The 280366-nt window shown below is 43.9% G+C and overlaps 23 protein-coding genes, 4 long non-coding RNA genes and 1 pseudogene across 69 annotated transcripts; 12 read left to right on the plus strand and 16 right to left on the minus strand.

Annotated features, from left to right (window-relative positions):
* The first annotated feature begins 13254 nt into the window (after positions 1 to 13254).
* Positions 13255 to 43290, plus strand: Bicra (BRD4 interacting chromatin remodeling complex associated protein). Its single transcript, XM_086836895.1, has 8 exons — positions 13255 to 13402; positions 31031 to 31194; positions 31400 to 31711; positions 31775 to 35333; positions 35402 to 38099; positions 38216 to 38314; positions 38368 to 38506; positions 38573 to 43290. The coding sequence occupies exons 1-8, from the start codon at positions 13366 to 13368 to the stop codon at positions 40829 to 40831; spliced, it is 9267 nt and encodes a 3088-aa protein (XP_086693021.1). The 5' UTR covers positions 13255 to 13365; the 3' UTR covers positions 40832 to 43290.
* On the minus strand, positions 17697 to 18431 carry LOC147643041 (uncharacterized). The gene is made up of 3 exons (XR_015272600.1): positions 18278 to 18431; positions 18099 to 18212; positions 17697 to 18032 (listed from the first exon to the last, which is right to left on the minus strand). It is a non-coding gene; the product is annotated as an uncharacterized LOC147643041 (long non-coding RNA).
* On the minus strand, positions 43280 to 47620 carry alpha-Man-Ib (alpha-Mannosidase class I b). Its single transcript, XM_020944105.2, has 6 exons — positions 47165 to 47620; positions 46796 to 47071; positions 46117 to 46618; positions 45237 to 45577; positions 44989 to 45176; positions 43280 to 44921 (listed from the first exon to the last, which is right to left on the minus strand). The coding sequence occupies exons 1-6, from the start codon at positions 47261 to 47263 to the stop codon at positions 44267 to 44269; spliced, it is 2061 nt and encodes a 686-aa protein (XP_020799764.2). The 5' UTR covers positions 47264 to 47620; the 3' UTR covers positions 43280 to 44266.
* Positions 47621 to 47769: 149 nt separating this feature from the next.
* LOC110177285 (RUN and FYVE domain-containing protein 2) lies at positions 47770 to 57500 on the minus strand. Of its 13 annotated transcripts, none has more exons than XM_020943935.2 (7): positions 56252 to 56420; positions 55243 to 56078; positions 51701 to 52134; positions 51388 to 51638; positions 50920 to 51325; positions 49012 to 49109; positions 47770 to 48729 (listed from the first exon to the last, which is right to left on the minus strand). In XM_020943935.2, the coding sequence occupies exons 2-7, from the start codon at positions 56051 to 56053 to the stop codon at positions 48102 to 48104; spliced, it is 2628 nt and encodes an 875-aa protein (XP_020799594.2). In that variant the 5' UTR covers positions 56054 to 56078; positions 56252 to 56420; the 3' UTR covers positions 47770 to 48101. The 13 variants fall into 13 exon arrangements, with proteins under 13 accessions (XP_020799594.2, XP_086693022.1, XP_086693023.1 ...); XM_086836896.1 differs by having other exon boundaries at positions 55105 to 56078; XM_086836897.1 differs by having other exon boundaries at positions 55105 to 56075; positions 56252 to 56417.
* LOC110177286 (uncharacterized) lies at positions 52113 to 54625 on the plus strand. The gene is made up of 5 exons (XM_020943942.2): positions 52113 to 53758; positions 53813 to 54069; positions 54126 to 54195; positions 54325 to 54419; positions 54478 to 54625. Exons 1-5 carry the CDS (start codon positions 52246 to 52248, stop codon positions 54535 to 54537), a joined length of 1995 nt encoding a protein of 664 aa, XP_020799601.2. The 5' UTR covers positions 52113 to 52245; the 3' UTR covers positions 54538 to 54625.
* Positions 57501 to 57540: 40 nt separating the features above from the next.
* On the plus strand, positions 57541 to 59627 carry PolA2 (DNA polymerase alpha subunit B). Its single transcript, XM_020944079.2, has one exon. It carries the CDS (start codon positions 57651 to 57653, stop codon positions 59460 to 59462), a length of 1812 nt encoding a protein of 603 aa, XP_020799738.2. The 5' UTR covers positions 57541 to 57650; the 3' UTR covers positions 59463 to 59627.
* Positions 59628 to 59720: 93 nt separating this feature from the next.
* LOC110177381 (uncharacterized) lies at positions 59721 to 63019 on the minus strand. Of its 4 annotated transcripts, none has more exons than XM_020944080.2 (5): positions 62549 to 63019; positions 61388 to 61510; positions 60985 to 61301; positions 60714 to 60836; positions 59721 to 60570 (listed from the first exon to the last, which is right to left on the minus strand). In XM_020944080.2, the coding sequence occupies exons 2-5, from the start codon at positions 61391 to 61393 to the stop codon at positions 60093 to 60095; spliced, it is 924 nt and encodes a 307-aa protein (XP_020799739.2). In that variant the 5' UTR covers positions 61394 to 61510; positions 62549 to 63019; the 3' UTR covers positions 59721 to 60092. The 4 variants fall into 4 exon arrangements, with proteins under 4 accessions (XP_020799739.2, XP_086693029.1, XP_086693030.1 ...); XM_086836903.1 differs by having other exon boundaries at positions 62127 to 62753; XM_086836904.1 differs by lacking the exon at positions 62549 to 63019 and adding an exon at positions 62186 to 62532.
* Positions 63020 to 66862: 3843 nt separating this feature from the next.
* LOC110177384 (filamin-A) lies at positions 66863 to 68415 on the minus strand. The gene is made up of 4 exons (XM_020944086.2): positions 68137 to 68415; positions 67686 to 68060; positions 67317 to 67626; positions 66863 to 67268 (listed from the first exon to the last, which is right to left on the minus strand). The coding sequence occupies exons 1-3, from the start codon at positions 68279 to 68281 to the stop codon at positions 67331 to 67333; spliced, it is 816 nt and encodes a 271-aa protein (XP_020799745.2). The 5' UTR covers positions 68282 to 68415; the 3' UTR covers positions 66863 to 67268; positions 67317 to 67330.
* A 527-nt stretch (positions 68416 to 68942) lies between these two features.
* TTLL6B (Tubulin tyrosine ligase-like 6B) lies at positions 68943 to 71922 on the minus strand. The gene is made up of 6 exons (XM_020944073.2): positions 71315 to 71922; positions 70955 to 71251; positions 70736 to 70889; positions 70043 to 70677; positions 69440 to 69977; positions 68943 to 69334 (listed from the first exon to the last, which is right to left on the minus strand). The coding sequence occupies exons 1-6, from the start codon at positions 71767 to 71769 to the stop codon at positions 69221 to 69223; spliced, it is 2193 nt and encodes a 730-aa protein (XP_020799732.2). The 5' UTR covers positions 71770 to 71922; the 3' UTR covers positions 68943 to 69220.
* A 143-nt stretch (positions 71923 to 72065) lies between these two features.
* On the minus strand, positions 72066 to 74024 carry pll (serine/threonine-protein kinase pelle). Its single transcript, XM_020944075.2, has 2 exons — positions 73483 to 74024; positions 72066 to 73423 (listed from the first exon to the last, which is right to left on the minus strand). The coding sequence occupies exons 1-2, from the start codon at positions 73800 to 73802 to the stop codon at positions 72238 to 72240; spliced, it is 1506 nt and encodes a 501-aa protein (XP_020799734.2). The 5' UTR covers positions 73803 to 74024; the 3' UTR covers positions 72066 to 72237.
* Positions 74025 to 76740: 2716 nt separating this feature from the next.
* Positions 76741 to 80720, plus strand: TfIIA-L (transcription factor IIA L). 5 transcript variants are annotated; one of them, XM_020944175.2, is made up of 6 exons: positions 76741 to 76967; positions 77861 to 78061; positions 78791 to 79087; positions 79152 to 79359; positions 79421 to 79665; positions 79722 to 80720. In XM_020944175.2, the coding sequence occupies exons 1-6, from the start codon at positions 76944 to 76946 to the stop codon at positions 79827 to 79829; spliced, it is 1083 nt and encodes a 360-aa protein (XP_020799834.2). In that variant the 5' UTR covers positions 76741 to 76943; the 3' UTR covers positions 79830 to 80720. The 5 variants fall into 5 exon arrangements, with proteins under 5 accessions (XP_020799834.2, XP_086693036.1, XP_086693038.1 ...); XM_086836910.1 differs by having other exon boundaries at positions 76789 to 76967; positions 78776 to 79087; positions 79722 to 80081; XM_086836912.1 differs by having other exon boundaries at positions 76837 to 76967; positions 77861 to 78715; positions 79722 to 80081.
* woc (zinc finger protein without children) lies at positions 80204 to 88304 on the minus strand. 7 transcript variants are annotated; one of them, XM_086836908.1, is made up of 13 exons: positions 88206 to 88304; positions 88020 to 88140; positions 86807 to 87725; positions 86446 to 86706; positions 86324 to 86371; positions 83829 to 85675; positions 82436 to 83505; positions 81995 to 82377; positions 81799 to 81924; positions 81615 to 81736; positions 81424 to 81553; positions 81257 to 81356; positions 80204 to 81114 (listed from the first exon to the last, which is right to left on the minus strand). In XM_086836908.1, the coding sequence occupies exons 3-13, from the start codon at positions 87666 to 87668 to the stop codon at positions 80940 to 80942; spliced, it is 5124 nt and encodes a 1707-aa protein (XP_086693034.1). In that variant the 5' UTR covers positions 87669 to 87725; positions 88020 to 88140; positions 88206 to 88304; the 3' UTR covers positions 80204 to 80939. The 7 variants fall into 7 exon arrangements, with proteins under 7 accessions (XP_086693034.1, XP_086693033.1, XP_020799828.2 ...); XM_086836907.1 differs by having other exon boundaries at positions 87975 to 88140; XM_020944169.2 differs by lacking the exon at positions 88020 to 88140 and having other exon boundaries at positions 88206 to 88294.
* A 1048-nt stretch (positions 88305 to 89352) lies between these two features.
* On the minus strand, positions 89353 to 97854 carry l(3)mbt (lethal (3) malignant brain tumor). Of its 8 annotated transcripts, XM_086836917.1 has the most exons (7): positions 96698 to 96795; positions 96281 to 96379; positions 96144 to 96222; positions 95979 to 96073; positions 94209 to 95338; positions 91759 to 93477; positions 89353 to 91676 (listed from the first exon to the last, which is right to left on the minus strand). In XM_086836917.1, the coding sequence occupies exons 5-7, from the start codon at positions 94858 to 94860 to the stop codon at positions 89509 to 89511; spliced, it is 4539 nt and encodes a 1512-aa protein (XP_086693043.1). In that variant the 5' UTR covers positions 94861 to 95338; positions 95979 to 96073; positions 96144 to 96222; positions 96281 to 96379; positions 96698 to 96795; the 3' UTR covers positions 89353 to 89508. The 8 variants fall into 8 exon arrangements, with proteins under 8 accessions (XP_086693043.1, XP_086693040.1, XP_086693039.1 ...); XM_086836914.1 differs by lacking the exon at positions 96698 to 96795 and adding an exon at positions 97697 to 97854 and having other exon boundaries at positions 95979 to 96076; positions 96144 to 96379; XM_086836913.1 differs by having other exon boundaries at positions 95979 to 96076; positions 96144 to 96379; positions 96698 to 96857.
* On the plus strand, positions 96722 to 97704 carry LOC110177387 (uncharacterized). The gene is made up of 2 exons (XM_020944090.2): positions 96722 to 97027; positions 97122 to 97704. Exons 1-2 carry the CDS (start codon positions 96973 to 96975, stop codon positions 97472 to 97474), a joined length of 408 nt encoding a protein of 135 aa, XP_020799749.1. The 5' UTR covers positions 96722 to 96972; the 3' UTR covers positions 97475 to 97704.
* LOC110177329 (cysteine-rich hydrophobic domain-containing protein 2) lies at positions 97718 to 100304 on the plus strand. Its single transcript, XM_020944003.2, has 4 exons — positions 97718 to 98015; positions 98342 to 98782; positions 99441 to 99651; positions 99716 to 100304. Exons 2-4 carry the CDS (start codon positions 98655 to 98657, stop codon positions 99881 to 99883), a joined length of 507 nt encoding a protein of 168 aa, XP_020799662.1. The 5' UTR covers positions 97718 to 98015; positions 98342 to 98654; the 3' UTR covers positions 99884 to 100304.
* A 601-nt stretch (positions 100305 to 100905) lies between these two features.
* mrt (martik) lies at positions 100906 to 106525 on the minus strand. 6 transcript variants are annotated; one of them, XM_020944078.2, is made up of 4 exons: positions 106117 to 106203; positions 104488 to 104607; positions 102943 to 103797; positions 100906 to 102784 (listed from the first exon to the last, which is right to left on the minus strand). In XM_020944078.2, the coding sequence occupies exons 3-4, from the start codon at positions 103754 to 103756 to the stop codon at positions 101235 to 101237; spliced, it is 2364 nt and encodes a 787-aa protein (XP_020799737.2). In that variant the 5' UTR covers positions 103757 to 103797; positions 104488 to 104607; positions 106117 to 106203; the 3' UTR covers positions 100906 to 101234. The 6 variants fall into 6 exon arrangements, with proteins under 6 accessions (XP_020799737.2, XP_086693050.1, XP_086693049.1 ...); XM_086836924.1 differs by lacking the exon at positions 106117 to 106203 and adding an exon at positions 104903 to 104961; XM_086836923.1 differs by lacking the exon at positions 106117 to 106203 and adding an exon at positions 104769 to 104885.
* Positions 106526 to 108414: 1889 nt separating this feature from the next.
* LOC110177374 (uncharacterized) lies at positions 108415 to 112167 on the plus strand. The gene is made up of 3 exons (XM_020944071.2): positions 108415 to 108611; positions 108666 to 110738; positions 110799 to 112167. Exons 1-3 carry the CDS (start codon positions 108549 to 108551, stop codon positions 112038 to 112040), a joined length of 3378 nt encoding a protein of 1125 aa, XP_020799730.2. The 5' UTR covers positions 108415 to 108548; the 3' UTR covers positions 112041 to 112167.
* bigmax (helix-loop-helix-leucine zipper transcription factor bigmax) lies at positions 112104 to 113317 on the minus strand. The gene is made up of 3 exons (XM_020944072.2): positions 113065 to 113317; positions 112500 to 112903; positions 112104 to 112438 (listed from the first exon to the last, which is right to left on the minus strand). Exons 1-3 carry the CDS (start codon positions 113315 to 113317, stop codon positions 112217 to 112219), a joined length of 879 nt encoding a protein of 292 aa, XP_020799731.2. The 3' UTR covers positions 112104 to 112216.
* A 154-nt stretch (positions 113318 to 113471) lies between these two features.
* On the plus strand, positions 113472 to 116507 carry Hmu (adipocyte plasma membrane-associated protein hemomucin). Its single transcript, XM_020944052.2, has 4 exons — positions 113472 to 113794; positions 113865 to 114070; positions 114130 to 114430; positions 114979 to 116507. The coding sequence occupies exons 1-4, from the start codon at positions 113679 to 113681 to the stop codon at positions 116054 to 116056; spliced, it is 1701 nt and encodes a 566-aa protein (XP_020799711.2). The 5' UTR covers positions 113472 to 113678; the 3' UTR covers positions 116057 to 116507.
* Positions 116442 to 116867, minus strand: LOC110177360 (uncharacterized). Its single transcript, XM_086836925.1, has one exon. It carries the CDS (start codon positions 116865 to 116867, stop codon positions 116568 to 116570), a length of 300 nt encoding a protein of 99 aa, XP_086693051.1. The 3' UTR covers positions 116442 to 116567.
* A 2208-nt stretch (positions 116868 to 119075) lies between these two features.
* On the plus strand, positions 119076 to 120790 carry LOC110177396 (actin-related protein 2 pseudogene; annotated as a pseudogene). The gene has a single exon (XR_015272602.1). The product of XR_015272602.1 is annotated as an actin-related protein 2 pseudogene (transcript).
* A 395-nt stretch (positions 120791 to 121185) lies between these two features.
* On the plus strand, positions 121186 to 123099 carry LOC147643042 (uncharacterized). Of its 2 annotated transcripts, none has more exons than XR_015272603.1 (3): positions 121186 to 121446; positions 122653 to 122843; positions 122932 to 123099. It is a non-coding gene; the product is annotated as an uncharacterized LOC147643042 (long non-coding RNA). The 2 variants fall into 2 exon arrangements; XR_015272604.1 differs by lacking the exon at positions 122932 to 123099 and adding an exon at positions 122482 to 122589 and having other exon boundaries at positions 122653 to 122724.
* LOC110177348 (dynein beta chain, ciliary) lies at positions 122342 to 150706 on the minus strand. The gene is made up of 32 exons (XM_086836926.1): positions 149903 to 150706; positions 148808 to 149332; positions 148328 to 148416; positions 146894 to 147544; positions 146228 to 146516; positions 145670 to 146148; positions 145110 to 145609; positions 144721 to 145034; positions 144554 to 144657; positions 143477 to 144015; positions 143111 to 143325; positions 141859 to 142035; positions 141435 to 141809; positions 141198 to 141371; positions 140868 to 141140; positions 140469 to 140498; positions 138944 to 139432; positions 137921 to 138892; positions 136520 to 136786; positions 135295 to 136340; positions 134697 to 135237; positions 134124 to 134632; positions 133311 to 134063; positions 132663 to 133251; positions 132111 to 132359; positions 130254 to 130730; positions 129591 to 129955; positions 126062 to 126200; positions 125786 to 125952; positions 122888 to 125659; positions 122639 to 122833; positions 122342 to 122569 (listed from the first exon to the last, which is right to left on the minus strand). Exons 1-32 carry the CDS (start codon positions 150101 to 150103, stop codon positions 122470 to 122472), a joined length of 14565 nt encoding a protein of 4854 aa, XP_086693052.1. The 5' UTR covers positions 150104 to 150706; the 3' UTR covers positions 122342 to 122469.
* Positions 150707 to 150720: 14 nt separating this feature from the next.
* LOC147643043 (uncharacterized) lies at positions 150721 to 151936 on the minus strand. Its single transcript, XR_015272605.1, has 2 exons — positions 151829 to 151936; positions 150721 to 151756 (listed from the first exon to the last, which is right to left on the minus strand). It is a non-coding gene; the product is annotated as an uncharacterized LOC147643043 (long non-coding RNA).
* A 6136-nt stretch (positions 151937 to 158072) lies between these two features.
* On the minus strand, positions 158073 to 159374 carry LOC110177357 (uncharacterized). The gene is made up of 2 exons (XM_020944049.2): positions 159233 to 159374; positions 158073 to 159156 (listed from the first exon to the last, which is right to left on the minus strand). The coding sequence occupies exons 1-2, from the start codon at positions 159239 to 159241 to the stop codon at positions 158188 to 158190; spliced, it is 978 nt and encodes a 325-aa protein (XP_020799708.2). The 5' UTR covers positions 159242 to 159374; the 3' UTR covers positions 158073 to 158187.
* A 12054-nt stretch (positions 159375 to 171428) lies between these two features.
* LOC110177451 (uncharacterized) lies at positions 171429 to 196589 on the plus strand. The gene is made up of 7 exons (XM_086836893.1): positions 171429 to 171878; positions 183973 to 184246; positions 184612 to 184933; positions 184997 to 187894; positions 192712 to 192991; positions 193063 to 193183; positions 194058 to 196589. The coding sequence occupies exons 1-7, from the start codon at positions 171429 to 171431 to the stop codon at positions 194426 to 194428; spliced, it is 4716 nt and encodes a 1571-aa protein (XP_086693019.1). The 3' UTR covers positions 194429 to 196589.
* A 2210-nt stretch (positions 196590 to 198799) lies between these two features.
* side (motor axon guidance molcule sidestep) lies at positions 198800 to 279634 on the minus strand. Of its 4 annotated transcripts, none has more exons than XM_020944191.2 (17): positions 278321 to 279634; positions 258468 to 259168; positions 238311 to 238443; positions 237059 to 237273; positions 236891 to 237001; positions 236326 to 236538; positions 235209 to 235378; positions 233816 to 233951; positions 232385 to 232521; positions 230050 to 230188; positions 227882 to 228030; positions 226060 to 226210; positions 225065 to 225303; positions 223628 to 223802; positions 219930 to 220197; positions 217875 to 218116; positions 198800 to 200434 (listed from the first exon to the last, which is right to left on the minus strand). In XM_020944191.2, the coding sequence occupies exons 2-17, from the start codon at positions 258748 to 258750 to the stop codon at positions 200370 to 200372; spliced, it is 2826 nt and encodes a 941-aa protein (XP_020799850.2). In that variant the 5' UTR covers positions 258751 to 259168; positions 278321 to 279634; the 3' UTR covers positions 198800 to 200369. The 4 variants fall into 4 exon arrangements, 3 of the variants coding, with proteins under 3 accessions (XP_020799850.2, XP_086693053.1, XP_086693054.1); XM_086836928.1 differs by lacking the exon at positions 198800 to 200434 and adding an exon at positions 215531 to 216759; XR_015272606.1 differs by lacking the exons at positions 236326 to 236538; positions 236891 to 237001; positions 237059 to 237273; ... (1 more) ...; positions 258468 to 259168; positions 278321 to 279634 and adding an exon at positions 200648 to 200709 and having other exon boundaries at positions 235209 to 235372.
* LOC147643044 (uncharacterized) lies at positions 224856 to 225616 on the plus strand. Its single transcript, XR_015272607.1, has 2 exons — positions 224856 to 224949; positions 225028 to 225616. It is a non-coding gene; the product is annotated as an uncharacterized LOC147643044 (long non-coding RNA).
* Positions 279635 to 280366: the final 732 nt, after the last annotated feature.

The following is a 280366-nucleotide window of genomic DNA, read 5'->3' on the forward strand; positions in this document are numbered from 1 at the left end:
AGTAAAAAAGTTTTTGGAAATATTAAAGTTTTCAGAAGTTGCCCTGCTAACTTGATATCAACTTAGCAGGACATTAAAAAATTAAGTTAAAAAATTGAACGGCAAATTTTTTTCTTTCACGAATAATTAACGAATAATTAACGGCAAATTATGGTATAGTCAAAAATTTGATTTTCCAAAGTTGCCCTGCTAACTTGATGCACATAGCAAAAGTGGAGCTGAACTTTGTGGGAAAATGTTCGAAGAAAACTTTGTATATTACGGGATGGGGAAATGGAAATGGGAAGGGGATTAGTGTATGGCCTGACTTTGAAAGTGAATAGTGGCTCCCACACCTCGATAGCTCATGCACCCAGAGGCACACCCACAAGCACTCACTTTCCCAGGGGCATTTGGATGGCATTGCAGGGGTGAGCGCTGTGGCTGTTGTGGCTGCCATAAACGATGATGATATGCATGAATGGCTCGGTTCCAGTTCCAGTTCCTCCAGTCGATTGTTCACTTTCAAGTTGACATTGCCATGGCAGCAACAGTTTGTTTCATAATCCAATTATTGTCAACTCGGTGTCACTTTTCATTGAGGAAATCGGAGATGTTTCACTCGGAACCGGCAGACACCAGCCACACCCTCTCGAAAAAGAGTTGGGTTTTATTGCTACAATTTCGATGGGGTGTTGATTTGGGGGCACTCGGGCATGAAAACGATTTTACGAGCATTCTTTTTCAGGTCACTTTGGAATTTAGTGTAGTGTTATCTTTGAGTGTTTGGCTTGGTATAACCCAACATTTCACCCCTAATTCCTTTCTGCTCCGCCCTGTCAAGATCAGGCAGTGATCAATCAATTACTGCTAAGGATTCGCCTAATTACCTACAGATAATCCGAGCCAAAAATAGCAAAATATTATAGAGGCAGCAGCTGCAGCCAAAGCGTATAATGGTCGATAATGGTTGCTAACTGTGGGATTTCTCAAGGAGGCTGAGGAGCGGAGGAGTGGTGTATCTCTGAAGGCGAACAAAAGCATCTGCCAGCGACGCAGTTGTCGGTAGTTGCATGTAATCCAAACAATACCTGCTGGCCATATCGGCATCTCGCATTTCGTTTAGCCAACTCCTCCTAATCCAAGGCAGTTCAATCAGGAACAATGAACCGCACAAAGGAGCGGTGCCGAGAAGGAGAGGAAAACGAAAACATGGAGCTTATTGACAGAGAGGCAAACATGGTATGGCACTCAAGATACAGTTGTGGTCAAGATAGTGGTGCTATTAAAATGAATTGTTTTAATAATTAATGGTTTTTATTGATATAATTTAACAGGGAGATGTTAGAGAATGCATAGATTGTTTATACATCATGAAGTATATAAGGAACATATCCTTCTTCTAAAACGTATTCCACTGTAAGATATAAAAACCAAAGTCACAACCTTTACACCTTCATTCAATACCAATCCATATTCACAATTGACAGATTATTATACAAGTAACTATCCGTTTGGTGACAGCTGTAAAAGCATAGAAGGATAACACACACGCTGTGTTGTGTTTGCCCACAGCACAGGTAGCATCCATCGTCTTTATCCGTCTGCTGGGCAGCTGCAAAAACTGCAGCAGCAACAAAAATTGACCAGCCACTTACCTTTTGGCTCTCCTCTTGATTTTTACCTCCGCCTCTTCAGTTCGAGTTGCTTTGAGCCGGGTTGTTTTTGCAGCTATTGTACCGGGCCAACCAACCGAACTATTACCTGTTGTAAGAATGTATCTAACAGCGGCCAGGCCACGCATACGGAACGCAACTTCGGGAATTGATTCGGCTTCGCCTTTACTTGCCAAAATTGAAGATGGATTGGATGGATGGATGGATGGTTGGGTTGCAAGGTGGGTTACTTCAAAGTGATGTACATAGTTGAGAGGAGCCGACTTGCTGATGCTGTGCGGAAAAGTTATAATTGCGAGACGACTGGATATGGAGCTGGCTGCAGATGGGATGGAGTGGCCTCCTCCATGGATGGCTCCAACTCTAGTTGGCCTTCCACTTGCACAAATCAAACAAATGCAATAGGCCAAGTTTGCAGTAAAGAAGTCACTACTCACAGAATGGAGAGTAATTGGTTTTCTGAATTTAATTCTTTTTTTTTTTAGTTTATAGAGTGCGAGTAATTTTAAAGTTTTATGGTTATTTGGTAACCTGTAACTTGGTTAAACGTGGAAGCATATATTTGTTGTTTATTTCCCATCCATCTTCTTCAAGTGTTACAAATGATGTATCTTTCCCATTAAAAATGCATTTTTAGAACGTAAATAATAGGCAATAAAATAAAACAATATGTTTATTGAACAGTAAATCGGTTTACACCTGCTTAAAAATATTTATTTACAAAATATGCCTACACAATTTAGCTTCCTTTCTCTTCTTTTTAAGGGGTATTATAATTTTAGTCAGAGGATTAAAAAGGGTTGAAGAGGTCATTTCCGATCCTATAATTCATATATATTCTTGATCACCATCAAAAGCTAAATCAGTATAGCCATGTCCGGTCAAAAAATAAATTTTCAAAATTTGTTCGATTTTCGCAAAAAATGATAAGGGGTTACATCATTAAAATTATCAAAAATTGGCGAAAATTTTAGTTTTATAAAATTTTAAATTGAGTTTGCAGATTTATTAACCTAATAAAAAATATCACAAAACTATTTTCGGATTGGAAATTAATGCATATTTGGCGTAGTTATGATCGATTTGCATTGCAAGGATATAGAAATTTTTAGATTCCCGAAATTGGCTGTTCTTTCATATTGAGCTTGACTTAATTATATAAATATCTACGATCAATCTGTATCTCTACCCGTATCTTTATCTGAAAGATTATACTTCCAGGCAACAGATATAACGTAGGGTATCCAAGGTGTACGAGTGTGTGTATTTCCATTTCTCTCATTGCAATATTGCGTTTCGCTTGGAAACTGAATTTCGCCAGTGGCCAAGACAACAACAACAACTACAACAACGTGAAATGCAAGCGAATAATTGGGGGGAAGTGGGGCTGACAAAAAGAGAGCAGCAGAGCAAAGCTCATCCATTAGTTGTCGTCACACACACTGACACACACATGCAACGCAACCTGAGATGTATTTGTTGTTTCCATTGTTCTTGCTCCGTCTGCTTCTTCTTTGCTGTTCCTCTTCCTTTTCTTCTTTATCTTCTTTGCTCTATAATCGCCGTCTGGCTAACTGTGTGTGTGTGTATCTGTCATTTGGCCGCTCATTGTGTTTGCATAGGTACGGCGAGAAAGAGAGAGCATATCTGGGGGGGGCAGAGCCAGCGAGAGATTGACAGATAAACCTGCGATGAGGTTATGTTTACCACTGGACCACCTTCGCAGGTTCACTCACACACACATGTCTCTCCCTATATCCATCTCCCTCCCTCACCATGGGGCAATTGTCCATCTAAAAAGGTAATAATTTGCCTCACTGTTGAGGGGATACTACATCGTTAAAGGAACCTCACCATTGCTGTTGTTTTAGTTAGCTACCTGCCTGCACTGTGCTTTGTTGATGAGTGCTCGGGATTGATGGGCCAAATTATTTCACATTTAATGTGGGAAAAAATTCTCGGACTCAAGAAACACGTGAGGTTGAGGTGGGGAAAATTCCAGCTAGCAGAAGATTGATCGATAGGCGTCAGGCAGGTGTGATTACGCTTCGATAACTATTGCGACGATATTTATAATAATAATCGATTGCTGCAGATACGCAAGCAAAGCGTATCTAGCTTATTCTTACTTTTATAGTTAATCATCAGAATAATTGTCTGATATTAAAGACTAAATATAATCTAAGCTATAAAGTTTTGGTGGTTAATCTTCAAATATTTGTAGTTAGTAACCACAAAACCTAAATATCAATATATTGAAATAAAATGACTTCCATAATCTTAGTTAACAAAGTGGTCATATGCTAATTAACATGCATGCTAATTGTGTTTATTTCCTCGTGCTAATCTGATTTCTTTCTTTTGTTTTGTTTTGTCATTCCAGGTAAATAAATCTCATAATTACGTGCAACAAAGAACGGTAGCTGGATATTTCTGGATATATGTATATGTCTTTTACAAGTTGGTAACAAGTTTTGCCCACAAAACAACAGAACAGAACCCAAGTTTCCTAATGATTTCTGACGCAAATTATCTCTACCTAAATCTCGGGGGCCAAACTGAGGTTTAACGACCTTTTGGGGTTACTTAACATTTAATTGGGGTATGGAGGGGAGAAAGGAGATAGGAGAGGCGAGGGTACACTTGATGCCATAAACATAAGCACAAGTAATTGCGGCGCGTCAAGAAAGAGATTTCTAAATGATGTACTGCAGAGAAACCTGCACGTGACAGACTAATTGACAACCCAGATGATGATGATGTTGATGATCCTTGGCCGAAAGTCCTTGATGGCTTCTTATTTATTTACGAGGCAATTTTTAAAGGAGACCCCAGCGTGGAATGGCTTCATAAAAACGTGGCCAAGACGGTAGTCGAGGAAGTGGATTAAAACTAATTTCCTACGTAATGCACACACTCGCACAGCGGGCCATAACTTGGGGACTTTGGCGCTCTGGCAGTCACTCAACTCAACTCGACTCGACTTCACTGAACTCAACACGGCTTGGCCTGGCTCGGTTCAGCCATTTGGCCCCAGAGAACGACACAAAGCAATCAAAGCGCAACCAACTGGGCGAACCGACCTGCCCGCCCTCATTTCACCCGCCCCCGTCTGCTGTCCGGTCAACGGAGCAGAACCCGCTATCGGGGAACCCCCCTTTTGGACCCACAGACAGCCGCCAAAAAGAACAGCCAGCAACAAATAGCCACAAATGGATGAGTATGCACACACTTGTGGTCATTTAAATAGCTCTTACATTCGCCTATTTAAATAGGTGAAATTTTCAAGTGAAAATTTCAAGTCATATGTTTTGATTTGTTAGATTCTCCTCCCCCACTTGAATATCAAATTATTGAAATAATTAACGATGCCATTATATTGACCCCAACTGTGTGGCGGAAGGGAGGAGCTTCCGAACTGGATATTCAGGGGAGGAATGAGGGTCCAGAAAGAAGATTAAGGTAGAGGGCTTTGAGAAATTACTTTTGCTACAACGTTATAATGTTGCTGCCGTCAGCTTTGACGTTTGTGGGTTAAAAAAATAATTACCCAAATAATATATAGGCCCAGCAAAAAGGGCAAACAGTTGTGCACTGACAGAAAATGTGCAAAATAGTAAATCATTTGCTTAAAAAAAATATATGATTTCCTAGATTTATTGGTATTAACAAAATGTCTAAATAGAATGTTAAACATTGATTTCATTTTGATACCATCATTATTTTGTTTCGTGTCCCAAATAAAGCCAAATTTTGCCCTCTTTCTACGCCTTGGGCTTTTATGGCTAATATAATTTGGCAATTTGATTGTTCCGAGTTGACTCAGTGCGAAATATAAATGATTACTTCGCATGTCGTGGCAATGAACTCGAGATAATATAAAAGGGAATTGTTAGAGTTGAGTCGGCCAATTAGCACACACAATACTCATGGGGACACACCCACATTTACCCCATGGGGAGGCATTAGCACCCTAAAATTATAACAAAATATATAATAATATAAACGGGGGATGCAGCTTAAATGCAAAAAATAATATAAAATAAATTATGCTCTGTCTTTATTTTTTCATTTTGCCTTGGCATTATGAATGGACCGATATCGAAATGAATATTTTTGGCAAGCGCACAAAACCCGCAGAAATGATAAATAATAAATTGTAAAATATTTCATTTCATTTTACCATTCGCCGGGTTTTCGCTGACTCTTAATAGGCCAACTACAACATATTCCGTGGCTGTCAGCATTTCTCACTGCTGTTTTTTCTGATTTTCCGATTTCTGCCCCACCCGCATCCCCACTTGACCTGACCCATTGAGAGGGCGAGCCCTTTTCCCAACTTTGAGTTGCAATTAATTGCTGAAATCTGCCTACACACTTTGCCCAGTGTGTGTGTGTGTGCGAGTGGAAGGTGTGAACCATTTTTAAAAGCTTAGCCAGCATTTTCCGACTGTTTGATTTGTTTCTGGCTCGTTAATAAGCTCTTATGCAGGTGCAGATGGAAACTTGCACAAAGTTTATTAGGATTCGGTAGAGAATTTCATTAAAGCACAAAAATATATATGAAATTGTATACTTCTATGGCATTTATAAGTACAATAATTAGTAAAGTATTGCCAAGATATGTTTCAATTATGGTTAGCTTCTTTAAAAAGTATTTCATTGTGTTAAAAACATTTTAAAACCCATAAGTAAATATCTCTTTTCCCAAATTTGTTCTAAAACATCATAAACAAGAAAGAAAGCTAACTTCGGCACGCCGAAGTTTATATACCCTTGCAGATAGAACTTCTGTGAATTGGAATACATACAATATTAATTATATATATTTGTGTTAAAAAAACAATGAAGTAATACCTGCTTTCATTTCATTCACCTATACATATTATATTTGCAATTTTACAGTCACAGATTTGCATTTTTCCTCTACATCAAACGATCGTTTGTATGGAACCTATATAATATAGTCGTCCGATTTTCATGAAATTTGCCACAAAATTTAAGACTTATATAAAATGGCTATACCTCAAATTTGATGAAAATCAGCTGAAAACTGAAAAAGTTATAAATTTAATTGTATTAATTTCTCGATCATTCCTATGGAAGCTATAGGATATAGTCGTCCGATCCGGCCCGTTCCGACATATATACGAGTGAGAGTATATAGAAGGCTAACTACAAAGTTTCATTCAGATAGCTTCAAAACTGAGAGACTAGTTTGCGTAGAAACGGACAGACGGACAGACGGACAGACGGACAGAAGGACAGACGGACAGACGGACAGACGGACAGACGGACAGACGGACAGACGGACAGACGGACAGACGGACATGGCTAGATCGACTCGGCTGTTGATCCTGATCAAGAATATATATACTTTATATAGTCGGAGGTGCCTCCTTCACTGCGTTGCAAACTTCTGACTGAAATTATAATACCCTGCAAGGGTATAAAAATTATCTTAAAATGTAAATAACTGTATTGTTAACATTTAGAAATTAGTTTTCAATATTTTTATGTATACTTTTAAAGATGTGTATGCATCTTTTAAGAGGTGAGGCTCAAAGCCAAGGGTTCCCCATAATGTTGGGCATTATTAAATGGAAATCAAAGTTCTTTGAAAGCCCCCGCAATAATATTCTGCAAATCCTGCTGCTCTCCTATATTTCAATGGGCTGCGGCTGTCTGTCTGTCAGTCTGCCTGTCTGTCGGGAGCTCGAAACCCACCTGATAATCGGATTAGATATTCCGGTCCTAATTGGCACTCGACAAGGGCGGCAAACTGTTTGCGCCCAACTGCCGTCTGTCTTTTTGATGTTTGGCCACAAATTCTGGACAACCGCCAAGCTCAGACTTAAAATATATTTCCAAGTGGGTGACCGAGTGTGTGTGCGTGTTGCAAACAAATAATTAATGATTTTCGCATTCATGTTGACTTATTTCTGCACATGGGGCATTGTTTGCCATCAATTCTTACACTTGCCCGCAAAATATCTAAATATTATGCTAAAGCAAACACATTTTGTAAACAGCTGCGACTGCAACTATTCGCCACGGCTTCTTGGCCATGTTTTTTCATTTTTTTCTTTTCTGCTTTGGTTTTTGCCAGTATTTGTTAGTATTGGCACAGTTTCAACGACGGCGCACCGACGACCACGCCCTAATTGCCTCGGAATCGCTGCCTCTTAGCTTTTTGTGTGTACCAAAATCACCGGGGACGAGGCAATTTGTACTGAGAATCTCTGAGTTTTTGACCCACAACACAAACACACAGAGCAGGAAAATAAACAAAATACTTGGCCGAATTATGAATCTGCAATGCTTGAATTTACATCGATGCTTTTGATGGCAGAAAATATGTATATTAATGGGGAGAAAAATGTTTAGAAGGATTGCGACTAGCAAAATATTTATTTTGGGATTTAAGAAACTCGTTGAACAAATTAATAAGGGTTTCATTTATGCTTTTATAATAATGTATTCAACTGAAGTTAAGTAAATTAGGATGGGATATAATGTTTTAGAACTAATTTCACTCATTGTTGAATCTTTAAGAAGGATAATCATTGGTGTATTTCGGCTATAATCACATCAAAACGACTTTTTAAATCTGTCTTCTTTGATATATATTCACATACTTATAGCCATTATCCCAAAATGGCAATTGCCTTTTGAGCAGAGTACAATAACTGACAACTTTTAGTTTGTTTTGCTTTTCATTTATTGCAGCTAGCCTTTGATTTTATCGTCTAGAATTTCTCTTGTTTATCCCTTTTGGCTTTCATTTCATTTCATTTAATGATGTTACATTTTGGTCCATCAGAAAGATAACCAGATTTTCTAAGACTTTGCTGGACAAGTCTTTACTGGCAGGTCCCTGCAAAAAGAAAGGAAGAGAGACATCTTGTTTGTCAAGTTTAGAAATGTATTCAAATTGAGTAATAAATAATAATAATAAATAAACAGAATACTTTCAAAAAAGTATAACATTTAAATAAATGTAAAAAAGTTATTACACTTCATTTTTATATTTTTAGAGTCAATATTTAAATCCTTATAGCAATAACAAAAAGAAGGGAAACTAACCTCGGGAAGCAAGAGTTAATATACCCTTTCATTTAGCAATTTAATTATGGGATCGAAGTGAATATCGCTCATAAATAAGCTTTAAATATTCGCATTCTTTCAATATATATTTTTCGGTATTTTTACTTTCCAAATCGCTCGACAAATCAAAGTTAAAAAAAAAAAAAAGCATAAATTTTAATTCGGAAAGCTTTCCTATGTTAGTTTTTATTAGGTTAATAAATCTGCATACTCAATTTAAAGTTTGAAAATAAATTTTTCCGATTTTTTAGAATTTTAATGATGTAACCCCTTATAATTTTTTGCAAAAATCGAAAAAATTTCAAAATTTTATTTTTTGGCCGGGCATGGCTAGATTGATTCAGCTTTTGAATATATTTGATTTATGCGGTCGGAAATGACTCCTTTACCTAATATTTAAAAAAAAAAAATCCATTTTTGCCGAATTTTTGCAAATTTTAATGATAAATTTTAATAACCCCTTATCATTTTTTCCAAAAATCGGAAAAAGTTCGAAATTTTATTTTTCGACAGGACATGGCTAGATTGATTCAACTTTCGATGCTGATCAAGAATATATATGATTTATGGGGTCGAAAATGATTCCTTCAACCTTTTTTAATCCTCTGGCTGAAATTATAATACCCTGCAAGGGTATAAAAATGAATAATACAGAAAAATATGTTCTTGCAAGTAATTTAATGCTGCAAATATTTAGCAAAGGAAAACCCTTGCCAAGAACTTTCCTTTATTTATATATTTTTTGAACGGATTTTGCAGGCACATATCAGATTTCCATGAAAACCAAAGGCATTTTCATAATTTACCAATATTCAGTTGCCAAGGTGATAACTACCAGTGCCTTCTGAAAGGGCCTGGAGTAGGTGGAACTATCTTTTGCCTTTAATAATACGCCGCATGTAGCCTTTGGGCCATGTTTTATATATATCTGCGTGTTTGAGATGTACAACTGTACGTTGTGGCATATCTCTGTGCGTTTGTCATATTGCATTTCGCAATTACTCCTTGTCAGCGCACACAAATACACACCAGCACACACACTCAAATACTAAATGAATCGACCTGGCTGGTCCTTTTGCCAGCATCCAGCATCCATTTTCCAGCTTCATCCTTTGTGTCCACCTGCTGTGCTGTCTGCGGCAACCACTGGGAGAGCTCTCAAATTATTTGCATTTATCCCGAGCACACATTTAATTAATAACCAGGCCGGCGATTATCCCCTACATTGAATGGAGCGGCATATGACACTCTTGCGGTGACTCGAATTACTGATTGGAAATTCATAACTTGAGGCACGCGACCAAATTGAGCCCTTTTTTTTTTTTGTTTTGTTTGCTTCGCTGATGAATTGTAATTGTATCTGTATCTGCATTTGAGCTGTGTGGGAACACAGTGGGGTTTTTGGAAACATCTGATCAATATTAGCCTAACCATCAACACAGTATATTGGAAAAAAAAAGAAAATAACGAGTGATTCAGTCAAGCGGGCATAATGACTCTGGGCCAAAGTGAAGTGACATCGCCTGTGGACGGCGGCGGGCACTTCAGTGTGACAATCTAATTACACGGCTCGATGTGCCCTAAGCATGGTGTCTAACCAACCATCAAGGGGGAGCAGCAGGAGCAGGAGCAGGAATCCCCTTTTAGCCACCCCGGGGAATCCCACCCCGCCGACGTTGACCTTTGATGTCGCTCTCTGCATATTCGAATACATCGATTGAGTGAATGATTGCTGAAAGGGCTGTCTGATACTGATTGCCCCTGCTCGCCGCTAAATTTCTCAGTTGCTGTCCATTTTCTAATATTAAATGGATGGTGTAAAGCCAAAAGAAAAGTGGTTGAAGCCGACAGAAATACTATATATGTATATCTAACAAAAAAGAAAAGGCCGAACATATTTATTGTTCATTGTCGGGCGAAACACGTATTGCCCATAAAACGTACACGTCGCTGGCCATGGCCAATCTGGCCAAAAGAATCGAGTAACGAAATCAAAATAAAATTGTCCGTTAAATTCTTCTTTTTTTATCCTTTACTCCAAAACGAAACGAACACAATCGAGAAGGGAGTTGGGTGGAAATAGGGTTCTTTGGGTTGCCCTGCTTTTCCAAATGGGTTTTTGAAATGCCCCTCGAGTCGTTCCATTGAGCTGGGAAATTTATTTAATAACTTAAAGTATAAAGGAATCAATACCCGTAGTGTAATTTCAAATTGCCACAAAATAATTGGATATAAATACGTGGATATGGAAATATTATAAAAAAATGCATTTAACTGCAAAATACAAGTAATATCAAAAGAGCTTTCCAATTGAGTTATATATATGTTGTTATGTATGCAAATAACTTAATTATAATTGTATTTAATTACTTGTACTACAAAAACTTTTAAAAGATTGAAAGAATATACAAAGAATCCCTAATAGAACTCATTCTGTATTGTCTCTGCTCACAAAAGACTTTAATCTAGATGGCTTAATACCGGAAATAAATATAATTTCCCCTAAATGCTCTCCTGACACCTTGCAATTGAATTCTTACCTCCCCCATTTCAGATTTTTATCCGGTAAACCTTCTTTTTATGCATTTACAACCTTTTTTTGTTGGGGTCGTGTTCCTTGGATGGCCATAAAACGTTTGCTGATACGAATTCAATTGGCCGTATCATCAATTCGCCACCGTAAACGGGGGACACTTGATCTCTCTGGGCAACAAAACAAAAGTATGTGCAGTTGATTATGCCCGAATTGACTGGCCATTTCGGGATACAATTTGGGATTCCAGATTCCTGTGCCTGCCTATCGCAAATTGTGCGACAATAACAAATTAACGGTCATGTGTGGAGCGGGTCCTCAGCAGTAGGTTCGTAAAAAGGTTAAGAGCTGGGAAAGCGGGAAGGCTGAAAAGCAGGAGAAGTGGGGAAGCGGGAAAGCAATGGTCATATGTTCGCTTTACCGTTGGCCGCTGGACCGGACCTGTTGTTCATGCAATTTAGACCCTTTTTCCGAGTTATTGCGGTGGTCGACCCAGACAGTGGTCAGGTGTTTTGCGGGGGTTACTGTTACTATATGTGGAGTGTATGGTGTATGGTGTATCTTGGTATCTGATGTATCTGTGGGCTTTAGCCGGGTTCCAGGCAGGGTGTTCCAGTTCGTTGACTTTCACGTGCGGCAAGCGTTTGGCAGCCGTAGGTTGTTTTATTCTCTGTTTGCTCTTGCTCTTGTATGTATTTTGTTTTTTACGAGTTTTACCTGTGCACGCGTTGGCTTTTGTAAATGACAATTTTACCGTTTTGTTGTGGATGTCTGTCTGTCTGTCTGTCCCCGCAGAACGCCTCACTTCACATCCCCTGCCCCCCACTTAGCACTTAAGTGCTTTAGACTGTGGCAAGTGCTGTTACCTGTCGCCGAATGCCACAAAAAAATCGCTAAACTTGCAAGTCAATGTGGCTAGAATTGGCTTACAAAATTGTTAAAAAATCTAATCTAAAAATAAACTTTCTGTCTAGTTTCATCATTTGGAATTATTTGTCTTGATTTGAAATCGATTTATAAATATATCATTATAAAATAGATCCCAAATTTTAACATTTCAAGCTTCTTGAATCTATGTTAAGGTATCAAGTTCCATTTAAAATGGCTAAAATGGCAACACACTGGGGTAATTGCTGAGGCCAGCAATTTTTTAGAGCCGCTTTTTTGTGTGTGTGTTATTATTATTCTTGTGGCCGGCGGTGTGCATGGCAGGAAATTTGTGTTATGACTTTGCTAATGTCAAGTGCAAACAAATGTTTAAGCCAAGCGCTTGCTGGCTGGCAGTAGAAGCTGGAAATGTGGCAGAAGGTAAGCCAGCCGAACAGGGCAAAATGGCCATAACATTTGTTGCAATCAGCATAATCAAAACAAGAGTTGTTGAACGAGAAAAAGGAAAGGAGGAAGGAAGTAGCAAAGGGGGGAAGATAATCACAGGTAAGAACGAGAGAGTGTGAAGCGGAGAATATGTTTCGGTTTGCGGTCTCAAGTGTCAGGTTATTGCACGGCAGGTGCTCGAAGATGAAACGCGAAACCTGCGAGCGGGGAGGATCATGTTCCTGTTCCTGCTGCTCCTGTTCCCTCATCTGTCTGAATTCATATCCAGCTTCCCAGTCCCACCTCTGCGGCCACTTCATCAGTCTGGGCGCATAATGATGACGCTTTGGATGCGGAGGGGCTCGGCTTTTGTGGGTCCCTGAAATACACGTAACTGGGCATAAATAAATCAGCATTAAAAACAAACCGAAAGATGCAAGTGGAATCTTAATTGCGGTGAGCTACGCTAAACGATGTCAATGCACAGGGAGAAATAGGTTGTTTAGTTTAAAATGAAACTAAAGATAGATAGATTTTAGTTATATATATATATTTGTATTCAGTTTAAACTCTCTTATGCATGGGAAACAATAAGTTTTTATACAGATTAATTAACCCTGATTTGCTTGCTGTGCCCCACAACATTAATTTCTGATATTTAACTATCTCTGAGGTTGTCAGAAGTGATGTGGTGGCACACCTCATGAATTACGGAATCCTGAAAATGTCGTGTCAATCTCAAAGACCTGCCAGATAATGCCACAGGGGAAATCCGGGATGAATAGTGGAAAAGGTGGGTGGTAGGAAAGTGCTCCTTGCCCCTCGAATATCAATTCTCGTTCGTTGTTGTTGTTTTTTCGTCACTGTTGTTTCAGTGCGCATCTGCATATTTATTAAATGCATCTCGTCCAGCTCTCGCCATCATCTCTCTACTCCAATTTGATATATTACACAACATAAAGCGAATAAACAACGAACGAACATTCAGAAGTACTTACATATGTACACACACGAAAACCAGACCCAGAACGAAGAGAGAGGAGATCGGGATTGTGGGTGTAGGTGTGGGTGCGGGTGTGCGTTTGTGTTTTGTGTATGCATTCAAAGGAATTAATTAATGTAGACAGCTGCAGACGGCAACGCAATCCGAACGAGAGCTGCTGCTGATGCTGCTGCTGCTGCTGCTGCGATTGTGGAAATGTGAAACAAAATGCAATTGTGCCCACATCTCGAAGATAGCTGGAGCGATAAGGATGGATGCAGATGTTGCCCACAGATAGAGATGGCGATAGGAATGTACTTTGGGTCCAGGGACAGGAAGGGATGCTTGGGGAGCCAACGCCACACTGAAGGCAAACTAATTATCCCCGCCATATGCTGAGTGACAAACAGACAGCTCTGGGATTTCAAAAGGCAATGATGATGGCACGGGAAAGTGGAACTGGGAAGTGGAAATCGGAATGCAGATCCCAATGGTTATGGGATGTGCGGCTCACTGAAAAATTAGTACATCAACTGGCAAACTTCTATTAATAGCTTACACTTCTCTTTTTAAAAATTTGGGGAAGCACAAAATGTCAAATTTTAGCAGTTATGAGCACTTGAAAAAGTATCTTATAGCAGTTATGCATAACAAGTGTGCTTAAGATGCAGATTAATGAACAGCACCTAAAGTTTATAAGGTAATAATGCTGATATTAAAATCTCGTACATAATCATACTCACATTTCCCCTCTATAACAACCATTTAAAGTTCACGCAATTGAACCAGCCTCCAGCGGCATGTACATACAACTATAATGGGAAATTATGATCAAGATTTATGGGAGGTTTTGTAGTTGGCTTTTGATTTCTTGTGCTTCATGATGACCTCTTCTCATCCAGTCCAGACCCCAGACCCAGTTCCCTTGTCGATGCCCACTTTAATGGAGTTTTCGCGTTTTGATTCCCATTTACCCCGCGCAAAAGGCAGAACTTGACTCGCCTGAAGTCGTGGTGGAAGATATAGCCAAGGGGGGACGATGTCGAGGCTAAAAATATAATTTCTCATTGCGCTTTAAGCACACTTCACTGGTCTGATGTATGTCAATTAGTCGACAAATTGATTGCGCCGCATTCAACGCCGCCCAGTTCAAGGAGCTGGCTGTGGGTAGTTTTCAGGTCCAAAGGGAGGGATTCGGATTCTGTCTGGCTTTGGGAGTTCTCCAACCGCTGGTTTCCGAGCGGGACCCGGTTTCCGGGGCGGAGTTTTGCTGGTCAAGCTAGTACTTCTCCCGTTCCCGCCCTTTGCACTCCCCTAATGGCCATCAGTTTTAACGATTTCATTTGAAGTTAATTTTAATTGCACTTAAGTAGGAAATCTCAATTTCACAGCCATTTTAGCAGACAAATCAGCGCGAATCTCAATCGTGATTTGGTTTGCATTTTTAGCATCGTTAATTGCCCCCACCAAGTATGGGTTTTAATAATACAATGTGTTTTCAAGAGCCCTTGAAGGGATTGTGATAAATATGAGGGCGCTGTTATTAGATAAATAAAAATTTAATATATTCTTAAATGCTTTTTGGTCTCCATGATTTAAGAAATTATTTGTCAAGTTATTTACAAGTTTATTGTTATGATTAAGAGTATTATACATTACTCATTGTGTTATTCATCTTCTTAATCCAATTTCTCTTTTCTGATTTGTCATTTCAGGTAAATAAATTTGTTATTTATAACCCATAAACATGTCTGGCAGTATCTGGAAATGCATTTAAATTATGGTAAAGTTCTTATGCATATTTTTTGGGAACCTGAATTATAGCCAAACGTAAATTTATAATTGCTACTAAAATAATCAGTTTGTTCAAAAAGCTGTGAATTTAACTAGTTAGTTCAATGACAACGACATAAATTGGAATACAACGCACATATAATATAAAACGAATTAGTAAAGTTTATCATAAGAGGATGGGGTTAAGTGAAAATGGAAAAATAATAGTTTATTTGCAAATTATCCAATTTTGGAAAAATCAATTCTACGCCTTTTTTAACCATTACAATTCCGCCTACCCCTGGAGGCAAAAATATGTTTGGCACAACTTTGGAAATTCAGCCAACTAAAAATATTTTGCCAAATGAATGCAGAACTTCGGGGGTAAAAAAATAGCAACAACATTTTCTGATTTAGATTCCGGGGCATTTCCTAAAATTCTAATACAAACTAATTATATTTTAGCTGTCGAGTAGGTATGCAAAAATAGCTTATGTATTAAATTCCTGCCATGTTAAAAAGGCGTTAGTTTCTGGGTTAGTTTAGTTAGTCTCATCTAAGAGGTGTCAAAAGTAAAAAAAATTGTTTAAAGCCCAATTGAAATAATTTATCTATTTAATATTTATACCCTTGCAGGTGCTTAAAACGCAGTGAAGGAGTCATTTCCGAACCCATAAATCATATATATTCTTGATCAGCATCAAAAACTGAATCAATCTAGCCATGTCCGGTCGAAAAATAAATTTTGAAATTTTTTCGATTCTTGCAAAAAATGATAAGGGGTTACATGATTAAAATTGTCAAAAATCGGCAAAAAATTTGATTTTCTAAACTCTTAAATGGAGTATGCAGATTTATTAACCTAATAATAATTAACATAACACAGCTTTCCAAATTGAATTTAATGAATTTTTACCGGAGCTATGAGTTTTTAAAATGTTGATTTGTCAAAAAAATTGTTATAGAAAAATACCGATTTAAAGAATGCTAATATTATTAGCTTACTTATGATCGATTTTACGATTTGATCCTATAATTCAATTTCAAACTGCAAGGGTATATAAATGTCTGCTTCCCGAAGTTAGTTTTCCTTCTTGTTTTGATATTGCTGTATCTAAACAACAACAAATACTGCGACACTCCAGACGATTTTCAGGAGTCATTGTCCTTAAATGTTGGTTAATTACACCAACAAAGACTTACGAATCTGCTAGATACAAATGCGTACTGGCAGATACATATACATACATACATATGTATCTTGATATTCCCTGTTTGATAATGGTAGCAGGGGGAAAACAAAATCAAGGTGTGACTGCGTGTGTGGGAATCTTTCTTGCTATTTCACGCCAGCTTTTTTGTGGATTTTATACTCAACTCAGTTTTATAGTTTATCTAGTGCGTGAGATTATTGACTGTGAGCAAACACATACATGAATGTTAATTGTGTTGTGATTGAACGCCACTCGAATGAGTGTGTACACACTTCGATTGATTGAGTGTGGGAATGAGATGGCTAGCCGAATTCAAATTCATGACTTATTTTTGCCCCTTGTAACAGGTTTCAGCAAATTGATTTGGCTTTTATATTGTTTTGTGAATGCAAATTGCTGTCGGCAACTGTAAAATTGCCCATAAACTTTTCCCAAAAGTCTCGAGAGAAGAAAAGAAAAAGGAAATAAAAATGTCGGAAAGAGAAACGTGTAGTAGTATTTCATCCTTTCCCTGCAGTACCTGTCATCAGTAATTCATCAACGTTTCATCAACAGCGAAGGGGGTGCTGTTGATGATTCATCGATGACAGCCCATACAAACTGTTGATGAATTTAACATGGGAATGTCCTAGGCTGTCATCAATAGAAATTCATCAACAATAAATCGATGATTCATCATCAATTCATCGATGTATTGTTGATGACACATCGATGAAACATCGATGTTTCATCAACAATTCATCGATGTTTCATCATCAATTCATCGATGTTTCATCAACAATTCATCATCAATTCATCGATGTATTGTTGATGACACATCGATGAAACATTGATGATACATCGATGAAACATCGATGAAACATCGACGATACATCGATGAAACATCGACGATACATCGATGAAACATCGATGATACATCGATGAAACATCGATGATACATCGATGAAACATCGATGATACATCGATGAAACATCGATTATACATCGATGAAACATCGATGAAACATCGATGATACATCGATGAAACATCGATGATACATCGATGAAACATCGATGTTTCATCAACAATTCATCGATGTGTCATCAATAATAAATTAATTAAAAAACATAAATAAGGGATTTCATATTTCAATTCATTCACTTTTATTATATCCTCTTAAAAACTAACATAATAAAATTAAAATTATACATAAAATAATACAAATAATCAAATTAAAAATATTTCTTATAATAATACAAAATAAATTTTAAAAAATAATAATACAATAATAATAATTATAATAATTAACATTAAAAATTAAATATTAATGTATTGAAAAACGCTCGGACCACATTCTAACACGTCTTCATCCCTTTTCCTTTTTTTATGTTGCGCCTCCAAATTTTTTGCGCAAGGAAGGCTTTTAGTTAAACGGTTGGCAAGCGGCTCCGTTGCATCAACTTGACTTATTGCATCTGAAAAGGAAAATTTGGAAAATAAATTGATATCAAAATCTAAAAAAAAAATACATACATAATTACCTAAGAGTGCAGAGTAGAACTTCTTATGGTCTCGAAGCCTTTTCTTACACTTCGCACCATCGATGTATCACAATAGCTGCATGCAGACACGAAGTGGGAGGACGGGAAGATGTACTCAAAATAGAAGACAGAATTGATACGAAAGTAAACTTTTTTTAAATCTTTACATAAAAACTCACCTGATATATAATTTCAATTATTGAAAACTAAACAGAATATTTATATATGTATGTAAAATTTTTTTTTTAATTTGGCCTGCGCAGTGCGCACACTTCTCACTTAGTTCACTGTTTAACTGCAAGTGAAAACACGAATAAGCAATAGAAAAAAAGGACTGTGCCTCCAACAACAAAACGAACCACGATTCGGAAAAACGGATCCTCAAGTCCGTTTTTTTTCTCTTATTGTTCGTTTCGTTTCACAAAGTCCCGTTTGGCTATCTTGTGTCCGAGTGTTTTGCTTCCTTGTAAACAGGGTATAAAGGATATATCCGACGAGGCAACAAGTTACTTAAAATGTTATTGCAGCTCAAACAATTTTGTTCGATATGCAATTATTTTTTCATTCGCGTTTTATATTTAAAGAATATTTATTCCTAATACCATCATTATAATTGTTAATGATAATATATTATACACATAAAAATGCTAAAGTTCTAGGGTGCGAAACAGTTGGTTCGATTTTAATTGTTAACTTATTTGCTTTTGGCTCATCTCACTCGTTTGAAGAGTGAGTGAGGCAGTGAGATAGGCAATCACCATGGCAGCATTAGAGCGTAGGCTCCGTACAAGTCGCAGTCGGCAGAGCGTCGACTTTATAGAAGTCGCAGCCGGCAGAGCGTCGACTCGGTAGAAGTCGCAGTCGGCAGAGCGTCGACTCTATAGAAGTCGCAGTCGGCGCGTTGATGACGGGTTGATGACAGTGGCTATTGATGACACGCGGTACTGCAGGGTTTTGAGGACTGCCTATGTGTGTGTGTGTGCGCGCTTTGTGCCCCATTTTTACTCTCGCATTATAATCCATATCCATATTTTGATTCATTTGAAAGAGCGCCGCTTGTTTTTGTTATTGCTGTACACAAATTTGAGGGTTGCTTTTTGATGTGCTCCCTGTTGTTACCGTTATTTGCTGTATTTGTTGTTATTGTTTCGGTGGTGGCTGCGCGTGAGAGCCCCAATCTGCTCTCTTTTTCTCTCCGGTCTCACGTGCTGCCTTTGGAAGAGAAAGAGAGAGAGAGAGAGAGTTGGAGAGAGTGTAGTAGTACAAGTAGTTTTCATTTCATTTTTTGTCGGTTAACCGTTGTTTGATAATTACAGCTCATAAAGAATAGCTCCAGTCGTGAGCGCCAGGTGGCGTTTGACGACCGGGGAAATAAAAGCTGATGAACTTTGAGCTACAATGACAGTTTATGATAAAGAAACTTATTTAAACTTATAATAATAACAATAACAATTCATACTTTTATTATACTTTACGTAAACAATTGACGGTGTTGTTAGAAGAGGGTTCGTATTACTAAATGCCCACGGTATTGTGGGCATCCCAGAAAGCGAAGAAGGGAAACACCCCAGGGAACTTAAATTATATTTGTGTTGTATTCATATATCATAGTTCTAGTGTTTCCTTTTACTATGGTTCTGATATCGTGCGAATTATTTTGCTGTTTTAAATAGTTCAGTAATTTTTATTAGTTTATTTATTTTATTGTGTTAACCTTATCAGCGTAAAAACAGTGCTACCACCTGTTATCATAACGAGACCAGCACGGCCCCTTGCATCTGGCAACGCCGCCTTGGGTCCTTGTTGTTGCTCACTCCCACACACTCGCTCTGCCCAGCTCCACCGCTCTCCTGGCGGCCGCTCTTTCTCTCTGGGGCCTTTTGTTTCTGGGGGCCTAAGTGATTTTACGTGTTTGGTGCACCGCACACGTCTCCTTGCGGCCCCGCCACAGCCGCTGGCCCCCTTGCTTCCATTTAGTTTCGATTTTTCTACGCTCTCTCATCTCCACAAAACTCCACACCGCACGCTCTCTCTTCCGCTGCGTGTTATTATGGTATTTTTCCAGTGTGACCACCACCACGCGCGCTTCTCTGTTGTTTTTTTTTTTCTTCTTCGGTCTCGGTCTCGAGTCGGAGATTGCCGTTCTCTTTCTCATTCTCATTCTTGGCTTCGCGCGCGAAACAACAGCAGCAACAACAACGGCGGAGGACGCGAGAGCAGCAGCAGTGGCAGGATATCGTATTCGCATCGGGATATAAAAATGTCGAGTGCAATCAGTCGGGCTTCTAGTCTCACGTACGTTCCGGGCTCGCGATGAGATGAATGTGGCCGTATTCGTAATCGTGGTCGTAGTCGCTGTTGTCCTTTCGCCGCAATCGTAACTGTAACTACCGCTTACTGTTAATTGTGACTCTCGAGAAATGCAAATTTATGAACCGAATGTGAAGTGAAAGCAACCAAAGCAAAACAAACCGTAAAACGGGCCCAGTGAGAGGGAAAGAATCAAAGAGTTGGGAGTGAATTAACTCCTTGGCCGCTTTAATGGGCCAAAAGCAACAACAGAAGACGAAGCGTAGAGCAGCAACACCAACACTTCGTTTGCTTGGAGCAGGCCATAAAAAGCAGTCAAAATTTTCACCATTTATCCGCAAATATTTAGTGAGTATCTCGAAGATGCCTCTGGGCCATGGCCCCGCCTCCGCCCTCTCCCTCGCCCTCGCCCTCTCACTCGCTCTCTCTCTTCTCACGCTTCCTTTTCTCGTGCGAAGAGCGGAAAGAGCACGCGTGCAAATGATGTTTGGCCTCTTGTTGTTGTTGTTCTTGTTGGTGCTGTTATTATTATTGTTATTGTTGCTGTTGTTGGTGGCTTTTGGGGCGCAGAAGTGTAAAGCGCACGTTTTGAGGCTCAGATACGTCAATATATAACATGGCACACACAGATACACACGCACACACATACCCAACACTTGCAGCTATCAAGCAACAGAGGCCAAAAACAAATATACACCGGAAGAAATTACAGAGTAGCTTAAGGCTGGGCCAATAATAATGATAAACACAGTAATAATCCAAATTTTAATAACCAAAAATAGTTTTAAGTCTCAAAATATATAAGTATTTTGTATACTGATTTACCATTTATAAACTCACTTTCTATAAGCCTATTAAATGTCTTAATAGGTGAGATTTATAAGCAAAACAAGGCAAGATGATATCTAAGAATTTTATAATACTTCTATTAAAATCTTTAAATATCTTTTTAAAAAAGATATCACCCAAGCAATCCATTCCTCATGGAATCTTCTTCCTTCGCAAGATAAGAATTTCCCAGCTCAAGAATTTAATTCCATAAATTAATTATAATAATTATGTACTCTTGAAGTAATTCTTCATATTTATTTCGAGTGGAACAACTACATTTGACGATGTCGAGAATTGTGAAGAAATGCGCGCTCGTGTGACCCTATAAAAGTCGCTACCCCGCCCCTCTTTTTGACCCCCCAACAAATAGGATATAGATACAATTTTTTTTTTTGTTTCTTCTTCGCTGGTGGGCACACACACATAAACACAATTTGATGTACTCGTCGCCCACACAAACACACGAATCCAAATGCCGATACAAAGCAGAAAGAGCCACAGATACTAGAGGCACGGATACGGATACAGATACAAATACAAATACAGATACAGATATTGTGGTGGCACCTTTTCGTTCGATGGCCCTTCGTCTTGGCTAGGAGAATAGGTAACCATTAGACACTCGGTGCCACAGTGGGAGTGCGCTAATTGGAACCGCCCAGATACTCACTCGTGTGTGGGAAAGCCATCCATCAGCAATTAAAGGAGTCATTAATGCCAGATGGAATAATTGCTTCAGGACTTGGGAGTATAAAGGATCTATGAAATATAATCCCTAAAATCGAATCCCCTTTTTCCCCAATGACGAGTGCCCACTGTACTTGAATAAGTGCCTGCCTGCAGCTGTCTGGCCTGGTATCCATTAGATACTCTCTGCCGTCGCCTTGGGGTGCGTGTGTACTGTGCTGGCTTTGTTGTCGAGGCTACATAAGATTGCCCGGATCGCCTTGATTTGGGGCACAGCAAAGTGGGTGACATGTGAGACTAGGAGGGGGGAGGGAGATCTTCTTAGCCACACGGGTTGGGTTTTACGGCGCCAAGCCAACGGCTGCCGGAATTGTTCATTTGAGACGTGAATAATGCATTTTCAATTGCCCATAAACACACACAAAGTCCCAAAACCGACGACGCACATATATATATATATATATCGCTTATAGGCTGTGTGGTTCAACCTGGCTTTGACGAGCAGGTCGGGCAGGTCCTGACATTTGAGTTTTGTGGCATTAACCGCAGCAAAAGCTGCCAAAACCGCACCACGGCAACCACACGAGAGTGCCGGCAAAGCCAAACAGTTCCGCCAAACAGAGCTACCCACAAGATGTGTAAATGATTTCGGCGGACTGTTTGGAGTTCCGTAAGCAATTAATTTACAAATTTTGTGCCAAAAGCAGGCAACTGGTACAACTGTTGGCCAACTGTTGATGCCTGCCTTTGATGGCTTGGTGGAACCCTACTTATGAGTCCTACTATCGATTGATTCCGCCACTCATTTTGATCACTTCGCCTGTCGTTTAATGAATATTTAATACCCGCACCAACATTATCCGTAATTGCTACAATAGAGCAGCTCCAGAGGTTGAATTGTGGATCAATTTGGGCGATAACAACTCCATTTAACTAATTGAAACCTTGACACTCGGTTCACGCGTCTTCAATTGAGCGTATTTCCACAGCTTTTGAATCGCTTCTCGCTGACTCTTGTGCATTTTCATTGAATTAATTTACTAGTGACAATCATTTGAACATCTAATGTGACAAATAGCAAATGAAATGTGCAGATACAAGATTCCCTTTTTAAAATTAACCAAACTAAACCCCAACCTTTGACAAGACACATTTTAAATTGCAGCTATCAAATAATTGTTGTTGTTCCTGTCATTAAGCGAATTATCAACCATTAAATGACATCTAATTGTGCAAAATAGGGTGAGTCCCAAACGGCAGGGAGACGGTTCAGACATGGAAAGAATATACAAAATATATAACTCCCAATGGAGGGAGGAGTTGCTGGGGGAGAAGCACGTTTCCAAGAATTTGCCAAACAATACACAAAGATACACACACACACATACGTGGCATCCAGTGGAATCATCGTCTCTTTGCCTGAATAGGGGGGGGGGGGGGCGGGGAAATTGGAGGGATTTTGTCTTTTTCCTTTTTTTTTTTTTGGGGTGAGCATTCAAACGTGCCTCTACTTATCGATTTTTATTTCATTTTTATCCGCTCCACGAGGAGCCAGCCAGGGAGTCAGCTAGCCAGCCACACCTCCACTCACTTCCTTTTGTCACAGTGTCCTTCTATGCACTGAGAATAATAGTTACATAGAGCTAATGAAATGGTATTTCTTTATTATTGATTGCTCATCACTAAACTCCTAAGCTAATGATTCAAAGCATATTAGGTTATTAACAGAATCATTTGAATTTATTTTAATGAAATATTTACAAATTCTTAACAATTATTGACTGTTTTTCTTTGGTGTATTCTCATCCTGTCCTGCCTGGGCATTGTTTTTCTTCCTTCTGTGCACAAACATTTTTTATGCTTCTACTTATGAACGCGTGAGGCTGATGTGGAAATGGAGCGAAGGGGCTGAGTCCGTAGCCCGGCGACATATCGCCATAACACCATCAACAGTTCATACGCCAAAAGCAAAGGCAAGTGGTGCTCACAGCCTCCATTAGGACCAGCTCTACCTCCTGGTAGCATCCTGGCTCCTGCCTCCTGCCTCCTGCCTCCTGCCTCCTGCCTCCTGCTACAGCTCCTACTCCTCCTCCTCCACGTTGATGTGATGATGATGATGATGCTGCTGCTCCAGCAGTCGTTTGCTCAACTCCTTTTTCGAGTCCGATTCGCGTGCACGTCTGCCATTGTTGCAAACTGTGACAATAGGACGAGCCAAGGGGTCAGGTGCCGGGGAGACCAGTAGGACCAGGAGCAGAAACAAATACAAGAGAAAAAAAAAGAAAAACAGAAGTAGATCCACAAGCAGAATCAACAACAAGAATATGGAAAAGCAATTGACGATATTTCAAATACTCTTCTAAAGAGGAAAAGGAGAGAATATAGAAAATAATTAAAGATTTAACATATATGATTAGGGATCTTAAGATTTGAAATAATAAGTATACGAATATCTATTTTTCATATCTTTCAATTATTTATAAACTATTAACAACCTATTCTATGATATTTTCTAAAACTGAAAAAAAAGCAAGGATTCATTCATTCCTTTAATTATCATTAGGCTAGTCGGTAAATGCACATTCTCAATGCGATTAAGGAGAGTGTCCTGCTGTGCAAGTTGAACTGCTGACTGAAGCCATTATGTCCTGTAAAAGGGTAAAATAAGAAGAACAGCAATTGCAAAAAAATAAAATAAAAAAAGTCGCAGGATGAAAATTTCCAAAACGACGATGCCGCGGCGCCGCTTTCTGCTGCAGCTTATACTTAGCAATTGTTGTTTGTGGAATGAGGCGGTAAAAGGGGGAGGCGGGAGCTGCCTTTATAGGTGGAAAGGAGTCGCCATCCTGAGGTCATGCCAGTCAACCGAATAAATGAAACAACAAAGGAGCAGATACACAGACACACACTTACCGCCACATAAAATATGCGAAAGCATAAGGCTTCCTCCAGCCTCCTGGTGCTCCTGGTAGCTCTCCAGAGTGTCCCATCTTCATACCAGTTTCAGTTCCACTTCCAGACTCCTAGTCTCGCATATAAATATACATTTTTTTTTCTTATTTGTCGCTCCAACTTGGCAAAATGAAATTTACTGGAGCGAAAAACATAGAATGATGTCGTCGTCGGGAAGGGAAAGGCAGGAAGGCTGAGTGCTGCTCCTCGTGGTCTGGTGACTTTGCTCGGTGGCTATAATGTTTATAAATCCCATTAACGCATGATTTGGCAAAAGTTTCTCAATGCGACTCATTTTCATTTGCAAGTTGTTGTTTCGAATGTGATTTATTCTCGGATGATATGAATTATGTTGTGTGTGTGTGTGTGTGTGTGTGTGTGTGAATGTTTGTGGTGCGCTAAATACTCCCCAATCAATTAGGTATTTTTTTCTTGTCGTACGGTTAAATATTGATTGAATGGTATATTTTAGATACATACATTAATAAAAGCAAGTGAGGAAACTAACTTCGGGAAGCCAAATTGATAATACCCTTGTAGTTTGCAAATAAAGTATAGGATCGAATCCAAAATCTATCATAAGTAAGCTTTAAATATTCTCATATGGATCGATAATGATTTTGTTAAGCCAAATTGTTCGGCAAAACAAAAGTTTTATAAATTTCATAACTCAGCCAAAAATGCATTAATTTTAATTCGGAAAGCTTTTCTATGCTAGTTTTTGTTAGGTCAATAAATCTGCATACTCCATTTAAGATTTTAGAAGTTTCAATTTTTGGCCAATTTTCGCAATTTTTAATGATGTAACCCCTTATGATTTTTCGCAAAAATCGAAATGATGTCGAAATTTTATTTTTTGCCCAGACATGGCTAGATTGATTCAACTTTTCATGCTGATCAAGAATATATATGGTTTATGGGGTCGGAAATGAATCATTTACCTAATATTTACAAAAAACCGATTTTTGGCCAATTTTTGCAATTTTTAATGATGTAACCCCTTATGATTTTTCGCAAAAATCGAAAAATTTCGAAATTTTATTTTTCGTCGGGACCTGGCTAGATTAATTCAGTTTTTTATGCTGATCAAGAAAATATATGATTTATGGGGTCGGAAATGATTCCTTCACATCATTAACATTAAAATACCCTCCAAGGATATAAATAATAAATGTGTATTGTATATATTTTGACGCTACCAAAAAGATATGATTGGTGAACAAAATTGTATTGTTTCTGCTAGGTATTATAGATTTATTGGTTCAGAAATATATTTAAATGGAATATTTGAACATAAGCAAACAAAAATATATGCAAAAGTATATTTTATACCATGTTGTTTATGGCTCTAACATAAACTTGTATACCATATGTACATTTTGAATACTTCTTATGGATTAATGATTTCCTTATATCATATGCTAAAAAGTCCTTGCAACCCCCTCTTAAAATGTACAAAATAAAATAAATAATAGGTAAAATAAATCCCTAATAATTGAGATTTATCGATTGAAGAAATGTTGATATTATAAAACTTCCTTCGTTTCTATACCATTACATTTTAATCAATTAAATCTGACTGTCTACAGGATTCCAATGTTACAATTGACGGCTGCAAAAGCAGCTTAACAACTCGAATTACCTTCAATGGCGTACTAGAAAATATATTTTTTTCTTACACACATGGAGAGGGGAAGGAAAAAAGAAAAGGAAAAACACTTTGCCACTACTACCTTTGCTTCAGTTCACATTTTCCCTGACTGCTTTCCTCCTCCACTTGGGTTTTCCTTGCGTTGCAGTTCCGTACGTCTGTCGTTCACTCAAATTCTACTGGCTTTGACAGGCTGTGCCCCCTGCCCCGCCCACTTTTTAAGGCTCCTCTGAACGCCCCTTCTTCTCCTTTTCCCCCCACTTCATGTTGAACTCAGAGTGTGTGTGTGTGTGTGTGTGTGCACTCAGTCAGAATTGTGCCTTGTAAATAGGATTCATCTCGCGACCAACTGCCGCTTGGTTCTGCCTCAGTCCTGGCACGAAATGCAAAATATTACGAAGCTTAGACAAGGAGAAGCACTGAGAGAAAAACCAGGTTGAATAATAAGGAAACTAGGATTTATTATGGAATTATATAAGTATCTAAAATATATAAATAAGTATACAGATGGCAAGTATCTAAGTAAAAGTATCTTTTAAGGCTTTGTCAAATGAATACGTTACTAAAATATTAAAAAGCATATGTCAAGTATCATAGTATAGGTTTGAAAGTGTCTTAGCTTTCTTTATATGTAATTTTACTAATAAACACTTCTTTCTCTCAGTGAACGATTCCTCGAAAGGAACGTTCTCAGACCGTGGATGGTTGGATGTGGATGCTGTTGCCATTGCTGCTGCCTCTGTTTTGCGCCCAGACACTCAAGCAAATGGCCGCCAGGCAGTTGGCTACCAACGGGCGGTGCCACCAATGCCCCATTCCTATCCCCCCCATTCGGCACCCAAGCTCCAGCTGCCATCTATCTATCTATCTATCCAGCATCCATCCAGCATCCATCCATGCATCCACACAAACCATTTTCGCCATGTCAGGCGGCAGCCAAAAGTGCGCTCATCTGTGGTTCGACGGGAGGAAAAGTTTTGGAGTATCTCTGTGTGTCTGCTTGTCAATTTATCCTTTAGTTTCTCTTTCAATTTTTTCCTTTCCCCCCCTGCAGCCGCCCAATTTTCCCCCTTTTTTCCTTTTCCACCCACCCATCGTCGTCGTCGTCCTTCGCCGCTTCTGTTAGTTGCGTTTGTGGTTGCCTTTGTGTGAAATTACCAAGGCGGCTCTGGCTCTGTCTCTGTTTTTGGCTCTGTCGTCTGGCTTACTCCGCCTCCCGCTGCTAACTGTTTAATTAAAGACTGTGGCAAAAGGGAGTTTTCGTGTCAAAGATATCGCCGTCAATCGTTGGATACTTTTAGGCAACGGCAGCCAGTCTAATTATAAAGCTTTTGGATGTTATAAATAATATATAAACTAATTTAATGCTGGTCTGGGACCGCTTCTAATTAATTCATTCGGTAATTGCTCTTTGCAACTTTTAATTCAGGAAGCTAGAAGCGTTTTAAAGATGTTTTGTCAGACTCAAATAATAATAATTTATCAAGGACGATAGACTTGCAAAACATGAAATATAATACTAAGATTTCATCAATTTAATGCTTACGGATTATGCGACATGTTTATGATTATTTTTGTAAATATTACACAATAATATTTGCGTTGCTATTAATGCTTGCTAATCCATCGACAACAACTTATCTAATTACGTAATTGAAATGGAAATGCGACGACAAAAGCGTCAAAGGTAAATCAAGTTGAACATGTGATTATCCGTAATCCCTCAGACTATCATTCATATGTATATACATATATGTGCTCCATGGCACTGTTGCTTTTGATTTCGACTGGTGACCCATCTGCTCATCCCCTCCGAATCCTTTGCTGGCTGCAAACAAACATTGCCAAGGCAACCAACCGGCGGCACCATACAAAAGACAGCAGACTCGCATTTCTCGTTGCCAGGAATATATCACGATGAACACACAATCTCTACTGCTCCTACTGCTACTCCTCCTGCTCCTGCTCCTGCTCCTTCTGGCCACCTTGTGACGAGGATTGAATGCCAGCGGGAGGCATTCGGAGGAGGAGTAGGAGCAATTGTGCTGCCAAGGGGCGCTTGCTGAATTCTTTTGCATTTAGTTTTGCTGTCGATAATGATGCTGCGATGGCAAAAGACTCTGAAACACATCGCCTCCATTGCATCCTTTGCCTCCATCTCATCCATTTTCTGTTCCAATAAGAAACAAGGAGACGACGACGACGACGACAACGATGTCGATTTGATGCATGCTTATGTTCGCTTATCCTCTGCCTCCATGTATACCCTTTATAAGGATGTATGGAAAAGAGTATTGCATATGCTATTGGCTTGAAAATATTATAATATATACTTCACAATTAAAACATTCCTTCCTAGTTATTTTGTGTTTCTTTTTTCATTTTTTAAAAGGTGAAAAGAACGTGGCCCTATATAATAAATTCTTTCTTACCGTTTTTATACCCTTTCGAGGGTATTATAATTTCAGTCAGAAGCATGAAACGTAATGAAGGAGCCATTTCCGACCCTATAAATCATATATATTCTTGATCAGCATCGAAAACTGAATCAATCTAGCCATGTCTGGGCAAAAAATAAAATTTCGACATCATTTCGATTTTTGCGAAAATCATAAGGGGTTACATCATTAAAAATTGCGAAAATTGGCCAAAAATTGAATCTTCTAAAATCTTAAATGGAGTATGGAGATTTATTAACCTAACAAAAACTAGCATAGAAAAGCTTTCGGAATTAAAATTAATGATTTTTTGGCTTAGTTATGAGTTTTTTAAACTATGATTTTTTGACAAAAATTGTCTTTTTTTATACCCCTTTGCAGGGTTTTATTATTTAAGTCAGAAACTCATAATTGCATCAACAAACCCGGTATGTAGATTTGTTAGTGCTTTAAAAACTCGCACAGAAAAGCTTTCCGAGTTAAAATATATGCAATTTCGGCTTATTTATGATGTCCGAAAAACTTAGATTTTGTATAAAAATTGTCTGTTTTTTATACCTTTTTGAAGAATATAATTTAAGTCCTAAGCATGAAACGTAATGAAGGAGTCATTTCCGACCCCATAAACCATATATATTCTTGATCAGCATCGAAAGCTGAATCAATCTAGCCATGTCTGGGCAAAAAATAAAATTTCGACTTCATTTTGATTTTTGCGAAAAATCATAAGGGGTTACATCATTAAAATTGTCAAAATTTGGCAAAAAATTGAATTTTCTAAAATTATAAAAAGAATATGCAGATTTGTTAAGCTAATGAAAATTAGCACAGAATTGCTTTCCGAATTGAAATTAATGAATTTTTGACTTAGTTATGATGTTGGAAAACTTTGATTTACCCAAAAAATGAGCACATAAAAATATCAGCAGTATCTTAAAGATACTTCTTCAAGACTCTATTCTTGGCAACTATTACAAAAGGGTATTATTGAAATCTACTTGGTTTTGTAGAACCACCATTTACGTATTATATTCCCTTTCGTTCTTTATTTCGTGGTCTTTCCCTCTTCACTTCTGCATCTGCTGCTGCTGGCCCCCACATCCTTTTAGCCCTCTTTTTTTGTGTAGCTTTCACTCCTTCTGGTGGCGTCGCCGTACTTGTCGTTTTCCAGCTGCGGCAATATATGCAAATTATTCCCGAGAATAGTTGCCATCACACCATCCCCTTCCTTCAGTGCTGGTCCTTAATTCAATTTACTTGGACAGAGTAACAAATTATTGAACCATATGGTGAGAGAAGAGAAGAGAGAGAACTCTGGACCAAAGAAGTAATTTAATAAATCTAAAAGCGTTTATCTGATGGATTAACTCTTATTTCTAAGCAAGCAAACACACACCTTTTATGATAAACCAATTGAATTAATGCTTCTCCAGATAATTGCCAATATTTTTGGGACCATGTGCTTTGGGCCCCTCCTTCTCTGAAAGCCAAACAAAAGCTGTGAAAGAACTCCTCAAGATGAGCAAAAAAAAAAGTGCAAAGAACTCGAATGAAACTGGTTCTGTTTCTGTTTCTGGCCCAAAACCAAATTGTATCTCAACGCTCCGCTCGCATCCGTATCTCTATCTAGTGTGTGTGTGTGTGTGTGTGTGTGTGTGTGTGTTAGCGGCTAAGTGGGGGCTCTCAACTGGTGTTTGAAAATGTGCTAAGTTGCCTCTCGCTTTTTTCTATGCACAAAGGGAGCAAAAAACAAAAAAAAAAACAAAAAATGGAAGGAAGAGTGCCTCAACTGGGGGCCCTTGGCAGAGTAAACAACTCTGTGAAATGGCGGACAATTATGGAAGATGCGCCTGCTTGTGTCTGTCTGCGAGATACTTGGATACTTGGGGAAGACCCGAGGACAGTTGCCACTTTGGTCACGTACCAAAAAACGATTGCAGCTCCCAGATATGAACCCAAACACTGCACAATCACACTCACTCTCTCACTCCATATTTATTTGGGTCAACTGTGCTCCCAATTTTTTGGTAAGCAAATATTAATTTCACTACGTTTCGTTCCAGGAATATTGTCTCCTCCGGGTCCGTTTCTGACGCCCAGTCCATCGCCATCGATCTCAGCTAGCCCTCGTCTGCAGCCATCGCCCTCGCTATCGCCGTTCCCACAGGATGTGGTGCTTGTAGCCGGTGGCAATCAAGTAAACGCCAACAGCAATCCCCAGGAACACGTAAGTTGATCTCTAAAAAGGCTAAAAAGGTGCAAAAATGAAGAAGAGGAGCTCAAAATATTGGTATTCAATATCAAATAAAAGGAAAACAATGCAGGAATGTTTAAAACATTTATTTAGAACAAATAAATGATCTATTTCTTACATTTCTAATAAGGCATAATTATCACATATTTGACATTAAATATATTTATCCCATTTTTAGGAGCGCAAGGCGGCGACGCCTGGCAGGAGACAGTCCATCCATCAGTTCACTAATGGCAGCCCCAACGCTGGTACCGTCGTTTTCCAGCCGAGCCCCTCCCAGTCACCGGCCGCTGCCACGACGGTCATCGGCGTGACCAGTGGTGGCCTCATAGCCACCGCCGCCGGAGCTGGAGCTGGAGCGGGTCTAAGTGGAACACTCGCAGCCGGTAGCAGTTCGGGAGTGGGAGTAGGTGTTGCCCTGCACAGTAATCCCATTGGAAACGAGCTGAATGCCACGCTGGTGGGTTCCAACAACATCCAGCTCAATAAGGTAAAGATATTGTTTATAAAATGGTAATTTATAAATCTAAAAATTCCCGTTTTAAATTTTCAGAAGGGCACGAAGCGAGCTACGCAGCAGCAACAGCAGGTGCAGCAACAGTTGGGCCACCAGATCTTCAGCAGCAGCGCCGTTGCACCCACCTCGATCAGTAGCGCGACAGCAGTGGCAGCCGGCGGCGGAGGCTATGGACAACTCAATGCCACCGCCATCAGCACTCCCACCTCGTTCGCTACGGCCGGAAGTGTGGTCAGCAGCGTCTCCAAGGGCCCGGCGAAGGGTCAGAAGGCTCAGCAACAGCAGCAGTTCCAGCACTACCAGAGCAGCAGTCCTCTGATAGCGGACAGCCCCATCCCGAGTCCCAGCGGCGCCATAGCAGCGGCTGCTATTAAGCCGCCGACACCGCAGCCACAGCCCGTGCAAATGCTGCCCCAGCAGTTCACCATCTCACAGCAGCCGCAGCAGCAACAGCAGGGTGCCCAGCAGGTCTTCCAGTTCATCCAGGGACCGCAGGGTCAGCTCATAGCCACCAGCCAGCCGCAACAGCAGCAGCAGCAACAACATCCGATCCAGCAGCAGCAGCACCCGCCTCAGCCTCTCCAACAGCAGCAGCAGCAGCAGCAGGCACATCGGTTCGTGAGCAATGCAGGAGTCACGGGCATGCCCACCGGCAAGAATGGCAAGGCCCCGCAACAAATCCTGCCCAAGCCGGAGCTCCAGCAGCAGCAGCAGCAGAAGAAGGGCTCTCAAGTTGTCGGAGGAGGGGCACAGATCTCGCAGACATCGCAGCAAGCAAACCAGCAGCAGACCACCAATCCCACCCAGCAGCAGCAGATCCTGTTGCCAGCCACCACCAGTCAGCCGCAGCAGCTGCTTCTTAATCAGATGCCCGTGCTGGTGCAGCAGAATCCGCAGGGCGTGCAGCTCATTCTGCGCCCGCCCACGCCCCAGCTGACAGCGGCACCGTCGCTAGTTATCCAGCAGAATGCCCGGGGACAGCCTCAACTGCAGACGCAGCCGGCGCAGCAGCAACTGCTGCGGATAGTAGGCACGAATGGAGCGACCATGCAGCTGGCTGCCGCGCCCACCTTCATTGTGTCCTCGCAGGCGAACCTCATCCAGCAGACTGCCTCGGGCCAGTTCCAGAGCGCCATCAAGACGGGCACGCAGCTGACGGGCCTTCATGCGGCCCTGGCTCAGGCTCAGGCTCAAGCTCAGGCGCAGGCGCCACGATCTCAGCCGTTTGCTACGACGGCCACATTGAACACGCAGCTCCTCGGACCGAGCGTCGCCGCCCAGCTGCAGAACCTGCAGTTGGCGGCGGCGGCGGCCCAAATCCAGATGCCCAACGGTCTCACGACCATATCCCAGCTGCCGGCCCATTTGCAGCAGAGTCTGGGCGGAGCCACCATCAACCTGAACCAGCTCAACGGAGCTCATATCCAGCAGATAGCCACCGCCTTTCAGACGCCCCAGGCACCTGGAGCAAACAGCTCAGGGGCTAACAGCACGGCCACGGAGCTCTTCACCCAGTCCTCGCCGGCGCATGTGCCGCTGGCCGTTACTCCCGAGCCACTACGCCAGTCCACGCCCGTACCCATGATGCAGCAGCAGCACCAGCAGGCAGCGATGGCCACGATCCAGCTGCAGCAACAGCAGCAGCAGCAACAGCAGGCCCAGATCCAGCAGCTGCAGCACCAGTTGCAGCAAACCCAGTCCCAGGTGCAGCAGGCCCAGCAATCAGTCCAGGCAGCGGCAAGCGTTGCAGCAGAACCCAAGAAGAAGCCGAAGCCACGCAGAAAGAAGCAGCCGGTAACAGCAGCACCCACTGTTGCCCCCGTGGTCGCTCCCATGGAGGTCAATAGTGCATGCACACCGCAGAAGATAGCCATCGCTGCTGCGCCCACGCAACCGCAGACCACAATACGTTCCAAGTCACCATCGCCGCCACCGACGCACATACAGCGGAGCAGCAACGGCAAGCTGGACCTCGGCGATGTGATGAAGTTATGCGGCATCACGGGCAACGACGATGACGACGAGGACTACGGGATGGGCCTGGAAACCCATCCAGCAGAACCCGAGCCCCCCGCGCAGGCCCAAGCAACGTCCAGTGCAACAGCGACGGGCAGTGGCAGCAGCAGCGGCGACATCATGATCTCCATACCGAACCAAAACGGCAGCGATGGCCTGCCCTTCACCCTGACCATTCCTGCCCCGCAGACGCAGCAGCCGCCGGCGGGAAACGAAGCAGCCACCGAAATACCAAATATCCTCATCAAGATTGATCCCAGCGCAGAAGCGGTGCCGCCGTTCGGTCTCTCCACACCGCGCTTGCCCACAGCTGAGGAGATCCAGAAGCAGGCGCAGCAGCATCTCGCCCAGCAGGCGGCAGCAGCCGCTGCAGCGGCGGCCAAGGCTAGCTCTGCCACGCCCACCATCAGCATCAGCCTGCCCAGCATGACGCTGCAACAGCAACAGCAGCAGCAGCCCCAGGTAACGCCGACCCCCATTATCTCCCCTGCTCCTGCTGCCATCCAATCCAGTCCAGTGGCCACCACCACAACGGCAACTGTGAAGCCGAGAAGAAAGCCTGCGGTTCGAAGGAACACCAAGAAGCCGGAGCTAACGGGCACCGCCAGCACAATGATCTCCTCCAGCAACAGCGGCACCACCACCACCATCACGAGCCTAAACAGCAGCAACATCAGCATCAGCATGCCCACCACGGTGAATACCATTACCCTGACAACGCCGACTCCCACGCCCACATCAACACCTGTGACGACGAGCAGCAGCAGCAGCAGCAATCCCACGCTGATGCTGAGCCACGGCACTGCGACAGCCGTGCCGAGTCAGATTGGCAACATTCAGATCTCGCAGGTGCCGAATCACCACCCGTCATCCGCCTTGCCCGTGAGCAGTGCGGTAGAGAACAAGATCCAGATCATGCCGATCCTGCCACCAGGAGCCACGGTTATGGGAGGAGCACCGGCCACAGGAGGAGGCCATGCATCCGCCACGGGTCAACAATCAACACAACTGGTATTCCAGCCTGCGACGCCATCGGTGGCCCCGACGATCAGCACGGAATCGAGCACCGGACTGAAGCTATCCAGCGATGGCAGGCAAATGCAACTGGTGGCCATACCACAGGCCACCCCTCCGCCTCCGCTGCCGGTTGCTACTCCAACGTCCACGCCAACTCTGACCGCTGGCGGAGCAACGATACTGCCGCCGCAGCTAACCGGAATGCCCGCCAATGTCTCGGTTTCAGTGGGATCTCCCGCCTCGGCGGCGGCTCTGGTGCCGCAGCTTACCGGCAGTCTTACGCTCACCGTGTCGGAGCAGTGCGAAAGGCTGATACTGCGCCACGATCCAAACAATCCACAGGATCACCAGTCGCAGCTTATCTTGCAGGCTCTGCTCAAGGGCGCCCTGCCCAACGTAACCATCATCAATGAGCCGACGCGCGTGGATCCCAGCAAGCAGCAGGCACAGCAGCAGCAGCAGCAGGTTAGCCAGATCCCTCAGCCTCAAGCAATAGTTCAGCAGCAGCCACAGCCCCAGGCGCTGCCCAAGGTTTCAGCAGCTCCCAAGATTGAAGTCAAAGGTAAGGCATTGAATAAAGGATCACTTGAACCCTTCAAGGACTAACCATCTCTCTCACTTCTTTCTTAGTGGCCAACAATAGGAAAATGACGGGTCAAGGAGGCACCCATCCGGTCAGCAGTAGCATGCTAGGAATGGCCAGTGGAACGACGACGACCATGACGACGACGATGAAACCACCAGCCGCGCTGCCCGCCAAGCCGAACGATGTTGTCTCCTTTCCGCAGCTGCCGCTCAACTCGCAGGTTGTTATTCAGCAGCAGCAACAGCAGCCATTGGTGACGGCACAAATGCAGCCACAGCTGCAGCCTATGACCCTGCCCGTGACACAATCGACTACCATCTCCGTCCCAGTGCCCGCACCTGCTCCAGCGCCCGCGCCTGCTCCCCAGCTGGCCAACAATGGTCAGCAGCGGTACATTGCCCTGCCACCCATCGATCCCAGTACCCAGCAGTTGTTCTGCCTGAATAGCGTTACCAATCAGATCACGGCCATGAGTGCGGGACAGACGGCAGCCTCGATTGGGCCCACGGAGCGTCTGCTCATTGCTCCGGCCGGGATCAATGCCCAACAGCTGGCACAGTGCCTACAGCTGGGTCAGCTCCACTTCAACGATGTGAATCCATTGCCCGCTCAGCAGCAGCAGCAGCAACATCAGCAGCAAGCGATGGTTTCCGGCTCCACTTCTCTGACTTTGTCGCTTCCATTGCGTCCACAGCCGCCGCAGCAGCAGATCGTGCATCCCATCCAGCCGATTACGAATGGACTGGCTATCACTACCACGGCCAGCAGTACGCTGACTACTACCACCAGCAGCACCACCTCGACAACCACTACGGTGACCAAGCAGGTGGCCAATGTGGCGCCAATTATAGACCAAAGCAAGGCCAAACTAGAGCCGGCCAAGGCGGCACCCAGTGGTGCTGGCACCGGAGCCGGTGGAGGAGCTGTGGTTAAGAAGAAACCGGTGAGAAAGCCCAAGGCAACTCTCACTAATGCCTCGGAGTTGGCCAACTTGAAGAACGCCGGTGTGGTGAAGCCTATGCCCAAGCTGGATCCGTTGTCGCAGAAGCCCAACAACAATCCCGTTCAAATTGTGCAGCCCAATGTGGCCAGCGGTAAGCAGATGATCAGCAGCCAGACAACGACCACAACCACGACCACGATGAGCAGCAGCATCCAGCCCTTCCAGACGACGAGCGGGACCAAGCTAGTGGGTGTGACAGTTCCGATGCAGCAGCAACAGCAGCAGCCCACAGCAGCGATATTGCAACAGCAACAGCAGCAGAGGACGAGCTTCAGTCTGACAACCACAACAGTGGCCACATCGGCGGCATCGATACCCTCGTCGCCCACAGTGGCTTCCGTTGTCAGTCAATTGCAACTGCCGTCGCAGCAACTGCAACAGCAGCAGTTGCAGTTACAGTTGCAGCCCCAGCAGCAGCAGCTTCAGGTGCAGGGCCAAGCCAAGCAACAGCCGCAGCCGAACACTGTATCCCGGGTGCAGACAATCCAGCTGACACCGCAGATGCAACAAGTCTTCAAGCAAGTCCAGATGCAGATTCAGTTCCTCACAATCAAGCTGCAGAACAAGGCCAGCTTCATGCCCGTGGTAGGACAGGAGATCGATCCGGCGACAATTGCAGCCTACAACAAGCCGATGACCGATGTGGAGATCAATCTGGCACTGCAACGACTCTTTGCCGAGCAGCACAGGATCCTAGCCTCCGGCAAGGAGGTTCCCACACCCGAGGGCATGCTGCCAACGGCAAATGGTAGTGGTGGTTTTACCCTAATGTCGCAACCATTACAGCAACATCAGCAGCAACAACAGCAACAGCAGCAGCAACAACAACAACAGCAGCAGCAACAACAGCAACAGCAGCAGCAACAACAATTGCAGCAGCCGGCGGTCGCTGAGCCACTGAAGACTACTGTCGTTCCTGCCAATGTGGTGCAGCCTAACAATCACTCGTCCACCACAGCCGTAGCAGGAGGCACTGCCACTGGAGCTGCTTCAAATGCCCAGCAGAATATAACCCAGAGGATTCACATCTACCCCATGCAGCACCAACAGCAGCAGCAGCAGCAGGCGGCCAACAAGCATAAGCAGACACAGCCTCCAAAAGCCCAACAGCAGGAGCTGCAGCAGCTGCCGCCGCAACTGCAAATAAAACCAAAAGAAACAGTTAACCGAATTAAAGCCAACAATCCACAGATGCAACAAAACCAGCAGCAGCAGCAGTCAAACGGAACCCTCAATATGTTGCCACAAAAAATGAATATGCTGCCCGTTGTCCAGCAACAACAACAGCAGCAACAGCAACAAGCTCAACAGCCAGTGCTCAACAAGAGTGGACCGCCACCACTGATCTTTGCCAGCTCCACAAATCTGCTAAACAGCAGCAGCAGTAGCAGCAGCAATGCTCCTCCGCTCACTAGCAATGCTGTAATGCATGGAAACTCCATGTTGCCCATTCCGCCACTGCAGCCCCAGCAACAACAACAGCAACATCAGCAGCAACAGCAAAATCAGCAGCATCAGCATCAGCAACAGCAGCAGCATCAGCAACAGCAGCAGGCGCCAGCGATACAGCTGCAGCAGCAACTTACGCCCATCTTGCCACCTGTGACGTTACCAGGAGGAGCGTTGGGAAGCCTAGTCCCCTCGCTACCAACTATAATGCCGAGCCTGCCCCTCTACAGTCTGCCAAGCAAACTGGATGAAATGCCCACGCAGAAACCTAAAATTGCACGCCTCTCCTTGTGAGTAGTTGGTTGAACCAATGCCGATTTCAAGATGAAGCGGCCAACACTGGATTGCAGATTGCCTAGCAATACGCGGCAGCGGTACAGAGATACTAATCTTTGTTTCTTCGCAGATTCGTCCGCCAGCTGGAGGTCGACCAGGAGAGCTGTCTGAAGCCGGACTATGTAAAGCCCTTCCGCACCAAGGATGAGGCGGTGAAAAGGCTGATAAGGTAAGGACTGAGGATCTTCAAATCACACTTTATACTTATTGTACTCTTCTTAGGTACCATTGCATGCACGAAAACGATGTGGAGCTGCCCTCGGATGAGGATGAGGAGTTTGAGGCCACCGCCTTGGGATTTCAGGATAAGTTCCGTCAGCTGAACGGCAAATTCCAGGAGATACTCATGCAAGAGTCAACTGTGAGTACACTATAAATGTTTGAAACGAATATTGGTATTTTTAACACTTTTAAACTCTAAAAACAGCTGCCACATCGCACCTCGGAGCTAGTGCAGATGCAGCATCTGATGATAGACGATCTGAAGGGCGAGATCAATGACATTCGCACAGCTGAGAAGGAGCTGGAGCTCGAGCTAGAGCAGCAGCAACAGCAGCTGAAGAAGGAGGAAGAGCATACGAACAGCGAAAAGGTTGATCTTCAAACTGAGTCCAAGGTCAAGGATGAGATTGTGAAGCAGGAACCAGAGGCAGAAGCCGTGGTGGATAAGTTTGATTTGCTAAAGAACAGTGCTGATGTCAACAAAGCCTTCAACAAGCAATCGCAGCAGCAATCATCTGTCAAACTGGAGGAAAGTAACGAAGCAGCTGGAGAGCAGCCTGTTAAGAGCGAAGGAGGCCAGGATAAGGAAGCCGCGAGATATATCAAGAAGGACTACGACAACTTCGACATCGAGTCCGAGCTCACCACCAGCTTTATTATGAAGAAGGTGGAAAGCAAAGCGGCGGCGGGCACCAAGACTACTGAGAATAGCTACCAGGAACCGCAGCAGCAGCCGCAGCAACAGCAACAGCAACAACATATCAAGGGCAATGGCTTAGTGGATCCAGTGGATCAAGATGATGGCTGGTATTGCCTGCAAAAGGAGCTCAATCTGATGAATAACGAGCCCATGCAGCAGCTTAATGGCAACCAGCCACACCTGCCTATCCATCGCCAACAGTCACAGCCGCAGCACCATCAGCACACACACTTTCTTGACAGCTCCAGTTCCAACAACAACATGATGAACAACAGCAGCAACCACATGGCGGATCTGTTTCCTAACGGCTGCATCGACAAGAGCAACCAGAGCAGCACCAGCAGCAGTAGCAATAGTAGCTGTGCGAGTGGAAATCCAGCCAAAAATAACCACTCCTGCAGTGGACAGCGCGAGCAACCACCAGTGGTCATGGACGCGGAGCAGCAGAACCAAAACCAGCATCCAGCCATCAGCGAATTCTTCAGCAGCGATTCTGATGTGCAAAAGTCGGTGGAGACGCGTCTGGAGGCCATGTTTGGAGAGTCGCCCGTCCATTTGGATGTGAAGAGCAGCAGCGATGCCCATGACATTGAGTCCAATTTGGACGAAATCTTTGGTGACTCGAAATCGCCTGTGGTAAACCATAAGAACAAATTGGGAATGTGGGTGCCCGATGCCACGTTCATGCAGCAACAGGCGCCTCCACAGCAGCAGCAATATGCAACAGCGACCCAGCAAGCACCACAGCAACAGCAGCAGCATCACATCGAACTGAACTGCAATAACAATCCCCGTTGGATGCAGAGCATGGAGGCGCACTATAGCGACTTCTTATCCAGTGGCACGAGCAACGGCGGCGAGCTGGTGAATGGCGTTGGAGAGTCGCGGAAGCGGAGCTGGGATAGCCAACTAATGGGGTCCGGCAGCGATATGGACGATGACAACAGCAACAGCAAGCGGCTGTGCACAGCCTCATCGTCCTCCTCGTCATCACCCATGTCCTCGCAACAGCAGCACGTCCAGGTGCAGCAGCACAGACTCTTGGATGCATCAGACATGCTGCCCACTGGCTTCCCGCAGATGTTGATGGAGCAACAGCAACAGCAGCAGCAACATGGCTTTGCCTATGGCAACATGTTGGACACGCAGCAGCAGCAGCAGCACTTCCAACACAATATGCAGCAGCAGCAAATGCAACAGCAGCAGCAACAGCAAATGCACGTGGGCCACATGGGTGGAGCAGCAGTGGCCGGCGGTGGCGAGTACGATGACGACATCAGTCGGCATGTGGCCAGCGCTATTGACAGCATCCTGAACCTGCAGAACAGCGGTGACTCCTTGCAATTCTCCTTGGGCTCAATTCTCGGCGACAGCATGCTAGACGATCAGCGGCAGGCCGCCGCCAATCTGCCGAGCTGCCAGCAAGAGCAAGTGCATCATCAGCGACGCCGACAGCTGGGCGAGGAGATGAACGATTGTCTGATCAGTGGTGGCGGTGGCTCTGTCGGCGGTGTGGCGGACAACAACAGCAGCAACATTTTGCTGGAGCATCACCATCACCAGCAGCAGCAGCAGCATCAGATGCAGATGCAGCAGGGCCACCACCACCAGCAGCAGTCGCACCTGCAGCACCATCACCACAGCCACGGCCATCCGAGCATGGCTCAGCAGGCCCAGGCGCAACATCTGGGGCAGCTGAACGACTTTAGTTGCGTGGCCGGCGGCGGTCTGGACGATCCGGTCAAATCGATCATGACCTCCTGACTTGGAGCCTTGCCAGCAACGGCAGCAGCAGCGGAAAATGCATCCTCAAACAGTCTGATACTAGAGTTTAATGCCACGACCTTATGAAGAGCATTAGATAGCAGCAGTGACTTCCTGATTGTATAAAGATAGAGAGAGACCCCGTTTTAGTTGTTTGTTTGTTTGTTTGGTTATTGTTTGTCCCCTTCCGAGCCTAGATCTAAGTTAAAATCGTAGCATAAATTGTTTTAACACCCATTTGTTTTATATACTTTAGTCCAATGTGTTTTGTACAATATTTTAACGAAAGCCCTCACAACTACGACGAATTACTTAAAGCGAATGAATGCGCAGACAGGAGAGACAGAGTCCCAAAATAAAGCCAAGAAAGCAATTGATGTGAATTGAAAACTAAACGACGAAAATAGCATTAAATGCTTCTCACTAAACGGAACCTAAGTAAAGTAATTACGTAGCTATCACTGCAACTAAGACAGATGCAGGCCCCCTAGACAATTATTTAAATGATGGAACCAAGACGAAGAAATGTACGTAAGAAAATCAACTGAAATGATGCGCAAAAGAGGAAGGAGGAGAAAGTAAAACGAATTGGTTGTATAATTCATTATTAAGTTTACACACAAACAAGCATGATGAACATGAAGCAATTTCTGAGAAACAATTCAAAATCCCGTTGCCAATTTTGTTGTTGTCGTTGAAGGAGGAATATCAGACAGAGCAATTTATGTAGCTGCATCCAATAGCATCCCAGATAAAAATATATATATGTAATTGTATATTTATTTATGCATTAAGTTGCGCCAGAGTTTTGTAAATAGTTAGTGAGCATGCAGCACTTTCTGCCCAACAATTATAAATAATATATATATATATGTATAGCTAAGCATTTTTAACGCGGGGAGGAGATATACATAGATATGATTTCCAGCGCTTTACGTACGACTGCTTCTGATATTACAGACAAACAAACTATGGACGACGTGCTCAATACGAGGGAGTAAAGGAGAATATTTCGGCATAGGCATAGCTACGGGTGTCATTTGGGAAATGCAAATGCAAAGATCTTAGGGATTAACAACAAGTGTACCAACTACATATGGCAAACTACGAAGCAAACCAAAAGCAGTTCAAAAAATCACCATTTTAGCCAATTTAGTTTAAACATTTATATAAATTATTAAATCTATTGTAATATCTTATACACTTAACAATAACAACAAACAAAAAACTGATTGATTGATTGAAACGAGAAGCAAAGATAGGAGTAGCAGGCGAGGCGAGCAGAGGAGCAGCCACAGATAACACACAAATTAACGAATCGTATCAATTGTATCCTTGATCTTGCGACAAATCTCTGACTTGTGATTTGTGCCACGTTTTAAATATATAGATGTCTGATTAGCTTGTAAACAAAAAACAACAAACAAACGTACATAATAAATACGATTACAAAAGTCTAAACGAAACGAAGAAACCCACACCACTCACTCAGTAAGCCACAGCCAGTAGGAAGATTGGTGGGCCTCAATTACATACCAATTACAATACTAACTAACTACTTTAATACCACCACTAAAACACTCCTGCATACTACGGATACGTACTACCAAACATTGGACGGATTGCTTGTATTACGTGTGTAGTCTGTAAGAGAACTTCGAGAGGTACCATATTTTAAGATGTGCTTCGTTTATCCACCGCCACGCACCATCCATGACCCCCGAACCTGCCCGCACCCATATCCGAATCCGAACCCCACCTGCCCCCTCGACTATTAGTTGCATGATCTTGAATTACTCTTCTAGTTATTACTTCAAAGACAAATAACTTTCGTGTAAAAATTGTATATGTAATAGCATAATTTAAGTTGGCAAACTCCAAACCCAAAAACTGAATAAATTTAAATCTATTGATAGATTAATCGAATGCGAATCGTTTCAAGTTGTGTTTAAAAATTAATTCATGCCCCCCAACTCAAGCCCCTTTCCAATAGCAAAGCACAGAAAAGGGCAGTGGTGTGTCGTCGTCATTTCAATTGTTCAGCTAGAAATGTGTCTAATTGTAATTGAACCTAAGGAGAAAACTAAAGATTTTTAAGCAAACTTTGTGAGTTTTAATTAAAAACATCATCAGTATAGGGAGAATGAGACAGCGAGCAAAGCAAAGTAAACAAATGAAAACTTTAATATTTGATAGTTTATTAAGCCCATCCATTTCATAGTCGTCATAAACATTAAGTACATTAAAAAAGAAACAAAACGAAACAAAGGATTCAATATGAAAATCTCACTGAAACGCAACAAAACGAAACCGAAACCGAAAGAAAGCCCAACTAAAAACGGAAACTAAATAAAATGAAAAATGCAATCAAAGATTATCATGCATTCGCGTTTTTGTACTGGGTAAAAAGAAATGTTCTTAGGCAAATAAAGTGAAAATTCCATAAAATTTTAAGAAAACTCTTGCATTTTATTGTATCGGCTGTTTTTCCTTTTTATCTTGGGATTGAAAATAAGCCGTAATTGGCTCAGATTTCCTGTGAGATTCGTACTTTTTAGATTACACACAAATTGACTTTGTGCTCCTAACTTCTGGCTAAAATAAACACATACACACATTGAACTACGAGAGAGATTACCAAGTTAAAACCTTCTGGCTGAGATGGATCAGCAATGGCCCAATATCGAGGTGCTTATATAGTAAGAAATAAATAATTACAAAATAACAGATATCAGTACAAAGAATATAGATACAATTGATCACCGCTGATAATTAAAAACTCCAAGCAGGATAAGTCGATTTTTAAAGATTTTGCCTAATTCATTCTGCAAATCTAAATCAATACATTGCATTAGTTAAAGTACTATTCCAATAACATTGCTTAACGGAAAACTATTAAAATTGATTTTGAATTATTTTCGCTTAAAAGTGGGAGATACATATATGTACAAGGAGAAAACATTAAAGAATTTTTCTTTTATTTTTTATATTGATATAAAAATATGCAATTAAAATTTCATGGAAGATATACCTTTCCTTACATCTCCTTATCCTTTTTGTTAAAAGACATTCGAGGTTCAGGGAGCAACGCCATTTAAACAAATAATTTAAAAATTATTTTTTTGTATACAAAAAGTTGTTTATCCTACAGGTAGTTTCAAAAACGTAGCATGTACATGTAGAATTTGGTGATCTATATGTATCTCCCCTTCTTAATCAGAATCGACCCATCCCAGCATGGGACACTGCTTCTTTCGATTGGCCACCAACTATAAGTGAGCTCGGCCTAACCCTAAGCTTAGTATATTATTTGGCATTTGCGCTAGAGTAAGAGATTATTGCAGCTTAAATGCGCCTACTCCTTTCATTCCTGTTTCCAGTTAGTGCACTACGCCGACGCAACTAAGTTGCGTTGCCCTCCAATTAGTTGGCTAATTAAGTCTTGAGCGGATAGACAGGCAGTGGATGGCCTTCCGAATTGAAAACCCACTGATCTAAATCGATCTCCTTGCGGTCATCGCTGAACAGCAGGTAGAAGTACTTCAAGGTCTCGCTCAGCCAGAAGCTCTCCATCAGATCGCGTAGGCGCGTGCTCTGCGTGTTCTTCACATTCCCCAGCGACGTGTAGCCTGCGTTCACCTTGGCATGTGTCTCGAACGCCTGGAATATGGTCCAGCCCATGTCCTGGTATGTGCGATTCCCGGTTAAAGCGTAGAAATAATAGAGACTCTCAACGAACTCCGGCCGAAGCAGGTTATGTGCATCGTTTGGCTTCACATAGATGTCCTGTTCGTCCTTATCGGTTAGTGCAAAGTACGAAATCTCTGCGGCCAAGTGTGTGGGATTCATCATGTAGGTTTGATAGCAAGTATCCATCAAGTCCCTCGCCAGGATCAAGTGCGAGTCCGGCATGCCGTTCTGGTGTCCCAAAAGCAGAGTACCCGGCAAATAACACGTTAGGTGGTCCATTTTCGGCTTGAAATCTTTGCCGTTGATCAACTCGCCAATGTAAACCCAATGCTCCCTCGGAGTGCGACGCATTAACTCAGTTAGCACGCCATCAATGGCCTGCATGTAGTCTAGGATAAGGCTGAAAGCAAGAAACATAAGTTTAGTATAATACTTAATACTTATTATATAGCAACTGCAATACTCACTTATCGTTATCTTTGCGGCCCGTCTGAATCCATTGCTTGAGCAAGTACTCGTAGTAAGAATCTCCTCGTGCGCCTAGTGAAATGGTGGCATAGTTGCGGAAGGTTCCCGTGTTGGCATTGATGAATATGGGCACGAGGCCATGATGCTTTTCCAAATCATGCACCTTCTCGTTCACTTTGTGGGCAACCTTAAGAGTTTAAACAACATTTTATGGAATATATTTTAAATTACAAGAGCTCTTCCTTACCTGTTCGTAGATGGAAATATTTGTGGACCGACTCAGGTCACGGAACTCTAGCTGAATGGTGGTGACCTCACTGGTGGAACTGTCCGGTGACCATTTTGGGGAGTGTGCCGATAGATCGCCGAGATTTACGTCCGAATAGGGAATGCTAGACGGCGACAGGAATGCGGGCAACAGGCGGTTACCCAACTCCGATGCCTTGGCGAGAAACATGGTGTCCCCGCTCAGATGATAAGCAGACAGCAAGCCACCCAGAACCCGTATGGTCACCTCGAAGAGATTAACATCGCGCTTAGTATCAAAGCGCAATGAATTATCTATCCAGTCTCGTGCCTCTTTGAATTCTGTAAGTAAACACGGGTTTTTATTCAATAATTTGTTATACACAAACAAATTTAAACAAGAAAAGCTAACTACCAAAATCCGAAATTTGCATATTCTTATATGGATATGGCTAGAATAATATATTTAATATATATTAAACAACCAAACTATATTTTAGAGAGTGAGTTGACTTAATAATTAAACACCATCAGAATATAGAAACAAAATCTGAAGCTGTGTTGTTTAATAAGTCTAATCAATACTTTTAATCTTAACAGGTCTAAAATAGGACGTCTATTTCGTAGAAAAGAAAAACTGGTTTAATTGAAATACATAAATATCAATTGACTGCCTGTTGTTTTGTTTAAAGCGTAAAAAATTTCTCGTGCATGAGCTCGTCTTCTTATTCATTATAGTCTTTATCATTTTAAGCGCTGCCAATAACATTAAATGGATCACGCTCGGTTGAACGCCTATCGTAAACGGCTCATTGGTTATTTGAAAGAGAGATTACTACCTACACCAAACATCCCACGTAAGGGGCATAATGCCAACTCACCATCATCCAAACCCATAATGTACATGGTGTCCAAGGAGTCCACAATGGTCAGACCGAGGCCAAACCACTCGTGCGAGTATTGCGAGATTGGTTTCAGATTGTCGTGGCCCCAGGCATATTTCTTGTAGCCCGCCCAGGAGTGCTTGAACGCGGCCACTACCGCCGATTGACGCTCATTGGTCGCTCCGTGGAAGTGCTGACCTTTGACCAGGAGCGGTTGTATCTTACGCAGATGCTCCTTGAAGCTGACACCGCCCAGCTTTAGTGGACTTTTGATGGCCTGATCGAGCATCTCGCGTTCGCTTAGATGCAGCGGCTGCTTCTGATCGATGGGCTCCTCCACATTATTGAGTATGTCGATCCCACCGATGTCCGGTTCCTTGTTATTCTCTGGAGGGGGCAATGCCACGGCCTGAGGAGGACCCTGCGCGGCCACAGTCTCCGGCAGACGGACCACATTCTCGGCAGAGTTCCCATCGCCGTAGGCCACAATCTCATTAAACTGGAAAAGTGATTGGTATCATTGATATAGGTTGATTTCACTGGAAGTGCGCCCCGCGGCTTGTAAACCAAATCACTAATAGGCAATCGTACTGATACCGTGGGCTATCTTAATGAGTCCGCGCCTTGAGTGCTGTCAATTAAGCACTTATCAATAAAGTAGTCCGCCGCTACTTACCTTATCGCTCAGCGCCTCCGGGTGGGGCTGGCGCTTATCTTCGGGAGCGGGAAGCGCCCCCTCCTCTACAGCTTCGGGCGGCTCCTTCACCGGCAACGGTGGATGGTGGTGCGGATTCTGCAGAGGCAGATGATAGGGAACCGTCTTTAGATCTTCGTCCTGGTGGCTGGTAGCTGTCAACTGATCGCCGGTTAGGCAGAGCACCGCCGTTACGCACAAGGCCGTGATGCCCAGAATGATGAGATTACGCTGACAACGCGGCAGCTGATTCCAAGCCTAAGTTGCGTCGATATGATGCATGGGAATAAGAACAAATGGATGGAGTTTTTTTTGGAGCAGCAGTAGAAACATCTGTCCCCTGGTACTCACCCGCCGCAGACTCTTTCTGCCCCGCTCATCGCCCAGCAATCCCGATGTCGAGCCCGATCCGGGTGAGAGCGTAAGCGTTATGTGTCCACCGTCTTGCATTGCGCTGTGACAAGTGCCGCCGTCGTCGATTTCAATTCAGAGCTCTCTACACTCGCGTTGGAAAGTTGAGTGGGAAATTCCGCAACATTCGCTTCGAATAAAAATCGATGGCTGAGCGTTGCCGTCGCCACCAGCTGAGGGTATTTGGTGCTCCTAACTAACTGAAAGTTGGTGAGGCTACTCTTCGCCCGCCACTTCACTTTCTGATCATTTTTAAACGCGGCCCGGTCATGGATTAATATGAGATTACTCGATCGGACATTAAGCAAAAAATTACAAATAAGAGATTCTAAAATTATTTCTGCCAGGGATGCATGGCTAAGCGACTATCGTCGATAGACAGGGCTGCACCATTGCAACACGAGCTATTATCGATAAGCCGTTTCAACGGTCGCATTTGAAATATGCAAAACGGTTGGCGGCTTAAAAGCTTATTTTAAATATTTATCAACCTCAAACAGAGAATATTTTGAAAACACGTAAATAAATTATTTTAAACTGATAAATACACTTTTAAGGACATTTATTATTTTAATTTGATTACATAACTCAATTAATACATAACGTCAAGAGTCAACTAAATAAATCTCATCTAGACAACACTATTTTTAGGGGCGGGGTTAAAAGCATTGTAGAATGTATATAAATTTAGTCACAAGAAGAAAAAAACCAATTTGGTAGGAACATCTGACCTTTCGTTTAGATTTTTTACTTTTGTTGATAATTTGTAAAATTAAAAAAATAAAACTAGAAACTATTTGGAGTCACAAAACTTCAGGATTCTTCAAATTCTAATCCCCGCCCTTATGGTTTTCCAGTCACAATAATTTATTTATTATCATTTAGCGGCGTAGCAGGTGTCACACACCCGCACCGGCTTCCCTGGCTGCCCCTGGGCATTTAGCAGCCGGAGCGTGTGCTCCGAACAGGCCTTGCAGAAAATCTCTCCACAGCTGCGGCAGTGATGCTTCCGGCGCGTAAGATTAAACTCCCGCTCGCAGGCGGTGCAGTGTGTGGCAATGGAATCGGGTGCCCAGATGCCGGGGCTCCCCAGCGCCTCCGGCGTGGCCTGCAGCGACTGTGCAGAACCGGAAAGCAGCTGCCGCTGGCGTCGCTCCTGGTCCTGCATCTCGGATACCTTCAGCTTGCTGACGCTCAGCTGAATGCCCAGTTCCTCCAGCGTGGTCTGTGCCTCCGTCCACTGGGTGCGCACCTTGTCTAGGTCGGCCTTGAGCTTGCCATTCCTTTCCTTCTCCTCGGCCAACTCCTTGAGACAGGCCTGGAGTGTGGATATTTTCTCCTTGAGCTTAAGCTCCTTCTCCTGCAGCGAGATGCGCCACTCGCGCTCGATTCGGGACTCGGCCTCCGCCCGGGCAGCTCGTTCCTCGCTAGCTGTCACTTGTGTAGTCAGGGTTTGGGACGTGGTTTTCAGAATCTCGCCCAGGTTGCTTTTGTCGTGGGTCCACCTGTGGAAAGGGTAATAAAATGAAGCATATTGTAGACTATAACAGTTGCCTGAGGTACCCGATCTGTGATGCCCTGAAGGGCTTGGGACTAGTCAGCAGTTCTTAGTTAGTATTTAATTATTGACTCTTAATATCTAAAAATTCTCTATTTAAATGGTAATAATTTAGTAATTTCAGATATTTAATACAAATTATGCATTAAATGCTTCAATTTAAAAGCACTGACTAGCTCCCTCCGTTTTTTTTAGCACTAAGCACAGTCAATTCCCATAGCTTCCTTACTTCTTCTCCAGCTGCTCAATAGTGCTCTCCATGTCCTCCTTCTGGACCTCCAGCATGCTCATTAGCTCCGTCTTGTGCGTTAGGGAGGCCTTGCAGTCCTGCCAACGAAGAGAAGAATTGGTTGTACCAGCGTCGAATGGAAGGACCCTCTTCATGGGTTGTTAGTAAGATGTGGAAAATGAAAGACTGGGATTCGGATAAGTTTTATTTCTCTGGGATCGATTTAAAAGAGTACGAGCACTAGAATACATAGGCTGATGCTCCACAGCAGAGTTACATTGTATATAGATTTGTATATTCATATATAGGTAGTCTCAATATTTATTTATATAATTACAATACTTGTTGTTTTCGACTAGGCGGAGTGTATAATTACATTATATTTAAGCGGTTGCGCGGGGGTTGAATCCATATGTACATACATATGTATAATAAACATCTCTGAAGCCTCCTCTAATCGCACTATACATATATACATACATACGTCTTTATTTAGTATAATCATCGTATATATAATGTTTGTTTACGCGGGGACTCTGACTCTGGGAAGATAATTCGGCTAACAGAGGTTGCATACTTTGTAATTAATATAACCTTTAACAATTTGTATTCAATCCACTTTCGGGGAGATCTGGTCTACGGCTTAAAGGCATTCTATATCGTACACACACAATACCTATAGAAAGCTAGGGAGTCTATAGTTTTGGAACTGGACGCTGACTTTGAGTGCTAAAGGTTTGAGAGAGCATTCTAGGCCGCCTGTTTCGATATTCATGTTTTAATCTTTTAATTTGAGATCAAAGTCAAAAAAAAACTTAATAAATAGACATAATTGATTTTAGACAAATGGAATTCATTTGAATTAGGGATGAGATATTTAGCTTCCTTCACTTAAAGAACGATATACCGGCTCCTTAGGTATAAATGCAGTCAGGCACTGAATCCATTTTGGTAATAAACCTAATTTTAGTTTCCCTTTCAGGAAAATCAAATAGAAAAGTTAACAAAGGGAAACGATATCAAGTTCTGTGAGGGTGAAATTCGAAACTGGGCCATTTACATATATCGACAGAGGATCATCTTATTCTACATTTGTTCAGAGACTTAAGTGTCTGCAGTGGCTTTCTGCTCCCGGCACAGGACATAATCACTGCGCGATCCATCGCCAGACCCAAAGTGCTGGGTCACCGCAGCCGCGGCCTCGGCCAGTTCATCGCTGAGGGACTTGGCAGATGTGGGCGTCTTCACGTCCTTGCTGCTCTCCTGCAACTCCTGTGAATTCGGCGGCTCCGGTTGACGCGGCGACTTCCTGTACTTGGCCGGATCGAAGGGCGGAAAGGCGTCCATCTTGAGGTGCATTCGCTTCATGGGAGGACCAGCGTCTTGCTTGTGCTTCTTGGTGAGCGCTTCGAACTTCTCCAGATTCTGCTGTCGCCGTGTGTTGGGCGAGCGGTCTCCACCAATGGCTCCCGCTCCAGCTCCCTGTCCCGATCCCGGTCCATGGTGCTGCTGCTGGTTGTCGACGAGCTTCGACTCGTACTTCTTTTCTAGCGATTGTAAAATGTTACCAATTTGTGAGGCTTTCGTTTGCAGGCGCGAGACCATCTCGCCCTTCTGTGTGAGTTCATCTTCACATTCCTGGTTGAATTTTTAGAGGGGATTACGTTTTGACTTTTAGGCTTAAACCGATTCTTACATTTGGAGCTAATGATCAAATAATAACTAAGGAAACAAAGAACAAGAACTACGGATGGCCAGATGATGATGTGGTGATGAGCGGTGAGATGTTGTGATGCTCGGGTGGGATCGGTCATAAGGAGCACAGAGAGCTCACACTGTGAATCCTTGAATCAGACTGTTTCCTAGCCAACCGATCCGCCCCGTTGATGTTTGCGTGAACCTACTCACCTGCAGCTTGCGGTACATCTCCAGGTTGATCTGCTTAATGTCATCCAGCTGGCGGCGAAGCGAGACTATCGTATCCTGCTTCTCGTGGATGTCCTTCTCCAACAGCTTCATGGCCATGTCTGACTCTGCCTTAAGGGACACCTGCAGCTTGAGTTCCTTCTCCAGTTCGCCAGTTTTGCGGCGCTCTTCCACCAGCTCTTCGGAAGCCTTCTCCTTGTCTTTATTCTTATCCTTGTCTCCCGAACCAGTGGAGGTGTTATCCCCTCCGTGGCTGGACTGGCGCATAGCCTGGTTTTCGGCCTGGAGGGCCAGCAAACTGTTCCGTGCGATGGCCAAGTCCTCCTTCATCAGGGCATTCGTGGTCGTAAGGGACTCCACCTTGGCCTGCAGGTTGCCCACAGTGGCGCTGAAAGATGGGGGAATAACTTAGCCGAGGAAAAACACAGGCGGATGATGGAGATAACCTACTTGAGGTGCCTGTTGAGCTCCTCTATGTAGTTCTTCTGGTCCAGCACCGCAATCATATTGCCTTGTCCGGTGGCATCCAATAGCGCCGGCGGTGCACTGTCCTCCGGCGCGGCATCCGCGTTTCTTGAGCTGGAGCGCAAGTACAGGGAAAAGTCGATGACACCCTGCTGCGAGTCCAGATCCTCCTCCTTGACGCAGAGATTACAGTCGATCACGTTTAAGCCCACCAGAATGCCCATTATCACAACGATCTGGTTGGAGAAGAGATGGGCATTAAAAGGAAAGCCGGAGAAGAACCGGATCAGAAGCAGACCTCGTCGCTCATCATTAGCGCATGCGGCTCGTAGTAGTCGTACAGAGAATCCTCCCGGTGCTCGATGAGTGCCTGCAGGTAGTCCGAAAGCTTCTTCTGCATGAGGGCAATCCTCAGCCAGGCCCGGGCCCTTCCAATATGAGTCCGCACCGTGGGCAGGTCCCTCACGCTGGCCGTAATGTCCTGTGCCTCCGGGCAGTAGTGCTCGACGCTCTGCAGCAAGTCCCAAAGCTCCTTGCGCGGTCCCAGGAGACCCTTCTTGGGCCTGAGGCCGTGTCCCAGCACATGCTCGATGACGATGAAGAAGTGCTGCAACGGCAAGTGGTCTGAGTCCAGCATGCGGCCATAGCGCAAGGACTGCTCCAGCAGCTCCTTGACCACCAGCTTGCAGATGTTCACCAGGTTGCTGCGCTCGATCTCCGCCGTGTCCCGGGCTGCAAAGGGTTTGGAGGGATCCCAGGATTAGAGACTCGTGCGAAGAGCAGGCTGTGCTTCGAAAGTGCTAGATTCACTGCCACATTCACATCCAACTGACTAACTGAAAAATGAACTTTCACGTGCTATCGTGGCTGCTGTTTTTCCTGGCGCCCGGAGGTTGCCCCATCTACAGCATCAATGTGTCCACTCTGGAGGTGCCCACTGATGATTTTCAGAACGAGCTGACCCTGCATACGATGCTCAGCTCCGAGCTGCAGCAGCATCGAAATAACCTAGATGCGACAACCTCTTCTAAGAAGCGAAGCTTTCCGCCGAAGTTTTTACAAGAGCTGTCTAAGATATCGCGAAGTCCTGTCACACCAGCCACCTTTCTGGGCACCAATCTCTTCGATAGCCAACGGAAAACATGCTTCTCCATGGAGGAGATGGCATTGATGTCCGCCCGACAGACTTTGGAGCAGCTGGTGCCCAAGTCCTATCCGAACTGCCTGCTCACCGACAGCGTTGTCCACATGCTGATCCGGTATGTCAATACTGTCAATCGGATCGTGCAAGAAATGTCGGACGAGACAACGCGACGAGTGCCGCAAAAAGCCTTCTATGACGCGTTAGGCGGATACCTTCGATACTACCTGGTGCCCGCGGCCCAAGTTTCCTATTACGCTGGTAGCCTTAAGTTGAAAACCATGCAGTGCTTGCTGAAGATCAAGCGGCAGAGCTACGTTGTCCTCAACACGAACGGGAATGCCTGGCGGTCTCCGTCCAAGGATATAATGTGTCAGTTCAAGAGTTTCAAGATCGAGCCCATCGAGCTGAGAGGCTCTAAGTTTGAGGATGGTGCCGCCAGCTGTAGCCAGCTGGATCAGCACTCTGTCTCGCAAGATTCTGATCAGGGACAGATGATTGTGCCCCTACCGCAGCTTGAGCCGGTGGATAGTGAGGGCCACTTGAGTAACATATTCCTTCCTTTCCGACAGCGACGCATCTACAACCTGCGGTCTCCTATCTGCGCCCGTGTGCTGGTGAAATTTTTCAAGACCGTTACCAGTTGCCACCGCTTCCAGGGAATGAGCCAGGCCAGCTACAACAACAAACTGCTCAATTGGATACGGGAGAACGTGGACGCGCACTACATAGACGAGGTGTTCTACCCGGGTCTGGGCGGAATCCTGCGGATTCAAGAGACGCTGCTGTATTTAATAAAGAAGGATAACTGCAAAGAAGACGACAAAAACAATTATGCAGTGGACTCGCGCAAGGTTATTCGTTCGACTGGCGAATGGCAGGAGGATCCAGAACCGATCAAGGAAGAAAAGAGCCAGGATGTAGAGCCTGCCGAACAGGAGAATGTGACAGCCGTTGATAAGGAGCCCGAGGAGTGCCGCGAGTGCAACAACAGCTCGCTGGTCTGGTACATTGCCGCCATCCTGGTGCTACTCCTAATAATCATCTTGATCGTCATCTTCTGCTGCATGCGACGTGGCAGGATGCGGAAAGACAAGGTTCAGCCTATGGATGTCGAGGCGCCACCGAGTATAAAGCCCCAGCCACCCAAGAGCGTAAAGGAGCGACCGAAAGGAGGAGACAGTCGCAGCACCTACTATGGTAACCAGGAAAACAGTAGGTTTAACGCACTCCTAAAGGAGCTATTAATACTCTTCTCTTGAATCCCAGACCGTTCATCCTCCTCGTTGAACTGTCAACTTAAGCAAAAGTGTTTGCCAACCAAGTTCACCAGCAAGAAGGAACAAAGCTATTACCGACTTGTCTCCGCAGAAATCTCGCCGCAAAGGCAGCTGGTGTCCTTGTCGTCACACCAGTACGACTTGACCCCAAGCTCGGATATCGAAGAGAAAGAGGCAGAGCAAAAACAGAGGCGGGAGAAAAAACGGAAGGGTCGAAAGGAAGGAGTGTCAGGTCAAAGTAGGACGGTGAGTTCAGAAGAGTTAAGTCCCCTTTAGATTCCTAAAACCAGAATCGCCTGCAGCCCAAATCCCTAGTTGACAGAAAGAACTCATCACCAGTGGAAAGGCAGAAAGCCAGCAGAGTGAGGATCGGTAAGTTATTTTTTTTAAGGAATATGAAAAAGGTTTCAGTTAAGTAATGTTAAGGGCCTCTAATTGAAAATTGTTAACCCTACAAAAAGGCACAGTTGAAACTGTAATTATCCTTTTACCCAATACCAGATACGGAGGACTCAATTTACGATTCTCGCCGGCATAGAAAAAAGTCAGATGAGATAAGGGCAGGCAACTCAAGTAGGCTGAAAGGCGGCACGGTGGTAAGTCGATTAAACTAATTAAGTACGTGGCATTTGAGATTAATCTCGCTATCTAAAGTCATCTCCACATTCGACGAAGGACACTCCGAGCTGGGAAACTACCTTTGATGACGTCTAAGTGGCAGTGGCAGGGAACACCACCAATTTCTTTTTCGTTGCATTAATTATATTTTTTGTTAAGAATAAATTAAAAGCCCTTCAGTTAAGCCCCTATCGAGACGAAAAAGTGCAGGCAACTAAATGTGCAACAATGCAGAAAAGGCATGCAAATAAATCCAAGATAACACCCAGGCCAATGGAATGCCCAGAACCAAAAGCGCATAGATATAATTAATCTGTAAGATCTATTCTGGGTTTCGAATCGGAACTCAATTTAGGTAAATGAGATAGTGAGTCAGAAGAGAGTTATAAACTGTGGCAAAAGCTATGCACTACAGGATACTTTGCGCTCTTGAATAATTAATAGTAAAGCAAATGCTTAGCACAGTAATCAAGCTTACAAAACTAAACCAAAATGTTCTCTAGCCAAAGAAACGTCAGCTATTGGTCCTGGATATTCCGTTTGTATAGTTGGCCTGCGTGATCGAAACCAATTGTGGTCGAATATTAATAAAATAACAAGAAATGAAGAGATCTACAAAATAGAAGGCGTGCTGGGCAACAGAGGCAACAAGAAGCGACCTACAGAGATGCGACCACTCGGCGAAGAGGCCGACACTCTGGTGCTGCGACTGGGAGTGCGGCTGGGAGCCGAGTGCCGTGGTGCCACTGTGGACCATGTCGCACAGCCTGCGGCCGATAAGGTTTTCAATTGCCATAATACCATTGTCCGTGATGTCCAGGGCACCTCCTCCGCCGCCGCCGTTGCCGCCACCGCCGCTGGTGCTGCCAGTGGACAGTCCAGAGAAGCGCTTGCTGTTGCGCTTGCTGGAGTTGGAGCCACTGGAAAAGTGGCTGGAGCTTCCTGTGCCACCCAGTACATCAGTGGTGGTGTGCGCTTGCTGCTGGCTTCCAGTTCCGCCGGCCACGTCAATGTCCTGCAGCTCCTTGAGGCACAGCCATTCGCCATCGACGGACACCCGGAAGTTGCATAGGTATATGGTGTCCTGGACGCCGCCGGCCAGCTCCTCGCTGGTATTGGCATGCGAGGCCTTTGGCAGAGCAATCGTGGTGCTGCCATTGTTCGCCTGGAGAGGCTGTTGCTGCTGCTGTGGCGGCACGACCAGGGGTTGCTGTGGCTGCTGCTGTTGCTGCTTTGGTGTCTGCACTGGCTGTGGGGGTGGGTTCTGACCCTTTTGTGACTTGGCTGACGTTGCTGTCGCCGCCCTGGTTGCTGCTGCTGCCCCAGTTGCTGTTGTTGTCGCCGTCTTGGCAGCCTTGCCAACTTGTTGTTGAGGCGCCTTCTTGGTTGCAGCCCCTGCTCCAATTCCTCCGCCTGGTGTGCTCATTGTTGGCGTTTTCACTGAACTCCTTAGTGGCTTTGAACTGGAAGTGGAACTGCCACTGGCACTGCCTGCCGTAGTGCCGCCAGACTTGAGGCGAGTGCTGCTCCCACTGGTGCTGGTGTTGTTGTTGTTATTGTTGCCGCTGGACGACAGCTTGGTCTTCTTCGTATCCTCGACGAGTCCTCGCATTTTGCTAAGGCTTCGAAGCTGCCTGCTGTGTATGCAGCATTCAGTATGTGAGTGCGTGGGCGTCCGTTTTTATATGGGGGGAATCGGCCATAAAAATACAGATATACATATACATGTATATGTATATATCGATGTTAGGTGGTGATTAAACTGAAAGTTTCCTGCTCAGCAGTGCTTCCTTCACTTGGATATTGTTACCTTTTTGTGTTGTGTTATCCTGTTGGAACCTCTTTTGAAGAGGGATTTTCTTGGAAATTAACCAAATAACGAAAAATACTCGCCGCTACGATGTTGCACCGTTATTATCCTTCTTGTGTACGCGTTGAGTAAGACTAACGTCGGGTCTGTTTTATCCTATTGATTTATCAAGTTTGCAAAGCTTTTACCCCACGAAAGCTTTTTTGATAAGGGTATTCTTTAGAATATAATATATGTATATAGAGGATAACCCATAACAATGGTTATTTTTTTGTTTAATTTTATATTATTATTAATTTTATGTTATTAAAGAAATAATGGTAGTAATTCCCCATAGGCATATTTAATATTATTTAAATAAAAAAAATACAATTTAGTATACAGATTTATTAAGCTGATAAAAACTAGCACAGGAAAACTAGCACTCGAAATTAATGCATTTTTGCCTTAGTTGTAATCCATTTTCTATTCGGCCTCATAACAAAATTACAAACTACAAGGGTATAAAAACATGGGCTTCGCGAATTTGCCTTTAGTTTCGTTTTCGTTTGGATTTTTTTTTTTTATTTAGTACCCAACACTACAGATACTTAATTTGCGACAACTTTTAGATATCACATAGCGTGAAATAGTCGCGTTCTTATCACTCTAGTAAATAATGTAACAGAACTTGTCAAACTCACCGCGTTTCAGCCTTTTTGCCATGATTTTCGAAGGCGACGGAGTGGTGCCTGCTTCCGGTGCTGTCGGCGCTACAGGTGGTGCTGGCATGGGCGTGGACTGCTCTGGATACGGGTAAGTGGTCGTACCATCAATTACTTCAGATGCAGCCGCTGCCGCGGCAGCGTTGGAGAACTGCGTGGAGATGTGACTAAAGATCTGGGAGGAGATGCTCTCCGTACGCCGAAAGGTGTTGCGCAGGCGGTCGAACGAGGAGCCTGATGCAGACGCAGGCGTAGTGGCTGCCGTGGGGGGCGGAACCGGAGACGCGGCACTTGGGGAACGCGAAAGCGATTGGGAGTCGTCGCTCCGTTCGCGGCGCACTAGCAAATCGTCCGTGCTCATGGCGAATCACTCACTTCACAACACTTTCTTCGCCTTCCTGGACGATCACATGAATTAGGGCGTCGCGTTTAAGAACGAAATTGCACTTGTACACGGAATAAACAAATCAAGTTTGTCAATAAAAATTAAAACAGCTGTTGCATCGCGATAGGGGTGGCCGATATACTTATCGCAGTTCGATAACACGGTCAGAAAATGAGTCGCCGCTATCGATGTTCAATTGCAAACAAGGATGCTGCGGATCCGGCAACCCTGTGCATGGTTTTGCCGCCAAAAGTAATAGTGAGTTTATTTATTTACAAAACCTGAAAGGCAAATAGGACGCACACCCCGAATGGACGTGGAAATAAAACAGCAGTTTGACGAGATGGGCGTAGAGCCTGCGGAGGCGGTGCTGGAGAAATGCCTGGAGCTGGCCGTTTCGTACAACGTGCTCGACGCCACCGAGTTCGTGGAGCAGTGGATGGCTTTCAGCTTGTCCCACCTCCACGGCGACGACCCCACAACCGAGAACCTGGGCGAGTTCGAGCGCAAGGTACTGCAGTTGAGGAAGGACAAGGTTGCCCCAAAGGCCAAATCGTATACTGCAACCGCAAGCTCTGGACCGGACTTGAGCTCGCTGGCCACCTACGGCGTGATGGAAGAAGACCAGATGATGGACGACTACGTAAGTGAGTCAGTTTCAGACTCATCCGCAATGCACACGCCGAAGGCTAAGAAGGATAAGCAACGCTCCGCCGCCCTCAAAGGCGGAGTGCTATTTAGTCCCGTCAGCTACACACCGCAATCGGCTAAGAAAACGCTGGTGGAAGCAGGAACACCAAATGCCACTGTAGCTGGCAAGCCGGGTGACATTGTAGACTCCTTTGGCCATCCCAAACTTCTGGCCGGTTCCAACTGGCAAACCCAAGTGGAGCACCAGCTGCCAGTGACTCAAAAACTTCTGCACAAGGACGCCCCGCTGACCATTGCCAATCTGGGCTACATGAACGACTTGCTGGGTGATCGATGCGACGACTTGCACGATCGCCTCGTGGACACCGGACGGGCTCTGGTGGAGAAGAAGCTGGGCCCAGATGGAGTTGCCGAGTGCAGTTGGTATCCGCAAGACAGGCAAACTCTGCAGGCCCTTCATTTGCTCCATGCCGTGGGCATGGTACATTCCGAGGACGACGGACCTCTAGATGCCCACTCCGCTTTTCTTTCCGTGACAGACGCCGACGAGAACAGTTTTCTCTCGCTAAACTTCTCCAGGATTAAATCAGCCAGCATCTTCCCAGGACAGGTGGTGCTGGCAAAGGGATTCATACCCAAGGGCAACTCCTTCGTGGTGGAGGAGATCCACACAGAACGGAAGCTGACGCCTCCCGCACCCTTGAAAGTCGACAGAGAGTTACAGTTTGTGGTGGCGGCCGGTCCATTTACACACAGTACTGATCTGATCTACGAGCCACTGCACGACCTGCTTAATTACCTCAAGGAGCACCGTCCCAACGTGCTGGTGCTTACAGGGCCCTTCCTGGATGCTGATCACAGTATAGTCAGCGAACTGGCCGAGACCTTTGAATCATTCTTCGAGAAGATGATTGCCGGGATAATGGAAGTGGTTGGAAGTCACACCACGGTGCTGATGGTCAGCAGCCAGAAGGATGCCATGGTGCACTCGGTTTACCCCACCCCGCCACCCACTCTCCGCAAAACGTATCCCAACCTTCACATGCTACCTGATCCGTCGCTGGTGGATCTGGACGGAATTACGCTGGGCGTCTCCTCCACTGACGTCGTGGATCATTTGCTGAGCCACGAGTTTGCCGCAAACGCTGGTGAACGGATGCATCGAGCAATTAACCATTTGTTCCATCAGGGCTCCTTTTATCCAATATATCCACCGGTAGACGAAGACATGGCCTTTGACTCGCAGCTGGCTCTCAAGTACGCCCAGATCAAACAGCTGCCAAATGTACTCATCCTGCCCGGCAATCAGCGACACTTCATTCGTCTGGTCAGCGACTGTCTGGTCATCAATCCAGGACGCGTGGCAGACAGCAAGGGCGGCACTTTCGCTCGCTTTTTGGTGGCACCGTCTGTGCCAGGAAAGTCGGCCAACATGTTCAACAGTGTCGCGTGTCAAGTGCAACGTATCTGAAATTTCTTAACCAAAATAAAAGCCAACAGCCAAGTATACATTGTACTTCTAACCTGGTTAATGAGGGGATTGATTCGAAAGGTAGCTGGTAGCCTAGTTAGTTGCTATGCAAATGTAATTAATGTATATCTTAAATAATTAATATATTCTCCTTTGCTCAAATAAGATATTTGCATTATTTGGATTTGCTTCTTAGTTAAAGAATTTTGCTTACTTCAAAGGGGCCTAACGGCTTATTTGCTTTGTGCTATTCATAAATAATCGTTAAAGCATTTATTAATTTATATGTATAATAGTTTACAGCTAAACAGTAGGAAATGGTGTCTAAACGTAATGTACTCGCTAGGATCTCTATGTACGATGGATCTCGCTCGCCCCGATAGCGAAATCAATTCGATTTCGAGGGAGCGCGACCGACGAGAACTAAAACTCCGTTGTATATTTTAACTATACAAAAAATACTGTATGCCGTGTATGTTGTGTGTGTCCCATGATGAACTTGGCTGCAACTCAGATGCGGTTAAGTAACTGCGTGCCACCTTAAGTAATCCTCGCTTGCCGTCCCGCTTAATTCATGGAGCTGCTTCGTCCAACAACTCTCGTTCAGTTGTTGGGCTCCTGCTTGTATTGTTATTGTCGGTTGTTCACCCCCTCCGGATTGTGGCTGCTGACCATGCTATGCTCCATATTCTTGACAATTACATAGTTGGTAATGTGGTTTATGGCCTCGTCCTGCAGACGCTCTGGCCAGCGCTTCATGTACGACTTGATAAAGTCGCCAAAGGTATCCACCTTGTCCGGAGTACTCTTATGGGTGTCCACGATGTTCTTCACAATGTCCACGAACTTGTCGTAATCCTCATGGGACTTTTTCATCTTCTGATAATTGGCCACGCCACCGTTGGTGTTTCCACCGCCGCCGCTACCTCCGCTTCCACCAGCAGTCGCATTCATTTGCTGATCCATATTGTTGTCGGCCAAACGGGCGGAGGCAGCAGCAGCCACCGCCGCCACGGCCGCCGAGGAGGCCATGAAGTTGTCCACACTGCCGGCATTAGGCGGTGGTTGGGAGTGATCCATAAAGTGCCGATGCATGCCGTACTCGGTCCTATAAATAAAAACATTATTAATTTAAAGCCACGATATAATAAAATTGATAAATGCTATTTTAATAATTGAAGGATACATTATCCCGTCTTATTAACAAGATAGTTCTATTGGCATTACTTTTTAAGGATTAGTAGTACTTACTTATAGAACCCCTCCGTGTTGTTACTATTAAACTCTTGCTGAGACATTGGATTCTTCCAAACTGGTGACTCGGATGTAGAGGGTAAACTGCTAGTATTAGAGGCACTCGTCATGCGTTTGTCTCTGCGAAGTGATAAGAAACATTAATACCTGGTCTTTTAACAGGCTTAGAGGTTAAGAGAAATGTTGTCCTAAGAACTCTTAATACGTCTGTGCATTTTGATAGTTTCTCTTAACCAAAATATTACAGATTTTATGCATAAAAACCCACTTGTAACCGGTGTGCGCGGCCAGACTCTTGAATACATCATCCACTTGACTGTAGAACTTCCAGGTGCTGATTATGCCCGTTGTTTCGAAGGTCTTCTGCTCCTGACGGTAGCGCTGCGTTAAATTGTTGACTTTAAAGTGAACCTCTAGAGCTGTTACAGGGACACCCAGAGAAGTTAACTGCTTGGCCATTGCCACATAGAGATGGCCATTGCGTTTAATGGTGCGCAGCTCATAGGCGCAGACTTTCCATAGTTTGATCAGCTCCAGAACACCACTATCCTCCCATTGTCGACGCTTTTTGTTGAATTTTTCATACTGTCGGGAGTGAAGAAGATATATATTCCAAAGATATTATTACACGATATCATTACGGTCGCGGTTCCGACGAGGAGCACACTTACAGGCATTTCACATGGGTCTCACTGCCGACAACTGGGTTCGCCCAACAGACTTCGTCTGCCAGCTGAAGCAGGACATGAAGCGATTTATCCTAGTAGACAAGCATAATGTTCATGCATCCACTCCTGAAATGAAATGTGTGTATTATAGAAAAATATATATAAGAAAGTAATTAACTCTCAAAATACATGGATTTTGAATCATTTGAGCTTTGGAAGGGTTCGTTTCTAATCACTGTGAAATCTTAAGAACATCCCAAGTCATTTAATAATGGTTCGACATTTTATTATAGACTGCATACTGCTGTTTGAAACAAAATTTTACCAATTACATCAAGGTAGCAGTTTCTCATAGGTGTGTATTCGAATGAAGGATTTGTTATGTGATTACTTCATTTATTTATTTATGAATCGTACGATAGCATAGTGCTTGTTTTATAATTTTTGGCGAGAAATTAGAGGCAAGTATGTACTTATTCCCATCACAAAAAATGTTTTTATTCCAAAATATCCATGCTGAACAATAAGTGCTTCAAATATCTAATTTTTAGTGCACTTTAAAGGTCGTCTGCGATTATCACTACAGCAAGTAAATAACACTCGAATGTATTTGTTTATATGCCACTATAACGCCCATTTCATTGCACTTTTCAAAGTGTTCATGGAAACTTTAAAACACCGTTTGATATTCCTGTCGCCGAGTGGGCGGCTAGGTCGCCCCCCAAACGCGATTATGACTTGCCTGCGCCCTACTATAATGCTGTCATTATAATTCAATTATCATTAAGCCGGCACACACACATTTACACGGCACTGCCTCTCGCCCGCCGCTCACACACTCCAGGCGAACGGTAAACAAATATAAATAGTGGGAGCGAAACAAGTTGTAAATCGCATTCGGCAGAAGGAGACAGCGAGAACGAAGTGGATGCGACGACGGCTGGAATCGAAGTGAAGCGGTAATTCAAGTATACGAGATGCGGATGAAGATGCTCAACGACGGCGACGCCAACGCCAACGCCACGACATTGGCACTTGCTGGCCAATGTGGGGATGGGGAGAGCCTATTGTGCGGCTGTAACTTGCGGGGGGAGATGTTACTTTTCTTGAATACACACGCACAACTTTTTCCCTTTCCTGAGATACACACACACACGTACGTACTTCACATCAGATTTTCTTGCGTCGGTTGCATTCTGCGGCTAGGCTCCTCTCCATGCACGAACAGTAGCGGGGCAACAACAACAGCACACAGCGTCACCAGCGACCACAAAACTTAATAATAAGTCAAATAATTAAATTTTAATTATCTTCAAGAGGGAAACACACGAAAAACGTAGCTCCTATGCGCAGTATAATGATGTTCTCCGGAGAGCAAGACAGCAACACGCCAAGAGCAACATGGTGTGAGCGGTGCAGCTAGTGTGTGCGCTCAGCGCGGCGTTGCCAGATAGGCGGGAGCGAAAACGTTGTAGCTTGAATGCGCCAAGGTGGGAAATTGAAAATACAAGCGGGGTTATGCTTCTTTGCTACCATTAGGTACGTCCATTGGCCAGTCATCTGTGATTTATCTTGCCCTCTCCCATTCCCTGCCTCCAATCCAGGCTCGGCTCGTTAGGGCGCCACAAAGCAAACGCATTTCATCGCTCATCATCATCAACCGCCCCCTCCTCTCCAGAAGCCGCTTTTGTTGGAGCATAACACAACACACACTCGCAAACCGATGCGAACACGGACACGTATTTGCCGGTCATCATCATCATCATTAGGTTGTGCGACGATGGCAGCAATAGCAATAGCAACAGCAACAACAGCGCCAGCTCCCAAATGCGAACGTCATTAGCGGGCTAAATAACAAAAAATGATAATGTTGCTGCCACAGTCGTCGGGCTTTGGTGTAATCATCATTAAATTGCACATCGTCTCGTTACGCGGGGGCAACGCGGAGGCAGAAAAAGGCGAGGTGGATGATGCGGCGGGGGAGCAGAAAGCCCAATAACAAGGTCACCAGAATTTCATACGTTTATTTTTATCCCATTTTGAGGGATTTAAGCTTTAAGTGGAAGTGAAATTGGGACCGATGGTGACAACCATATTGGAGGAAGTTAAGTTTATAACTTTTCACACACTTTTACACTAAAGTTTTGCAAGAAAACCAACTCATAATCTTCTAAAAATGTATTGAAATTGCCGAAACAAAGTCTTTGACAAATATGTACTTTAGTTTGAAGTTTGAACTTCAATTAAAAAATATTCTTGAAATATTTGTGTTTTACTAATAATAGAATAATGTTGCATACACATTGTAAAATATAATAATTTATAAATGTTTGTCCCGAAAAAGTAATAATTTTTAAAAGCTATTTTATTTAAAAGAGCAAATTATATACATACAAAAATAACAAGAAGGGGAAATGACTTCGGAAAGTCTTAGTTTATATATTCTTGCAGTTTTCAGTTTAATTAGGAACGAACCGGAAATCGATCATAACTAAGTTGTATTTAGATGACTATTTTTATACCCTTGCAGGGTATTATAATTTCAGTCAGAAGTTTGCAACGCAGTGAAGGAGGCACCTCCGACTATATAAAGTATATATATTCTTGATCAGGATCAACAGCCGAGTCGATCTAGCCATGTCCGTCTGTCCGTCTGTCCGTCTGTCCGTTTCTACGCAAACTAGTCTCTCAGTTTTGAAACTATCTAAATGAAACTTTGCAGTTAGTCTTCTATATACTCTCACTCGTATATATGTCGGAACGGGCCGAATCGGACGACTATATCATATAGCTGTCATAGGAATGATCGGAAAAGTTTTACCAAAAAAATTATAAAATTTTTAGTTTTCAACAGAATTTGATCAAATTTGAGATATAGCCATTCCATATTATTCTACAATTTTGTGTAAAATTTTATGAAAACCGGACGACTATATCATATAGCTCCCATAGGAACGATCGAGAAATTAATTCAATTAATAAGTATAACATTTTCAGTTTTCAACAGATTTTCATCAAATTTTAGATATAGCCGTTTCATATTATTCTACAATTTTGTGTAAAATTTTATGAAAATCGGACTAATATATCATATAGCTCCCATAGGAACGATCGAGAAATTTGAGAGGAATGAGAATGGCGGTGGCTGTTGTCGGAAGACTGACAATCGCGGTGGCGATAACATTTTTAGTTTTCAACACAATTTAATCAAATTTAAAATATAGCCATTTTATATTATTCTAAAATTTTGTGTAAAATTTTATGAAAATCGGATTACTATATCATATAGCTCCCATAGGAACGATCGAGAAATTAATACAATTAAATTTATAACTTTTTTAGTTTTCAGCTGATTTGAGGTATAGCCATTTTATATAAGTCTTAAATTTTGTGGCAAATTTCATAAAAATCGGACGACTATATCATATAGGTGCCATACAAACGATCGTTTGATGTAGAGGAAAAATGCAAATCTGTGGATGTAAAACTGCAAATATAATATGTATAGGTGAATGAAATGAAAGCAGGTATTACTTCATTGTTTTTTAACACAAATATATATAATTTATATTGTATGGATTCCTATTCATAGAAGTTCTATCTGCAAGGGTATATAAACTTCGGCGTGCCGAAGTTAGCTTCCTTTCTTGTTTTTTTTTGATAATTTCAAGTTTAAAAAACTCATAACTTAGCCAAAACAACGTTAATTTAAATTCGGAAATCTTTCCTATGGTAGTTTTTATTAAATTAAATATTTTGCAATTTCATTTTAACATTTAAACATACTAAATTTTTTAGAAATTTTTGAAAAAAATCATATTTTAAGAAACTCATTAATTTTAATTCGAAAAGCTTTTCGATGTTAGTTTTTGTTAGGTTAATAAATCTGCATACTCCATTTAAGATTTTAGAAGATTCAATTTTTTGCCAATTTTCGCAATTTTTAATGATGTAACCCCTTATGATTTTTCGCAAAAATCGAAATGATGTCGAAATTTTATTTTTTGCCCAGACATGGCTAGATTGATTCAGCTTTCGATGCTGATCAAGAATATATATAATTTATGGGGTCGGAAATGAATCCTTTACCTAATATTTACAAAAACCCGATTTTTTGACAATTTTTAATTTTTAATGATGATGTTTCGCAAAAATCGAAATGATGTCGAAATTTTATTTTTTGCCCAGACATGGCTAGATTGATTCAGCTTTCGATGCTGATCAAGAATATATATGGTTTATGGGGTCGGAAATGACTTCTTCATTACGTTTCATGCTTCGGACTTAAATTATATTCTTCAAAAAGGTATAAAAAACAGACAATTTTTATACCAAATCTAAGTTTTTCGGACATCATAAATAGGCCGAAATTGCATATATTTTAACTCGGAAAGCTTTTCTGTGCGAGTTTTTAAAGCACTAACAAATCTGCATACTGCGTTTGTTGGTGCAAATATAAGCTTTTGACTTAAATAATAAAATCCTGCAAAGGGGTATAAAAACAGACAATTTTTGTTAAAAAATATAGTTTAAAAAACTCATAACTAAGCCAAAAAATCATTAATTTTAATTCGGAAAGCTTTTCTATGCTAGTTTTTGTTAGGTTAATAAATCTGGATACTCCATTTAAGATTTTAGAAGATTAAATTTTTTGCCAATTTTCGCAATTTTTAATGATGATTTATGATTTATGATTTTTCGCAAAAATCGAAATGATGTCGAAATTTTATTTTTTGCCCAGACATGACTAGATTGATTCAGCTTTCGATGCTGATCAAGAATATATATGATTTATGGGGTTGGAAATGAATCTTTCACCTAATATTTACAAAAAACCGATTTTTGGCCAATTTTCGCAATTTTTAATGATGTAACCCCTTATCATTTTTCGCAAAAATCGAAAAGATGTCGAAATTTTATTTTTTGCCCAGACATGGCTAGATTGATTCAGCTTTCGATGCTGATCAAGAATATATATGATTTATGGGGTCGGAAGTGATTCCTTCACTTAATATTTACAAAAAACCGATTTTTGGCGAATTTTTGCAATTTTTAATTCATTCATTTAATTCATTTTTGGCAAAAATCGGAAAAATGTCGAAAAATTTGTTTTTGCCCGGACATGGCTATATAGATTCAGCTTTCGATGCTGATCAAGAATATATATGCTTTATGGGGTCGGAAATTACCCCTTCACATCTTTACAAGTCACTGACTAAAATTGTAATACCATGCAAGGGAAAATATGTTTGTAAATAAATGAATATCATTAAAAGAAAGCCGTTCTAAGTTCGTGGATTTGTTGGCTTTAACTTTTTCCATCTCAGGCCGTGAAAGTATAGAAAATAAATTTCCCATCATCATCATTAAGAGCAAGGCATTGTGTGGCTTCCGCGTTTTGAGTCCTTTCACCTTTTACCCTTTAACTCAACAGAGATGAGCAATTCCTTTTCTAGGAGCTTTCAAAAAACTAAAAAATTACACACAAAATTTATTTTTGTACAATTATATAAACACTACTTACATAAGTATATATAAAAACACAATTTACGGCACATTTAAAGACTATATTATTAAATTGTTTTTATTTAATATGTACTTTATGCATGCATACTTTAACTATTATTATTATTTTTATCTTAGCTGTAAACATTGGTATTCATTTTCATTTCGTACATTTGCCGGTCATCATCATTATATACATACATATGTAGGTTGTGAGGCGACGACAGCATCAATTCCAAATGCCAACGTCATTACCGTTGAACAGGGCTAAAAAGAACCGTGTTCCAGTAGCCATAATGCTTCCGTAATCATCATTAAACTGAACATCCCCTCAGGGAACCACTCGGAGGATACAAAGATAGAGAAGACATAGAAATAGCTCCAAATCAAGGTCAGCAGATGTTCTCGTACACAACCGGAAACTCACATTGATTACGAATCCTAATCCGCTGTAAGGCTAAACGGCGATCCCGGTATGTGCTGTTCCCCCCACTTGGCCACTAGGACATAATCGCCGGGATCGCAGACACGGTAGGTAACGCGATGGATGTTACGGCCCAAGTGCTTTACCACCACCTCCTCGCAAGGGCCTCGCTGTCCCAGGACGCCCACCAATAGCATGTTGCTGCCCGCCTGGCTGCAGTCCACCGTGAACTCATTGCGCTCCAATAGACTGACGTGGGTAAGACCCAGGCCTCGACTGTGCACCTTGCTGACATCCGAGTCCAAGATGGGGACTGATTGGCAAAAAATATGTAGGTCATTCAAATAAATCTTTAGTTTTTAAGTTAAATACCTGTCGAGCTCGCTGGCTTCCCTTCCACAGAGTCTGCAAGGCCTGCTATGGCCACAATGATGAACGGCGACCTGGGCAACGTAACTGAATTGCACTTGATGTGCACCTTATAGAGTCCCGCTCCGGCTGCCAACTGGCAGTCGATCTGAAAGCGCTCCGGATCCAGCTGCTGCTGTTGGACAGGCTGAATGGGCTGCCCACTGGGACCCTCTACGCGCACCTCAAAGTTCCCCTTGACCCCGTTCCGTTTGATGACGAAGCCCACCGAGCTATTGACCCTCATCGCGCCACTGGGAAAGTGGAGCAGCTGCACCTTGCCGGCATCGGTCAGTTCGGGTGCCACATAAACCCGGGGCGGCTCTGCGGGATAGGCATCTGCAAGGCGGGGGTGTGTATAAATAGCTATTTCGATGTTTACTTCCTCATAGCCGCCATCGGGCACTCAACTCACCCGCATCGGGCGTGCGCTGGTAGCGTCCAAAAATACCGCCTTCCTCCGGACTAAGGGCCTCCAGAGCACCACTCCCACCGGGACTGCAGGCGGTGGTAGCTGCCGCCTGGGTATTCAGGCGCATTTCCTGCGACACTTTAAACATGCCGCAAGTATTTGGAAAATATTAAAAGTTGTATGATTTTCAAAACAACTTTTCTTCGCGAACTTAATTAACGGCTGCCTGGGGCGTGGACTGGTCCGTGCCTGCTCCTTGGTCCGACTGATCTCAGTGCTCTGCTCCCTCTCTTCAGTCGAATACAATTTCAATCGAGTATATGGGGATGTGCTCTCGATGCTCGATCTCTGTACTCTCAAAATGTTTATGATGTTTGTTTGCCGGACGGGCAGACTGCCAAATATATGTACACACATTTACGCGGATCAAGCTAAAGTTGAGTGCCAGTCCGAGGCAGTCGCGGTTCCAATCTAAACAGAAAATTCGGAATTTCGAATACAATTTAGGTTGAATTACTCAATTGACACCATTTATTGATAAATAACGCTGTCGGAAATATATTGTTAAAAAAAATATATCAGTATTTACTCACTATAAAAGCTTTCTTTAAAACAAAACTGGTGTTTATTTTGCATTTACTCTATAAAAAGCTTTAAACAAATTAGCATCGGAAGTATTTGTTGAAAGATATGTATATGTTTACTGGTCCTAATAATGAGTGTTTATAATTAAAATATAAATAAGAAAAACAAAGATATTGAGAACTATTTTTTAAGCCATATGATTAACAAATATTAATTTAAAAATGTATAGTTCAAAGTATTTAGTTTATTACATACATTTGGGGAAGAATTTTGAATCAAACTGTTGTGTTGTTAAAGTACAATATGTTCCTCTGGTACTTCAAGTGGTAAAGTCTGGAATCAAATCTCAAAAAAATCACCATCATCTGAACTTCTGCATTCCGGGTTTTGGGCTTCAATTAAAGATGAAATAATTCCGTCCTTTTTCCAATTACAATCGAATTGATAATAAATTTTATAACACATCTACGTACAAGAGGAGTGGTGCTCGAAATGCAGAAATTCATGGATGGATTCGTCTGATGTCAAAACCGTTTATCAGGTTGTGGTAGAGATGGGGATAAACGATCATGTCTGTGTTGGTCAAGTGACCGGACTCATAGAGCGAGGTATAGATCTGCAAAAAGATGGAATAGATTTAAAATGGTCTTCAAAAGTTTACTATACATTTTTACTTAACCGTTTTTTTATTCTTCTTAAAATTGAGTTCTGTTTAACTTACATTTTCCGTGATCTTAAGCGTCCTAATGGACTCCGTGCGCGAGTGTAGCCAAGTGTGGCGCAGGCGCTCCTCCGCATCCGAAATAAAGCCCGGCGTCCAGTTCTCCTTCATCCGGAAGAGGGTCATCCGGTTCTTTTCACGCACAGCTCGCGGCAGAAGGCGCGTTCGCTTCGGTCGCCCATTGAGCATCTGCTCCTGCTTGGCCTTCTTCTCTTCGATCTGAAGGCGCATCTTTCGGGCGAGATCCTCCCGTTTCTTGCTGGCAGCCGTTTCAGCAAAAATGGACACCTGATTGGTCTGCCCGTAGAAGCGGGTGTAATAGTCACCCTTCGATGCATCTGGTGGCGGCATTATTCTCCTGAAATTGCCCATGTGGCTGTCCTCCCAGGCGACCTGCCGGGCCAGAGCGCCCTCTTCCTCGGTCTCTGCATCAATCTTTTTGGGATTACAGTTGGCCAGCCGTTCTGAATTGCCGAGATTGGTATCTATTTTGGCCTTAGACGCGGAACCTGCATAAAGACGAGCCCGGGGAACTGCCCTGGGATAGAGGAAGAAGCAAATTCGTACCGTATTCGTTGCAGGCACCAGTTCGATTCTACTTACGGCTCTCCCCTGGTTTTAAGCAGTCGTTGCTTGACCCTCTTGCGATCCTCCCTGAGGATCTGCCTCTTGTCCACGAGCCCAGTGCTGACAAGATTCAGGGTGTCTCGGATAAGTGGGCGTTTCACTTCCCTGTCCACCTGCTCATTGGTGTGGAAGCTGGGCGAGTGGTTCACCTCTAGGATGTAGGGCTTCAACTTCCAGTCCACTAGAATGTCGAAGCCGAGAATCTCGAAGCAGGCCTGGATCTTGTCATGTCCCGGGAAGCAGGCGTGGTAATTGTGCTTCAAAACAGGCCAAGCACTCAACACCGTCTTAATGATAACGTCGTCCACGTTGGTCCAGAACTCGTTTACGTCATAGTTGTGCCGTCTCATCCAGTTGTTGATCGCGCTCAGTTTTCGCTTGCTGCCGCAGTCGTCGTTGTCGCACAGCTCGTAGTGCGAGTTTCGCTTGTTGACGGAGTAGTTGGTCAGGTGCATGTAAAGGTCATTTGAATTCCCAGGCGTGGGCTCAACGTACTTATTGGTAGCAAATCTGGCCAATCCCTCGTTGTACACGAAGATGCGTAGCGGATCAACGGAAGTAATCAGCGTGTAAACACGCAAATCAAACTTGTAGCCATCGATGAGGAGTGGCTTTACATATTTAAAGATAAGGTATTACTTGTAGCAAAGATATGGGTGCTTCTCTTACCTTATGTATGTACGTCTGGCAGATGAGTCTGTCATGAGCTCCAATCGACTTCAGTTCATTTGTCAGCCAAATGCCACGTCCCTGAGCCCCAGAATCCGGCTTCAGGATGAAGGTTCGCTTGTGAGTTAGGGCATAATTCATGGCGTCTCCATAGCTATGTTAAGTAGAGAAATTAAGGAAATTGAAGATAGTTTTTACATATAAAAATAAAAAACTTACTCTGCAGGTAGCATCCACGTCCTGGGAAAGATCTTATAGTCAAAGGGGTACAACTTAAGCATCCGGTTGAGGTTGCGCGAGAGCAGATCCTTCCGACAGATCTCGATCATACCCGGAAAATGATTGATCTGCTGGAAGCGTTTCATGTTCTTGAACAGCTCCACACCGGGAAATGAGTCCGACCAGAAGATGTTCCACAGTTTCGATTCCTTGACCAGCTTGAATCCCAGAGTCTTGGATATTTTGCCGATCATGCCGTAGCGGGAATTGGCCACACAGATGGTGCTTTTGGTATCGCTGCGATTAGAAGGGACTGAGCATCAGTCTTAACTTTCAAACAAAGTGCGTGAGAGATCTCACCTGGAACGCTCGGGGTTGTGGCTGACACCGAGTGGGGCCGCAACCCGAGTGGGACATTCCACGCGATAACGCTTGTTGTTTAGCTGTATGAAGCCATTCAGCTTGGCTTCCGCCGACGCCATCAGCCCTGGCTTGGGGCTCTCGCGGCCGGAACACTGCCCGCCATTCAGACGGTAGTTGGGAGACAGGTTGCCCATCGACTTTCCGACAGCCTTTTTCTTGGGGGACCTATACTTCTTGATCCGTCGACGCGGAGAGATGGGCTGGGCTGGGGGCGGCGAGGGCGAGCGCTCCGAGCTGAACCACTCCCTGTCCGAGCAGGGCTGTTCACAGATCGCCATTTTCAAAGCGCGGGAAACGCGCGTCCTGTTCTCCCTATCCTTGCGTACCTTCTCCTTTGAGAAGTGACGCAGCTCCTGGATCCTCTTGTAAAACTTGGAATTTTTCAAATTCATTGCGGGTTGTCCTTGTCCCTGATGGATCTCGATTCTCGAAATGGAAAATTTGCTCTTGATAAAAACTAAAAACCATGAAATATGGTCGACTTGATTATGGTAGCCGGAATCCTTCTTATCGAATAAAAACGGTATTATTTTGCTGTGTTTGTGTTACGAAAAGGAAAGAGTAGTAACCGAAATGACGCTAGAATCAATACAAAAACCAAACAATTCATGTTTTAGATTTTAGAGGTATTACATTTTGTAGCATACTTTCCGACACCATTTCAAGGCACTTAAAAATCAGGAGCGAATTCTGTGGATTTATGGGGCTTTATATACTACATTTCGATTGAGCATACATATATTCAACCCTTGGAGAATATTGTAACGATTAATTATAGTGCTTCGAGTTACATATAAAAAGCAGGTATACAACAATAAAACAATAACATAAGGCACTTAATAACTTAGGTCACTGAAATGCTAATAAAAATCATTGCGGAATGGCTTAAAGCGGTTGAGTACTGCATCCATTGAGGGACGATCCTGCGGATCCAGAGCGGTGCAGTGCAGTCCCGCCTCTATGGCGCACATACACATGTCCAACTCTTCGCCCAGTGGCGTCGCAACGTGCTTGTCCAGCAACTCGGTGCGATTCTGCCGCCAGTGTTGTTTGACGTAGTGCAGTAGATCCTGTTGCAGGTCGTTCTTGGGCAACCGATCGGTCACCTGTCGTCCAGTAAATACCTCTAGCAGCACTATGCCAAAGCTGTACACGTCCACGCCTGTGCTAAGCTGCTTGGAGTTGCGAAACTCTGGAGGCAAATAGATCCTTGTTCCAAATACCTTTTTCACCTGCATCACTGCATCAATAGACTTGGGACCCTCCCGCGCCAGTCCGAAGTCACCGATCTTTGGCTGCAAGCACTGATCCAAAAGAATGTTCGCTGGCTTGATATCCCCGTGGATAAGCGGAGTGCTACGAGCTGTGTGCAGGAAGTAGATGCCTCTGGCTGTGCCGTGACAGATGCTGAACCGTTGCTGCCAGGTTAGAGCTGGCAATGGCTGGTGTGACTTGTGCGCCCGAAGACGATTCTCCAGCGAGCCGCCCTTCATCAGCTGGTAGACCAGGCAGGGCTTCTCGCCGTTGATGCTGTAACCGTACAGTGCCAGAATATTGTCGTGCCGTATGGTGTTGAGGTACTTAAGCTCGTTATAGCTTTGTTGCAGCTCCACCTGGTTCTTGTCGATGTTGGGGCTGCGGTAGTTCATCACCTTTATGGCCACGTCCAGCTGCTTCCACTCGCCTCGATAAACCTCTCCGAATCCACCCTGTCCGAGTCGATTGTCGGGACACCAGTTATCTGTGGCGATTTCCAGCTCAGAATAATCGATCTTAAGCAGGGATTCGGCTGCCCTTTGAACCGTGCTGATGTGAATGTTTCCCAGCGACTCCAGACTAGGAATCTCCTCGGTCGTGGTGGTCCGATTGTTGTTGGAGTTGCTAACACCGGAGGAGGAGGGAAAGGGCGGGCCATTGTTCACCTTGGCACTGGAATCCGGCAGAGCACGCAGCTCGCTGATGGTCGGAACACTCCTGGGAATGTACCTGTGCAAATCTTCGCTCACATAGTCTTTAATCAGCCGCATGGCATTGTGGAGCTTCAATCTGTAAGGCAAACGGTGTTCATAATCCAACGTAGTGTTTCTTATCGCCTTTATACTCACTTCTTAAACAAAGCAAACAATGTCTGAACGGTGTGGTTGTACTGCCCACCCCAAATGTTGAGGAACTCGTTCGACGCAGACCGTCCCCGCTGCTTCTGGCTGCTTATCTGCTCCACTTGATCCGGATAAAGCTTGACGGCCATCGCCAGCTGCAGCCACACATCCAGGGCGTCCAGGTGGGCACAGAGCTGGTGACGCACCGGCAGAGGCAGCAGTCGAATGGCCATGGTGTCATCGATGTGGGATCGCGACCTGGTCCTATTTCCGTTCGCCTGGTCCTGGGCCAGAGCCACTGCCTCGGCAGTTTCTGCGCCACTCATCTCGTTGGTTGGTGGGCGGGATAACTGGTCGGGGCTGATTCATGCAATTTCCAGATGCATTCAGCAGGGGAAAGCTGCTATCTGATAAACCTGTTGCACAGCAAAGATCGGGGAAAAATCCCAGCTCACTGTGCAGTCTGGCAACGACGATGCATTGAGCGATCCATGACATATTTAAGTGTGGCCAGCTGTCATGACACACAGATTTACGATAGTATCGATAATAATATCACCGACTGTGCAGCCCTAACAGGTCTAGCGGACCACCTCTAATTGCTATAGTTCATCCTCTTTTTTTCATTCCACCGCAAAATTCTGTTAACTGTCTTTTTTTCATTTCACCCGCAAAATTCTGTTAACTCTCTTTTTTTTTAATTTCATTCGCTAAATTCTGTTAACTCTCTTATTTAATTTACCAGAACTTCTCTCGTAACGCTCTTTTTTGAGAACACGAGAGCACGAAAACGAACAGAAGATGTTCATTAATAAAGATTTCTATATTATTTATGCTACATGTTAATTTAATATAAATAAAATAAAAAATATAAAAACATCTGTTTAAACGAACATGGTGTAACTACATGTATTCTATATTGAGGAATATTTTATATTCCGTTTTTGTACAAATAGGAAATATAATGTAGCAACTAAAGTATAATTTCTTGTACATTGTAAAACGAGAAACTTAGTTGGATTAATGCCTTATTATTATTATAAAACAAAGGGGACCAATAAAAAAAATAAAATTAACCCTTGCAAAGTTTATACAACATAAACTTCTTGGGAACGTTATATACACATTTGTTAAATGCTAAAAAATTAATTTACTATTCTTTTTTACTGGGTTTGAAACTATTTGACATTTGGATATATTACAAAAAGCATGTGAAAAATCGTGTTTTCACGGATTTCTTAATATCTCGGATAATCAAACGTGTGCATCAATACCCGATATGACAATATGAAGGACATTTATTGTAGTTTTACCCTACCAAGTTTCAATTTCTTCAAACCGTCAGTTTTTGATCAAATCGAATAACAGTGATCTGACCTCGGGGTCGACTCCATACAAAATGGGGCATCCAACATTGTATGGCTTATAACTTCGATTTACGAACGCTTAGACATATGCACGGTATATAGGATTACTAGGGGAAGATTAACGAATATTTTGTGAAAATTTTAATTGTTTTTAACCAGCAGATTTCGAGAATATCGAATAACAGTGGGTGGTGTATTTGGGCTGATAGCTTAGGCGCGAACTATGAAAATGGAACTAGATGGGAACCAGCAGAGAACCACTCGCTGAACCAGACAATGGAACCATCTTACGAAAAATACCAAATTAAATAAAAATAGCAAATTGTTGAATAAAACATTAAGAAAAGTGACTGCAGACAGATGGACATGACTAGATAGACTCGGCTGTTCATGCTGATCGAGAATATATATACTTTATAGGGTCGGAAATAATTTATTCACTGCGTTGCAAATTTTTGACCTGAAATCATATTACAAAGCAAGGGCATCGAAGCACCAGACTTGAAAAGCAAATTTTCGAAATAACATTTAATAGTCTGCCCAATTAATGATATCGTTATTCTAAGCAATTCGGTAGGCGTTTCATCGAAATCCGTTCAGTCGTTTTGGAGAAATTAACATTTGAATTTCTAATTTATATACAAAGGAGGTATGACTATGCACCCCTGGTACCCAACTGCAATAAATGAAAAGGTCGGGATTTCTCATTAACTACTGAACGGATTTTGATGAAACATAGACTAAAATGTCCAGAACTGCGATGCCGTCTATGGGACAGTCTTCCTTTTGCATAGGTTTAACCATAAAGTTAAAATAAAGTTTTCTTGGTTTTTGGGCGGGCAGGGCTGCGGGATATATTTATTCTTCGCTGGCACATAAAAGGAAATAAATGGAAAAGTCGAGATTTCTTATGAACGACTGAACGGATTTTGATGAAACGTGGATCAAAATGTTCAGAATAGCGACCTCGTTAATGGTACGATCTTCAGCTTGCATAAGTTTTATTATAATGTTTAAATCAAAGTGACTTAATTTTAGGCAGACAGTGCTGCCAGATATATTTATTCTTCGAATGAACATTTATGGAAATAAATGAAAAAGGGATGTTTTCTCTTGAACGGCTGAACGGATTTTGATGAAACATCTACCAAAATGCTTGTAATGTCAATTCCATTTATGGGACATGCATATTTTATACAAATGTTTAAATGGTCAATAAGAATATTTTCTGGCTATTTATCGGTAGAGTGTGGGAGGCGTCCCTATCGATATGAAGCCAGTGTTTGTGAATGAGATCGGAAAAAGAAGACGTAAATATCTAAAAATCTTTGTATTAGTTTTAATAGAGATTTAATTCGATATTATAGAATGTATTTCCCTATCGTTTGCGATACCGTGCAAGCTTGCACTTGATCATTTACGGGCGTAAAATTTTTGTAAAAGTTAGCGTCGATTTTGCTTGTCGGGGAGGGGCATTTAGATGAAAATCCGACCAAATTAAATGGCTTTTCCATTTATTGGGCAGTCGCGTTTCTTAATGTTTTATTCAACAATTTGCTATTTCATTTAATTTAGAATTTTTCTTAACATGGTTCCATAGTCTGGTTCAGCGAGTGGTTCTCTACTGGTTCCCATCTGGTTCCATTTTCATAGTTCGCGCCTTCGCTAGCAGCCCAAATACACCACACACTATTATTCCCGCTGTTTAGCAACTGACAGATTTGATAGGAAAATGCAAATTTGGCAACAGTGATAGTGACCTTTAGTGCTCTCTTTTTCATTTCACCCGCAAAACTCTGTTCACCTCTCTTTCTTTGAAATTCAACCGCAAAATTCTGTTAACTCTCGTAAGTTTGTGTGGCCAGTGTGGCCAGCCTTATGGCTATAAACATACCCTAGTCGCATAAAGAAATCGCACCATCGATATTTAGGTAAACAAAACATCACGATATAAATATCTCAATATCGACATATCGATATTTTGATATATGTTCTACAGCCCTAGTTAATTCTTGAGTTCTCACATTAAACATAATTTCAAAGTTAAATTACCAAAGTAGTGAATAGAAAAGCCTCAAACTGGCGGAAAAGAAGGTTCAAATGGCGCTATGCCAGACATCGGTGGTAAGTGCAAAGCTGGTTCTGCTGAGGCAAACTTTCGTACCTAACGCACACGGACTCACAAGTGCACCAGACAGACGCCTGACATATGGAGGTTCACAGCCAGAAGCGGTGGAGTCTGCTCCTTTCGTCTCCCCCTCCCGGGAAAGTGAAAGTTTCGGTCGTTGGCCACGGGCAGGACAGATACAGATATATGTATATACCTTTATAGACATACTAATACTGATACTGCAACTGCGGCACTTTGTGTGAGTGCGTGCGTGCTGTGCACGTCACACTGCCATGCGCTAGTATTGGTGTTGGCTGCGTTCGTTGCCTTGCATTTTTTTGGGTTGCCACCTCTCGAAGGAGGGGAGGTGTCGGTGTCTCCTAAGCATATAGTGTTACTACCAGCAAGAAGTTGGTTCTGCGTATGCTACTCTATCAGTGGTGCGGTACCCTTATCACCCCCCAGATAAAGCAAAACTACGTACTAACACAACAAACATTTCCACTTAGGTGACTCCAGCCATGAGGCGATTGCAGCAATAACAAATGTCGCATTTCGCGATACCGGTACATCTTTGAAAATATACCAAATGTATGTACATACATATATGTATGTACATGCCAACACATGAATATTCATGTACATACATGATATATTATACATTCGTATACAATGTTGGAGAAAAACAGATTATTTCTGATTTCTTTTTAAAATTTTTACTGGCAATATCTACTAATTAAACAGGAAAAGGACACTACTTGTATAATTACTATCTTCATAAAATATCACTGACTTCAGACTAATAAAATGAGTGTTAACATCAACACGAAACACGCACGCTCCTCACTGATTGCTCATGCAATCAGAACTTAATAATACACTATTAACACACGCTTACCGTCTGCAGCTAAAGGTGTATCATGCCGTGATCGAGGATGTTATCACAAACGTGCGGGACGCCTTCCTGGACGAGGGTGTGGACGAGCAGGTACTGCAGGAGATGAAGCAAATTTGGCGCAACAAGCTGCTGGCCAGTAAGGCTGTCGAGCTGACCCCAGAACCCGGCGAGGGCTCCCATCCACCGCCCATCGTGGCCAACAATCCAAAGGTAAGTTCAGAACTCCCGCCTTCCTCACTGCTCATTGGGTGTGTGCATTCCTGTATCCGTGTGCCATTATGTGTCACTAGCAGATAGCCAGATATATGACCTAGACATTCAAATTGCTTGTGTACGTTGATCACAAAGTCAACCAGGTGGTGGTTTTCGAAGTTTTGTACTACATTTTTAACAAACATTTTATTTAACTTCATGTAGCTTTTAGAAAAAGAAAGCCGAAAAATATAGGTCACCTAAGACCAAATCTCTTTTTATGACCACTGGTACATAGAATTACTTAAAATCCATTAATGTATTTAAAGACAAGATATGCATTAATATCATAGTAAAGCTTAAGTAACTGCTTCATATTAGTTAGACCAGATACGATTAGATGCATTTTAGTAATAAATAAACTAAAGGCAGCCCCCCTATATTCAAATTGTAAATAACTACATTAATTAATTAATTTCGGAAGCATTTCATCTAAGATATGTTGCTTTATCTTCCTTATGGCCAACTACAATGCTACTGCGCCTCACCAACAACAACAACAACATCGACTAATGCGCTGCCTTACACATTTCCATGTCATAAACCGTATTCGCTCTCATGCTCTCTGTCATACACACAACTACATTCACACCTCGTCTGCAGAACACTAAGGTAATAAAGCCAGCTGCGCATCTTTTGAGAAAATCCCTAGATTAACCAACTAATCGCTAGTATTCAAATTTGCAGGCAGCTAATGCCAAGGCCAAGAAGGCCGCCGCCTCTGCGGCCACATCACAGCCACATATCGGCGGCAGCAGCTCCGGATCGTCGCTCTCAATAAAGTCGGTCACCGGTGCAGCAGGAAGTGGCATCAAAAACGGACTAGTGCCCATCAAGCAGGAAGTCAACTCACAGAATCCGCCGCCTTTGCATCCCACCTCAGGTGCTAGTATGCTGCAGAAACAACAGTCGGCTGGCGGCGGTGGACAGGCATCCATTCCAATAGTGGCTTCTTTGGATCCCAACCGCATAATGCCCGTAAATGTGAGTTGATATCAGTATGACAGATTTATAAAATGATTTCAATAATTTATTATTACAATTGAAGATCACTCTGCCATCGCCAGTCGGCTCGGCAACTTCGGAATCTCGCGTACTCACCATTCAAGTGCCTGCCTCGGCGCTCCAGGAGAATCAGCTAACACAAATTCTGACAGCCCATCTGATTTCCTCCATCATGACCTTGCCAACCACTTTGGCCTCGTCTGTGCTGCAGCAGCACGTTAACGCTGCCCTCAGCAGTGCTAACCATCAGAGTAAGTCCCAAGATTTTTACCCTTTTGAATTTATTTAATAAATTCCTCCTGTTACTCTTAGAAAGTCTGGCTGCAGCCAAACAATTGGACGGTGCCTTGGACTCGTCCGATGAAGACGAAAGCGAAGAGAGTGACGACAACATTGACAACGACGACGATGATGACGTAGACAAGGATGACGATGAAGACGTTGAGCACGAAGATGCCGCCGAAGAGGAGCCTCTCAACAGTGAGGACGATGTCACTGACGAAGACTCTGCCGAAATGTTTGACACAGACAACGTGATCGTCTGCCAGTATGATAAAGTAAGAACATTTGTTTTACGTATCAAGGATTAGATCTAACAATACTCTATTCACAGATCACCCGTTCGCGCAATAAGTGGAAGTTCTATCTCAAAGATGGAATTATGAACATGCGTGGCAAGGACTATGTATTCCAAAAATCGAATGGAGACGCCGAGTGGTAAGGAGAGACCACAGTGTGAATATATTTATATAAAAAAAGACATCAAAACAAAGAGCCTCATCGAATGCGCCTTCGGCCTTGAATCCCTCTTGAACATACGACCAAGCGAGAGCCAGTAAAGTATCTTATTTTAGTTCCATCTGTTTTTGTATAATAAGGATCCGCGAGCTGTGTTGCGATTAATCAACTCAATTAAAATGTATTTTAAAAAAGCCGCATATCTATTGTGTCAATAAACGGAAACACTTGTGAAGTAGTCGGTTTTTCTTTAATCGGAGTGCAAGCAGGATTTGAAATCGGCATTAATTTTAAAACTGTAACATACAACTCCACATTCTTCACCCTTATTGTTCAACAATTAAAACACAATTAACATTCATTCAAAGTATGTATTAATATATAGACATGTACACGTTTATACGCGACATGCGAACTTATTTTAGATCTTGCATTTAAGGAGTACAGCATTTTACACTTTTTTCAACACTTACAACAGAGGCGCTGCTAATTGTCAAGGGTCGCATCCTATGTACAACTCTCATTGTACACTCTGTGTGTTCATCCGTCGTCGTCGATCTATGTACATACATACATGCACGTATCGTCCGGTACTCCGCTCTCTTGGGTCTGGTCGGGGCACATTCTCCTTATTGCCTTATCGCCTTAACAATCTAAGTAATGACTAAAGATGTGTGTGTGTGGAGTCTGGCTTACGATCCTAAACTAATGAAGATGCATGTCTGAGGGTGTCTACATGTGCGTATGTCTCGTTTTGTGTGTGTGGATTGTTGTTGCTTGTTATGGTTTCTAGTTTTATTATAATTCAATCGAAAGTGAGATGGGCTTGGCTATATCGTTCACAATTTTTATACAATTCTCCTTTTCGCTCAGCGCTTTAGCAGCACAATTCATGACAATCAAAAATAGGTGTAAAAGTAAGTTAAAAACAATTTATAATATAGCACAACTCTCGCTCTAGGTTAGCCCTATTTGGTTTTGCCCGCAAACTAACTTGTGCTAAGCACCAAGCCGAAGAATCGCCCTCCTCCGGGTGTCATTGCAGGACAATGCCTTGCACATACACAAAGATACATAACTGCCTAAATAAACATTAAGTCGTCAATAGCGCAATGTTGATTTCCTTGACCATCTTAACGCGATGAAGCATACGCTGCAGTGCGTCCTGCCCCAGAGCCTGGGTGGAGTACCAAACGGGTGAGTCGGGCACACAGGATCGCTCCGGCTGCAGATAAAATACATCATTTCGGGTCTTCACACTCTCGGGGCTGTAGGGATAAAACAAAAAGTAAGTAAGTAAGAAACTTAGGCAGTTTAGAGCGCCATATCTAATCGAACAATTAAATTGAAACTTTTTGTTGAGAATTGATCGCCATTAAAAATGTTGATACAATAAACTTCAACACTGACCATTTAGAGAGATAAAATTCGTAGAGGCGGACGGGACACCGCAGCGGATTCTCCTCGTTCTCCTGCTGCTCGTACACCTTCTTTTTTCGTGGATTGGCATCTGGTTAAAGAGAAAGAAAACTAATTAGATATTGGTTTTCCAGATAACGCAATATGTGACTACTTACCCAGACCCGCCTGCGGTGGATAGAAGCGTAAGAGGACGTTTCGTGAGCCAGGAACTTTAGAATTCTGTGACGAGCGCTTCCAGTGCTTCATGATATGCGAGAAGGATAACTGCATGTGCTCCTCCACAGTCTGAAACACAACATCATAATGATTACCCACCCACAGCCATCGGAATTAAGATATTTCTTACCGTCAGATTAAAGTGCTTGGTATTAAAGAACATAAGTGTGCTGAGCAGCACATGTGGTGAGTGTGCTCCCAGTTGCTTGCACTCCCATAAATGCTCCTCCTCCACGCGAGTGACAATGTATTCTGTGAATGAAATGAATGAATCTAAGGATATCTCATAGAAACCCAACAATTTCGGAACTTACGCGAATCGTTGTACAGCACGGAGAACTTGCGTGCCACATCGTCTAGGCACTCAGTAAACCGCTCGTAGTATGGATCATAGAATATGTTGTCTATGCGCCCATTTACATAAAGATATTGCTGAATGCCTGGACAATCACAAAGGTAAACAATCAAATTAATAGACCTACTTTAAAGCGTATAAGGCTTATTACATACCCAATACTAGGTAATATATGGTATCCGGGGCATATTCCGTTCCATTCGGCTTGCGCACCTCCTTAACGAACAAACACAACGAGTAGTTCAGCTCGTCGGCGGTCATCTGGAGAAGTTCCGTCTTAAACGGCCGCCGGCGCATCGAGCTCTTCTCAATGTCCGCGTTCTTGGTCATCACCCACTGCTTCCAAGCATTCACACCGAAGGTGTACTTGAGGAACATCTGAGCGTCAGGCTTCTCCTGCGGCTGCTGGGCCTGCTGCGATTGCTGCTGCAAAGCCGAGTGATCCATTTCGCTTCCACGCTGTCTCTTAACTGGCGATCGATTTCGATTGGGTGACTCAAGGACAGAGCCAACGCCTCGCTTACGACCACGCGGTGATCTGCATATACAGAAGGATTTTATAGTGTTTAAGGAACGTAAACTTAATCTTTACTAACCGGTTCGTGGCATCGAGCATGTGATGCTGCTGGTCCAAATGATGCACCATTTGACCCATGCCGTCATGACCCATAGGTGACTGGCTGCTGATCGTGTTCGCCGTCATGGAAGTCTCCAGATCCACCGTCGACGTCTGGTGGTGGTTGTCGTAGTCGCCTGTTGCCATTTTAAGGGCAATCTGAAGCATGTCGTCGCCGTAGGGATTGTGCCCAGACCCACTGACGTCCACCACTTGTTGCTGCTGCTGCTGTTGTTGGGCGACGGACTCGAGGCTGTTCTGATACTGCAGACTGACCAGGCCAGGATCCGGCTTGATCTCATTGTCCGAATCGGAGTCCGAATCATGTTTCTCCTCGGCCACCATTTCGGCCATCATGAGCAGCTCGGCCTCCAAAGGATCCTCAGGCATCTTGTCCTGGATCTTTTTGATCTCTTTAAGTATGCCCTGCGAGGTGTTGCGCGTCGTGGGTATAAAGATGGGTACCGGGATGGGCAGCGGAATGGGCACGGGCACTGGAAACGGCGCCGAGTACATGTACATGGGCTGTGGCACAAAGATTGGCACCGGCACCGGGATGAGCACCTTGTTTGAATAGTCCTTTTCCGTCTGTGTAGCGCAGTCGCGCACGGACGGTGTGATCTGCTCCCCGGTGGATACCATCATAGGCTTGCAGCTGATGTTGACGTTTCGCACAGCCTTCGGGTATGGCGGCACTGTGATGATTTTCGTCTCCGATACCGTAGGTGGTCCGTAGTCCATGGTTGTGGTGGTGTTCCGTCGGCCGGCTATACTGTGCGGGCTGGCCAATGGTATGGGTGACGGTGAGCGCACTGTATAGTCCACATGCTTGCGGGGCCTTCCCCGAGGTGCAGAAGAGTGTGACCCCGGAATAGAGAGTAGCGGCGGCGGTGAAGTGCCAGACTCCCGGGGACGACCACGCTTGCGCCTCACAGTCACATTCCCGATTCGGGCTTCTGTTTCCCCGCTGGCTAGTGATTGGACCGTAGATATAACCGGAATCATTGGGCCACCGGATTTCTTGGCGCCCACACCGGCATTCTTTCCGACCTGCAAAATAAAAGAAGTCAGGAAAACATGATTAATAAATAAACGTACTTCAAGGTAAGCAGATTTGGTACCGCAAGGAGACGACCTCTTGTCAGCATTACAGAAATCAAAACAAAAGCAAATACTCAATTTTTCGAGTTATCAGTCTTTTAAAGTCTGGGTACACAGTGGTGTCATTTTGAAAATTAATCATGACAAAGGAGACGAAGCTTTGAACATACTGATTTGTCCTTTTTGGGACTGAGAGCAGACTTATACATTTGTGAGAAACTTTTCGGTCGCTGACATGCTAAGGAAAATTTCTTTGTAAACTATCAACTCACCTGTTGCGAGAGCTTCAGCTTGACGCGCTTGGGCAGACCCGTGGGGAATGGTGCGACATCCTTTCTTGAACCGCGCGCAGACATGAGCTGAGCCTTTGAACTGCTGCTGGTGGGCGGCAGGTCGCTGTCCAGCGTGAGCGGGGCGCGGGCGAACTGGTTTTGAAACTGCATTACGCACTGGTAGGTGCAGAAGTTGCGCATCGAGGCATCCGACATGGTCAGGTGATACTGCGGCGTATTAAAGTTGCTGCAGTTGTCGCACTTGGTCACGGCACGTGCTGATATATTGCAGCTGACGCCATGCATGGTCAGACAGTTGATAGAGCATGTAAGCGTTTCCTGCTCCTGTTCGCCGCCCACCTGGTAGATCATATCGAAGTTGTATTTCTTTACCTTGCACCATTGACACGAGACGATATGGCGGTTCACAATGATAAATACGTTGATACAGACGCGTGAGCAGAAGACCTTGGGCGTTTGCTGCTCGTTGTAGATGGTGTAGGCCTCAGCGCTGCGCCGCTCAAAATACTTGGAGCACATACCGCAGGGATCGGCGTTCACGTTACTCACGAACTTAAAAGCTGAAAAGCAGGGGTTTGAGCAGAAATAGTGTTCCCTGTCCTCCAACAGCATCTCTACGCGCACTGGCTTCTCGTTATTACAGACTCCGCACACGTCCGTGCGGAGCTTTCGGCGAGGATTGCACATGCTGTCATAGCGACGAAGGCACGCCTGCGAGCAGAAGTCCTTGAACTGATCTTTATCGCCCACTGGGGCAAGGAAGCCCTCCTGCCCGCCACTGATGTCCTTTTGACAGCACGAACATGTCTTGAGGCCCTTTTTAAAGGTGTTGAGGCATGCGGCGCAGCAAAACTGGCGGACATCGAATCCAAAGCGCACGCAGTATTTGCCAAGAGCCGTGGAGCTCACCTCCTGTTTGCAGGTTTCGCAGTTGGAGCCGATCGTGCGCTGGTAGCTGCCCAGACATACCTCATTGCAGAAATCCATGGTCTCCCACATAAGCTGCTTTTCGTTAGTATTAATCTCCGCCTCACAGTCGGCGCAACGTCTTCGGAAGCTCTCGATCCTGTCCAAGCGCGCTGTCTCCGCCTCGGCCAGCGTTCTGGCCACTACGCTGCTCTCCGGCCGCTTGCTGGACGATGAGTTTTGAGGCGGTTGGAGCGTGGTGGCCCCAATGTTGCGCACTCGGATTGAGTGTCGTTTAAGCTTGAACTTGTCGGGCTCTTCTGCGTTGAGCAAGTTGAAGCAATCATCATTACAGATGTAGAAGCAGTCCTGGTCCTGTTTGATGAAATATTTGCACCGCGTCTTTTCCTTACATTGCAAACATTCATGCGTGGTTTTGGCGGGTGTCGTACCCTCATCGCCCTCAGCCTCGGCGCCTTCTTCTTGCTCCTCTTCCTGCTCGGCGCCCTCATCCCGGACTACCTCTTCCACGAGGAACTTCTTGCGACGCACGAAAAACTTGCCGGGCTCATCGGCCAAGAGGGCATTGCAACAGGTGGTGTCGCAGAGGTACTGGAACCCGCTGGGAGCCGGCTCCTGAGGTGCCTCCTCTGCGTTTTCGCCTTCTTTCTCCTTTTCTTTATCCTTATCTGACTCTGATTCCTCGGGTTGTTTGTATCGGAAGCCGCAGTTCTTCTCATTGCCGCACTGTTTGCACTTCTCCACACTGCCCACTATCCAGCTGATTATGATCTTTGCCACTGATCCAGGCTCTCCACCTGCGCCACTTGCTGCGTCACCTTCCTCGGCTGTGGGCTCGTCTGCGTCGGGAGCATCGCCAGCGGCCTCCTCATCATTGCCCGCTCCTTCATTGCCATCATCTGGTGGGCGGCAGAACATATAATTTCGATTAGTTTGAATCATTTTTGCGTTAAGGTAAGATGAAACGTTAAATAGCAGTCGCTAATAACAAAATATGAATAAAATAATAAACAAATGATTATAATTTTCGATAGTTCATGAAAACCTAATGGAAAACGCGATTTTTATCGATCTAAAACCGACATGAAAAATGTTCCAGCTCTAATTCAATGGTAAGACAGGTGAAAAAAAGGTTTTGGTAAATAAATTAAGCATTTTTTAGTTTTTTTTTCTCGTACATAAAAGGTACGCATATGGGAAAAGGCAAGCAGGAATAGCAATTGATTTGAAATAGTTAAAAATGTTGTCCAAAAGTACGCAGCAATAACCCAACGAATTCAGCATTTTGAAAAGTGTTTTCAAATTCGCATGTGAGATTTTGTATGTTAAAGGTATGAAGAATATGGCAGAATTCAGACGAATTTAAGATATTGTATTAGGATTTCGAAACTAAAAATACGGAAAAATGGTTGAATAAAATTTCGAGGTATCTTCAAGAGAAAAATATAAATTTGGACAAAACGGAAATCTATAAAGCTCTTAGAAACGCAAACAACATATAAAATTCTTGCGGAATTCGCCCAATTGTAATGCTAAAATCCGCTCACCTTCGGCACTCTCTGATGCCGCCGCCTCCTTTGCTGCAGCTTGAATATCTGCCGGCAAAATGATGATAAAAGAATTGATATGGGATGGGACATTTTATTAGTTTCTAGGCTACCAAACATACCAGTAGGGGTAGATGGAGAATCGGGTCGATCCAGAGCTGCAGGCGTATTCTCATCTTCTGGGTCTGCAGATCCGTCTCCAGAGGTTTTTGCAACGTTGTCGGGGGCTTTGGACTGACGCTCCTCGGCTTCCTCTTCCTCAGCAGCCTTCTCTGCGTTCTCTCGAGCCTGTTCTTTTTCCGCTTCCGTTACCTCAGTCTCGGGATCGTCGGGAATGAGGCACACGTCGGACTCCTCGGGCTCCAGCACATTCTCAACAGTATCTGGTATAAGTATATAAAGTGTAAAGTACGTTTACTTATTTCGAATAAAATATTGCAGCGGAGCGCAGTCTTATTTAAAATAAATTGTATATACGCTTACCATCGCCGTGTTCAGCTTCGCCGCCTTCCTCGGCTGCTTCTTCGATTTGTTCCGATTCCGCGTCAGCATCCGGTATGTCATCATCTTCGGCGGTCGCCTCTTTCTCCGCCTCGTCTTGATCGGCTCCAGTTTCCCGATCCTCCAGGCTGGTGTCGACCTCGTCCCGGCCCTCGGGTGGCTCAGTGTCGTCGGGATGGTGCGAGTCCCCGCCCACTGAGCGCATTTCCACATCATCCGCAGCGTCCTGCTCATTTGATGGCTCCTCTGTTTCCTCTTCCGGTGCTTCCCCGTCTCCTTCAGCATCCCCTTCGCCTTCTGCTTCGGCATCTCCCTCACCATCATCCACGTCCATTGCTTCATTGGATGCCGGGCCCCCGTCCACTGCATCAGCATCGGCAGCGGCAGCTGCCGCTTCCTCTTCTTCCTCGGTTGCTTTAAGGGCATCTGTTTCTTCTTCAGCGTCCTCCTGTTCTTCCTGAGGATCAACGCTAACAGCTTCTGGCTGATGTTCACCCTCGGCAGCTAGTGGCTCCTCGGCCTCCGCATCTGCCTCAGCCTCGGCCTCGGCCTCCACGGGATCTCGCTGAGAGGTATCCAGCTTTTCCTGTGACTGGTTTTCATCGGCGTCCAAAGAACCCTCCGATATCTGTTCAAACTCGTCTTCCGGCTCCTTACTGGCATCCTCGGGCGGGACTTCGCTGCCTTGGGCAGCTGCATCCTCCGCCGGTGGCGAGGCTGGCGTGTCTTGAGTTTCTACTGCAGCTGGCGGCTGTTCCTGCTCCTCCTCCGTTCTGGGTGTGGCCGACTCAGGGCGCGCGTTGGAGTCAGCGCCGAACGAGTCCAGGCTGGATATCTCCTCCATTTTACTGGTTGTTTATTGCTAGATGCTCGATGTGCCCTTGTTTATATAGCTCATGAACTGCAAAGAAAACAAATAACAATGGTTAGAGCGCGCATATCGATAACTATCGGTTGGCCAGTGCATATCGGCTGGCCAGGGCCTCACACCATTGCCGCCTAAAATGTGTACACACACATGCACAAGCCCACCGACGCACACAGGCACACACGGGCGCTCCACTGTGGTGTACAGTGCACGAAAAAACAAAACATGCGCCGCCAGAAAACTGCCTGCTGGTCACTGTGCCTGCTTGCCCGGGTAACTTGCCTATTAACTATTTGCACTTGCATTAATTTCCGGCGTTGCACTGACCCTGGCTTTGGCGCCGCTTTTTTTCTACTTATTTGTAAACTGAGGGGCTGCCGCGGGACCCGACCTTTTGGGCACGAGTGTGTAAGCGTCTATTGCCGCAATTTACTGCCTTTCATCGCAACTGTGGTGAACACATCATTAGCGGTCGGCTCACGGTTCGCGAAACTTTTCACAAATTATATATACCCTTTTCGCAATGTTCAATTTCGCGTTTTTCGCAGGAAAGAAAACCTGTGTGCGATTTTGTCCGATTTTTTTTTGTTTTTTGATATTTTTTCTTTGGTCACTCTGAAATCCGAAGCTGTTATTTAGCATTTTACATCCTACACGTCAAGATTACAATTTTATGTTTACAGATACAAGAGGTCGAATTCTCATGTAAAACGTAAGACTTGTAACATATCCCCTCTCTGCACTCTCGGGTGTATGTTAATTAACAGAACTCTCGTTTGGGTACCGGTCATTTTTGTGTTCTCAAAAAAATATCAAAATACCACCATATCAATATATTATTTGGTATATGCTGATATTTGGTTTCTGGCCACTTTAATTCCGAACGTTATTTTACATTTTACACGTCTTGATAACACCTTAAACACTTCTCATGTAGATATAAACATTCATTAACAGACTTAATCTTATCTAGCGTAAATAAACACAATTCTTTTTCGGGTGCTGTCGGGTGTCGGTCGTTTTTAGGGAGTCGAAAATATATATACCCATATGTCAAGCAGAAAAAATGGCGAAACGTCTATCTGAATCCCAATATCCCTTGCAATGCGGTTCTCGCATAACGCGTTCGGTATATACCAAAAATCGGCCAGTAGAACGAGTTGGCAGGCCCAAAAGTGGCGGGAGAAATTTTCACAGCATCCGTTGCCATTTATTTCTTAAATTTACAGGAAACTGCTGATTTATTATTGACAACATAGTTTGACTCTATAATACCAGATCTATTTTAATTTATAATTTATATTTAAAAATTTTTATATGAGAAACATTTTTAGTTAAACTATACTCGCAACGAGTTAGATATTTTTTACTGTTAATTGTTTCTCCGTAATATTAATGCCAACAAATTATTGAAGAATGTTGACCTGGTTAAGGTATTAATAAAAATTTAATGAAAATTATTGAGCTCGCTAAAGTTAAGAAACGTCCCCGCATGGACAAAGGTTAGATCATCTTAGGGCACTAATTAACCCATCAGATTATAGACCTTGTATCACACTGGGATCCAGGTTCAGAAATGTATCCAAAACACATGTTCAATGGTTTATCGTGGTGATATATAAAGAGCAAAATTAGTTCAAAGTTAAAGGGAGAGAAAGTATACAGTATTTGTGGATCCTTTATTGGATAGTGTGGGCGCAACAAACAAAATCGCTTTCAGGATCGGCTTACATAATAAATACTAAAAATAGCTTATTAATACCCGAACGAATCTTACAAATCAATCAACGGAAGCAGGGCCTCGGCATGGAGTCCTCTAGGAAGCCGTAGTCATGGGCCTGCAAACATCCAGCTGCTGCATCATCACCACATCGGCGTCCTCGTCAATTACCAGGCGGTTACTGGGCTTGACGCTGAGAAAGTCCTCGCTGTCCAGCACCACTTCATCATTATCATAATCGTCCTCTTCGCTCTCGAAAAGCTCCTGATTGTGCTCTATCTTCCTCCACCCGTTGCTCCTGCCCTGCACCTTGGAAGACGCTGGTGTATCCTTCACCTCATCCTCTTTCAGATTTAGCAGATTGGAGAAATTAATTCCAAGTCCGGTGCTATTCGTTCCGAATTTACAAACGACGGCAATGCGCAGATTCATGATCAGCGAGTATAGTTTTGCCGCAGGGCCCACCTTAAGGTTCAGGTACTTGTCCAACTCCTGGCGCCCGAGCATCAGGAGAGCCCTGCCATCGATCTCTTGTTCAAATATCACACGGGCTATCTCCGTAGAGTCCATGGCGCGCTCCATGAACTCGTAAACATCCCAGGTGGTCCAGTGCAACGGATTGCTACGAATCTGATCGTGATTCAAACTGCTGTTCTGCCTCCAAAGTCTGTAGTTCAGCAGGAACTGCGGGCCGTAATCTTTCAAGAAGCTCTTGGCTATATCCAGAGTTCTGGGATCTGGGTTCTGCTCCTCCTTATGCACCTCTATAGCCACATTCGTCTTTTGTTTCTTTTTCTTCTTCTTCTTTTCATCCGCGCAAGGCGGTGGTGTGGCCCTTTTATTTGGCATCTTAGGGGAAATTTCCTCTTTAATATCCAGTTGCTGGACTTCTGTAGTAGCTGTCTTTCTTGATTTCTTCGTCAGAACTCCGCGCCTTATCTTATCGGGCGACACTCGCGCTGGCTTCACCGTCTTTGAACGCCACTGGCGCCAGTTCTCCGGCGCGTACGGGCAGCAATCCCGCAAAGCGTGCACACTGAGATTAAAGCGCTTGGCGTTGCCAAAACCTCGACAGCCCTCTACGTCGCAGGGCATTAGTGGCGTGGCTTGCAGATACCCCGGCGGGGTTTCAAGATCATGCGAGGTGGCCTCGCACCACCCAATGGGATGCAGGTCTGGACTGTCGTCCTCCAGCCAGAAGTAGTACTCTGACGGCCAGCAATCCAAGTGGATTTGAACGCGGTAGCCCTTGCGGGTTACTATTGTGGCCGGGCGAATCAGGCAGGGGTTGCGCTGGTCAACTACCTCCAGCTTCATGCGCGACTGGTATTCCATCGGCTGGCGTGGTTGGAACAGGTGCTTCGGGGCAGCCACCCCACCGACATCGGCTATATAGTCAGGCCAACTGAATACGGTCGTCTTAAAATCCGGTGGTACTATGAGTTGCTGACGATTCTCGTGCCAGCCGCAGGGGTGAATGTAGGGCGAACTGACGTGCACCCACAGATCATAGCAGTCATCCCAGCCATCGAAATGCACGCGCACACGCTCGTCCAGTATATCCGCCACGGTGGCCACGCAGATTTTGCCGGTGTCGTTCAGATCCTCTGCTTCCAAGTGCATTCCCACGGCGAATCCGTTGCAAACCCCTGTCTGTTGTGGCATTTTTAAGTGAGCGAACAGTGCCCGCGGAGCTGCCTTTGCGTTGGTCTTAACCAGGTAACGACTCCAGCTGAAGCGCTCCGGGCAGTAATCCCTAGGCGCTTGCAGCACGCGACCCGTTTCCTCGCACCAACCGGGTGGGAAGATGTCCTGCGAGTCGGCATTCACCCAAAAGTCGTACATTGACGAATAGCCGTCAAAGGTAAGCTTAAGCCGATAGCCACGTACCTCGGCTATGCTGCACACACAAAACAAGGAGCAGTTCTCCGGATCGATGGCTTCCAGCTTCATTCCGCGCTCAAAACAGTTGGGGCTTATCGGAAATGGGTTGAGGAACAGGTGGATGGGCGCCGCTACATCTCTTCCTTTTGCCTTCAGGTATTCGCTCCAGCGAAACGGCTTACGCATTTTATCACTATCCTTTGGACGGTGCATCTGAATGTCGGCCAGGGATTTCGATTGGTGATGCCTATTGTTTACCTGTGATTTCTGTGCTGGGGCTGGCTCCATTGATGCTCGGCTCACCTTGGCCTCCGGCTGAGAATTGCTGGCCGGCTGGCGCCGCTTTTGCGCTCGGCGCACACAGCACAAGGAGCAGTAGTCTGCGGAGAGGAAAAATAATATTTAATTAAAGATTGAGCTTGGGTTTATTAGTGAAACCCTTGCTGGGAATTCGTAACTTACGTGGGGCTAGAAAATCAGAGGCGGGACCGTGGCAATTGCACCGCTGGCAAAGGTATAAAAGTGGGTGAATGCTGCCCGAGGGCCTCCGGTCGGGCCGATCGAGCAGGGCCCGCTCGAAGTAGCTGGCGGGTCCAAGGCGCTGCTCGCAGCGCTCGTTCAACTGCAGCAGGTTGAAACGATTTAGCTCGAAGCACATAGAGGAGTTCTGCAGTTTGGCCGGCTGCTGGCCACGCCACCTCAACATGGGCAGATTCTGAACCATACTCTTCCTGAGAACATTGGCTCGCGAGCCAGGTGGCTTCTGCTGCCTATGGGATGAAGATACCGACAGTTCAGCTGGAGGTTTACTTGGCGATGCTGTGTCCGAGGCAACGGATGAAGCTCCAGAAGAGGGCGGTGTGTTAGGCACCTGTTCATCACAGCGGAGCGAGCGCTCAAAGTCCTCTTTGGAAAGCGGCAGGCTTTCCGCTTTGATGATGCTTATCCCGGGCAGAAGGCTTATTTCTTCCTCGATGTTCTTCGCGGGCGTACTGATCTCCTCCACATCGCTGTTGGACGTACTGCTGACGGAAATGGAGGTCTTTCTGGAGGAGGTGAGAGTCGTGACGCTAGAGTTTTTCCGCACTAGCTGGGATTTAGCGCCCGATTTTGTGGTCGTGGAGATCGTTATCCCAGCTGGCAGAATGGGCAGAATGATCTCCTTCTGAATGAGCTCCTCCTCGCTGTCTTCATCGTCATCCTCAATCGTAATGGTCTCGATTGGGGCACTGGGCTCTTCGATAACATCCACCTCTTTGGCCATAATGGCCACCGAGTGGCGTCGCTCGCTACTGCTCGACACTGTTGGAGTCTGCTCAGTAACGGCCACAAAAGACTTGGAACGTTGCAGCTTCGGAGACTTGGGCATGTCCTTGGCTTCCAACTGCTGCGATTGTAAATGTTCCCTGGCCTCCGGTTGCTGCGGCTTGGGATCTCCTAGGGGTTCAGGTTGTTGAAGCTTAGGAGGTTCCTTGACAGTTTCCTTGGTGTCTGCTTTCTCTTCTTCCAGAATATCCTCCGCTGGTTTTTGCTGCTCGGGAGATGTTTTGGCTTCTGGCTCATTTATTTTGGGAGGGGTCTTTGGCTCCTGGGCCGGCTGCTGCAGTGGAGCATCCCTGGGTTCTGACTGTGCCGTCTTTACTGGCCCATTCAGCATTATTTCCAGACTCGAAAGCGCTTTCTGAGTGTTCTTAAGATGGGATATGGCAATCTTCTCCTCCATCGACTCAAAGGCCGGCACAGTGATTATATCCTGACTAACAGGCAGGGGCACCGCCTTTATGGAAGATGCTTTCGGCTTAATCAGGCTCTTGGTATTGCTGGAGTAGTTATTGTTGTTGTTGTTATTGTTGGTGGGCATTGCTTTGGGCACCTCCTCCACTACCAGAGGAACGGACTTGATAGGAATAACCGACTTGTTACTATCCTTTTCATTGGCACTGCTGCTGCGGATGCTGCTGATGTTAGTGCGAGCAGGCATAGACATTACCCTCTTCACCTGGTTGGACTTTCCCAGGACAATAGATTTGGGATTGGCCTTAAACTGATTAAATTTCAGCTGCAATTTATCCACTGCCACCTTACTGAGTATGAGTGGTGCACGTGGCTTGAGCGGATTGGCCAACAAAGAGATTTGGCCGGATCCTCCGGCCGCAGGTATCTGGACGGCAGCTACAGGGGCTGTAAAAACGAAGAGAAAATGGGAATTACCATCAATTGACAAGGGAATTTCATTCGTTTTCTTTAATTAGTCATCATGCGGAGGCGGACGCATGCCAGGCGTTCAGCGATCCTCAAGTAAATGAGAGATCGATCTCTCCACCTCCTCCGCCTGAGATCTCCTTTTCCTTCACTTCTGTTTTTTGTTTTTTTTTGGTTTTGTTTTTATTGCAGCTGCAAAAACCTGATCGTCATCACTGTTCGTTTCGGTTGTTGTTGTAGTTGCTACCCCGCCTTTTGCATACTTATTGCTATTGATAAAACCAGCAGCAAGCATATATAGCAGAGAGAAGAGTAGCTAAATAACGTAAAGAAACCGAAATGAAAACGAAAACGATTCTATATCCAAGAAATGGAACCGAAACCTGTGACCAGGGTTAAATTTATGCCACACAAACCTAATTAATTTTTTGGTACGTTTCAAACCGTTTTCCGTGTTATGAAATGTGCAGCAGTCAAACAACAACTAAAAACTAAACCCGCAGCAAGCAAAAGCCAGCTACTGCCAGCAGCAACAACCACGCAGTGAGCAACGACAAAAGTAAACTATAATAATAATAAGAAAAAAAAAAAAAAAACAATTTACGCACACACACACTACACAATCTCTTTTGGGGGAAAACACTCGAGCATTTTCCACTTTCCGGATCGGAAACGGAGATCACACTTAGCTTATATAATAACCTACTCACCCGAATCTGATTTAGTAAGCAGTGATCTACTGGGTGCTGCTCCGTTGGTTCCTGGTGCTGCTGATACTGCTGGAGTTGGAGCCGGAGCTGTCGTCATGGTGGCTATACCATTTTGAATGGTGAGTTGGGCCTTGTTGAGTGCGGGACCCGAACGGATAACCACTGGCTGGGCATTGCTTTGGACTCCTCCTCCGGTCCCTGCTCCTCCTATGGTTTTCCTGGGGGGAGCCAAAATGGCCACCAGCGGCTGGCTGGGATTGTTGAGCGATGGCACTAGCTGGAAAAGTGGAGCAGAGCCAGTGGCTGTTCCGCCTGTCACGGTTCCAGTCTTTAATGTTTTCGGCACTATGTTCACCGCAGTCAGTTTGGACTTTAAGGCGGTTTGGATCTGATGGGGGACACCACCAGTACTGGTGGTTGAGTGAATATTGCTGAAGCTGATGTTGCAGGATTTGCTGCCCGCCATTGAAGAGAGGGGAACAAAACGGACCTCCTCTTTTCTGGGCCCAACTGCCAGGACACTGTTTCCTGCGGCACTTTGGCCACAAGCGCCGCCGGAGGACGACACTGACGACATGGTGATTGCCAGCTCGCGCTTGGCCTGCTGCTGCATCTGCTTGGCCTCCTCACTGGCCAAGGACAAGGGCAACATGGTGGTATTCTTTCGTTTAAATCCACTTTCTACGTTTCGTTTTCAGCCGGAAAACAGGATAGAGGTGAAGTAAAAGATAGTTTTTTCCGTTCGCGTCTCGTTTTCGTAACTCCTACAATTTTTGGACGTTGAGGCGCACAAAAGTTTCTGGCATTTTAACACACTCCGCAGCCCGGGGTTGGTATTTTTTCTGTCTTGTTTTCACAATTTTCCGCCGATTGGTACCTCGATTTCACTGTTTTCTTTCACCATTTAGTTATTTACAATTTACTCTTTTTTATACAATTCGTGCCCTTGCTTAACGAGCTGCGCTTATAAAGTTTTGAGTTAATGTTATAGTTTTCGCGCGTTTATTTGCACACAGTTATAGTATGTATTTATTGATTTGGTATTATACCAGACAGTGGTATTTTCTTTCAATTTGCAAATTCGCAGTGTAGTTTAAACTTTGTATGGTTATTTTACCAACTACAATCACCTGTAAAAGAGTTAAAATTATTAATTAATTAGTTACCTTCTTATATAGCGTAAAATAAATTACGAGACGATAAGATTTCCGCATGTGCCAGCAATAGATTTGATTTGAATATTTTCTGAAAGCCAACACAGAACCTGTACTTCTTAAAACTTCGAAGTAAATAATAACTAAAAAATTAAAGGGTAAACACTGCATTAAGCGTCTTAATTACACGATCTATATATATTTATTACACCTCTAAATTTGGCGAAACGCCATTTTTGACAATGGCCTCCGACTCTTTAGTATTTTCTGGTTGTCCGGCTGCGGTCACACCGGATACATATTGAATTTTGATACCATTTTTAGTTATGCTGTATTTTATGTTTTCTCAAAAATTACCTGCCCTTATTTATAGCCTTACCAAGACATTTATGCCCCTCATAAGATACCCCCTGAATCCCATTCATACTTATAATCCTAGTCTCTTTCGGACATGTTACGTAGCTGGCGATGTCACAAGGCCCCAAGAGCATAAACTTCTTATCTTTGGATTCGGAATTGGTTGGGATTTGTGAAGAACCGTTGAATCTACAGCCTTATATTTTTGATTTTCAGAAAGCATACCTCTTGGAAACCCAGAATTCAACAGTTGACTTACCCTCTGACAACTCCTCAATTGCCGCGGAGGGAATCAAAATGTTTAGCATAGACGGAGGCGGAAGCCAGGATGCGAGAGTTCACGGGCACAGGCAGCTGCTGCAATGACACACATTTGGGATGTTATGGGAATTACCGACACATTTGAGCGGAATAAGTTTCTTACCTGTCATTTCCGTTCGATTGAACGTTGATTGTGAGGGAGTTAAATGAGTTCGACCTCGCAGGGCAAATTGTGGCGTACTCTGTGCGAAAACGAATACCAATTAAGACTGTCGTGGCCTTAGCACGATTTCCACACACTTTTCACGGATTCAATCTAAAGTGGCTTAATTAGCGCTCAACACGGGATAATCCGCACTCCTTGGAACTCAGACGCGTTGTGTCCAGCGATATTAGAAACTGCAAAAGCATGTGTGTATTTTAATTTCTATGATCGAACGGCTCAGGTGGCAACTCTGTCTCCGATGTGTGTGCGCCTGGTGTCAGTTATTTTAAAAAGTCCGAAATAAAATCCTTGCAAATACTCAAATTTGCAGGAAATATATCCTTCATGGTAAATATTTTATGATGCGCATAATAATTTTTTTAACTAAGCTTTTTTACGTTAAAAGTTGAAAATCCAAACAGTCGCGAATGGTGTTGCAGAAATTAAGCGAGAAAGTTAAGATTTAAAACTGTTCTAGGGAAAATTGTGTGAAAAGTGAAGGACTTATTTACCTTTTGTTATTTGTTTTTCTCAAGAAGTACACTCTGAAATATTTGTGTAAGAAACGCATAAATGATGCTGCTTCTTCCTTTTGAACTTATGCCACAGAACAGTGCTGGAAAACGCCGCCACTAAAAAACAACGGCAGCGCCACGACAGTGTTGCCTAACCTTAAAGAGACAAAGTGGTAGTTTTTCTTTTTCTTCGTGTCAATTTACGCGACAATTTGGGAAACGTTTACTAAACATCACTTTTTAACCGGAAAGATATTATCCCACTGCCAGCCATGTCGCTTTTGAACAACGACGACAGCATTCCCAACATGGACGAGGATCCACAAGGTGAGAGCAATAAAAGATTATGAGAGTGGGCGAGGCAAGTCCAGTGATGATGTTATCGTTAACCGTTGCTTCCAAAAACAAAATAAAAAAACAGTGATGATCCATGAGGATGAGCCGACGACGGCGCTGCACATGCCCAGCGGCCGATCTATGGACTCGCTGCGCTCCTCCTTCACCAACCGGAGCTCCACTCCGGACTCGTCCCACAACTCGCTGGACACCATGGAAATGGCCCAGGACGATAGGGAGGAGAAGGCCCGGCTTATTACCCAGGTCCTGGAACTGCAGAACACACTGGACGACCTTTCGCAACGCGTAGACTCCGTCAAGGAAGAAAATCTCAAGCTGCGCTCTGAAAACCAAGTGCTGGGACAGTACATCGAGAACCTGATGTCCGCCTCCTCGGTGTTCCAATCCACCAGCCCCAGTGCGGCCAAAAAGAAGTAGCCAGGGCCAGGAGATACCCAAAGAAACACAAATCCCAACTCAAATATGCCTTCTCGTTCACGCTAGAGCTATTTTATACTCGAAATTAAGCTATATTGCAATGTTGTTTCATTTGCTAATCCGTCGAATTTGTCTTGTTTAGGTTAAGCTTATCGCTCTATGTATTTTATACATACAAGTAACTTATTTATTTAGATAATATTAATAAATCAATAATATTACCCTTGCCATTAATCTGTCATTTAAATTGGGGCTGCCACTTCTGATCAGGTCTGGCAACCCTGGCCAGACCACAGCTGCCAGCTGTTCGTCGCAGTCGTATAACAACAAATTCAGCAGCGAGCTGGAAATTCTATTTTCGTATTTGAAAAAAAAAAAAACGCAGAAAGCGTGTCAAAGTCGCAGGATCCGTGTTTCGATAATCAAAGAGTATTAATAACTGAAAAAAACAAAAGCTCGGTCGGCTGGCAAACATAAAAAATAGATTTACCTTGGCTTGTGAATGAAAAGTGATTGCGAAATACGCAAAGAGCTGCATAAGGTGTGTGCATATTTGTTTGGAAGTGTGTGAGCGTCCTAGTAGAAAAAAACAAAACATTTGATGCTGCTGCTTTGCATTCTGATGAGTGGAAATCCTTTTCACGTCTGCAACACAGGAATCTAACTTTTGGCTAGCTTTTCTTTGTGTTGGAGGCACTCCACCTCCCTCTCCCACCCATAAGGCAGCAGCAACAACAAAGCAAGGATAGTGTTGTAAAACGCTTGGGGCGCCCCTCAATACACTTTGTACTGCATTTATTGTGTTTTAATATGCACTTTATTTATACTCCAACACCCCCGCCGCCACCCACGTATCTGCGTCAACAGAGAGGAAGGAAGACGTCATCCCGCATCAATCCAGAACGCCGCCGACGTCAACGGCGTTAATGGCGGAAGTAGCAGCACCAAAAGGTATCTACGACAACTAAACAAGCAACAAGGAAGTCACTGCCAGGAGGCACACCGCAACACATCTAATCCCCACCAGAAACGGCAGCCACCAAACATGTTTTGACCTTTCACACGGCACAGCTGGAGCGCTTGCTGCTCTTCTCTGTCCCCCGGTCATCGTCTTGTCACCTGATTCAACGTTTAAATCGCCAATCCACAGCAGCACACAACACATACACATCTGCCAACCATGTCTTTCTCCGACTTTGACGCAATATACGAGGATGAGCAGCTGGAGGACCTGGAGCACTTCCAGGACCAGACAGTGGCGCCTGTGCCCGAACCCATTATCATCCGCGGCGCGGGCAACATGACGGTGTAAGTAAGGAAGTGATAAGGCGAACAGAAGGAGGGCGCAGATAGTGAAATGCAACCCAATTGGTAGAAGAGAACCAATGTTATCTGAATCTAACATGTGCCGTTCCATTTGCAGTTGCATTTAATAATACCAAAACTCTTAAAGGGATATAAATAGTCAATTCTTTTTAGTCAGCATGCTATAAGTCCTTTAAAGTATGCAGTGTCAAAAGGATCTAAGAGATCTTACAGATCTTAGAGACTGTGTGACATAGACCTGCACTGGCTACCAAAATGCCTTGTTCAGGCGTATTTCTATTAATTTGTTAACAAATTAGGGATAATCATGAAAGCTGAATAATCACTCAAGTAATGTCCCTAAAGGTAAAGACCGGCATATATTCTTTGACCTCTACTCTGCATATATGAGTTGGAGCAACGGAAATGTAGTTCAAGGCTTTTTACGAAATTTATTTCGTCATGACATATGTGTTGACCGTACTCCGGTATTGATACCGCTTGACCCCATTTGTTTTTTTCTTTTTGAGCGATGGGTTTGGTTTGTTCTTAGCTGTCAATTATTTACGTATTGCATAAGTGCTTTTGATACAGGGCAGAATAAATTCATTAACACGTCAATTACCCACTTCTAACCTCACTGTTTTCTCTGGATTTGCAGCTTTGGTCTTAGCAACCGCTTCAACGTGGAGTTCCCCTGCGGTCTACTCTCCCGTGTCGCTCCCGAGGAGTTCAAGGCGACGGTGGGCCGCATTAACGGGGTGCTAAAAAAATCCCTGCCCGTCAACGTCAAGTGGCTCTTTTGCGGCTGTGTTTGCTGTTGCTGCACGCTCGGCTGCTCGCTCTGGCCCGTCATCTGTCTCAGCAAACGTGTAAGTGCAAATTCATACATAAATGGCTTAAATCTTTTTAATCACTCCCTAATGCTCTTTTCAGACACAACTCACTCTTGACAAACTGTTCGAATGGGAGAATAATCATTTATATCATAAGCTGGGCCTGCACTGGCGACTGCATAAGCAACAATGTGATTCCAATTCCATGATGGAGTATGTTATTTTAATTGAATTTATACCTAAAACGCCCATCTATCGGCCCGACTAGGTGCTGGGATAGAACAGTGGGCGTGGCGGGGTCGTAATGGTAATTGTAAAATATAAACACTAGCTGCTAACACTTTGCTTTAGGCGTTTACCGATCATGCGAATCGGTGGAGAGTATAATATATGAGTACACTAACCCATAGGCAAGCGCAGCAAAGAGCACAAACAATATGGGCATTAGCTAGTTTAGTGCACCACCACTTTGCGCTGATTGTCGTTTTAAGATAGTTTCTATTTAATGTTTAGTTTAAAACTAAAATTTTTCGGAAAAATCCTAGCTATTAAGATTGATTTAGGGACTTTACTCTCGATTTTTAATATATATTTTTTTTGGTTCAGTTTGTAAATCCTAATTTGTTCCTTTTGAACTAATGCAATATTAAATATTTTTCGTGTTAGGAAATTAAAATTGATTTACAACAGTTGATGAGTTTTTATAGGGGGTTAAACCGATTTATGAAGTTCCTGTCCAATGTCATGAGCCCCTCATAATATGTGAACAGTTTTGACTATGACGATGTGTAGGTTTTGTATTTATACCGTTGGAAGGTATCATAATTTTATTCTGAAGCTTGTAACGCTGTGAAAGAGTTATTTCCAACTATAAAACTCATATATTCTTGATCAGAATCAACAGCCGATTCGATCTAGCCTTCCCAGGCAGAAATAAAATTTACCAATTTTTTTAACATTTTATAAGCGTTTACATCGTTAAAATTGCCAAAATGTTAATTTTTTTCAGTTGAGTATACAGATTTATAAAACTAATAATAATTAACATCAGAAAGCTTTCCGAATTTTAATTAATCCTTTTTTGGCTTATTTATGAGTTTTTTAAACTTTGATTTATGGACAAAATTGTCGAATTATTTATAATCGATTTTATATTCGATCCTAAAATAAAATTTTGAACTTTAAAGGTATAAGATGTCCGCTTCCTTTTTTTTAATCTAAAGCCATTGTAATAAGAAGATAAGCATCCAAATTCTACTTCTGGTACCCTAAACCTCGAATTCAATTCTCTTCAAGTTATGTACATATTTATTTGTAATATTTATCATATTGCGTGTTGTCTCAGTAACTTTACAGCACTTTGGGGCTTAGACGGTCGATGAACAATAAATACATTTAATTTACTTTTAGGATTCTTTTATGTATTAATACGCTTAAATGTAATCAAGTCTTTTAACAATGCGCTGGTCTGGCTCTAGGAATTTACTATATAGTATATATAGCTTAAGGAATGCGATCGGAATGAATCGGTATCAACAATGGTGTTTTCTTTTCTTTTTTTGGGTAATACTTGGAGACGGGATAGCATGGAGAATGGGATGGTTGAGGAAGGAGATAGACTACTGCACTTCGCCGGTGACTTCGGCCGGGTTCGAGTACTCATCGCTTGGAACTGAGGCGGATATAGCTAGTGTAGGCATTTCCATGTCGCTTTCCGCGCCCATATGTTCGTCAGCATCGTCTTCGCCCTCGTGCCCATCTTCGTCATCGTCATGGTCATCTTCCTCATCGCCTTCATTCCCATCCTCTTCTTCATCGTACTCATCCTCTCCCTCTAGCATAGTTTCCTCGTCATACTCATTAGCTTCCCCAGCTCCACCTCCGCCTTCACGAATTTTCAGCTGTGTTTCCGGTTCAAACGGCATTTGGGTCTCGGGTACGACATGATCTTTAGCCTCCGGCTTGCCTTTAACCTGCTCTGAAGCTTCACCAACTAGCTCGCTGGCGCTCTGCAGCAAGGCTTCCGTCTGTTTGCGTAGGGCGCGCATTACAATTGCGTCCTGCTTCATCTGGAAGTCGTGCTCTCGGCGCGCGAACTCCTTCTGTTGCTTGAAGAAGTCCTCCAGCATTTCCTTCTGGGCCGATCGCATGGCACTAGCCATTTCGGTCAGTTCCTTTGCAAACAGCTCCTCTTGCCGCTTCTTACGTAACTTAGATTCCTCCTCGCTGGACTTTCGCTTCGTTTCCTCTGCCCCTCCCATTGCAGTATGCGATCGAAAGCCTTTCGTCGGAGTGGATTCGTACATTGTGGAGCTGCGCTGCAGCTTTACAGGCACTGGAATGCCCATCGGCGGGCTCTGCCCTAAGCGACGCTTTCGCGGCTGGAGCTGCTGGTGCTGCTGAGGATTTAGTTGGTGCGAGGACATCATGTGAGCATGTCTGCTGGTGGAAGCACCATCCGTTTGTTGTCCGGATATCGGATACTTTGGCGGTGGTCCGCGACCCAACAGAGAACCCATCGGCGAAGGGGACTGCGGTGGACTGGTCATCGCCTGGTCCAGATCGGGAATCATTCGATCCGGTCGCAGTGAATATCCCGTTTCCCGCATGGGCACCGTCTTCATGCGCATACCGCCCGCCGGCTGGACATTAAGATCCTTGGGAAGACGCAGTCCGGATTGACCGGCACTCGCATTCTGTTTACGAGGCAGCATCAGCTTGCTGTGCGGATGTACGAAGTTGATGTTACTTGTGCTCTGGAGCGTAAGTGATCGATTCATCCGGCCCATCTTAGTTAGAGTTGGTGGCGGACGATCGATCTGCAGGATACCATGTGTGGGACGTTCCTGCTCATCTCCTTTGGCAAAGGATGCCACACGCAGTGGCGGAAGTGCCTCCGGAGTAGATGCGTAGATGGGCTCATCATCGGTTTCATCTAATACCACAGGCGGTGGCGGCGAAGGCGATGCTGGCGCTGTGGGTGGCGGTGTGTTAGTGCCATCCATGCCCAGATCCATGTCCGGTTCGTGTTTCACTGACACTATAAACGGCATATGGGGTGCATCCTCTTGGTCGCGGTGGCTGGCCTCTGTCGCATCCCTGCTTCCATAGTCATAGCCCTCAAGATCCGGCTCAGATACCATGTCTGACTTCAGCGGGGTCTCATAGCCTGCAATGGGTAATAAAATAATTATTAATCAAAATTATTAAACAGACAGATAAAGTGGAAGTCAAGCAATACTTTAGATTGCTCTAAACTTGCTTTGTAACATTCGAAAAGAAGAGGTTAAATCCTAGCGTCTCAAAAGGCCATAGAGTGTGACTTACCATTATCGATAGGTTCTGGTTTAATGGGTCCCAAACGGAAGCCGAATATGGGATGTTCCACGCCCAGGATATCCTCTTTGGGTTCTTCGGTCTTGGAGCTGTCCATCGAATTGCCACACTCGCTGAGGTTGGCACTGGCGTTGTTGCTGCTGCCGTGATGGTTCTGCAGCATCCGGCAGAGTACGCGATAAACTTCCTCTGGCACCACTTTGGGCACTCCGGTGCCATGCCGTGTGGTGGTGTTGTATGTGGACTTGAGGAACTTCCACTTGGTCCAGATCTGGATGCTGGACTTCTTCACATAGCCCTTGCTTCGCATGATTTCCTCTATCTGTCTGAATACGTGCTCGCTCTTCAGGTTGCGGTCGTTCAGCTGGTCCAACGCATTCATATTCTGCATGATGCTGAGCATCTCCAGCATTTCGGCCCGGCTCCACAGGTTGCGCTCTGGCCGAGAGCTCATCGAATGCAGGGAGTCGCCCTTGCCGGAGCTCCCGCTCAGACTGCTGGCGGAATGTGGTGGGGACAGATGCGCCTTAATGCGCATGGGCGTCAGCAGTCCGTCAACGTCGCCCACCAGGCCATTGCCTGTGGCCGCCGTGCTCAGGAGGTGGCTGATTTCCTGGCCGCTCAGATTGCTCTGGCTGTTTTGACCTTGGCTCTGACGCATGTTCTGCTCCACTTTGCTCAGTAAACGCATCTTCGTGTGGGCGGCCACCGTCGTCGGCGGAGATGAGGAGCTGCCAGCGGCAGGTCCGTGGTTGCCAGACGATGTGGTGCTATCGTTCAGGCCCAGATAGCGTGGCATTAACATGGATGTGGTTCTAGTTGTGCACTCTTTAAAACTTCAAAAAACTTGAAACGATATAAACAACAAGAAAATATCAAATTAATGTGGAAATTACTTAAAAGTCGTTTTTGAAACTAAAAAAGGTTGATTTTAGCAGCACACCTCAAAACCAGTTTCCAAAAATTTCCAAACTTGTTTGGGGGACCCAAAAAGCACAAATACTTTAAAAAGTTTTTTTTTGTTTGTTTTGAATTAGTCAGATGCTGAATAAAGTGACTTTATCTACATATATCGATTATTACAGGGAAATTATTATTTTTAATAAAACTGATCAAACTTAGATATTGCCCTCTATCAACATGTTAAATAAATGGGGATGCTTTCTGTTTGTATAGGGAAAAACTTTATTGTTATTCGATTTTAAATACATTTGTTTTAACTTTTACAGAGTTTACCTAAGTTTAATACATTTTCTAAGCTTTAAACCGACTTTCTCTAGAACAAGAAATAATCAAATGTGAATATTTGAAACTAAGCGGATTTAAAACATTTTTACGTAATATTATTTTGTAGACAACAAAATAATTAACTCCGTTCAATATTCCATTTCAGACTTGGGAACAAAAGGTATAAAAATCCAGTTTTGGGGTTTGTTAGTTGTCAAAAGTGGCAAAAGCCTGGTTTCGGATATCTCTCATGTATCTTTTGGTTTTCGTCTTCAGAATCCACCACCGACGGATTTGATTATTATTTACCTGCATAAATATATACACATTTGTTGATGCAAACCCCGTGAGGTTGACGTGTTTCCAACTGTTTAACACATTCGCTCATTCGCTCACGAAATAACAAATACACGAAAAGAGCTTACAAATCTAAAGCGAGGAAATATATATATATATTTTTTTATCGATTTTGATTATTTCAAAACGAATAATGGCCACAAAGAAAACGTAAAAAAGTGAGCAAGTAAACTTCCACAGATACACTCTCCGCAAATACAAACACACACGCAAACGCACACAGAGGCACACACCAGCAAGTGGAACACTCTCAATAACAGAACTTTTTCGAGATAGTGATTTCCAAATGCAAGTAAACAAGATACGCCAGCAACAGAGCCCCGAATATAGCATAGAAAAATAGAATTTAACAATTCGAATCTCGCACCCTGCTGCTTCTTGATTTCCTGAGCGCCGATTACGCATCGGTTAATTTGGAAGTACGTATGTATGTTTGTAGTTTGTGAGATACGAAAAGTACGAAAACGGTGGATTGCGAAAAAGTTGACTTAAAAGAAATACAAAGAAAGAGAGCAACCTAGAATATTGAGTGCTAAATAGATAAATATATAGATAGATAGATTCCATAGCGTGGTTGAGGTTTCGGAGATTTAGCGATGACGCGAATCTGCAAATCGCTGAATCGGAACACATATTGTATCTCAAAGGTTTTAGATACGAGTAAATATCTTGAGATTCGGAACTTCTGAAGCTGTTTTAGCTGGGAGACCTGGTCGGATTGGAGGTGCATCACGTGTAATTATCCGCTAAAATTCATTGCTGGCAGGCTGGCGGAAATTTAATTGCCAACTTAATTTAAATCGCTTGTGGGCACTGTAATGCAAAAGATACGATAATAAGCTAACGAGGAAGAGCAGCAGCGGAATAGGGGCGGGATGGGGCCTTGGGTGCAGTGATGTCATTTTGTAATGATAAAAAAAGCTGGATCAACAAAAAATACAAGTTAAAAAATTAAAAAATAAAATGATTTTTTAAAATACTTTTAGTTTTACAGTTAATACAGACATACCAAGTTATTTTTTAATGCTGATTCGTAAAGTAAGATTAATTTAAAGCCGCCAGCCTGTTTTTTTAAGTGTTTATGTATTTATTATATTTAAGTGTTATATTTAAGCGTTTTTAAAATAATACAATACAAAATATCTACGTAATTTTCGCGCTTCTTTTCGGAGAAAGACAACTTTTCCCGACGAAAAAGGCCATATCTGACGGGAAAAAAGCGGAAACGACATAACAACTTTGCTCTCACCATCGGCTCGGGCTCGGCTCACACACACACACACACACGCGCGCACTCCGAATTTACGCTTATTATGTGCAGTTGAGAATTTTTCAAGAAAAAGAACAGAACAAATTGAGTTTCCCCAATTACCCATCGCAATATTGAATAATTCCCGTTGGCATTGCCCGCCGATGACTGCTCCCGGGGTATTTGTGCTAATCAGTTAACTGTCACCCTGATATATTTAAATGCACAAGCCTGGAGACCGCTGCCTGCCATAAGTTTTCGATAATTCGACTTTAACTATTCCAACAGAGCAGCAACACCTTGCACGCACACAATCACAGACGGCCACTTACCAGCACAGCGCCAGAGAGCGTGAACCGATTTCAGACTGAGAGACGAAATTCAAGTAAACCGTCGCCGCTAACGACGATTTCAATACTAATTTCAAAACTCGAAAAAGCGACGAACGGGCCTACGAAAACCAAACTAAATACATACACGCACACAGCGCCAGGCTCGGCTTGCATGTACACGCCGCCTGGGTATCTGTCTATGTGCGCTTCGGCGTTATATATTCGGAAGGTACAAATAATGGTTATGGTCGCTAGTTGTTTTTGAGATTGCGAGAGATTGCCGGAGAGACAGTTGCCTATTATTTTTCGCTTTTTTTGCCTTTTCTTCTTTCCCTTCCATTTAGCTTTTTTGTGGCTGTTTGCGTTTTTTACTTCGCTCTTTTTTTAAGAACGGGGTTATTTCGGGAAATATAAATTTATGGGTTTGCGCACACACACCACTCAAACCTAGCCGTACATAGCATACACGAGTTGAAACGCTCGGATAATGATTTTTCAACTTTTTCTGTTTTTTCGTCGTGGCATTGCCATTCAGTTTGAATCGAACGTCAGTCGCACTTCCGTTTTCGAAAGAGGACATGAGTGGTTTGGTTTACAGGTTTTACTATTAGAATGTATTATTTATTATTTAACTTGCAATATTTTAAGTTTTAATTTGTATCTGATTCTTTCTTATACAAAAACAAATTTTTTGAAAATATTTATTATGTTTCGATTATGTCACAATTTTTTAAACCAATAAATCAAACAAATTTTGTATGTATATATAGTTGTAATTTTTTTTAATGTTCGATCTTGTTTTTTTTTCTAGTGGACTTAGTTATAGAGTTTCTACTGCAATTTAATATGAAACTTGCCTCTGGTATCGCTCTAAATACTATATTTTTATGCAATAAATAACAAAGCTTGTCAGAAGCTTTTTTTTATGGAAAAATTTAGGCACCGATTGTTTTTTGCCTGTCTTCTTTTGGATTAAACAGTGCAGATATCAAATTCCACAAAAAGTAATCATATCATATTTCTACGTTCACCACATCGATGGGACACTGTAAAAACCGATACGCAGATATTACTCCCAACCGTCCCTATCGGGATAATTTGCGTTTTAAAAAAACCTGTGCACAGGTGAGCAGCAGCAACCCTTTTTCGACAAAGTATATGTACATAGAAATGCAAAAACAATCGCTGAATACTTGTACTTGCTTCAAAATACTCCCATTCGTCTGCCAAGCGAGCTTCCTTAAGACTCGGGGTGGCAGATGCGAGGCTGAGAATGAGAACGAGTATCTGAGTTTCTTAGTACCTTGTATCTGTCAGCTATGTGGCGAAGTCGAAACTAGATTTACAAGTATTGAGCGGACCCGAAAAATGTGCCGTCGCGGATTCCGAAATTCGAGTTCGAATTGGAGGTGCCAGAACAGGAAACTTGAACCCAACTCCATGGATATGGATGGTCAGCGCGGCAGTGTGGCGCTGGGAAAATGCGGAAAAACCTTTCGCATCTGCACGAATTACGCATCGCACGAATACCGAGCGAAAAGCGCACGAATTATCTGAGTTATAATATAAAAAAAATGAATGAAAAGTATGACACATACTTACACACGACATATGCACTGCAATGTAGAACACTCACACAAGTACTTACTTTATGGATGTATAATAATATATGTATATAATATCGAGCTTGGAATGAATAAAAAGTTCTGTGCGAAAGAAAACAAAAAGAAAGCAGTAAAATTGACAGACGCGGCAGCTCTAAAGTGCAATCTCTAATTTTCTTCTCTCCGATGGCTAAAATAATCTCTTAGTACAGGTTTTTTTTCATTTCATAGTTACTCTCAATCGGAATTAACACATTTTTACAGTTCTTAACTCTTTTTCGCTTCTGATTTTTATATCGTAGCATAATCTTGTAACCTGTTTACGTTAATATGCACAGTTTTTAGAGAAAATGGAACTTCGTTGATATATAACCCTCTTTTTTATTAAAACTTATTGAAGAGTTTCATAAATACTCTATTGTCTATTTGCCTCGCCTTTGCTGATCATTAAATTATCAATTGGAATAATAATAATTAATGGATACAGATATTTGAGGGCAAGCAAAAGGAATGGAAATATCCTGTGTGTTGGCTTTTGTGTATATTATATATTCCAAGCTCGAGATGATAAGACATAGGACAATAACTTATATACTGATTATAAACAGTTTTCAAAGAAGACACCGCTATTTTCTGAAAGATGTCCGTTATAAATACCCATACAAATCAATACTTTCATATTTTCGAACTTAAGATTTGAATATGAACCGTTACGTTTCGGTATATTTTTACTGCACAATCATCGAACTGCAAACGAAGAGCCGGCTTCGCGTATCCCTGGCCGATTAATCGACTGTTGTTGTCCACCCCTCGCGAAAACGGTTGGGTATGTCTGTGTCTGGCAAAAAACCCCCGAAAATCGGCCACAGCGACTGTCTGTCCTACCTGCAGGTGAGCCATAACGCCAAATACTTCCCAAATCTAACAGCTCTATTGGTTATCTAGAGCCTGGGAGATGTCTTGCCGGAGGACGCCGCCCTGCAGCTGGCCCAGCGAATACGGGCGGAAGAGGAGGAGGCGGAGGCTATGCAGGGAGACACGTGCGGCGGCGCCAACCAAGCCGCCCTGAACGTCAGCTTCCGTGTGTACTACCACATAGTACACAAGTATGAGCTGAAGGATACCCACTTCGGGGATCTCCCAAAGCGGTTGTCTTGCGAACAGGCCAGTGGTTTCCTCATGCTCCAGTCCGTATTGCTCACCGACCATTGGAAGCAACTGGATGCTGACCTGCTAGAGGAGAAGTGCACAACAGCCATAATTGAAGCACTTATACGGAACAGCCCCAGTTTGATGGCCGTGCTTAAGGCGACCAATCTCTTGGTGAAGAAGTTTCCACGACTAGAGTTGTTAGCGCTGCGACTTGAGCATTTCTACCACTGCCTTCAGCGCCAGAACCAGACTGGATCCCGAGAAGAGGCGCTGACGCTTTACAATCATTGCTGTAAGCAGCAGGAACGGGCATTTTCATACTTCCGGTTGATCGCAGAATTCTGGCCTTGGACCAATCGCAACAAGTACTACCTGCTAAGCGGCATCCTCAATTCGCACCCATTGCCCGAGCTTCTGGCAACCACTAACCAAAGCGAGGCGGAGTTTTTCAACGGTCTGCGCCTCAGCTTAAGCTACAAGGGTTTGAGGGCTGCCAGCCAGTATCCGGTGAAGAGCCTAAGCAATCAGTGCTCACCAGCACTACTTGCAGCCAGTGTGGAGCTGTTGGTCAGGGGCAGTGTTGCCGAGATCCAGAATTTTCATTCCCAATGGTTCCTCCGGATCCAGCAACGCGATGTGTTGTTCGAGCTCCTCCAAGCCAACCCACAGATCGTTGAGTTTTTGGGCTGCTCCGAAGATTTAAGGTCACCGGCGGATCAGTTGCGACTCATCTTGATCTTTAGTATGTTCGCAAAAGAGATTTATGCCGCCTCTAAGTTGCATTTCTTCAAAATCAGCACAGAGCTGCTGACCAACTGTAGCCAATTGGAAACTGAGGCCCAGCTGCTAGTTTTCCGCTTTCTGGTCGACAACCTGGCCAACTTTGCGGTCGAAGATTGCCTGGAGTTCTTTCACAGCTTCGTCGATCGGCATCGTGGCGTCGAGAGTTCAGAGTTCCGGAACACGATGCTGGGCAAGATACCTACCATCATCAACCACACTGCCAAGCATTTCCATAGGGCGCTTAAGACCGGAGGCGATGGCCTGTCGGTGAATATTAAGCGATTCTTTTCGCACTTGCAGGAACTCATCGAGCGCGACATCAAGAGCGAGGTCTACCAGCCCAAGATATTTGCTCTCAAGTTGCTAGAGATCCTGAACAGGTCTTTGTACGCCGAAAACGTAACGAAAAATGCCAAGATGTGCAGCACCCAGCAGAACCAACGAATGGGCACGTTCCTTCTGGAGCTTGGCGTTTTTCGGCCTCAGGTGGTAACCAAGCAGCTTTTTGAGTCCCTCAACGATCCTCAGGGCTTCGATGATGCCTTAGAGTTAACGGTCTCCCTACTGATTCAGTTGGGGCACGTGGATACCGAGCTGTGTGTGGAGCGATGTCTTAGCCTGTGCCACAACTCAGATGTGGATGAATGTTCACTCGTGTCACTCTACTCTCAGTTGGCGGTGGTAAAACAGGATTCAGCCAAGAAATTATTCGACGTGTGCCTCAAGGGGTTACAAGAAAAACTGCAATCATACATGGAGGATCCTCTGCTTGCAGCCAAGGCTGGAGGTCATCTCTTTGGGTACCTTCGTGGACTGGACGAGGTGGTGCGGTCAGGAGTGCCAGAATTGCAGACGCCTCTGGAGGATCTGTTGCCGCTGCTGGAGCGCATTCTTAGTGGCATCTTGAAGTTTCTCAATTTGGCCAATGCCCGACGACAGGATGAAACGGCTGCCACCGCAGCCAGCTTCCAGGACATGGACGAGAGTCTGCATCTACTAGTCAACGAGAGCTCCTTGAAGGCCGGAGAAGGGGCAGAGGCGTGGCGGAAGTATTTGCTGATGAGTTTCTGGCTGACATTGAAGGTGAGTCGCTCATAAAACGATTTTTTTTAAGAACTGATATTAATTTCTAAATCTGTCTAGGGCTGTTGCGATCTGGCTACCAGCATTGGCTGTTCCCTGCTTCAATCCACTGCCACCGCGAATATCGTTGCCCTGCGCCGCTGTCTCGACATCAACGTATCGGTACTGACGCTATGCCGTCACAAGGGTGCTATTGAGTCTGCCGGTCTAAGCATAGGTAGACTGACCCGTGGGATCACCAACACCTTGGAGAGCCAGGATGCTGGTTTCCAAATGCTTTACGATTGTCTGGAACGAGAACTGCTGACAGAGAGCCGGCAGGTGAGCACCACGCGGCGTGGCGCTGGCTTTGCCATTATGTTCCTACACGTCCTCAAGAACGACAATCCGCGGCAGCGTGTGATCCTGCACCGAGCAGTGCAGCAGATACTCAAGAGGCTAAACGATAAGCGTCTGGCGGAGAATACGCCTCCGGACAGCAGCAATCATGATCGCTGGGAAGCTCTGGTGCTGCACTATCTCTGCGTTTTGGTGCGCGACACGGAACTGAGACCGGCGATGAGCAAGTACTACAATGAGATTCTGTTGGTGGCTATGGAACACATTGACAACGCCGAGTGGACCATCTCGAATGCGGCGCTTCAGCTGTTTGGCGCCAGTCTGGGCAAGTTGGTCGGTCAGCGTCAGGCCACGGAGTTTGAGTCGCGACCCACATGGGAACCTAGCGAATTGGATTACGATGAGCTGGGCTGCCTCTTGCCCAAGGCCTGCGAACATATGCTGGAATGCTGTGATCGTCAAGAGGTTACCTCATCGATCATCCTGTTCCTGGCCTTCTTATCCAAGGTGGAGCACCTGCGTACCTCGGGCGGCAGGGATCCCAGCCCCTTGCTACTTCGTTTTCGTCGCCTAAGCTGGCGGCTTTTGCGCCATAAATGTGACCAAGTACGCCAATTGGCAGCCACTTGCTTTGTTCGCTCGCATGAGTTCCGCTGCGATTTGCCAGCGGTTCTGCTGACCAGCGCCAAACTGGCTGCCCGTCTCGACGAGGAGAACTTTTACGAGGGACTGATCTATACTCTGACGTCGGGTGTGCAAAAGCTCCGGCACGAAGCACGGCATGTTTGGGCTGAGCAACGTCTGAAGGAGTTCTTTGAGGAGCTCCTGACATCACTGGACGTGACGAAGGAGCGAGTGAGTCGCTTTAAACCATATACCCGAGACGTGCTAAATGAACTGCTGAAGATGCTGGGTGATACCGTGACTAAAGCCTCCCTGGCGGAGACACTTGGCTCACAGTAGTGAAATGTAGTTTTTTATCTAATCTAAAGTAGTATTAAGCCAAAAATGTAGCAATCTTTCAGCTTTTACAACTATTTAAATGACGCATTTAATGTTTTTGTACGCAGTAAACGAAACGGAAACGAAAGAACCTATGAAATAACGAATGAATGAACCCAAAACCCACCATTGCGAGATCAACTGAAGCCCTCGCCACTCTCTTGTTCCATCATTGCCTGCTGCTGCTTCTCCTGGGCCTCTTGGGCCATCTGCTGCAGCGTGCGACTAAGGATGTTCCGCAGAATGTGCGGCTTGCAGTGCTCCTCCAGCCAGGGAATAATGCCGGTGGTCAGCTGCTTGAAGTTGTCCATGGGTATATGCTGGAATGTCTCAAACATTTCCTCCATGATGGCCTGGAACTGGTGAAAGAGGAAGCAGATTCTTTAGAGCGGAAGGTTGATAGTAAAACCTAATACTAACCACTTGGAACTTGGCCTCGTCGGTGAGGCGAGCTTCCTCCGGCCCGGGGTTCGCCTGCTGGTGCTGCAGCATATTCTCGTAGCCGTTCTTAATAATCCGCAACGCTGTCACCTCCTTTTGCAGCGCTGAACCCTCTTCTTCCTGCTTGAGCTTCTGCTGGTTGAGGTAGCCAATGTACTCAATAGATTTCTGTAGGATAAGGGCCTTGCTCAGCTTGTAGCCGGAGGAGTCGTTGGGCTGGCAGCGTGGCACCAGCTCCTGCAGGCTATCGTATCCCTTCTTTATCGCGTCCCGCCGTTTCTGTTCCGCCTGTGTGTGCGCCTCCCGCCTTCGCTCCTTGTAGCTCAGCGTCGAGTTGGCCGCGGCCGAGTGTCGGGCATCGCCGCCGCTGTCATCGTCGTCGTCTGCGGGAGCGTGAGACAGAGCAATGGGGAACAAAATGTAATAAAACGCTGCTGCTGATAATCTGAGAAATTCAATGCCAGCTTTATCAGCTGACCCCCACTCCGCCCCACTCCACAACACTCCTGGCCAGCGTGACAGCTCCGCATGCATATGTATTTACCTGAATTGTGCGCCGAGGAGTTGGGCGTGTGCGTGCTGCCCGCGCTGCTGCAACGCGAGTAATGCTTGCTGCTCAGGTCCTGGTCGTGGTCCATGCTAAAGGCGTCGTCCTTACTGCCAGCCGTGTTGTTATTATCACTCATTTCCAAAACTGCGACGTTGTGAAGAATTTCCAAAACAAAACACAGCAGCAGCAGCCGTGTGACCGTTGCCTGATATCGAAAACATACCTTCTCCGAAACGGTTAGGGTCATACTCAGGTTTATTCATCTTCATATGTCAACATTATGCAATTTAAGGTATATTCGTTATTCAAAAAAATGTATTTATAAATAAATAATTGTATTAGTTGTGATGATTAAATCTGCATTAAAACCCAAGCTAACAAAGCCAAGAATTGTAATTCTTTGTAGGAGAGTGTTAGAGTGGAGTTCATTTTGATTTTACCGAACGATGTGGTAATCGATGTTTTGGCCAGCTCTACCGGCTCCGATGATGACTTTTGTGTTTTCTGATTGAACTTTGCCGTCGTGTCGCTTTTTCTTGGTGATATTGCTTGAAAACCGTTTCTTTTGGTCTATATTTTGTGATCGGTGGATAGAGAACGAAGCAATCATGGGCCTTCTGTACGGGCTGGGTCTTAGGATCATGAACTTCATGGTATTTTTCCTCATTATCATAATGCTGCCCGGTCTGCCGCCGCGCACCACCTTCCCCTTCAAGGAGTTCATGTAAGTTGTATTACGGTTACAATTGACGTAATAAGCGTTCTAATCTCCGAACATATTCCCGCCCCACCAGTGTGCCGCCACCCAAGGAGCTGAAGGGCGCTTTGGAGCCGAACTTTCACCTGGAAGGCGCCGAGCGATTGCTGGAGGGGCGTGTGTACGGCCCTGAGTGCCTGATAGCCCGTAACAACGAGATCTATACCGGCATCCATGGCGGTGAGGTCATCAAGCTAACCAGCAACCATGTCACTCATGTCACTAAGATCGGCCAGCCCTGTGGTGCGTATTTGGGTTATTAAACAAGAGTCTATCAGTTCGTAATGCCTCCCCCTTTACAGAAGACATTTATGAGGAGTCGAGGTGCGGTCGTCCTCTGGGATTGGCCTTTGATACGCAGGGCAACAACCTCATTATCGCCGACGCCTACTACGGCCTATGGCAGGTGGACCTGGGCACGAACAAGAAGACTTTGCTGGTGTCCCCGGCCCAGGAGCTTGCTGGAAAGTCCATCAATCGCCCCGCCAAGATATTCAATGGTGTGGCGGTCAGTAAACAGGGAGACATCTACTGGACAGACTCCTCGTCTGACTTCACCATCGAAGACCTGGTCTTTGCCATCTTTAGTAACCCCTCGGGCCGGTGAGTTCATCGCGAATTATAGAAGAAACTTTCTAGCTTAATCACAGCAGAGCTTCCTTAAAACTAACTTTAATACCTTGAAGTCAGCTATTTATTATTATATTGGAAACCAGAGTGTGTTATTAGTTCAACTTAAATTGATTTCTTGAAAGCTTAAAAGATTCTAAGAATTTAAGAAGGGAATTGATTTGAATGCAAATGCAATGGTTCAGATACAAATTGGGTAGATTACGGCAATATTTAAATTAATTTTTAACTTCGACGAAATTTAACTTACTCTTAATTTTTGGTTGGCTAACAAAAGATATTTGTATTTATTATTTTATTATTTTTCTACGAATATTTCATAGTTAAAAGGGAATTTAAGTGGCAATATTAGTTTCACTGAATACTCTATTCCCTTCACCAAATAGTTATCCAAAACCCCGACGAATTGTTTCGAATTACAGACGCTAGACTGTAATACGAACGCAAAACCGGTTTCGGGTTGAACGGGTCTAATGGTCACTCTAACGGTCCCTGCTTTCTTCTCCTCTTCTCCCTTCCAGTCTTTTCAAATACGATCGATCGAAGAATGTGAGCCAGGTGCTGCTGGACGAATTGGTCTTTGCCAACGGTGTGGTTATCAGCCCCAACGAGGACTTCCTCGTCGTGGCCGAGACGGCCGCCTTGCGCCTGACCAAGTACCATCTGAAGGGCCCTAAGGCCGGCCAGAGCGAGGTGTTCGTAGATGGATTGCCAGGATTGCCCGACAACCTAACTCCCGACGCCGAGGGAATTTGGGTTCCACTGGTCCTCAGCACCGATAGCGAACATCCGAACGGGGCCACGATTTTCACGCGCTTCCCCAGTGTTCGTTTGTTCTTGGCCCGTATGCTGGCCCTGTTCGAGTTGCCCTTCCGCTACCTGAACAGCGTCTATCCGAACAAGTTCTCGCAGCGCTTTGTTCACTTCGTGGGTCACATGGAGAGCATTACTGTGCTAGCCCCCAAGCGAACCACCGTGGTACGCGTGGACTGGAACGGCAACATTGTGGGCTCCCTGCACGGCTTCGATAAAGTGGCCTCCTCCGTTTCGCACGTTCTGGAGTTCCAGGACTTCCTTTTCCTGGGCTCTCCCAGCAACCAGTATGTGGCGCGCGTGAAGTCTCCAAAGTCCAAGCAGCCCACAATCAAGGTGCGTAACGTTCGCGTCGAGGGTGATGGTTTGGAGGCTTCTATTGGTGCACCACCACCGAGCGCAACAACCACGCCGAAGCCCAAGGCGACAACCACCACAACGACGCCAAAGCCCAGCACCACGCCAAAACCCACAACAACGACTACACAGAAGCCAACCACTACCACCACCACCACGACTAAGCCACCAACGACTAAGCCACCAACAACCAAGCCACCAACAACCAAGCCACCAACAACTAAGCCACCAACAACTAAGCCACCCACCACAACGACGACGACGACGACGACGCCCACCACTACGCCAAAGCCGGCTACAACGACCACCAAGCGCACAGTGCCAGAAAAGCCAGCGCCCGTGGAGGAGCCCATTGCCTCGGACACCCAGCCGCCAAAGAAGGAAAAGCTGAAGGTCATCAACAAGCAGGGCGTCAACGTGGAGCTCTAGACAGAATATTAACATGGGATATTCCCAAACGCGAAATTCGGTTATTCTATTATCTATTGTATCCTCTTTTTCTTCTCCAGCATCTCAGCTATATTTTCGGGGGATATCCATCATAGTAACTGGTTTAACATTCCCTAAACTTCAGTCATTAGTCCAAATATGTAGCTAAATGTACTGACTAGCCGGGAAGCATAGCAGCGCCTCGGATGATCCCCATCCTACAAAGGGGCGCAGGCAGCGCTTAATATGCCTCTCGCATATAATTTTGTTTCGCTTTAGCACTCGATACATTCCATTCCTTTTAGTCCTGACGGAAGCGTGCATTCCCATTGTAGTTAAGATTTAAAGTAAACAATGCCCTCAAATTGTTGAACACGAGCAACTCTTCATTTTTGTACTGATATTGTTCTTATTTTCATTTAAAAAATAAAGGTATTTTGTAAACATAAAACGTAAGCCTATTGAGGTTGTTTGTGTCTTAGAGAGTAGAATTTAAATTAAGAGCGAAATATCACTGTTTGGTCGAAACCGACTGGCTGTTCTTGGGCCGACTTGGCGGCTCCTTGGGGTCCGTCCAGGACCAGTCCGTGTAGGGAATGCAGCGGCCCAGCTCCTCGGAGTACAGCTGCGACTGGGGACAGCGTTGGAGGCGGGCGCGGGTGCCCTGCTTATCGCACACCCAGTAGGCCGTCGGGTCCCAAAAGTTACGGAACATGCGGTTCACCTCGTCCAGTCCCTGGCAGCCGGGCTCACCGTTGTGCGCGTACGACTGGCGCTTCTGGATGGGCAGATGAGCTGATGCGGTGGCCATTCCTTCGATTTCTGTGACGTGTCTTGGATTCTGCAAACTTAACCGGAACTGGGGGTTAGTTCACGTTGACTGAGCGTGATCAGCGGGCATATAAATTTACTATATTTCTTGGCAAGACCAAGTGTGCCAAATATTTTTTGTGAATTAAAATTCCCTTACCTCTTACCTTGAGCAATTTTTAGATGTCTCTTTAGTGCTGTTTTTTTTTTGCGGCTAGCAGCCTGTTGCTTGCTGTTGCTCACTTATTTCACTTCTGATTTGTCATACCCAATCATTTCTCGCTTAAATACTTTTCCGCCGGACGAGGCGTCGACGTCGGCGATAGCGTCCGTTCCGACTTCTGTTGGAATTGTCTGGTTCGGGGCAACGAGCGCTTTTTTTTTATCTATGTGCAAAGCCCTCCCTGATCTTGAGGAGGGCCCCACTGTGGGGTTGATTGGAGGTGGCTCCGAAGCAGCTCGCACCATTAGCTGTCACGTGTAGCCTTCGTGGCCGGGGAATACTCCCGGTGCGAGAGTTGGCCATACAGACCCAGACAGCCATATATTTCGCACGAAAAATAAAACGAATACAAACATTTGATGAAACAATTAGGTAAGGAGCTCTCCTCAGGTTAGAGCACTGCTAAACACACTGGGGAAAATTATAAAAAATAAAGATTAAACGTTTATTAATACTCAAAAAATGAAGGATACAAAAAGCCAACTAAATAAAATATATTTTTTTCTTCAATTAGAATAATAATCACAATTACCACTCAATCTTATCAAGCTAATTAAGTTTGTAAATTAAATTATTCGATACCCGAACACTCGTAGTAATATTTCTCTGTGTAACAACTTATGGCAAATTGACGTACAATTTTGGGAATAGTTTTCTCCCTTTATTTCAGAGGGCTAAGGTTAAAGGCTCATCCCCTTTGACGTCAAAGGAAAATGTTAACAAATGCATATATGTATATATATAATGTACTACAACTAAGTATCAGTCAATAAACCCCATTCGTTGGGGGCCAAGCTCGTTAGCAGCTGGTTAATGGGTTCTAGTAACTATATCAGCCAGATCACGCAGCCGCCGTGTGGCCCCGGTGACGAGCCCCCACCGATTTTCTATACGCTAGTCAGTAACTTTCCCCTGGCGGGTGGTGTGTGTCACCTTTCCGCGAATCGTAAAGGCAAATGCCAGCAACAACACCTTATCACCTAATGGCCCAATAGCTCTAATCATCCAGACGCTGAGCGGGCTCGGGTTCCGGAGGCGCGTAAGACTTTCATTGATTGCACTAACAGTTACGAGTATTACGAGTATATTAGCTATTCACGTGATTGCCCGGTGGCAGGGGCCTCATGGCGATCGGCGGAGAGCGGAGCAAGTGAACTGGAATCGGTCTGCCGATTACGTCAGTCTGGCGATTATGCGCGCACGTGGGCAGCTGGTGGTCAAAGTCACCGGATGACAGACGGAGCATGCCGGTCTGGCGACGAAGACATGCTCGACGTGTTGAGGTATTTCTATAAAAACACACGATTAGTTGCGGTCTAGCTTAGTTTTCCAATAAATCAATGGGGGAATAGTTCGTAGATGAATTGGAACATTCTATGAATTAAATGTCATTTGAACTTTAAAGAAATTAGTAACATTTAAGGGAAATATTTATCTACATTTATAGCTAATAATGAGACATATATAATATAATTATTGCAAATGTTATTTACCTATTTCTATAAAAATCACACTCATAAAAGGGGATTTAATTCATACAATGATACAAAAAAGTTATACAAACTAAGCCATATTCCAGGGAAATAATTTGTTGTAATCTTAATAGTCATAAAATATCATAAAAATAGATTTATGATTGCTCATTATTAAGCTCAAAATACTTTATGAAACCTACAGTGTCTAGAAATTCCAATCGTCAAGCGTTTTCTGGACTTTGGTTAGTCGTCACTTCACTTAAGCGGGCATATTTCATAATTAGCTTTTAGAATTTCATGAAGACGACTGAATTATCTCAAAAAAAGTCATATTTTTAATGGAATTATTTCAGTCTGCCCTGAGGAATGTTTCAAATATATAATTCCCATGTCGTCACTGAAATATTCCGTATTAAATGTTGACCAAGCTTTATCTTTTCAATCTCATTCGATGCCTATTTTAAAATAAATTTTATTGGAGACGTCACAATGAGACAACGAAATATTGTTGACATCATTTTGCCTTTTGCTTCATAGTTACCCCATATATATTATATTTTTATTTGAATATACATGATTAATTTATTTTACATGTATAAAACTATACATCATAAAATGACAAATAGTTTGGCAAAATATTAGAGGAACACTTTAACACTCATACACAAGAAGTTCAGAGCAAAAGGAACTGCAGCTTCAGTTTGAGCTCTGAAGACATGGACAGCAAGGGTCGCAATGTCATCGTCTGTGACAATGGGTCAGGGTTCATCAAGTGTGGATATGCCGGCAGCAATTTTCCCGCCTTTGTTTTTCCATCCGTGGTGGGCCGGCCCATTATCCGGGCGGGAAACAGTATCGACGACATGGCAGTCAGGGATTTGCATATCGCCGATGTGATAGTCGGCGATGAAGCCTCACAGCTGCGTTCCCTGCTGGACTTAACCTATCCAATGGAAAAGGGCGTGGTCCGGAATTGGGAGGATATGTGCCACGTGTGGGACTACACGTTCGGCTCCAAGAAGATGAATATCGATCCGACAAATACAAAGATCCTGCTGACAGAGCCGCCAATGAATCCCACGAAGAACCGCGAGAAAATGATTGAAGTGATGTTCGAGAAGTATGGCTTCGACTCTGCTTACATTGCCATCCAGGCCGTGCTGACTCTATATGCCCAAGGTTTGGTCACTGGTGTGGTGATTGACTCCGGCGATGGTGTAACCCATATATGTCCCGTCTATCAGGAGTATTCCCTGTCCCATTTGACGCGACGATTGGATATCGCAGGTCGCGATATTACCCACTATTTGACTAAGTTATTGTTGAGTCGTGGCTATGCCTTCAATCACTCGGCTGATTTTGAAACGGTGCGCATTCTGAAGGAGAAGCTCTGCTACATCGGATACGATATCGAGATGGAGCAGCGTCTGGCCCTGGAGACCACGGTGCTGGTGGAGTCCTACACACTGCCCGATGGACGTGTGATCAGGGTCGGTGGTGAACGATTCGCGGCCCCGGAAGCTCTCTTTCAGCCGCATTTAGTTAACGTCGAGGGGCCGGGCATTGCGGAACTTGTCTTCAACACCATCCAGTCGGCGGACATTGATATCCGTTCGGAGCTCTACAGGCACATTGTGCTGTCCGGCGGCTGCACCATGTATCCGGGTCTACCCAGTCGTCTGGAGCGAGAGATCAAGCAGCTGTACTTGGAGCGTGTACTTAAGAACGATACGGAAAAGCTGTCGAAATTTAAAATACGTATCGAGGATCCGCCACGACGCAAGGAAATGGTCTTTATTGGTGGTGCTGTTCTTGCGGAAGTGGCAAAGGATCGCGACGGTTTTTGGATATCCAAGCAGGAGTACCAGGAAGAGGGCCTCAAGGTACTGCAAAAGCTTCAGAATTTCAGTCACTGAAATCAAAGAAAGTTAGCGATAATACTTTCAAAATTTTAATAACCGGCATAGTTAGTAGCTGGGCCACGCTTTTAAATTGATTGCATTTGTAGCACAGCTAAAGGAGGCGTATACGCAATGTGTATATTTTGATGAAATATTACGTATACGTAGGGACAAGGGACTCATTAGCCATCAAAATGTGAAACTTGTGAATGTGAATATAAAGAAGAGGATTCCAGGCTCACTTGGCCTGTTAAAACTAACTAACACTGTGCTAAAAAACAATAAAGCTATGGCTGCTATCATTTCATTCACCTTCATTTTCCTCTATAACGATCGTTTGTATGGCAGCAACATGATATTGTAGTCAGATTTTTATAAAATTTCACACAAAATTCTAGATTAATATATAATGGCTATATATCAAATTTGAACATCTGTTGAAAACTGGAAAAGTTAGAATTTTTTTTCCTACAATTTTCCGATCGTTCCTATGGCAGCTATACATATATATGTATATATATAGTCCACCGATTGGCCTCGGTCCGACTTATATATGTACTATACTAAATAATATGGAAGAATAACTACATAGTTTCATTCAAATAGCTTAAATTTTAGTTAGTTATAGTCATAGTTAAATTAAATAGCTCGCTGTTTCTCTCTGCCTCTCCCTCTCTTTCTCTATGTCTATCGTTTTATGTTGATCTCTAGAGGCAACTCCTCTCCCGCGCACTCACACTCACTTTCTCTTCTCTTCTCTTTCCTCGGGGACTATAAATAGAGGCGCTGAGGTCGCGCGCGCCTCAGTCTGTCCTAGGGGTACCTAGTGTTTACATCGATAGTGATAGTGCAAGTGATCAGCCTTCGACCTCAAAAATATGACGTGGCCAACTCAAAACATCTGGATGACTAGGAAGAAGCTCTCTGGGATTCTTGGTCACTAACTGGAAGGAAGTAAGCAATGACGTGTCGTTTACTGCGGTAAGTCTTAACCATGACATGATCTAGACTTTATATTCCAATTTTTATGTTTATTGCCATGGTCCCCTTTACATACTTAGATACTTACTCATACTTTTAGATACTTTAGATATTTACAGATATAGTTACTTATGGTCATAGATACTTACTGTTCAAAGTTACTTAATCAGAGTTACTTACTGGTCATAGTTACTTACGCACATGGATGCATATGATTCCCAACTAGTTCTAATATCCCCGGAACGAAGTGACTTCTGCCGGCCAAATATCAGAAATGTGTTGTTACAAAAATTGCAAGTCATTGTTTATTAGTGTTCAAAGTTAGTAACTTATCATACAGACTTACCGGTCATAGATACTTACTGATCATAGTTACTTACTGGTCATAGTTAATCACTAATTATAGTTACTTAATGTTTATTGATACTAACTGGTCATAGATACTTACTGATCATAATTAAATACTAATCATAGTTAAATAAAACAAGACGAAACTAGTAAAAACTGCACTGTCACCCATACACCTTGACATACATACACACCCACATTCTTTGTTGTCTTCATATATGAAATGGAACGAAGAAATTCTCAAATTCATTCCGAAGAATTTAAGAAACTTATTGGCTCTCTCTGGTGCGTGACTTACTTGGCATGGCAACAGATAGCCGGTTCAGCACATGATTTCCCCAATATTAGATAAGCTATACATATATTCCGTTTCGTCACAATTTCGCCAGGTTCACGTGAGTTGCGCACTGCGAGTGACGCGTCAATAGGTGTGTTGGAAGTTATAAATATCTACTAATTGATTAGTCATATATTTATGGGTATATCGGGGAAGGCGTTTCCTCGCCACTCGAGGCGAAATCTATTAAAAAAAGCATGTGTTTTTGCCTGTTCCACATATATATGTTGTTATTTATTAATGATTATTATATTTATACTACAAGTATGTATATTAAATTAAAACACACAATATTTATGGTTGCAGTAGAAGTGCTACTAAATTAAAACACACAATATTTATGGTTGCAGTAGAAGTGCTACTCCTCCTAAAATCCATTTCGAAGGGCGTTCCCGGGTCTTAAGATTAAAGGTCCAGACGTAGGTGTTACCACGAGACCTAAAAGGGAGCAGAATAAAGTTAGTTTACAAATATTAAGTACCAATTATGAGAAGAGAACCCCCCTACCTTGTCTTGTACAGGGGACACTCGTAGACACGCTGCAGCTCCTGCTTCTCCTGGACAATGGACTTGATGTAGATGACGGGCATGGCGCAGAGCATCTCCTTGGGTCGCAGGGCCACAATGGAGTTCAACTGGCAATCCCAGCTGGCTCCATCCATATACAGGTCGTGGACAAAGGCACCTTCCATGGGTGGCAGGCTGTCCCAAGGTAAGGATTTGATTTAAAATGTAAAATTTAACAACTTTACTTACGTGACGTCGTCCTTTTGCTTCTTGGTGACATCGCAACTGATTAGCATCCTGTCCAGCGGCAGGTCATGCTTTCGCGCACTCTCCTGCATGATGGCGGTAAGAAAGCTCTGCGGATTGAAGAGTCCACCCAGCCAGATGGCGCAGGGCAGCTTAAAGTCATTCAGCCAGCCGGCCAGCTCCTTGAGCCGGTGCAAGAGATCCGCAAACCAGGCCTGGAGACCCAGCATGCTAGGATAGGCCAACCTAGCCCAAGCACCCGGCACATGATCGTAGAAAATGGCATGATCCAGGCGCTCCATCTCCTGGGTGATGGTCAGCTCACCCCGCAATCCCAGCATCAGTTCTCGAAGGGAACGTTTGATCTCTCTTATGAGGGCATTCATCCGCTCGCACTCCTGCAGGGCAACCACCACGAAGGGTGTCTTGCGCTCGACGCGATTGAGCAGTGCCTGGAGGTTGAATTCGTCCTGCAGCTTGTCCAGGAAGTCGTCGATCATGATCTTTACGAGCTCTTCGCGCGGTGCCCCACAATGGGAACTCAGCTCCGATTCGCGTGGCTGCAGCTCAAAGATGGTGCGCAGCAGTTGCTCCGAGGCGGTGGTCAGGAAGCCAATCTCTGCATTCGGATGTAGTCCATATAGCAGGGGACTCTCCTCAGGCAGCATCTCCGTGATGTACAAGTGATAGCCCTCAAAATCGAGATTGGGGGGAGCCGGGAAATTTGGACACAGCTCAAAGTCCCCATCGATGAGATCCTGCTGGAGCAACTCCTCCAGATACGTTTGGCACAGGCGGCGGTCCCAGTCATCCGTGATGTGTCCGCCGTACATTATCTCGCCAAACAGGTAACGCAGATCCTCCCACGGAATCCTGTTGCTGCCTTCCAGGTAATTGTGCAGGACGCTGGCCGAAATGGTCAGGTCACCGATGTTAAATGGGTACACCTTGTTCCAGCCCTGCGGTCCAAACTTGCGCCGCTCACCGGCCACCGCGTGGAAGTAGCACAGAGCGAACAGAATCGACTTGAACTCAGCCTCCTGTGTGCACGTCTCTAAGGCGTCCTGCGAGAAGTTGTCCCAGGCCTTGTGCAGGTTGGCCGCCATCCCTGACGGCGGCTCATTGACCACCTTCAGCGAGGACTCCAGGATGCCCTGCGGTATTACATGATACTGCGGATCCGGAGCTGGCTCGGCGCTGATGAAGAGCCTGAAGCTGGATTCGCCCTCCGTCTCACTCTGCAATACGATGCGCTCGATGAGCTTCTCCAGTGTGGGCAACCAGTTGACCACCAGATGGATGTTCTGTAGGATGACCCACTGCTGGCCGGAAGCCAAAGCCTGGTGAATGGCCTGCTCAGCTAGCAGCTCCTGGCCCTGGCCAAGGGAGATATTGACCAGAGTATCGGACTCTGTGTGAAAGCCCTGTCGTTGCCCGTAGCGCTCCACATCTCGGATGGGATCCACACCGGGAGAGAGAATAAAAAAAGCCGGTGTGGCTGCATTCAGTTCCTGGAAAATGGCTCCAAAGGGCGGCGTCTGCACCTCAGCATAGGATTTACCCATTGTCTGCTCCACGAATTGCCGCATGGCGTAGGTCATGCGGTCGGGACGCAACGCACGGATGATGCACAGCTTCTGGAGCGGAGTGCGGTGCTTCCACTCACCGGGAAACTGCTCCCGCTCGGGGGCATCGCTGCTCATGAACTTGCGCCACCGCTTCGTGTAGTTCTCCATGTCCTTGTCAATGCCGTAGAAGTGCTCAATCAACGTCAGTGACTTGATGCCGCCCCATGCGCTGCGGCCCACAAAGTCCAGTGGTGACAAAGTGCTTGGATCGTGAGGATAGCGTAGCAAGAAGTCCGTCTCATCCTTGGCCACCTGTTCCGCGGCTATAAGGATGCGCAGTGTCATGTGCGAGGTAAATGTCAGCTTGTCCGCCTCAAAAAGTCCCCGCAAAGTGTAGCGATATGTCTGCAGGGTGATGGAGTCCACCAAATGGAGCACGCGGCGCTCAAAGATCTTAGACTCGGCGGCCTGGGCAATGGCCTGCCGGAAGACATGCATGAAGGACTTCAAAGAGAACTTGTAAATGGGATTGATCCGGCTCAGATCTGTGAGAACAAAATACAGGATGGCAGCCCGCTTGGCCGCCGATCGATATATGTTCCGGGTATCATCTATTTGCAGAGTGGTGACTCTCGCTTCGCGTACCTTCGCCTCAATCTCGTCCACGGTGCGCTTGGTATTCTCCAGATTAATCACCAGCGCATGATCGTCCAGGACATTTTCCCCAGCGGAGGCCAGTCGGGCCAGCAGCTCGTCCTCCAGCGCCTTTAGTGATATCTTGAACTTGTTCTGCTGCACCGTCACTTCCGTTTTCATTTGCTCCAAATCCGGTCGTTCGATTTTGACAACCTCTGCGAGTAACTGCTCCTCTAGACCATCCGGTGTGACTGTGAAATTAATTAGTGTTGTTTGTGCTTGCATTTCCGGCTTGTAATGAGGATTGGGCAGCTTGGTGTGCAGAATAAGCCGGAAGTTGGGATGAAACTCGATCTCTTTGTCTCCTATGCGTAGGTAACGCCCCTTCTTGATCAGCGCCCGACTAAGCAATGGCTCCAGTACGGTGTCCATTGTCTCCTCAATCTGCTCGATCAGCACAGTGTCACCCTGCGAGATGCTCTTCTCCAGGGCCTCGAGGAAGCCCCTTTGTCGTAGACGTAGCACTACGAGATCAGAGCCAAAGCGATTCTTGATCCATTTGATGCCCTGGCTGGAAATTGAATTACAATTTTTAACATTTATCTTAACCTTTTTGGGAAAACAAGCTACCCTACAAGCTTTTCCTTTATTTCCCCGCAAGAGAGAATATTAATTTAAGGTAATTACATGCACTTACAGTTGCGGGTCAATCATCATTGGCCATCGCGTGGAGTATTGCAGAATGGTGGCATTCTCCGTCGACATTCTATCCATGGGCAGACCCTCATTGTTCCAGGCGGCTATCTGGGCGTCATCCGAGAAGAGAGCCAGGGTATCGACGCCCTCGGTGTGCGGGATATGCGGCTGCCATGGAAACGGGCAAAAGGAGCAAAAAAAAAATTTAGCAAGGATAGAGAGCTAAGTCGCACGACTTGTCAAGTGAAAGGGCCGGCACTTTTACTCGGCTACTTACATCGATTTTGCGAAAGTTCGGCAGCCACATCTTGTGCTGCAGCTCCTCCCGGTAGCGGCGCGAGAAGCAGCCCACGTACGACAGGAACGAGGAAATTAACAGTATATCTCCGGGCAGGGTTCCAATCTTGGCCTGCAGGCTGCTTGGCAGAAGTGGAGGGAGGGCATAAGAAAGGATGCGGAAGTCAAGCGGGGGTGGTAATCTTCCCATTTGATGCTAACAAATCGTATAAATTACGGTAGCAGGAAGCCAAAGGTTGCAGGCGCCCGGGACACCCGGGACAGCCACCGATGCAGCCTCCCACTTGAGCTGCCGCTGCATTTAAATTTAAATGAGGGGAAATTGAAAAAATAATGATGTCGGAGCGGAGTAGCAAGTTGTTGCTGCCTTTGTTGCTGACATTGTTGATGATGGGATGCCAGGATGCCGTGGGAACAAGCTCAAGAGGTTGTATAAATTATCGGAAATTGCTGCATGCCAGCTCTTATTGAAATATTTGAGCTTATTAAGTAAGTTATAGAGGCAGAGAGATATAGTGGGAGGACAGTGTCCTGCTTCCAATGCCCACTTCTTTGCGACATACTTAAGGCAGTTAAACTATTTTCAATTAGTTATTCGCAGCGTCTTCCTCAGAACTTTAAAAGCACAAATGATTTATGCTCATTTCCGTGCACGTTCATATGTTTAAAAGACTCTGACAGATTATGTTGTGTAATTGAATAATCCCATAATTGCTTCTGCAATCCAGAGACGTTTCACTGCCAAACCCCTACTCATAAGTGAAATGATTGTGGGTTTTCTGGAACCTTATATTGGTTACCCCTTTTTAGGAAATTCCAGACTGCGCTCATGGGTGGCCAACCGTTATGCAATAATTGTTTTTGCCGTGCTGCTGCTGTTGTGTTGAATTGTGGTGAAATACCTGTCAGGTGACATAAGAGCATTCTCGTTTTATAACGCATAGCATTTTTCGAAGGCAGCAGGGCAAGAGGAGACCAGGCATTGGCAGATGCAGTTGTAGAACCAACAACAATAAGTTGGCAAACAAATGCGAGTATCCTTGCGAACAGGATCGAGGTGCGTGCGTATGTGTGTGCGTGCGTAATGTCATTGTCAAATATGCAGAAATTTATATGCAAGTCAGAGCAGCTTACACACACCATGCACACACCATCGCCCCCACAGGTACAAACAATTTGCTGTTGTGGGTCAAATTATATTTTCATAAATATTTGAACAATTCCCAGAAGGACCCAGAATCCAGGCTGCTGCTGCTGCTGCTGCTCCTTTGGCAGTGAATTCAATGGGCATTAGTTTGTGTGGCCAAGGATGCCCAAAAACCCCCATCTTTCCCCTTAACCCACAAAGAGCATAAATTCACAGCCCAGCAGAGTTGGAAAATTTCTCATTTTTCGTAATTCAATACGTATTTCATATGCATTTTATATACATACATACATATATAATATATATTCCCTGTTTCCTGCTTCCTGCTTCCCAAGCGATTTGGCTGCTGACGCTGCCCATTGCCCGTGTGCGAGCTTTGCACTTCTTTAGGTGCGAAAATTGCAGCATTTCGAACACTATTTCCCCTTTATATTACCAAACCCCGAAAAACCCATCATCATCATCGGGATCCTTTACGGATTTTCTTTTGGCTTGCACGCGCACTCAATTGAATTTCAATGAATGCAGGCAGGCAGCCAGCAAGTCAGCCAGTCAATGGGCAGCCAAAGGTGTCGGAGTGTTGTGCGTGTTGTGTGTACTGGTGTATATACTGGTACTTCCCCCGAACTGCCATTGACATCTATATGAATTTGATTACGTTACTTTTTTTGTGCCGCTGCGCTTATGGCCTGTGGCCTGATGGTTTATATAATTGATGGGTGGTGGTGCGTTCGAGTGAGTGGAAATTTTTGGAAAATTCATGGCCCCAACAGGTGCATGTTTGAGTTCCAAAGAGGGCGGAGCACTCGACGGATATTCATTAGGTTTCTTATTCAGCAAAAACTTGAACAAAGTCACATCAAAATTGGTTATGCAATATATATTATAACATGGAAATGATGATGATGATGATGTCACCTGTCCACTACTGTCTATTATTTATGCGCAATTTATCTAGTGTTCAAAAATATATATTGCATGCATTTCTTTTTACATTTTTGATATATTTTTCCATATTTTCCAATGAAATTCGAGCATTGAAAACACTAATTTACAGTTTACAATAAAAAGCAAAAGTGATTTGAACATGACCACAAAACACTAACAATGTGTGAAGCATACATGTTATTGATAATTAAAAGAGTACGGTTTCATTTTCAATTGATTTATTTAATATTGTTTACAAAGCTCAACAATTTAAAATAATTGGAAAGCTTTAAACCCGATATATTCATGGATCTAGCTAAAAATATTTGAATTTATTCAAACATTTAAGGTCTTTAGGCATATCTGTTTACGTTCGTGTGTTATCCATATGCATTGCAGGCTATAGCTAAACCTAAAGTTCCTCCAAATTCTAATAGGCTTTGCCACCCCTCACATCCTGCTTGCCTTTCATCCTTGCATATCCTTATTCATATATATATATATATCCCTCTCATAGCGCCAACTTTCACACTTGTCAACTGCAATTGTTGGCTTGTTAGGCAGCCGAGCTTGTCGCATCTTGGCACGCCGTTTTCGTGGCTCACGTCACCAGGGAGTGCCAGGACCAGGATTAGCATGAATCCATCTCCTTCCTCTCCTCAAGTGTTAGTGTACGTGAGTCCTGTTTAAATGCATTTCGGTTAACTGACAATGATTTTTGCCACTCTTCTGGCAGTTCATTGCCATCATCCTACCAATGAGCACGTGGTCCGGGGGGTCACCATTTGGGATCGAAGTCAGAGTGTCGGGGTCGCAGACCTCGCAGTGCACCAAATGGGAGCGAGTAAATGAAATTTACGGCCTTTTGTTGCTGCGGTGGACCGCAAGTAAGCGAAATTCGCATACACTTGCAATTATATTTCACTTGTGAATCTTTTTTAATTTCTTTGGAAAAGATTACAAGTTACTTTAAGTAGAAATGAAGCTGAAAATTTAATGTAGGTTCATTTGAGAGATATTTTTAGGAAAGAAGAACAGTTTGTTAAGCTTTTACTGACGATATTATGAGTCGTTCATTGGGAGAGATATATTTCAAAATAAACATGAATATTTCGGACCGTTTTTCTCATTATGAAATTTGCGTAAAACCTATAAAAATGACTTTGAGAAAGAAAGAAATTGCCTGAGTTTTTAAAGGAAATAAACCCCATATATACAGTTTTTCCTTTAGGTGCAGCAGAGTCCCTTCATCGTCCTCCGAGGTGGGTGTCAGGACAAGTGGCAGGCAAAGCAATTACAGCGATTGCGGCGCACACAGAATGTAAATTAAATTTAATAATTGATTACGCATAAATGCAGTGCACCCAGCCACAGTGGCACCCACACCCGCACCCACAGTGGAAGCCACTGACCCACTGGTTAAATGGGAACTCACCTCTGGACGGACTCCCGCCAGCGCACATTCTCGTTGGCTAGCCCATTTACCAGCCGGTGGGCCAGGTCGATGGTGAAGGAGGTCTTGTCCGCCTCCCGCTGGCAGCGCTGCTTCTCCCCCACCGCGTTCTCAAACTCGGCCTGAATCTCGGCCAGTTTGGCCTCCAAATTGTTGATTTTTGCCTTGAGGTATTGCAACCGTTCGCGGGCCTCCAGCAGCTCCTGGTGCGAGTCCTGGAGAGCCTGTTGCTTGGGTCCGACTATCAGGAAGACCTGGTGATAGCGGTGCAGGTTAATCACCCAGGCACACAGACCAGCAGCAGCCACCGACTTTTGCACCACTTTATCGGGATTGAACTCGGGATCCTATAGAAACAATAATTAAAAAAGTTATTGATTGATTAATCCAGGCATTTTATTAAAAAAAAGGAGAACAAGTTTAGTTTTTCATTTGTAAACTATTAAAACGCGCAGGTAAAACTTTTAATCGGTTTCCTGGGAGTACAATTTTGAGTAACTTTTTTTGTTTGTTTGAAAGTGGTTGGCAGATTGTTATAAAGGTTGGGAGTTGCTAAAAACCAAACAGCAAATAACAAAAATTAAGATTTTTTAAATTAAAATAAATATCGCATTAAGCTAGAAAAGTAATTAATATGACTGTTACCTTGAGATATTCCTGCAGCGTTTCGATGATGTTGGGATGAATGTTATCCTTGCTGTAGTTGAGCAGATCATTAAGGAACTGATCCACCCGCACCATCATTAGCTTGGCCGCTTTCCAGCTACGGTCCCGAGGAATCTTCCCGTTGACCGCCAGCAGGACCATAACGGCGGCACACACATTGATCACGGCCTTGGGCGGCGAACCGAAGGACTTCAGTTCGGTAAGATTATTCTTGTTAAGTGTGTTGAGCGCCGCTTGGGCTGCTACTAAGGCAGGCTCCGCCTGGCGGAGATCTTCCTCGCACATCTTGGTCTTCATTGAGACATCCTCCTCGATGATGCGCACCCGCTTCTCCTCCTCGGAGGCTATGTGCCGCTCCCGCTTCACCTTCTCACTCTCGGCGCTCACAATCACAATCAGCTTGTCGGCGGCCGCGTTCTTGGCGGCCAACTGCACCTCCTGGATGGCCAGTTGGTGCTGGAACAGGGAAGGGGGATTGGGTCGTCAATTGAAACTCAAAGCCAAAATCAAAGTGAAGCTGAAAACTTTTTGGCTGACGAAAATAATTAAAGCCACGGCACGATGGCTCAATATTTACGCAGCGCAACTTTAGCGCACAAACTGCGGGCAAATATTCGCCTCGGGTGGGTCTAGTGATGGCCAGGAATCGTATCAAGGTAGTTGAGTTAAGAAGGAATTTTTCAAAAATATTTGTGTGAATTTAGATTTACTAAAAATCTATAAAAATCACTCCCAAGAGCTCTATAAATGCTATATAAGTATAGTTCTTATATTTAATAATACTTTTAACTTAAAAATAATAATTATATTCCTAATTTTCTCAGGGATTTTAAAGAGATTTTAAAATTTAATATTAAACTATCCTTTTCCCATCACCATAAAAAAAAAAAACCCCAGGATATCTACAAGAGAAGCGTGGGGGTAAAAACCGCTTTCAGGAATATCGAATCGGTTTTTGTTGAATGGAAGCGAATTCAATTTAATTCAATTAGTTTAAATAACATTTGGCCCCCTTTCACTGGCCACTCGACGGGCCCGTTGTTTAGCGACACAGACGCAAAAGCCGGTGGGCTTCCGTTGCGTATACGCGATGTAACCGGAAACGGCGTTAAAAACTCAAAGAATGGCAGCGCCAGAGTCTCTGTGTCGCTCCTTCCGCCTCTCCGGTTTCCGTTATCGATGTTGCCTGGCCCCGGGGCTGAGAGTAAACGATAAAAAAAAAAATGAAAATAAAGCCAGAGCAGGGGCGGACCGGTTGACACCAGATTTGCTGCAACAACAATTCAATTAAGCGAACTAATTGAATGACCGGCGCCTCGCCACCGGATCGAATGGCAGAATGTCCATTGAAAGCCGATGTCCCATGAAGATCCATTTTGAGGGCATTCTGAATTCGTGTTTAATTAATATTTGATGGCAGACGAAAGAATTTTTGTTTTAAACTCTGCTGAGATGTACATTGTAGACTTTTGCATTGAATTAAAAGCACAAGGATGGGTTATCACAGGGTAAGTATGGAGAAAAATAGTCTTAAAATTAGTTTAGTTTAGTTTTTTGTGAATTCGAAATAGTTTTCTGCATAGAATATATATGTAATGCAATTAAATTAAACATTAAGCTACTCTTCTTTAAAAATAAAATTGTTATTTTGCTGTTATTACTTGATTCTATTAGTGATTCTATACACCTAAACCCACAACAATTTTTTCGCTGTACCCGTGAAGAGGATTCACTACCAGACCAGTCATACCCACATCCACCTCCACAATTCATTCTCATATGGCATATGGTCACCTCTGTGGCATTCACTGCTCGTCCACTCCATCACCTACTCACCTTCAGCGTGTCCACCTGACGGGCGCACTCCGCCAGCTTGGCCATGCCGCTCTGCAGCCGGGAAATGCGCTCCGCGAACTCGCCGTTTTTGTCCACCAACAGTTTGCGGTAGAGGAATATGTATTCCAGAAAAGTTTTCGGGGTCGTGTAGTTGTAGCGTTTTTCATTCTGCAGATAAATTCTCGATATCTGATTCACGGTGCCATGGACGTAAGCCATAAAGCAGCCGATGGGCGGCACGAGGCTGGGCTGGATGCAAATTTCGGGGAATGCGAAAGAGGTAAAGGGTTGGGAAGGTCAGTCGTTTCTGCGCCGGGGGCTTAAAGTGTCCAGCATGACATTTTGCAGTTGTAAATTGTGGCCGACAGACAAATAAAAAAAAAGAATGGAGATGGTGCAGCCAGAACACTCGGAAAAATAGTCAACAAATAATCACTTAATGTTTTGATGAAAATAGAATAATTAAAATGAGTTTAAATTAGGATACAAACAAATAATTTCATTTAAAGTACTTGATAATTCAAATAACCTAGAAAAAGTTAATTTGTTTACCTCTAGTATCCCGTTGATTTCGTTGAGAAACTTTTGGGACACGGATTCCAGGGCACTTTTGGGCCACTCATGGAACCAGTCGATGGCTGTGCGGCTAATAATGGCTGGGAATTTCCGGGCTCGCACTCTTAACGTTTGACCCACTGGCGAAAAGCAGAGTACCACCTTTAGCAGGCGGCGCACCTTTTCCACAAAGTACCTCCAACAGTTCTCTTTGGTATCCAGGGTGCCGCTCTGCTTAACCTCGTTGCGTATCCCATTGGTGATGGTGTCCAGTTGGTCGTCATTAAAGAGCTCTGGAATCTCTCCCGAGGCCAGTAGATCATTGATGAGCATCAGGATGGACTCGTCGGGTATTTGAGCATCTGAAATGAGGAAAACCGAGGCCAGATTCTTCAGACCCACCTTCATATAGAGGCTGGCGATTTCTTCTCTCATATCAAATAGCCCAAATCCACGTTTGATCTGGATCTGCGAGACACTGAGCGAGGAGATGAAGGCAGCCAGGCGGGCCAGGGTTTGCTTGCCAGAACCACCAACTCCTATAAGGAGAGCATTACCACGCGGACTTTCCAGAATGCGATTGATTCTATGTGGATTAATTAATTATATGTGAATATATCCACCTAACTATAAAATTCCACTTACCGGCATACATGTATCATAGCATCCTCAAACAGTACAAGATTCATGTATCCAACCACCTCGTTGTAGCTACCTTGGGCCTCGATAAGAAGCTGATACAACGAATCCCAGCTCTTGAGGGGCATGTACTTCTGGTCAACCAACGACTGGGCAAAGTGACTATAGATCAGGGGCTCTGCAAACACAAAGTCCTCGTCGAAATCCTCAAAGTCCTTTTTAAAAATGTCCCGAATGGAGGATTTGAACGACTTGATGTCATATGGATCGACCAGGCGATCGTGATAGACCCGATAAGCCTCGTGCACATACAATCTTATCAGCTCCGAGGGCCGGCTGCAGATGGTGCCGCCATAACCGGAAGCACCTCCTCCCATGGCCGCCGGAGCACCGATACTATTCATTAGACCCTGATAGATGCCCGTTAGATCTCGCAGGTTGAACAGGTAATGGAACTTGAGGGCTGTCGGCAGGAAGGCGTATTCCACCCGCCGGTGCAGGGCAATGCCCACACGAACCAGCAGACTTCCAATCGATCGTATTTCCTTGCTGAATCCTTGAGCCGGACTCTCTAAGTGACTGTCCAGAATGGTGCCGTAGATGTGGTGTAAAGTGTCCTCACTTGGCGGAGCCACCGAGAACACGCAAAAGTGGCGCTGCAAGCGAGGATCGATGGTAAAGGATCCGGCGGTCGGATTCATGCAGGCTGCAAACTGACAGTGCCGGATGTCCTTCAACTGCAACCGCTGTCGGTCGTACCTAAGCAGAGAAAATATAAATATTAACCGAAAAATTATATTAGTTATACACTTTTCTAACCACTGTCTGTAGTCCATGAACTGGCGCATTATTGTATGTGGTTGAACCGTGCCATAGGCATCCACTTCCGGCATATTGAGATCGTTGACAAAGTAAATGAGCCGGCGTTTGGGGCCGCTGGGCGCGTAGCAGCGACCAGACTTCTTCTCCAGCGGTCGGTCCAGCATCTTCTGGAATATCTCCGAGCTGGTGTAGAAGTTGAAGTGTGTGGCTTGCACGGTGGTCAGCAGGGGAGTGGCCGAGGAGGAGGCCTTCCGGCGCACAACACCCACACCTGACTGGGCAGCAGTTTGATTCGCTTGCTGCTGGTGTGTGTCTGCCACGGAAACTGATGTCACGGCAACTTCAAGCAGTTCCTGGTCACTGGCATACTGACTGAACAGCTCCCGGAAGATGGCACCCTTGCCGCAACCTGAGCTGCCGACGAGCATGCAGGCCAGGTTGCGGTCGATGAGCAGCCGGAGGAAATAGGTCAGACGAGTGGTCTCCGCCGTGGAAATGAGAATGTTCTGGAACAGAGAGCTCAGGGAGTACTTAATATATACCGAGATAAGATTCATTAAGACGGCAAACCTGTAAAGGAGTTTCAGCATCGATTTGTCCCTCCAACTGCTCCTGTGTGGCCAACTCCGACCACGGTTGGAACTTTAGGGTCTGCACATTCAGTTGGTAATCGAAAATGGTGCCCTGGCTGGGCAACTTGATATCCTTGAACTCGCCCGTCCACCACTTGTGGAACTCGCGATGCCAGTCAATGATCACATCCTGGCTAAGGGCAGAGCCAAAGCTCCAAACGGTTGCATACACGAAGATAGTTTCCAGGGCAGTTATCATAGCCTCGTGAGAGAGTTCGCCATGGTGTAAGCTGTGCGGATTACCTACACCACCGGCTCCACTGCCCCGACTTCTTCCATCGCCACCGCTTTCTTCGCTGTCCAGGAGACACTCCAGCAGGTGACAGGTCATCTGAATCATGGCCATGTCCGTGATGGGAGTAATGCGGCGAAAGTCACGATGCCGTTGCATCAGGCAAGGAAAGTACTTCTCGAACAGAGTCGTCAGGATGCCTCGCTCAATCATGTCCACTCGGGTCTCCAGCCAGGAGGATACGTAGCTATTAATGAATATTTTGTACTATTTTTTCTTCTAGGAAGTATTTGAGGCTACTTACGGTGACCATCCCAGATCCTGTGGGTTGATGTACAAAATTCCCGCCCGGGAGACCGTTGCAGGAGTGGCTGCCTTTAGATGTCCCACTTCGAAAAGCAGGCGCATTTCTCGTTTCAGCGAGATTCTTTCATTGCTGGCCAAGGTTAGAATCTTGTTGTCGTCCATCAGCGTGTTGAGACTCTCAATCCACATGGGATCAATGTCTCCATCAAGAACTATCCACTTGGGATTACCCGGCGGCATATTTGCCTGCTCCCTCATAATGGAAGAGAACAGGCCGTCCTTCCACTCTCGGGTTGTGGGATTCACAATTCCGAACAGCTCATCATTGGACAAAGCCTTTGGATTAAGCACATGGCAGATGGGCTTCATCTTCTGGATGCGATAGGTTTCGCGGAGGGTTTGCCAGATCTTTGTCTTGCCTGTGCCCGCATTGCCCACAATAAACACCGAGTGGCGCACATCCAAAAGCTCCTGCAGCTGCACCACCTTCATGAGGAAACCCTCCTCCGGCTGCAGCTTGATCTCGTTCACCGCTCGCCTGATGGTCTTCTCGAACTCGAAGACCCGCTTGCGCGGCACATCCAATGCAGGAAAAAGGTCCCCTATTAGACCCATAAATATGGGCACGTCCTCTGTGACAATCTTGGGTATATTGAAGTCACGCAGTGCCCGCATTAACACCTGATCCTCCGGTCGGCTATGGTCGTCCCGCTTGAGCGTGCCGGCCACCACCAGGACCGACTTGATGGCTCGGAGACCCCAGTCGTAGTGATCCTGCTTGGACAGCAACTCCTTGCACAGCGTGTACAAAGTGATAAATTTGCGAGCCAGCAGACGGGCATCCTGGAAACCTTCGGCCATTAGCATAATCTCACAAATCAAGGCGAAGTCCGGCACAATCATGGCGCACGGCCGGAACAGGGTCTTCAGGTTCTCCGGCAGCTCCGTGCGGCCAGCGTAGCCCGGATTCATGGTGATAAAAATTCCGACCGACGGCTCCAGCGAAATGCGCTCGCCCATAAAGATAAATTGGGTTTTATGCATCTGCAAACAGAACGGAGTACGGCATACGGAGTACGGAGTACGGAGCAGGACAGGACAGGACAGGACAGCAGTGTCCGGGAAAAGTAATCAATGCAGCATGGCGGAATGGAGGAGGAGAAGGAGCAGGAGCAGAGTGGGTAAAATCAATTTGCAAGCGGACAGCGTCGCCGTGGCCATACCTTTATCGCCTCCTGTATGGTCTTCACCTGGACGGCCACCACGGAGAGGACCTCCACGCAGATGCGATTGAACTCGTCAAAGCAGCCCCAGGCACCCGTCTGCGCCAGTCCCTTGTAAATGTTGCCGCAAGATTTGTAGTCCATTTGCTCCGAACAGTTGAAGACATAAACCATTACGCCCAGGGCGCGTCCCAGGTCCTTGGTGGTCTCCGTTTTTCCCGTTCCAGCGGGACCGGCGGTTGCACCGGCCAGCCGCAATCGCAGCGACTGATGGCAAGGATAGTAGCATAGCAGCATAGCCAGGATGTCAGAAGGAGGAGGTGCAACAGAAGAGGTGGCATATGTAAATGAAAAAGGAGCATTTATTTTCCACTAACGAGTTGTTTAATTTGCCGCGGGGCGTGGCGGGCAGAGAGAAGGTAAAGCAATACAAACTGGTGATCGCCTTGTTAATGGCTGCTTCCGCTGCGGTTTTATACAATTTCTCTCCTTTCCGCAATTCAAATTTATTTCTCAATTGGTGGCTGCCTGAAGGATGTTTATGATTTTTGTAAGGATTTTGTGTTTATTGCAAAACACTTTTAGTTATCCAGCTGAATACTAAGCTGGCTTCAATTACAATTCATTATTATTTTAATATATATACATATTTTTGGGCAACAAATGTCTTGTATTTATAAGGAAATACATATTGTTAAACATCTTGGTTGAAATGAAATGAATGACAGCTGGAAAAGTATACAAACGTGTAGTCCAAATACTAATTCAATTAAGGGGAATTTCTTGGTTAACAAAGGAAAAACATTTGATAAATAAAACTCCAAAGTAACAATTTCCATCTATAAAAATGTACATGAATTTAATTTCATTTGACAGCAGTGACTGTTACACACTGATTACATTCACACTTTAAATTCGTTAGAATATTCGACACATTGTGGCAGTATGATTCAAAGGTGTCATTGAGATAACATCTTATTATGCAGTCGTCCATGAAATATGCCACTGTCAGGTACAAAAATCTCTGCTAATTGCACGCGCAAATACATTAAATTTATTGAATTTCCGTTTACCCGGTCCCTGTCACTCTCACTGTCTCTCGGCACATCGAGTTTTTTACTTTGACTTGCCGCTGCCGCTTTTAATATATTCAAGCCACGGGACATTGGCTTTCAATTATTCAAAGCCGGCTATGGACTTTACATTTGTAGCGGATTTCCGCTGCTAAAGCCATTAACGCCCACTGGCAGGCGACGAAAAGGTTTATATTTAATTCAGTGCTCGTTAGAAGGGATTTTCCTTGCTACCAAGTGAAAGTGAATTTACTTCGTTCAATTATCAAAGTTGCGTATACGCCACGTGTTTGCTTCGATAGGAAATATATTTATTACGTATACGCACCTGGGTCAGGGTAATGTAACACCGATCTGTTAGCGGAGTGATGACTAGCCGGGATGTGTTCCCCAGATACTCGTAGGCATACCGGAATTCCGCATCACAGATATTGGCAAAGCAGTCCTCATCTCCGCCTCCACAACTGATAGCCGTACTTGCCCTTCCGCTGGAGCTGCCCGCCTGGTCGTCGTCCCAGCGATGCCGCAACTGACTCTGCCATTGGAACGCCAGGGAATTGTCCACCTTGGTGGCAATGATCTTACCCACCACATCGCGTGAGTGCACATCGATGGTGCAGATGGTCATGATCTTCTGGCGATCGCCAGGTGAGAGCTCCCCCAACAGCAAATTGATAAGCGCATTAAGCTGGGCAATCTGCCGCTTGTGCAGTTCCTTCATCACACCCTCGTAGCCCTCCTCCATGCAGCCAAAGGACCTGTTCACATCCGCCGTCCAGCTGATTTGGCTGCAGCAGAGTGCCACCTGGGCAGGCCAGTCGTAGAGCCACAGTTCGCGAGGCTTTTCCCCAAAGGCCCTCAGTGCCCGGCGGAACAGTTCGTGCAGGGTACTCCGCATCTGCAGGATAATGGCCCGCAGCCAAAGTTCCACTCTTCCGCTGCACACAATAAAGGCGGGCTGATCCTGCTCGCAGGCAACAAAGGGCACATACTCATCGTTCTCCTTGGAGTGCATACCCACCGCATTGGGCGTATTCGTCTCATACTGCAGCCGCAGTATAGAATCGAAAAGCTTGATCAGGTGACGATCGATTACCTGAGGATTGTTGCCATTGGACAGGATATCAAGCAAATCTGCTGCAGATATGAAGTAGAAGCGGGGGAAGGCCAGCCGCTTGGTCTCTAGGTAATCGTTCAAAGCCTTTTCACAAATCGCCAGGCGGTGTTGCAGCTGGAGCAACTGGGCCAGGACATCGTCGTGGCCAAGGACCACCTGCATGACCACGCGAATGGTACTAACCTGAGGGTAGATTAGAAGAAATTATTTATTAAAATCTGAAACCCCACTCACCTTGGCCAGCAGTTCGGTAAAGTCCGCATCGATACGCTCGAAATTGGCCGCATCCGCTGGCAGCTGAGCTCGAATGTCCGCGGAGCCAATGAAGATGCACTCCAGATAGATCCACTTCCGCTGCACCTCAAACCAGTTGACAATCAGGGTGTCGATTCCACCCAGAACACGCTGCCAGTGGGAGAGTTTGTCCAGCAGATACTCGATATGCTTCGAGGTGGAGATGTTCTGCAGCTGCATTTGGTTGTCGTCCAGAGTCTCGATGAGCTCTTCGGACACTTTGAGCAGCTGGATGTTAGGCCTGGTGTGATGTTGCTCCAGCTCGAACTCCAAGTGCGCCCAGGTGGCCTTGATCTCGTCCAGGACCTTGGTCACTGTCATCTCCTTGATGGCACGGTCCACGGTATTCTTGATGTCCTCTTCGTGATGCTGCAGCTGCAGGGTAAGCAACTGGGCCAAGCTCGTTGATTGATTACATTTGTAGGAAAGCTAAAGGGGCGTATACGCAATGTGTATATTTTAATGATATATTACGTATACATAGCAAGGGACTCATTAGCCACCGAAATGTGAAATTTGAATATATAGAAACGGTTTCTTGGCTCACTTGGCCTGAAGAAACTAACCAACACTGTGCTACTTGGTAAAAGTTCATAGACTCTAACTATGTTTTAAATTAAAACCAAGTAAGAAGAGAAACAACCTTTGGGAAATTTTGGTTCATATTCCTTTGCAGTTTGCAAAAGAATCACAGCAAATCTTAAAAAATTCATAGCTAAGCAAAAAAAGCATTAATTTTAAGTCGAAAAGCTTTTTTATGATAGTTTTTGTTAGGTTAAACAACTTGCAGACTCCATTTAAGATTTAAGAAAATTCAAATTTCTGCAATTTTTAATGATGAAAAAATGTCGAAAATTTTTTGTTTGCCCTGATATGACTAGATTGACTCAGCTTCCGATGCTGATCAAGAATATATATGATTTATGGGGTCGGAAATGACTCCTTCTGAACTATACTGGCTTCTGACTTCTGATAAATAATCTTTAGGTAAATTAAGAGGAATATTAGTCTTAAAAAAATACAGAACTATTTGAATAAATTAATTAAATAATTATGGTTTGCAGTCCAGTGTATCGATATTAATTGCTTTGCATGCATGGCTATGAGTTTATCCGGTTGTCTGTACAGAATCATGTGGTGTTCACATTAATTATCCCATATTTTGACTGAATTCCGGCAAATTTAATTAACAGGGCTAAGCATTGCATTGCATTCATTCCCCTGTCTCCTACGACTGTCCAGAGAACTAAAGCCCGGCCAAGCCCATTGTTGCCAGTAGTAGGTAATGGATCCAAAGCCAATACCATTCAACAATGAACATAATTCGATGAACGGAACCCATGGGCAGCCGACCTTTGGCTTGAGGTTTGTTTTTGATTAGGCTCAGAGGAGTAAATGCGATAACTAGAGTTTAATTCATGAGTTCATGATTTTGTTATTGCGGCAGATTTCCATTTACACTTACCAGTTCCTCCATGGAATGCTGTCCACTTAGCTGCGCATAAAAGCCATAAGCGAGGAACTTGATTAGATTCTGGTAATAAATGCATAAGATCAGTGATTTAATACTAATTGTCTAGTTCGGGCTGCAAAATCACAGTTCCATGTGAAGTGAATCATTTTACATCTACCTAAAGCTTCGGTTTACTATCACCATTTGGCACCACATCATCTCCGCTAATGTGTGTTTGGCAAATGCACACCATTATGCCTGCCAAGTTCCCTTCGGACAAAGAGGTGTCTTTTTTCGGCGGGGATTGCAGATTGCCGGCTCCATGGCATTGTTGGCTCGCTCACTCATTTGGAAGGACACACCCGAAATTCCCGGACAAAGAACCCACAACAACCCATTGGGAATGCTCACCTTTGTCAGCTGCATCAGCTCCAACCAGTGCCGCTCCGTAATTGCGGGATTCTGCAGCTCCGTGATGGCTCTCAGCGAGGCGACAAGCTCACGAAGCACGCTCACAATGTGGACATAGGGCGCCCATTCGCGGATACACTTGTCCAGGGTGCGCAGGTCGCGGGTGAACTTCTTGCACTCGTGCTCCATATCATCGGTGTCGATGAGCAGCCACGGCGTGCCATGCCAGTCCACGATGCACGACTCGATGACGCGCACAAAGTCCCACAGTTGCTGCGGGCAATGGTTAAAAGGATTTAGGATAAAAAAAAGAGCAATCATCACTCTCACCTTCACTCGGCGCAGCTCCACCATGCACAGCTGCAGAGTGGCGGAATCTGGAGGCGTTATATCGAGGAGTCGCGCCCAGCGGGTGTAAAGCCGCTGCTGGCGACCGAAACGGTGGAGCCGTACATAGACCTCGTCGCAGGTTTCGTAGACATCCGAGCAGGGCACCCGGAAGAACTGATGGCCACAGGGAACATTCGGATACTCTACTTCATAGCTATGGCGGATATCATCACTTACCGGCATCCTCTGGAATTGACGGGCATAGTGCTGCAGGTGGCAGGTGTGCAGGGCAATGAGGGCCGTGACGCGCTGCTGCTGGTGAAAGCGTGTGTCCTGCAGGGCCTCCTGCTTCACAGTGCTGCATTGCTTGAGTTGCTGCCACTGCTGCGGCAATTGTTCAATGCTGCGCAACAACTGGGCCTCAAACTCCACATTATAGGTCTTTAGCAGGCCCATGATCTCTTTCAGCGGCTTAAAGACATTGTCCGCATAGGGTTCCCGTTGGCGGATCTCCGCCATGATGCCAAGCACGCGAAGCAGGGCACGGAAGTCGCTTCGGGCGATGTGAAGCTGCAGGGTCTCATGACCGCGGGCAATGAAGGCAGTCAGTTCCTAATTGTTAGATTTTAATTTATGCCAAAATAATAATAACTTAGATTACCTTGAGCGTGCCTTGGACATATCGTAGAAGCCACTTCTTGCACAAATGCGACCACTTGCAGGCCAGGTTGAGCAGCCCGAATTTCAACGGCTTGAGATCGAGGGCCAGCCAGCCGTTGATGCATTCCCGGTTCTCCATCTGGTCAATAGTGTCGTGCATCTCGTTGTAGTTCTCGATCTGCGGAAGTGGACATGGGATGACTTGACTGCTGACAACTTCATTGGCCAGGCCCAGTTTTGCCTAATTTATTTGCTAATTTTGCCACACATGCATATGGGTGTAAGAGGGCTTAGCCCGTGTCCTGTTTATATAGTATTCGCTCCGCTGGCATCGCTTTATTAAGCGCACCAGCTGTGTCAGGGGCAACTCAATGGCTAGTCATAAATAAAATGCCGGCCAGTGATTTCTAGTGCTCTATATTCTGCAGGGGTATTCCTAAATTGATGCCTTGAATATGTATTCCTTTATTTGTTATTAAAGGAAAGATACCAGATATATATTTAAGCAGTTAAAGTACCCAGTACTATTTAAGATTAGAGTTATATTAAACTTCGAAACATTAAGCTTATCTTTACTTCAGCTTAAATTGAACTACGAGGTTTCTTTAGCAATTTAAAAGAGTTCGAAGCCCGCTCTAAATCAAATATAATGTTCCATATCAGACCATTCAGAGTTCGTTGTTTTCCTGTATAGAATATCCTGTAGAATATCCCTTATTTTATTGGGGCCACACCCAATTTCACACGCCTTGCCCTTCGTGTCTGTGCACTTTGACCATGATTTGTTGTATTTGCCCGTTGTGTGTGTGCTTTGTATGTGCCTGTGCCTTTTGGGTAATTTATTGCATACTTTTCGGGGCGTTTGATAATTGTTTAAAGAAAATATTACGCATACGTCGGCGATTTGCCTGGCTCCCAATTGCCCCCGAACATAAGTCAGCAAACGCCATGCGGCGCTTAAGCAGTTGTTTAGTGTTTTTGCCCTGCTTTGTTTCGTTTGGCTTGGATTGGCTTGGCCTGGTCAGTTGGCGCTGCCACACATTTGACCCTAAATGGTCGACATTTATCAAGCGTTATTGGTCTCAGGGGCTACATGGCGTAAATTGTGCGGTTGCCAATTGAGTTGCGTCTGCGAGCCACTTTTCCGCTTTCCGCTACGGCTTCGTCCGTTGTCGTCCGTCGGCAGCCACTAAAGCTGTTGGCATCCGGTGCCCCCGGAGGCACTCGGATTTACTCCTCCTACTTCGGCTTACCTCTTTCTTGAACGTCTCCATGATGGCGTAGCCGCCACCACTGGCATGTATCGTCTGCTCTCTGGCCCTTGCCATGCAGGCGGCTAGAACGTCGCCGCTTTGTTGGGTCCACAGGAACGCATAGGCGTGGAATTTGGCAGCAAAAGCTGATGCCGCTTCAACCGTATCCGCCAGGACATCGCGTATCGCCTTCTCCAGCATTTCCAGGCCATCGACTGAAGGAAAGGAAGTGAAAGAAAAATAGAAGGTTGTCAAAAAAAAGACACTTTGCTGAAGAGAGGAAATGTTTCTGGGAATCCTATATGCTTCTTGGAAAGGGTATACGCAAAAATGCGGCAATTTTCGAGGGGAAACTGAGAGGCATACCAGTGCATTCCATTTTTTGGCTATATTCCTTGGCGGCTGCCAGTAGGTTAAACTGCACGGCCTGCGGCTTTGAGTGCTCCTCCTGCTCACGTTCCTGCTCCGGCTCAAGTTTTTGCCCCTGCTCCTGATCCGGATCGTCCTCCTTCGCCGTGTCTGCATCGTCGTCGTCTTCATCATCCTCTGACAGGGCACTGTCAGCCACAATTCTTGGCATGCAGTCGCATGTCTGTTTTATATCGAGCAACAGCTGCTCCACAATTTGTTGAAAATTATTTTCCACACTTGCATCAAAGGCGGGCGAAAAGCGTATTTCCGTTTCCGTCAGCTCCAATTTTACTTCGAACAGCGGAGCATCGTTGATGGCACCACCACCACCTCCTGCCGCTGCTCCTGTCGCAGCTCCTGCCGCTGATGTTGTTGCTGTTGCCGGTGGCGTTGTGATTTGCTGTAGGACTACCCTTGCCAGGCTCAGATCCTCCTCTGTTTGTGGCCCGGGCGTTGCCGTTGTCGCTGTCATTTCTTTGTACAAATACTCTAAACTGAATTACACGGCGTATGAGTAATGTGAAAATTAAATTTAGTGCCGAGTTTGTTTTGCAGCTTATTTCGTTTGCCACATCGGCAAGGCCTGGAACTCAGTCCGTCGGTCTGTCTGTCTGTCTCTGCCTGTCTTTCCTGTCTGCTTTTCTGTCTGCATGCAATCACGAAAAGTGCCGCTAAGTGAAACATGCAATTGACGCATGAATGCCCATCCCGCGGCCATTTCTTGTTGCAATTGTGCTGCGATTGCAACAACTGTTGCCTCATGTTGCTGCGGTCTCGTGCCTGTGGTTGTTGCCGTCGCCTCACTGCAGGTGTCTTTCGTATTTTTGCGGTTGCAATGTGCGATTTCGTGCTCATTTACTTGATTAGTTTTGATGAGATATGAAAGCCGCTGTCAGCGTGTCGAAATGCAATTTTTTGCTGGTGAGTGCAATTGATTCGCAATGAGTGATAATGAATGGCAATGACTATGAATACGATATAGATAGATAGATAGATATGGGGGAGGGCAATATTCAAGTGCTAGTCATAAACCTTATTCTCATCGCCTCGCGAACTTCACGGCAGATCAATGCGTCCACACTGGCCAAATACTTGTGATACTGTCGCCTCTGCTCCTTGGGGAATTCCCGAACGAACTGGTTTCCATAGAATATAAAATATAGATTGAATAGTGTAATAATATTAATCCCAACACCCACCTCCTGCACACTGAGATCCCGCGAATAGAGCTGAAACTCCTGCGATTCATAGTTGAAGAACAAACAAAAATTTGCTATAAGCAGGCGATTGAGCAGCATTTTCGTCTCATCGCACTGCAGCAGTCGCAGACGCACTCGGTCCTGCTGATGCCGCAGATCCAACAGATTCCGACCATATAAGCTACGTTGATGCAACGGCTCTCGGCTCCAGCGACGCATGCTGGCCAGGATGGCATCCAGATTGCCATGCGACTGCTGCAGGCGGGCAAATAGGTCCCGACTCTGCTCAAAGATGCCGGCCACAAGCGGATCATCTGCAGGGGGGCGAGGACATGCATTCAAGGACTCTTGTATATATATGGGGAACATTCCCAATATCCCACACTCACCGTATTTCCGCCAGCTCAGCTGCTGACAGGCCATTCCCACCTGCTCGTCGATGGCGGCCAGTTCATGTCCAATTAGTTGAAGCTCGGCAGCAGCGCACTCTCCGGACCGAATGCCGTTGTAGAACTCCCCGATCTTGATTAAGCGGATCCGTCGCTCCCAATAGGCATCCCGCTGGTCATAGAGAGTAAGCAGGGGTTCTGGCAGCTGAAAGAGTTCGCCCGATAAACTGCCAATGGCCTGCAGGGCAAGCAGATACTTGGTCTCTTTAAGTAAAGTGAACAGAACCGGTGAGAAGTTGAGATGCAGTTGGGTTTTATCCTCCGAACGAGAGAGAACTGACTCATCCAAGCCCCGGACAATGAGCCTTTCTATGCCCTCCTGCCAAGTGGTCCAGATCTTCATCTGCAGATTACTAAGTTTGGTGGTCAAAATATTGCGACGCGACTGCAGGGAACTCCACTTTCGAGGCAGCGTATGAAGCTCGAGTTTTTCTTTTAGCCTGGATTAAAAATAATATATAATTGCCCTGCATTTCCCATTATTATTTGAGACTACCTACAGTTGCTCAATGAGTTGGTTCAACTCCTTGGCCCCGAACTCGTTGCAGCGACTGATGTGCTGCTCCAGCCACATCATGGCCCCGGCTATTGGCGGGAAATTATTGGCCATGGGCACGGCGACCAGGCCACGGATCTCGTAGCCCAGCAGTACTTCCCCTACGCCCATCTCCAGCTGCCCAAGTTCTGTGTCATAAATACCAAGGATGTGTGGTAGGACACGAGCCAGCTCGGGAAGCACAGCTCCGCGCTGCAGCAGGCAGCCAAACATCAAAGCCAGTCGGAGCATGTGCGTCCAGCTGTGGCACTGCTGGAAGGCCTGGAGTAGCACAGTGGCCAGTTTCTGTTCCAGGACCTGCATACGCCCAAAGAAGAGGGTCTGTTCCCGTCGAAAGCTACGCCATTTGCTGGCCATTGGGGCTGTGAGGTCAATGTCTACATTGCTCCACTGCTCGAAGAGCAACTTGAACTCGCCAAAGATCTAGATGGAGGTTCGTAGTTGTAAATAAAAAATGTAATTACCGAAAAGTATAAAAGTTGATATACATTAAAGTATGTACCTCCCTAACGTGTCCGGTGAGCATTTTCCCTCGCAATCCGCCGACTTCAAGCTTTTCCAGTTGTTGGAACTGCACCGCGGCCTCGAACACTTGACGCAACTCCGCAAGCTGAGCGGAAAAGCCATCGAGGGTCTGGCCAAATACGTCCTCATGGCAGAAGCGCCATAGCTGCTGTTGGTCATCGGGTGACGGGGAGGAAGTGCTGGCGGCCACTGCCCCTTCTCCAGGCAACGCGGGCAAAAGGACTTGGCTGCTTCCATAGCGCTCCTTGTACTCCAGCATGCGATGTCTGCAAGCGAAGGAATAATACAAATTTAATTTTGTATCAAGATGAAACTTTCTTTGAATTTGCGAAATTGAAGTAGTTTATAATTGTAATTATTTACTAAATACGATTTGCAACCAAATAACATGGTCATGTGATAGTTTCAAGCCAGCTTAGAGAATAAGAGATAAGCATTTGTGAATTTTATTTAAAGTGGTTTGATTACGAATATGTGAATTGTGCATTTGGCACTAAGGAGGATTCCCAAGATTTAACTTAGTTCAACATGGTTAAAAAGTGATTTAGAAAATATAAATATCAAGTTGTTCTTGTTTTAAACAAAAGCAAACTCGCAGAAGCTATTGGTGTGCTTTAATCTTTGTTCCGCTCTTTGTTCTTACTTAAAGAGCTCGAGTACCTCGGTGGTGCGATTGATCTTCAACAGACCCTCATCGGCATCGCCCTGGAAGAGTAGCGGAAACTCAAGATCCTCCGCAGCGCGGTGTACCAACATATTGCAGATGCAGCGGAGCAGGACACTCATCCTTTGGGTGCTACGATAGTACCTGGCATTGCTCCACAGCAAGTGAACCACATGAACGAGCGGTGCCACAAGCTCATGGCCATTGCTAAACTGCACAGAATTGAAGGCAGCAGTCTGGCGGAGGAGCGGCTGCAGCCAAAGGGATACATCCTGTGCCTCCAACCAGGCGGCCACCAGCTGACGGAAGGCCTTGGTATACGGCTGATGATAGGCCGACTCGATCCTCTCCAGAATCTGGGCCAGAGTCTTGTGCGTGGCCTCGCGCAGCTGTTCATAGATATTCTGCAGATTCAACTTCCGGTTTGTCCAGAAACCAATCTCCTGGGCGGGCAGGGAGACATAGGTAATATGCTTCGTAGTATGTCCAATCTGGGAGGCAGGTGGCAACGATCCGAGAGACTGACACTCGGAATGCTCAACGACTATGTCGTGCATCTGGGTGGTCCAGTTAATGAACATTTCCTCTAGAAGATTGCGAAACTTGGGATCCTGTGCGGGTCTCAGGTTACTTTGATGGAAGAAAACAATTTATTTCAAATATAAATTGAACATAATGATAAAAACGTAAGTGATGACACCTAAAATTGTACACTCTCAATGCCATTCCTTTCAAGTTAATTTTTTGGTAACAGCCAAAATAATTGACCCAATTTCCCTTAAAATGTTAACTTGACTTCCTCCATTTATGCATTTCAATTGAGTCTTAAAATGGTTTCGAATATGATTTCAATATAAAATTGATAAAAATTTCTATGAATTTGATTTTATTTCCATTCTTGCCTTTGCTTGACTTTCAATTTATCTTTTATTGATTCTGGCATTGTGAGTTAGTGAAGCAAATATCTTTTAATACGCCTTAAAGACTCCTGATGTGTGTATCGATGGCAACTTTTGACCGAATTCAACACACAATTTTCTTTGGAATGCTGATGTCCGGCCCTAGATAGCATTTCTTTAATATTTGCAATTTAATTAAAAGCATTTGTTTTATGGGAAAATAATCGACGTACGCGTGTGCGTGTGTGTGTGGCCAAGGGGTAAACAACTTGAATTTTCCCCCAAATGCTTGGCGAAATAAATTTGCACCAATTCATGCGAAAAGTTATGCCAATGAAAATCAATTTGGTATCATGAATAAGCCTTTCTCTGTCTCTCTGCTCACATAAACAATGCCAGAGATAGAGCTTCTTGGGGCGACATCTCCCAGCCCGCCGGCGGAGAAGGATATTGGGGAGGGAATTGGGTTCGGGTTGTACACTAAGACAATGGCCACTCAATGGCTGGAACTTACCCTTGGCTCACGTGGGCAAACACTTCCTCGACGATTGTTGGCGAAACTAATAACGATAAAATTGTGCGATTGTTGGTTTTGCCCTTAATCTGTGGGGATAACAATAAAGTATATATATATATAAATATATTTCCGCAGACAGAAATCTATATGTATCGCCCGTAGACACATGAAAAGTTTTGCCAATTAAGCGAAATACTTCAAGACAATGGCCGGGAGTCGCCTCGATTGGGATCGGTTTGGGAATCGACTTCCCCTCGACTCACTCGACTCACTCCGACCCAATGCACTCAATTAGATTAATTTGATGAGATAGCACAGCTGGAAGCTGCACTTTTCAAAAAATATGTATCCTTTTTTGCTTTAATTTGTGATTGCAAATTAAGACTTAAATAATAAATACTTTAGGTAAATTAATTCACTTTAATTTCTCATTAATCAAAGCTATACTTCGAGTAGTGTGTGCCCATCCTGACTCACCTCGGTCAGAGTGTTTCGCACTTCCTTGATGCGCGCCTGCAGATCCTTGCGAACAATGGCGGGCCACTGACTTTGGATCTGCTCCAGGAGTGGCTGCAGCACCTCATCGAACAGCAGTGACATGGTTTCGATTTTACTGTGCACGGGAAAGTCGCCGTAAAGGACACTCTCCGGAAAATTGGAGGCGGTTAAAGGACCTCCGGAACTGTGGCGACGCACAAAATAGGCGCACTTGCCGCGTGGCACTCCGTCCAGAGTCGTGAAACTGGAGGAGGCGGGCGGCATTGGAACAAGCAGAGCACTAGGAGTGACCGCCACCAAAGCGGACACAGCGGCTGTGGCTGTGGCCATCACTTCATCCTCGAGGGGAGGCAAACCGGCGGAAGGAAGCGATCCGCGTGGTGCCTGCACCGAGTACGGCAGGTACAAGTCGCTGAGGCAACTTCTGGGCACCAGATCTCCGCCAGGACTGAGAGTCATTACCAGGACGCGGGTGTGACCATGAAGCCACTCCAAGACAATTCGCTGAGCACAAAGAAAATGTAATAATGGATGAGTTAGTTAAAGAGTTAAATGTACAGAGGTTTCTTTAATCGATTCTAATCAAGATATAAAGCTAAACTTGGGAACTCGAAATTTCGATACCCTTGCAGAGAAAATCCATCATAGCTTAGTCAAAAATTCATTAATTTCAATTCGGAAATCGTTCCCATGTTAGTTTTAATTAGGTTAATAAACCTGCATACTCCATTTAAGATTTTAGAAGATTCAATTTTTTGCCAATTTTCACAATTTTTAATGATGTAACCCCTTATGATTTTTCGCAAAAATCGAAATGATGTCGAAATTTTATTTTTTGCCCAGACATGGCTAGAATGATTCAACTTTCGATGCTGATCAAGAATATATATGATTTCTGGGGTCGGAAATGATTCATTCACTGTGTTTCAAACTTCTGAATTGAATTAAAAAGGGAAATAACAATGCATTATCTTTTCTCATCCACATGGCAAACTTTTTATGCAACATTTAATAAAATATCACTTTAAAGTATAAACTATCCCCAATTATATGAAAATCACGTTGGCAACTCACCCGCAGCTCATCGCTGGCCATCATTTTGGTCCATTTATCCGGTTTGAGGCGCATCGTGGTCGTCGTGTAGTTGGCCACCCGTTCTAACCGGGAATCACTGTAGTCACGCTGGATCCGCTGGCGACCACTGCCGCTGCCGCCATCAGTGCCGGAGGGCAGACCCTCCTCATCGCTGCTGGCCAGCCCGGCCGCATCCGACATGCTGCTGATGTTGGATTCAGTCACTCGCCGAGGGAAATCAGGTGCAGCCGCTGCGATGCGGCGAGTTAAACAACGCGGCGCGGCAACTGGCGTTAAAATGATGATGGGCCTCGCTTCGTATGACCTCTAATGCCGGGCGGCCAGTGGGCGGCGGTCGCAGCGCACAGCCACGCCCACATATCGATCAAACTTCAAATTCGAATTAACAGAAACACTTTAAAGTGTGTGCTCGCGCCGCGGTTTCAAATGCATAAAGGAATGCCAACTGGAAAAGGGAAAAGTTTGGCCCGCCCGAAGGGAATTCACCCCTTCACCGATCCGACTTTAATTGCACACGAAGTGAGCGAAATGTAATTTCCGCTTTTCCGCAACTTTTGAGCCGTGCTGAGCTAAGCGCTGGGCGCTCATAAGTCAACATCAGGTGGGCTGTGTAGGTGGGTGGTTTCTGGCATAGGTCCTTGGTGTATGCAAATCATGTTCTGTTGATTTGCAGCGTCCAACACGGCGTATGCTTAATGGGCGCAGCTGATCGAATGGAATGGCTCTTCATCCCATGACAGTTTAAGTGCCACCAGTCCGGTATCACACGATGTCACACTGAGAGGAAACATTAAGTTCTTGAAAGCAATTCTTTATTCTTACAATCAACATTATCTTGGTTGTAAAAATTGTACCTGGACATTAATCTGGGAAAAATAATTCAATCAAGGCTCTGAGCTGGTGGTATTAATCCCTGTTCCTTTCGGTGTATTGAGAGGGATATTTATGATTTCACATCCTCAGTTTCGCCTGCTCCACTCCCATCTCCGGACTCCCGAATCACAATCTTCCGCCTCGCTTCCCTCGAAAGTCGAGCACACTGAGTGAGTGACATGTGTCAAGTAACAGCAGCAAGTAGTTGCAGTTGCAGTTGCACCCGCAGCAACTAGCAGCAACAAAGGCAACAGCAGCAGCAGCAGCATAGTTAAAATGCTCTGCAATTACCGCAAGTACACATGCAACATTCTACCGGATTGTACTCGACCCACATGATGCCCAGGCTTCTTTGAAGATATGTGTGTACTTGTGCTTTGGGGGAGACCTCAAAGAGTTTACCCATGATTTTTGAACTAGAGAGCTCCCTTTTAGCTCTTTCCAGAGACATAAGTAGCTTATGTTGCATTGACAACTATGTGAAAGCTCACTTTTAGCAATTTTTAAAGCTGTCCGATCCGATCCCTTTGCCCTGCTTCTGCTAATATACCCCCATCCGAGCAGCGTTCCTCATGACTGGTGATTATGATGATGATGATGGCGATGACGATGACGGGATAGAGCCGGATGGGAACCGGACTGCTGCTGTGTAACTTTGATGTGAACTCCACTTTTAAATATCAGCGTCACATCAAAAACAAGTGCTTGGCAACCAGCTGCTCTTCGCTCCAGTTGCGGCTCAGCTCCTCCTCGCCATCCAGTGTTCCATTTCTGGCTGGGATTGGGCGCTGACGCACCCTCGGGACAAATGCATTGCCCTCATTTCCAGATCCAACCACAACTCGAAATGGGGGATCTGGACTTGGTTTTGGTCTGTTGTTAATGAATTTGCTCAAGCTGTTTGCGCGAGGCTTAAAATCCACTCTGACTCTGGGTTGGCAGCTAGGAGACGGAGACACACTGGGAATCGTATAATATATGATACAATAATATAACTTGAATACGATACAATATAATAACTTAAATACAAACCACTTAAACTGTGGAAAAATCGCATTTTAACATGAGTTTTATATTTTATTCAGAAACGAATATCAGTAATTGCACATAAATACTACACCAACATAATTATTGACTTGAATATCATGACATTGTTGAAAATTACTTTTATTACCAAATCTTTTAAAATAACGAAAACAGTCGAAACATATTTCTCTTTGTGCACACATCCCACACCACATTTGCTTCCTTTGATCCATAAATTTGTTAATATAAAAGTATATATTTGAATAAACAGTTCAGCAATAAAAGAGATTATTTTACATAGTTTACTTAGCAGACAGCAGAAGGGACCCAGAGAGCTCTTAAGTTCACCTCCTGTCCCGGCTCTGGATCGGCTTTAATGTCCTGCCCCAAGTGGATCCTTGGTGTCTGCGGAGCAAAGACGTGCATAAATAGTGCGACAGTCCAAGTCAAACATTGAGAGCAAACGAGGGAAATATGCGATGGAGAAGAAAGCCGCAAGAAAAATAAACTTCGAATTGATTTTAAAAGGAATGGCTCGGGCACACTTCAAATTAAGTAAATCGCACAAAAGCCGAGCTGTGGCAGGACACAGGACACAGGACGAAGGACGAAGGACGCAGGACGATGGATGGCGGCCGGCAGCGAGCCATGGAAAATGAAACTGTAAAATGCTTTTACTACATTTCTCCCTGCGAGTGGCAGTCATTGGGCTCTCGTACTTTTTGAATTTATGCCAAGCCTCGATCCGAACAAGTTGGCTTGTACTTTATGAACGAGCGCGAACCCTTTCTCCCGACTTTCGACCGACTTTTTCCGGGCTATAGCTGTAGCTATAGTTGTAGCTGTGGCTGCTGATGAGTTTCATTATGTGCGAACAAATCATCACATGCCACTGGGAAGGCAAGGAAAGGACGAACAAAAAATGGAAAGCCCGAGCGAGCGAGAGGCCGGCAGACTGCACGGCGTCGTCCTCGTTTAAAAGCAATTTCGTGCATTTGTTAAGGGCGCTCTGTGCGAGTGTGAGATAAGTCAACACTATTTCATTACGGACAAAGGCCATTTCCATTTGGCCAAAATTTATGGGAGTGCGGGAATGCAGCGAGTGCTTAAAAAAGAATGCGTTGGCCACTCAATGAAAGCCAAACCGGTCCGTCGGCGAATCGATCAGCGGACAAAAAGATAAATAGAAAATAGAGCGTTTGACAGTGCAAACAATGTCACAGTGACCATATATGTAGTTCTAAGCCGCACGAAAATGCCCGAGCTAGTAACAAACAAAATGGTATGGGAAATAGGACAAGTGTTTGGAATGTGTGATACCTGGTTTGATGATGAAATAAAAGCTTAAAAGGTGTTTTTTTGTTTAAAGAATGAAGCTGAGGCTTAAAAGAGCGTAAAGAGATTATTGGTTGTTCGTAATTAATCCCATTTTCATCTATAATTAAACTGAAACAATATCTGCAACACTCTGGAAGTTAGGAACTTCTTTTTACACCCTCCGCTTTCATTCTTTCAAAACCCCTATATAAACCTTAGACCTGCACGTACCCCATCAACGATGCTTGCCTAACATACCCCCATAATACCCCGTATTAAAACTAGAGAAAAAAGAATTTGCCAGTTGGCCAAAAGAGAAAAGGCAAACGAAGCCAAGCCAAAAACTCCTGTCCGGCTGTTAGCGGCATTGTGTGCAGTCTAACGACAACATTCAATAAACAATTCACAATTGATTGACAAACGGACGGACGGACGGATGGATGGACAGACGGGCGGGGACCTATTTTTCGGCTAGAAGTTCCTAGTATCCAGTTATCCTGCCATCCAGTTATCCTGCTGACGACTGCCGATTGACGACTGAGGAGCCAGCCGGGCATGGGAATAGTGACCAACGGGCGGCGGCCATGAATGAGCAGCCACGACAAGTCAGCGGAAGGATGTTAGTTCGAGTGGATGAGGAAATTGAAAGCGAATGCTGACAACAACAAAGTTGCGACAAACAAAAAGTGAAAATAGAACAGAATAGGCGACAGAATCCCACACCGAATGCGGACTCCAAAAAAAAAAAGGAACAGACAAATATAACGAGAGTTGTCCGGCAGCTGGGACAAAAACAATGAAAGCAAATTTCTATGCGGACATCCGGCGGCGATTAGACGTGGACACTGAGCAATGAACAGTGAACAAGGAGCAGCGAACACCAGTGGTCAGTGGTCATTGGTCGTCGCTGCGGTTGTCCAGGCAAGAGTGTGGAAATAACGACAGCAAGGATATACGAAAATGTTTGCAGTCCTGTAAAGTCTTCAAGTGACTTACCATTACCATTCTTAAATCAATTAATATAAAGAAGACATTTAAGACTTATACTCTTAAGATTCAGACAAATCTGTAGCAGAGATCTCTGCAATATTAAGCGCTCATTACACTCGCTTGGAATCCGATCCTCGGCTGTCCTGCGATCCTTGGACTTCAGCCGGCGGCCAGGTGGGACTTAATTAAAATCCCTGCCTGGCTAATTGCGCTCGTGACTCTTGCAGCTCATTAGCTCGACTCACGTAGCCTCTTGCTGGGCATAGTTTGGCGATTGCGATGGCCAAAAGTTTGCAGCACAAGAACAACAACGGAGGTGAAGGCGAAGCTGTCGCAGATAAGGCTTGGGATAGAGGTCAGCGCATCGTTATGTAAGGCCAAAGTTTTGCAAATCCTTTTGGCAATTAGATACTTGTAGCCGGGGACAGGAAGAGAGCGAGAGCGAAAGGCGGAATGCCAAAAGGACGCCCACAAATATTGCACAAGTATCAAGTATCGTCGCTGGTCGCCGTGGCATTTCGCAGTGCAAATATCCCATTACTCGGATGAAACTTTTAATTAAAAAGTTGCCAATGACAAACGGGACGGGGTTGCGGGTTGCTTTCCCCCCTCAGGTTCTGTTCTCAAGAAATGCGCCTTAGTCTCTTACCAGAAATATTCGGCTCGGCCACTGGGATGTGGTGGGAAACGCTCCTCCTGCACCAGGAACTCTTGAGGGGATGAGCTGACTCAGTCTGGCACGCACGTAATTGAGACAAACTTTGAGTCAGTAAAACATTCGAATAGCGCCTCGGGCGGCGGTGGCTGCTGCTGCTGCCAATGAGAAAATTACGACATTTAAACCCGTAGGTTAAGTGTACGTGAAATATTAAGTTTAGTTGCTTGAGAGCGCGCACTAAATCTTATTGTAGGTCATTTGTCGGCTGTCCTATTTCGTGGCTGCCAGCGTGGGCGGACGCCTAATTATGGCGCTCTGGCAGAGTGTGGACCCTCTGGCAGGAAGGGTTAGGGGATTCCCCTTCGTGGCTTCCACTGCAGGAAGAGAGGGTCATAAATCTGCAGCAGCAGACGTGCCTTATTTTGCAGGAAATCATGATCTGGGCAATCTGTGCAAAGTTTGGGAATGATTATAGAGAGAACTACTTGATTATCAAAGGTTAATTTGGTAGGATTTAAATGGTATATTGATCCTTTAAAATCCTTTTCATTATTTTTATTAGAATAGGGTTGTGTGAAGCATCCAACTCGAGTAGTATTTCTTCTAAAAGATCCTGCCTCTTCATTCAATTGAAGCGTCATTGCTTCTAGTATAAAGTCCTTATGTCCTGGACGGCAAACGGACGTAGGACGTTCCGAAATGTTAGTGATTCCTGCTCCGGATTGCCCGGGAACAGCTCTATCGGAGACTACCGGTATGGAATTGCAAAACGCATCGCTTGAAAAGCCAGTCGAGTGTGCACGTTGTGGAAATTGAACATCGACGGCCGGATTTTTGCAGTCACAGCTCGCTTGGAAGGACTATAACTATGAGTTCGGGTGCAACCATGGAAGCTGCGTCTGTGGCTAATTATACTGCCAATGGCCAGCAGGGGTTCGGGTGCGATGTGCTGTGCTGTGTGGCAGCGGTAAATGTTGCGATTCTGCCAAATAATCAGAAAAGGCTCTCAACATTTTACGTAAAACGAAGCTGCACGGGGATGGACGGAGGGAGGAGGAGCAGGAGGATCCTGTTGCAAAAGTGCCTAGCTAGGCACGCCCATCCGCAAAAACGCCTCCATAGTCCGGCGAAGAGCGGGAGCTGAAGCGGAAGCGGGAGCTGCGCCATGTTGTTGCTTTGTTACGTTATCTAATTACAAAGGAATCGTGCGGCAACGTCACACAGTTGCCGGTCCACCGATCCCGCCACTATCCCAGCCCCCACACCCATTACGCCCTCGTAACCTTTTCTATCTCCCGAATTGTTCCAGCAAAATATTATTTCTGTTCAAATGCACAGCGGCAGGAGTCGGGGATGGGATTGCTGCGGGCATCCGATTGATATATGCAGATGCGTACTCACAGTCCCTGTGTATCTCGGTCTGCCCGTAGAACTGCCCGCAGTTAGTTACTCACACCCAGGCACACACCCACACACACATACCATACCCACACCACACACACTGGGGAGCTGGTGGTGGAGCTCCCACACATGTGCGCTAAATACACTTGTGTCTAATAAGTTTTATCCGAACGGTCAACGAGGCGTGCACCCACACAAACACAAGGACATACGCCCCATTTTAGGAGCACAATGGTTGAATATACACCGAAAGAAATCTTGTACGAAATATAAATGAAATTGAATGAAAGGGTAGTATGGTTAGCTTTTTAAGTCATAAGGTTTTCAGTAAAACAATATATTAGCAAAGCTACATCATTCTTAAAAAGTTAATATTGATTGAGTTCATTGATATGTATTATGGTATATCGAAAAAATTATATTAAATATTTTGCAAAATAATATATAATTTAAAAATTATATAAAATAACTTGCAAGTTATATTTGTGGCTTTAAGTTCCCAATGGTAATATGGTAATATCCAATATTTATCAAAGCTAAGCTTAATATATTAAAGTTTAGGCTGTCAGTGGTCTATAAAGCATCGATATGATTGATAATTATACATGTTTATAAGTCATATATTGTAGTGCAAATGGTTAGCACAATTTTCTCCAGTGTAAAAATGGTTCAGTGGGCCAATATAGGGGGTATGGGCCTGGATGCCCTATAAACAAATGAAGGGTCGTGCTTCGGGGTACCCAGCTGCGTATGCGGCATATTTGAGCGGGCATGGCGAAAAATTGTCAAACTGCCGGCCGCGGCCCCAAAGTCAGTTAGGTTGGCAATCTGCTTAGCCGCCTTCCGCACCAACTGTCCACTATCCAGATCCCTGTGCCTGCTCCAGCTCCCGTTCCTGCTCCTGTTCCTGCTTCTGGCCCATCCATCGTCACAATCCACTTGCATTTAAATTGTGAAAATATTTGGACGCTGTCCACCGGTCGTTAAATGAAAATTGAAGTTAGCAACGGGCCATTCGACCATTTTCCCCTGCCCACATCCTGCACGCGGGAAATCTTTATACAAACGAGGTCAAATGTGGGGGAAACTTTCCGCCAGAGAGGGGCGCGTTAAGGGACGCTAATTGCGTGCTTGTCAACACTCGAAATAAAAATAATATTTGCAACAATTAAAAGAGCGCCAACAAAAGAGTCAACATTTTTGAGCAATTCAAAGGCAGGTCCCCACAAAAAGAACCAAACAAAAAATACAAAAAGTAGAAGAAGAAAAAGGACTCTAAACAAAGGGTTCCCCAGCGGTTAGAAGCATTCCCATTGAAGACCTCTGCCACCTGGTGCATAATTTTTCAAATTTCAAATTGTAAATTATAAAAGGGACAACTCGTTTACCACCGGCTTCATGGAGCAGGAAGCTGGGAGGTAGGAATCAGGGAGCAGCCTCAAATTATGCGAACTGTAAATGCGTCGAAATCAAAAGGAAATGTGCGCCGGGAAATGGCCGCGGCATCAAGTGAACCGCTGGCCTTGAAATGGTGTGAATTCATTTAAATGCCTCACTCTGGTGTTTTTCCCTTGGAATACTTTTTTAAATTCAGCATGTTTTGGGGTTTTCCGGCGACAAGGAATGGCGTGAAATATTAACCCTTATCCCGTACAGCAAGGCACAAAATCAATGGAATAGTTATGAATGAATACTTGATGGATCTTCAGAGCAGCGTGGAATATAATAGTAATATTAATATAATTATTTCACATATGAGATAGGATTGGGTTAAGAATGTAAGGATTGGATATAGAACTTTGTAAATGGAATGCTTGTAAAAGTAGTTCTTGATCTATATCATTCTAAATCTCAAATAATATTTTGAATAAAACTTTAATCCGGTTTAAGGTGAAATAAAATAATTATAATTGTTATTATTAATTTAAATATTTGAAAACCTCACTGACAATTTTGAATTGTAGAGAGAACCCATCATCCATCCTCCCGGGCATCATCTCTACTTGACGGGAGTAGGCTTCGGCTTGGGCAGGTTCTGCTTGAGGAGTCGCCAGTTGATGCTGGTGGGGATGGTACCGGATCGCTTCTTCACTAGCTTACTTTTGCTATGTTCCTTGGAGAGCTTGGAATGGCTGGTGGCCAGGCCGCGGTACTGGCTGACACTGCGAACCATCTTCGAAGCGGACTTGGTACGGAACTTGCGCTTCAGGACCATCTTGCCATGACTGATCTGGCTCTTGAGACCCGCGGACTTCGACTTGGTCAGGCCCTTGCGTAGACCCTTGGACCCAGACTTGGCGAGATTCTTTGAGTCCTTGAGCGACCTGGACTTGGTTGACTTCGTTGACTTGGTTGATTTGGATGGCTTGAGCGACCTGAGAGATTTGAGTGACTTTTGGCCTCTGAATCTCTTAAACTTGTCCAACGACTTGGATTTGGATTTGACCTTGAGTGAAGCAGGCTTGGATTTGAGATTCTTTACCGACTTTTGAGCGGCTATGATGGCACCACCTGTGGCGCGCACATCCACCTTCTCGGGCGGCGCACCCACTGAGTACTTGGGCAACGTGGCCGGTTTGGAGGCCAGGGCTTTATCGGCCTGGACGATCGCATCGAAATTGCCAAACACCTGCCGGATGTTGCGGTTCACGTACTCCAGGTACTTGAGCGACGAATTGCACAGGGAGCACTTCTTGTCGCCCTTCTCGCTGTTGTTCCGGATGAGGCTCTCCAGATACAGGAAATTCTTAGCCATGTTCTCACAGTAACGACACTTGCCCTCGGTGCCACCTTTGGGGCACTGCTCCATGGCGTTGGGCGTGGGATTGTAGGGTCCGGTCTTTCCGGTTATATTCAGCACGGAGTTGTTGGGCACAATGTAATCTCCGGGGGCTGGTCTCTTTTTCTGAAGGCCTATCATTTTATGTAATACCGAAATTTGGCTTACCCTTTCAGGCTGAGAACGATTCTGTTTGGTTGATAAAACGAAATGAAGTGAGTTAGTTGGGGGAACAGAACGAATTAATTAGAGTCACATCGCCTACCTGAGACATTGTTTTTGATCTTCTTTTTTTTTGTTCGTGACTCGCCCAGCTAGTCAGGTAAGTGCCTACTGATGATTTCAGGTTAAACGGAGTGACATTGAAGGCAAGGCCTCCTGATTTGGATACGGATATGGATACGAATTCAAGGCGGTGCCTCAATTAATCTAAATTTTCTGCTCATCAAAAGGCCGGCCAATTTGTCGGCAAATCGTCAACCTTGCCCTCCTCAATTATCGATCAAGTAAATTGCTGTGAATATTTAAAGACTTGTTCCAAATTAATTTAAATGCTGCCGTCGAAATACTTGAACAAACAGTTGAGGTGGAAATTATAGAACAAATGGTTAAGTTATTGAAATGCATGTTTATCAGCAGCTCGCTTACACTCCCTCTCCCTCTCCCTCTCCCTCTCCCTCTCTCTCTCTTGCTCTCGCCTAATCTCTTATCAGTGTCGGTGTGCTTATCGCTAGCATCGCTGCATCTGAAGCGTCATCTCTTACGCTCTTTCTCTCTCACTCTCACTGCTCACTGTTCTCTTTCCTCGGCAACTATAAATAGAGCCTTCTTCCGCCGCGCGGCCCTTAGTATGTGCGTGGCTTTTCGAGTGTTTACATCGGTTGTGATAGTGGCAGTGATAGTGAGTGATCTTCGATTCCAAATATATCACCTGATATATGCATTTGGATAACCATGATGACGTTTACTATGATGATGATGCCATGGAAAGCCTAATGGAAGTCATGAAGAATATGCCACGTGTCCCCTAATGCGGTAAGTCTTAATCATGATAAATATATTACATATATATATATGAAGATGCTATAGGATCAGCATCTATATTTTAATTAATTGCCATGACCAGCATACACAATTATGAATTATTTAAAAACTTACCCTGACTTTGGCGCAAACTTTGTTTACATTATAATTCCCCTTTAGGGTTTTCTAATTCCAGATCGTATATATTCTTGATTAGCATCAAGAGCTGAATTAATTTAGAAATATTCGGTAAAAAAAAGGCTATTCCCTTAACTATTAAATTGAGTGTGCAGATTTTTATCCCCAACCATAACTATCGCAGAAAAGCTATCCGACTTAAAATGAATAAATTGTTGGTTTAGCTATGCTATTTTAAAAACTTTGATTTACAAAAAAAATTGCATACATACAAAGATATATTTTTGTTTACTGAATAATATAAATATACCTATACCATAGGCCCTATAGCCAATGATTTCCAATTATATGTAATGCACTAGGTCCTATTCTATTTACCTCAGCTGTGCAAATAACGCTTGACCGCTGGCCAGGAAGTGGGGTCCGTCCTCGATCCCGACTCGTTTAATTTCTATTTCCTTGGGCACAATTAGCGATAATCAGCTGGCAACGGCAGCCAACATTTTGTCGTTGGTCCTTCGCTTTTCCATTCGCATTCGCGTTCGCTTTCGCATTTTGATTCCCATTACCACTCCCCGTCCATTTCGGATTGTGTATTTGGGTCAGCTCGTTGCGATGTGCACAATAATTTATTTCATTCCAAGATTTAATCGCAAAATTTTAGTTTGTCGTGTCGTTTGTTTTGTCCGGCTAACACATTTTTAAATGCCCTCGCGGACATAGCTGACCTTGGTCCCTTATTTCTGGGCGTTATGTAAGTTAATGGTGCGCGTTTTATCCAAAAATGGGTAATTATACCATGTCTGGGAAGTTAAATACAATTTATTCTGAACCGATACGGTAAACTATTAAGTCTCGAAAGCGTAAGGGCTTAGCCATTCATCTTAAATGTTTGTACGGAGCTAGGTCCTTGCATTCTTGCCGCGAAGAAAGTTATTCGTATTTACAATTCAATGCGCGTGGCATGTCTCAATTTAAGCATTTATTTTGTATCCGGATGAGGGATAGGGAGGATGGAGTACATACATATACATCTCCGACATCCGTCAGTTGTCGTCCATTAAATTGTTGTGTTGCACACATCCCATCAATAAGACGATGACGCTGCAGACAACGCCCAGTGCCACCCACTTTGGCAGACAATTCCCTGCGACACATAACTTCCAATTGAAAATATCTTGGAGAAGTCAAACACAAGTGCAAATGCCAATAAAACAGAATAGCCCGAGGGACGGGGCTTGGGAAATGTGCATGGGGATGGCGCATGGAAGTTTCTCAAGCAAAGAACATGGAACAGAGAGAAAAAAAACTAAAGTAACTAGAGGTTTATCAAATAATAAATAATGGTATTTTGATTATTAAGGAGTAAGGTACCGAATTCTAAATGTTAACTTAACAATTTTCATAACAGAATATAAAAGACACTGCTTTAGATGTTAGATGAAAAAATCCTTATATAAATACAAACCAAAATGAAGCTATCTTTGATTAGGAACCAATTTCTTAAACTTCATTAAATGTAATTCACCAAAATTCAAACCATACATATGTTTAACAAATCAATGATTTGAACTTCTAATTTCGAAAATAGTTCCTTTGTGTATAGTGCGCACATATACACACCCTTTTGGTTGTGCGGCTATAAAGTTGATTGTTCATAAATGTACGGGGCGTATACGTAATGTCGGGCACTGCACTAAAGCAATGCAACACTCGGCGCATTGGGGATGGAATCTGGCCAGAAGGGGGTAGGCACTGGAGCTGGAGGGCCTGGAGTCATAAAGTGGCAGGGTAATGAATTTATTAAAAGTTCATTTTGCTTAGCAGCAGCAGCAGCAGCAGCAACAATGACGGCGGCTAGCAAAACGTTTGTCTTGGGCCCCGACTTGGCATGTTGGCCAAGTTTACGTAAATAGACTTTTATTATTTTCGCTCTGCATGCGACTCAAAATGTGAGTGTTAATGTTAATGGATTTGTGCCAAGTTCTCGCTTGGCTCACTGATTTATTCGTGGTCGAAAGCGGGACACCGTTTTCTTTTCGTTGGCTTGTCGCCTTTGTTTGTTGCGTTTGACTTCTGACCTGTCCTGCCTAGTTTTTTTTCTTTTATTTTCTTGTGTGTGTTTGCCTGTTTTCCACGTAACTTTTGACCCACAAAGGTTGCCGCTACTGCTGCTCCTTGGCATGTCCTTTCCCGCTCTAACGACTTCCTGAGACGTCAACTGCCACACACACACACACACATACGAACTTGAGTACTTAGTCCAATTTGCATGCCGCCGTCGACGTCGGCGTTAAAGCCAAGTTAAGGTGGGCCCCGCCTTGTTTATTTTGCTTACCTCTGGTGCTGCCTTACGTGTTTATCGCCTGCAAATGGCGATTCTTACGGAAAGTGAAACCGGTCTCGCCTCTGGCTTTTCTAGGATTTTCCCTGCCTCTTCGGGATTTTCCTTTTTATTTCGCCGTCGGCGAGTGGGAGTCCGAGTCCGAGTCCGAGTTCAGGCTGCTCGGCATTTCAATATCAACGGAGGCATGCATAATTTCTTTGGCCGCGCCTATGTAAATTTGCTCGGAAGTGTTCAGCTGCGAAAAAAGTGTGGCTCTGCTGGCAGCGGCAGTGCTTTTGGCCCACATTTTCCGGCGGCGGAAAAGCGGGTCAACTTCATTTTTCGTGCTGACCCACAACCACAACAGCAACAACAGGCGGTTGTTCGCTGGCGTTGTTGCTGTTTGATGTGCGAAAGCCGCAAACACAAATTAGCACAACAACAGCAGTGTAGCAGCAGTAGCAACAGCAGCAACACTAGCAACAGCAGCAGCAGCAGCAGCAGCAACATCGATGGCGACAACAGCAACGCGTCCATAATTCCTTTTGCAACACTGCGGCGGGGAATTCCCCCACTTTGCACTGCTTTCGAATCGCGTTTTTTGGGCTTAACTGCCTTTGCCTGGCTTTTTATTGTTATTATTTGCCGCCGGAGCCGCTGAAGTCGCTGCCGACGTCGCCAGCTACTTGGCATAAAGTCCAAAGTGCAAATGTTTTGCGGTCAGTTTGGATTCGAAGTTGGCCAGCAACGTGCGACGCGCACCTGCTCCTGCAACGAACCTCCTTGTAGGGGAAAAACAAATAAAAAGAATCTGAACCGTGTGCACCGCGGTTTTTCCGAATTTCTACCCAGTTTTGCGGTCACCTTGCGCCCATTTGCTTGTTTCGTGTGTTTGCTCCCCGCTCCCCCGGAAGAGAGAGCGAAAAAAAGAGGAATCACTCAGCAAAGGCAGCGGATGCGTTTATCCTGCAGGACAATGGCTGAAAGAAAAAGCAATTTCCAGTGAACAAAGCCGAGGAGGGTTCGAGCCGCAGCCTGAAACGAGATTTTTAAAGACACTCAACCGTTTGTCGGGGTAAGCCAACTTTGGTTTTAGCAGGTCTCTTCGTAATCCCCTTAAAACCATCTGATAATTACGGGAAACAAACTTTAAACGTTTTAAAAGAAATGTTTTCCTTTTTTGTTAAAAAGCTTGTAAAAGCTTCCAAACGAATTTATTTTAATAGAATAATGGAGTACAATGGGAATGAAATATGCTCTTGTTCTTAACATGTAGATATTTATTGATAATAAATACTACTTTAATAAACTCAACTGAAGCCAATTTAAGTGTGTCGAATTATCTAAAAGAAACAATAATCAATTGTAATATTTTACATAAAATCTGTCTTTAGATTTCTTGTTTTCTGACATTCCGATTATGTAAATATTTAACAAATATAAAAATGACACGCCTGTTATTAACTTAGATTATCAGGATTTTTATTCTGAATTATATTTACTTGAATATACATTGTTGTAGTTTATGCTTTTGCAGGATTGATGTGCAAACAAGTGTAATGCTCATATACACAAGTAAGTGCACAACTCAACGATATAGTTTCATAAAAATATGTTGTGCTTATTCGTCCGAAATTGTTTATTCAACTCTATCGCTTTTACCATAAGTTTAAAAGCGATAAAAAGCGATTAAACTCTGATATGTTTTTCTCCTCTTAAAGTATTCCCACCTATTAAGCCGGCGGCTGGTAACAAAAAAAATATTCGAAAGGCGCTTTATGAATTTATGATAATAAACTCTATATTTGTACTTTTATTTTGAATATATACGCACAAGCAAATATTTATTGTGCCCGCTGCAATTTTTCATAAAAGTTTCTGTTGTTACAATGAACAAAAAACAAAACGAAACCCAAACAGTTGAAAATGAGGAAAATTAAAGTGCTGCCAAGGTGCGTGGCACTGTCACCTGGCATGCTAATGGGTAATGGAGGTTGCGAGAGGGGCATGGAATCTAAAATAATTTTATTTGCCACGCATTACAGCATCCCCGGGGAACCCCCTGTTCCCTTTTTCAGAATTTAGCAGAATAAAAGTTTTTACGCATAGCCACACACACACACACACACACACACACACAGGCAGAGATCGCAACGCATTTTAGCTAAAAGCATTTCAATGCTGTTAACTATTTTTGATGGCGTTACGCACTATAAAGCCAAGAGCAGAATCCAGCAGCGAACAGTGATGGCAGAATACAGAACAGATTATTTGGGTTTTATTTAATTAAAATTTAATTTAATATAAGATTTTCATCAAAGACCTATGCTTTAATTACAAATACTTCTCTATAGACTTTGTTGAAAAAATCCGAGTTTTTCCAGGCTTAATTCCCAAGTATACCTTTAAATATTTCCTTTTGGAACTTAATAAAATTCCTATCAGGTCAAAGGACAACTGTGATCGGATGACATCTCTGCTCTGCCTTTGAGTTCCACAGAATCAGAATCTGTGCAAAGAAAGGCTGAACTGGAAATCTCAACGGAACTCAAACACTTAATTTGCTTGCGAGCTACTCACTTTATTCCGCGGTGCATACGATGCTACGTGCACCCGGCGATAATGAGACAAAGCCGCTTAGCGATGCACGGACGCCCTTGATGTGGTCGAGACCCGGCCCGGAGCAGTTGCCTTAATGAAATAAAAATTAAACTTCTCTCTGGCTGGCACGACAAATTAATTGTGTCGCCTCAGGATGGGGAGGCAGGGGGCGTTGCTCCATCCAGCGGGTCCAATTGAGCGGCATTGAAAGGTGTCGGCAATTAAGGTAAATCAGCAGGGAATCGCAGTACAGGTGCAGACAGGTGCCGGACTCTGGTCCAATCAGGACGAGTGCATATAATGGATAATTAATCTTGGGGCAGCTGGTACTTCCTGTATGCCTTTGTATTAATTAACACACGTCATTTATTGATTTCAATTAGGGAATAAGATATGCCTGGCAGTTACAAGCCAAAGTCCTACTGCTTCGAGTTACTTGTGGCAATTTGTAATATATATTACTATGGGAACATAACCACAGACAGTTGATTGAGTCTTCCTTGGTTCCTTGGAAGCAAGTGTTCGCGGAGAAAGAGAATCCTTAGAAATACGACAATACACTTGAAAAGTAGCTTAAGAAACAGTAAAATAGATTTTATGAATATTTTAAACTGTTTAATACATAAATTTTTAAGAGATTGTAAACTCACTCGATGGCGTTAATTCGAGACACTTTCCAAAAGCAGGGAAAATAATTGTGCTTTAAAATTACTACCTTCTTCAGAGCTTCTTAAAAAAGGTTTATTTAAAGTTGTTAAGACTCTTATATACTTTAAGTTGTGGGAATTTTTTAATGAAGCTTTCTTTCTGTGTGGCTTTTAATGGGTCATGTGTTGCTCCGACTGGGACAACAATGTTGCCGATGGAGGACGCCAACACCATGCCAATGGGATTAGCACAACAAAGTAGCGGGCTGAGAGTATGCATGCGGCAAGTGCGTGCCTGAGTGCACCTGTCAGGGCTTTTAAGTCATCCACCCAGTCATAGTGGCTCTCTGTTGGTGGTACCGGCAACTGACAACTTGACAGCTCCAGACTGGAACCAGTACCAGTACCAGTGCTAGCTCCTACTTTCCTTCTGTTTAGCAGTTCAGCAGTTGAGCAGCTGCCGGATCGCTGGAGTAAGCAAACAAATAGAGCCTTCGCCGGTGTCTCACTAGGCCGGGCACATGAGGGTAGCTTATGCTCCGGCTGTTGTCCTGCCTCTTGGTCTCCGACATGCAAATGGAGCAGCTTCAGCTCCTGCTGCTCCATCAACAAGTACACAAAGCCCGGCCAGAAGTACGGGTGTGCGCCAGTACAAGGGTCCACAATGAGCTGCCAAGTTCAGTTGCATAAATGCATAAGCCGCAGCGCGCACTCATATGTGGGCAAGGCGCTGGCAGGTGGGCTGCCTGATAATCACATCGCACACGGAAAGGGTGGAGGTGCTGAGGGACCATGGGTTCCGTATTCCAGATTACCAGATACCCAGATTCGGATTCCCACTTTAATTAAGGGACCTGCGCTCCGGCAAATGTCAGCGCCTCTTGGCCACGCCTCGAGCATGGCCGAAAAAGTGTAACGCAATCTGTGTGGTGGATCTACACAAAGACATACTTGCCAGCGACCCAAGTTTATCTGGATACCTTTCAGACTTTTCAAATTGCAAGAGTTTTTACCACAGGTTTTTTTGCTTTGTAGTCACCATAATAGGTTACATAAACTGTACATTTTATGTAACCTTTTTCAGGCTGTCAGGCAAACAAATTCCAAGCTCAAATCAGAACTTGACTGTAAAGTTTGCTTTTGATTTGACATAAATTTAAAAAAGTGTCATTACGGAAAAGAAAAAATCTAGTATCTGCTAAAGATACTTGAAAATTCCAGTAGATTTCCCCGAAAACTCTCTTGAGGAGTCATTGCTTAACCCCTGCCAATCAGCGGCTGATAAAGGGCATGCCGAGTTCGCCTCTCAGCGGCAACATTGGGCCCTTTTGTGTGTGCTCAACTGCAGTTGCAGCTGCCAAAAGTTGTCTTAACTTGTGCACACTGTGTGTGCAGTTTCAGTTTATTTCTGGGGCATTTAAGTGACTGGCCGCCTTAGCTGGGGTTACTGCTGCTGGTAGTGTTGCTGCTGCTGCTGCTGCTCCAACTGACTTGGCTTCTTCTGCAGGGGAAACCCTCTGGTTACTGCCTGCCATATACTCGCAGCACTGCCTCACTGCCTTTGACGGGGCCTCGGACTGGGAACTTTTTGCTGGCTTTGGCTCTCCGGTTGCCGCCAGGACGAGTGGAATGTCGGCCAAACTAACACATCCTGACACAAGTCAAGGAATTTATGAGCTGTAACGTTTTGCCTTAGTGTTTCTGAGTGCTGTAGGGGATGCAAGGCTTTTGGCTTAATTGAAATTTAAACGCTTAACCCTCGGTGTCAGCTGTAAGGACCTCTCTCTTGTTATGGCAGCTTCTTAGGCGATTTCAATTTGCCCATCGACAGGATGTGACAACTGAATTGAGCTTTTCTCATAAGGCACTGAGGCAGTGCTGGCAGTTTTGTAATTGTAATTTAGTGAATACATAATAAGTACAATATTTAAATTGGTTATATAATTTAATAGCCTGAAATTACAATGAACGTAATTGGGGAATTTGTTTTTATTGTACGACCAATCTTAGCTTCCAAAATATCCTTTTGTCAGCTCTGTTGCTCTATTACCTTAGGTAGCCTTCTGGCCATCCATGGCTTGTGGAATCGAAAACCAATAAATTGGCGAGGGATTCAACCCAATTATGCCACCAAACTTTTGTAAACTCCGGCCGCCGATTGGACTAGTCAGACACGCAAGTGAGCCGAGTCCCGACGCGTATGCCAGCAAGTGGCCATTGTGAATTCGCTCCATGGCAACCATGGTGGCGGCGGTGGCCAACACAATAATACGGAGCATGCACCGCTCAGGCCCACCACTACGGCTGGCCATCGCAATTGCCGCTCCGCTCGCCGCTCCTCACTCACCTGGCCGCCCAGTTGCGCCAGAGATTCCAGCAGTGCCTGGCCATGTCCAGAGCCACATGCCACGCGCCACTTGCCTCTCGCTCGCTACGAAAAATCTGTGCAAATTCGTGTAATAAGCCGGAATGTGCCAAAAGTGTAACAAATCGCGGAGCTCAAACGCACCGCAGCAGCTGTAAATTTCGGAGCAATGTGAAGAATTTTTGTGTGACAACAGCAGAAGGGACTTGTGGATACTTGTACATATTTTTTTCCGCTTATTTTTTGTGTGTATGCCACATGCAGTGGACAGCGCACGCTCGATCTCTCGGACGGAGGTGGAATGCTTTGAGCCAGGGCGGAATTGACCGGAATGCCATGCCTTTGGTCCGCTCTCGCTCTTGCGATTAACCTGGAGAATGCCAAAGTCGAGCTCGGATCGTCAAGCGGCTTGAGCCAGGACCAGAAATCCCAAACAAAGGGATGCAGCTGATGTCGAGCAAAGTAGAGTTCATTTACGGGGCTGCAGAACAGGCTTAAAGCACTGAGAGAAATTCAAACTTAGGACAGAAATATATCGAAAGACAGCTGAAAAAAGGGGTTTTCAGAAAGATAACTATAATTTTAGACAAACCAAATGTCCAACTTAAAATCTAGAATTTAACTCAAGGACACACTTTGCAGTGTAGCTTCCTTTTCTGCTCTCGTGGGTGAAGTGGCTTTCCAAGTGGTTTTTCAATGAAGTGTTAAGTGGGCGAAACTGCCTGGCTGCCTGTCCTCTCCAACTCGCGCATGTGTTGGTGTGTGCGTGTGCATAGCTACTTTGGCCAGGACACCTGCCAGTGTGTGAGTGAGCCCTGTTGTGTGCTTAGTTGTCGCAGTTCTCTCTGTCTCTCTCACCTGGCAAATAGCGTTGCGGTCTGTGCACACCTCGCTTCCAGCATCCCAGCATCCCGAACCCAATCCTCCCCCGCCGTCCGTATTGTTTGATGGTGGTTATAAAGCTGACAGCTGTCAGTTGGCAGTAAATTTGCTAAAATGTTTATTTGCCAAGCGGCTAAGTTTGTGTTTAACAGCAAGGCACACACACCCACGCCCACACATGGACACACACACACTCACACCGGAAAAGGTCGCACACGCATACACTCGAATGGCTGAGGCGGCCACCGCACAATCACAGACACAGTCGGTGAGCCCACAAGGATATACATTTGGCCAGGGCCAAGGGCCAAGGGCCGGTAACCAAGGACCACTGTGTTGGCCAGGTTTAATCATTTATAAACAGCTGCAGCAGCAGGAGCAGCAGGAGCTTCTACTACAAATATGCGAGCAATTCCGGGCACGGCCGGCATGACAAATGTTTTGGTACTTAATAATAGAATAATTATGGCGACACCATACTAGAAAACGGTTTAATGATTATGATGCCCATATCCTCACACATGCTCTGTCTGTGTTTGTCCATAATGCCGAAATGCATCTGTGTATCTGTGCGTTTGGGTTTTGTGTTTAATTGCCATTTGGCAATAATGTGATTCGGTCTTGGGTTTGGATCTGAATGCACCCTTGAGGCTTTTAGCCCACTTGCATTATCTGGGCCAGGCCCTATCTGCCGGATGCCTCTCAATTTTCAAAATATTCTCAATTGGCCTAAAAAGTTTGCCTCGTTACTTAGGCTGCTACACCGGCAGAAATTAAAAAAGTTGATAATGGAAATCTAATAAATTATATCTAGAAAGCATTCCAAAAAATATATTTTCATTCTATTTCCGTCTTAATAAGCCAATTATACCTATAAAGATATGCCAGAACTTTCTTTTAGTGCATTTACTCCACCACGTAGTCATCATTCCTTGCTGCTTGGACTAATGGAGCTCAAACTTCGAACCGGGAGGTTGAGAAAAGTAAAATTTTATTGCATTTCCCGGACCAACTGCTGCGCGAAACGTCTCCTTCTTTATTATTAATTTATTAAAAGCCCGACGCCTGCCGTTTGTCCGTGGCTTTCGCGGAACTGGATGGCTGTTCAACGCCTCGTAAACCTTGCCAAAATCATCACCATCTCGCCAGTTGGCAGTCGTCGTTGCTGTAGTCGCAAATGAAATGTAAATCCCAGGCTGTGAAGGCGTAGGAGCCTGAGTCGCCTCCAAAGGCAGCGAACGAATCGAGCTTAATGCCCGGCAATCGCCATCAATGAGCCTTTCGCTTCCATTTCCTTTCTCCCAAAAACCAAACCGAAGCAAACCAAACCGAAGCAAAACCAATCCCATTCGCATTCGCTTTCGCCATTGCCATCGCAATCGCATTCGAGCGCTCTTCTGTTTATATAATTTAATTTCGAATTGCAATCAATGCGATAGGTTTTCACAGATTTCCCTTTATCGAAACGAGAGCGAGTGAGTGGAGGTCTTAACTTAAGCATCCCGGACGCAGCCACATGATTATTATTTGTGGCTAAAAATAAGCAAAGAATTTCCGTTCCGCTGCGGTGGCGCTTTCCGTTATTCGAAAACTATTTTCCACGCGATTTAATAGCCAAATTCACTTTGATATCGCGTGAAATGTGCGGCGTGCGTATGTGTGAAAAAGGAAATTTAAATCAAATGCAGAGACATTGAATTTTTCATAGCATACTTTAGTGCGCTATTCGCCGCGCTCCTGTCAACGCCCTTGCGCACAGCGGGGAGTTCTCCGTCTGCTGGGATGCTGGGATGCTGCTATGATGGGCAGATGGGAGGTGGCTTCCGCCAGGTGGAATGATGGTCCATATGTATGTATGTGCCAGAGCCTGCTTTCTAGCTGTCTATGTCGCCGTTGAGCTGGCGGAGTATTCCCCCGATGTGGAGACAGCGACATGTGTGTGTGCGTTGTTCACTCTTTGATAAAAACCGAAATTAATTATTGACGAGAACGTTGCCGCGGATGTTGCTTTTGCGTTTGCCTCTTGAAAATTTAAAAGGCGTTCAAGTGAAAGCGGCACACACACACACACACACACACACACACACACACACACACAAGACTGCTCACTTCCGTTTCCGCTTAAAAGCACAGAATGTGTTTACTTTGAACTAGCGAAAACTGTCAACGACAACCGCAAACTATCGGCGGTAAGAAGGACCCGCATCCAGGCAGCAGACCTAACCGAGCCAGTTGTGAGCAAACAAATTAGTGTTTAATTATACATGGAGGCAAAAGGCAGTCGGGGGGCCGACCAAAACCAACCAGCAGCAGCAGCGGCATCAGCCGCGATTCATTAAACGGGCAAAAAATGCTTCAAAGCGGCGTAAAATGAGTGAAAAATCCTGCAAGAGACACCACCAGCACAAAGACAAACACAAAGTAGCGAGAAAAACGCTTCGAAAAACGGGTCAGAGAACGTTGCTAACCGCATTAGAGGATGCAGAAGCGTCCGAAACCGGAAGTGGGCGACGTGACAACGGGGCCGCCGAAGCCGCCGCGTCTGAAGGCCGCGAAAAAGTATTTGCAGTTCGAGAGTCCGCTGCCGCGAAGGACACGCGCCAAGCCCGGGCAAAGGGAACAGAAGCAGGAGCAGGAGCAGCATCATCCCCAGGCAGACAAAGTCATTGCTATGCCGGACAGCAGACAGGATGCGGCAGCGGAAGCAGCAGTGGACGTGCCAGAAACAAACAACGAGCCCCGAACAGAGCCAAAGACCCACCCAAAGCCAGTTCCTGGCCAGGACTTGGTGCCACAGTCGCAGTCGCAGTTGCAGTTGCCGTCACAGTCGGCCGCCGCAAAAAGGCGTCTCGCCGAGGGCTGCACCAGCCTCATGTACGCGTGCCAGCGGGGTGACATTTACCAAGTGCTTGCCCAGATGCGCGTCAAGGTAAGATGTACTACACTTTGCAAAAAAATTAACATTCAAATTTAAAAAGGTTTAAAAAATTTCATGGAAATGCAATTCAGATAAATTAATTATTGGAACTTTAAATAGTTTAGTAGTATATTCTAATTATCAACATCAAGGACACTTAACTCAAATACTCAGACCATATATTTAAGTATTTGATTTTCTCTCTGTAAAACTATATTATTCTGAAACTATCTAGAGCCGTCTATAAAGTTTGGCTTTCAAACACGTGTTAAGTTTTGAGAAAAAACAACAAGGCAACGCCAAGTGTGTAATGGAACAGGATTTACCAGCCAGCCAGCAAGGATAATGGCCAAGATGAGGCGGTCCAAGCATGACAAGCTGACTTCTTCCAGAGGCCGGTCCTGTTTGCCTTCAAAAGGCAAGGCCAGTCATCTTTGGGGTGCCCCCCCAAAACAAAGGCCCAAAATCAGGCAAAGGCGTAACAGGATTCTAATCTTTTTGCAGTCACGATGAGCCGGCAGAATGCTTTAAGCCAAAGGGAAACCCTTTCGAGGTTCCGGGCTGGTCCCGGGTTTTCCGGGCATTAGAGTTTTTGGAGACTTGAACCGGGGACGGGGGGGGGGGTCTTTAAATTTCCGTTGCAGTCATTTCGGCGCATTGTTCACAGTTCAGAGCCCCTAATTGCTTCATAAACATTTCTACAACAAGCCGGGAGAGCGCACAACAAAAGGCGAGTTGAATTTGAATGCTGTAAATGGCAGGACATTTAAAATTGACAAAATAATCCCCCAAGCTTAGTTATGCCAGGCGAATGGTGAATGCTAAATGGTCCTTCCACTCTTCTTTGCCGACTCGGAGTCCGAGTCTGAGTCTCAGTCCTTTCGGTTCGTCGTCCTTCCATTGCCATCATTTCATTTGATTCCGTTTCGTCGGCTCGTCCGTTCATCAAGCGCCTAAATATGCCAATTTCACATTTAATTGAAATTTGAAAAGTTTTTAATTGAACGCAGATAAATTTTGAAGGCCTCCCCAAGGAGCCTGGCCATGTCCTCCGGTAGCCCAGCCTCTCTCGATCCATGCTCTCGCCCATTGGATTGTCATGTTGCTAGTTTTGCAATTATTCGCCAGCCATTGTGGGGCCCTGGACAAATGCCTTCATTTCCGGCCAGTTGGTATGCCTTCGTCCTGGTAATTGATATTGACGCCAAATTTGATGTGAAATTGCCTGACATTGAGTATTGCGCACAGTTCGTGGGAGCGACTTTTTGCGCAAAAACTTCCCTTCCCTCCACTCTGCCAGTTTACTCGGTTATGTAATTGCTAAATAACATTTCTGTTGCCTAACCTTGAGGGGGAAAACCATTCAGCATTCACCATTCACCACCCTCATTGGCAGTTTATTTGCCTGTGAAATATGGCAAATGCTGGCGATTATTACTTACTTTTGGCCCGCGTACTTTATGAGGCCCCATAAACAACGACAACATGACCGCATTCCCATTGCGATTCGAATTCGTTCGCTGAAAAGTGGAATGGAGGCAATGAGCCTAGCGTAAAAATAGGTTTTTCAACTTAATTTGAGCAGCGGCGAACGGGGCGTATGCGCAACCTTATTCGGGCAGCGTTAACGGAGCGGATGCGTAATGTGAATGTGCATTACTTATGTAAATTGCTAACCAAAGGCTATTTCTTGTTCCTTTTTCAAAGTCGTGTTTTGGGTATTTTTAAAGAAGTCGCCAGGGTGAGGGGGTTCAAGGTAAATTCCCGGCGAGTTCAGCTTAGTAAATCCGAATATAATTACGTCGCCAGTCGTTGACTGATATTATTAATGTTGTTCGCGGCGATATTGTTGTTTGCTCTGCTTATTGCTGTTCTTGTTGTTTATTCTGTTATATCTTCTTGTGCCTGTGAGACATGTTTTTAATTGTCTTGTCTCTGCATGTCTGTGGCTGTAGCGTTCCATTCCGTTCCCGTTTCCGTTCCGCCCCACCGTTTTCGTCCTGCTATCGCGCTTCGTCCTTGATAAGGCCGCCTTAGCTATTAAAAGTTTTAATGTCTTTAATTTGCCGTCGTCTCTTGCCGGACTGAGCCAACAATTTTTTTCTTGCTGTCGTATAATAATTAAACATCGCCTCTTGGCTTTGTCGCGTTGTTTTCCCCACTTTTGCCTTTTGCCCGATGCTTCCTTATAGCCTCAATATTTTCGAGGGTTTAGTTTAATGGCAATTTTAGTCAGAGGAGTGCCAAACTACATAAATTGTTTATGGTAAATAAATTCAAGAGCATAAAGTTCTTAAAGAATTTTATAATAGTTAATAGGATAAATAAATTGTACTTAAAGGGAATGATTTTGGAAGGAATTTCTGACAAGGGGAACACCTAAATTCCTCTAAAAATATTCTTATATATATTATTCAAAGAAGGACTAAAACATTCTTATGGTCTCAGTGTATACTTCACTTATTGGATTTCTGTGTTTTCGATATATTGCTGTGTTCAACGTGGCGTATGAGTAACAACTATTGAGGAGCTCCTTTCTTATGGCCAACCGAAAGCTTACGACAATAAGTTTTTCTTCAGTATATATGTTTCTATATATGTATTTATATATATGATTGTACATAGACATGGCACTCGTACACAACGCTGGTGGCTTCTCAGCTTTTTGAGAGCACTCAAGCAACATTCATCGACGTTGTTTACTTGCCTGCTATTGTTTTGCTTAAACTTTTCATTGATGTTGGTTTTTACCGCCCACCCCCTCCCCCTCCATATCTGGAGCTCTCGTCGCTCTCGTCCTTATTGTCTGTCTTGCTGTCGACTTTGTTGTTGGTGCTGTTTTTACCAATTAAGTCTTAATTTCTTAGAAAATAAAACTTTTTGGCTCCTGGCATTGTTGCTCCCCCGGCTATTCCCACCGTTCCCGCTTCCTGTTTCCTGCCAGGGGAATCCCCCTCCCATCAGCTCTGGCTCGCCTTTAGTTAATGTTAATGGCGTAATTGCGCCACCTCCGCGTCCAGGTCGATTGTTGTTGCTGTGCTGCCTTCAACTTTAAACCGCAATTCAGCCGAGAGTTTGAGACTGAAGTTTTACACCGCAAGTTGGTAATTGTATGTCTATCTCCTTGGTGTATGTATGTACCTGTACAGGTGCGTGCGTACTGCCGTCCCTCAGATTGCTGCAGGTGTGAATTATTTATTTTCACTTAAGATTTGCGGCGCTGTTGGGCTTGTTGCTGGATACTGAGAAAATAAACCATAGGAATGCTTGAATACTTTAAAAATGTATTGCTATTTGAGACTAGAAAGTGATATATTAAAATTGATGATATTATTTGACTTATTCGACTTATGAACAAGGTTATGTATTTAAGATGAGACAAAAAGCAAAGAAAAACAAAAATCCTTATAGTTTCTTATGAGTTTATTTAAAAAACAAGAGTTTCTTCCTGTGCAGTCTGCTCCCTGACATCGCCTAACCGAACCCCAGCAGCTCTTTCACTCTTACAGCTTTAAGGAAAAGTTTTCGCTCAAAAGTCAGCTGCAGAAGTTGATTTTAGCCAAGCGAGAGCCGCAAGAGATGCCGTGGCATGGGGCAGCTTTTGTTTGTTGCAAATAATATAATAACAAAACAAGCCAGGAACAAGTTTGATGTTGAGGCGAGAGGATACCCGGGGTTGGTAAGCCTTTCGGGGGCATTTGCATGGCCAGCTGGGCGAGTGTAACTCATACGCCCCGTTGGCCGGCATTTTTCCAGGGTACTCCTGCGCTTCCCCCGTGGGATGTGGTCTTCAAAAAGCAGGGGGACTCGGGGGGGAGTGCTTGAAAGTTGTCGTTGGGAAATTAATTTGGAATTCAGTGCGCGTTGTTGTTTTCGTCGTTTCGAAATTGAAGGACCGAGAGACCCCCGGCCCAGGTGGGTTGGAATTCAAGGCGTTCGCGCTGTTTAGGAAACTCACTTTCCACTCTGTACAGTTTCCATTAGCTGCGATTGATTGACCTTCGGTCGGCATCTTTTTAATTACGCTCGCTCAGAGCACTTTCCACCACTTTTTCGCCATTTCCTTCGCCATTGCCGCCGCTCAATCAACGTGCAAATTATTATCAATTTGGGGGGAAACGAAGAGGGGGGTTATGGGCAATGCAATCGGCAATCGTCCGCCGGATCCTTTTCCGGTGCCTTTGCTTGGCAATTTTAATTGCAATTTTTTGCGCTCGCCCCGTTTGGCACATTTTGTTGAAAATTCATTAAAAATGACGTCGAAAAAGTTTGCATTTCGTTCACTTTCCATTTGTACTCGTTACCTTCCCCCCGTTTGTTCATAGTGGCTCCGTTTGTTCAATCGTTCCTCCATTTGATTTGGCCTTTACCTTTGCTGACATTCAGATTACTTCACAGTATCTATTTAGCTTCAGTCGCAGTCATTTGAATTTTTAATTAATCGCTCGCCCATCGGCCCAGCCAGGTGGAGAATGCAATCAGCGCCAATGGAGCTAACAGATTGGATGAAATGGCAAAATATCTGGCCAACTGACCTACGACCTTTGTGCCTGCATGCGATTGAATGGATTTTCGACAGTTTTGCATGTCCGAATACAATTAATTAGGCGGCGACCAGGAGGCCCAACAAATGTCCAAATAAAAGTCAGCGTCAACGAGTTAAATTAATGGGGCAGCGTTCTGGTTTGAGGTTTCGGCCGTCATCAGAAGTTGGCCCCAAACCGAACCGGGCTGAAGCGGCGGCTAATTGAGCCCAAAAACCCCATTTCCAATTGGATGGAGCTGCTTTCCAACTTTGTGTGCGGTTACCATATGCGGCGGCTTAGCCGGACAGCTGTCCAATTAATTAGAAACCACCAGAGGAATACGAACGGACTATGACGAGGATGACTCTTCCACTGACCAAAGTTTGCAATGGCAAATTAATTACTGAAATCGTAGAAATTTGTCTTGCAATGCGGCCGGGCGGGGAATCCCAAGTATGAGCCCGAGTCCGAGCCGGTTGTCACTGTTGTTTGGCTCTTGCAATGACTTCCGCCAGTTGGCCAGAAGTTGCAGGCCAACAAGTTGGCCAACTGGAGTTGGAGTCCAAATGGGGAGACAGAGAGATGGTAGGATATCCGTGTATGAATTCTCATGGCCCTGCTCAAGGAAATCCCCGACGGGCTAATCACATGCGAGATTTGAACCGGAGCTGGAGTCGTAGGTCCGGAGGTCCAAAACTTTTGCCTTAGCATCCAACAATATTTGCTCGGAGTGCATAATGACAGTCAAAGTTGACACAAATGAGCATGGCTTGTTACTAATTTTAATGCGCTTCGGTGCACAGTCCTCCGGCGGGTTTGGCATGAGGTCAGAGGTCAGAGAGTGGCTGCCATCCCGGAAAGTTTTTGTTGCGGAAATTACTCGAAATGCGAGAGACCGAGAGAGCGAGGGCGGGATGGAAAAGGACGATGCGGTACCGTACATAATACTCGTAATTTTTAATTGACCCGGACCCGGAAAGTTTCTAAAATATTTTGCAAGTTAATTCGATTTAGGCAAAACTTGAGCCATGACTTACGGCTCTCGGAATTTGGCCAATGAATTATGCAGGGCAACACGACACAGCATCCGCGTCTGCTGCTCATAATTCCCATGTTCAGCTGGGTCCGAGCTGATCTGAATATCTTAAAGTATGCATGAGCCTTGTTACCCGGCATTGAATTGCCATTAAAGCGGGGAAAATTGCTCTTGATGTTTGGCAAACATTTTACCACCTGAGACCGAGGGGGATGGAAGCGGAATGAGAGCACGAGGTGGAGCGGCTTAAACCGCCGGAAAAGTTTGTAGATCAAAATGAAAGTTTCCCGTTGTTGTTAATCCGTTGCACGGCATAAAAACTATGCGAAAGTTTAACTACACAGCGCAGGGAGCTGGAAACCAGGAACCAGGAACCGGGAGCAGTCCTGAGCACTGAGCCTTGAGTCAGCATCCCGGCTGGCACATGGCACATAGCATAATAATAATCCGTGCGGCAAACCTTTTGATGAGTTCGGGCCAAAAGCGGGTGGTGAGGAGGGGGGCCTAGAGCCAAAGTAGCTGTAAATAATTGCCAAAACTACTTAAGAATGCTGCACAGCGAAGCGCTTCCTCAAGGATCAGCAGGTGGGCTGAGTCCATGGTGGCGCTTAAAACGTTGGAGTTCAGGTGGAAAGGAGAGCTGCAAAGGATGCCGCAACAAAGGGCTCGATTCCAGGCAACTGCAATGCATGCAGCCAGCCAACCACCATTGTTGCTGCAGCAGCCAACGTGGCACTAATTAGAAGTATAAAAGGTGCCACAACAACAGTTAGAGACTGGCGTTATCCTGCCACTGCCTCTATCTTCCCTCGGTCTCTGTGTCTGCCAGCAGTTAGGCTTTGTCTGTCGAGCATGCAAATTATAGTTGCCGTGGAGGCGCCTCCGTCTGGCGGCTTGAGACGCCGCTGCACACCGACAACTATATAATGCCACTGCTGCTCCTACTTGTACGTACTATCCTTCCAGGGGCGAACAGATCGAGGGGGGGCTTAGGAATAAATGAGCTTATGTTTATGACTTTACCAATGCTAAGCTTGAAGTTTGCATATAATTCTGCTCATAAAATTAACGAACAATCTCTGTTAAATTGTATTTGAATTTCAATGTAAAATAACTAAAATTCTAACCAGATAATGATGTGATGATTCAAATAGTTAAGAGAGGTAAACCCTTGAAAGTATTTCTAACGCTCGCCCCTGGATTAAGCTACCTGTGCACTTTGCCGCTTACGTTAATTAAAATACATCTTGAGGGTGCCGGGTAAATGTGATTAACATATGAATTGCACATTGTCCGCATAAATTTGCCATTGAGGACGGCGGGTCGGGTCTTCCTGGTGCTGTGGCTTCTATGCCCTGTGGTCACTTGACATCTTAAGCAGCCGCAGACGGGATGGGGGGCGACCTGGAGGCGCCTGTCGAGGAGTTTCCGGTATTTGGGCTCCGAACCAGGGGTTATCCTGCTTGAGGAGACGTGCTGTGAGTGAAACTCCTGCCAGCATCCCGTTTTTGGGATGCTCCTTCAGCCTTTTAATGTGCCATTCTCCCGACGCGTCGCACATAATTATGGCGGATGTGCTGCCCAACGAAGCGTTAAGTCGAATCCTTGCTCCAGTCCCAGTCCCTCCTCGCAGGCCACCTCAGGATGCCAGTTGCCATTTGGCATTTGTGCCCTTCCATGGGCTTTCAGGCCATGCATGTATTTTATTTTTTATGCATTATCATGTAACTGTGTGGCAAGGAGGAGTCCTCGCCGTTATTGTTGTGGCGGCTGTGTCGTCTTTCATTATTATTTATGCTTTATTTATATATATGTACGCACTTCCTGGGTGTAAACAGCGGAGAAGACTCGTGCCACACGGCGTATGCGTCATCCGAAGGAGTAGAATGTCCTATGACTTCTGTGACCAGCTTCCGCTCATGCTCATTCTCATTGTTATGCTAATGGCTTACGATATATGAATAATAAGCTCCGGCCACAGCAGCACTTCTGCTGACCACACGCACACTCCGTTTGAGGCTCAGATTTCGAGAGTATCCTGGAAGAGACTCCACCAGCATCGTCGTCCTTTGACGACAACAGTTGTCGCTTCAGTTATGCAAATGCCGGTGGCTACTGGACACGAGACAGTGGTCGAATATTTGATATCTTTATATCTCCCTTCGAGAAGAGCTACGCAAATTGTTTTCCTCTGTTCCGAGTGCAGATCCAGTTTTCATACGACTGCCATATAAATCTGAGCGCCCCTTAAGCCCCCCGTATGCCGGCAGGGACAGGAGTTAAAAAAGAGCGAGTGTTGTGTGTGTGTGTGTGTAAAAAACCCAAAGGAAGTTTTAAGTTTTGTTGTCCTTTCTTCATGCCCGGAAGCTCTTAAAGAACCAGAGCCAGCCCCAAACACGTGCAAAAGGATGAAGGCTCGAGGAGGGGATACAAGGTGGCACACGGCTCAAAATGAGGAATCGTAAAATGCGAAACGAAATTTTATGTCCTTGGAAAGCCTAACTGTTGCTCCTGCTGCCTGCATTTTGCTTGGACGGCTGCCATAAATCCTGACTCGTGCTTTTTAATGCTCACCTTTTGTGTTGTTTTGTAGCTCATTTGCCATTAATCTGGCGAAACTAAAAGTGAGATAACCTGACCCAGATGGACTAGCTCAAGAGATTCTTTTTTCTTTCGTTTATAACCGGCCATATCGTCCGAGTGGTTATTATAATGAATATATAAATGCCAGTAGCCTTCTAGCCTTTATTTAACCTGCCACCGGGAAAAATATAATTAAGTTGTAAGAGCTGGAAACTATATGGTTGCTTTTATTGGAATAATTTGTTTTATAGAAGAGACTATCTTTGTTTACAACAAATAAAATAACTTTTGAAATGAAACCCATGCTGGTAAATACGTTTCAAGAGCGCTCCTTTACAGAACCTATATTTTAAATTACCCTTTTCCTTTGAAAATCATTAAAGGTCTTGATTATTAATAGTTAAACGAAGAATAGTAAGTTATAGTGTTTTATACTAGTTTCAAGGGTTTCCTAAAGATGATTTAAAGCGTCTTTCAAGTTAAAATGTCCCTTAAAATTCTCCATGATTGAATGAACATAAACTCACAGGTAATAATTTGCATTGGTAGGTAGGTAGAGGTGTTGAGCCTCGTTCGGTTTGATATGGTTTTTTTATGCCAGTTGCAGCAATACCCTGGTGGCCTCATTTTTCTGCGTGGCCTGGGCACGTTTTATTTGTTTAAAGAACTATTAAAATGGCATAAACAGGAACTCGAATGGCAGCAGCAACAGCGATGGCAATCGCACCAGTGCCGGGTGCCATTGGTGCGACTGAATCCAACTGGACTGGCAGCGCCAAAAGTTTTATCTTGGCCATGATGGTGGAACTGGGGAACTGTGGGACTGACCTCCCCCTGGCAGGCATGTCCTGTAGTCCTGGCGCTGCCTTTTGAGCGCATTGTTGTTGCTCGTATTTGATTATCGCATTTCATTTTGTGTCGGGTGAATGTAGAAAGTTGAATGCAAATTTGCATGACACCAACAGAAGCGGCCAGTGGTTTGCTGGCTGCTGGGGGATGCTGATGATGATGATGATGGTGGGGGAGTAGCGAAGGAATACGGCAACAATCACACCAAGCATCATCATAATAATAACAAAGCAGCCAGAGCAACAGCAGCAGCAGGGGGAACTTTATTCCCGGGTCCCTTTTTGTTTTTCTACCCCACAAGCTGGAGCAACAGCAGGAGCAGGATCAGGCACCAATGGAATGGAAATGGGGATAGAAATGGGGATGGGGAGAACTGGCTGTCAAAGTTTTTAGGTATCATTTCAGTTTATTTGAATTATTCATAATCCGGCGAAGGTCCTTGCGCAGTAAGAAACAAACACAGCAGGGCCTTTGGAAAAGCAGCCCGCAGATAACGGAAGCAGCAAATAAAAATCATTCATTGTAAACATTTTCGCCTCGCAAACACCAAACAGGGAAAGGGGGGAAATGGAAAATGGAAAATGAAACCGCAACCGAAATTCGAATCAATCAACAGCAAAATATGGAAGAAAAAAAAAGCCCAACAATGGACCCTTACCAGATTTCCATGCAAACTGTAAATTAAGTGAAACATTAAATATTTAACTTTTGTAGAGTGAACTTTTGGCTCTGCCCTCCCTCCGAAATTCACCTGTTGAGCCATGCAGTTCTGTGTCCTTAAGAAAGCCCTTGTCCTGCTATTTCCCCCCTGCAACACGCAAATGCCTAATAGAGAAAGTTTACTTTCCGCGCTCTCAGTTGCTTGTTCCTGCCGCAAGAGCCGAGTTTCGACTTACTTTCTATAGCTATCGAACTCTTGTTTGACTCATGCTTAAATGTGCAATAAATTGAGCACTTCCCCCCCGCCCAAAAGTGGGGTATTCCAGGTGAAAGCCAGGTGAGAGCCTGGCCTCCACTCGTCGCACGACAGTTTTACGACAGTCACGCGATAAATAGAAAGTCAGCGTGCCCGAACTGTTTGCAGAAATTGAATGTTGGTTAGAAAAGCAACACAGTCAATCATTCAGGCCCACTGACAAGATAAACATCAGATCCACAGGGAGAAATATGAATGATCTAGAGGGGTTTTAGCTAAAGATTTTAGAGATCTTAAAAACAACTAAATAATATATGGATTATAACCTTTATCAAGGCCTTTAAAATAACGTTTAGGAATGGTCAGTCCTTTTAAAATAACGTGTTTATTAATTTTAGTTGTGCAACAAAGAATGCAATTAGTTGAAACATGCCATATATTAAAATTTAATTGGATTTTCATGTAGGCAGTTAGCAAAAGTACGGAAGTATAAATATAGTACTTTTATATTTATATTAACTTCCATAAAACTAAAGAAGAAAGTTTAAAAATAGAAAAATATCTGAAAAATTGCTTTATGTTTGATATTATTAATTAAATTAATCATATATTTAGGAAACTCTTCGCTTATTGTAGTATTTTTCATGAGTTCCTAACTATAGCTATCAAGAAGCTATCAAGCTCATTAGTTATATAATTCATAATGTAACATATACATCCTGCTTTAAAGAAGCCATTAAAGTCCTTAATGTAATACTTAAAACTATCAATTCTGTTTTTTTTTTTTTTGTGTGTCAGAAAGGACTTAAAGGTGGAACCATAAAGAGGTGTGTTGAGGAGCTGAAAGAAATTAGCACAAACTATGCCGCAAGAAAAGTTAGTTGCGAAGCCTAATAAGCGCGCCCGTGGCCGCCCACGGAAAACTGTGTGGCTCCAGCGAGGCATGGCAGTCCGGGGTGGGTGCACGGGTGCCCGGGTGCCCGGGTGTACGGGTGCCAGTCAGCCAGCCGCCTGCAAGGCAACCATCATCCGCCCCGTTGGCCGACGATTTGCCAACGTTTTCACTTTCACATTTGCGTGCTGTTCCGCTTTTGCCGCTGCTGCTGTTGCTGCTGCTGACGTCGCTGTCGTCGCATTGCGAATTCCTGGCAGCAGAGGGGCAAAGTTTTAGCATACTTTTCGGTGGCGGCGACAGTATTTTTTGTGCACTTGACATGTTTTGACACGCTCCTCGCTCGACGCTCCTCGGCTCCTTGGCAAGGAGCACAGCACCGTTACGTCCTTCCCTCCTTCTCCCCCTCCTCCTCCACCATGTTTGCCTCACCGCTGGAGTTTGATATTGTTTTGCGCGCCAAAAATGCTGGCGATAATCTGGTGAGCTCGACTGGAAGACACCACACACAAACACAAACAAACACACAGAGAGACAGAGAGAGAGCACACACCTGGCGCCCATTCCTGGCAACTCACCACGTTGTCCATGACAACGGTTGCCAACTTCCAGGCAGGAACCCCTTTTGCCCCTGCCGACACTTGCACTTTCCAGGCGACGCGACACGGTGCGACGCTTACCGTTTGTTTACCTTTGTTGTTGGCTTAGTTACTGGCCAACAGCGGTGTGTGAAAGGCGATATTTCCAAAGGTTTTCACCATAATTAATGCGACAGCATGTGTTTTAAATTTAAATAATAATATAATTGATTAATGTTTGTTGTTCTTTTGTGCCATTTCTGTTGCGTTTTTGATGATGATGCTTCGCCTAGGGATGTGGCAAATATAATTGCTTTCCGGTTTTCGGTCGATGGGCATCAGTTGCACAAAGGCCTACACCGGCTGGCAACCACCGTCAACTTGGCCGGTTAAATAAACAACAACCCCATACGCACACACACACATACACCAAATTATTTGCCGGCAATTAAGGCTGTGCCAGGACCGGTCACGCGGTCCATCAAACACTGCCCTGCGGCTCAGGGAGGGTGAGTGAGATACATATCCATACATAGTTTGTGGATCGTGGAATCGTGTGCAATATGCAAATGACATTTTAATTAGTTTATTAATCGGCCATGGGTCCATCTCACTGGCATGCATATTTCTCCCTGTCAAGCGAAATAAATGAATATTGTTGATGTGTGCTAACGATCCCGTTTGTTCCCCATTTTAATCTTTATCCTTTTTGCAAAACAACAACAGCCTCAACTGCTGCGGCAGCGGGACAGGAGCCATCGCAACGCGCTGCACTATTGTGCCGCGCAGGACATCGACCAGAGCACGGACCTCGTGGCGGCCGCCAGCATCGCAATCGCAGCTCCCGAGCTGCTGGAGTCTGCCGACGAGGATGGCTTCACGCCGCTCCACCTGGCCGTCATCCAGGGCAACCTGGCCATGGTCAATCTCCTGTTGGCCAACAAGGCCGACGTGAATGCGGTGGACAACGAGGGACACTCGGTGGTGCACTGGGCCACGGGTGAGTGGGAGCATCGCATTGATTTTAGTATTAATTTTTGTATTATTGAAGTTTTGAAAAGTTTACCACAAAATATAAGCGTTTTGCAAATATGCTAATAACACATTACGAAATATGTATATATTTATGGATTTAAATCTCACTTGTTAATTGTGGCATACTTTTTGAACATTTTCATTTTTATTATTAACGAATTCGACGCACTTTACCGCACACACAAGCCACAATTTTTCACCAGATTTGTGCGGTAAAATATTTCACTTCATGCCTCAAAAAGAGAATTCCAATAAATCGACATTTTGATTGCTTCAATTCGTTTAATGTACATACATTTATTATTTCATATTTACTCTGTTTAACTCTAGTATGCGGCGAGGTGGAGTCCCTGCGCGCCGTCCTGGCAGCAGGAGCGAGTGTGGCCAAGCCGGACGCCAATGGGGGCACTCCACTTCACTATGCCGCCCAGATGTGCGGCGCCAGCCACGACAGCAAGCAGCAGGCCAGCTCCAGCAGTAGTTCTCGCCTCTCCCTCGAGATCCTTGGCATACTGCTGGCCCATCCCCAGAGCAGTGTCGATGTCCAGGACAAGGATGGTCGCCAGCCGCTGCTGTGGGCTGCCTCGGCGGGATCGGCCAAGGCGGTGATTGCCCTGGTCAAGGCGGGAGCACGAGTGGAGTCCTCTGATAAGTGAGTGTCTTCTAAGGTTAATAATCTAAAAGTTCCCTAATCCTTGATATTCTTACCTTTCAGGGATGGACTCACTGCCTTGCACTGCGCTGGTTCACGGGGACACACCGAATGCATTGATACCCTGATTGGCCTATGTGGCGCTCCCACGGATCTCATCGATTCCAATGGCTGCACGGCTCTGCATTATGCCGTGACCTTGGGTCATGCCGATTCCACTGCCAGGCTGCTGGACTTGGAGGCGGATCCAAATCGCCAGGATCGCAAGGGACGTACTCCCGCCCACTGTGGGTGCTCCAAGGGACAGTTTGAGACCCTGAAGCTGCTGAAGGAGCGCGGCGCCAATCTGTGGCTTCGCAATGCCAAGGGGGACCTGCCGTTGCACGAGGCCGCCGCCTCGGGGAGAAGAGAGCTCCTGGAGTGGCTTCTCAGCCAGCGGCCCAAGCAGGTGAACACGACCAGCAACGATGGACGCAGCCTGCTGCACATTGCGGCGGCCAACGATTACACGGACATGTGCAAGCTCCTGCTGGACTACGGGGCGGATGTGAATGCCGTTTACAGGAACTCGAGGGGTTTGGTCCTGACCCCTTTGGATGGAGCACTGCAGCGAGGACACCGCTCCACGGCCAAGTTTCTGCAGGCCAATGGCGGTCAGCCGGCCAACAAGGTGCGGTTGAGTAGCCGGCGCGCAGGGAAGGGAAATCCCTTTCACGAAACCAATGCCTCCGACCTGGTAAGACCCCTCAAGTATGTGGAGAAGGAGGAGCTGCATGATTTGCGCAGCTCCAAGAAGTATGTGGTCTACCTGAAGCGCTCCGACTCGGATAATGGAAATGAGAATGGGACTGGTAATGGCCATGGCCAGGAAAACGATCCTGAGGCGGAGTGCAGCTGCTCAGAGCAGACCTACCGCAAGGAGCAACGCTTGAAGCACGTCTGCCGGCGGCACAAGCGGAGGCAGCTGAGGAGGCGCACCAGCAGCTGCGGGGAGTCCAAGCACGAGAGATGTAGCGAGATTTGCCGCTCCAAGAGCAACATCGAGATCAGGAGGCGCAAGTCACGCGAGCGGTATGCCAGCTCCAGTGAGTGGGAGGAGGATGGCGAGGATGACGAGGATTCCTGTGAGAATTGCTGCTACCACAAGCGGCAGAAGGAGCGGGTTGTTTCCCGCAAGCGTTCCACATCCTCAAGAAAGTCCATAGACCGTCAAGATAGTGATGAGGAAGAGGCGAATCACACGGCCCAATCATCGCCAGAGAAGGGTTCAAGGAAGTCCATATCAATCAATGGGGAACACAAGGCAGGGAATCCCAAGGAACACCCCATTGCTAAGGAAAGACCTCCATCCGCCAGTAGGCATCAGACACCTCCCACCAAGGAGGGAACCTTTATCAAATCGCCACCGCAGAGCGCCAAGAGTGAGAAGTCCAACATCGTGGAAACCCTTCTGGTGGAGGAATCCCATGCCGTGGAGCTAACAGATGAAGAACCAGAGGCAGCCAAGTCAGTGGTGACCCAAGTGGATGTCCATCACGATGCCGAGCAGCTTACCTCAAAGTCTTCCGAGGAAGTGCCCGCTGCAGAGGAACCTTCTCTTCAGGAGGAGGCCAAGCTGCAGTTAAGCGAGGAGGAGACCCAGCTGGTGTCCAAGGAGGTGGAACAGGTGATCAAAATAGCAGCTACGGCGCTAAGCAGCGAGTCCAAGAGTTCCAGTGAAGAAAAGCCGCCGGAAAAGAAAAGTGAATCTCCTGTGGAAAAACCGGAAAATGAATTTAAGGAAACCCCACAGCCAGCCACCCCAACGGCGCCTGCCCCGTCCTCGGGGCCACCAGCTTCCGAAAAGGAGGCTGCCAAGCCACAGACAGCCGCAGAGAAGCCACAGCCGCAGCCGAACACCACCGTCGCTGAAGGGGTTGAATCTGAGGCTTCAAAACCAGCATCTGCCGGCAAAAAACGCGAACAGATGGAGCAGGCTGAAGCCAGACCAAAGCCGAATCCCAATCCCAGTCCCACACCCCCTTCGGTACCCAATTCCACTCCCAATCCCACTCCCACTCCTCCCACAGATCCGAAAAAGCCTACAACCGCACCACAACCACGCCCTACTCCTACTGCTGCTCCTGTACCTGCTCCTGTTCCTACTCCCATTACCAACCCACAAACGCCCACCCAACAGGAGCAACCGCAACGGGAACAGGAGTCGAGGCGCTCCTTCACACTCCTGCCCTCCGATTCGGCGGACGATGACCCAGTTGGAAATCCAACCCCAAATGCTGGTACAGCTTCCGATGAGCCTGCCGCCGAGCGTAAATCGAGCTTCCAGGTGCTGAAGAGCGACGATTCCCTGGGCGAGTTGGAGGATCCCAAGAGACCCGGACGCAATGGCAGTAATCAAGTCTTTCAAGTAGTAAACGAAGGCAATTCCGTTGTCCAGCTGCCCAGTGCCGCGGAGCTGGAGAAGATGGAGTATGAGTACGAGGAGTACGATGATGAGTACGATGAGGATGAAGCGGATGCCATTGATCCGGAGCACGACAGTGCCTTGCGTCGCTTCCTGAGCAGCGGTAATCGTCATGGTGTGGGGAACACAGGAGGAGGAGCAGCCGGACCTGGAGATGACACCTCCGAGGGCATGGGCAATGGACGGAAGCGTCGCCTCAAGAAGCGTGTGCGTAGCGGAACCAAGACCCGCAGCAACTGGAAGGGCACTCAGGAAGGAGGCAGCAGCATTGCCGCCCTTGCCACCAGCAAGGATCAGGACTCTGGCTTTGAGCCGAGTCCAAGGGCAGAGCGCAGTAAGATCCCAACCCTACGCTCTGCCCACATGCCCCGCCGGCCCATCTATGCCACCCTGGATGGACGCTCCTGCAGCAGTCGATTGGAGAACCGGAAGCCAGGAGACAAGGGAGCCTGCGACATGGGCGCCGTCACCAGATCCATTCAACGGAATATCCGCAGGTGAGTTTGCCTTATTAATTTATATTTTATATATACAAAAATCGGATATATTTATATTGAAACGAACAAGGTGTAAATTTCATTAGCTCTCGGTAGGACAGAGCCTTACAGATTGACTTTAAATGAGGGAGAACTTCGAGTGTGAGCTGCAGTCCGGGCTTGGAGCTCTTCAAGCCCCGGAGAGTTGATGGCGAGATTCATTCATTTAAATTAATCTCCAGGCAGTTAGTGGCGCCGGCAAGCGCCGTCTTTTCGGCCGTAGATTTATTTACTTGATGCTTGATTTTAATCAACTTGAATGTCCCGCTCGCAGCTCGGATCGCATTATATCACGCGCTTCACTTCAGCTCCGCAGTTGTGGCTGCGGCGGCTCTTAATGTAATCAAACTGCCCAGCGCCGAAGACTGAGATGGAGCCGGGTCCCAGAGTCGATGGAGCTGCCGCCTTAAAGTTAATTTAGTCAGGGATTTAATAGCCTGGGCCGCATTTCTCATTTCTTTCCTTCCATTTTTTTCTTTTCTTTTTTTTTGCTGCGAGGTCTCCACCATTGTTGCGCTGGTCAGCAAATAAATTGCCCGGCTTCCGTTCGCCATAAAGAGGCGCGCTTTAAAGTTATTATAATGCGGTTAAAGGCAATAAACGCGGCATTAATGTACATTTTCCATGTACTGGAGCATGAACTATGACCGTAGAAGCCTTGAGCATAACAGGTGGATGCCGTTTGGTGACAAGAGGGCTTAATTCAATTCGCCGCCACGCTTTGTTACCTCTTATATTGGGTACCTTAATTACCCGAAGGTGGATCGTAAATCATAATTAGGTCAAGTCCGAAGAGTCCAGTCCATTGCCACTCGGCCTGGCTAATATCCTGGCTGATTTATTCCAGTGCCCTCGAATGCTCCGAATCTCGTCCGCTGTCATTAGCCGAAATGCTCATTTCCGGCAAAGAGTTGCGCATTTTAATTAGCTGCACAGAATCGGAAGGCTCGGAAGGGTTGAATGCGGTACACGGCAAGGACGAAGGACGCCCACCTGCGGTGCGATGTTTTGTTTATGCAGAAACTTGAACAAAATATGAAAATTAGCCGCAAGCAGGCAGCAGGCAGCCATTCGGAGTGGAGCAAAGTCTTTGGCTTCGTTTACAACTCGCTAATGCTAATTGTAAATGGAATTAGTGCAGATTAGCGAGAGCATTTTTAGAGGTCCTCGAAAGAGGCAAAGAGTATGAGAATCAGGACGAGAACGAGGCCCATTACCATTTGTGTTCGCTCTTCGTTTGCCGGCTTGTTTTTCCGGAAATCCCTTTGTGTACCCGGGACTTTGCCAGGAATTGGCCATAAGCTCACACTAGCGATTGTTTTTGCCGGTGGCTTTGGAGCTCGTGTGCCGGTAATTTAATTTGTCATTTTCAGATCGATTCGGCTAGATGCTCCTCTGTAAGCTGCTCCTCCAACTTTAAAGTCAATTGTATTTATTTATGGTATTTGCATAAGCCCGGCCGCAAAACTTAATTAAAAAGCGTAAGCTGACTTTTATTAATTTTGCTAATCTGCCTTGTAGCCCATGAATAAATTTGCAAACATTCACCGAGAAAGAAAAACAAAACAAAACAATAACGGGGCGAAAAACCGGAGCGCATTTCATAAATAATTCTTTCCACTTGACTAATGAAAATATTTAACTCGGCTGTTTGCATAAGCCGGAGCAGCAGGCCAGGCCAAGGAGTCGCCATGGAACCAGAGCCGAGTTTCCGCCATGTCGGAGGTTCCGGCAAATACACGGCGTATACGCAATGTACGCAAAACCGAAAGTCAAACAAGTGTCTTGCTCAGCAACTTTTCCGAACAAGTTCCTCCTCAACAAGTCGCGCGGAGTGAGTCAATTAATTCCCGGCTAAATCTACGGCAAGCATCCAAATAGAATATACTCGAATCTACCCCCAAAAACGGAAGTAAAGCAACGAAAAAAAATAGAAAGTGAATCCCAGTTGAATACTCTGGATGGGTGGGTGTAGCTTTGAATGCCATGAAAAGTGTGTAAATAGAGACTTTATTTTATTTCGTATTTTTCATTTTATTCTACATTCGCACGCTTTTCACACGGACACAGCACCCCCCGGCAGCCCAGTCCCCGGCAACTTTATTTTTTTTCCTCGTCTCGGCTCCGAAGAGATTAAAATTTTATCTGACGCATAAATTAAACAAATAACTTACCGGGGCTGCCAGGATGGTGTGTGTGTGTGTGAGTGTTTCGAGTCCCAGCAGCACAGGTGAGATTTGGGATTTATAATGTGCGTTCTCGTAATTGACATTGTTAAATATTTGGATTTCGTTTTCGTTCTCAATTCGAAGTTTATCTGTTGTCCTTGCGGATGATTTTTGTGGTCCTGCAGCGGCAGGTGATGGAATTAGCAACTAGCTCTGATTTTTAATAGTTATACTCTTTCCAAGGGGACTATAATTTTAGCTACAAGTTTTCAACCGTTTTAATCATCAATTGTGGTTCAAGCCCAATCGCCTAATTCGACATTTTTATTGGCTCAAGTCTCAAATGGAAAGTTAATCTCTTGTGAAATGTGAAAGTTAAGTTATCTTGCCTTATTTCGACCTTCCACCGATTAGTTCAATTTAAACTGCTCCGCTGTCTTCATTTGCGGCCTTAATCTGCTCCGCTTGGAGATAAAGTTGATGAAGCTTTCAGCTCTCTCTCTCTCGGATTTTGGCCCAAAACCAGGCACTTGGCGAAGTTTGAAGCGCGGGCTCAGAAAATATAGCCGTAATGAAAAATGAAGCAAAAAGTTTCCGCAAAGTCTGTCGGACTGTCCGCCGGAGTGCGAAAGCCAGCCACAGACTTTTCACGGGGGGAGTGTGCGACTTTGTCAACACTTTTTGGCGGCCATTGATTTTCCAGGCTAACACTCGGTGCAGGTGTTATGCAGTTATGCAGGCCACGTCTTTGCCAAAGCCATCCGGCCGGCTGCCTCTGTTTCTGTTACAGTTTCTGGCCCAAACCATTAACACTTGGCAAAAGGTTCTGGGTTCTGGGTTCTGGCTCTGGTTTGTGCAGTTCCCTCGCCCGCCTTTGTTGCCTGCTATCCCGCGCAAATTGCCGGCGGGCGGGAATTCGTTGTTGCAACTTGTGCAGCGCTTAATTTCTTTGCATTCTGTTGTCGTTGTCGTTGTCAGCGCTTCAGAAAAGTGCGCCTACGATGGTCCTGGTGCTGGTGCTGGTGCTGGTGATGGTGCTGACTTTGCCGCTGGCGGCCTTTCCACTTCATCCACTTTGGCGCTGCGTGCACTTTTTGCCTGTCACATTTGTGTCACAAACAGGAAGAGCCGGGCGTGGGTGGTGTTAGTGTGGGGTGTGGGGTGTGGGGCATTGGTGCAGGACAGTTCGCTGCGAGCGGTTGCAGTGGAAAAATGTGGCACACAAAATCAACGCGCACAAGAAAATGAAATGAAAGTTGTACTAGGCGAACGTAAAGCGGAAACGGAAATCAGTATCACTCGGTGGCAGCGGAGGACGGTGGGGGCGGTGGGCTCTGGGGAATGGCTGGTGCTGAAAGTGTGCCAAGGACAGTACTGCAAAAAGTATTTGCACAAAGCGAGAAAGACTTGCAAAGAACTCAAGCGCAACCAAACGGAGCCAAAAGCGAGGCGTAAAATTGAAAAGCGCTTCGGCAAACAAGTGATGGCCGCGACGATGGCCAGGATAAGCACGGGAATGGAATGGTGATAAGCATGCTGATTCCCCTACTGATGAAGATGAAGATGAGGATGAGGATGAAGATGGAGATGAAGATGAGGATGAAGATGAAGATGACCGCTGCGGCAGCGGCGACGGCGGCAAAACAAGCGAAAGAACGATGGTCGGCTTTGAAGTCGCTCAGCGGGATTCCTTGGGCCCTTGGCCAATTTATTACGCAGCTTTTGGCGCACAAGGATTCTTGGCCATTTATTACCTGGATCTCGGCAGGATCTCCTCCCGCTGTCGATGCCCGCCGCTTGGCCAATGAACTTTTGTTTCAAAGTCAAATTGTTTTGCATAATTTCGCGAGGCGCAGCCAAGTGGCGAGCAGTGTCAAGCGGTCTCCTCCAGCCGGTGTGCCGTGCAAACAGTTTTTCCTAAAAACGCCGCTCTCGCTTTTCTCGCTTTCTGCACCGCTTTCAAGCACCGAGTGCACTTGACAAATTTGCTTAGTTTTTTCGGTGAATGCGCTTCCCGCGCCAAAGGTTTCGGCTGCCAGTTGATTTAGAAAACTCGCTGGCCCGCAAGCCGCGTTAAAGGAGCAACTTTCGAGGGGCCGCCGGCCAAGATGCAGATTCCTTAAAGCAACTCGGTTGGCTGTTTGCCTAATTTTTAATAAAATTTCTAATAACATTTTATGGCAGCCGTTGGCGTCGGGCTTTAATTTGACTCGCTTCGTTTATGCCCAGCCTCAATTATTAATAGAATTTTTTCCGCGTACGCACTTTAGTATTTTTGAAATTTTAATAACATGATGCCTTTTATTGCGCTTGAGCAAAACCCAAGGAGCAGTGAGTAAGTGAGATGAGGAGGAGCAGTAGTCAAAGAAAGGACCTTTTTGGTGGCCCAGCAGGCGGCTCTGCCTTTGTTTGAGTCGCGAGGATTTCAACATGACAATTTACGTACATTTACCAACATTTATTCTGCTAGCTGCCCCGGAAAAAAACACGGGCCAAACATGATGACGACGACCGGCACAATGGTGCTGAGCGGAAACAAAAGGCCACTGGCTGCGCTTTTCATTCGTCCTTCTTTATGGGTACCAATCTCCTTTGCTTCTCTGTTCCCAGATACTACATGGAGCGCAAGATCTTCCAGCATCTGTTGGAGCTCAAATCGCTGCAGATCCGCTCCAGCAAACTCAACGAATCCGTGCTGGTGAAACGCGCCGTCGACGACTACCACAAGTCCTGCGTGCTCCTTGGAAGCGAGACGGGAACGCGGCTGAGACGCTACAACTTTACCGAGTTTACCTTCAAGAACTTTGAGCTTTTCCTCTACGAGACGCTCAAGGGACTCCAGCGGCCGGGCACCAACAACTTTCAGAATATCAACGAGGTGTACGAAGAGGTAGGATCACCATTAGCTGATCCTGGCTTATCCCTTCCACCCTGCTCATTCTTTTTTTTCTGCTTTTCCAGGCGGAACGTCGCCTGAGTCCGGACTACAATGCCTACGAGAAGGCGCTGCAGTGCACCACGAAGACACATCGATGTCTCCATGCAGCCCACGCCTACACTGGCATTCCCTGTGCCGCCTACAGTAAGTTATCAAGTTACAAATAAAACAAGATCAGAGACTAGTTTTAATTAATTTATTAATTAGTAATTCAATCCAACCATTAACTAAGAACTTATAAAGTAACTCGATTTCATCTTTTATCAACTTGAGAAGCTCGAAAAGTTTTACATAAAACTAATTGAATTTTTTTTCGTATATCAAAGTCTGTATTAATTCTATATAGCTCGGCAGCTACATTCTGTTCCATTGGCTTGAGGGCTTTAAGCGGCTCTGTGCAAGCGTGAAAAATGGCACCAGACAGCCTTTTGGCCGGGCCCAAAGAGGCGAATCCGTTCGTTGGCAACACTTTCGCCGGCACTGGGTCAAGCGTGGGACAGACACTCGAATTCAAAGCAGCTGCTCGCCAGCTGCAGGGCATAAAAATATAAATCCTAATTACGAGCAGTTTATTCACTGCGCGGCAAATTAAAAATATTCTCAACTCGACTCGACTTGACCCGGACCCGGACTCGACCCGCCGCCGCCGCCGCCGCCTTTCTGGCTTTCCACTTTTATTACATTTTCCACTCGGCACTCGCCATTCGCCAGAGCCGGAGCCGGAGAGCTTCAAAGGATGCGTCCGGCTTATGGCAAATTAAAAACGCATTCATTTGTGCCCTTCGTTTCGCCTCCGTTCCTCCTGTCCATCACTGGGCACTGTTTACACACAGCTATTTTTGCTGACACAGAGAAGGTGGTAATCCCCGCCGAGAAGGTCGGTAATCCGGCAGCCAAAAACGCAGTCGAGTGCCGTTTCCCCATGCCATTATATTTGTGTTTTCTGCTGCAGGACACCTGTCAGTTGCCCGATCATCCCTCCGATCATTAATCTAATGTTTTGTCTGTTGTCTTGCAGTTCCCATGATGAATCACCACACGATGCCAAAGTTCGGCTTTGGACCGTACAAGAAGACGGGCAGCGTGAGTAGCTTCTTCCTGCCCAAGATCCTGACCAGCGGCCGGGCATCCAGCGGAAGGGCAGGTGGCACAGGCAGTGGTGGTGGCAGTGCGGGCGGCGGCAGTCGCTGTAATCACAAGGTGGCCCTGGAGCTGTCGCATGGCAAAAACAAACAGCTAATTTCACTGCCCGCGGAGAAGCTGGATAGCAACAAACGGTACTATGTGACGTTCACTGTTAAGGACTCCTCGGGGCCATCGGCATTCCAGCACCAGCAGCAGCGCGGGAGTACCGCGGGCGAGCAGGGCAGCGGCGGCGGTGGAAAGTAGAGCGTACCGTATACATATTACGTATACGTAATGTGGAACACATAGTGCGTATACGCCACCGCCATCAGCCATCGTCGCGGGAATCTGCCACAGCCGGGCCCGCATCCTCCAGGCGTCCTTTTTTTGTTGCTCCTGCTTCTGGTCCTGGTTCTGATCCTGGTCCTGCTGCTGCTGTTGCTCCAAATGCATTAAAACAATGCCGTCGCTACAGTTTGTGGGGCTTCTGCTGCCGGTGCTTTTGTTGCTGCTTTTGTTGTGGCCACCCGTTGTCCGCGATGGTTTTTTCCCCGTTTGCTTCCTGTCCTGATGTCGGAGTAATACCACGGAAAATGGGGGTTATGCAGGGTATATCATGGATATCTCGTCTAGGGATACAGATGGTAAGAGAATTTTAATTAATTTTATGGTTTTAGTAACTCTTTAACTAGTTTACTCACAGAAACAAGAAATTTAAAAGAGTTAAAGCTTGAATGCAAATGTTTTTTTGCTATTTTAAAATGTACTTATTTAATACAAAATTCTTGTAGCCCTAAGGCTATTTGTATTTTCAGTTGATGCTGCCGCCTAACACATATCTATATATTTTTAGTCAGCAGATTGAAATTAATTGAAGAAATCATTTCCGACCCCATAAACCATATATGTATATTCTTGATCAGCATCGAAAGCTGAATCAATCTAGCCATATCTGGGCAAAAAATAAAATTTCGACATCATTTCGATTTTTGCAAAAAATCATAAGGGGTTACATCATTAAAAATTGCGAAAATTGGCAAAAAATTGAATTTTCTAAAATCTTAAATTGAGTAGGCAGTTTTATTAATAAACAGTAACATAGGACAGCTTTCCGAATCAAAATTAATGCATTTTTGGCTGAGTTATGATATTTTTAAAATTTGATTTTTCGAAAAAATGCTTTTAATTGCTGACCTAGGGTACGTTGTAGTCGATTGTCCAATTCTTTGCTGCGCTGTTTGTTTCTGCTGCACTTTAAGATGGCCAACTGCTGATAATGGATGATGGCTCTGCTCTGCGGCTGTCAGTTGAAGTTGTCACGCCAGCAGCGATGCAGGCAGCAGCAGCAGCAGCAACAGCAACTGCAACAAGAGCAACAGCAGCAGCAACAGCAGCAACAGCAGCAGCAGCAATTGCTAAGGCAACGGCAGCTTAAATTATGTAGTCCTCCAACCCCGGGCAGTTGTTCAGTTGTTCGGCTCCGCTCTGTGTTGTTTGTCTGTTTCGTATTCTCCTCCTATTTTTTTTGCCGTTGCCGTCTGTTTGTTTGTTTGTTTGTTTGTCTGCTGGCGCTGCCGCTGCGCTTTTATTTCAGTTTTTCATTATCATTTTTTGTCGCTGTTGCCGAGCGGATGGGGGCTTTGGGTTGGCGCTGGCTGCTGCTTGGCATGCTCCTAATGCCACAGATAAGCGTTGTTATTAACGCTCGGCTTACCAGGAGCAGGCGACAGGCGTGAGGACATGCCGCCCATCGTCGCTTTTGTCCCACTCCGCCAAGGAAGCCAAAAGGGAGCCAAGGGGAATAGGACGAATGAGCACCAGAAGCAGCAGCAGCAGCAGCAACAGCAACAGCAACAGCAGCAGCAACAGCAGCAGCAACAGCAGCAGCAAAAGCAGCAGCAACAGCCACAGCAGGAGGGGGAGCAGCAACAAAAGCTAAAGCAGATTCAGAATCAGCGAATGAATAAATGTAAAATATGTACCGTGCATTTCTTTGGCATTTCAACATTTTTACTTTATTTGCAATTTTATTTACTTGTCTGCTTGTGCTGCGCCCTTACCATTTTCCCAGCGACTTTTCCACACTTTTTCCCAGCCCTACCCCCATCGCATCCGAACCATTCAAGCCGTTGTTTGTTTGTTTGCTTACTTCGCGCTGAGTGCATTGTAAATGGAGAATAATTGCATTGCATACAAAAACCGTCGCGATTTTTAAATTGTATAAGCGAACAGAAGCTGGAGCAGGAGCAGGAGCAGGATCAACAGGAGCAGCATCAGAAGCAGACACATAGCTACCGCCGTAAAATGATTTCTTTAAATATCAAATTATAAGAGAGGAGTGCATAATAAATTCCGCAACTTAAGAGTTCTCGTTCCGCGTAGACCTAAGGCAGCTGTTGCAAAATAAACGTTGAAAATGTCTAAATTGAAGCTTTTCTTTCATACACACACACACAGACACACACACGTGGAACACGTGGGGGCCGTAGTCGAAACAATGGTACCCACATACCAAGTGTCCTTGGCACAGATCTGAAAAGCGGGCTGATTGCTCGCTTCGCAGGCGCCGGTATCATTATTCCAGCATCTACTGAAATGACGACGACAACGCGGATGACTGCTGACAAAAGGAGCAGAGGACGAAAACATTTTTACGGCATTCTCGGCATTTGAGCAGCCGCCGTCCCCTATCCCTCCCTCCCCTGGCTACCCTTTTTTTTGGAAGCTGTTCTTATGATTGCCATGAATGTCAGCCGGAGAAGTGGCCCACTCCTGGTGCTGCTGCTGTTGCTGCTGCTGCTGTGGCGACATGCAGCTGTCAGGCCGGGGATAGCAATAATCGCCGCGCTCAATCGAAGCCGTTATGAGTTTCACCAGGACGACCAACAGGACCAACAGGACAACCAGCGCCGGTTGTCAGTCGTCTGCTAATTGAATTCCAAACTGGCCTTTATGGTATCCAAGTGCCATCGGATAGGCCGCTTTCCGTTCTCCATTTTCCATTTAATGGTAATAGTGATGTTGACTACAAAAACTGTTGAAAAGATATTTAAGGTGGCTAATTGTTGCTTATGAAATATTCGAAATAAAATATTTACTATAATAAAATATATTTATATTTGTATGGAAATGATTTCTTTAAGGATTGTTATTCTTGATATTATTGAATACTTACTTTCTAAAATCAATATTTTACAGTATAGAACATTAAGCTTCATAATTTTCTCAACTTGGCCAATGGTAGCTGCCCCCAAAAATGGCTGAAAAGCAGCCGAGTTAGCTGCCCAGACTGGAGGGCATTAAAATTTCAACAGTCCTGTCCGGACTAAGCATGCCTCTGTGAGTTGTGACAGCGCACTTTGAATGGCAAAAGGACTCGGGCCGAGCAGGGGCGTCATTTAATTTATTTAAGCATGCTGCGGCTAAGCAGTCAGTCGCCTTCTAAGGAACGCCACCACCCGGCAGATGGCAGCCAGCTCCGGTTCCATCTCCACCTACCATCCTCCAGAATCTGTACAAGTGGGGTGGTGACCCTGGGATTCCATTTCGATTTGCCCACTTGGCAGCAAATCTTCGGATTTATGTGGCTTTATTTTTAGTCCGAGTGCTGCAAAGTGCGTTCGGACCGGATGAGAACTTAAAATTCCAGGCAATTGCGGAGAGAAGCTGCAGCGAAAGTGGTTTGCCAGCAAATGAAAACGCCATGAAATTGACAACAAAAGCAAACGGCAAGCAAAGGCAGTGGCCATTGGCGAAGGTGAGCTGGAAAGTAGAGTGAAAAGTAAATCCGCACGTGCCAACCCCAAATTGCGGGGAGTCTTCCGCTTTCACCGAATAGAAAAAGGGAACTTGGATTGCGAGACCACAATGCAGATTCCGAGTTACATTTTGAAATTAAGCTCCTTGGCTTGAGCATGTCCCGGAATTCATAAGGTGAGTTCGGTGCGGGGTGTTCCATTACCAATCGATTGTCCTAATTCAGTTTGAATGGTCCCAAAGTCCCATTCCGAATACCAATACCAACGCCATCTACATGCCAAGTTTTTGCCCTAAAAAGTGTGCAACAAATTACGACAAACAGGCGCTTGCATTCGCAGAAAGTTTCACTGCAAAACTTAACTTTCTTGGTAGATGGCCGGGCCCACGCTCTGCAAATTTTCCCCCAACTGTTTTAATCTCTTGTGCATGCCAAGGCCGCCAAGAGCACCCACTCCCCCGCGTTCCAATCCAATCCAGCTCACTCCTCAGATCCTCGCCAGCTCCATGGCTCCTTAATTCGAATCGCTGGCTTTGGGCGGAGCGCTCGTGTTTGGCTTTGGGGCAAACAGTCAAAGAAGGAGGCGGAGGAACACTAAGAGGCAAAGTAATGAAGGCGGTCTCGGTCTCCATTGACCGACCGACCGCCTTGCCAGTGTTTCGATTACGCGCCTCAAGTGGCAATCAGGCTGCAGACGGGTAGGATGCAGCGCCGCAGGATTTGCTCGGCATTAATAACACTTAACCCTTGGCCAAAGTTGGGAAAGCCGGATTGGAGCTGGAGCTCCGACCGACCCGGCAGCGGCATTAATTCCCGCCTTTGATGTCCAAAAACGAACGGAGGCAGGCCGCCTAATTGGAATTGATTTGAACACGATGTTTGCTTTGAATTTATTTATTTATTCAGTATTCAGTATTATTATTATTATTATTATTATTAACACACTCAGTAGTTTCGACTTAGTTATAATGTATGTCCGCATTGAGTTCGCTTTACGCGCCACACTCTCCTCTCGTCGCATTTAAATTTAATTTATTTATAAATCTAAACTTTGCTTAAAAACAATCAGTTTGGTTTTGTCCAGAGTGACAGAGACAGAGACGGGGAACGGGTGCCCGTGCCCCGATTATTCCATTTATATAGTATGTACTCTATATATATGTATTTCAATTTATTTTATTACGCATACGCACTGTATATTTTGCTAGTCTGCCGTTTCACTTTATGTTTGTATATTTGAAATTAGAATTCGAATTACATTGGAGTATTGTGTAAACTGTATGGCGTATTATTATTATAATTATTATTATTATTATTACTTTTTCCTTGCCGTACTTTGCGGGTTACTTTAGTTATTTATAACATTTACAATGAATTCGGTCTGGTTGCTTGTGTGTTTGTTTCCTGTGGAGTGGTTGGAGTGGCCGCCCTGGCGAGTGGAATTGTTGATGCTGCTCTAGTGGACTCTGGGAATTGGCTGTTTACTCGACATTTATTCATTATGCACTCGAACATCCTTACACTCGGGGCCGCCCACTCGGCGGCGGCGGCGGCGTTCCTCTGTTTGGCTTTCGTTATTCATCTCGTGGCAATAGAATATTCATGAAGTGCCATAAATAGCGGCTGTCAGATCGGATCGGAAAGTAAAAGTCTGAGGGCGTGGCCCGGAAAGTGGTCCAGAAATAGGTGTACCTTGACGCCGAAAACTTTTGATTCACCTCCGTTCGGGAGGGGCGGCTTTACTCTTCTAATGGATCCTTTAACTTATATCCTAATGCAGACATAGACTGATGAACAACGGCCGCCTGATAACCAATATCTCTCGGCTGGTTGCCAGCCGACGAGCTCTATGAGTCCTAATTACACTTTCGATACACACGACTTAATTAGCTACTGGCTTACTCACTAGTTGTTCATTAATTACAATTAATATTTAACATTTAAATGCAGTTTGATTAATGTTTGCCCGTTCTCTATGTACAGTCGATGGTGCAACAGCAACGATTTCTGAATGATCTCTATGTGGGTCCAGGGAGTGTGTATCATTTTGGTGTGTTGTGTGTGTTGTGTTTCATGTGTGATGTTATTTACAGGTTTTTGGTTTTCTTTGCTTTTTGATTTCAGTTACAAGTGTGTAGCGTATTTATTGGGCTTCGCTTTGTCTCTCGAGTTCTCTATATATATTTTGATTCTGCATCGACAATTCGCATGACACTTACAAAATGGCTTATCCTTATCCATTGCCCGTATATAACGTAACGTAACGTAATACGTATTACCTTTAACGCTAATGCATTTAAATTTATGCTAAAAATTTACAGCTATGTTAAATGAAATGCCCGTGAATTATGAGGCCTGTGTCTGTATGTGGTCTATGTGTGTGGTGTGTGTGTCTGGGCGTGTGTAGGTTGGCTCACTATGGTTGATATTTATTATTACTTTTTACAATTACTTCAGCGTTGGATCCAGGGTCGTAAATTCCAATTCGCCGCGCGGCAATATCAGATCCGGGTCTGCAATATACACTTTGGTTGGTTGGTATAAAACAAAATCAACAACAATGCGGAGAGAGCATATGTGAATGGGTGTGTTTCGTGTGTGTGCGGTGAGTGTGTGTGTGTGCGGGTAAGGATATAAATTCATGAGAGTGAGTAATGGGCGAGCGAGTGAGTGTAGTATGAGTGTGAGTGTCCAGGAATAGAGAAACAAAAGCAAATTGTTTATACCGATTAGTTTAGCTTGTTTGGTTGGTTGGTTTGTTGTCATTGCTTTTCAGATATTCACAACACTTGCAAAATGACATCATAACAGAGTTGCAAATTATGATTTGAGCGGCGAAAAGAAAAGAGAACCATTAGCAAATAAGTACATATCGAAAGCGTGGCCAACTGTGCGCTGATAAGGAAACAAATGGCATCTAATAAAATAGCAATATGAACAATAATAACAATACAACAATAACAGCAACAGTCACAGTCACAGAAGAAGCAGAAGCACGACAACAAGAGACCACAATCGACATACACAAACAGGAACAGAATAAGGAACAACAAGGACATTTGAGCGACTGGCGACTGGGACATTTCAATATTAATATTCACTTTACGGGGACACCTCCCCCCATTTGCCCTTCCGCTCGTAAACGTAAAATAATTCAACAATTTCTTAATTTTTATAGCGCATTTCGCTGGAATTTATGTGCGAGTCGCTTTTATTGTGGTCCGCCCCAGTCCGACTTATTGTACAAGTGAATCTTGAGCGCCATCTAGCGCTGGCTCCTCGCACTCACTGCCGCCCCCATCCGCTTGTTGTTTACGATTTTGCAGTTTGTTATTTGACGTGGCCCCGCCCGACGAGCACCCAGTGATATTTTATTATTATCGCCTTTAATGTCACATTTGTGTGGCGTCTTTGAGCCATAAAGACGCACAAACTAAGGCGGCTCTAGTGTGAGTCTAGTGTGTGGGTGTGCGGTGTCCCGTGTCCTGTGTCCTGAGACCCCTGTGCGTGTGCGTTTGCGTGTGTGTGCTTGTCGAGGCTGTGGCCTTTCACGTTTACTTTCACGCCATGCCTGACAGCATTAAAAAATGTCAAAAGTCGCAAAAATGCTGCCAGGCCTGTATGCTGGGTCCATACTGAGCCGACAGAAAAAGGCGGAAGACCTCTTCGAAGCGGAGTGGCTTCAGTGAATCGCGGAGCGGAGGGGACAGGAAACGGAAGTGCGGCGACAAATGAATGAACAGCGTTGACATTGAGGCTTCACAAGAATGGTTGCTAGAGTACGTGGGGCAGCCAGCACGTGTATGTGAGAGTATACACAGTAAACAAAAAAGATTAATCCAGGGTATATTATTGTCAGTCAGAAGCTTGAAACTAAGTGAACCAATCATTTCCGACCCCATAAACCATATATATTCTTGATCAGCATCGAAAGCTGAATCAATCTAGCCATGTCTGGGCAAAAAATAAAATTTCGACATCTTTTCGATTTTTGCGAAAAATCATAAGGGGTTACATCATTAAAAATTACGAAAATTGGAAAAAATTGAATCTTCTAAAATCTTAAATGGAGTATGCAGATTTGTTAACCTAATTAAAACTAGCATAGGAACGCTTTCCGAATTGAAATTAATACTTTTTTGGCTGAGTTATAAGTTTTTTAAATTTTGATTTTTCGATAAAATTCTCATAAAAAAATATTAATTCAAGAAATGCGAATATTTTAAGTTAAGTTATAATCAATTTCCATTTCGATTCTGTAACTAAATATAAAGTTTTAATGGAATATAAACATTGTCATCCCACAGTTAGTATCCTTTCTTGTTTTTCGATAACTTTGTCGGAATATTTTCTGTGTGTTGTGCCTGTGCGGCGGCGTAAACAATGTTGCCAAAGCAAATTCTGTGGCATTTTTTGTGGAATGACAGAGACATCAAAGTGAGAACGCGGAGCTGATACACACACACGCACTTTAAGGAGTCTTTAAGATAATGCCACCATACTCGCACCGCAGCGAATGGCGCCGTGTGCTCATTTCGAGTGGCTGCTGTGCGGCTTGGTCTCAACTTTGTCTAATTAGACGAGTGCCGCTGGAGTGCACATGGAGCCCGCAAACCCACTCGCATTACTTACAATCCAAATACTCCTACGGCAGCATCCTCCTCCTAGCAGCAACATCACCGGCATCAGCAGGTTAACAAAACGCGGCCAGCAAGGACGAAGGCCACACAAACTTGGCTCAAACTCGCGACTCTTGGCAGGCAAGACAAACAGCAACAATGGGACGAGCAGCAAAAAAGCAAATGCTGAGCAAAATGAATGGAACACAGCATGAAATGAAACAAATGTGCGCAAAAAGCATGCATGCCTCTTCTTGCTGCCCTTAGTTCCTCTACACGCACCCTGAGATATGACTGTGGGGCACAAAAAGTCAAATGAATTTGACTGAGCCGGGGGTCTCGTCCCTTTTGGGGGCCCCCGGTGCCATGCCCCAGTGCCACCTGTACCGTGATACACACACACACACACACACACACACACGTACAGAGAGAGGCAACTAGCATATGCAATTAAAAATCCTGGCTAATGACAGCCCATGCCGAGATGTGAGGCGGCTGTCTTTTCGTGGCACTGAGCGACTAGTGTATACACACATCTGGATACACGTATGTGCACAGTGGCTCACTTGTTTGCCCTGAGTTATGGCACTGGAAGTGTTTCCCTCATTCCACGTGCTTTTCATTTCAATTTGACTTGGGCTGCAAGTGGGTAGACCATGAATGTCTAGGCAGGACCTAGATCAAATTTACTAGCCCAACTCGACACTCTGTGTCTAACTGGTCTAAATACATGGCCTAAGTGGTTCGTAATGGCGAGGATTTTAGTTGAGAATTAGTGCTAAGTTTGCAAGGAGTCCCTTTCGATCATGTTAGCTATATATATTCCTGATTTGATTCTTGTGCTCTGTTTCCCATTAGATCTCAATATTCAATGGCAACATTCAAGGGTATTCAAACAACCTAAAATTAGATTCCATTCCTATTTTCTTTTTTCTCTAAACCGATGTCTTCTATTTTAAATTTAATGTGGACTCCTTACAGCACAGACTACTAGCAAATATTTAGAAACTTTACATTATTTCGATATGTAGTTCTTTGTGAAATCCCAGGCAGTCGCTTTAGACGCCTTGTAGCCCAGTGTAATCCTCGCCAAGACAGTTACCAAAACTGTCTGCTCTCAGAGCAACAGCTACCAACATTCTTGGACCGCTCCTCTGGCGCACTTCAGACCGACTTTGGCACTTGTTAGTGTCTTGTAAGCCAGTTGACTTGGCTTACGTTCTGCCGGGTGAGAGGGCAGCACTGGAGCGGGAATTACAAATATGCACACCCCAGAAAGTCCAAAGTGGTGTGTGCGTCGTGTCAGCCGAACAGGCCCCCGGCGCACATAAATTAAGGCTGCTGACGGGGGTAGTGCTGAAGTCAACCCGAAAACAAAAATAAAAGGATGGGTACTAACTTTCGGAAGCCGAAATTTAAATACCCTTGCAATTTCATTAAAGGATCGCATCGAAAATCGATATCCGCAGTATTAAATATTCGCATTCCTTAAACTTTTAAATACTCATTACTTAGCCAAAAAAAAATTTATTTTGATTCGGAAAGCTTTACTATGCTAGTTTTTGTTAGGTTAATAAATCTGCACACTCCATTTAAGATTTTAGAAGATTCAATTTTTGGCCAATTTTCGCAATTTTTATGATTTTTCGCAAAAATTGAAATGAAGTCGAATTTTTATTTTTTGCCCAGACATGGCTAGATTGATTCAGCTCTTCATGCTGATCAAGAATGGGGTCGGAAATGACTCCTTCATTACGTTTCATGCTTCGGACTTAAATTATATTCTTCAAAAAGGTATAAAAAACAGACAATTTTTATACCAAATCTAAGTTTTTCGGACATCATAAATAGGCCGAAATTGCATATATTTTAACTCGGAAAGCTTTTCTGTGCGAGTTTTTAAAGCACTAACAAATCTGCATACTGCGTTTGTTGGTGCAAATATAAGCTTCTGACTTAAATAATAAAATCCTGCAAAGGGGTATAAAAACAGACAATTTTTGTCAAAAAATTATAGTTTAAAAAACTCATAACTAAGCCAAAAAATCATTAATTTTAATTCGGAAAGCATTTCTATGCTAGTTTTTGTTAGGTTAATAAATCTGCATACTCCATTTAAGATTTTAGAAGATTCAATTTTTTGCCAATTTTCGCAATTTTTAATGATGTAACCCCTTATGATTTTTCGCAAAAATCGAAATGATGTCAAAATTTTATTTTTTGCCCAGACATGACTAGATTGATTCAGCTTTCGATGCTGATCAAGAATATATATAATTTATGGGGTCGGAAATGAATCCTTCACCTAATATTTACAAAAAACCGATTTTTGGCCAATTTTTGCAATTTTTAATGATGTAACCCCTTATGATTTTTCGCAAAAATCGAAATGATGTCGAAATTTTATTTTTTGCCCAGACATGGCTAGATTGATTCAGCTCTTCATGCTGATCAAGAATATATATGGTTTATGGGGTCGGAAATGACTCCTTCATTACGTTTCATGCTTCGGACTTAAATTATATTCTTCAAAAAGGTATAAAAAACAGACAATTTTTATACCAAATCTAAGTTTTTCGGACATCATAAATAGGCCGAAATTGCATATATTTTAACTTGGAAAGCTTTTCTGTGCGAGTTTTTAAAGCACTAACAAATCTGCATACTGCGTTTGTTGGTGCAAATATAAGCTTCTGACTTAAATAATAAAATCCTGCAAAGGGGTATAAAAACAGACAATTTTTGTCAAAAAATCATAGTTTAAAAAACTCATAACTAAGCCAAAAAATCATTAATTTTAATTCGGAAAGCTTTTCAATGCTAGTTTTTGTTAGGTTAATAAATCTGCATACTCCATTTAAGATTTTAGAAGATTCAATTTTTGGCCAATTTTCGCAATTTTTAATGATGTAACCCCTTATGATTTTTCGCAAAAATCGAAATGATGTCAAAAATTTATTTTTTGCCCAAACATGGCTAGATTGAATTCAGCTCTTCATGCTGATCAAGAATATATATGGTTTATGGGGTCGGAAATGACTCCTTCATTACGTTTCATGTTTCGGACTTAAATTATATTCTTCAAAAAGGTATAAAAAACAGACAATTTTTATACCAAATCTAAGTTTTTCGGACATCATAAATAGGCCGAAATTGCATATATTTTAAATTGGAAAGCTTTTCTGTGCGATTTTTTAAAGTACTAACAAATCTGCATACTGCGTTTGTTGGTGCAAATATAAGCTTCCGTCTTAAATAATAAAATCCTGCAAAGGGGTATAAAAACAGACAATTTTTGTCAAAAAATCATAGTTTAAAAAACTCATAACTAAGCCAAAAAATCATTAATTTTAATTCGGAAAGCATTTCTATGCTAGTTTTTGTTAGGTTAATAAATCTGCATACTCCATTTAAGATTTTAGAAGATTCAATTTTTTGCCAATTTTCGCAATTTTTAATGATGTAACCCCTTATGATTTTTCGCAAAAATCGAAATGATGTCAAAATTTTATTTTTTGCCCAGACATGACTAGATTGATTCAGCTTTCGATGCTGATCAAGAATATATATAATTTATGGGGTCGGAAATGAATCCTTCACCTAATATTTACAAAAAACCGATTTTTGGCCAATTTTTGCAATTTTTAATGATGTAACCCCTTATGATTTTTCGCAAAAATCGAAATGATGGCAAAAATTTATTTTTTGCCCAGACATGGCTAGATTGATTCAGCTCTTCATGCTGATCAAGAATATATATGGTTTATGGGGTCGGAAATGACTCCTTCATTAAGTTTCATGTTTCGGACTTAAATTATATTCTTCAAAAAGGTATAAAAAACAGACAATTTTTATACCAAATCTAAGTTTTTCGGACATCATAAATAGGCCGAAATTGCATATATTTTAACTTGGAAAGCTTTTCTGTGCGAGTTTTTAAAGCACTAACAAATCTGCATACTGCGTTTGTTGGTGCAAATATAAGCTTCTGACTTAAATAATAAAATCCTGCAAAGGGGTATAAAAACAGACAATTTTTGTCAAAAAATCATAGTTTAAAAAACTCATAACTAAGCCAAAAAATCATTAATTTTAATTCGGAAAGCTTTTCTATGCTACTTTTTGTTAGGTTAATAAATCTGCATACTCCATTTAAGATTTTAGAAGATTCAATTTTTGGCCAATTTTCGCAATTTTTAATGATGTAACCCCTTATGATTTTTCGCAAAAATCGAAATGATGTCAAAATTTTATTTTTTGCCCAGACATGGCTAGATTGATTCAGCTCTTCATGCTGATCAAGAATATATATGGTTTATGGGGTCGGAAATGACTCCTTCATTACGTTTCATGTTTCGGACTTAAATTATATTCTTCAAAAATGTATAAAAAACAGAGAATTTTTAGACCAAATCTAAGTTTTTCGGACATCATAAATAGGCCGAAATTGCATATATTTTAACTCGGAAAGCTTTTCTGTGCGAGTTTTTAAAGCACTAACAAATCTGTATACTGCGTTTGTTGATGCAAATATAAGCTTCTGACTTAAATAATAAAATCCTGCAAAGGGGTATAAAAACAGACAATTTTTGTCAAAAAATTATAGTTTAAAAAACTCATAACTAAGCCAAAAAATCATTAATTTTAATTCGGAAAGCTTTTCAATGCTAGTTTTTGTTAGGTTAATAAATCTGCATACTCCATTTAAGATTTTAGAAGATTCAATTTTTGGCCAATTTTCGCAATTTTTAATGATGTAACCCCTTATGATTTTTCGCAAAAATCGAAATGATGGCAAAAATTTATTTTTTGCCCAGACATGGCTAGATTGATTCAGCTCTTCATGCTGATCAAGAATATATATGGTTTATGGGGTCGGAAATGACTCCTTCATTACGTTTCATGCTTCGGACTTAAATTATATTCTTCAAAAAGGTATAAAAAACAGACAATTTTTATACCAAATCTAAGTTTTTCGGACATCATAAATAGGCCGAAATTGCATATATTTTAACTCGGAAAGCTTTTCTGTGCGAGTTTTTAAAGCACTAACAAATCTGCATACTGCGTTTGTTGGTGCAAATATAAGCTTCTGACTTAAATAATAAAATCCTGCAAAGGGGTATAAAAACAGACAATTTTTGTCAAAAAATTATAGTTTAAAAAACTCATAACTAAGCCAAAAAATCATTAATTTTAATTCGGAAAGCTTTTCTATGCTAGTTTTTGTTAGGTTAATAAATCTGCATACTCCATTTAAGATTTTAGAAGATTCAATTTTTGGCCAATTTTCGCAATTTTTAATGATGTAACCCCTTATGATTTTTCGCAAAAATCGAAATGAAGTCGAAATTTTATTTTTTGCCCAGACATGGCTAGATTGATTCAGCTCTTCATGCTGATCAAGAATATATATGGTTTATGGGGTCGGAAATGACTCCTTCATTACGTTTCATGTTTCGGACTTAAATTATATTCTTCAAAAATGTATAAAAAACAGAGAATTTTTAGACCAAATTTAAGTTTTTCGGACGTCATAAATAGGCCGAAATTGCATATATTTTAACTCGGAAAGCTTTTCTGTGCGAGTTTTTAAAGCACTAACAAATCTGTATACTGCGTTTGTTGATGCAAATATAAGCTTCTGACTTAAATAATAAAATCCTGCAAAGGGGTATAAAAACAGACAATTTTTGTCAAAAAATCATAGTTTAAAAAACTCATAACTAAGCCAAAAAATCATTAATTTTAATTCGGAAAGCTTTTCAATGCTAGTTTTTGTTAGGTTAATAAATCAGCATACTCCATTTAAGATTTTAAAAGATTCAATTTTTGGCCAATTTTCGCAATTTTTAATGATGTAACCCCTTATGATTTTTCGCAAAAATCGAAATGATGTCGAAATTTTATTTTTTGCACAGACATGGCTAGATTGAATCAGCTCTTCATGCTGATCAAGAATATATATGGTTTATGGGGTCGGAAATGACTCCTTCATTACGTTTCATGTTTCGGACTTAAATTATATTCTTCAAAAAGGTATAAAAAACAGACAATTTTTATACCAAATCTAAGTTTTTCGGACGTCATAAATAGGCCGAAATTGCATATATTTTAACTTGGAAAGCTTTTCTGTGCGAGTTTTTAAAGCACTAACAAATCTGCATACTGCGTTTGTTGGTGCAAATATAAGCTTCTGACTCAAATAATAAAATCCTGCAAAGGGGTATAAAAACAGACAATTTTTGTCAAAAAATTATAGTTTAAAAAACTCATAACTAAGCCAAAAAATCATTAATTTTAATTCGGAAAGCATTTCTATGCTAGTTTTTGTTAGGTTAATAAATCTGCATACTCCATTTAAGATTTTAGAAGATTCAATTTTTTGCCAATTTTCGCAATTTTTAATGATGTAACCCCTTATGATTTTTCGCAAAAATCGAAATGAAGTCGAAATTTTATTTTTTGCCCAGACATGGCTAGATTGATTCAGCTCTTCATGCTGATCAAGAATATATATGGTTTATGGGGTCGGAAATGACTCCTTCATTACGTTTCATGTTTCGGACTTAAATTATATTCTTCAAAAATGTATAAAAAACAGAGAATTTTTAGACCAAATTTAAGTTTTTCGGACGTCATAAATAGGCCGAAATTGCATATATTTTAACTCGGAAAGCTTTTCTGTGCGAGTTTTTAAAGCACTAACAAATCTGTATACTGCGTTTGTTGATGCAAATATAAGCTTCTGACTTAAATAATAAAATCCTGCAAAGGGGTATAAAAACAGACAATTTTTGTCAAAAAATCATAGTTTAAAAAACTCATAACTAAGCCAAAAAATCATTAATTTTAATTCGGAAAGCTTTTCAATGCTAGTTTTTGTTAGGTTAATAAATCTGCATACTCCATTTAAGATTTTAGAAGATTCAATTTTTGGCCAATTTTCGCAATTTTTAATGATGTAACCCCTTATGATTTTTCGCAAAAATCGAAATGATGTCGAAATTTTATTTTTTGCACAGACATGGCTAGATTGAATCAGCTCTTCATGCTGATCAAGAATATATATGGTTTATGGGGTCGGAAATGACTCCTTCATTACGTTTCATGTTTCGGACTTAAATTATATTCTTCAAAAATGTATAAAAAACAGAGAATTTTTATACCAAATCTAAGTTTTTCGGACGTCATAAATAGGCCGAAATTGCATATATTTTAACTCGGAAAGCTTTTCTGTGCGAGTTTTTAAAGCACTAACAAATCTGCATACTGCGTTTGTTGGTGCAAATATAAGCTTCTGACTTAAATAATAAAATCCTGCAAAGGGGTATAAAAACAGACAATTTTTGTCAAAAAATCATAGTTTAAAAAACTCATAACTAAGCCAAAAAATCATTAATTTTAATTCGGAAAGCTTTTCAATGCTAGTTTTTGTTAGGTTAATAAATCTGCATACTCCATTTAAGATTTTAGAAGATTCAATTTTTGGCCAATTTTCGCAATTTTTAATGATGTAACCCCTTATGATTTTTCGCAAAAATCGAAATGATGTCGAAATTTTATTTTTTGCCCAGACATGGCTAGATTGATTCAGCTCTTCATGCTGATCAAGAATATATATGGTTTATGGGGTCGGAAATGACTCCTTCATTACGTTTCATGTTTCGGACTTAAATTATATTCTTCAAAAAGGTATAAAAAACATACAATTTTTATACCAAATCTAAGTTTTTCGGACATCATAAATAGGCCGAAATTGCATATATTTTAACTCGGAATGCTTTTCTGTGCGAGTTTTTAAAGCGCTAACAAATATGCATACTGCGTTTGTTGGTGCAAATATAAGCTTCTGACTTAAATAATAAAATCCTGCAAAGGGGTATAAAAACAGACAATTTTTGTCAAAAAATCATAGTTTAAAAAACTCATAACTAAGCCAAAAAATCATTAATTTTAATTCGGAAAGCTTTTCAATGCTAGTTTTTGTTAGGTTAATAAATCTGCATACTCCATTTAAGATTTTAGAAGATTCAATTTTTGGCCAATTTTCGCAATTTTTAATGATGTAACCCCTTATGATTTTTCGCAAAAATCGAAATGATGTCGAAATTTTATTTTTTGCCCAGACATGGCTAGATTGATTCAGCTCTTCATGCTGATCAAGAATATATATGGTTTATGGGGTCGGAAATGACTCCTTCATTACGTTTCATGCTTCGGACTTAAATTATATTCTTCAAAAAGGTATAAAAAACAGACAATTTTTATACCAAATCTAAATTTTTCGGACATCATAAATAGGCCGAAATTGCATATATTTTAAATTGGAAAGCTTTTCTGTGCGAGTTTTTAAAGCACTAACAAATCTGCATACTGCGTTTGTTGGTGCAAATATAAGCTTCTGACTTAAATAATAAAATCCTGCAAAGGGGTATAAAAACAGACAATTTTTGTCAAAAAATCATAGTTTAAAAAACTCATAACTAAGCCAAAAAATCATTAATTTTAATTCGGAAAGCTTTTCTATGCTAGTTTTTGTTAGGTTAATAAATCTGCATACTCCATTTAAGATTTTAGAAGATTCAATTTTTGGCCAATTTTCGCAATTTTTAATGATGTAACCCCTTATGATTTTTCGCAAAAATCGAAATGATGTCAAAATTTTATTTTTTGCCCAGACATGACTAGATTGATTCAGCTTTCGATGCTGATCAAGAATATATATAATTTATGGGGTCGGAAATGACTCCTTCATTACGTTTCATGCTTCGGACTTAAATTATATTCTTCAAAAAGGTATAAAAAACAGACAATTTTTAGACCAAATCTAAATTTTTCGGACATCATAAATAGGCCGAAATTGCATATATTTTAACTCGGAAAGCTTTTCTGTGCGAGTTTTTAAAGCACTAACAAATCTGTATACTGCGTTTGTTGATGCAAATATAAGCTTCTGACTTAAATAATAAAATCCTGCAAAGGGGTATAAAAACAGACAATTTTTGTCAAAAAATCATAGTTTAAAAAACTCATAACTAAGCCAAAAAATCATTAATTTTAATTCGGAAAGCTTTTCTATGCTAGTTTTTGTTAGGTTAATAAATCTGCATACTCCATTTAAGATTTTAGAAGATTCGATTTTTGGCCAATTTTCGCAATTTTTAATGATGTAACCCCTTATGATTTTTCGCAAAAATCGAAATGATGTCAAAATTTTATTTTTTGCCCAGACATGGCTAGATTGATTCAGCTCTTCATGCTGATCAAGAATATATATGGTTTATGGGGTCGGAAATGACTCCTTCATTACGTTTCATGTTTCGGACTTAAATTATATTCTTCAAAAAGGTATAAAAAACAGACAATTTTTATACCAAATCTAAGTTTTTCGGACATCATAAATAGGCCGAAATTGCATATATTTTAAATTGGAAAGCTTTTCTGTGCGAGTTTTTAAAGCACTAACAAATCTGCATACTGCGTTTGTTGGTGCAAATATAAGCTTCCGTCTTAAATAATAAAATCCTGCAAAGGGGTATAAAAACAGACAATTTTTGTCAAAAAATCATAGTTTAAAAAACTCATAACTAAGCCAAAAAATCATTAATTTTAATTCGGAAAGCTTTTCTATGCTACTTTTTGTTAGGTCAATAAATCTGCATACTCCATTAAAGATTTTAGAAGATTCAATTTTTGGCCAATTTTTGCAATTTTTAATGATGTAACCCCTTATGATTTTTCGCAAAAATCGAAATGATGTCAAAATTTTATTTTTTGCCCAGACATGACTAGATTGATTCAGCTTTCGATGCTGATCAAGAATATATATAATTTATGGGGTCGGAAATGACTCCTTCATTACGTTTCATGCTTCGGACTTAAATTATATTCTTCAAAAAGGTATAAAAAACAGACAATTTTTATACCAAATCTAAATTTTTCGGACATCATAAATAGGCCGAAATTGCATATATTTTAACTTGGAAAGCTTTTCTGTGCGAGTTTTTAAAGCACTAACAAATCTGCATACTGCGTTTGTTGGTGCAAATATAAGCTTCCGACTTAAATAATAAAATCCTGCAAAGGGGTATAAAAACAGACAATTTTTGTCAAAAAATTATAGTTTAAAAAACTCATAACTAAGCCAAAAAATCATTAATTTTAATTCGGAAAGCTTTTCAATGCTAGTTTTTGTTAGGTCAATAAATCTGCATACTCCATTAAAGATTTTAGAAGATTCAATTTTTGGCCAATTTTTGCAATTTTTAATGATGTAACCCCTTATGATTTTTCGCAAAAATCGAAATGATGTCAAAATTTTATTTTTTGCCCAGACATGACTAGATTGATTCAGCTTTCGATGCTGATCAAGAATATATATAATTTATGGGGTCGGAAATGACTCCTTCATTACGTTTCATGCTTCGGACTTAAATTATATTCTTCAAAAAGGTATAAAAAACAGACAATTTTTATACCAAATCGAAAATTTTCGGACATCATAAATAGGCCGAAATTGCATATATTTTAACTTGGAAAGCTTTTCTGTGCGAGTTTTTAAAGCACTAACAAATCTGCATACTGCGTTTGTTGGTGCAAATATAAGCTTCTGACTTAAATAATAAAATCCTGCAAAGGGGTATAAAAACAGACAATTTTTGTCAAAAAATTATAGTTTAAAAAACTCATAACTAAGCCAAAAAATCATTAATTTTAATTCGGAAAGCATTTCTATGCTAGGTTTTGTTAGGTCAATAAATCTGCATACTCCATTTAAGATTTTAGAAGATTCAATTTTTGGCCAATTTTCGCAATTTTTAATGATGTAACCCCTTATGATTTTTCGCAAAAATCGAAATGATGTCGAAATTTTATTTTTTGCCCAGACATGGCTAGATTGATTCAGCTCTTCATGCTGATCAAGAATATATATGGTTTATGGGGTCGGATATGACTCCTTCATTACGTTTCATGTTTCGGACTTAAATTATATTCTTCAAAAAGGTATAAAAAACAGACAATTTTTATACCAAATCTAAGTTTTTCGGACATCATAAATAGGCCGAAATTGCATATATTTTAACTTGGAAAGCTTTTCTGTGCGAGTTTTTAAAGCACTAACAAATCTGCATACTGCGTTTGTTGGTGCAAATATAAGCTTCTGTCTTAAATAATAAAATCCTGCAAAGGGGTATAAAAACAGACAATTTTTGTCAAAAAATCATAGTTTAAAAAACTCATAACTAAGCCAAAAAATCATTAATTTTAATTCGGAAAGCTTTTCTATGCTAGTTTTTGTTAGGTTAATAAATCTGCATACTCCATTTAAGATTTTAGAAGATTCAATTTTTGGCCAATTTTCGCAATTTTCGCAAAAATCGAAATGAAGTCGAAATTTTATTTTTTGTCCAGACATGGCTAGATTGATTCAGCTTTCGATGATGATCAAGAATATATATAATTTATGGGGTCGGAAATGAATCCTTCACCTAATATTTACAAAAAACCGATTTTTGGCCAATTTTTGCAATTTTTAATGATGTAACCCCTTATGATTTTTCGCAAAAATCGAAATGATGTCAAAATTTTATTTTTTGCCCAGACATGACTAGATTGATTCAGCTTTCGATGCTGATCAAGAATATATATAATTTATGGGGTCGGAAATGAATCCTTCACCTAATATTTACAAAAAACCGATTTTTGGCCAATTTTTGCAATTTTTAATGATGTAACCCCTTATGATTTTTCGCAAAAATCGAAATGATGGCAAAAATTTATTTTTTGCCCAAACATGGCTAGATTGATTCAGCTCTTCATGCTGATCAAGAATATATACGGTTTATGGGGTCTGAAATGACTCCTTCATTACGTTTCATGCTTCGGACTTAAATTATATTCTTCAAAAAGGTATAAAAAACAGACAATTTTTATACCAAATCGAAAATTTTCGGACATCATAAATAGGCCGAAATTGCATATATTTTAACTTGGAAAGCTTTTCTGTGCGAGTTTTTAAAGCACTAACAAATCTGCATACTGCGTTTGTTGGTGCAAATATAAGCTTCTGTCTTAAATAATAAAATCCTGCAAAGGGGTATAAAAACAGACAATTTTTGTCAAAAAATCATAGTTTAAAAAACTCATAACTAAGACAAAAAATCATTAATTTTAATTCGGAAAGCATTTCTATGCTAGTTTTTGTTAGGTTAATAAATCTGCATACTCCATTTAAGATTTTAGAAGATTCAATTTTTTGCCAATTTTCGCAATTTTTAATGATGTAACCCCTTATGATTTTTCGCAAAAATCGAAATGATGTCAAAATTTTATTTTTTGCCCAGACATGACTAGATTGATTCAGCTTTCGATGCTGATCAAGAATATATATAATTTATGGGGTCGGAAATGAATCCTTCACCTAATATTTACAAAAAACCGATTTTTTGCCAATTTTCGCAATTTTTAATGATGTAACCCCTTATGATTTTTCGCAAAAATCGAAATGATGTCGAAATTTTATTTTTTGCCCAGACATGGCTAGATTGATTCAGCTCTTCATGCTGATCAAGAATATATATGGTTTATGGGGTCGGAAATGACTCCTTCACTAAGTTATAAGCTTCTAACTAAAATTACAATACCCTGCAAAGGGTATAGAAAAAACAGGAAAAACATATATCCGAGAGAAGGGACAACAGGCTGAGAGTAATGAAAATATAAAATTAAATCGCTGACAAAATCAAATTTAGCTAATTTGTGACATTTGAGCCCACGCAACGGAACCAAGGCAGCAGAGGAGGGCAGGGCAGGGAAGGAGGGAGCGGGCGGGACATGTTGTGTTAGCAATAATATCACGTATACGACACATCTGCCCATTAAATAATATTTGCATTTGCCAGCATGACGGCACGTCATGCTCTGCTCGGCTGATGTCTCTCTTTCCCGCACTCTCTATTTGTGTGTGTGTGTGTGCCTTTGTGCTTATTTTTGTGTTTTAATTTAGTGCTTTCGAAATAATTAAAATTTATGCAATTCAAAGTTAAAACAAAGTCTGCATGAGCTCGCACAGCAAACAGAGCGAGCAGATGGGAACGGAGAGGTTAAAGCTGGGAATATTTTTGCAAATTTGTTGCTGTCTGAGGCATGTTTGTGCCGAGTACATGTGTTTGTTTGCCAGGGCGTCTCCTACTGCTGCTGCTCTTTGAAATTTATACAAAACATCGCCAGGACTTGGCACTCCGAGCAACTCACAAAGGGGTGCTAAGCGGGAAGAATGGCAGAGAAATAAACAGCAATGTCAACAAAAACAATGGCTATGCAAACACGCTCATCCATGGCCATGGTGTGTGTAGTGCAGTTATCCGTTTTAAAAACAATATTTGCCTAAACTCCGGCATCTATTTGACAGTGATTGGCCAGCCGAAATGGGAGACGAAAAACTCGTAAGCTTCAATTAGTTTTTATTTAATTTCTGTGATTCATTCAGACGAATCCCTCATCCGGATGACTTTTGAGAGGTCGACTGTACTTGCTGAATCGTGGCAAATGAACGAATGGAAGCTTTTGGCCAATTCACTGGCATTGGCATTGGCATTGGCATGGCCACAAAGCCATTGCCGAATAATTACAGATGCACAAAGTGAAAAAAGGAAATCTGATGACAGACATGTGAATGCAAGAGATGTGGCAGCTACAACGCAACACAAGCTAAGTAAATTGGGATGTCAAATGGACGACAAATTAAAATGTGAAATGGAGCAAGAACGGAGCCGGGGTCCTCGGTATGCAGGGCATATTAAAAGTATTCAATCCCTCCTCCTCAGCCTCCACCTCAGTCTCTGCATCATGCCAATTTCGACAGGGACTTGGCACTCAAACATGACTGGCCATCTGTGGCCGGGTCTGCAGCTCCAGTTGCAACTGCAGTTGGTCCTGTTTCTGTTCCTGTTTCTGTTTGAGTATCTGTGTTTCGTGCTGTTTCTGTTTCTGTTTCTGGTACTGGTACTCGTACTCGTACTGGTACTGTATGCTTGCTTCGACCTGCTGCACAGATTTAGTTACATAAAATTTACTTTGCATACATTTGGGCGGCCAGGCTGTGTTTCGGCTCCCAGAACAGGGGTTCCCAGCAAGTGGAGCAGCTGTGGCCAGGACTACGGACACGCTGCGAGGCTGGCCGGACGACGTTGCGAGCAGGGGCATCAGCACATCGCCTGGTTGGATGGATAACGGGAACGTTACGGTTAGGAGGACGGCGACTCTCAGGATGAACTCGTTTACGTGTGAGGGGGGCAGGGGGCACACTACTATACATGGCTTTAAGTACTGGGCAAAGGTATTTACAACTGCAAGTCGAGGATTAAGACAGTTGGAAGGCGAGTGGAGAGTGTTTCGCTACCTACAGAGAAAGTCGAAGGCAGAGAGACAGAGAGAAGATTTGTGAGGGGGGAGAGGCAGAGAACTATGTTATGGCTAGGGTTAAAGTGGAGCTAGTTACTGGTTACTCATTACTTCGGGTGCCCGGCTAGTGGGGATATATCCTTCCGGATACTCCAACTAATCGCTTCAACTCATTCAAATTGAAATCAAATTGAAATTCAAATTCAAATCGAATGCAACAAAATTAAATACTTTGATCAGCGCTAATTGGTAGAGAGTGTACTCGACATGTCATAAGCTACTTTTGTGAATGCCAAATGAGGGGCAATTAGTTTTTCATTTACACGTGCTCACCCACTCTCATTGGTTGGCAGGCAATTTGATATGCAACCGCATCATTAGCACGGACTCAAGCCAACCAAATTGTTTAATGCCAAAGTCCTCGCACCTTAAATGGCACCCCACAAGCGCTCTACTCACATGCTCACGGGTACTCAACAAAACAAAACATAACTAAACATTCGTTTCGCACAAAAACACAAAACATTCGGTCAGCTGTCGGTTGAAAAATATAAGTGCTTGTGGCTCCGACAATTTATTCATTATTGCATTGTGACTAAACAAGATGTTAAACCAATCTACATAATGGCTACGAGGCAACGTGTTCGGGTGAGCTGTGCAGGTGGACTATTTACATAAACATACAGCAATAAATTCAATTGGGCAAATCAATCAACTAAAACTTAAGCTACAACTACAAATTAATATCAAGTGGCAATCGAGTCGCAAACTGAAAGGTCCTTGAGCGAGCGAACCGATTGGGGATGCACACGCAGAGTGGCGGATGGATAGATAAATTAATGGCTACTTGACTACGTCTACGAGTACAGCTACAGATACAGATACTTCTACGGCTACAGTCGGTTGCGTATAGATTTTGGAATAGTACCATTTAGACTGGGCTGCGCATACTGGATGAAGCTCTCGGAGATGTAGTGATGGGGCCCGGCCACGCCCACAATGGCTCCGCCACTGGATCCAACGCCGGGTACACCGACACCACCTCCGCACAGGTGTGCCGTGGGCGGGGCCACTCGCGCCCTAATCTCCGCCGCTCGTCCGCCGCCCTCCTCCAGCTCGTTCAGCTCATCCTCCTCGATGTACATGCTGGGCACATCGTTGCGCGCCGGCCTGCGAAAAATAAACAAATTGAAAAATGGTCGTCAAAATCTATTAAAAGTTCAGTTTGCCTGCCTGCCTGCTTCACACAACTTGCTAATAGTTCCCAAGGCGAGCACCACTTTTTCCTGGCAACTTGTTTTGGCGGTGTGTATGTATATCAAAAAAAGAAACAGCTTAGCAAAGTGGACAAACTAAGCCGGTGTGCCTGCTCTCAGGCGACTCGAAATTTCAATATAAACAGCAGCATTCAAAACCTGCAGTTGCCACCTGGGGATGCCTAGCAACTTTTCCGGCTGCTTTTGGGGCAGAAACGTTGGCGAAATAAATGAAATAAATTCATTCTCTTGCTGGGGGGAGCCAAGGGGCGGATGCGTAATATTCATACACCGATAGCAAGAGCTGTGCGTATATCGACTTCACCATTTGAATGATAAATACATATATATCATATATCGGCAAAAATATAACCATTTCTCTGGAGAACCCTCGAGAACTTTTAATCAGCCTGCTCGATGGTCCATTGTAAATTAAATATAAACCAACTGCCGCGGGGAACGCTAATTACGCCGCACTCTATCGCTGTCTCTTATCGGCGGCATCAAATATTTGCACTAATACTTTGCCGCAAAAGGCAAATCATTAAAATTTATGCATAGCCGCACATGCCACGGAACCGAAAACGGGGTGATACCATCGAATGGAATGGAATGGAATGGCGGCATGCCACACAGGTGCGCCGATGATGATGATGAAATTTTATTTATGCACGGACATGGCACGGCAGGGCGAACATGAAGAGCGTTTGACAGTCGGGATGACCATTTAATGACCCGCATGCGTTCTCGCTTTGATGTGCCCGCGACTATTTTCGGCAACTATAATTAATATTTCGTTGGATTCCCCTTTGAAGTGGTCGCCCGAATTCATTATTGAGCAATCAGCGACAGAGCCAGTGCCAGTGCCAGTGCCGCTTGTCGAATCAAAGAGAGAGCCATCCCAGGCCAGTTCAGAGGTGCAGGTCGAGAGACCCGTCCACATGGACACAAAGGACGACGACGACGAAGATGAGGACGGGGACGGGGATGGGACACTGTGTTTATCTTTCATTAGCAGGCTGGGGGCGGGTATGGGGGCTAAGCAGCTGCTTAATTACCCGCCCACAGAGAGGGGAGGGCGCGACCCTTTCGTGGATACAGCGCTGATTTCCTATCTTAAATGGAAACTCTCACTTGTGCGGCTGCCGCCTCGCTTCCGGTGCTCGTTTATAGCGATTCTTTTTTTGGTACCCGACCTGGGTCGTCGTCGTCAGGTGCAGGTTTAATTAATTTAATTACAGACTAAGCATAATTTACTGGCCAGGTGCGTGCACGGTTCTAATCGATTGGCGGCCCCAAAACTGTTTAGACAATTGCTTTAATGAACCCGCCACTAACCAGGTCGTCGGATTGGCCAAGCGGCCATTTGGCCTCTCGACCTCTCAACCTCTCAACCTGTCGACCTGTCGACCTTTCGTCGGCGGTGAGGTGAGTTTAAAGCAGGCTCAATTGATTGAGCGACCGTCATTTAATTACTTTCTGCGTAATAAGCATAAGCGAGGAATGCGCAGGAAAGTATGCTACGCTTTCCACTTGCCCACTCGCCCACGCGGCATCTTCTGCGATTCTTCCGCTTTGGCTGTCAGTCACGTGCCCCACATAAATAATTTCGTAATTATTTCTGCACACACAGCCACACACATGCCGGGAGCAAACAATTTCATTATTAGTTTTTCCCCAGCAGCCGCCAGCCTGGATGGAAACAAAAGACCAGATCCCTTACTCACCGCATGCTCTTGCGCACCTCCTGCGGCTCAGGTGGCCGCGGACGATGCCGGCAGACCACGACGATGCCGGCCACGATAATTGACGTCACCACAACGGCGCCTATCACCACGACGGCGGCGAGTATTAGCAGCGTGGACTGTTTCTCCGGTCCACTGCCCGTGCTGGCGCCGGTGCCCAATCCGCTGGAGCTGCCGCTTCCGACCGCACCACCGCCGCCATGGTGCGTCGTTTCTGCGGGCGTTGGGTCCTCGGATAGAATGGATTCATCTGTAAAGGAAGGAGGAAACAGAACACTATTAATACACAGGGGAAAATAATACAAAAACTTAATTGAAAAGACCTCAAGGATGTTTAATCTGAACATGAATGATAATATAGAGATGGAGGGTATTATACTATTAGTCAGATGCTTAAAATCAAATGAAGGAATCATTTCCGACCCCATAAATCATATATATTCTTGATCAGCATCGAAAGTTGAATCAATCCAGCCATGTCTGGGCAAAAAATAAAATTTCGACATTTTTTCGATTTTTGAGAAAAATCATAAGGGGTTATCATTAAAAATTGCAAAAATTGGCAAAAAATTGAATCTTCTAAAATCTTAAATGGAGTATGCAGATTTATTAACCTAACAAAAACTAGCATAGAAAAGGTTTCCGAATTAAAATTAATGCCTTTTTGGCTGAGTTATGAGTTTTTTTTAACTCTGATTTTGTCTATATGATAGATCCTATAATTCATTTTCAAGTTTATATTCCCAACGTAAGTTTATTGTATTTATATTACTTATTATCCTTATTTTTTTTCCTGTGCATTATCCTGGGTCGTAGGTGGAACTTGAGATAGTTTCCAGGGGCCTCGCAATGATTTGTTATTTGCTCGGAATTAGTTTGATGCTGCTGCTTCTGCTGATTTCTGTTTGTCCCACCTCACTCACTCGCTCGTCCGCCCGTCGTTTATTTATTTATTTATTTATTTGCTTGGCTGTGCCGTGTTCTTTTGCCCAACTGATTGCCTTTGACTGTTTGCTTATTGTGTTTTTGTTTATCGGGCGAATCCCCTCCCCTTCAGCCGTCAGGATGAAATAGGGTTCAAAATTGAAATTAGCCGAAATGGATGATGGTTCTTGGTAATGGGAGATCTACGGGCATGATAAATAGTCGCTGCTAGAGAATAGGAATTATGAATATCAAAGGGCAGGAATCAGGAGGCAGGCCCCCACACCTTTGACCACTTAATACCAGCGATTAGGCCTGATGGCACTTGCCGCAAAGCCCCGGCAATTATGAGCAACATGTGAGGGGCATTGTTTATATTTATTAGATTTCCAGCCAGCGGAAATTGCAGCATAATGTGTGAGCTGTAGCCCCGAGCACCAGCTCCATCTCTGCAGCTCCGGCTGAACTGATTGTAAGATGATCCCCGGGCAAGATTTATGCCAGACATTCGTTAAAGCCAGCCTCCCCTTTTCGTTGGCAGGGCGGCAGGAGCATTTCCGCTCCATTTGCGGGCCGTCAAAGCAACGGTCCCGGAATTGAAACATTGCCAAGTGCCGAGGAGCAGAAGCAAAAGCAGGACCTTCTTCGCCACGGCCACGGCCTCTCGGCCTCCCGCTTTTGAAGTGAGCGTTTGAGTGGAAATTGCCTACACCTGCGGCTCAATTTAATTTTTGTTGCTGCCTGCCTTTATTGCCCGGCCTTTGGACTGGATCGGCTTCTGATGCCAAGGTTCACGGCATCTCCATCATCAGCCCTGCCTGTTTTTTAATCAGTTTCCCAGCTTCATCTCAGTCTTTGTCTCCGTCTCCTTGTCCTCCTCCGTTTCTTGGTTTACCTTCGCCACCATTGTTTGGTCGGGCATTTACTTATTTATTCGCCGGCTTGGCTCCCTCTTTGATGCTTTTTTCTCAGCTCAAGTGCCCACTTTGCTGGGTATTTTTCACGATTTCCCCTGCGCTCACCGCGGGCGGGCCAAGTGTAATAAATTCTGTTGATGAGTTCTGCGTAAACTGATTTAAATCAGCGTCAGCTGATTTGGCCCCCAATTTTATTTATTCCCATAGAATCTGGTTAGGTGGCAACCGCCTTCCCTCGAATTTATGGCCCCACATATGCCAAAACCAAAACAACGGGGAAAAACGCAAAAATCTGCGTGGGCTAGGCAAAAGGCAGCTGTTAAAATTCCGCATAAATTAGAAGGGCTTCCCAGCAAGCACCCTACTCTACGCCGGAGTCCACATAGTCCTCCGCTGTGTGTAATCACAGAGGCCGAATTTACGAGCCCGGACAAAAGCCGAATCTGCGGACGAAGGCCCATTAACATACATAAGTGACTGGGAGACGCCGGGGAGCGGCAGCTGTTTTGTTTCATGTAAATAAGTTTCGTTGGGAAATTGACTGCGCCGCAAAATCTAGTGAGTGCGCCTAATCGAACATTTGCGTATCAAATGCAATTAGCGCCATTAAATCGGGCAATATGAGTGATTTATGACTGGCGGGCGGGTCACAACAAAAAAAAAAAAGAAACATAAAAAAAAGAAAGGAAAAGAAAACCGAAACCGAAATGAAAATGGCCGAGTATTTTGCACGGGACTCTGGCGGTAAGTGGAAGTGGAAATGGTAATGGAAATGCAGATAAAAATAAAAATCAGCATGAAAATAATGACAACATTGTTGTCGTAGTTGTGAGCGAGCAGGATAACAGCAGCGAAAAAGAAAGAGAGACAGAGAGCGCCAGCAAATGGAAAAGGAACAATAAAAGAAAAGTGTCTACGGTGGCCGTTAAGCAAAACGAAAATTGAAGCAATTCCGCTTACGCTCTCACACACAAACACACATTGGCATACACACTCACGCACACTTCACATGTGCTCACACACACACTCACACACACACACACACATCGACACTGGCAGTCGCATTATGTCGTTAGGCTTGAGCAAAATGAAGAGGCTGTTGCGGCACGCCCCTGCGTATACGTAATATGCGTGTGCCCCACTCAAAGAATTGATGGAAAATGCTGAAATGCTTTCCGCTTCACTGCATAACTCAGTCACTGGATTAGAAAAGGGCGTCCCGTCCTCAAGGGCAAAGGCCCCGGGCATCCACTGACTCTGACTGGAGGCAGTTAGGAGGCATTCCTCCAGGAGACTTCAGGTTGGCTATGGGATTTCAATACTCATCATTTGGAGGGGTGTACTCTGTCTTAATGATAAAGAAATACCTCCATCTTGTAGTAAAGAAACTCTAGGGTATTTCCTAGTCGGATGCCACTTGCCAGAGAAACCTTATTTCTGCCTTTTCCCTCTGTGTGAGTGTGACGCCATGTGCGAACTTTTCGCGGCGGCTGATTGAAGACGATTTGCCCGAACTTGCGTTGATTTGAAAATGCAGTCAAGCGTTGAATTAGACAGTTCCGTCCTCAGCTGTTCCGAGTTTCAGTTCCAGTTTCAGTTTCAGTCGCAGGACCCAGAGAGAGCCTGGCTCAGGATCGGGGTACTTTATTGGCCCGGCAAGAGAAGTGACCCACAACTAGCAACCGGAAAGGCCATAACTTGCGCTGTTTATGTGATTAGCAAGAAAGGCCGGCCGACCGGGCTCCCATTTGGTTTTTCTTCCAGTTTCAGTTTTTGTTTCCGGTTGTCGGCTATCAAGTATCTTAGGATTCTTTTTTTTTGAGGGGGGGTTACACTCACCATATGGTCCCAGTTGGGCGGCCACGCGTACATTCTCAATCACCACCGGCGGCTCGCTGCGTCCTTTGGCGTTGACGGCGTAAACTAAAAATTGATATTCACGTCCTGGCTCTAAATTATTCAAACGAAACTGTGGACTGTTCTCCTGCATGCGAAAGATGGGTGCAGATGTCGCCTGAAATTATACACAAAGCAAAACATTTCAATATATAGAATATACACATATGTATGTACAAATATGGGAAGGACACAGTCGGGGATGCGACAGGCGCATTTATAATTCACTCGCCATACGCTGCCAAGTATGCCATGTATTTTTAACTTTTCGGTCCAGAGCGGACCCAACGCATAAATAATTATTCATGCCCGAAAACTGTTTTGGAGGCACAACTGTACAGGACCAGGAGCCGAAACTGAAACCGAAACAGAAACACAGGCACAGGACACTGTCTGAAATTTTAAACTGAATATCCGTTTGCCGTAATGGGACACAATCGAGTGAGCTTCGTTGGTTACGCACAAATTCCCACTCAAGTAAGCGTAAGTAATTTATGTTGTCCTTGCGGCACTTTTCCAGCCTCAGTCGAGTCCTGTGTGTGAGTGCGAGTGCCAGTCCGAGTGTGTCCTTTATCTAGCATGAATGTTTAAAGCTGCCAACCAACGGACCAACGCGTGGGTCATACTCTCTGTCCAGGACACGGGACACGGAGAAGGAGAAGGAGGAGTCCCTGCCATCATCATCATCATAGCATTTTCATTTTCATTTTCATGACCATCCTCGTGATGAGCTTTGCGCTTGGCTACTTTGCTAATAAACTCGCCCGGCAAAGCGCTTCATCAGTAGAGAAGTCCGCTCGGGCTGAGAGCGCAGCCAAACGAAATGAAATGAAATTTTCATATGATATTCCCATCTACGACGAGTGACAGAGATAATTTAATAACTCAGCAGCGTGCGGCGGGGACAAAGGGTGCAAGCATTTGACCGGGATCCCCAAGCATTAATTATGTTGTCCCTTTTACACTCGAGTGGGCTGGAGAAAGTCCTGCAGCGACCCCTCTTCGCTACATTCGCCTGCTCCAAATATTTATTACTAATTCAAGCAGAAAAGTCAGAGGACATGCACACTAATTGACCATATGGATTTCAAGTGAATTATTGCCAAGTCCCTGCTCCCCGCTCCACACACTGTGTGATGTTTCGGTTTCAGTTTTCAGTTCTCAGTTTTCCGTTTTCCGTTTTCAGCTTTCAACGTCAGTTTTAAGCTTCAGTTTCAGCTACGGCTTCAATCTGGCGCTTCTAGCTGCCGGCTGTGTGCCGAGCCGTGAGTAAATCTTAATTTAATTGAGCAATTTGCGTTTTGCTTGCTGGAACTTATCAACTTAGGTTAACTCGATTCCAGGGACTGCTGCTCCTGCTGCTTCTGATGCTGCACTCACCTGGTCGTTGAGCGTGGATATCTCGTTGTCGCCCAGGCCAATGGCCTCGCTGAACTGTCCCCGGTTGGGGCCCTGGCCCTGTCCCTGTGCCTGCCCAGAATCGGGGGAGTAGAGCAGATCCCCACCCACCACCTCCAGCATGAAGTATTGCGAAAGGCCGCCATCGCTGCCGGCTACACAGACCACCTCCAGGACGGTGTCGTTGCGCAGTTCGCAGGCCTTTGGCGCCTCCGGAGTATCTGGAAAAGAGCCGTGCAGATAGCAGTTAGTCATAGTCACAGTCATGGACAAGCCGGGGCTTAATGGCCCACCGGCCGCCCGTCCGTAATTGCATTTAAAAGCAGCTCTCCCGCTGCCTTAAAGCGCCACTTTTGCCGCAAATGAAGGCGTTGCCACGATGAAGCCAAAATGAGGAGTAAGGACTACACCCGGGAAATTATAAAGTTGCCTTTGATTTTAAGCGATGGGAGGATTGCACAAAATGCGGACAAAATACTTGGGAAAACATTAACACAAACTTTAAGTCAATTTAAATAAATATTACTCTAATTCAAGAAAGACTTGATGGTAATCTGAATTCAAGTGATTTTCAAACAAAGACAACGTTTTCGCCGAGTGCATATCCACGCCTATCCTAGATTGCATTAATAACAACCGAATTTAGCCAAGTCCTGCAGTACGGGCAGGCAGTTCAGCCCAAGGATTATTTGGCAACATTTTGGCAAAGTACACGCCGCCACCGACACTGACACCGACACCGGCAATGGTACAGGTATAACGTCTTCCCCCTACACACACACACACAGAGAGTCGCCAATTATGTAAGTAGATCCTTATGTGTGCATAAGAGATAGACTGGGGCCAACACCAGTGCCAGCAACGGTGGCGTCTCCTCTAAATTGCGGCAAAGGTGGAGGTAAGTGCCGGCATCTTGTGGCAACAACTTCCTCGACTCGACTCGACTCGAGACCGGCTTCCTTCCACCATCCACTTACTGGCAGGGAGGATGTGCACCAGACAGGGCGTCGTCTGTCTGCCCACCGCATTGCTCGCCCAACAGGCCAGCGTTATTAACTCCGAGTCCGTCTGCGGCAGGTACGTCACTGTGCTGGCCAGTCCGTTTGATTGTATCCTCGAGTTGAGCACCTGTAATGTAGGAGAAGAAGAAGAAGCCGAAGGATTAGGAAGGCTCACATTGTGCGGACGTAGGCAGGATCAAATGCAGTTCGAAACGGACTCCAATCCGAATCGAAATCAAAGCAAACCCCAGGCCAGAAGGAGGGACCAAACGGAGCATAAATATTTGAAGGCAAATAAGTTTTTATTGCAGGGCAAATGGAATCGAAACTGGATTGGAGACGGGATAAGTCATCCCGGTGGCTCTCCGGATTTTCGTGCAGATTTTCAAATAACTTGTGCGGTAAATGAATTACTTTATTTATTGTGCACAGCTGTCCCACAGCCGTCGAGTCACATATGCAAGTCTTTCGGTTCGTTTGGTCAGACTTTCGCCCACTCAATGCCCAAGTGCTGGTCCAGCTCCTGCTGCTCCTGCTTCCTATTTATCTCTCGTTTTTGTGCCAGCTCTGCAGTCCTTTGCCTTGCACCTAAACGGTTTGCATTTTAAATTCCCTCGAATGTAGGTATGCCGAAGCCCAGACCCCGGGGCCCCCTCCCAGCTTCCCGAATTTATACATTTTGATTAAATTTTAATTCAGTCACGTACGTAGCTGGGCTCCCCGGCTCGTTCGTTCGGCTGACATTGTTCGTCTGCCGTCTGCCTTGAATTGTCGAACGAAAATCCCAGACAACCCTCGAGTATTTAGCACAAGTTCTGCTAATAGCGGACCGACTTCGAACTTGGCTGGCATTTCCCGTAATTGCGACTCCGGTTGCAGCACGTTCCCCGGCATAATTACAGACACAATAAGTTTGGTTTGGATTCCGGGACAAGCTATGTACCTTTTCCCCAGTCATGGCACACGCGAAATATTGGGCTTTGCACTTGATTTTTAGCACAATAAAAGTAAGGGTAAAGTAGTTCAAATTTAAGTTCAATTTTTTCGATTTATTCAACTTCCAGGATATTATTAGTTCAGTCGGAAGCTTGTAAAAAGAAAAGGAATCATTTCCGACTTCAAATCATATATATTATTAATCAGCATCGAAAGCTGAATCAATCTAGCCATGTCTGGGCAAAAAATAAAATTTCGACATCATTTCGATTTTTGCGAAAAATGATAAGGGGTTACATCATTAAAAATTGCAAAAATTGGCAAAAATTTGAATTTTCTAAAATCTTAAATGGAGTATGCAGATTTATTAACCTTATAAAATCTAATATGGGAACGATTTCCGAATTGAAATTAAGGCATTTTTGGCTTAGTTATGATTTTAGAAAAACTTGGAATTACACAAAAATTAGCATATAAAAATATCGAATAAAAAACACACATATTCAATGTTTTCTTAATGGTGATTGTAACCCAAAGGGGAAAGAATTGCCTTAAGTCAAATGTATATTTCGATTTGCAATTAAAATATTAATAAATAAAACATTGGGTTCTACAAGTCGACAAATAAAGTTACTCCATTTTCGAAAGTTGGGAAAAATTCATAAAATCTTGAATACTTTAAATATTAAAGCCCAATGTGCTGGTGTCCTATACAAAAGTCAACACAGGAAATCTTTTCAATTTGAAATTAAGTAATGATCTATTGTACATTCGTGGCAATGATCCTATGGCTAACTGCAAGGGTATCCAAACTTCTATTTTCTTGTTTTTTCTGTAACTTTTACTAAGAGTTCTTACTTACCGGGGACACGTTACGTGTATTGTTGTACGTCCAGCTAAAACGCACCGAGTCCGGTGGATCGGCATCCACCTCGCATTTGACCAGAATCGAGTGCAGGCTGACGGCTCCAATGGAGGTCTGCTCCGTGCCCGACTTACACCGCGGGGAGACTGCAAAAAAATGAGGGAAAGATAGAGATGGGTCAGGCGGGAATGGGAACGTGAGTGGGAGCTTCATAAATATATATGCCATCGAGTTGTTAGGCAGCAAAAAGTTTCCATTTTAAATTTGCTCAACCGCCCCCTTGGAGAGCAAACACACCCCTCTCTGGGGGAAACCCCCAGCAAAACCATGCCCCCGCCCCAAAATACACACAAAAATATGAGGCAAGAACGAGGGGAATAAATCCAAAGGGAAGTCGAGCCAGCTACATAGCCTTGAGCATAGTAATTAACATGTTTCCGTTCCACGAACGATGGGTTTTTCTTCCTTCTTTTTTTTATTTCTTGTGCTCCTGTGTGTAGCTTAGCGGGAAAATCTGTGTGCCAGGTATCGGAAGAAAAGCGAGTCAGTCGGTGCTTACTTTCACTTGCCTGGAAAATGAGAGCAGATATGCGGAAGCACTGCCTTGCCCCCAAGGAGAATCAGTCTGTCGCTGGAGAGAGTGTGTTTATAAACTTGAACACGGCAAGAAAAGTATTTTTGTTTGTTTTTTTTTAAATATATAAATATATTTGATATCTGATTTTCCCCGATTCCTTGAGGAATTTTTCGTTCTTCTCTTTTTTAGTAATTTGAAAAGATTTCAGTAATTTTTCTGCGTGTTCTTTTGACCGGCTCTGTGTTAGTATCTGAGATTATATGTCTGCCCGGCGATGAAAGCCGCCTTTAAAATGTAAGTCACGCCAAGGCAGATAAGCATTCGAGGCTTCATTACTACGTTCTTGGCTTTTATCACAAGTCAGCTGCATCTCAGCGTCGAATACTTAAGCCATCTGTCTGTGTCTGCGAACTTGTTGCTCGTGCTCTTGCTCGTGTGTGTGCCCGAATGCGGGAATGGGGAAAGTTACCTAAATCCCACCCACCCACACAACCAAAGTCAATGCAAAGACTCTCGGAAAACTTTCATAATTTCAAATATAAACTACTTAAACTGTCGTGCAGCTCTTGAAGAAAGGAAAAAGGAATCGGGCGGGGGAAATGCATTTCAGATTGTCAAACTGGTAGCCAAAGAAACGTGGCACTTTTCCGGAACCGATGGCGATGGCACAACTCGCAACATGAAAAGACATTTTTGCTTGTAAGCTGACAACACAATAAATGTTGAAGCTACGTCAGGCGGCAACAAAAGGGCTACGCACCACCGCCATCCTTACAATCCCTGCCGCTGCTGCTGCTCTTCGCTTTTGAAATGGAATTTCTTTGCCAGATTGAGGGTACACGAACCCGACCAAATAGTGTACTTAAGACTCACTCGGTTGGTCGGATTGAAAGTCTTGGTATTGGTCTAGGTCTTGGTCTTGGTCTTGGTCTTGGTCTAGGTCTTGGTCCCCGGGCTTCATCGATTGTGCAGCTTGGAGAGCTCTGTATTTTTCCCTTTTCTGATTTATGCAACCAAATCGCTTGTGTGCGAGTAGTAGTATATGAAATCCACATTAATCACGGCAAAAAAAAAAAAGAAAATGGCCAAAAGGCAACTTCCCCGATCTGCCTGGGGGCGCAGGGAACTGGAAAACCGGACTGTGAGGTTTATGAAAAGTTTTGCCGGGGCGAGTATTTTTACTGGATTTATAGGCGAAAGTTTTGTCTGTGCGTGTGAATAAATCAATGGCGGTTGTTTAGGCCAGCGGCAGCACGGATTTTACAATTGTAAACAAGCCGCGCAACAACCGCAGGCAAGGCCGCACCCCGACACTGTTGCCACACCAGAATCCACACCCGCCACACCCCCCACACAGCCGACAGTTACAGATGGAGTTAGAGACATGGTCATGCATCATTTCTAAGCAATTTCCCCATCCGCTGGCCGCCGAAAAAGTTGGCTGACTGTTATACGCTGCCAGCCCCGGCTGCTTGTTGATTTTGATTTTATTCTGCAGCTTCCATTTCCGGTGCGCCGCCATGCTCCAACTCCATCACGTTGCCGCCATAGTTTGTGTACGCGTATACACATTTTATTTTGTACTTACACTGCACTCGGAGCGTGAGGCTGGAGCTCCTTGTCTCGCCCTCCGTGTTGGTGGCTCCGCAGGCATAAGCTCCCGCACTTTCCCGCTCCAGCTGCGTCAAGTGCATTATTTCCGTGCTCTCGCCCGACATTCGCATGCCCTGAAATATTCGAAACAAGTTGGTGCGATATTATTACTCGCTTTAAATTGACGAGCGAAGATGGTGATGGGGGGGAAAGGAGGTATTTATTTTATTTTAGATCGCTTAGGTCTTGAATTTCCGAGAGTTTTAGTTTCCTTTATTGAGTTTGGTAGTTAAACATTTAAGCTTTAATAAAAGTAAGTGGTTTAACCTCTTAATTAGCATTTGTGTTTCTAGGGAAATTATCCTCAACAAATAGGTATAGTCTTGACTTTGCTATGGTATTGAATGAACAATGCTGGCGGACACACATATGGTTGAAAAGAATTTCTGTCCAAATGGTCTTAGATGTGCCCCCAATTGCGGTGGTTGCCGGATGCATTGTCGAGTGACCGCAGGACCCGCAACCACTATCACAGCCAGCACCGAATGGCAACCGCAATGGAGCCACTGCTTCCTTCCACCCGGCTCCATGATGGTCACTATTTGCTAATAATCGTATTTGCCGGACAGTGGGACTGTGGTCCTGGCACTGTGGTTGCCTCATATGCCTAATGTGGCCTCTCGCCCACGTATAGGATTTATTAAATCAAATTAATATTGTATTTTCGGTATTCCGGAATTTGGCATTCGACATTTGACAGGCGGCACTCGGATGGTCATTGAATTATGGTCAGGATGGAGGAGCGAAAGGCATTTCACTGGCAATCGATGCCCACAAGTGACTCGGCGCGAGTACAAGTGCTCCATTAGCACAGCTTGACTCTTGAATAACTCGATTATGCATTTAGTTGCAAAATTCATGCTGCTGGCATTTGCATATGCATTTAATTAATACATAATAATAATTATTATAATGCAATTTAAATAGCTTAAGTTCGCCCACATATGTGCATATCATTGGCAGCTAATTAGCACCCCCTTTGGTTTCCTGCCATGAGAGTGGAATTCCGCGTTATAGATCCGCCGCAAATTGGCCGTGCTGCATCATTTGATTATTTGTAAATTTCATTAAGAGCGATGGAGAGCGTAAATAATTGCATTTGCCCTTGCAAAATAATGCATTTAACAATGACAGAGTTGGGAACACACACAGGCGACACAATTGTGGGGGCTCGCTCGAAAGTTGCTTTAATTCGATTGCCATGCCCCATGCCTCGTTGGGTTTCATTAATTTGTCCGGAACTGAGGAAACTTTAAAACTTTGCTCGCTCGACCCACTGAAAAGTTGTGAGGGTGAAAAACGCAAAAGAAATGCGGAGAAAAACATGCTGATAATAAAAATCTATATATGGCGAACTGACGTCGAACAACTCGCAGAAGTGACAAAGTTGGCTCTTTGCAACTTTTTCTGCACATTTGGCCACTCGTTTTTCATAATTCCTTGCCTCATTTTCTCTCCGCCTATTAATGCCACAGCCAGAAAGAGGCGAACTGAAAATCAAAAATCAAAGTGCCCTAAATAAGGAGAAGTTTTCGAAAGCACCACCTCCTTCCTGCCCTCCTGCCAAATCGTTTTCCTTTTTTCTTTTTTTCGGCAATTTGTTCGAAGGAAAATGGCAGGAGAGTGAAGGGAAAATATGAGCTCGGGTTTATGGTTTTTGCTGCTAGTTATGAAAAATGATGATGTGACCATGTGGACAAAACTGTCAAAGGATGTCAGAATCATGCGGTTTAATAATAGAAACCCAGGCCAAGTCAAAGTCAGGCAACAATGGTTGGCCATCCGGTCATCCATCCAGAAAAGAAATAGAAACACGAACGGAATGGAGACTTTGCGGCAATGCCAATCTCTTTCGGTTTATTTGTCGCTTGATTAATAGTTAAATAATTTGCAACACGAATGGACTTCAATGGACATCATGAGCCAATTATAAGACATTTGAGAAATGAGTCCGGGCATTCCCACCCACTGACCTCGATCCCAGCCCAGAGTCACATTCCTCTCCAGCGCCAGGCGGAATGTGAGCTCAAGTCCTGGGCCCCTTTAAGCGGTCCTGCAAAATGAAATTAAACCGCAAGAGTGTCTGCTTATGGGGCCGCAGGAATGTCGACGCCTCTGGGCCCCCAGAAACAATTGATAATAAAAATTTCGAAAAAGTGTCTGTCGAGTTGCTGATACACGTCAGCTGTTGGTCGTTAGCCCCCCGGGTGGAATGAAAGCTGTGGTACAGGAAGGAATCAAGGAAGTAGGAAATCAGGGGGCTCACTTACGTTCTTGAACCAGGAGTAGCTGGTTACCGGCGGACGAGCATCCGCCCGGCACTTGAACGTCACGTTCTGGCCCTCGGCTCGTGTCACCAACCTGCTGGGATCCTCATTGGCCAAGTGCACCGACACCGTGGGCGGATCTGTAAGAGAAGAAGATGCGGATAAGTGAGTGCGGCATCCGGCTTAATGAGCGCAGCGAATGGCTGTATAAAAGTCAAAATAATAAACGGCAATGGCTGACAAGGTGGACTCCGTCCTCATCTCCGTCTACGTCTCCGTGTCCATCTTGGGCTGCCATTGCGTAATGTACTTAGCCCCAGCTGCCGTTTGGCCCCCGAGAACATCCTTTGGGAAGGACCCGGCCTGCCGCACGGCCTCTTGACCACACGCCAAATGGGACTATTAGTTACGGTTGTAAAAATCTAATACGCGTCGGAGACTGGCGGCGCCACTTGGCTCCGGTCGGTCCTTTGTCCGAACTATATAGTGTGTGCCCCCACATCTACATCCCACATCCTCGAACTCCGAACTCTGGACTTGGGGTCTCGACCAAATGTCAATGGCGTGGGCCAAAGGGGCGGCGGACAAAATGCTGACGTTTATGGTGAATTATTAAAAAGAAGCACAAAATGAAAAGCAAGCGAATCAAGTCGGCTACTGATTTGAGTGCAGGTAATTCAGCCCTCTTGAGTGTGCCACACTTGAAGAAAAAAGCGACTGCTGCCTAATGGGCCATTAAGGAGCTGATTGAAAATGTATACAAGATTTCATTTAGCTAAGCAAATGTAAATTATATTAATAATGCATTTTGCAAATTAGTACACCGGAAAATACCAAGAGATGTAAACTTGATGCTACATCATTTTCTTAAAGTGTAAACGCCTTTTGCTTTTTTATCCCGTCAAAAATATCGACGTAAGCGGAGGAGGGTATGTAATGTAAAACGGAAGCCGGAAGCGGATGTTGCAAATATTATGGAGGCCAGCAAAATGGAAAAAGAGAGCAATAGAAACATAACGGTGAAAATTTAATCAAGGCAAGTCGAAGAACACGACGTCGAAGTCAACTTGACTGCATTTTATAAGCAGCTTAGCGGCAACCGCCTGCCAACAGGTTGATGTGGCCTCCAGCGCTCCTCTGGCTCCGTTGGCCCTAATAAAATTACGCTGGCTCTGGCCGTAATATGCTTCTAATTGGACTTTCCCCAGTGCTCACACAACCATACACACACTCGCAGGCCAGGACTTGGGCAGTTTGTGTAAAGGATACACAAAAGCCGCTCCTGGCCATGGCCTGGGATTTGAAGCCACAACCCAGACCCGGTTCCAGCCTCCTTTAGCTGCATTGTTGCTATAATTGAAGGCGGGGCTAATAACAGGTTCCAGGCTCACCTGCCGCCTGCAAGGAGCAGGAGCATATCCTGTGTGTACTTACATGCCACTCGGATGATGCGCTTGTCCTCGATGGCGCCACCCGAGAACCAAGGATTCGTGGCGCGACACGTCAGCTCCGCATTATCATTCTCCGATGTTACCTTCAGTGTCAGGATGCTCGTCGTGATATTGCCATCCTGCAGGAAAGAAATGGTAACAAAAGGTATAGATTATTAACAGTTTTAAAAAGAAGAATAATAATATATTCTCTCCCCATGTAAAGGACTTTATATTCCATGCTGTTGCAGTACTTTAATTTGCATAATGCCATGTAAATATGATACATCGATATTTTGTTCATATTTTCCTCTTCTATGGGATGTTGCATGCCCACTCGGTTTTCTTAGTACAGGGTGTGTGCCTCTCTAGTTGCATTCCCCAGCTTGGTCTTTTGAAAATAATGAGTCGAATTTCGAGCTAAGCCCTTGTCCTTGTGAACCATCCTGATGTCCGGCCACCAGGACTTCGACTTTAGCACCAGCACCAGCTTCAGCTCTGAGCTGATGGCAAACTGGGTATTAAGTTACGACGTCACCCGGAGAACCGAAAACCAGAGTCGAGCCACGTTTTGGCAACAATCGAAGCCAGAGCCTGCAAAATAACAAGCGTTTGCTTTTCCGGCTTTTCCCTATTTCCTTCGTCCTTCGTCACTGCGTGTATGTGGAATACTGTCCCCGGGATCGAAGGGCAGTTGGTTATGCACGAGCTGACTAATGCCCGGCGACGTTTGGCAGCATCTATCCGTTTCCATGGCATAATTAGAAAGCGAAAAAGACAGTGGTTCGAAGAAGAACTAATGGATGCCGAAAACTGAACCATCTTTAGAGTCCCCTAAAAATCCCCCCAGCATCCTGATAAATGCGAACTCGAGTGAAAGGAATGACTCCCATTAGTAGTTGGGTTCGAGGAACATAAATTCAAATAAAAATTCGCACATTAGCCGAATCAATGGCCTTCCAACAAGTGCAAATTTGTGCAGCTTGGCCAAAACTTTTCCCCAGTGCAGTTCATCAAAAGGAGCCAAGGGTTCTCTTCCGTAGAGAAGCTGGCTAAAAGTCAACTTGTCTGCTCCTCCCCCCGATGCTGGAAAAGTTCGTCCTGCTCCTGCTTTTTAGGGTCACCCAATGGTCTGCCTGAGCTATTAAGCGCTGCACAGTGCACTCTATGCTATATATATAAATATATATATATTCTTGTATATGTGTACGAGTGGCTGCACTGCGGCCAGCTATCAAATGTCAAACGCTGCAAGCAAATTTTCCGGCACAAAGTTGCCTTGTCCTGGGAATGGCGGACAAGAATAAAACTTTCTCTGTCCCCCCGCAAAATAGTGCTAAAATGTTGGGCAATTTGGGCAGGACTAGGGAAGGGAAGGGAACTACTATTGTACTCACCTCCTTGTCACTGTGCACGGTGACCTCGGCATTGCGAATGGGTTCGCCATCGAGTAGCCAGGTGATCTTGGCCGCCGGATAGGATCCCCAGGACTCGCAGCGAATGGGCATCGGCTGTCCAGCCGTTAGCAGATCGTTTGGCGTCATAATCTTCACGCGAACAGGTTTTACTAATGGAAGAAAATGAATTAATAAATAAAAGAACTTCAAATTATTATATAGTTATGTTCCTCAAAGATATTTCTAACAATTTTCCACATATAGTTATACCTTTGCAGGGTATTATGATTTAAGTCAGAAGCTGTAAGAGAAGTCTTTCCGACCCAAATCATAATAAAAACTGAATCAATCTAGCCATGTCCGGGCAAAAAATAAAATTTCGACATTATTTAAAGTTTTGCCAAAAATGATAAAGGGTTACATCATTAAAATTTTCAAAATTTTTCCAATAATTTGAATTTTCTGAAATCTTGAAAGGAGTATGCAGATTTATTAACCTAATAAAAACTAACATGGGAACGATTTCCAAATTAAAATGCTTTTTTGGCTTAGTTATGAGTTTTTTAAGCTTTGATTTATCTAAATAATTTTCATGTAAATATATCTACAATTATACATTTAAAGTATGCGAATATTTTAAGCTCAGCTTATAATTGATTTCCAATTTAATCCTATAATTCAAGTGTATATGCTTCCCAAAGTTATTTTCCACTCTTGTTTGTTAATAAAGTTTGAAAACTTGTACAAATTAAAAAGTTGCTTAGAAAAATGTTGCTTTATAAATATGTATGTTCAACAAACTAATATGTAGTTTGAAAAAGCTATTCTCTTGAACTTGTTTATTATTTTTCCTGTGAAAGTTATCCATGAATCAATAATTTAATAATCAATTAATTGGTCTTAGTGGCCTTACACAATTCACCTAAATTAAGTAATACAATTTAACGAGTTCTATAAACTTTTAAAGCTCTTTAAATTGTTTGTAAACAAGTTCACCTCAATCAGCAAATAGTTTCCCGACTTTATTATTGGCAAAAGCAGCACTTTTTGCAAGTCAGTTCGATGGGACAAGGGATAACTACATATATATATATGTATATATAAAGGGTAGACTCACAGTGAACCTGCACGGTGACATCCTTGCGGACCGGATCCACCAGTCGCGTGCCCCCGGCCCGGCATTCGATGCGTGCCCCATAGAAGTCGCGGGTAGTGGTTCCAATCAGCAGCTGATTCACCATCACGGTGGCACCCTCCTCCACGGAGGTGTGACTGGTGCCGATTAGCTCGGTGTTGTCGCGCCACCAGGTGACCTTCGGCGGCGGGCGTCCTGGAATGACAACAAACAGAAAAAAGAAAAGGACATGAGTAATAGCTTTGATGCGGGTCTCTCAGCCTGACGGGGACTGGTGACTAGCGAGTGGCAATCGCAGGTGCTAGGGTGATGCAGGATAAAGCATCCTTGTTGCCTGCAATTGACACTCACGAGTGCAATGGTAAATAATGCGTCAGACTGCGGTTGTCGTGGCACTGACAAAGAGGCCAGCACGCAGGACACTTATAACTGGGTCAAACTGCAGCACAGAACGAAAAAGTACACTACAGTTGCAAAAGTAACAATAACTTTTATTATTTATTTTCTTTTTATTTAAATTTTATGTTTAAAATGTAGTAAAACTCACCTCCTTTCACCTGACAGCAGAGAAAGAGCTCGTAGCCTTCGCGAAAGGGTCCTGCCATCTGGGCAATCTCCTTGCCTTGGGCATCAAAGATGCGAGGCTCATCCGGTGGCACTACGAAGAGAGGGAAATTAATCATTTCATATATTTAAAATCTCTAGAATTACTCACCAACTAAGGTCAGGTTGTGCCTGAAGTTTCTCGTCGGGGAATTGAAGAAGTCAACGCGACAGCGATAGACGCCACCGTCCTCCGGCTTTACATCGTTGATCTGCAGGCGCGAATCCTTGGGATTATCGCCGATGCTGAAGAACAGGCGCTGGCCCAGATCGCTAGCTATGGCCGCATGTGGTGCCACCTTCACGTTTCCCCCACGCGAGTCCAGGCTGCAATAGATAAGAATAATGGCGGAGAAGTCAGAAGTAAGCGTAAGTGAGGGGGCGTGGCAGCGTGTAGCGATTATTAGATGTCATAAATAAACATATGCGGGAAGCATAAGTTGGGGATACGCCTGAGTCCCTCCTCAGCCCTCGCATAATTTACGTTCATAAAAAATGACGCTCAATTTGCACACCATGAGCCAGGAGAAGAGGAGTTTAGTGCCGAGTCCTTGCTCGCCGCTTGTCTGCGTGCAGTTGCCCCTTCATCCTCCCAGTACGGTTCGCGACTTTGGCAGCTTTGTGCAAATTGCAGTAATTTGTTGCTGTTTTAGTAAATTACTCTGTTTATTTCAGGGCTCCGCGGCCCCTGCTGCATTTCCCCTGCTTATGATTATCGAGTGCCGACCACTTCACGTGCACGGCTCACGGCTGGCACAGATCCTTTCACAACAGTCCCTAGCCAGGACGTAGTCCACCCGTCGTAGACCCCCTTCTAATGAGTGATCCGGGCTTGTGGCACGCAAAAGACGGAGGGCATTCCCTAGGCACTTGGCATGCAGGGCACACGGCGGCTGCCACAATTTATATTGAAAATTTATCAGCACAAATTTATAAAAAAAAAAAAAAAAGAAATCCTTGTGTGAGGAAGGACCAAAGGGTCCTCGCCTTGCGCGTTTCGGGTCCGTGCGAGTGTGCGTGAAAATTTGCTACACTTTAGCAACGACAGCCGTAATCGGATGTGCTTTACATTTATTATAACAAAGTGGATTATGACGGGCGCATCCTTGCCCCCAAAAAACATCCACACATGTACGCATGTGGCAGCTGCCGGAAATAAGCCAAAGGAACAGGACCAAAACGCGCACGTAGAGTGTAAGAAACGGGATGTTGACGATTATTTTACGCTCCTGATGGATGGACAAGCGGTAGGATGGAAGGATATATGGATAGATGGATGGATGGTTGGCTGACTGGCTGACAGGCTCGCAGAGCGGATGATTACGCACCAATAGCCCCGGGAAAAACGAAGTAGTTTCACTCACCTGTACAGGGGAATGCCCGTGGTGTCCTTGAACCAGAGCAGCAGCTTCACCGAATCCTGCGCCGTGGGCGGCGTCAAGTCGCAGGGCAGCTCCACAGTTTTGCCTAAAGCGGCCCAAACCAATCGAGCGGGTACTGTGAGTAAAGAGAAAAACAACAAATTATTATTATTTAAATGCACGGAGGGGAAATATGTATGCTAATTTTATAACAAAACATTTAAAAAGGAATCTTGTGTATGTCTATTTATTACCTAAACAAATTCTGGACTAAATCCATTTTATTTTAGAGATTCAGGTTTCCCCATAAGACTTTTTTGATTTCTGGTTTCTTTCTGTGTGTGGAATTTCTTGCATTTTATTGGGCACGCCAGCAATCGAACTTGATCCGGCTGCAAATACCTCTCTCTGTGCGATATATATTTATTTGTTATTTGCACTTCCTGCATGATTCGGCTGATTGTTATTTTAACACAAAGCTTCCGACTGCTGCCTCTCCTTGCCTGCTCTCACCTGGCACTTTTACTCCCCCTTTGGAAACTCCCACCCAATCCAAACCCAACTCCCACTCCCAACCCCATCTCCTGTCCCGTGTTGTTGTCGATGTTGTCATTGGCCTTGCTCTGCTTCCGTTCGCCGGTTGTCGTCACCAACGTCGTTTGCCGTTGTCGAGCTTGATGTTTCTTTTTGGTCCTTGTCGGTTTCTCATCCTCCTCTCCATTTGCACAAAAAATGATTTCTTGTGAATTTCTTGTGTTGTTGTTGGGCCCCATGTTTTGTGTTATTTTATTTGACAGGGCAACCTGTAAAATTTCCACATTGTTTCCGCCTCAGCGGCTTCTTTTATTTCTGCCCCACCTTAGCCAAGTCCGGCGGTGAACAATAATGCGGCTGTCACTTTTTTTTTTGTTCTGCATTTGCGTTTGTCGTTGTCCTCGTTATCTGGTTTCTTAAAGCAATAAGAGTGTTTAAAAAATTTAATGCAATTCAAGTGAAAATCCTCTGCATCCGATTTTCGATCTTTTTGGTTAACTTTTTTTTTTGTGGCTTAATTTCAGGCGACACTCAGCTCGGCAGCGCTTTCATTTGCAAATAAAAACGGGGAGAACGAACAAGAAAGGAAGCTAGCATTGGGAAGCTAAAGTTTGTATACTCTTCCAGTCAGCCATAGAACCCTAGGTATAACTAATTTCAATTCGGAAGAATTTTCTGTGGTCGTTTTTAGTGGGATGCCAATGTTTTATCATTTATTTATTAAGATTTTTATTGAAAATCAAATTATATATGACTTTTGGCAATCATTGGCTTCTTTGTTTTCAAATACCACTGAGAATTCCTAAGATATCTGTATACAAGTCATAATAAATCGATATTTTTATATGCTAATGTTTTGGATAAATCAATGTTTTTCAAATATCATAGCCACCCCAAAAATGCATTAATTTCAATTCGGAAAGCTGTTCTGTGCTAGTTTTTATAAGGTTAATAAATCTGAATACTCCGTTTAAGATTTTTAATAATTCATGTAAAAACCCCTTATCATTTTTTGCAAAAATCGAAAAAATTTTGAAATTTTATTTTTTCCTAGATTGATTCAGCTTTTAATGCTGATCAAGAATATATATGATATATAGGGTCGGAAATGATTTCTTCCCCTAGTTTCAAGCTTCTGACTGAAATTTTAATACCCTGCAAAAAGTATAAAAATATATATATTTGTGCTGGTGTTTTCGTTGCGCTTTGATGTTGAAATGTTTTCAGCTTTAGAGGAATTTCCCGTGCTGGATTAGAGGAAAACAAGAATTTATATGCATACGCGTGTGCTGCAAAAATATTAGCAAATTATTGAAGTTCCCCGGGTGTGCTCTGCGCTCTCTCTGCTCTAATCCCAGCTCGTTCGGCCGCAAATCCAAAGACTTGTCCATTCGTTATGCGCCGTTGCATACTTTCAGGCGCGCACTCGCTGACAACTTGAGCAAAATGGCAAACATGGCTGCCATTGCTGCTTTTCCGGTTGCCGCTGCTGCTGCCTCTGCCGCTGCCATTGCAATTTGTCAACGCTTTGGCTTTGCGGCAGGCTGAGCAAATATGTGGCCAAAAACGGGAAGGCGACACCGTAGCCGTAAATCCTTATGAATGGGCCCGGATATACAAGGCAAATGGTGAGGTTTAAACAATGTGGCACGCATGTGGTTTCCCCTCACACGGAAGATGCAGTGCCGAACCCCAACCTCTGCCTGACCAATTCAACAGTGTCCGTGTTGCAGGGGAAACTTTGATGTGCTCTCGACAGTCCAGATCTATTTATAATTGCCTCTGGCATTTGCCCAGTTGTTAGCGGGAATCGTCTATGCCCCGTGCCCGTGCTTAATGATTTATGCTCACATTCAATTCCCCCGTATTGGCAGCCCGGCGACGAATTCGTCGTCTTTGAAGTGCTCGATGCCCAAGGCGCTCCTCTTTGCCGCTTACCTGCTGTAAGCAGGGGTCTCCCTCGTTTTTGATGTTTTGTTTTGACACATCGCATTATTTCTGGTTATTTTTAGCAGCCCGTGTAATTTACTTAACCCAAGGACGGTGGCGTTGGGGGTAGAGATGAACGAGGTCGCGCCAAGAGCATCTCCCTCTACTGAATTCAATTGGGATTTTCAATGCACGAGGGAGTTTCTGAGTAGCACATAGTGTGTGCATCGGTGCATTTGACAGGCTCCCAAGATGGATCAATTAATTTCCATCGAATGCGTTGAGTGCTTATGGCTGTTTTATGATTCCAATTAAGACAATGCCCGACAGGAACTCTCGAGAGCGTGTGTGTTTTCCCGAATGCGTTTCTAAATTAAGTGAAAATGAGGGAGAATGTATTTGGAGAAGCTTTCACATAATTAAGATGCTTCTAGAAATGAGAGTGTCTCTCTTGTGTTATCTCAATCTCATTTATGAGGTGAAGCTCTTAAAATGTTAAGTTAGTGCTGACAGAATCCTCTCAATCGATTAGCTCTTATGGAAAGTTTCGAGAAAATTAAAATTCCTTTTGTGTACAGAGCTCTTTTCCTTTCAACGCCAATTAATTACCAATAAATAAATATGTATGACTTGCTTAAAGTGAAAACTGAGATGATATGTTTATATTTATATTTTAATTCTGAGAATTCCCTTATTCCCTTTTCTTTGGAGCCGCACATATGAAGCGGATTTTATTTCATTTTCCCCGCTTTCTCCATTTTCCCCATACCCTTAAAGCTTTAAATTTACTGTGGAAATGGCGCATACGCAGCGTGTAACTTTGCATGCATAAACCAAGAGCAGCAGCCTTTCGTGCCCCATTTGGCTAGGCCGCGAGGCAGCAGCAACAGCAGGAGAAGGACCAGCAGTCCTCGAATCCCCGCAAGGACACAGCCTCAAGACAACAGTGCATTAATAATGCAGTGGTTGAAGGCTTTTGCGGCTCTTTAAGGATACACCCGCCTTCGCTGTGTGAAAGATTTTTTCAGATGAAATACAAAGAACAACAGCAGATACATTTAATTGATTTTTTTCATGGCATTTACTTATTTCAAGCGAATGCTGGCTGCCGTCCAATAGTTTAATGAACTCTGGGCAAAATGAAAACCCATGGCAAGCGGAAAGTGTTGCAAAAACAATAATAGAAAATCAACAGTTCGCTTTGCTAAATAAACTTAGACTCACAGGCTGCCCATTAAGTGTGCCGTGTCATTGTAAACAGCAGCTAAACCAATAACAATGGTAAGGAAAACAGCGGAAAAAAGAAACATTTGGCAATCGTACAATAAGTGCGAATATTTGTGTTTTTTGTGATCTTTTTTAAAAAACAAAGAAACAAAAATATATTCTATTCAATTTGATATTTAAAGCGAAAGTGTTGGGGGATGGCAAGGAATTTGGTATTGGGATCGGGCCATTGGGGTTGACACATTACACATTACCCATACGCACTGTATGCCCAGTGCGGTTTTGTTCTGCGGTTGCGGGTTTGTCTTCTTGGTGGATTGCGCAATGCTGCTTTAGGGTTTTGATTGAAACGTTTGCCAAACGCACATAAAAGTCAATTACGCAAAATATAAGTTAGTTAATTAACTGAAATCAGGGCGAGAGCTCAGCATAAATGCGTGCTAACCATATTCTTAGCCCTTTCGCAGTGTGCGGCGTCTGTTTGAGCTGCTTTCATGGCTGCTAATGAAAAGTTTATTTAGAACGGTGGCAAGTCGGAACTAAACCAAATTACAGGCAATTGCCAAGATAAATATTTGAGTTTCACTATTCAGAGCGGCAGCAGCAGCAGCAACAGCAGCAGATGCTACATAAGCCCAGCTCCATGTACACACTCACACGAGCACGGATGGAGCAACCGTTCGATGCTGCTTCTTAAATATTTTATTCCAACTCATGCCGGACTTTGCTTTTCCATTCCAATCCCCTCCTGCATCAGTCGGCCCGTTCTCTCGTTTTTATGCCACGGCTGTTGCCTTTGCCGCGTTGGGGCCAAATTGTTTACATTTAAATTGTACATTATGGCAAACACACACACACTCGCCACAAAATGTAGCAAGTTGAGAGCGAAAGTGGTTGCCATTGCTTCAGCTTCAGCCTCAGCTCGTGTTGCTCCTCTTCTCCGGGTCACGCCTCCCGCCACGCCCTTTTGTAGCGCAGTCAAAGTCGTCAGTGACCCTAATGTACTTTCTCACACTTTTTAGCATGCATTACGGGCTTCCTAACATGCTTTCCCCCCCACCGCCCACCGCCATTCAGAGAGTGTGTATGTGTGTGTAAATAACTTTTAAAGTGCTCCACTCCGGACCCATACGTGTGTGCTGGCTGGGATATGTGAGTATGAATATTTACTTATAATTAGAAATGCCAGAATGTTTTGTTTTCCTTAGTTTTTCAGCCTTTGACTTTGCCCCAGCGCTCCTTTGTGCCTCAGACTGTGCGTGTGTGTGTGTGTGCACTTCCGGTTGCCGCCATCTTTGGGGGCAAATAAAGCCAAAAAAAAAAGCTGAGAGAGAGCTCTTTGTTTGCATTACTTCGTTTCCTTTTGGGAACGGAACAGAGAAGAACTGTGGAAATTAAGATGCCCCCGGCACAGGGAACATAACATAAAGAAAAAGCTGGCCAAAAATTATTTAAAGACTAAATGGTTTTTCTTCTTTTTTTCGGTGCGAGTGTCGCAAAGTGTGCGAATTCATGGCGCCAAAGAAGTCGAGCAACAAATGTTCACGCCAGGCGATTCAATTAGGCGAAATATTTCTTGGCGGGCCCCAAAAATGAAATGTTCCCCAACATTCTTTTGCTGGCTTATTAATAACAAGTGTGAGCTGAAGTACACATAGGGAAAATAAGGGTATTTTTAATCTAGAAACTAGAAAGACGCACTAAAATAATTAATATGAATTTAATGCAGCTAATTAGCTATTATAATTGTATAGGATTCATTTTCGACCCTATAAATCCTATATATATTCTTAATTAACATCAAAAACTGATTCAATCTAGCCAAGCCCCCTCGAAAAATAAAATTTCTACATTTTTTCGATTTTTGCGAAAAATTATAAGGTGTTACATCATTAAAAATTGTCAAAAATTTGCCAAAAAATTAATTTTTTTAAATCTTAAATGGAGTATGCAGATTTATTAACCTGATAAAAACTAGCATGGGAACGATTTTTTATTTGAAATTAATGCTTTTTTGGTTTACTTATGAGTTTTTTTGAATTTTGGATTTATCATTACAAATTCTCATAATAATATATTGATAAATATCGATTTAAAGATGATGAATTTCCTTTTCAATTCAGTTGAAAAACTGCAAATATATATAAACTTCCGCTCATAAAAGTTTATTCCTTTTCTTTCTACTATTGAAACATGCCTGCGAATAAAATGTATCTTTAAATAACAATAATAATGGCCATGTTTATAACCTATCAATCATCATTTAAGATAATTTTCTTTGCGTGCAGCTGCTGACCAGAGTTGGCGCCACGCCCAGTATATGTGTGAGCCTTTTGGTGGTCCATTTCAGCTGGGGATTTTTGACAAATCTGGCAAAGTCGTTGTCGATGTCGTTGTGGGTCAGCAGCATCGCCTGGCCTGGCCTGCCCTGGCCTGGTCTGGCAGTGAAAGTTTTCAAATTAAATTTTGCGACGCCATTTTCAATTAGAAAACTTCCCGGCCAAAGTCTCTCGCAGAATCGCGACTCACTCGGCGCACAGTCCCTGATCCCGGACCATCCCTCCATCCGCCCAACATTTACCCACGCGTCGGGTGCTTGTGCCCCATCATCATCGGCTCGACTTGGCTTTGGATTTTTTTCGTCCAGAGCCGATCCCTGGTCCAGGCTGCGAACTGGGAACTCTGCTGAAGTCGACCTTCTCGGGGCTGCCTTTCCTTTCAATTAAAATGCGTTCGCTGTCATTTTGGACGCCGTATTGCACTGGCTACGTGATTTAATAATAAAATACGAAAAATATTCCAGTCAGCGCTTTGTTGTCCTTGTTGTCGGCCATTACGTGGCTGTTTTTTCCAGCATTTTCTTGGTGCGCTCCTTCTTTTCTTTCGCCTCGCAACTGTTGCTTGGCTTTCTGTGGCTTCGGGGACTTAACTTGGGCGCCCCGAAGGAAGAAGCATTTAAACAGCAACATTAAATTCACGGCACTCGACTCTGGACTCTCTAAACTGAAAATCCTATTAGAATGTATCGGATGAAAATGCAGGAGAATGCATTATTAATGGTCAAATTAGTTAGTTGCGGCTTTTGGTCAATGTTGCCGTAAGCTGATTTACTTGATTTATGGCCCGTTACGGCATGCGCGCTTAAATATTTATATATTTATTTGTTTATACTGTTTTTTAATTGCAATTGATTGAATGCCACTTGCGGCGTATTAAAATTTCAAGCCATCGCAATTACATCAAATAGCAAAATACAAACAAGCGACTCGACTGTCGCAAAATTGCAATTTTATTTTATGTTAATTGCATTGCCGCCCGTTCCCGGGTTTCGACAGGTCGCTCTAATGGCGCGTAAATTACTTGATTTCAATTACACGAAACACTAACAAAAGCCTCCGGGTGTCAAGCGGCGGGGAGAAGGGAAGGGAGCCACGCCCCATTGCAGCAGCAGCTGGTCCACATGTCCATGAATTATACAAATTTATGCGCTTTTAATTTCGGGCCAAATGTAAAAATAAAGAAGAGCCACAGGAGCCAGGACGATGGCTAAATACACTTTCCGGCGACGATGGCCAGCAAACTTAAGGGATTTGAATACTAAGCTTAATTGCTGCTTCCCCACTCGAGTCGTGTGTTTCGTCTTTAATGAAAAAAACGATGTGACTAGTACGTCGGCATGTTTCGCAAAAGAAGTGCAAACTCTGAGAAGTGAAACTGGGAAATAGTAGTGAAAATGAGCAAATAAATTAAAATGCCAGCAATGGCACACAAAGCAGCCGCATGGCATTTAAAAAGTAAAATATGGCCACGACTTGCTGCAGAATATTTTTCGCCGACACAGCAGCAGCAGCAACAACAGGCATTGCCGCTGTGCTGCTGCTGTAGCTGTTGCAGCAGCAACATGCAACACATGCTGCGCAACACGACCCGTTTGCTGTTGCCTTCGCTGTACTTCCAGCTGGAGGTTTGAAGAGGAGACCAGGCACATTCACAGGACACGACAGGACACAGCTCGCTTGGCTGCAGACAGGAGCAGCAGCAGCAGCAGCATCAGCAGCAGCGCAACCAAAACTGGGACAACACCCAACGGCGGGTCCGGGCCAACAGGCTGCGTTGTGGGTCTGACAGGGGCAAGGCACATTATTTACACGCGTGTTTATTATTTTCAATTAAAATGCACAAGGAAAATTTCGTAGGTAAACATGCGACAGCGGCTGCCTCCCTTTTTTGTGACTCATGTCACAGGCAGCAGCAACACCAGCAGCATCATCACAAAAGCGAAAGTAACTCACCAGATACCGGGCTACAAATAGTGCCACCCAACCTAAGGGGCAATTTATTTATAGTCTGTTCTTTTTCAAGTTGTCGTAAAATTGCGTAAAAATCATTTTTGAATTTGTGCCAGTTTTTCGACACACAACACAACAGCAGCCCTCTGGCATCGGCACACACTTAGATATACGCACTATAAGGTCAGGGGCTTAGTCTTGGGTTAAGTAAAGGGGGTTCGAAATAAGAACACGATTTCAATAACTGTATTAAATTTGGTTTAAATATATCAAGGCGTTTAAATAAAGGAATATTTCAGTTAAGTGCTAAAGCTTTAAGGATGAGTTAGTCCCTCTAAAGTCTATAAAATCGTTCTTTAATAAAAAAATATTAATGTTTTTTCTCTCCTTAGTTTTTATAGATTTAAAGCTCAAAGAGCCCCCTTGACTGACGCCACTGTGATAGGTACAACAAATATAGATCTTAGGCCTATACACACATTTACACTATATAGTATAGACTATACTATACACTTCGATTGCTTTGTTGTCGCTACGAAAAAAAAGGAAAATAATTCTCCCCTGACACGAGCATTGCCCCAAAATATTTTTATGTGTTTTTAATGCAATTTAATTTCTTTGCCCACGCACCAAAAAAAATATATTTTTATGCTGCTTTTTCGGGGATGCCCCGGAGGCCCAGGGACATATTTGGATTTGGGTGGAAACAAAAATGCGTAAATGTTTGCCGTGGAGAGCCCAGTAATTCCGATTTAAATAAATCAAATTTTGTAAAAAAAAAGAAAGCCATGCGAGAAAAGCGCTTTTTCCAGCCATCCTCGGAAAAGAGAAGGAAGACATGAAAATTAAGGCTGATTGGGCGCCAGTCCGGGGCCAACGCACGGCAGTCATTCGGAGCAATGCCTCCAGTCAGCAGTTCGGCTACCGGAGTGAAAATCAATTTAATTACAGCTGACAATTAAATTTACACCGAATTACCAGCGACAGACACTTCAGTGTGTTGTTTTTCACTCTCATTTTCGGCTCCCAGAGGCAGTCAACAGGCGGACAGTCTGCAGGGCTCACAGAATCCCAGGAATCGCAGAGCTCCCAGCATCCCAGCTTCATTTTACACTCTCCAGAGTTGGACAAATGTCGCGCTGATTTCTTGTCAAACAATTTTTTAATCAGTGTCGCTTCAGCGGAGCTGTCCTCGCTTTATCTGGTCCCTCCCCGAGTTTCGCTTCGCGTTGGTGGTGACTTTTAATTTTATTTGGTCGGTGGTGCTGCTCCTGCAGATGTTGCTGCCACTGGCGCCGCGCATCCTGCATGTCTGCCTCCTTCAGCCTCCTGCTGCCTTTCTGCCTGCCAAAATCCTGTTTGTCCTCGCAGATTTTTTTTGCCATTTTAATTTCTTGGCGAACTCTGGGATTTTCCACCATGGCTGCCAGCTGGGCATGATAATTGCCTGCACATTTTCGGGGCCGTTAATTTTGACACTGGCATGCCGAACAGCTGACTCATTGGAGCCGAAGCAACGCGGCTGCCGCTTAATTTGACAAATTCGCATGACGCCCGATGGCTAATTAGACGCCTTGGCTTTTGTTTTTGGCCGCCACTCGCTTTCTGGGAATCGGATAGCTCGTAACTTTTAACGACGATCCATGCTTCATGCTTCAAAAATAAAAACCGAGGCACAAACAAGGCAAGACAAGACAAGTGCCGACAGTGCAAGTTTGTGTGTGTTTGCCTTGCATAAACAAATAATTAAAATAATGTAACGGGGGCAAGTGCAGCTGCTGGATATCTTTGTATCTTTGTATCTGCATCTGCGTTTGCCATCAAGCGTAACTTTCGAACGCCTCCACCCCCCCCATAAGGCAATGCAGAGAGAGAAAAGATGGTAGAGTATCTTATTATATGACATTCATAGTATGAGAAACAAAAAGAATCCCCTGCTAAAGTATACAAAATCTCAGGGTAAAGCATTTCTCTCAGTGCAACTGCAGATGGCCGAGTTCATGGGAACGCGCATTCGCTGTTTTCTTGCACTTTGGCCCAATTTTTGGCCCACACACACAATGTGTTGTGCATATGGTGGAAAAAGCTTTTAATTGTTCGCTTTTGTTTACCAATGAAGCCAGCTGTCGCGACCTCCTTGGCAGCATAGAACAACAACAATAATAATAACAAAAGCAGCAACAAAAGACAAAGACATCAACTCGACACTTGCTGCCGCTGATTGCTCCTTTTTTGTTGTTCAGCTAATTGATTTATTTACTGTGTGCGCGTCTGTTTTGAAATTATTTCATGCTAATTTGCTTGTTAATCGTTTCTCCCTCCCCCCAACCCCCCTCTAATTCTCCTGCCTGCCTGTGTGTGTGTGTATTTAGCGCCATTTTGAGTGCGCCTCAAAGGCAGAGCTCCATTGAAGTGTGAAGTGTTGCCAGGCCCTTTGCAACCTCCACCGATTGCCGATTGCTGCTGTGCATTGATTGCTAATGAGCTGGGGCATTAGATGATTTAGTGATGCTCAACCCTCTGAACTCTCCTCTACGACAAAGCGTTTTGTGAAAGCAAAACAAACACACATTAGAGCATCCACTTTCACTCCTCCTTCTGCCTGTGAGCCTCTGAGTTTGTGTGTGCATTTGACACTTGCGCCTTTCAATTTCTGGAACCATAAACCAAATCAGCAAACCAGTTCAATTCCAGGCTCAAGTGGCCATAGACCTCGACACATTTGGTCGCTGCTTAAGGGACATAAACCCCTATCGTCCGTATATCAAATATATGGTACAGGGTGAGAAAAAAGTCCCTCAAGATATCATCGCCGCATTAGCATTGAGCTTTGGAACTGCTCTTCAAATGAATCACTTAAAAAATAATGTTGTTTTGCTTAAAATTGAAATATTTATATGTTGGTTAAGGGTGAATGTCATGACTACTTTATTGATAATGTTTCTTTATTGATTCAGCTTAAGTTCTATAGATCTTTTAAGGAGCAAAATGTATATCTATAGCTAAGGTGGCAATGGGCAAAATTATTCTATTATTAGGCATTAGGAAAATTCTCACAATAATTCTAAAGATTCCTCATTGTTTGTTTTTCTTGAAAAGAAGCAGCCATGTGTAAGAAATTGTATTTATAGAGTATAGATTCCTGACTTTCGCGGAACCTTTGTTAAATTCAAGTTACTTTTCTTTTATATACTCAATGATTCTAAGAAAAAAACCTAATGTAATGAGTAGTGCTCATTGTATTTTCGTTATTTTTTTCGCTGTGCATTGGCATCTAGTTTATGGCCACGCCCAAGGAGCCATCTCGGATGGCTTTGCTATCACTGCTGGTGCTATTTTGTATCAGCTTCGGCAGACTGCCATAACTCAGACGTGGCGCACTCAATTTGCTTACTTGGCAACACTTTGCGGGGTTCAGAGGGGAGAGGGTTGGAGTAGGGGGTAAATAGGGGATCATGGGGCACAGGGGGCACACCTTAGAGGCAGACGCGACTCCCTGGCCTTTGGCTGCTCGCCCAACTATTGAGCGCCCGTTTTCCTCTCCTCTTTTTTATTTTGGCCATTTTGTAGCTATTTTATTTTGTATTTATTTGGCGTTCTTTCGCCATTTTATGCTGTGACATTTCAGCGCTGGCTTCGTCGGCGACAAAATCCGTTTTATTTATATGCAAAATATGTAAATTTACGACCAGCAGGACCCTTTCCCACCGCAGGACCTTTACTTGTTGTGTGTGTATGTGTACTTGTATTTTATGCGCAGCATTGCATACTTATGGGCCACAACAGAATTGCATGTGTGTGCGAGAGTATCTGTGTGTTTTAGATTTACAAGTGCGATTCCGATAGAGTTTATTTCATGACTCTGCCGCAGTTTGCCTTGCCCTTGGATAGCCGAAATTTACGCACACGTATCTGCATATTTATGCAACTCGATCTGTCGGTGAGGACAAAAATAAGTTTGCTTGACTATTGTTTAGATAATTTTTGTTTTAATTAAAGAACACAGCTGACAAACTGACCAAATTTATGGGTCGCCGGTGATAAATAAAAGCTCAACCGACCGCAAAACTGGGCGAGAGCTGGGAAATGGAATTGGAAGTCCCGAATGCCAGGCTTAAAATGCAGCAAATGTAATTCGTTCTAATTTATTTACTCCGGCCAATGCAATTTATGGCAGTTGCTACACGCCCATTGTAGTTGTTGTTATTGTTGTGATTGCTACTGCAACTGCCATTTTTGTTATTTTCAATTTGCAACAAATTTATGGCAAACGTTTTATGCAAATCCAGCGACTAATCACCGCGGCACACGGCTTGCCGAACGTCAGCTGAACTGCCGGTAAATTAAAATTTAATAAAAATGCAAATTACCTAAAATTGCAGTCAGCCGGGGTCACGCCCACTTCCGCCAAAAAAAGGGGCCCCACGCCCCCTCCCTTGACTAATTTTCAATTAACGCTTAAAGTCAAAGGGTTGGCCAGAAAACAACAAAACGCGAAACGAGACGAGAACAAATGTCTGGCAGAGGAAAAGGGATTTGGAATGGTAATGGGGTCCCAAAAGGGCCGCCAAGTGGAAAATGTTGCAAAATAAAAGACACGCCAAGGTATGGGTTGGAATGGTGGGTGGGTGTGTTTGTGTCCCAGGGTCGTTGTTAAGCATTCACAAACGAGTTGATTACGTGTCTCACATAGATTTGCCCTCTTTTTTTTTGTGAAATCGAAATTAGTGAGAAAAAAATCAACCAGAAGTACAAAAAAGCAAAACAAAAAGCGCGAGCAAACGTTTGCTTGGCATGTTCAAGTGATAAATTCAATTTTCCACTTGAACGCCAGAACAAGCCCCCATTTCGATCCCCTTTTCCATATATATTTTCTTTATTTTTCCCCGCAATGTGTGACTAATGGCGTTTACTGGTGTACCGGTCATCGTCGGCGGCGGCAATCAAACAGAAATCATAAAGGCGTGTTGTCCAAACATAAACATCTGACCTCTCTGATCCCTCCTCTCTAACTCTGGAACCGATTGAACAAAGACCAGACCTATGCCGAAGGGCGTTCTATGGAAACGCGTGCCCAACGGCGATAAAAATTACAAATTCTCACACCGCCGGGCAAAGGACTCAGAGGTGAGCACTCAAGCGTTGGATCCGATCCTTGGGATGCACTGAAAAGGGTGTCCAGGCGGTGGCGTGATTCACCAGACACAATACAATATTAATCGGTTGGGGATTAGAGGGAATTACCGTGACAGGGAACTGAGTCACAATTGCAGGTGACCAGGAAGGCCACTTTAGCTTTATCTACCTTTAAGATTAAAGATATAAGGGTTTGTCGGGTTAACTTTAGATTGTCTGTAGTCTTTTTTCTTTCACCTTTAACTGAGAGTTTATGAATGCCTTAGTCTATAACCAAGACCTTTTTACATTTTATTTGGCTCTTACAAAAGCATATGAAACTTTCGATTAATATACATTTTCCACTCAAAGGGAAGATTTTAATAAGAAGTGATTAACATTATCATGATACACACTGTTTCTTTATACTTTCTTCTGAGGAAACAACCGAATATTGACTCTTATACGTTAATTGCCATCTTTAAAATGCTGTAATAAATGTAATTTAACGTTATTTGGCCATTTTTCAAGTGGCAATCTTCAATGTAACTAACTATAGCTACCAAACTTCAACCCTGTGTGGTCTCCTGCTGCGATTTTGAGAGACAAACCGAAGAGTGGACAAATAAAAGCGCTCATAAAATTGAATTTTTTATGACTGACGAACCAAACGAAACGAAAGGAATGGAAAGGAAAGGAGCGGAGGAACCCCATGCCCCCGAAGGGTTAATTTCAGAGTGAAGTGAACCGGAAGGCGAAAGGCAAAAGGACACAGGACAAAGGGCTAAGCGATGGTGGTGGCGAGAGTAACCATTACAAGGACCAGGGACTTGATGTTAACTGATTTGCACCTTTTGACTTTCGGCTGACTAACAACAAAAAAAAAAGGGGGTGTGACGGAGCGCTGATTAACGGAAGCATTACTCACGGCCCGGAAAATCTGGCAAGCTCTGGGAGTTTGCCCAGGGAAATGATGGAAAAATTGGGAATGGGATGGGATGAGAGCACTCAATCAAGTGCAAAATGCAAATGCTAAAAATACCGCGTAACAACAAAAGGGAAGTTGCGGGCCATAAAAAGCCGGCCAACAGCAGCTGCAAGTGCCAGGGATTCCCCCTTCCCAGATCCCAGAGATCCCAGATCTTATGCGATTTTATACTTTATATTCCCCCCATTCACGCTTAGTGTTGCATTTATTGCGCTTGTTAAAGGCACCTAAAAAGGGGAAGCGCGAGCGAGAGAAACAAGTTAAAAAGTCATAAAATGATATTTATTTCATTCTGCTGCCGCATCAGCAGCCTCACGGGTGGCATCATCACCAGAACCCAAGCTAGATGATGAAAGGAGCAGGAGCAGGAGCAGCAGGAGCTCTAGCACCAGCTGACACCGAAGCTGGCCAGAAGAAGAAGTTCCGTAGATTTGCTTTTTATTTGAAATTTATATGCGAAGTCGGTGGGGAAACGCACAAAGAGCGGAGATTCCGGGCAGCCTTTTCACACAACTATTTGCCGCGTTTATGGAGTTGAAGCTTTGACTTTTCGCCGGGAAATGGAAATGCGCCAACGTTGTGGCTTTTTAATGTTTTCTTGTTAAAGTTTATTGAAAAACTTTGGCCAGTCACGTTTGAGTAGTCGGTGGGCGCGCAGTAGCTTATAACTGCGAAAAATACCCACATATTGGTACACAATGAGAAATAAACAACAAAAGGATTCTCGGAAATTAATAAAATTGTTATTTCAATAATGCAATAATTCATTATTTACTTTATTAACTTTATACTAGTTTCCTTTCTTCGAATGTCAGGATAGATTATACGACTTGTAGATGAATTCATGAATGCCATCATATTAGAATGTTATAGATATATCATGTATATAAAAAATATATTTCTCACAACTTTCTGAATACCTTTTGAGATCGTATAAAATTGGCCAATTTCGTTCTATGTATGTCCGGGAAAAACCGATTCGTTTTTCCCCAAAACCAGAAACGAAACAGCTGCAAAAGTGCTCGCCCCGCTGCCCATGAAAATGGGGCAAAAGTGATTTCTTCTGTTTAATAAAGAAAACGGAAACTTGTGCATATTACTTTATCTATTCCCCAGTCCCGAAACATTTCACAATAAAGATGGAGATAGAGATAGAGAAAGAGAGAGCGGGAGAGTTGGAAAAGGGGGCGTGGTCATGTTTGCTCATAATTGAAATTTCGCGCTAAACAGGAAGTGGCCATTGCCAGCGCTTTTGTTGCGGCCAGTTCAAGTTGTTCGAGTTGTGTTGGAATCAACTCGGGCTGAAAGCTTTTCAGGGGCGGGAAAATGTGGGCGGAGGATGCCAGGCCACATGGCCGAGTTGCGGGGGAAAATGCAGTTCATAAACAACAGCAGGAGATGCGAAAATGCAATAATATTTATGAGAAACACTCTGTGTCCGGAGGGGGATGGAGATATGCGATGGCGAGTGCAAAAGAAAATTAAGACCAAAGAAAATGGGAAATGTGCGCGAACAACATGCAGCAAGGAATGGGGCAGATACTCCCCGGGAATTGTCATTGTCTTCAGATCCAGATACTACACATGTCTCTATCTCCATCTCGGACCACTCGCCTCGCCATTGTTGGGGCGAACAATGCCGAACGATGACTGGTTGTTTCAGGGAAACTTTCTCCCAATAAAAAATCGATCGGATTCGAAATGTCTTACTTTTCGGCTCTTTAAGGAGAAGGAAACCATTATTAATACGGACAATGGAAAATAGTTTCTAACAGAAAGTGAATGTTAAAATCGAAAATTCTGTGGCCGAGATTGTGGAGTACCAAAAAAACAAAAAGTTAAGAAATGTTTAGCTAGGGGAATTAATATTGCTTCTATGTAGATTCAACTTTAAAGCAAACAAGTAGAAAACAAGAAAGGAAGCTAACTTCGACACGCCGAAGTTTATATACCCTTGCAGATAGAACTTCTATGAATAAAAAACCATACAATACAAATTATATATCTTTGTGTTAAAAAACAATGAAGTAATACCTGCTTTCATTTCATTCACCTATACATATTATATTTGCAGTTTTACATTCACTGATTTGCATTTTTCCTCCACATCAAACAGTCGTTTGTATGGCACCTATATGATATAGTCGTCCGATTTTCATGAAATTTACCACAAAATTTAAGACTTAAATTAAATGCCTATACCTAAAATTTGATGAAAATCAGTTGAAAACTGAAAAGGTTATAAATTTAATTGTATTAATTTCTCGATCGTTCCTATGGGAGCTATATGATATATTAGTCCGATTTTCATAAAATTTTATGCAAAATTGTAGAGTATAGTAAAATGGCTATATCTCAAATTTGATCCAATTCTATTGAAAACTGAAAACGTTAAAAATTTTTTTGTAAAAATTTTTCGATCAGTCCTATGGCCGCTATATGATATAGTCGTCCGATCCGGCCCGTTCCGACATATATACGAGTGAGAGTATATAGAAGGCTAACTACAAAGTTTCATTCAGATAGCTTCAAAACTGAGAGACTAGTTTGCGTAGAAACGGACAGACGGACAGACGGACAGACGGACAGACGGACAGAAGGACAGACGGACAGACGGACATGGCTAGATCGACTCGGCTGTTGATCCTGATCAAGAATATATATACTTTATATAGTCGGAGGTGCCTCCTTCACTGCGTTGCAAACTTCTGACTGAAATTATAATACCCTGCAAGGGTATAAAAAAATGAAATAACAATGTTGGAAAGAATTTTTAGTTTTCCAATTTCATTTCTTGGATTTATATCTTTGGCTTTTACTGCTACAGAGTTGCCACATAACTGCACCGAATCCTAAATTGTAACTGGGTGTGGTCGGGAAAAGGTGAATAATATCCAAAGGACTTGGAAACCTTTCTGGATTCCTGGAATTCGGATTATGTCTGAGCGGGTCTGAGCCACTACCACCTTGAGTTGCCTGGCTAAACACAGTGTTTTTACTTGTCTGGACATTCTTCTTGCCTGATATTCCATGGCATTCCATCTATCGCAGAGCTGCCTGCCCTCCAGTTTTTCCACGCTGCATCCATTTATTTTCCACTCTGCCGTCTGTCAAGCCAGTTGCTCGTACATCGCAGGCTCCCTTCTTTTCCGCCCGGGTTTTCCCCCATTTCCCTGCCCATTTCCACCACGTACGCTGGCACTGCTGTGTGACATGTGCTTCCTCCGGTTGTATTTTTGTTCAAGCGCCCCCCTTTCTTGTATTTTCTTTTTTTTCCACTGTTACTTTCCACATGTGAAATTGAACTTTGCATCTCGGTGCGACGCGTCGCAACTTCACAGATACAAAATGCAACGAAATTTTCATTTGCCAGCGCCGATGGTGCACTTGACTTGTGGCGCTTCTCCTGCTCCTGCCCCTCCCTTCTGCCCATCAGTTTTCCCCCTTTCTGACCGCCTTGCAACAGCAGCGCTTATGACGCTGTTTTGACACTGCGAACGCGCGCGCGTGTTTATAAATAAAATATATATGGAAATTTATATTTGTGAAATTTTTCCACGCTTCTGCGGGATGCTAGATGCTGATGATACACACACAAACATGTGTTGTGCACCCTTCTGGCTTCGCGTTTCCTTTGAAGTTCATAAAAATTAACAAAAAATCAATTTACAAACACAAACGATGCGCTGATGAGGCGACTGAGGAATGTCGAGTGCTGCAGAGTGAATATTGGAGTGCACATTGTGAATGTTTTCATTGCAATCGAGAATGTGCGCTTAGTGAAGCCTCTGATCTAAACCGCCACGCCCATCGCGACGCCCTTGTCCTTGGGTGGTGGTGACTCGGCAATATATATGAATATTTCCTGTGAGCGTGTTGATTGCCCATCAAAGCAAAGCCAAGGCCAGAGTAAAAGCAGCAGGAGCACAGCAAGAGATTTGCATACAACGCACCATGACAGCCGGCAAATAAACCCCCTAATATCAGACGAAACAGTACAGTACAGAGAGAAAAAGATATATATTACTAATAAATTATAATCAAACTATGGGTAAAGCAAGATATATTGAAACTAAGACATGGACAAGCTCAAGAATACCTTCTTGCAGGCAATATAAAGATGGAATAAATTTGTATTTTGATGTGACATTTTTGCACAGTGCATTTGTGAGTGTAGCTTCAGGAGGAACATAAAAATAGCAGCGATTATGATGAAAATATTCATGCGACAAACGGAAGCCATATCTTCCCCCTCCGACGACATGCGATGCGATGTGCTGTGTGAGTTGTTTATGTGCCAACGATATACAGAACATTTGGATACCACTTAAGGCGTTACCACCACTGTGTGGGAGTGTTTGCTGAAAAAAATCCATCGATACATGCCGAAATTCCACGAACCGAAGCGCACTCTAGAGCTCCTTCAATTGCCATGCAAATGCCAAGCTAAAAGCTGAGAGCTAGGAGCTGAAACTCAAGCCAGCTAAGGATTGCCGCTAATAAAGCGGCAAACGTAATTAAATTTAATGCCGGGATGCTCAGACAAAAGCCAAACGGGCATGACGACGCCCCTAGACCCCGCACCACAGTCGAGACCTTAGCCAGAAAATGTCTAAATCCAGGCATCGAAATTCAATTTACTACAAAATCCCATGCATCGATGGGCTCGACGACAAAACAGCGACGGAATAGAAAATACTGGAAAATGTGTCTCGATTTCGGCCAAATCCTGTCATAAATTTAAGACTCCACCCCGGCAGCATCGCCTAGGATCTTCCACAAAGGAAGCCACCGACACGCAGACGACCCCAAAAAAAAAAGGAAAATATGCTGATGTCGATGCCGAATTATGATTTGTTTTTGTCGGCTGGTAGGATAGGGGTAGGAGGGTAGGAGGGTAGGAGGGTAGGAGGGTAGGAGGGTAGGAGGGTAGGAGGGTAGGAGGGTAGGGAGGCGGTATGCCAGCCAGACGTTTGGGAAATGAGATTTTGCCCCTCAAGGTTGCACACATCCACAGGCGGATCCTAAACTACTCGCTACTACTACAGAGAACCGGCGGAGGCGACGACGCTCGTAAAAAGCAGCAGGCACTGCCTGATGGTGCCAGGATCGAAAGCCAGACCCGGACACACATCCTCGACCTCGCAAATTATAAAGTTGTTTGGCCAAAAGTGCTGACGCTCTCGCACCATGGCTTGCAAGTTTTCTCTTCGTTTTGAAAAATGTGCCAAAAGCGAACAGAAAAAAAAGAAAAAAGGAAGCCAAGTTAAGAAGAAAAAAAAGTAAGTATAAGACTTCTGCACGTTTTATCTAACGCACATTGATAAGGATTTTTGGCAGTCGTCGCATGATTTGCAAGTTTGCACAAAACGGTCCAGCAAGATGGACGCTTTGTGCAGACGTGAGCGAAAATGCGATGACCCCTTGGCATAGTTCTGCTCCGGATTTACATTTCGATGATCAAATCAAGTGGTCAGCTCGGTGAGCTTGGGTGGGATTGTGAACAGGTGTTGACCGGAGCGGAAAATGAAATTCAAGCTTAAGGGAACTATTGAGTAATTTGTATTCAGGAACATCTTGCATCACTCTTCGGATAAGTACTTTGAATGCCTCAAAACAAGAATATAGTAGCTCTCTTTGATTTACAATCGAAACTAAACTAAACAATCATAAAATTAAGTAGTATTAAAACCCTCTAAATCCAATTTAAAATCTTTCTATATATAAATCATTTATTCCACATCGTAAATCCCTAATTTAACATTATGCAATAAAAACCTCACATACTGAATTTTTCATATGAATACAAATAAAAACCCCCCTTGTGCTCTGTTTTTAGAAACGTTTCATTCCCGATTTCGCGAATATAATCCTGAATTTTAAACAGTCCCCCATTGACTGAGAAAATCCCGAATGGAGCAGGCACCATTACGAGTGGGACTTCCCCTCAATAATTTGAGGGGAAACCACCAGCTCGTTACGGGGCAAAGTAACTGGGTTTTTCGGCAATTCCCGCTCCTGGCAATCGTTAGCTGTTATTGTTATTGCACGTAATACAGTTGCTTGGCTTGTACTCACTGTTCCTTTGAAAGTCCTGCGATTCCTCGTCCGCGGAAACTGCTTTCAGCTGCAGGCAAGTGAGCAGGACCAGGGCCAAGCCGACAGCCCAAATCGCTTTCCCATTGTCCGGGCATCTCGTCCGTGATTTTCGGTGTGTGTTCTCGGGCTGCTCCTGCCAGTATGTCCTTTGCATCGCTGCTGCTTCTGTCTCGGATCCCGATTCGATTGCTACTCCTGTTGTTGTCCTCGCTGTCGTTGTTGTTGTTGTTGTTATTGTTAATAAAAGCTGCATGGCTGTCATTTTGTTGTGCTTGCGGTGCGTTGTGCCAAACGCAAGAACGTCTCGTCATTTATGTGGCAAACTTCAATTTGACCAGAGTGTCAAAGAAACGCAGAGAAGTGCAAAAGGAGTACAGAATGTTGCAGCAACTGCAGTTGAGCTTGTGTGTCGTGGCGCCAATAAACACGCGTCTCCTTGTAATGGCCGCGCGGCTATTTCCGTTTCCGCTTCCGCCGTTGGCTTTAATGAAGCGCCAATGTACTCTGCGCCCATAAAAAGAGCATTTCACCAGAAATTCACCAATGAATGCATGTCCATAGGACTCAGACTCAGATTCAGACTCAGATCAAGTCCACAACATCGTTTAATGTCCTTTTACATGTTTATTTGCCGCTTTTATGGCATTCCTTTTTTTCGACGACTTGGCGGTCCGAAAATCCTGTGAATAGAAAAGCAAATGTAGGAACATGAGTAAGTGCTGATTGTTTTTTTAGGGGGTACACAGAAAACAAATTGAAATCAACTTGAAAGATATTTTAATATATTTGTGTCAGTTTGATTTACGCTTCAAATAATGCAAAATTCTGTTAAATATCTGTAATTTACTTATATCAAATAAAAGCAAATTTAAAAATGTCCAATAAATACGTTAAATAAATATTTATCTTTGTGTTTTAACCACTCGCCGGCAAAAATATGAAAAGGGCTAATAAAATGTTTATTCACAGGCAAAGGCAAATTGAACTCGTAAAGAGCTGACCGAAAAAAGGGTAGGTCCTGTAGGTCCTTGATTCAGGATCGAGGAGCGGAATACCCTTTGACTGCACACTTCTCGAAATTGGTTGTTTTATGTGGCCATCGCATCGATGAAGTGTGATTAATGGCGCGTTTCAATGTGAGACGCGTAATTAAGGCAGTAGATTTATGTGCCCAGTCGCAGCTGAGACATGACCTTTCCACCCCTACAGATGGCCTTCCCTCTCAGTCAGCTCCTTAACTCCCCGACTGTCGGCCGATAAAAACGAGCCCTCGATGAGTGCTGCTTTATCACCCAGCCAAATGTTACTCCTGCTGCTGCTGCTCCCTTTAATTGCGTGTTTTTGGGTAACACGAGTGTCGACAATTAAACAACGCATCAAAATTGATAAGCCAAACCAGCTTTTCTTTCATTTCCTCCCTCGTGCGTCCTGCAGGGAGTAATCTTGCCGCCTTAATGGAGTAAAGACGATACCAGGACATTTGCCCTTAACCCAGAAACCTGGAGTACGCATAATTATGCAACATTTTGTATTGGCAACCAAGCGTTAACTTGGCTCCTTCTGCGTGAATGTGTGTTAGGCTCTTTTTAATGAGCAAATGCAGCTTGCACTGGAAGAAAATTAGAGAGTTTTCTTCGTGATTTCATAGGTAATTAATAAAGGCAAAGAGCTCTTCTTCCAACTTAATTCGTTGCAACTTGCAATCAAGATACCCCAAATTTTATAATTACAAGTTTCTGCTTTCGGGGGAATAATTAACCCAAACTCTTCCTTTAAGGCCCATGTTATTTTTTTCTGGGTGTAGGTACCCCACATACTTGCGAAATTATTGCGCGTGCCAAGAAGTGTAAATAAATAAAATATGTGTCGGAGGCTCTCACACAAAAAAAAGTTTATACATTTTTACGATGCCTTTTGATTAAAAGATAATATCTTGAAATACTGACAGACCGAGTGTGTGTGTGTGTGCGTTGTTCTCGGGGATGGCACCCACCTACACTCACTCTCACTCGAGCCTCCTATACTCCCTTTTCTTGTTACCTGAACATAAATTAACAAGGGTGAGCTAAGAGCACCAGGCCCATGCCCAGGCCAGGGGAAAGGACTCGACTCTGGGGCTATTGACAGTCAAACTTTGCTCATTAGTAAATTTCCGACAAGCCACGCATGTTCCTACATCTGTCTGCTCCAAGGGGTATATATAGTAGCCTATATATGAACATATAGTCTAAGGCGTTGTCGGAGTCAGCTGCTCCCTCTTCTGCTGCTGTGTCATTCGGTTAGCATATTTTATTGCTGATTAATTAACTAAAGGAACGGTCCTTGGACTGCTGCTGCTGCTGCTCCGCAGTTGCATTGTGCCGTTCCGGCTTGAACTTTAATGACACCAAGTGGAAGATTTGCTAATTAAAAAAGTTTGCCAATGCGAGCACGAGAACATGAGAAGGCGAATGAAAGGAGATCGAGTCCTGGGGACAGGCAAAAGTTAATTTCAGTTTCCGTTTCCGATTCGCTTCTTGTTTATTTATTTTTTTTTATTTCTGTCTGTAACTATAGGCAACTATTGATATGCCCTTAAAGCTCCAGTTAGGCCAACTTAGTTGGTAGTGTGTGTGGTTTGCTGTGCCGAAAATAACACAGTTTGGCCAATTGAATTTCTGGATAAATCCCACTAGATCCGAGGCTGATCTGTAGTCTATTTTGGTAACTGCCAGCCGCAGGCAATGGTCAATGTCTACCTGCTTATTTGCCTATTGATTGGTTCACTCGGTGGTCAGGTGTTCCTCCTCACAGGTGCCCACCTACATATATCTCACCCGGCTCTTTCAAGATTTTAGCCTTGTCAAATTACAGCAGCCACTCCATCATCGTTAGGCCCACTCACAGAACTCACTCTTCTTCAATGGAAGCTGCCGTCATCAAGCCTCACAAATTTATGGGCAAATGCTCAACTTTGCCATAAATGTTCATCATAATGTGACACAATTTCCTCAAGATTTAACGCCGCATAAAAGCCCAAAGAACATTCCCCATATGGTAATGGAGGGGATTGGGATTGGGATTGGGAGTGTGGGAATGGGAATGGGAATGGGAATGGGAATGGGGCTGTGACAGGGAGTCCTTTCCCAACCCTCTCCCTGTCCATGCTTGGTGCAATTCGCATGCTCAATAAAGTCAAAGACGCATAACTCCCGGCGTAAACGGGACACTGGCATCTGGCATAAATTTCAAAATAAAATAATATAAAATACTATATAAATTCAGCTGCAGTCAGTCAGCGCATGCAGGCGACAGATAGACGCAGTGTGAATTTAACTGACAACCTCTTATCGGGCAGCTGGGAGCGGGCTTTAGGGCACCAGCCACTCGCTTGCTCCTTGCTCCTGGCTCCTGGATCCGCGGACGTGGATGGGTTGGAGATGCGAATGCGAATGAGTGTGTGTGTCCCACATGCCTGTGTGATATATCATAAGCATGCGTCTGACAAGCGTAAGCACCGCTGCTGTCACTGTCACAGTAGCAGCAGTAACAGAAGCGGGTGCCCAAGGAGCAGGAGCAGGAGCAGGAGCAGGAGCAGGAGCAGGAGCTGCGGCAGAAGCGCCAACTCCTTGGCGTCAACGCGTGTTATTACACCATGCGGCATACTTTTAGCGCCACTCAAAGAACATTTCAACAGTGGCATTGTGTGTGCACTGAGGGAAATGGAAATGGTAAACATTCCAAATAAAGAAACTTCTTGTAAATATAAAACAAAATATATATAATATAGTTTCCCGCCAAGTAAAAACCTTTTTTTCTATAAAGAAATGTATCAAATTTTAAATACATATGCATTTCCAATAATATTTAATTTTCTTTAAAGAAAAAATGAAATCCTTAAAGTACTTAAAGGTTTTCCCTTAGCTCTCTCTCCCTTTCTAATCAATTTCAATCTTTGGTTCGCATTTTCTTTGAAGGAAAATCATATTCTTTTTGAATTCTACTAACTCAGATTTCTATTGTCAAAGTCACGGCGGAAATCTCGACTTGCTGAGTATTTGTTTCCAGTTTTTCTGCTTTTGTGTGCGAGTGTGTATAAATAAGAGTTGAATTATGACAAAAGAGAGGAGACGGCGGAAGTAATGGCAAAGGCAACCTGCCCACTATGGCTTGATAATGCGCTCGCCTCGACGCTGACTTGGTCGTGACTTGGAGCGAGTGTTTGCCGCGTTGTGTGCGTGAGAGACGTTTAACATGTCGTATGCGCAATTTGTGAAATATGCGAGAACAGAGCCTGCCAGCATGAGCAATAAGTTTTCTCTTTCTTTACTCCCTCCAAGGAGGAGGAGGAGTGTGTGTGTAAGTAAGCAATTAGTTGCCTTTTCAGCTGAAATAAAAGCAAATCGGGTGAGTGCCGTAGGGGGAGTGGGAGTAGTCAGGGGAGGATAAGCAAACAGCAGCTCATTAATATCCTTTATGCGTTTATTACATCAGCAGGCAGGCGTCTTATGGAAAAACATAAATTAATGCAGAGCCCACAACAACGGGCTGCAAAGAAAAAATAGCAATTAGGCCGGCAAAAGGCAGTTGGCTCGTGCATGCAAGAGAAATCAATCAGACAATTCAATATAATTGGCCTAATTTATTTTTCCCGCTCCACAGAGCGCTTCACAGCGTTTCCGCTTCGCCAGATAATTGCCAAGACTTAATGGCGGAGACAGAGGCCGAGAACAGAGACAGAAATGCATCATTCTTTGTAATGAAAATTAAAAATTAATGCCCAAAGGTAGGCCTCATGCAAAAATGCTTTAATCAAATCCCAACAGAGCACGCCTTCGGTCAGGGTAAATTTTTAATATGATTTTTTCTCTGCTTGTTTTCTCTCCAAGCGCGTGTGTGTGTACTATATGTTTTTTATACTTGACTCTTGTTTAAATAAATATTTGCCACTGAGGCGTTGACCTTTTGGCCTCAATGCGTCCTTTGCATTGATTGAAGTTTTTCATTTTTTCTCCCTATTTTATACATATTTTTTACGCTTTTCCCATAGACGCACACTCCATGGATTCCAAGCTCATGTTTGGGCAGCCGGCCAAGGCAAACATCCATATACACATTCATAGGAATGAAGTGGACTTCTTATACATGAAGAGTATATACATATTCATATTCATTTTTCATTCTTTCCATTAAAGGGAACAGATTGCTATGTAATTTGGAACAAAATTCACTCAAAAAGCATTTTAATAATGCAAGCATTTCATATATACATATATTCTTCAAAATATGAAATCTGTGGAAATAGCTTTATGATTCTACATTTTATAAAGAGACTTATAAGATTTATACCTACAGAACACTTTAAATTCAATTTTTAAATTCCAAATACATGCATTTTATTATTAAAGCATTAAAAAGTTGAAGAAGTGACCACCACCTCACTCTCATGAGGTGCAAAAAGTGGAGGGGGTTTGAGTGAATTCATTTTATCTTTGTGCTGACTGCCTTGGGCCAATTTTCCTGTGTTTTCCGGAAATCACAAAGGGAAATTACATAAAAAACTACTCCATTTGACTAATTTAGTGCACGCATATGGCCAACCCCCCCGAGGGAGGGGAATGTTTTTGAAAGCAGGATGGACACAAGAGTTCCGACTCCTCTGTCTTTCCCCCCTCTTAATTTCCCGGCTATCCCTCCCTTCCGGCTGTCAGTCACAGGAAAGCTGAAACTCGTCGTCGCCCAGCCTCTTCCTCTGAATCCGGCTCACGGGCCACCTCTTGCTCCTCCTCCTGCAATTCCCTGCCAGTGTCCAACGGCCTGACAGCTTTATATAAATAAAACAAATGGGTAAACACGACGGCTGCTGCTTCGGCTGCGGTTGCCACCAAATTTACCTTAAATTTGACAACGTGCGCCGGGTTCACAGGTGGCACAGCTGCGGCCGACTTTCATTTAGGGGAAACCCACACCCGACACTCCTGGAATCACCCGGAAAACTGGGTACCACCTCCTCATCCTCATCCTCCTGCCTCCATGCCTCCATGGAATCCCGGCTCATCCGTCAATCAAAGCGGGCAATGGCCTTATTTATTTATACAGTTCAGCGCGACTTTAATTTGGTGCTCGCATATTGCGTTAAACTTTGCTTAATATTAATGCCAACGCCATTCGTCAGCGACAAAGTTTCCTTTGCAATTTAAATAAACAGCTGCTGCAATTAAATTAAACGTTTGAAATTTCCAAGGAAAATTTCCACGTGTCAACGGACAACCCCGAAATTTGAATTTAAATTGAAGTTAGTTTGGCAGTAAGCCGCACAGCAGCCGCATTCCCTTTGAACGCCTTCTAATCCTTCAATTAATAATCTTCAGCTCTTAACTTAACTTTTTGCCCAACAACAACAAGGACGACGGAATGTAACCCAAAGTTCTGTTTTTTATTCTTGTTTTATTTTGGTTGTTTGCTGGACGAACCCTTTTCGTGGTTGGAATTTTTTTCCCCCGTCAGAAACAATTATTTAACGCTCGCTTCTTGGGGTTGTTTTGCATTTTTTTATTTTTTTGTTTCTCACCCCGTTGGCCGAATTAAATATCCAATTTATCAAGTTTTCAGCGCCTTAAAAACTAAGCGCTCGACTTGGCATTGCCAATAATTAAATTTTCCCAAAGTCTGCAGGGAGGCTGGCAGATGTCTACTTTAAGATTTCAGCTTGTCACCTGGACGCTACACAAAGGGCCGAGGGCCCGAGGGGGCGTGACGGGGCTCATTTCATTCAAACACATGACGTTTAACCCACAATTGGCCCACACCCACAACTACACCCACATTTACTGACAAACAGTACCCAGATGTCCTTTTGGCCTTGTTTTTGTTAGCTTGTCTCAGCCTTGACTGACTTTGTTTATCTTCCATTATTTATTCTCTTATCGGGGCCGTAGCGATAAAGTCGCCGGCAAAAGGCAGCACACCCAACTCCCATAACTAATTAATTATGCCTTCTTAAAGCGCCGCTAGGCCCACGCGGCGTATGAGTAACATCCCTTGGATGGATACATGTCGCACAGTAGTGAAACTGGTAGTGAGAGAGCTGTCTTAATCCACTTATCCCACTGGGAGTCCGCCGGGTAGATGGGTTTTCCTCTGTGTGTGAGGAGGAGGTGTGACGGCAGCCACCTGGCTGCTGGCCAGAACACGGAATAACTCGCAACTTGTTTTCGTATTAATTAGAAAAATAAACAAAAGCGCCAACCGCTGAGAATATCAAATTAAAAGTAAATTGAGAGCAAGAAGGGTGACCCTTCTCGGAAAAGCCAGAACCAATTACAGATCCCGGGGCCCAAACCCCATTTAATTAGCGCGTAGGAACAACTAACTTGGCTATTTAATTAATAGTCGTGAATAGTGAAATGACACAAATGCATTTGCATTCCCACTACACTCTCCACTCTATTCCCCAGTCGATATTCTCGAGTCGAAGCAGAGCATTTTTAATTAGCTCGAGGGGGCCAGAAATAAACCAACCCGCATCGCGGATTCTTGACATATTGCCAGCAGCTGAGAGGCGGCAAGATGCATGAGTGAAATGGCTGAGGCGTAGCACGTGCCGCTTCATGGAAAATTGTTTGCATTTTCCATTTTCCCCCTCTCCCCCCCCATCGAACTGGGCGTGGATTGGTGGATTGGTTGGGTTCAGCGAGCGGGTCTAGATTACACGGCCGCCTCTCAGTTATCGGCCACTTAAAATAAACAGTTTAATGTGCAAACTTTTTGGTTGGCTTGCAGGAACAAGAACAAGCAATCAGCAGCCTCTCCCAACTCTTGGCCGGGACAAACAAGCCATACATACACCCACATACAGCTATGGCCAAAAGTTTTTCGGGGCAATCATTAAAATTCATTTCCTATCGACAGTCAGCCGAGACACACACAAACACACACATGTTTTCCCGTTATAGATGACGCCATTTAGTTTGAATATCTATGGCAGCGGCCACATCCTTCGTATTCACATCTGGTCCTTCCTTTCCCAGGATTTCTCTCTCTCTTCTCTCTCTCTCTCTTTCCCTGTCTGTATCCTTCTGTGTGTGTATGTTTTTACAAGTGCCTCAGAGCGATTTGAATGCGGCAATTCCTTTTGAATTGATCCCAAAAGTGACCTTTGATTTTCGATACGATTTCAGTCATTTTCACATGGCCCCTGCTAAGAGTCTCCAGAGGACATGGCGAGCCCCTGGGAAGCTGCGAAAGGGACGAGGGGGCATCTTGAACAGAAAGAGAAGCTCAAGCTCAGCGAAGCCATTTTGTTTGTGCGGTTTAAGTGCCCCGCATTAGTGGCGAATATAAATTTTGTGTCCGTGGAACCCACAAAAAAACAGCAAAGAACGAAATCAAAACCAAAACCAATGCCAAAAAGACCCGGCGACAACATCCTCTCTGTGACAAAAGCGACGAAACGATGGCAAAAATCAAACTAAAACTTTGCCTCATGAAAATCATAATTCAAACGTTGAAATCAGCACACAGATTTTCCCCCTCCGCATATGCGTATGAACAGCAGCGGTTAAAAGAATAGTGACAGGAATGAAAACAACATAAATATCATGTATGCTTGTGAAATATTATATGTGTAACTTTAAAGCAAAACAATACATGAAGATAACTTAGAAAAGTCATAGGATCATGGTTCCGATCGATTGTAACTAGTCAAAAATGCATAAATCGTAAATTTGCAATGTTTTTTTTTATATTATTTTGTCTTAAGATACCAGTTCTAATATTTAAAATATTATAAATTAATATATATAATAGTTAATATATACATATGTGTATATTCTAGGTATATTAAATCAATGTTTTTTTTATGGAAATTTCATTTCAGCAAGCATTATTAATTTATTACTTAACCTTATTATGTTGTTAAATAATATGAAAGGAGAGATAACTCTTTATTTTTAAAGGCAAAATATTAGTTAATTAATTTAAGCGAAGCATATATTAATAAAAAATTGTTAATGATCTCTTTGTAAAGATTTAGCCTTTGAATTAAGTTATAGAAATAAAGGAGCATAGCTTCTCTTATAATATAAACCAATCTACTAGAACCAAATTATTTTTTAATGCACAATATGAACTTGATTTCTCCTAGTATGGGTTTCTATTTTCTATTAATAAGTACCACAAATTTTATATTAATAATATGCTTTATTATTTTGACAACAACTGTGTGTGCGTGGCTCCAGCTCCCTGTTTCGATTGTTTTGTGTATGTGTGTGTGTGTACAATGGCAACTATTGAAAATACGCAAAGCCTCTTTCAGCATGTCCTTGTGCTGCTTCTGTGATTTCGATGCTCTGCCTTTGACCCCCGAAAATTCCCAAATTGTGTCCCGAAACATGGGATCCCTTGCGACCCCGAACCGGGCCCTGGCCCGTCCCCTTACCCGCTTCATGTCCATGTCCCCGTTCCCGTTCCATGGAACTCTCGCTGAATGGGACGCGTGTGCGTTTTGTTTTATTGCCAGATTCGGAACCGTTGCCAAGCCGTTTTCCACTGGGTTTGCTTAGGGCAAACACTTTCCCCGCTCCTTTGTTGGCCCATTGTGTGCGGGGATAATCGAAGCCATAAATAACAGGCGCGAAAGCTTCGCGTTCGCTCTCGGTTCTCCTTTCTGTTTTTTTTGGCTTTTTTTTTGCGATTTTGTGATTCCCGGAAAAAAGGGGAGGTAGGGTATATGGGTATGGGTTATACGATAACAAAAGTGCCAAAAGTGACAAACAGCAGGCGACCGTCAACACTGCCGAACACCACCCATCGGCCAGAGCCACAGCCAAAGCCAACTCGTTAGTAAATCCAATTTGTGCGTGAATGTCAACAGTTTCGGTGCAGTCACAGTTAGAGTTACTGCTATTACTGCCGTGGAGTTACAGTTGGCAATGCCACGCCCACTGCCACTGCCAGTGCCAGTGCCGCCTTCCGGGAATCCCCCTTGGAAAATAGCAACTAACAACTGGCGACAAAAATCGCGTGAGCTGACATGTGACCGAGTTTCGAAGCGAGAGATTCGAGCTCTTTTTTCTTTTTTTAAATCAATTAAAAATTTACATTTCATTCACACAATAAATAATTTGCATAATAACCAGGCAGGCGCACACACAAAAACGTGCTCCCAATAAAACATCAACAACAACGGACAGTGTACTCTTACATACACATATTTTGCGATCGCATAATTAAACGTCCAATTTATGCATGGGAACAAAAAACAACGAATTCCATATGGCTCGCATTTTATAAACAGTTTTCAATTAATTACAGCACTCGCTTGAAAAGGGACATTTTAAATTCCGTCCCAGCATCATCGAAGGCAGATGTGTCTGATGCATTAACAATGATTACTGCATACATTTTGGCGCATTTAAAATTTCATAAATTCGCTCTCTTTAAATTAATTTATCACATTCATTGCATTAAATCGTGGCGAGTGCATATATATTTTAAAGAATACTTAGTTGGGAGCGTCTGCGGTCCTAGGATTGACACTGGAATACATAAATCGGCAAATGTCTGTGATAAATTTAGACCCCCGGGCGACAAAGCCAGACAAAATGTCTCAGTGAGAGATATTTCTTCAGAATTTACAAATGCAGTTGTCGGGCCAAAAGGGAATTGCTGTGGCATATTCCCCAAGGTTTTCGGAATTCCACAATCGCCTTTGAAGACAATCCCCAGAGTCGGAGAGTTAGGGGTGCCTCCCTACTACATTCCCCTCGTGCTCCTAACAAAATATTTATTTATACAAATTTGCAGGCGTTCTCGCAAACACATTTAAATCAATTTCATTTGCACAGAGCAGCAGCAGGCTGCCCAGCAGACGGAATGCAAACACTTCAGGAGAGCAGCAAAGTAAATGCCCAAAAAAAAAAATCAGTTCAAGGAAATAAAACAATATTTAAATAAATCAAAATTAGCATCAGCCGCAAAAATGCTGCAGAACAGAGGCAGGCAAAAGTACTAGTATCTAGTATCTACGAGATACAGTTGAGACATCTGTACATCTGTACGAGGTTGAATGTGATTTCGTGCGGTGTTTTACATAATGGAATTTCCATTTGCCGAAAATAAAACACACGACGAGGGCGGCGTGGCAACGTGCTAAACAAAATACCAGCCCCAAAAGCCACAAAGATTCGGATACACATGTATCTGATTCCGAACTGAATGTAGCTGTAGCTGGGAGATTGGTATCAAGCAGCATATTGTGTGCTGTGTCGCTCGTCATTTTAAATACCAAATATATTTTGATTCCATTTCGGTCAAGGGAAGGAAAAACTTCATCTTCATCTTCCTCAATCGGCTTGCGGTTGGTTGGGGTTGCCTGGACGAAGGCCTGGGCCTGTTTGGCTCCTCAAATTGACATTGAGTTATGGCTGGCTCTGGTCAGGAATCTCCATTTAAACGATTTTTAAAGCCCGCCACTACAGGGCAGTTGCTAGACCGCAGTTAGGAAAACGAAAGCACGCCTGACAGCATAACAAAATAAGCGAGTTAGATGGAAAGGAAACGAAAAATGATTTATGTTTACTTGGGACTACCTACGCGGCGGCGGCGGCTTTAACAAATACCATAAAAAATGGTTATGCTGTGGAAAAATATATTTAATTGCCGTCCCAGTTTACTGGGGGGGTAGAAATGTTAATAAATGTCAAGACTGTCCACCGCAGACAATGTCATCAGCGAGCGAAGCTAAAGATGGCCAGTAAAGTCCCCCCTTGGATGGCATCTTTATTTTATTTTTCTTTTTTCCTCCCTCGCTTATAATTTGACATAATTTATGAGTTTTCAATTTATCATTTCGTTTTTTTTTGGGGGGGGGGGGGAGCTGCACTTGCTGTTGCACTGCCATCCGCAATTTGCTGCGCATTTCGATCTGTCAAATCGAAAGTCACAGCCAAAGCCCGTTTCGGGAATGTCAAATGTCAATGAAGATTGCCCGATTGTGTGAGAGACCCCAGTGGGAAATTGCATGTGAGGCACACATGTGTGCCCGGCCCCATGTCGCATTAGCCGGAGTCTGAGCCGGGCCTGCCCTGATCTCTGTGGGAAGAGGAAGTGGCACTGAGCGGTGGAGACCACTTTCTCCCACAAAGCATAAAATATTGCCACTTGTCAGCACAGAGCGACCCCCTTTCGCCGCGCATGTTGTTCTTGTCATTAAAGTCGTAAGCACTGTCACGTAGCTGTCAATTTACAAAAATCGCATTAGCCACAAGAAGAATCTACATGACGGCGAGGGAACAAATTCGGCTGAAAGTACATTACACATTGCACAGAGCAAAATATTTGTATAATTTCTTGCAAACTGTAAGCCAATTATATAACAACTCTAAGGCAATTTTTTTGTAATTAAACACTTGAGCACTTTTTAAACGTTTTACCAATTTTAATAATAAACCAGAAGGGAAGCTAACTTCGAAGTTCAAGGATCCGCATCCTAAATCTATCTTTACTTGGTCAAAGATGCATTTAATTCAATTCGGAAAGCTGTATAAGCTGCAAGGTTATAAAAACTTGTAATTTAAAATGTTGAACATTCTCAAACAATCAAACAGTCATGTTGTATTATATAAATGGGAATTAAAAGCGTATTTATACGTTTTCATTTTGTATTTTTAAAATTTGAATTAAAGGATCTGTGTCAATAAACAGCCTTTTGTTTTTTAACATAGAAATATTGCATTGCATGCATGTATGAGCATTGTTCAGTTGACTGAATAATTAAGGTACTTAGAGTCACATATCCTTTAAAATCGTTTACTGAAATTATCACAAAATATTTATTATTAAAGAACACGAATAAGAAATAAGTAGATTACATTAGAGTTAAATGAAGTTTCCCCATTGAAAATAAACGTATTCATAAGGTTAAATGAAGAACAAAACTACCAGCTTAAGCAGTAGTATATATAAAATACCCAAAGCAATAATTGATTTTTCTCTGTGTAAGTATGTACTTGTTATGTGCTAGATGTTATGTGCATTATGTATGTGCATATATTTTTGACAACTGTCACTCCGTAGACTTGACTGCCTCTTCACATCATTGGAAGTTTAGGGCCGGAGATTACGGAGTCGTAAAACCCGACACTCAACGGCATGTCCGGGTGGGTTTTGGCCGCCCAGATAAGAAGGCTCAGCACTTGGCGGGTTGCACATAATTAGCGGTGGCCACTTAACTAGCCCCCGCGCTAAATGTCAGCGTAAATTTGCATTTTTAAGGCGCATAAAAAGGACTTAGCAGGAGGCAGTCGAAAAACGCAAAGAACAGGTAACCAGTGACAGGTAACAAAATGCAAAACATGCGCAACAGGAAACAGGAGTAGCCGCAGGACTCGAATGCTTTCAAGTCTGGCGAAAAAAGTTTCAAGTCTAATGAACAGGGAAAAGCGGTTAAGGAATTGTCGGAAAAACACCTTGGCCATGTGCATTTACAGGGATTTTTTCCCCCACCCGCCCCCTCGATAAACGGCTTTTCAAAAGCTCCGTGCAGCGCAATTGGGGAAAAAAAGAAAGCAAAATCAATTACAACAACAGGCTTTTCCAAAAGAGCCCTGAAAAAGCATTTTAACGACAGCATTCAGAGCTCGTCGCAGGCGTTCATTCAATCATTTACATAAAATTTTATTTAACAAGCGAATTCCAAAGGCTTTCATTTTTAATGCAGCCCCACCCCTGAATCCCTGCTCTAGCTTCCGTTTTTTTTTTTTGCTGCCCCTCCAGCTTCCGGAGTCCATAAGGAGGAGGCAGCAGGATGCTGAGAGATGGAAGTAATTCCCCAGAGATTCGGGTGAAAGGGCCTCGTATGTGAGTGCGTTTAATGCGTGTCTGCATACGCCATGAAACTTCATTATGAGGTCTTCAATATTTCTGCAAATAAAATGCCAGTCGAAAGCAAATTGAAATCCAGAAAGCCAGCCTCGTCTTGGGTCTGGGATATATTAGCATACTTTTGCGGGAAGGCGGGGTGGTGTGGGCGCAGTCAAAGTTTGTTTGCCGAAACAAATTAACCTTGAATATGCCACATAGAGCCATAGTCGAAGCCTGTCAAAACGAAGCTGAGCCAAGGAAATTATGCAAATATGTGTACGGCCCGGCGCAACAACAATGGGTGTCTCCGATAAGACCGGTATCCTTCAGGCAGTCAGCCAGTCAGACTGTCGTCCTGTGGCTGTGGCTCCTGGAAAATTTATTAATTTTAAGCAGTAAGGCAGAGTCTCTTTGCCAGTGTGACTTCGACGTCAGCCAGCTAACTGATAAGCAGACGCACGCTTGACAAAATCAATAATGGCAATACTGCTCTTGTGTTTCAGTTCCCAGGCTCCGCTTTTGCGGCTGTTCCTGTTGGTATTTGCATGATTAATGAAGCCACGTAATTGATTACACGGCCACGCCCAGGCTGGGCTCAAATACAACAACAACAAAAGAAAAAAGAAGGCAGGACAAAAAAAAAAAGCAAGAGAAACAAAGGCAAAGCCAAAGCCAAAGGCAATGCCAACAGGCAACTCGAACTTTCGCATGATTTTGTATCATCGAAGGCAAAAGCAAGGCACACAGCTGATTGATGCGTCTGTGGCTGGGACAAAAGGCAGCATCGTCCTTTACCCGCAGACCCTTCTATCCCCATCATCTCCAGAGCCATTTTCATCTCGATCTCCGGCATCATAATGCGACCACGCACGTGCGTGTGGCACATGAGTACACAGGAGGAAAAAACCCTAGGCTATATCAATATTAGCTTAATTTACTTTCAAGTCAAGTGAAGATTGTAGTTTTTACTCTCTAATGAACTAAAGCAATATCATTTTTAAATCATGAATTAAGTTAGAAATTAATTTTCTTAACTCTGCACAGATTTTCCTCTGTGCATAATTGTAGCATGGAGACCCGGTTTGAGCCATGGCAGTAAGGCAAAAGAGCGGATCCGGAGTTGGAGGCAAAGCCCGTGGCCGTGCCCAAGCCAGAGCCAGAGCTGGCTGTCATTGACTGCGGATTGGCGTTGTCAACGATGCAGCGAGCTTGATGAACAAAGATGATAATGATGATGATGATGATGCAGCAGCAGCAGCCGCTTTCAAAAGCTGCAGCAGATAACTGGGGCGGTCTTTGGGGGCGGAAGTCGGGCATTCTCATGTCTGGTTATTTATGCGTAATTTCTATGCACACACGCAGGGCCTTTTCGTCCTGGCGAAAAGGGAAAGCCATCCTGAATGCTGCCTCTTCAGAGCCAGGGTTGGGGTTTGCGGCTCGGTTTTTGCTGTTTCTGAGCTGTGGTGGCCGGTGGCTTTAAGGCCCCTGCACAATCATCAATCAAAATCAAAAGCCAAAGTACTTTTGACATTAATTTATTCAAAGGGGATACAAGCACTTTTCAACTGCAAACACACACGCACACACAAACTCTGCATTTATGGTATGACCACTTGGACATAATAGTTATTTAATTTCAAATCGATGGCATGCAAAATTTCTCTTCATATTCGGCTAAAGTAAAAATATTCTAATTAATATTTATGAACGGCAACGGGAATGACAATGCCAACGACAGCGACAGCGACGACGCGATTTGCATAAATCAAGAGCATTTGAATAATAAATACGAATTATGCATTTAATTAAGATTTGCCACAAAAATCTACCCACGGCGGGGTAGCAGCGGTGGCAAGTGCAGGGTAAACAAGGCTTCTATGATTCCATTTCCATTTCTATTTTAGCCTCGTTCTTTTTTTTTGTTTTTTTTTCTCAATATTTCTGCCATTGTGTTCCTGGAAATGTGCTAGTATCTGGTGTCCTGCATGGATGTGCCCGTTTTTCGGTGGGGCACAAGCGCTATTTTGATTTCCTCAGCTTGCATCAGTCAAAGCATTGGAAAAAAAAGATACGCTCCGAACGAACGAATGCCAAGCGAATTCAATCTAAATGCAAATGCTTGCGGTGTGCTTTTTGTTTTATCCTTGAGCCGCGACAACAGAAACATCGACGGTGGCAGCATCACCATCACCATCAGGATCGAAGCAGGAGCAGGAATCCAGGTGAAATCGCAACACAGAAAGCCAATTAAGCGACTCAGACATTAATCGAAGCCCCGTTGCAGATATCGAACGAGTTGGGGGGAGAAACTCTTATATACAAAAAGAAGGATATGCAAGGTAAATGCAATTCACTGTGCTTAATGCTGAAATCGCATTTGGTCAACAGCATTTCGCTTCACGGAAAATGTCCTTTAAGCTGGCTTGACTGTGCACTGCAAATATTTGTTGTTTTCTTTTAAACTATAGCAAAGTTTATACAGTAAGTAATTTAAGTTAACAAAAAGTATAGTAACATGAATTTAACAAGATAACCTTCTAAGAATATATAACCAACAATTTAACAATTTAGACAATAAATTATTAAATAAAAATGTGTAAGATAGAAGAGTATAATCCTTTTTAAGGTTTAAAGTATCTCAAGTGCCTCAACAGGCAAAATATAAAACTGCAGCATGAAATCCCCTATTCAATCAATGCTAATTTCTCTCTGTGCATTTTATTTGTCCATTCCAATGCAACTAGATGGCCATGTTAATACGTATTTCCAATTGAATTGGAAATGTTCATGCTTGCCGTATAGTTTTCCTATTGCATTAAGGGCCAATAAAAATTTACAAGCATCCTCCTGCTCCTCAGTATGAGAATTTCCCTCCGGGGTGTGTTTGCCACCGTTTAAGTGTGTGTTTGACATGAGATAAGCTCGTTTTCCCCGGCTCGCTTCATTTGCTTCGTTTACAGAGATGCTGCGCAAATTGATAAATTATGGCAGTCGCAGGCAGACACAAAAAGGGGAACCATGAAGGAGGAACCATCGTCGAATTGCCGGCAATTAGCTGGGCGAAGGCAATTAGCATTATGTGATAAGAGGTAACAATATAACAAGTTTATCTATCACTCGGTATGGGGGTGGGGTCAAGGAATTCCATTGCAAAAATTGAGACGTGGAAGGTCAACGAAAGTCTGTATTCATCTTCATCAGTGTGCAAATATGCAAATCAGGAACCGACGAGCACTTTAAGGGCATTAGAATCGCAAATATCTAAAAGCGGCATCAGGCATCGCACAACGAAAACGATTCTTGGGAAGCCGCGACGTGACAACACGCAAATAAAATCGAAGCCTACTCCCTTAGACCCAGCCTCCGACTTCGACTTCGACTCCGACTCAGACTCTTGAGATATTCCGACTCTGAATCCGCATGGAAATAGATACAAAGTAAATATGCTAAGTCGCTACGCAGGCGAGAGAAAATACATAAATCAGAGCAGGGACAAAATGTGAAATTAAATGCAAACAGTGGCGAAAACGACGACGCGGAAGCATAATTGAACTTTGAGCTTCACGAAGGAGGTTGGGGGGTGAATTCTCATAGCCAGGACCTGCTCCAGACGCTCGCTCTCTCTCTGCTCATTAAAGCCAAATGCAATTTACGCCGATAATTTGCAACAATTTGCATACTACGTGCAGATGCAGGCGGTCCAGGGTTCGACGTCACCTGCACTCTACGTGCTCAACGTTTTTAATTGCAGGCTTAGCCGGGGACGCGTTGGCATTTTGTAAATTTCGTTAATTGGAAAATGTGCCAAACCAGCCAGCCAGCCAGCCAGGATTCATTCTAATTTTCGACTATACCTCCCCAACCAAGGATCAGGCGGGATTAATTCCATTGGTACATAATGGAAATTCCAAAAATGAATATCGCCTAAAGCGATCTAACCGGTTTATCTTGCAATCTGCGCTGGCATGGAATGGAATCTCTTCATTATGCATAAGTCGCACACGAGGCCAATGTTTTTCTAGTCATGTGAATCGTATTTACCCATAATATTTTTCACATTTTCCAAATGCTCTTGGGGCCAAAGCATTTGTTCCAAGCACCGACTACTGGGCTGGAGAATTTATTATGCATAAAATTGCAGTAGAAAGTCAAATAAAATATGTATTGAAAGTTTTATTGTTTTGGCAGCAGCATCGCCGACTCACAAAACTCGCATATTTGCACATAGCACACACATTTCATTCGGGGTGCGGAGAGGAGGGAGAACCATTGCCATTGGCAGCAATTTCGCAGCTCCCGGCATTTTGTTTAAAATTGAATTCTTTTTTATGCATTTACCTCAAATTTTTTTCTTTTACGGTGGAGTATCTTAAGCGTGAACGCTAAAAATCATTAATAAAGTGGGGTAAATTTAAAGCAAATTGAAAATAAATGAAAGAATTTCTAGAATTTATAGAAATAAGAAGTTACTTCTTTCCTTGATCCTGCTTGAATTTATAGCGTTTTAAAGGATATTTTAATAGATTATTTAGTATTATTACTGCAGCTCCCCTTACAGAGGCTCAACTGTATACGCAACGCTTCGTTTCGCTGGGTTTCTGTTTCGTCCTGTTCATATTTTCAACTTTGTGCGGGTGTGGCTTGTGCCTTTTATATTTCTGCCGGATTTCTATTTGCCTTAATAGACTAAACTCTGGACAGGCTTGCATGTACGTAGTATGTATATATATGCAGGGGTATATATGTTGTGCCGTATGTATATACGTGCTGGTCCAGGACACGGACCAAACCGGAGTAGGAGGTCCTTTCACGGCGCTGGCTTTGCAAATATCCTGCGGCGGTGGCGTTTATATGAGCTTACTGCTTTTCCGGGGTACCAGAGGTGGTGCAGTGGATTTTGTGATTTGCTTTTTATGTATGCCATATGTGCCACTACATAAGGATGGATGTGGGTGTGTGTGTGTGTGTGTGTGTTCCCTATACGCACAAGGGAGTTTTGTTTTGGTTATGAGGCGCCAAGAGGCGCTTAGCGAAATTCATGCAAAGATTTGACCGGATTGTTGCCAAGGTTATGTTCCCAAAAAATAAAAAAACAAAGAGAGAGAGAGAGAAAAAAAAAGAAGAGAAACGGATAAAAGATAGCCTGGAAAGTAAAACGGAGAAAGTGGAATTTGTCAATGGAATCCCCGGCTTTTGATTTATGAAATTAAGTCAAGTAAAGTAAATATAGACATAAAAAGGAATTAGATAGGATATTAAAAGTAAAAGTTTAATTTTGCTGACTGCGAGGCAGGAATCATAATTTTTCTAAAACAAATTAATGCAAATGCAAAGCCCATTAATAAATACATATGTGAAATAGTTAAAAAAAAACAGGTGAAAAATAAATAAATATTTTAATTGCTTTAAATGCTAGCAATATTCAATGAATAATTCATAATAATTAAGCGATGCTATTGGTTTTTTAATAATTCATTACTAAACTGTTTACATAAAAAAATAATATGCATATAAATTATGGTAAACTGTGGAGCTTTAACAAATCTCCTTAAGAGTTTATTGCCTTAAATAGTTAATTAGATAAATACTTAGGCAAATGCTTCACCGGATTAACACCTTATTAATTGATGTAACTTTAACAGTTAATTAATTAATTTAATTTCATTAAAGCATTACCATTAAAACTGTCATGTTTTTTCCTAGTAATATTCCTTTTTAAATTCATCTACTTTCATTTACTTTTTATTCTCCCCAAAAAGGAAACCAAGTAAATGCTACATAAATCTCAGTCGTGGGGCAGAGCCGTCTTGAAGCATATTTCCCAGAAGTGACCATCAGCCCACTCGTACATGAAAATTTGAAAGGCAAACAAATCTGTCCCATAAGCAAACCCACTCAAGTTCTGGGCAAGGACGAGACCAAGGATCTATCCTGCGAATGGAGCTGTAAGCCCCGACTTACAGCTACAAATCAGTGGGACTCAGACTCACCCTTAGGTTTCTTGCGCTTTGCTAATCCAACAGGCGGCGGCGGAGGAAGGAAGGAAGGAACTTTCAAGGCCTCCAACTGGCCACTGGCCACTGGCGACTTGGCAAACTGTTAACTTTAATTTATGTTTTCCCTTTATCAACAACTTTTGCCGCTCGCAGCTATTGTTCTAATGCACTGACCCGTATTTTGGGGAAAGATGTCTGCATAAACAATTTGTATCTCGTATCTTGTGGATGCTGCACTTTCACTCGCCCGATGACAATTGTGATAAATTATTCCGACACGCGACCGAATACTGATCGGAGAGGGTTATATATGTATATGTACTATATATTATGATATATCGAGGAACTGTTGCGCCCACTCTGCGTATACACTATGCCACTGTTACACACAGATACTGACCACTACAAATGAAACCGCAGTGTGTTATTGTGTCATTAATTTCGCTTGTTTCTTTGTCAGCTCTGCCGTGGCCTTTTATGGGTTTTTCTTTATTTTATTTGTATGTGCATATATCTTTATATTTTTCCTCCTGTTGTCGCTGTTTGGTGGTTTTATTTTCTTTTTGGCGCTTAAAGTGCGAAAAACTGACTGGCGTTATAATGCTCGAATTAATTGATGGAAAACACGCACGGAACACACACACACTCAACCACAATCGAACTCGAGAACGTTAATGAGCCGGCGTGACGCGTTCAAATTTCCATATGATTTACTTTCTCCTCACTCGTGTTTATCTGTTCTATACGCACTTTCCGCAAATTCACTTTTCCATTCGAGAGTTGTTTTTGTTTTCCCGCACACTTTTCCTTTGCCGCCTTCGGCTGTTGTGGCTCCGCTCGTAATCCGCTTTGCCCGAAATTTTAATTTTTTCCTCTTTTTTGCACTGCAGATTTTTCTTCTTTTTTTTTGGTTGGGAAATCGGCTTCTCCCAGTTTTTCTCGAGTGTTTTGATGACTGAAGTGTTATTCGGTTTTTCTTTTATTATTTCCTCTCTTTGTTTTTCCCTACTCTTGGCGAGGGGGGCGGGGCACACGCAACCTGACGGATACGGATGCGCAGCATTCGAGAGTCACGCACTAATGGGCCGCCTCTTCTTGGTCTAATTAGCCACATAAATCGCAGGTTGACAAAAAAACATCGCCATCTAGCTGATTGCTGACTCCACGCCGCTGCCAGCTGAAATTTATACCTCCTCGGATGCTGCAGAGGCGAAGCCGAAAGGCGATTCTAAATTCGAAAATCGCGCGCACGACGAACCAAACGCTGCGACGAACCAAACAAGAACGGACAAGACTAAACACGAGCACAGCGAGCTGGTCCCCGGTCGGCTACGTGTTAAACTCGAGCAACATCCAGCAACACGCAACATGTGCCGTCAATTTGGCTACTTTCTGGCAATGTGTGCGTGTATGAAAATGTAAAATAATTATTTGTAATATTTAATAAAATATTTCATATTGATTATATTGTATATTAAATAATTGTTTAAGAATTGCTGATATTGTTGATTTTTATTTGTTCCTATCTATTTAATAATTCATTTATAAAGTTTTTAAATATATATCTCAGCTAAGGAGTGTTTAGGCATCGGGCATCAAACTATTCAAAAAATATGATAATTAACAAATTTATAAATATTTAAAAGGCAAAGAAAATAAAGAAATAAACTATTCAAACTCCTATTAAATTTAACTTAAAAAATATAAATATTTTTATAATTATGTTCATACTAAAAACTATACATGTTTTTTTTTAATAATTAAATTTTATTTATTTTTTTTAGTTATTTATTGTATTTTTTTTTTAACTGCTATTTTTACTACAAATCTAGCTACTAAAGCCTCTTATCACCGCAGAATACTGCACGCTACATGTTGTATGCAGCATGCTGCGCTATTACAGCAACATGATTCTGTTGTCGGCAGCAACACGATCTGAGAGCGAGCGAAACCCGAAGGAAAACAACCCGATGGATAACCCGAGAGAGAAAACTTCGCTCGTGCGGCATGTTGCTCGGCACTCGCGCGCTGTCAACATGC

Source organism: Drosophila serrata, unplaced genomic scaffold (genome assembly GCF_035046125.1).
Source record: "Drosophila serrata isolate PLE 108 unplaced genomic scaffold, ASM3504612v1 contig_295, whole genome shotgun sequence".
Taxonomy (NCBI): domain Eukaryota; kingdom Metazoa; phylum Arthropoda; class Insecta; order Diptera; family Drosophilidae; genus Drosophila; species Drosophila serrata.

Coding starts and splice junctions, on each gene's coding strand:
- Bicra (XM_086836895.1), top strand. CDS start 13,366: ATGCCACAGGGGAAATCCGGGATGAATAGTGGAAAAG. Junction 31,195..31,399: donor ACAGCAATCCCCAGGAACAC/GTAAGTTGATCT, acceptor TCCCATTTTTAG/GAGCGCAAGGCGGCGACGCC. Junction 38,507..38,572: donor TACTCATGCAAGAGTCAACT/GTGAGTACACTA, acceptor CTCTAAAAACAG/CTGCCACATCGCACCTCGGA.
- alpha-Man-Ib (XM_020944105.2), bottom strand. CDS start 47,263: ATGCAAGACGGTGGACACATAACGCTTACGCTCTCACCCGGATCGGGC. Junction 46,619..46,795: donor CGGAGGCGCTGAGCGATAAG/GTAAGTAGCGGC, acceptor TCACTTTTCCAG/TTTAATGAGATTGTGGCCTA. Junction 45,578..46,116: donor CATTATGGGTTTGGATGATG/GTGAGTTGGCAT, acceptor GTTTACTTACAG/AATTCAAAGAGGCACGAGAC.
- LOC110177286 (XM_020943942.2), top strand. CDS start 52,246: ATGAACTTTCACGTGCTATCGTGGCTGCTGTTTTTCCTGGCGCCCGGA. Junction 53,759..53,812: donor CTATGGTAACCAGGAAAACA/GTAGGTTTAACG, acceptor CTTGAATCCCAG/ACCGTTCATCCTCCTCGTTG. Junction 54,196..54,324: donor AGCCAGCAGAGTGAGGATCG/GTAAGTTATTTT, acceptor ACCCAATACCAG/ATACGGAGGACTCAATTTAC.
- LOC110177285 (XM_086836896.1), bottom strand. CDS start 56,053: ATGCGAGGACTCGTCGAGGATACGAAGAAGACCAAGCTGTCGTCCAGC. Junction 49,110..50,919: donor AGATGTACCGCAAGCTGCAG/GTGAGTAGGTTC, acceptor CTTCGTTGGCAG/GACTGCAAGGCCTCCCTAAC. Junction 48,730..49,011: donor ATTGAGCAGCTGGAGAAGAA/GTAAGGAAGCTA, acceptor CCCTTTCCACAG/GTGGACCCACGACAAAAGCA.
- PolA2 (XM_020944079.2), top strand. CDS start 57,651: ATGGACGTGGAAATAAAACAGCAGTTTGACGAGATGGGCGTAGAGCCT.
- LOC110177381 (XM_020944080.2), bottom strand. Junction 60,837..60,984: donor GCCGCGCACACCGGTTACAA/GTGGGTTTTTAT, acceptor ATCACTTCGCAG/AGACAAACGCATGACGAGTG. Junction 60,571..60,713: donor AACACGGAGGGGTTCTATAA/GTAAGTACTACT, acceptor TTTTATTTATAG/GACCGAGTACGGCATGCATC.
- LOC110177384 (XM_020944086.2), bottom strand. CDS start 68,281: ATGTTTAAAGTGTCGCAGGAAATGCGCCTGAATACCCAGGCGGCAGCT. Junction 68,061..68,136: donor CCAGCGCACGCCCGATGCGG/GTGAGTTGAGTG, acceptor CCCGCCTTGCAG/ATGCCTATCCCGCAGAGCCG. Junction 67,627..67,685: donor GAAGCCAGCGAGCTCGACAG/GTATTTAACTTA, acceptor TTTGCCAATCAG/TCCCCATCTTGGACTCGGAT.
- TTLL6B (XM_020944073.2), bottom strand. CDS start 71,769: ATGAATTTGAAAAATTCCAAGTTTTACAAGAGGATCCAGGAGCTGCGT. Junction 70,890..70,954: donor ACGTGGATGCTACCTGCAGA/GTAAGTTTTTTA, acceptor TACTTAACATAG/CTATGGAGACGCCATGAATT. Junction 69,335..69,439: donor CGCTTAAGATCACGGAAAAT/GTAAGTTAAACA, acceptor ATCTTTTTGCAG/ATCTATACCTCGCTCTATGA.
- pll (XM_020944075.2), bottom strand. CDS start 73,802: ATGAGTGGCGCAGAAACTGCCGAGGCAGTGGCTCTGGCCCAGGACCAG. Junction 73,424..73,482: donor TTGTTTGCTTTGTTTAAGAA/GTGAGTATAAAG, acceptor TTTGCCTTACAG/ATTGAAGCTCCACAATGCCA.
- TfIIA-L (XM_086836909.1), top strand. CDS start 77,810: ATGCAATCAGAACTTAATAATACACTATTAACACACGCTTACCGTCTG. Junction 78,062..78,790: donor TCGTGGCCAACAATCCAAAG/GTAAGTTCAGAA, acceptor TCAAATTTGCAG/GCAGCTAATGCCAAGGCCAA. Junction 79,666..79,721: donor TCGTCTGCCAGTATGATAAA/GTAAGAACATTT, acceptor CTCTATTCACAG/ATCACCCGTTCGCGCAATAA.
- woc (XM_086836908.1), bottom strand. CDS start 87,668: ATGGAGGAGATATCCAGCCTGGACTCGTTCGGCGCTGACTCCAACGCG. Junction 85,676..86,323: donor GGCATCAGAGAGTGCCGAAG/GTGAGCGGATTT, acceptor GCCGCCCACCAG/ATGATGGCAATGAAGGAGCG. Junction 82,378..82,435: donor ATGCTCGATGCCACGAACCG/GTTAGTAAAGAT, acceptor CTGTATATGCAG/ATCACCGCGTGGTCGTAAGC.
- LOC110177387 (XM_020944090.2), top strand. CDS start 96,973: ATGTCGCTTTTGAACAACGACGACAGCATTCCCAACATGGACGAGGAT. Junction 97,028..97,121: donor CATGGACGAGGATCCACAAG/GTGAGAGCAATA, acceptor ATAAAAAAACAG/TGATGATCCATGAGGATGAG.
- LOC110177329 (XM_020944003.2), top strand. CDS start 98,655: ATGTCTTTCTCCGACTTTGACGCAATATACGAGGATGAGCAGCTGGAG. Junction 98,783..99,440: donor GGCGCGGGCAACATGACGGT/GTAAGTAAGGAA, acceptor CTGGATTTGCAG/CTTTGGTCTTAGCAACCGCT. Junction 99,652..99,715: donor TCATCTGTCTCAGCAAACGT/GTAAGTGCAAAT, acceptor TGCTCTTTTCAG/ACACAACTCACTCTTGACAA.
- mrt (XM_020944077.2), bottom strand. CDS start 103,756: ATGTTAATGCCACGCTATCTGGGCCTGAACGATAGCACCACATCGTCT. Junction 102,785..102,942: donor ACCAGAACCTATCGATAATG/GTAAGTCACACT, acceptor TACCCATTGCAG/GCTATGAGACCCCGCTGAAG.
- LOC110177374 (XM_020944071.2), top strand. CDS start 108,549: ATGTCTGTGTCTGGCAAAAAACCCCCGAAAATCGGCCACAGCGACTGT. Junction 108,612..108,665: donor ACTGTCTGTCCTACCTGCAG/GTGAGCCATAAC, acceptor TTGGTTATCTAG/AGCCTGGGAGATGTCTTGCC. Junction 110,739..110,798: donor GTTTCTGGCTGACATTGAAG/GTGAGTCGCTCA, acceptor AAATCTGTCTAG/GGCTGTTGCGATCTGGCTAC.
- bigmax (XM_020944072.2), bottom strand. CDS start 113,317: ATGACCCTAACCGTTTCGGAGAAGGTATGTTTTCGATATCAGGCAACG. Junction 112,904..113,064: donor CTCCTCGGCGCACAATTCAG/GTAAATACATAT, acceptor ACGCTCCCGCAG/ACGACGACGATGACAGCGGC. Junction 112,439..112,499: donor ACGAGGCCAAGTTCCAAGTG/GTTAGTATTAGG, acceptor CTCTTTCACCAG/TTCCAGGCCATCATGGAGGA.
- Hmu (XM_020944052.2), top strand. CDS start 113,679: ATGGGCCTTCTGTACGGGCTGGGTCTTAGGATCATGAACTTCATGGTA. Junction 113,795..113,864: donor TTCCCCTTCAAGGAGTTCAT/GTAAGTTGTATT, acceptor CCGCCCCACCAG/TGTGCCGCCACCCAAGGAGC. Junction 114,431..114,978: donor TTTAGTAACCCCTCGGGCCG/GTGAGTTCATCG, acceptor TCTCCCTTCCAG/TCTTTTCAAATACGATCGAT.
- LOC110177360 (XM_086836925.1), bottom strand. CDS start 116,867: ATGGCCACCGCATCAGCTCATCTGCCCATCCAGAAGCGCCAGTCGTAC.
- LOC110177348 (XM_086836926.1), bottom strand. CDS start 150,103: ATGTCGGATGCGGCCGGGCTGGCCAGCAGCGATGAGGAGGGTCTGCCC. Junction 149,333..149,902: donor TGGCCAGCGATGAGCTGCGG/GTGAGTTGCCAA, acceptor CTTTGTGCTCAG/CGAATTGTCTTGGAGTGGCT. Junction 147,545..148,327: donor TTTGCCCACGTGAGCCAAGG/GTAAGTTCCAGC, acceptor CTTCCATCAAAG/TAACCTGAGACCCGCACAGG.
- LOC110177451 (XM_086836893.1), top strand. CDS start 171,429: ATGCAGAAGCGTCCGAAACCGGAAGTGGGCGACGTGACAACGGGGCCG. Junction 184,934..184,996: donor CGAGTGGAGTCCTCTGATAA/GTGAGTGTCTTC, acceptor CTTACCTTTCAG/GGATGGACTCACTGCCTTGC. Junction 192,992..193,062: donor TCAACGAGGTGTACGAAGAG/GTAGGATCACCA, acceptor CTGCTTTTCCAG/GCGGAACGTCGCCTGAGTCC.
- side (XM_086836928.1), bottom strand. CDS start 258,750: ATGACAGCCATGCAGCTTTTATTAACAATAACAACAACAACAACAACG. Junction 235,379..236,325: donor TGTCACCGTGCAGGTTCACT/GTGAGTCTACCC, acceptor TTCTTCCATTAG/TAAAACCTGTTCGCGTGAAG. Junction 223,803..225,064: donor TATCCACGCTCAACGACCAG/GTGAGTGCAGCA, acceptor GTATAATTTCAG/GCGACATCTGCACCCATCTT.